Here is a 283,799-nt window from a genome sequence, read left to right on the forward strand (position 1 = left end):
GAAGGGTTTGTTTTTTCGGCATAATAAGCCTCAGTACTGGGATTTATCCACTCAGTATCTGAGACCTCCATGCCTGGGAGCGCAAAGGGCTGAGGGAGATGCTTGCTTCTTCTCTGGGAGAGCAGACCGTTCTCCAGGCATTTAACCCCATAGGAAAGGGCTGCTGCTCTTCTGTGACCCTGTAACAGCTTCATTAAGGTTGGCAGGTCAGTGCTGGGTTGCCTGGTACAATCCTGCATGGACTCTCTTCTGTGGGTGATGGACAATTCGGTCTTTCATGTCACACCACCAGCCTTGGCTCCTAGAAATGGGAATCAGCAACTCAGGGGCTTTTTGCTATTCATGGCCCCTGTCCCCTTACTTCCTGCTAGGCTGGATGTGAAGGCTGAAATGTGAATCTCAAATTGGCTTTTCTGTTCTAAGTTCATCTCAAACTATGATGTTTCTTGTCTCAACTCCCTTAGGACATAAGGGGATGCTGCTCTTGGTCTGTCTAGCGAGAAAGAAAAGATAAGACCATCTGCTAGTCTGGGGTATATAGATGAAGTGCCTGGGGGCTGTACATTTTTAGCAGTAGTTCCTTTTTGATGGTCTTTTACGTATTCCGGCATTACTCACGTCAGTAGTAGCCACTGACTGATGTCGGGGGGGACCTCTGCTGGGTTTCACCCTTGAGGTGCAACCATGGGATGTCCTATAGGTCTCATACAAATTCAGTGGTGGAGACTGCCTCTGCTCTGGCTGAGCTGGAAGTCGCCTGGCCTGAAAATCAAGAGTTGTCCATCTTTGTGTACTCATCTATGTATTCCACTGCTTTCAAACTAGGTACCTGTGAAGTGTGTTTGTCCCAGTAGCTTAGACCCGTGAAAGAGGAAATGGCTTTTTCAGATGTGAAAGCCAGAGACAGCAGGACTCTGGTTCTGCTGCAGTGACTGACAGGTAAAACACACATGGATCTGAGTAGTGCCTGGACAACAGCTTCTGTTATTTGACCAAATCATTGGGTATCCTGAAGCCTGAAGCCAGCACTGTGACTTGCTTAATTAATTTGCTTGATTAATTTATGTGAACACAGTGATGACTGCCTACTCCGGAGTCCCGGTCCCAAAGCTGAACATCACTTGGTTGTCCCCTTGGAGTGTTTGCTGCCGTCTCCCATCATCACTTCTGCTTTTCCAGTAGTGCACTTCATGTTACCATTTATTTGGGGTCTTTTATTCCCCACTGCTCTGTTTATAGTGGTAAAGTCAGTCAAAACCAGAAATCAGCCTGGTTTTGAAACCAAGAATGTAAAATACAGCTCAAGATGATGTACTCGGGTCAGCAGTGTGAGTGTTCAGTGCTCTCAAGGGCAATGTGATCCCCAGAGCTCAGCCTAGCAAGGCTCTGCTGTGTGGTATGTGTTTTGTTCTGGGGTATTCATGTGTATTATGTGAAATTCATAGACTCTTTTTGTTGCTGGCATACTTGTAGCAGGACAGTTTGTGCAGATGAAGCTTTAAAGTAAATTTGCCTTAAAACTCATCTGAAGATCTGGTTGTGGACTTTCTCTACTTGAAAATACTCGTGTTTTAAGTCAGAGGATTGATTTAAGCACAGTTCTTCGGCTGTCCTTGCTTTAAGGAGCATCCATACAACGTTCATCTCAACCTCTGCAACCAAAGTCTTCAAGCTCTGCTTAAGAATTAAATAGATAACAAAAAGGCAAGCAATCTGTGAGCTGAATCGCAATGATACTGTTCCCATACAAAGTGGAAAGATCATAAAAAAGAAGGATGCTTTTGTTGTAAGTGTAGAACCAGTCATAATAGGCACAACAGGGAAGTACTTAATAGAGTTTCAGCTTGCAAAACAGTAATTAGAGATGATATTCCTCTGATTGCTCAAGGCTGCATTTGCGATAGGTCATTCCTCAAGCGGGGCTGAATAGATGTGATGTGGAGGCCCATATTTGCAACATTACAAGGCAGGCATGCTTTTCTTTAATCATTATTATTTCAGTTACAACCCAGATGAGTGATCCCAGCTGCTAGATAAGAATCAAACACACACAAATATGGCTCATCTTTCCTAACATATGGAAACCTGAAGTGCACAAGTAGTCTCCATCTCAGACCCTGCTCACCCCCTGCATGCCCATATGGTGTTTCTGTCCTGGTTTAGCTGTAGTTAAGTGATAAGCAGCTATCTAACCCAAGTGTAACTTCTTGCTGGGTGTAGGGGCAGGGATAACTTTGTTTATAAGGGCCTGGAGTCCTGCCTGGCTCTTCCTTTCTCCTGAACTCGAGATCCCGGCCAACTTAGAAACACAGTTTTCTGTCTGCTCCTCCTTGATAACTGCTTCATGCCCCAACTCTTGGGTATCCAAAGAGTTTTTCTTTAACTCCAGGGGAAAGTAGGTCATGCTTGTGTGAGGTATTTCCTATGCAAGTTTTAGAGGGAATTTGCTTTTGTTTAAGTGGGTTACCTGACCGGTCAGAGCAGAGACAGGATGGGCTCAAGGCATGAATGCTTCTTGCGTATGTTGGAATACTTTGTCCTTCCTATTAAAGAGTATAGGGGGTAGAAAACTCCCTGATGAAGGGAAAGGGGGTAACAATGTCTAATCACTGCAGAACCATCTTGAGCTAATTGAGTTTGTCTAAAATTCGTCCAGCCTTTAAGGTTTAATAGAAGATGATGGTCTTAATGCATCACATGCCTTGGAGTAAATGGATACTCTGCTTTAAAGGCCCTGTTGATGTTATGTGAAGGGGAACAACAGTTGTTATGATTCTGAAACTCAGATTGAACCCAATTAATCAATGCTGAGATGATTTAAATCATGTGGCATGCATGGTCACCTCTCTGATATTCTATCCTTATCCCTCCCTAGACTGAGACATGATTGATGTCAACTGTACACCGAATTTTCAGGGGGAAGGCTGAGCCAAGTCATTTGGACAGAGAAACAAATTAGATCAAAAGTGTGATCCAGGGGAAGGGAGATCGGTTTCAGAGCAGAAGCTTCAATTTCTTTTTATACCTCGGGTCCTCTCTCAGGGTACACATGCCTTGGGGATTGCAGTGAGCACTGTGGCCACGCGTGTGTGTGTGTGAACACCATCTCGGGGTTAGGGCATGGAGCAGGAGATGACTCCACAACATGCCTCAGTCAAAACGCAAAGTGCAAAACTCATCGGAAGGCACGTTTGCATCTTCGGGCAGCTCTTAATGGAAAAATAATCTCCCAGCCATCCCCAGTTCTTAGGTTACAGCCAGCCATGGGTACCTTGTGACTTTGCTTGGGCAAAACGGGGCTTGGGGAGGGAAAGGGACCGGGATTAGGCACCCAATGCACGGGGAGGGGAGCGCTCCTGGCCCCTGTGTTTCACACCCACCTTTTGCTCCCAGGTTTTATGCCTTCTCCAGCCTACCCTGCCTTGGCTGGGAGTTAAGGAGAGGGGGGGTGTTGGGGTGTGTGTTAATATTTTGGATCATGCCTTTTATTTCCTTGAGCTTCTCCTGGATTACAGGGAGCCAGGGGAGGGCTGGGGGTTTCTCAGGACTGGGGGTTGGCTTTTGTTTCTCTATTTTTTGTTTGTTCCTTCTTGTTTTCCCTTTTACCCCCTTTTTTCTTTTTTTTTCTTTTTTCCATTTTTCCTTTTTATCCTTTTTTTATCTTTTTCTATTTTTCCATTTTTTTTCCTTTTTATCCCTTATTTTTCTTCTTGTTTTTCCTTCCTTATTTCCCCCCCTTATTTCCCCCCGCCTTATTTTTCCCCCTTATTTTCCCACTTTTCCCCCCTTTTTTTCCCGTTATTTTTCCCCCTTATTTTTTCCCACCTTCTCCCTTTTCTTTTCCACCTTTTCCTCTTTTTTAATATCTTCCCCTCTTGTTTCTTCTTTTTGTTTTCTTTGGGTTTTTTCCCCCCTCCCTTGCTTTCCAGAAAAGGGCTTCCACCTTTGCCCCCACTCCCTAAATCCCACATAACCGCTTTGCGGGTGCCAGGCTGTCCTTGCCATGCGTGGACAACCCAGTTTTGCTCCAGATGAGGGGCTCCACTCTCCCTCCCGGGGGAAGGGGAGAGTCCCGGCGGCTGCGGGACCCGTATCTGGTTTATCCCTACTACAGAGGTCTAATGCAATCTCCACCGTTACAAAACGCGCGGCGCAGCCCAGGTCTACCCCGATCTCCCCTGGCAGCTTCACAGGAATGAGGGGTTTGAACAAAACTTGCCCAGATCCCTGCGATCTGAGCCAAGGGGTCGAGGGGTTGTGGTCCTGGTCCCTTCCGGAGGGGACTTGCTGCTGATATGCCTCTCCGGGATGGTGCGGTCCAGGCTGCTCCCTTATCTTGTCCGAGTCCCATGTGCGGCGGTATGTCAGATTTATTTCCTACAGGGAGCTAAAATCACTTTTGCTTCTTCCGATGGGGGGAACGGGCTGAGACCAGGGAGGCAGCACCCCGGGGGACTGGGACCGGGCAGCAGCTCAGGAGCCTGTGGAAAGTGGAAGCGAAGAAACCCCGCGGTCCCCAGCGTGTTCTTACTAAAGGGGGGTTTAAAGCCTTTGTGTCCGCAGCGGTTTCGGTGTCTGTCTCTAGCTCCTGGCGCTGGAGCAAAGCGGGTTGGTAGCGCTGAAGTTTGCTGATGCTAGGAACTAATGAGGGGGGTTCGTATAAAGAAAATGGGAGCTTTCCTTAATTATTATATTAAGCGATTCCATCTAATTTTGATTAAAGCGAGCGTTGCAACAGTTCAATACAAGCTCGTCTCATCTCTTTAATAGCTTTCAGAGCGTCTGCGGGGAAAGATACCTTAAGGAAGTTAAATGATGTCAAGATTATTTTTCATTACTGCAGTTTTGTGTAGTTAGAAAAGCAACAAATACTGTTAATCTGGTTCAGTGAGGGGGCAAAGCCTTTAACTACAGATATTTTCTTTTACTCATTAAGTTCATTTGTGCAAACCCTCTCGTAAGGTAATTGCGTGTTCCTGCTACCTTTGCTCGTTTTCCTTTCTCTTTTTAACCCCCCCCGATCGAAACAAAATCACTGCTGCTGAAAAGCGCTGATTATCCTGACACGTTTTTCCCCCCCGGTGGAAACGGTGATGAGTTGAAGCACAGGGAATAGGAAATTCTGACGGGAGATCCATTGTTTTTAAGAAAGATCCCAACAATAAATGTCATGTCAGGCTCTGCGCGTGTAGATGTGTTAATTAGAGGCTGTTTAAATAAGCGCACGTATGTATAGAAGTGGTTTCCAGAGCTGGGCTATAGATTACATTAGAAACAAAAGAAAACGGGGATGGTTTTTAATCCCAGCGCATGAAACCTTCGTACTTTTCTTAGCACCGACCTTCCTGTCCCTCCCTCACCCCCAAAAAAACAAAGAACGGGGAAAAGTCGGGATAAGCGTTGCCTGAAGAGTTTGGATACTTTTAATTCTTCGCCGCTTCCTTAACGGCCGAAATTCCCTCTCCGGTGCCAGGAGCCCTTCGCACAGCAGCGGGGAGGAGGGAGAGGGCAAAGCCCTTCCCTTAATTCCTAGGAAAGGAAGTGGGGGAGTCCTGGCCAAGAGAGGGTTGGAAACGCTGGGTTTGGGGCTGTCAGGGTGGGACTTTTCCCCCTTTGCCCTCCCTACCCCGTGTTCCCGGCTGCGGTGGGGGCTCTGCCCTCCCTGTCCCCGTTCCCCCAGCGCTGTCCCGCTGTCCCTTCGCACCAGGCTGGCTTTGTCTTCAGACCTAAACCGCTTGCTTCAACCCCCCCAGCCCTGGGGTGCGGGAGAGCCCCCAGCCCGCTCTCCCCGCCTCCCTCCCTGGGTTTAACATCGATTTCATTCCTTGCTCAGAGCCTCCTACAAAATCGCATTTGCTGCGGTGTTTTTCCCCTGCGCTGCCTGCGTATTGTCACTCAGCGGCAGGGCTCCCTCCGTCCTCCCTCCTTTCGTGTCCTTCCAGCCCTTCTGCCTAATTGTATTCCCAATTGCATTTGCTTTGATGGATTTACTTCCTTTTATAATTTCCCAGTTATGGACCCTGGTTTTGCCTTCCCAACACTTAATGTGGAACAAAAAACCATCCCTTCTTTGCTCAACATGTGGAGAAATAGCTTGTTTTGAAGATCTCCGCTAGGATGTTTTTTTTGGGGGGGGGGTTTCCTCTTTTATCCGGCCTTGATATGTTTTCCCTCTTTTCAGCGGTTCTGTTGTGTGTCCCCGTTCCCTTGCTGGTGTTCTTTACACAGCTATAAATCCTTCAAAAGACAGGCGGAGAGCAAAAGCTGTGAAAGCCTTAAGGAGGATGAGGAGGGGGAACGAGGGAGGCTGAGGGCACAGGCAGGAGTCACTGCAGGCAGAGCATGGCACAACCGGGGTGACCTGCCGCTCGGGTGCTCCCCGTGGCTGCACAGCAGCTCGCTACAGCCCTTGATGTAGACAGCACGTTGTGATGCAGAGTGATGGAGATGAGGGGGTGCGCGCTCGCCCTGGGCGCTTAGAGGGTGCGGAGATGCTGATGGACCGAGTTTAGGCAGCGAACAGGCAGCTGGGACTTGCTAGGCCGGGAGTCGGGGGCCGGGGGTTGCCCCTTGCCCCATCGCCCGAGAGGGGAGAAGGGACTTGCCCGGACGCGGACGCCCTTCCCGGGCCGGGCCGCCCCACCGCCGGGCTGCCTGAGGAGAGGAGGCAGAGCCGGGGCCGCCCAACGCGGGGGTTACGCTGCTCTCCGCGGGCGAGGAGGGGATGGTTGGGGGGGGCGTTGCTTTCAGGATGTTGGAAGCACTTGAGCGGCTTCTATGGAGAACCCTGGGCCCTGTAATGAGGAAGAGGAGCTCTTGGCTCCCCAGCGCCTGGCTGCGGGGCTGCCTGCCCGCTGGTGGGAGGTCCGGGGGACAGGACCCGCAGCCTGGGGTATTGGGTGAGCAGGGGACAACCCCCTTGTGAAGGTGCCAAGGGACACCAAACCCTTATTCATCAGGGAGGGCCGTAGTTGAGGGGGGGAAATCCCGAGGGAAGGAGCCCCGGTTATGCGGGATCAAGGGGGGGCAGGAAGCAGAGCCCCCTGGAAGACCCGGGGCCCAGGCGGCCCCGGGCGGGGGAAACGCTCCTCTCACCACCTCGGAGGGGGTGATTTCGTTTACGTCCCCTTGAAAATAAGAGGTGCGATGCTCCCTCATCCGGAGATAGCGGCTCTTCTGTTGATCCTCCCCTATACCGGATAGGAAGATGGGGAGAAGCGAAGGAGGGAACCCCAGGAACACCTTCACCATGGGGAGAGAGGGGGAAGTTGTGCTGGTGCCTCCTCAGAGCTGCTGCTTTTTCGCTGCTTTCGGGAAGATGCTACTTCCCCGCATCATCTTCTGCCCGAGCGCGGCACCGAGCCCGGGGGGGGCCCTCTTCATCCCCCACCCGCCCAGCCGTGGCAGCGGCCCGGGCTGGACGTGAAGATGCGGTAGATACGTGGTGGATGCGCGGGTGCAACACGGGCGATGGGCAGGTGGATGCGGGGCTGGGACCTAAAAGCGGCAGAGAACAACAAAAACAGCGGAGCTGAGGGGAAAAGGAAGGGAGATGCGGCCGCTCCGCGGGTACCTCAGCGGGCTCGACGGACACGCCACCTGCGCGGGCGCGGAGCGGCTCCCTGCGGCCGGGGGGGACCTGCGGCTTCGCCTACCTGCGGGAGCGAATAAAACCCAAGTGTTTCCTTTCCTCTTTCCCTTCTTTTCTCCCGTATCCCCTGTGCTGAGGGGGGGCTGATTTGGGGCGTGGAACGGGGTGCAGCGTTGCGCGGGGGCTGAGCGCTTTACCCGCTCTGTGTGTGTCTTCCCCCCACTCCGGTTTCAGGAGTTCATTCATAGGTGGATGAATGAAGGGATGGATGAATATCCGATGCGATGGCTTGACAAAAACGTCAAACCCACCCTCTCAGCACCCTTTTTCCTGGCTTCTCTCCCTCCCTCCCTCCCTCCCTCCCGGTTGAGCAGCTCTGACAGTGACCAACCCACCCCCGGGGAGCTCGTACGGGAGTCGGGCAAAGCAGGCGGGCGGGGGGCGGCCAAAAGGTTATTGAGGCAGGAAATAAATCTCAACACCCCGTTCCCCCTATGTCCTTTCTCTCGCCCCGTGTATCCACACGAACACCAGCAGCCGGGCTGACACTGTAGCCGTTTGGGGAACAATCCTTTTAATCGGGGTATAATCCACAGGACACTTTAAAGAAAAGCTGGCGCATTAACCCTGTGCCCCAGTATAATTCTTCCAAGAAGCATCTGGTACTTGTATCACAACATGGGATTAGCTTTCTCCTCGCAAGATCAAAGGGGTTTTCCAATGCTCGGTGTCGCCTTGTCCTTGGTTGGAGACATCCCCCCGAGCCGCAGGACACGCGCGGGTCCCTACCGCTCCTCCGTTAGGAGCAAACACTGATGATGGGCCCAGCAGAGCCTTCTGCCGGGGCACGAAGGGAGGTTCAGGGCTTGCCTGCGTGTGGAATATCTTAGGGCTTACCCCAGTCCCTTCTGTGCCGCTGAGTCTCTTCTGAGCATTGCAGCCCCAGATTTCACGGCTCTCCAGCCCGGTGTGGATCGGGGCGTGGAAAGAGGATGGGACCAGAGCAAGAGCTGCCCGTCCCCTGTCCCCACTCCCTTGCTCATCCTGCTTCGACTCCTCTAGTTTAGGCCTCACTGGTGTTCCTGGGCTGGGTCGTAAAAAGATTTACAAGACACTGTTAAAGCAGCTATAAAAACAATTAACTTTAATGGCACCTTGGTTGGGGTTTTTAATCTCTTCTCCTTTTCCCCCAGAGCCTGCAGCAGGCCAGGGCAGTGCATGTGAGACCTACCCTGGGACTGCACCCTGCTTTGGGTGCCTGAGGAGGGGGACAGCCGGGCTTTGGGGTGTCGTGTCCCCCCCAGCAACCCCAAAGGAGCTGCTGAACCGGAGCTCCCTGCGCCCTGGGGCAGTTCCGCAGGGCAGGGGTGGATGGAGGGGGACAAATCGGCTCCTCCACCTGGGGCTCTGCCCTTAGAGAAGCTGCTGCCGCTCCCGTCCTGCATCCCTGAGGGATGCTTTATTGACCCTTCTTGGTTGAGGCTCATCAAGTACTCCCTGTTCCTGGGCTCTCTTCGTGTCCAGTCAAGGTATTTTTCTTTCTTTAAAATCAGGGAATTAATTTCTAAGAAACTGAAGCTGTCAATGGCAGATATAAATCAGAACTGGACAGAGGATGAACATTATCCAAAGTAAAGCAATTTAGTAAAATTATCTCTTTCCTTCCATCTCCCCACTCCTGCTCCAATGAAAATTGAATTATTAGCTCAGTAGTATGAATGATGGTGTGGCCCCAGTTGGAGATGCTGGTTGGAGTGAGTTCATTGGATAGATGGCAGAGAGAAAGATGGACAAAAATACCAATAGAAATTGATGTTCACTTCTGCTGATCACCAAGGGGGGTTATCTGTTAATAATGTGATAGCAAATGTATAGCCTATAATGACAGAAGAGAAGGCCTCCTTTTCTTGGAATACCTCTGTATTGGCATTTGAGTATCTAGACAGATTGTACCGAACATTCTCTGCAAGAAAAGGGCATTGCTTTATTGAACTCAGAAGTTATTAAAAAGGAAAGAGCTGGCAACAGAAATGCATCATAAAATACATTTGGGTTTCGCATGAAATTTCTACCCTCGTTTTGCAGAAGATGACAGATCCCAACCAAGTCAGGCTATGGAAAAATCCGAGTCAGCAATCCAAAGTTTTTGCATCTTCCTAAATAATCTGCTTCTCCAAAAGCTTTGCTGATGGAGAGAAAACCTGTTCGTAAAAATAAATCCCTCCTGGGCAGAAGCCTGGCTCAGGCAGTGCTGCTGTAGCTGGTGCTCCCATGCCAAAGCCTTGCTCTTATATCTAAGACCACCCTGTCAAGAGGCTCCAGCCGTGAGTTCTCCTGCAGGAGATGGGTAGGGAAGGCCTTGACAGGTTAACTGAAGTTGAAACCCTTCCTTAGCAGGCACATCCATACGCCTGGGATGAGCAGTGACAACGTTTGTCATCCGTTCATCCTCCTGTTTTTAAAGGCCAGCCAGCTTATTTCTCACGCTCCCAAGCGCAGAGGCACCTTATTAGCACCCGGATGCCACCATGCAATTTGCTTTAGGTTTCTGCCTCGAGCTTTGCCTCTGTGCAAATGTCCGGAGAAAAGAGAGAGAAGTGTAATTACCCAGCTACAGCTCTGCTGACACAGGGCAGGGCCACGCCAACAAGCCACAGCCTGCCAGCTTCTTGGCACTAACTGTCTGTGGGGCTGCTCTTACCCATCCCCAATGGGAAGTCACCGGAGCAGAGCCTCCTCCTTCCCTTTTCACCCCACCTAACTTCTGCCTTTCTCCTTCCCCTGAAAATCTTTGTCGTGCTTCCAAGTTCCTATGAAAGCATCACAGGTTGCAGGCTGAAAGTAGCCGGAGCAGTTTTTGTCCAGAATAGACAAACCCTCCATCTATGGTGGGTCTAAAAACATAGAGACTGTAGTCCGAAGTGGGCATATTAATTGCTCGCTCCTTTATTTCTCGATGCCTTGTGCTGGGTGTAGAGAGATGGCTGCTGCAATCCCATCGGCACTGACTCAAGGCACTCATCACACCCTGAGAATAAAAGCCCAGACAGGTAGTTGCATGCAGCTAAACACTGTGAGTTGCCACTTATCAGTGGGGCTGTATTAGCCAGCAGAGTGTGTGCTTTCGGCATGCTCTAGGCCCAGTGATTTCTCTCTCTTCCTCTCTAATGCTTTCCTTTATTCCCATCCCTGGGTTAGTTATTTAACCCTGGTGACAAGTGGTTTGTTTTCCAGTTACCTTTGAGCACCTCTTAGCAAAACCAGCTTTAGACTCCGGAAAACGCTGCCCTAGCCTATTCCTGATCCAAATAAAACGAGTTTGCCCCAACTATCCATAGGGAGCGCGCAGGCAGGCAGTTAATGCGGTTCAGCTAACGAGCAGTAACTCGTTAAGTTTCAGTGACTTAGTCCTTTATGTTCGCCTGTCTATAAGGGAGACCACACAGAAGCAGAAAGAGCAGCCGGCTCTCTGTGGCCCTGCTAGCCAGAGTCAAGGGGGAGGTGATAATTATTTGTTTGGGCTCTCCTGGTTTAGGAGAGTCCCCATCTGTTTGTTTTTCAACTGATCAGGAGTGGAACCCTGTTTGCTTTGTGCCTTTCAAGCCCCGCTAGAGGAGAGCAGAAGCATCCAGGCTGCGGGTGGCCTTTGAGCAGGGTGTAGGGGCACGGAGCGTGAGGATGCAGGGGGTGCGGGGATGGCACGGATCATTTGGGAATCTTGGCTAATGGCGATTGTGTCTTGAAGGTGTCACATGTGGGGTTAGGAGACAGGCACTCCTGACAGCTCTGTCTCTAGTGGGAGGGGGATTAAGGGATGGTTTCATACATGGCATTTAAGCGTCTTCCTCCCCCGATTTCACAACAGATAGCTAAAGGGAAGAAGTATTCTGTTTCTTGCTCTCCCTAGAGCTCTCAGCCAAAGGGAGACAAAACCCAGGCTTATCTCCAAAGTGTTCCCCACCCCTTTGCCTCCTCTAATTCCAGTTGAAGCCCCCCTAATTCTCCTCCAGTGTTGGAGGAGCTGGAGACAAGGCTGAGCGTTTGCAGGACCCCCACGCCAAGAGACCCCACAGCTTGACCCATGTCCCCAACTCCCACTCTGAAGCAGGGATGTATGGAGCTGCATGCAGCCGGTGAGTGTTAGAGCTGTGGACTGTGGATCCTGGCTCACAGGACTCTAAAGGTTCGCTGTCACCAGCCCAGTGTTTCTGCTGGTAACATGAGCCCAAACTCTCTTTATCACCTCCCGTGGGAAGGCAATAGCAGCATCATGCATAACTCCTTGGGGCAGGAGAGCAACAGCAACATTGAACCGCTGCTTCCAAAAGCCCTTTGCAGATATGCCTTTCTGCTTTTCCTTTGCTGGTTATACAAGCTCTATTTAGGAAAAGGAAAAAAAACCCGAACAGTGGAGGCAGACTTGAAACAACTGCACTCTGCTGGAAGAGCGTGCGTGTGAGATATGGAGTAGATTACAGCTTGACATGGCACGTAAAAACACTCTTTCCTTTTAACACCTTTATTGCGAGTTTTAAAGGGTAATCAAAATATGTTCTTAGCTGTTTGCTCCTGTGCTATAAAAGGACACTCATACCTGTGAAATCCTATGACCTACAGATAGTAAAAAAGGTGTATTTTTTGCACCAGTGACCTTTTGAGTGAGGCTACAGAAATAAAACAGGAGAGAAGTGTTGGAGGTGTGTTGTATAACAGGAGGACAGTGGAAACAGTGCTGTTTTCCACCAAAGTGAGTGGAAAAAGAAGTGTTGTGAGCATTTGCTTAAGAGGAATTAATCCGGTTCCAAGGCAGTATGGTTTGTCTGGAGTCAGTGGAACGATGCCAGTGTGCGTTGGGCCTCGGAGAAATGCACAATCCTGCTCGGAGGAAGGCACCTGTGCATGCTTTTAGATCCTTCCCTGCCTCTCAAATCCCTGTCCCGTGGTATTCCTAACTGCTTTTTCTCTGGGAGGTGTGGGTAAATAGATTCAGATCTGATGGGCTTAGAAAGGAGTAAAAGAATAGGTAAAAAATAATGAAGTATTGATAATAAAGCCCAGTGGTTGCTGCCACCACAGCCCCTTGGCTGCAGCCAAAGGGAGGGTCTGTGTAGCACTGAGCTGCAATCACCCCCCCGTGCCCATCCCTGCTTCCCCTCAGTGCCCTGTGGAGGTCCTGCTGCCCATCCTCCTGGGACAGGCGTAATCCTGCCTGTGAGCCTTGCCATGGCCCGCAGTGACGGCTCTCAGTGCCTCTGCCACCGGGTCTCCAGCAGCCATAGCTCCAGGCAGGAGGGAAGGGCAGCGAGATTTCCCTCCCTGCAAACTCCATTCCCTTTGGTATTATTTTTATTTCTGCCTCTTTATGGTTTGGGTTTTTTTATTCCCTGAGTCAAACTCAATGAAAGTCTGAGAATGAAGTCGAACAAGTGAATTTTCTGGCCTTGCCTACACAAGGTCATGAGATGTTGCAAGAGACCAGGGACTGGAATGCCTTGAGCTCTTGAAGGCAGCACCATGCTTTGCCTCCTCAGACACACTGCAGCTCTGGAGGGTGGTTTTTAGTAAACAGGGCTCATACAGGTACCTGGCCCTGCTTTGACGTGGTGTTTGGAGAAAGGTGCGGGAGCAGTGGTAGCACTGGTTCAGCCGGATGGAGTCTGACTCCATCCCTCTGTCTGGAAATGAAGCAAATGCCTCTGCCCCCACTATCAGCTCTGTGCATCATATGATTCATGCTCGAGGAGTCCCAGAATTACAGCTGTAAGGCACATTGTGTTTAGGCTCACTAAAATCATTCTGTCATAAAAGGGCTGGCGTTGTGGGCGAAAGAAGAAACAGAAAGACTCACAAAGATGAGGCAGGCGACCAGCCATCTTGTGCAATCAATACTGCTGCAACTGCTTCTTTATTCGGAGCCCAGTCCTTTCAAAATGCCAAGCACCTTCTTGCTCAGAGCAGCTGCCTTGCTCTTCCCCAAGGGCACAGGGAGGGCATGGACCCACCGTGAACATCCATCCATGCTGCCTTTCATGCCCATGCAGCAGCCGCATCCTGCCTTTTTCCCTTCCGTGCCTACAGCATACCTAACGTATATCAATTTTGATTTGTTTCTAAATGATTTTGAGGTCACGTGCCTTGATTAAAGGCTGGTTGAACCATACAGTGCAATCTGGCTTGTCTCCACACGGCTCTGCTTTTGTTTTCCCATGGATAGCAAGGGGCTGGATATGGTGTGAAGGTTCTTTTCCGAGCCTCTGTCTTGGAGCAGAGCTGCTGAAGTGGGGGGCAGCCAGCATGCAAGAAGCATACCAGGTAGTTGATGTTTTGCTGTGTTTGGGAAGTGGGAAAAGGAAAAGGGCTTTTCACCATCATCTTTTCTAGATCTGTTTTGAGAAGAGATGCCACAGCAGTCCTGGTTTTTGTCCGTGTCCCCTGTGCCACACTTGGCACCTGCAGAAGCCCAGCATCTCCTTGCGGCAAGCAAGAGAATCCCTTTGCTGCCAAGTAGATCCCCATCCTCACTCCTTGCAGAGCATCTTTCAGCTCTGGAGGGCTCCTTGCCCAAACCATGGGGTGCCCCAGGTCATCTGAGCAGGCAAGGGCTTGTTGGGACTTCCCAGGGCAGCAGAAGCAGGTCTCAAGTGGCACTGGTGGCAGGACCGCTTCTCTCTCATCCCTCTCAATCTCAGGGGACTGACTGAGTTTAGGCTTATACCTATCTGCTGCTCAGTTTTATTTGCTGGTATCCCACCCTTCTGTATATCACTCTTGGATTCCCCTGCTGTTTGCAAGCGTTCTCACCTAGGCTTGACTCAACTGGTTTGTAGCTGCTACCGAAGCACAACGCTTGCTTTCTGCCCTGGGTGTTTCTCAGCCAGTGGTCCCAGCTTTACAAGCTCAGGAAAGGCAGTTGGTGAAGGGAGGGAGAAGTGAGGGGGTGGGAATCACTGAAAACTTCATTGCAGTTGAAAGCCAAAGAAGAATCCTGCTCCTCCACTTTCCCAGCACCAGGCGTTCATTGTCAGTGTGCTCTGGGAATGGCTGCCCATGGAAGGAGCACGGGGGCAGAGAGGTGGCGTTGAAACCGTCCTGCTCTTTCTTTTATGGGCAGTGAATGAGAATAAGCAACACTTTTGTTGTTGTTGGTTTATCCCTGAAGTAACCAAAAGAAGACCGATGTGTTCTTCTAGATCAGACTCTTCTCTGCAGCGCATGCAGGCAATGGGTACAGGCTCGACGTTGTTCGTATGCTTCTGTTTATTATTCTACCAGTCTAATTGCTATTAATCATAAAGTCCTACTACAGTTAACCACTTTCCAAATTCATCCTGGGGACACCTCTCCTAAATTATTTCCATGCTGGTCATTTGCCATTTATTTCCTTCTCCTCTGTTTTCTGTCTCAACAAGTTTTTAATCTATGACAGCACTTTATCTCCCAACCCCATGATTATAGAATTTCCTTCAGAGACTCTACTGAAGGGCTTTATCAAAAGCCCTTTGAACCTCTCCATAAATTAGAATCCCTGTTCTCCTTTTCCTACTATTTTGTTAACTCTTTCAAGGGTTCATAGGGATAAAGAAGGTTTCATTCACCTTTACCAGGACTCTTTCCTTTACTCAGAGTAGTTAATTTACATCACTATTTTGATGCTGTTTTCTCCTTTCATGCCCCTTCTCTCTCCCTGCTCAGCACATCCCGATCACTGACTTGGGACCACATGCTGGTGCTCTCCTAACTGGGGTATGGCCGTGACTGAGCTCACAGCTCCCCCCAGTTCTACCACTAGTGATTGATAGTGTGGAGCAGATCCTGCTGATGCTTAATGAGCAGAGCCCTGGCAGGCTGATTTGCTCCAGCCCGCATGTGGCACCGTCATCTTTTGCTGGCAGCAGACACTTTCTTCTCACAAGAATTTGGCATCCTCAGATGTTCTCCTCTTGGTATTTCTCCATGTGCTGCTCTTTGGCTGCTGCCTAGCTTCTCATTTTGATAGGAGGTGGCCCTTGCTCCTTGATGTTACGAGCAGATCAAAGGGGTAGGTAGGAACAACCTTGTCTGAAGGACAGAGTGTTGGACTGGCACTCTGGAGCCTTGGATTCTTTCTCTCTGCCTCTGTTCTTAACCAGATAAGTCACCCTGGGTGAGTCAGTTCAATTCTCCTTCACTCTCCTGTTTTCCCTCCCACACTCTTTCTGTCTCTTCAACTCAGATTTTAATATATCAAGTGCAGGAAATTGTCTCTCACAGTGTGTTTGCACAGTGCCTGTTGCAAGAAGATCATGGAGGAAAAATCAGAAGTCAGCTTGGAAATCTCTTCCTTGAATATCTGAATCTCCTTTCCCTCTTTGATGGATTCTTTCCTGTAGCTTCTTCTCTGGCTGCATGTGGATAATACACAGTAATTCCTTTTCCTTCGGACAATCGCTAGGAAAAGCAGGTTTAAGTAGCTTTGCCTTTCCCCTCCATCCCTTTCCCCTACTACCTTTTGAACGCGAATGTTGGTTTCAGTCAAAGTTGACCAAAGGGTGAAAGTTTCCTAAAACTTTTATTTTAGTGGGATAAGGGGAGGAGGTAGAGGAATAGAGGAATAGTGGGATAGAGGAGACCATCAGTGATTCCCATGAAAGCAGTGGGTGTTGTAGCAAGCATTCACTTCTAGACTGGAGGATCTCCACTGGGGACAGTTGCTTGGAACCCGGAGTAGGTGATAGAGCTGTCACTGGTGTCTATGCATTAGTGGACACTGGTGAAAGCACTCAACAGAGGGTCCATCCCTTGTGCAGAATCCTTGGGGACAAACAAAGGATGATGAGTTCATACCTCAACCTTAGTGTAACTTAAAGTTGGCAATCAGCTATGGGTGCAGATGTGCTGAAAACCGGGGCATGCTTGTTCTGTTCTGGTGCTCATGGCCCTAAGTGGTTCTTGCAACAGAGGTGTCTCCTGGCAAGCGCAGGCACTGAGCCTCATGTGAAGCTGTTTGGAAAATACCTCCCTTCCTCCCACCCTTTGCCCACACACTGAGCTCTCGGGCAGAAGAGGGGGAAGATATTACCTGTTTTCCTGTTTTCCCCTCTAGATATCTCTACAATGAAAGTGCAGAAAGGTTGAGATTCGGGGCTCGTTAATAACACACCCTATTATCAGCTGAGTGTAACAAACCACCAGTTTTGGATGCCCTGATTTCTTTCTGAGTGGGTGGTTTGGAAGATGATGGAGTTGACTTTCTGGAGCGCTGCAGAATCCTTCTGCCAAATATTTGGCTGCTCAGCAGGCCTGAATACTGAAGCCTTGAGGGCATTTTTGAGTTGGGAGTGTGGAAAAGGAGGAAGCCTGAATGAACAGACTCGTGAAAATTAGAGGTTCCTCTCTGCTGTGCCTCAGTTTACTCATAAGTAAATTGGGCAAAGTAATCCTTGGGCTTTTGCCTCAGGGGCTGCCGAGTCAAAATCCTTCATGCTTCAAAGTCCTTCAGGCACTTGAATGAAAGACTCTGGGCACGGTAATTACAGAGCGTTGTGCTTGCATGAGGCTATGAGATAGGGAAACCTTTGCCAGGCAAGGTTTGGGGAAGAAAATCAACATCACATTGCCAAACCCTCTGAGGGGAAAATGGAAGATTTACTGTTGCGAGCATCAGAATCAGCTGTTGACATTTAAGGCCATTGCAAATGGATTTGTGGCAAGGCTGCATTTGCACAAACCTGGCTACCAGGAGGCAAGTGAGACTGGTGGTGGTGGGATTTGCATAGGAGCAGGTTAGGAGGCAGCGCCTGCCTGGCCGAAGTCAGCTCAACCTTCCCAACCCAGCCAAGCTCTGCTCATTTCCCTAAGCTGAATTTTTGGCGTCTTTCCTTGAAAAACATCTCCCCAGATTGAGAGAGAGGGAGAGAAAGGAGGTCAGCTGTGTCAGAGGATGTTTTGCCTGTCTCCCTTAGGACTCAGTTATGGATTTAACATGAGATTTCCTTAAAGCCCTGGGAAAAAGGCAGGCTTCAAATTGTAGGTCAAAGCCGTGATTCACCCTTTTCTTTTCTGCTTTTCTTTGGGAGGAAGGGGAAGTAATTTGGGTCAGCTCTGCCCTGTGCAAGGGGCATCTGCACACCGTGCTGGCTAGAGTGTGGTTGCGGGATATAGCAAAGAGGTGGGAGCAGGGCTCTCCTGCCCACACTGCTATGTCTTATCCCTCTTGCTCTTGCTGTAGAGAGAGGTGTGGCCCTTGGAGGTCCATTTTCATTCTCCGATGCTGTGCCTGGCCCTGGAGATAGATTGGAAAGAGGAGAACATAGGGTGTCTGATACTGTCACTCTTTCATGCGCAAAGGCATAAAAAACATGCCTCACGTCTTCCTTTTGCTTAATAGGAAGAGCTACAAGACCCCTCACGGCTCATTTTGCTGAAGCCTCTTTTAGAAGTGCCATTCAGGAGCTTTCTGCATCAAGGAAGATGTCAGTGCAGGTTGATAAATGATGAGGTGCCTGCGTTATTGCTAAGGGCCCATTAAAAATGAGGCACCTTTGAATTGACGAGATAATAACAGGCACGGGGTAGGGGTTATTGCTCTCTTTTTTCAGCAGAGAAATGACAAATGTTCCTGCGGAAAGAAGTGCCACACACCCCTCAAACAAGGCACCCTTCTCTTTCCCATCTAAATTCCTAGGTCAAAGGAAAGGATTTGGTTTCACTGTTAACACTCAGCCAGGAGAATTATGTGCTAGGTGCGAAAGCCACCTGCTCTGGGCACAAACCTGGCAGGGGAGATGTGCAAAGAGGCTGCAAGGCAATTTGGCTGTCACTCGTCTTCTCAGGAGCTTAGGAGTGATGTGTGTGTGTGGATGTGTGTGTGTGCAAGGCATGCACACGCCCCTAGGAAAACTATCACTTGCGGTGCAAAGCGCAAACAATTTCTTTCACCATCTTTCTTTAAAGGGAACAGCAAAATCAGGAGTTGCCTCGTTGGAAATAAAAGGGGATTGAAAAATCTTGGGTCAATAATTTTTTGCCCATCTGCTTGCGAGGGGCCGAGTGTGCCCCTTGGAAATCCCACTGCTGATGACTTTGCTCAATGCTAATCTCCAGGTCTTTTGATCTTTATACATTTAGGGCTTGACCTGAAGTCTGGAGAAATTAATGGGAGCCTTTCTTTCTCTCAGTGGGTATTCGCTTAGGGACTGATCAATTGATTTTTAGGTTTGTTGACTGTGCCTGTATCGTGGACTCAAAGTACACCATGAAAGTTTAATGCAATATTAAAATGGGATATTTGTTGACGAGAGTGACCCTGTGTGTCATGCAAGAAAAACTGCACATTCGGAAGTGTCTTCTGGATGTCCTTAACTTCCTCCAAATCCGATGTTTCTCAGCCATGTGCTCCATCTTCAGGGCTTCTTTGGCTGGGCAGACTGATTGTGGCAGGTCTTGAGTAGGCTTAGAGGTCTGAGGTTTCTCAGCACACCCTTTTCCATGCCTGGAGATTATGTCTAGGCTGAACATATGCAGACATCCCAGACGTGGTCATGCAGATAGGCTCTGTCTCGGAGAGATGCCACAAACCCAATGCTTCTGGGATGCTTGGGGTGTGCTGTGTATGCTCTGCAGAATGGGAGCAGTAATAGGAAGGAAATCCGTCGTGTTTGGAACCTGACAGGGCAGCAGGGCAGAACGTGCATGCTTTCCCATCTGGGATATCCTTGTTGGAAAAAAATGTGGATCTCCACCAGGAGGTAACCACATCCAGGCTTTGGTCAATGGGGGTGAGAAGCGGATTGTCTTGCAAAGGGCCTCTTGTTGAGCAAAGCCTGCTGTCAGCACTCCCTCCTTCACAAACTCCTCCTGGTATAAACTCCAGTGCCTTCAGTGATCCCAGAGTACAGGAGGGGAAGTGGTTTCTCTGAGAGGCAAAGTCCAGATCATTTAAAACAATGAGGACAAGACCTTGAACTTGACTTTGCGGTTGATCTGAGATCACCAAATGCAGAAGTAATGAACCCTCTGTCTGAAATTCCGGCCAGCAACAGCTGAGTAAGTTCCTCTGTGGAGATGCATTGCAGTGTCTAACCCTGGCGTGATCATGCACCTGGATTGATGCCTCCCTTTAAAGGTCACCCTCTCAACTCGAGTGGCTGGGAAAGAGGCTGTTCAAAATAATACTGTATTCCATCCTCTCCTTCCCCTTGCCAATCCCAAAGAGCATCTCTGCCTCTTCCCTGAAAGGCATTTACTCTACAGAGTAGTCACATGCAAATTGCTGAGCTGAAGTATCCACATTCAGATGAGAAAACAGGCGCATCCCTGCTCCGTGCTGCTCTGCTGCTGCTGTTATCGGGGCATTCACTCTTGCCTTGGTTGTGCTCGTTGTAACTAGCCTGCAAAAATGGTATCCAGAAACATGGAAAAGCAAAAGTTAGCCAAAACCTTTTATTTCTTAAGTTTCCAAAGGATATCCTAGGCCTCATTGCTTCCTGCAATATTTTCATTGCAAAGTCGTCCCAGTAAGCCTCTGCCTCCAAAGGGGAATGCAGTAGGGAGAGGCACCCCTGCTCCTTCGAGGCTATAAAGGGTTTAACTCTCCACCCCGTACCCCTTTTTGATATCCTTATCCATCTTCTTCACTGTGGTGAAGCATGGCAGATACTCATCTCATGATTCCTATGCAGTCATAGGGGTGCATCATAAGTGAAATGGTGAGTTATAAATCTTAGTTATCATAGAGAAGGCACTCTGAAGTTGCACAGCCTATTTTTCTGGCCAAAGACTTTGAAACTCAGCTATTAAGAGGAAGCAAGCTGTGAAATCTATCTCCAGGCATCTGAAGAAGCCTTAAGAGATTGTCAGAAGTGCCGAACCCTTAGATGTTCCCAAAGATGTTAGAGGAATCTCAAGTGCTTGCCTCTGGCTATAACCCCAGCCCAGGGCTTAGGGCTGTCGCCATGAGCAGAGGGACCTGTTTGCATATCCCCATGCTCGTCTCATTTGGGTCAGGTTCTCTATACTTTCCTAGCCCCAGGGAGGCAAGAGTCCTCCTGTGAGGCATTCCCAGTCTTCTCTGTTGAAACCGTTTGACTTAGTGTCGTTGGGAAATCATCACTGGAATGAGCCCAAGAATAGGCACGGGGAGATGAAACACCTTGTCTGGGGTTTTTGTAAGAAGGGTTGACTTTGGCTCCGTTGCCTATTGCAGGGGAAGGACTGAAGCTAGAGATGCCAGGCAGAATGTGGCACCTATCAAACTTCAGGTGAAGGTGTTTAGAGCAGTTTAGGACCTGGTGTTTCTTCTGTGTGTGGCATTCTATGCCCTGTGCGTCCCGTGTTTGAGCACTTTGCTGCCCAGAAGCTCTGTTCTGCGAATGTGGGCATCTGACGTAGGCATGTGAGATCCATCAGGAGACCTCAGTTACATGCTACCACATCATGTGGCTTTTCTGCTTGCCTCTGTGGAAATAACTTAAGAACCCATGGTGGAAGAAAGCACCCAAAGGTCCTGTTAATTGCTATTTGCGTGTGGTGGGGTGATGAGATGTTGGGCTGCATTGCTTGCTCACGAGATGTTTTTGGCTAGGAAAACCTCTTGTGGGCAAACAAAACTCATTCCACCCTTCTGTACAAGAGGGGACGGGACCCTCAGCAACAACCCCCGTGCCCTCAGCCTCAATGGCTGCAGCCAGCCCTTTGTCCAGGAGTGCTGAATGCGGGGCTTGAGTGGTCCTGGCTCCACCAGACACCACACTTAAGAGCTGGCTTTGAGGAGGGCTTTCAGCAGGCACTGGGTGGTGGCAACAGGCCCTTGGGTTGGGAGATGGGGAATGCAGCCTTCGTCCTCTCCACAGATGAAGATGGCAGCCGGGTCCGGCCAGATTCCAGAGGCATCTGGACAGCCTCTGTCATCAAGGTGGGATGGTTGCAGGGGGGGGACAGGACATACGGCGGGTTATCTCCCCTCTGCCTCCTTGGCTCAGAGGGGATGGCTGAGAATTGGAGGAGGCCAGTGATACAGCAGGAGGCTGTTGTGTGATGGCTGCAGAGCTTGGGGACCGTGCACAACCAAGAAGGGGCTCTGCAGGATTGGCTGTGGTATTTGTCTTCCTGAGGCAAAAGGTGGCTGGGGGGAGCTTATCAGTGGGGTGATCTCTCTGTGGTTCACGTTGTGCCATAAGAAGAAGGAGGAAGGGAGTAAGAAGTGGGGGGGGGGGGGGGGGGGGTGTGGACAGACAGAAAAACAACACAGAAAAGGCAGAGTGAACCTGCTGGCTTCCCCAGACTACCCGGCACCACTGGTCATTTCTGTAGGCTACAGGGGTTGTCAGAGTAAGCTGGAAGGACAGGTGTAAATCTGTGCTGTCATTCCACCCTTCCAGCATCTTCTCACCTGAAGGGCTCCCATTTACTGCAGAAAGTAAGCAAATAAACCCAGCCATCGTTGTGACTCGCAAAGGGCATGAAAAGACACCCCATGCCGCCGGGTAACCCCGTCCTCTGCCTTTCCCCTCCCGTGCGGGGCTTTTACAGCCAGCTTGAAAGTAAACACTGCCCCCCCCCCCCCCCCGCCCCAGGTGTTTGTTAAAGCAAAGCAAATAAGAGCCATTGCAGCCCAGACCAAAATCCACTTGTTTGCAGTCTGATTTTTAACTGCCATTCCCAGCAAAGAGAGGGCAGGGGGAGGGCTGGAGGCTGGCCCCAGCCCAGGGCAAAAGGGGCCATTTGTCTGCCAGGAGGAGAGGGGTTTCGGCAGCTTCCAGGGCGCTCTGGGGCAGGCAGGGGGGATGCTACGGGCCTCTCTGAATCAGGGGAACATCTGCGAAACGACCCCAAAGTGTGTGTCGGGTGGGGACGTGACCTCTGGATGCGGTTTCCCTGCTCAGGCAGGCGAGGCGGGTCCCTTCGCCCAATTCCTTCCTCTCCTTCTCTTCTTCCCCCTGCAAACTGTGCTGTTGGCTTTTTGTCCTCAAACCTGGAGGGAGGCCTTTCTCTCCCTCTTTAAGACGCCATCCCCAGCATCAGTCTCCTCATGGTTTTCATTAAGAAGGGGATGGTGTGTTTCCCATCAAGAACAACTTTAATCTTGACTGAGTTCTGAAAGCTAAAGGTTTGCAGTTTTCTTCGGCCACCTTTGATTATTACTTCTTCTTGTTTTCCAACTCAATATTATAGATCCTCCCTCCCGACTGAAGTCCTTAATGGCCCGGTCCATCCCCACTCCCCCAAGTACCCATTCTGTGGATGTAGCAAACTCTAATTAATTATAACTTATCTCATGACTTGTCAGCATCACATGTTTGATCCTGTTTAGAAACCATATTCCCAGGGGACCAAAAGACTCGGGAGTAGGTTGATGCTACTCAACAGTGATTTAATGGACGCATTAATGCCGAGACAGATAACTGTGTAGCCATGTTAAGTAATACATCAAGAATCTTTCCAGAGAGGCAACTTTACAGGTCACTGCAGAACTGCTAACTGATATTAACCCGCTTTGCATTGTGCAGCGCATACGGGCGCTGGGAGTTCACACACTTTCTTTTGTTGGTGTTTTTTTTCGAGTAGCCTCTTCCCATTCCCCCCTGGAAGCGATGGGGATATTAGACGCCTAATGACAATGTTTCACACGCGGGGGTGGGGTGAAGAGGACAACGGGCTTGTTAGCAGGCTTGATCTTGAGCACGCCCGCTTGCTAGCCGGAAGATGCTCCGGCCTGGGCTGGGTTGTCGGCGGGTCCGCGGGTGGCTCCGCGCCGCCTCCCGCGGGAGGTGTGAGGAGTGAAGGGATGCGCTCGTTTTGCAGAGCATCCTCTCCCAGCCGTTTTCCCCTTCCTCCACCCCGAGAGGGGTTTCTTTCTGCCCCTGTACCGGGTGGGATGCCCGGCGCAGCCCCCCCCCGACGAGCTGCCCCCCATTTCTGTCCGGCTCAGTCCCGGGATAGCGGGACGACAGAGACTTGACCCGGGAGGCCTGTTTGCTGGCCAGGAGGACGGTAGCAGCGCCCGGAGCGGCTGCCCCAGCCCCGGTGGCTGGTTCGCGTCCCCGGGGCCCATTGCTGCTCAGCCCTTGAGGCTTGCCCGCGGGAGGGTGATCGCCGTCTGGTCCCGCCGCTAACTGCAGCACCGGGGTGCAGCGGGTTTTACCGTTGGGAACGGTCCGTCTGTCTGTCCCTCGGACTCTCCCAGCCCCGGGAGATGATGGGGTACCGAGCCGCGCAGTCCTCCCGTAACCATTCCCTCCCTGCCCGCCAGACCCGCGCTCCCCGGTGCCTCCCAGCCCCGTCCTGCTAGGTATCCGGAGCCTGTGACATGGACCGACCCGCCGATAGATCTTCCTAGGGACCCCTCACTTTGTGTTCTCCGAGCTGGGAGCACACAGAGGGGCTCGAGATGGGGAGAATACAGGGGGACCCCCACACACACACCCCCCCCCCCCCCGTCCCAGCTGTGAATTCCTGCGGGCTGAGGGCTCCCCCTCTCTGCTTCATCCCGGACGGGCTCTCGGGTAGAACCGGGGGATCCCGGCGTGTGGCTGCCGCCCCCCGGGACCCCCTGCTCCGGGTACCGGCACGGCGAGGATTAACATTTGCTTTCATTGCCCAAGGTTTTTCCCCTCTCCTGCGGCTGGAGGGAAGGTGCTGCCGGATCCCTTTCTCCTTCCCATCTCCTTTTTTTCCCTCTCCCCGCTTCCTGCCAGCCGGATCCTTCGGGATAGACGGCGGAGGGAGGGAGGGAAGGAAGAGTGCCTGGGAATTCTTGCTGAGAGCGAAGGGAAACTCCCTTCCTCCAGCCTGGTGACAGCCTGGCAGGACTCCGCACCCCTGGGCCCTCGGGGCTCGGTGCCTGCCCGCCCTACCCGGCCCGGGGAGCCCCGCTCCTGGCCGCGGGGACCGGGAAGGCCGCGGGTGACGAGCCGTGACTTCCCTAAGGAAAACAGGCCGGGCAAGAGGAGAAACCAGACGGCGGTGCCGAGCTTGCGGCGGGGCTGGCTGGGAGCGGCGGCCGGGGCTGCTCGACGGGTGGGCAGCGGGGAGAAATCCCTCCTGACACGGGCCCGGCTCCTTCCCTGCGCTTTAGGGCATGGCAGAGCCTTTGGGGAGACCGGGCCTTTCAAACACAGGCACGGGTGAAGCCCCACGTGTCCGACGGGGGACCCACCGCGCTTCGGGCAGCCCCTGCTCGGGGAACTTCTATGGTTCCGGGGGAGGCCGGGGTCTCCGCCGCCGCCTCCCAGCTCAAAGGACAGTTTCACCCACTTGGGAAGGGGTAGGGAGGGTTCTGTCGTTATTTCTCTCTCGGGCTGGCGTCTGCAGGGCGGAGTGAAGGGAAGGTGCTGTGGTTTGCCCAGGTTGCGAGGGGAGGATTGTGTGCCACTGCTGATTAAACGCTCTCCCCGAAAGATGGTATCCGACATGAGATAATGAGGCTCTGTGACGGGCTCCAGGTTCCCTTTAAGTTTTCCCATGGACTCGAGCTGTCGCCAGTTCACAAAACGACAGTGTAAGACAGCACCACGCTACTCAGATCCAATTTACGGCGCACAAAAGCTGATCCCCAAATCCCCACTAACAAACCGGGACCCGCAGACAATTCCGATAATGTTTAGTTTTCATTCATTTCTCGACTAATTAACTGGAATCCCACCTCCCTCTTGACAGTGCCCAATTAATCCGCAATGTATGTCAAAGGTCTGGAACCCACTGTAAACTGCTAAACCTTTGCAAAGATTTGTGTCTCTCTGTATTGATCTGATTAGGACCTGGATGCTTTGGCCTCGCTATTACTGCGTGCAAAATACAAATGTCGCGCTCTTTCTGTCCCGAAAAAGCGCTTTACTTTCCCCAACTCTAATAGGATTTCTCCAAGGCACCTTCAGCCCTCGCTGGGTGCTCATGAAAAGGCTTGGGGGGGGGGGGGTGGCCTATCAGAGGCTCCAAGGGGAATCAAGTGAAATGAAGTTATCTGCGAGATAGGAGGGGGGCTGTGATATGGGGGCAGACTAAATCTGGATTCGCTGCGAAATGTTTCATCTTGAACATAAATAGGAGCGGGAAGGGATAGGAGTGGGATAAACCTTTTATTTGGAGGATAAATCTCGGGGGTTTGATGGGGGGGGGAGGTTGGGATGGTGCAAAACTGGGAACCGGACTCCCCGGTCAGAGGAGCGATTCGATCCCGGCCGGCCGAGGCTGCCGCCCCTCTCAGCTCCAGTGCGCCGTGGCTGGGGCTGGGGGAGCTCGTTTCCAATCTTCGGAGGGAGCGAATATAAAAGAGGAATTTATTAGCTTTCAGGCCATCAGAGGAATAAACATTGATTTTATTGACCTAATTATGGGCCAAATGACTCCTTCCATCGATCACGTAAAATACTTCATTTGCAGAAAAACAGGCGCGGGCGCCCGGAGGCGGGGAGGAGAGCGGGTGGATGTGCTGCAAAAGGGAAAGAAAAACAAAAGCTAGAAAACGTATGGAGGGGTTTTAATGCAGTTAACGTGCCCGTCGCGCTGGAGCTCAAGCCCTGTCTCCCAGACGTTACAGTGCGGATGTTTTGCAAACTAAAGCTTTTATGTCGAATTCCAATCCGGCCAGTCAATTTGGCTAAAATAGCATTAAACAAATGGACAGCGGTTTATTTATATTCCCCCCCTCCTTACCCCTCTGTATTTTATAGACAGAGAAGAATTACTTGAAATGCATTTTACAAGCATAAGACAACGCGTCGTTTCAGCCCGAGAGCAGCGTTTTCTCGTAATTAGAGTAGGCTCGACACTAATAAAGAAGCAAACAGGCTCTTTTCTGTACTTAAACCCAGCTACCGTCCTCAGCGCTTTGCTGCGGGGTGGGATTTGGGGCTTTGTGGCGAGGGAGGGGGCACCTGCCCGGGGAAGGAGCTCCGGGGCCACCGGTTCCTTCTCCAGTACTCCCAGGATGAGCAGGACTCGTGACAAGCGATTTATTTCCCACCCTCGCCCTCTTTGCTGGTGGGTGACAGCGAGACCCGACTTTGGATTTATTTCCTTGAGGGTCTGGAGGGTCTTTTTGGGATGTGTCACTGTATTTCGGGGGAGGAGGCGCTGCGGGACGAGAGACGCTTTTGGCAGGGTGCTTGCTCCCTTCTTATGTCACCTGAAATATTAGATCTCGCACAGCTTCCCCCAACCTTAAATGTAACAGGGGTGGTAGTGGATATTTTCAGTCTAGCTGGTTTGTGAGACCGGACCTTTCCCTTCCTGCTCCTTAAGCTCGGTTTAGCACTTCTCTCGCCTCGCCGCGTTATTCCTGTCTCCTGGTCAGCTTTGCTTGCCTCCAGCGTTTCTGACTCCGACGGCCAAACTCCCACCGCCTGGATCTGATCTCCACCGGTCTCCTTCGCCCCCACCACCCACCCCCGGGACCGGTTACTCTGCGTCACCCGCGGTTCGCGGGTGGAGGCAGGCAGGGATGCTCTCCGCCGTGGCACGCATTGTCTCTCAGCCCATAAACGCTTGGCTGTCACTTCTAATAGCTCTTTTATTGCCATTCGTGGAGATGAGCGGTGCCGCTGCTCCTCCAGCCGCTGCCCCGCTCCGGGCGCCCGAGCCTTGCCCCCCTCCACATCCCCAGGGAAGAACCGGGATAGGGGCCGGCTCGGGAGAGCCGGGGGGAGCGGGGCCGCTCAGGTGAGCTCGGCTCCGGCAGGTGAGAGCCGGCGCCATCCCGTGGCCGGAGCCCGCGGAGCGCTCCGCGGGGTGAGCCCGGCCCTCCGCGGGGACCCCCCTGGCTCACCCGGCGTCTGCTCCCTCCCTCCCTCCCTCCCTTCTCTCGTTAAGATACGGCTTTATGCAGAACATCTGTAAGGGAAGGCAAAATAAATGACAACACTTTTACACCACTTCCTACTTAACTTCTCTTTTTATGTGGCTGCTCTGGATTTTCCGACGCTTTGTACTGCTCCAATCTTGTTTGGATGTTTGTACATGTAATACTCTGCCCACTTCAGCTCTTGGGACGGGCTTGTCTTGTATTTTCTTTCCTATTTTCTCCCACTTATTCCCCTCTCCCACCCCCGTCCCAGCGTGCAGAGTCTTTCACAACATGCTCTGCTCATTTCGCTGTCGAGGGGAAGAGCAACAGGATTTGTGCTGCTTCTGCAGCCCGCGCCAGGGCAGAGGCAAACGGCTCCACAAGTGGTGGGCATTAATCACGCCTTGTCTTTACAGAAGGTGAGCTCCATGCACGGTGCACCCACTTATTCGCTCTTAAAATCCCCCCTTCTCCTTCCAGCCCGTCGCCTTCCTGTCTCCACTGAACAGCATTTTCCCCTGGCCTGGGATCCGGACAATTGTCCTAATGGTGTTTAAAGAAAACACGGATTAAACGTTCATTAATGCTTTTCTCCCGTATTTAGACTGTAACCTCAGAAACCCTGAGCGTGTGTCAAGCCTCACTCTAACGAGGAAAAAGTTGTTTTGGTGGGGTGGCCCTCAGGACCCCCGAGGTGATTTGGGAGCCTGAATGCAGTTGATAAACCGGGAATCACTTTCCCGGCTGCGTTTAAGCCCCCAAACCACCCAAGAACTGGTCCCGAAGTAGGGAGAAAGTGGCTCTGCTCGCCGGGAGCTCATTCCCTTTCTTATCCAAAGGATCAAGAAGTGATGCCCCGGATCCCCGTCTACTTTCTCCCAGCCGTCCATCTTCTTTCTAACTGAAACTATTTCTTCCGCCGCTTTTTCCGAGCCCACTTGTGAGTTTTTAAGCTTCCCTTTCAGCCCATGCCATTAAGGAAGCGGCTGCAGCTACAGGTGAGCAGGGATATGTCCGGGGTCGGCGGTGGCTACCGGTGGCTCCGGCTGGGGGCTGCAGGCACCGAGCCGCTCAGGCACGCATCGACCGCGGGGAAGGATGCTCCGCTCTGCATCGCGGAGCCCGGCGTCGGGCAGGGGCGAGCCCGGCGGTTCTCCAGTAAAACCCCAAACCTTTCCCCCCTAATCCCCGTCACAGGAGGGGGAAGAATCCCCTCCGGGAAGCGCAGCGAGAGCTGCACAAATATTGTTTACACCTGCGAGGCGAAGCTTGGCTCTATTCTGCTCCGCTCGGCTTTAATTGGAAATCTTTTCCGTCTGCCCTGACTCCCGCATCATCTGGGTTTAATAAATTCTCACAACACTCCTGCTGCTCCAGAAAAACGCTGCGGCAGAAGTCGGCTCTGCCCGGATTTCTGAATCCCAGCAGAAGAGTAATTACAGCAGGAGCAAGAGTGGCCTGGGACTTGGTTTTGGTCCAGGGGAAAAGGGTTGGGGAGGACGGGGAGAGAGAAACCTAGCTATGAAAGTGGGGGCTGGAAAGCTTATGGATGTGTGTACACACACGTACATATGTACAGAAAAGCGAGGAGCAAGTGCAGGATCGAAAGCAGAGCCTGTCTTTTCTGCAGCCACGTGTGCCATTAAAAGCAAATAATTCAAAGTGCTTTTAAACTATAAAAACATGGGATCTTTCCCTTTCTGTTACTGTTATTTTTTTTTTGGGGGGGGGGGGGGAATACAGATCCCGTCTCCCCTTCTCAGATGACCTCGAAGGACCGGTTTTTTCACTTTCCCATGTGTGCGCGTTTGCACTTTCCGGAAATCAATCTAAAGTTTGTTCAAGATACTGAACTGAAATAAAACAGCGCTGCAAAAACCTCCCGCGCCCTAAAGACAGAGAAGAGCCCCCCCTTCCCCCCTTCTTTATTTATTATTATTAATATATTCATATTGTTGTGCTCCCCACGGGAATGATCTCCGAGGGATTTGCTGGATCTTGTGTGGATGTAGAGAAGGGAAGGGTTTGGTGCGGCGCAGCGAGTTGCTGGTGCCCCGACGTGCCGGGGGCTGGCTGCGGGGCGGACCGGAGCCCTCAAAGCCGCTGGGACCTGCTACCCCCCTCACGGGCAGGCCGCCGCTGGGAGCTGTCCCCTTGCAGCAGGGAGAGTTGGGGAGCGATAGGGAAGGAGGAGAGGGCTTTTTCCTTCCAACACCATCTTCGGGAGTGCCGCTCGGATGGAGCCTGCACGTCGGGTGTCACCTTCAGGCTGGCCGAAGCGGCCAACTTCTTCAGCGTACCCCGAAAGTTTCCCAGGGCGGAGGGGGCACATTTCGGCTGCCTTTTGCAACCCCTGTGTGACGGCAGAGGCGTGAAGCCCTTCCCTCGCCCTGCGCAGGCAGATGCCAGGGGTCAACATACGGAGAGGCTGTAGAAGAGGGGGAAAAAAACCGCGATCCCAGACGCTCCCAAACCTCCTCACTGGGGCATTGGAAAAAATAAAGCGCTTCCCTCTTCCCCTGTAAAATCGCTGGGGTTTGTAGATTTCTTTCTTTGCCCCGGGGATGGTTTGGGATCTGTTTCAGAGGACAAAGAATGAAATGAAATTACTGGGGACACGGTCACCCCGTGGGTCCCCCACGGCTGCGAGCCGGAGCTCCTCGCTACCCAAATGCGCCGGGAGCATCCGCTTTTTGCGGGTTTTGAAGTCCCGCAGGCAGGGAGGCTGCCGGGGAGGGGGCGATCCCCGGCAGCCCCATGGGGACACGGCTCACTTCTGCCCGTCCCGGCTCGGGCCGCGGTGGATCCGCTCGGGCACGTCGAGGGCTCGGGGCTGGGAACAAACGTCGCGTCCAGCAGCAGTTGTCCGTTGCTTCTTCTTCTCTTTCATGTATCTCCTGCCTTGGGGTGTGCGTGTGGGGGTTATGGCTCTGTTTAATTGAAACCTAGTAAGGAAAATAGTAATTGATACCAGGCTGCGATGGAGAATACGTGTCCGCGGCTACATGATGGGTGTTAGTTCAGCAGGCTTTAAGAAGCCGATTCTTCTTCTCTGTCATTTCTCTATTGACAGCAGCCCCTATTAGATTTACCATGTCCTTTTGCAACAGCTGGTGTGTCCCCCCTCCCCAGCTCCCCCCGGGGCCGAGGTATCAATCGATGGCCGGGTGACTTGGTGGCATCTCGAAGAAAACGGGAGTAAAGTGCGTGTCAGCGGCGGTGCCAGGGGCTCCCGGGTCCCCTCCTTGCTCTGATGCAACCCGGCGTCTACCGTGAGCCGGTGACATCGTTGTGTACAGTGAGCCCGGCGGTGCTCAGCACCGCCCCAGCTCCAGCACCACTCCGCAGCCCCAGGGTACGCAGGGCAGACCCCGGGAGGCGGGGATGGAGGTGGGAAAGGCTCCGGGTTTGGGTTGTTAACAAACACGGTTGATGGTCAAAGCAGATAAAATCGGTTTCTTCGCGGGGTGCTCTCCGGTGCCTTGTTCGACGGGGTCTGCGGGGAAAAGCGGGTGGGGGGCAATGTCGCATCAGGAGTGCTGCTGCGGGAGAACCCGTCCCTCCTCGGTCCTGGTGATGTGGTGTGTGTGTGTTTAAATGCTTGAATAAGCGTACCCACTCCTCCCCTCTTATGCAGACACACAAAGACAGCATTGAAAAGATAGATCTGTTTGACTATAGGAAACGACAATTAGTGCTACTTCCTGAGCAGCAAACTGTATGTATATGCCTGGCTATTAAAAAGAAAATCAAACTCTTATCCAAATAATGAACTCTATATACAATTTCTGCTCGGCCAACACTGGTGGAAGCATAAAAATGGGTGTAAAGAGGGCGAGGGAGGGAGCTTGCATTTCACTTCTGCCAGCCACACACTGGTGAGAGCAAGAAGACTGGGGGGTGGTGGGGGGTGGTGGAAAAAGCTGCTGGGGCTGCAGGTGATTCTTTGTGGTAAGGAAAAGCAGAGTAGTGCAAAAACAGCTCGAAAAAGGTAAAAGAGAGGCAAACTGCAGAGAGAAGACCAGCCCCAGACCTTGCTGTGCCCTTAAGTGTTTGGGCCAGTGAGGCACGGCCTGACTGGGAGGTGAAGGGGAAGCTGCAGGAACTGACTCTGGGTGCTCCTTTATTTTCTTTTCCCATTGGTAGAAGCAACTGAAGAGCATCAAAGCTGGCTGGGGACAGGAACAAGGTGATAGATCACAGGTCTTGTGAGGAGGGGAGCAACTAGGGCAGAGCCAGTGATCCAAGCCTGAGTGATGTTTGGTGAAGGGGGCTAAAAATCATAATCTTGGAGCCCTGATGTTTGGGCTCCCACCAGGAGCTGGGCCAGGAGGGCTCAGGAGGAGCGAGGAGCTGAGGGCTGAAGTGACCCTGGCCTGGGGGGGACAGTGCTGCCTGACTCCACAGCAGCTCTGCCATGGTCAGTGCTGCCATGCTCTGAGCTGGGCCATGCTGGACACATGAGCAGCTTTCATCATACCCCAGTGAGGGCCAGAGGGTGAGAAACCTCTTCAGAGGCTGCTTTCCTCTCTTTTTTCACCGGTGCTCCAACACGGCATGTCCTGGGCTCCCCCTGGTCCTGCAGAGCCCTGAGCTGACTGCACTGGGAAGAGGACCTGACCCTTCCTGTTCCCCCCTACTTCTGTTCGGAGAGATGGGAGCAGCCCCTTTGATTGTGGTCGGACACGATGGGGCCCAGACTGCTCAGAGAGAGATGTGGGGTTCCTTGTTCTTGCTATTTCTAATGCTTTTTTGGACTCGGGCAGGTTATTTTGCAGTTTTCAGGCCACACTTTCTGTAAGATTCGACTGCCAATTGGAAGAAGGGCTCTGCCAAAGGGAAAGGCAAAGAACTGCAGTAGCGAGCCCCCCCACTGTCCATAACAGTTTATACAGTCCAAGTATATAGACTCGCTCCCTAAGGGACCCGCTTCATTACATTTGTGGCCTGCAGTGCCACTCTGGGATGGAGCTGTGTCAACACGGCCCTCATTTACTAACACCTTTTGCTGGGCTAGGGAAGGGCCTGCTCAGGGCGGGGAAGTTTCCGTCGGAAGAAGCGTGTAATCGCCGCTTGCCAGATGCCCCCCGTGCTCCAGCCGGTATTTACTGCAAACCTGCCAAAGTAAACCAGCCCGCTGCGTTGTACTCCGGATAAACACAGCGCAGCCACGGTGGGGTGTTGCCTTCCGAAGGGCTGGAGCCGGAGCAGAGGCTGCGTCGCCGGGGGAAAGGGAGGGAGGAGAGAGGGATGAATCCTGCAGGGTACGGGGCGGCTGGCAGGAAGGATGGGTCTGGGCCCCTGGGGATGCTGGGGACAGACAGCGTGATAAGGAAATGCACAAGTAGGATGCAAAACCCCACTTACGTTGTGCGGGTTGGCCCTGCTCACCACGCACCAGGGCTTCTTTCCGGTAGGGCACCCGGCACACGCAGTGGGTGCAAGGGACACCTCGGGGTTTGCAGTCGGAACAGGGATTTGCGGTGTTCCCCAGGGCACGAATCGCCCCCGGTCGCACACCCCGCGCACCAAGATCTCCACGTACACACACACAGAGGCCGTGGAGCGCTTTCACAGCCCATCCACGCATACACACACGCCTCGGAGCTGCTCCTGCAGGCCTGCGAGAGGACGTGTGGGCCCCAAAAGCTGGGCTGCCTTTATTTTCCTCTTGCCTCCTTTTCCTCCAGCTGGCTCTTCAGGCCACCGGGAGAGAGCCAGCGCCTCTCTCCTCCCACACCTCCAACACACACACACGGGGGCAAGGCTCGCTGCACGCCCCGAGCTCTCGTGTAAACGCTAAAAGTTGCTTAGGAGGGTGAAATCTGAGCAAGCGGGGCTCTCCCAGCCGCTCCACCACCAAAGGCCCACGGTCTGGCCAGCTCCGCATTCCCTCCGGCCTGGATTGAACCAGGGAAAACCCAGCGAGGTGCTGGTGACAGGGGCGCTGGGGAAGGTGGGAGCCTCCCCTCCCCTCTCCCCGCCTTTAGCTCTTGTGCTCCGAGATTAGAGAGCCCCGGCCTGGCCGCTCTCCGGGGGGACAGCGGGGACCTTTCATGCCTCTTTGAAGAGCCAAGATAGCGTCGGCCTTGGTGCAAGCCCAGCCTGCAGACGGGCCGGGAGGCGCGGGGCAGCCGGCTATCTCAGCGTGCTATCACCCTGCCTCCTCTGCGACCAGCCCCATTCCCCCCTCCGCCCCGCTCCCGGCCCTTTGCCATGGGCAGCACGGATCTCCTCTTTCTTATTTTCATTTATTTTTATCTTTTTTTTCCTTTACCCCCTCTTTCCACTTCGCCATCTATTTCTGCGGGCCTCATTTATTTATTTCTCTGCCTCGCTTCCTTATTTCTGGCAAAGAGGCGGCTAACAAGTAGCTGGAAGCACTGGCCAATATTTAACTAAGATGGCTGGCCATCAGGTCCCTTTTGTTTGCTTGCAAATTAATCATCCAGCGCGCAGTCGGCGCCAGGGTAGATTTATCACACACAGAAGGGGGAATGAGGCGGCCGAAGGGAGACAAAGACTGTTCGCACCTTCCCGCTTTTGATCTTAGATTAGTGCAGCCTCCCTTCATAATACGAGTCTCCAGGGGGCTTCGTCGGGGAGGTCACTCGGAACTGGCGGAAGTTTGCACGCCATTAGCCAGACGCTGGAATTGGAAATCATAAGCGGCAAAACACTTTATTTTCCTCCGCGGGTGGGTGCCGAGCGCGGCGCAAGGTGCGCGGAAGAGGCGCGGAGGGTGCCAGCGACTCCGGCCTCTGCCGCGGAGCCGAGGGAGCGCACCGGCGGGGCGGGCGCGGGGATAAGGGCGCGGCGGGGCTGGGAGCGGCTGCGACTGTCCTGGTCGGGAGCCTCCTGGTCCCCGGGGCCCGGTTGAGGCAAATTGCGGCAAACTTATGGAAGCCGCCGGGCGTTTGTTTGCGGGCTCTGTTGCAGGGAAGGGATAAGGGTTCGGGAGGTCCTACCGGGCCCGAGAACCGGCTCCGAGCAGAGGCTGGAAAGACTCGCTGCCTTGGTTGGTAACTAGCTGCACAGCGCAGCCGAGCGCCGCGCGGGTAGCCAAGCTCCTGGCTTCGAGAAACACATCAGATTCCACCCCCCCGTCATCCTCTTTGAACGCATTACTCCCGCTTCCTTTCCTCCCTCCTCCTCTTTTCTCCATCCACCCCCACCGTCGACCAAAGGGGAGATATTTTGGTGAATGCAAAGCGATCCTAGACGCTGGTTACTACAGGGACTTCACCAAGCTGGCGCCAAGCGCTCTTAACCATGTGCGTCAAAAATGCAATGTTAGAAGAGCTAATCACTTTAGAGGTTCCGCTCCCATCTGCGCGCAGCCAGCGCCGGGCCCCCGCGCTCCGCCGCTCCGCTCCCGGAGGATTAGCTTCCCTTCTTTAAAGCAGGATGGGGGTGTCGGAAGATCGCACAGCTACCCCCGGAGAGGCGGGGGAGGTGATGGGGAGATGACTCGGCACCTCCCAGCGCTAGGATATCCCTCCCGACACCCGTGGGCACCCCGTGCCCAACATGCCCACGGCTCCCACGACACGCACCCACCCAGCCGCAATTCCCCTCTGCACTGTCCTCACCCCACCACCACCATAAACTTCCCAAGCGGATCCTGCCCGGCTCTTCCTTCCCTCTCCATGGGGCCGGCGCAGCCCCACGCGTGATGCCTTCCCAGGGGGGTGGCTGGCTCCAAGAGGGCCCGGGCACGGGGGCAACCCGCGGATGGGCCCCCCCCGCCCGGCGCTGCCCCGGCCCTGCCCCGGCCCGGGCGCAGGGAAAGCCGCACTTCCCGTCTCCTCCCCGCGCACCTCATGGAAGAGGAGGGGTGTGGGAGCGTAACCCTCTCGGCGCCGGTGCCAGCCGAGTGGCCTTAATCATCAGCGCCGAAGAAAGAAAGGGGGGAAAAAAGGCGTAATACGAAAAGAAAGAAGTAAATTCCCGTTTTCCAGCCGTTTCCCCTCAACCTTCCCTATGGATTGATTAGCAACAGCCAGGCCCGGGGTTGAGCCGAGCTGCGGCCCCTGCTCTCCGAGCTGCAGCCTGCAGCCGCTCACAACAATAATAACGGCGGCCGCGGCAGCCGGAGCCGAGCCCCGAGCCGCGGTCGGGGGGGACCCGCGGAGCCATCTCCCGGGCCGGCTCCCACCGCCCCCCGGAGCTCACCCCCAGATCTATGGGGGGAAGGAAAGCTCCGAGCCCCGGCCTAGAGGTCTTGTCTCGTTTAAAGAAACCAACTCTCCCGTTGGAGGGGGGGGGCAACGGGAGTTGGGGGGGGGGGGATGACGAACACCAACCCCGGTGGCTGCGGGGACCGGCTGCAGCCGCGACGCGGCGGGGATGGGCGTGCAGCGCTGTGGGCCCTGCGGCCGGCAGAGGTGGGTCCGGAGCTCCGGGGCGGGGGGAGCGCACCGTGCGTCCCCCTCCCTTTGCGGGCCGAGGCAGAGCTGGGGGACGGTGCGGCGGAGCAGGGGGGCACCCAGAGCCGGACCCCTACCACCATGCGTGGAGCCTCCCCATCCCAACTCCCGGCGTGCCCTCGCCGCTTCTCCAGCGCTGCCAGCAGCCGCTGCTCGGGAAGCTCCTACCGGGGCAGGCGGGCGGAGGAGAGAGCGCTGGAAATACCCGGGCCGGCCATCGCGGGGAGCCGGGGCTGGGGGGAGGCGGCCCCCAAGAGCCCCCCCCCCCCCCCCCGAGAGGCGGGTGCTGCCGGCCGCCCTCCCCGGCGCTGCCTGCGCCCTCCCCTCTGATCATGTTGACATATTCACACGGCCCGGAGTACTAGTGATGCTTTGCTGCAGCGTTACAGTTTCCGACACCTTCTTTTTATAACTCGGCTCTGTCCCCCTTCCACTCGACCTGTCAAAACCACGCCTATGGAGCCTCACAATTGGTCCGAAAGCGTCAAAGAGCCAATCAAGGAGGCTCCAGCTCCCTTGTAACCCACAACACATCCATACAATCTGGTGCACGCAGAGCACAGACTCACAGGGAATTCTCAGAGCTGAGAGGCTCCTTCTCCCTCTCTCTCTCTTTCTCTTTTCCTCTCTTTCTCTTCCCCCCCCCCCCCCCCTTCTCTTTCCCTCTCTTTCTCCCTCTCTCCTTTGCTGGAGCGCTGCTGGAGAGGAGACAAAAGTATAATTATTCCAGATTTTTTTTTATTTTTAAGGTAGAGTGAAAGAGAAAGAGAAGGGAAAAAAAAAATAAAGGCAAAGGAACGGGGTGAAAGAAAGAAGAGATCCTGATGGAAATCAGGGCACCCTGACCAGCTCCTTCTTGGAGAGGGGGGAAGGCGAGGCAAAACCGAGATTTCCCTACAAGTTTTTCCTGCTGAAGGTTGCTCAGGAGCCTTCCTCGGCCGGCGAGGGGGGGGTGGGTTTGTTTTCTTCTCTCTGCTTTCCCTCCCTTCCCAGCCTCTGCTCTGCAGCCTGACCGTACGGAGGAAAGGTGGAGGGGTGGGGGGGAGGGGGGGGAGAGAGCCAGCCACCCAAAAAGCAAACCCAGCTTCGAGCCGTCACCCTCCGCCACGAAAGAAGAGACGGGGGATTGAGACTAACAGAAAGAAGAAGAAGAAGAAAAAAAAGGGGAACTCGGCTTGTCCAGCCCTTCTGCGGCAACAGGAGCAGACAGCGAACCCGGTGGATTTCCCCCCCCCCCCCCTCCCTTCTTCGGCGTTTCTTTTCCAGCGCAAGGACTTCCACTCAGGACACACACACACAAAAAAAGGCAAACCGCAGAGACCGAAGACAAAAAAAAGCAGGACTAATAATGAACAATCCTGTTAATCCGCTGTCCCGAGGGCTGGGGATGTGCCCCGGCTCGGGAAGTTGTAGGCTGTAGAAGTTCTGCCTCTCCCCCATGTACTGTGCTGTCTAGAGCTTGTTTCCCCCCACCCTGTATTTTTATTTTTGGTGATTTCTTGCTGTTATTGTTATTATCTTAATTTTTCTTCTTCATGATGTGCTGTTAGAAACCACTCCGGGACTACTCCAGCAGTAGGAAGACCGAGGAGTGGAGTGGATGAATATACCGATGAGAGATCCAGTAATCCCTGGGACAAGCATGGCTTATCATCCTTTTTTACCGCACCGGGCACCGGACTTTGCCATGAGCGCTGTGTTGGGACATCAGCCTCCCTTCTTCCCGGCTCTGGCTTTGCCTCCCAACGGGGCGGCTGCTCTTTCCCTTCCCGGGGCTCTGGCTAAACCCATCATGGATCAGTTAGTGGGGGCTGCAGAGACTGGTATCCCCTTTTCTTCCCTGGGTCACCAGGCAGCAGCCCATCTGAGGCCTTTAAAAACTCTGGAGCCAGAAGAAGAGGTAGAAGATGATCCGAAAGTGCATCTGGAAGCCAAAGAGCTTTGGGAGCAATTCCATAAAAGAGGCACGGAGATGGTGATTACCAAATCGGGAAGGTAGGTCTGGGTCGGGGGTTTGCGTCTTTCTTGTGTTTCCACCCCTCTCCCTCACCCCTCAGCCCCTGAGCACCCCACCAAGCTGCTCCGGAGCAAGGCTCTTTCATGGGAGGCTATCTCCATAAAGCTCCTTTCACCTGGAATTACGTGAAGTTTTAGGCAGCCCAACTCGGGCAGCAACACTGCGGGGAAAGGCTCCGCCACGAACCGGCCCTGCTCAGCGAGAGGGTCCCTTTCGTGCTTCTCTAGCTTAATGGTACTTGGGGAAAACTGGGAGCAGAAAGAAAATCACTTGGGGTTGGCAAAGGAGCCGGCCTCATTTCAGCCCTGCTGCACGTAGGTTTTCTTCCTTCAGGAAAAGGAAGGGGGAATGAAGGAAAAAATTCTCCGGAGCGGCGGCTCGCTGCTGGCGAGGCAGGAGCTGCAGGAGGGCAGATAGGTTCAGCTTATCGGTCGCTTCCCTTACGCCTCTCTCTGCTGGGATCTAGGCGTGCATTTGTGCTGACTAATTCTAGCTGGAAAAGCACAAAAAGCTGCCAAAGGCACGCAGCGGTTCCCGGCCCCGTAGCTCTCGTCCCTACGGTCGTGAAACCTTCTCCCGGGAATGAATGAACCCACCCGGCTCGTCCGTGCTCCGCGCTTCTGCCTTTTAGAGTTTTACCCACCTGAAATCCCTCTCTCTATTGACATCTGCTCTCTTTTACAACTCTACCTATCGCAGGGATGACACAGAGGGGGGAAAACCCCCTTTGCACCCGGGTGTTTTTCTAAGGGACTTTATTAGAAACCTCCTAAACAATTCGCGTGTAATTTGCCAGGAAAATGACTCGAGGAAGCCACTCCTGAAAAGTCTTCTTAGATGGCCTGCTGCTGCCTTGCTGGAGTTTCACCTACTTGCAGGGCACCAGTTGCAGGCTCAGGGGAAAGGAAAACTGAACTAAGAGCAGCAAGGAGGGAAAGGCTAAAACCCCCTTCACCCATTTTACTGCTTTCCCGAAGTTTTCCTGTGTTAATTGCGGTCCGACAGTTTTTGCGCGAAAGCCTCGGCCGGTGTTAAGCGCTCTTACATGTTCCAAAGTCATGTGTTTCCTTTTAAGTTGAGATCGCTGAATGCCAACCGCTCGATATAATAAACAGCAAATTTGTGGTATCCTGTTGCACCTCGGAGCCCGGCCGGGTAGCGCGGTGCGGGATGCGGGGAGCCCCCCGCACACCATGGGCTGTCCCCGGCGGGGGGGAGCCCCGCAGCCGCCCAACCGAAAGGGCTGCTTAATTTTTCCTCCTCTTCTGGAAAGTGAAAACATCCCCTCTCCGCTTCCTCACTGGTGGATTGGGTCAGAATCATGCGGAATAGGTATTTTATCGGGGTGCGAGCTGTTCGCATTTCTTTGTTTAGCAGGAAAATAAAGGGAGAGCCGAGAGCCCCAGCTGAGGCTCTATGGGCTCAGGAGTGGCAGAGGGAAGGCGCCTGCAGATTCCTAAGGAACACGGACCTCTCCCTCTCTGCTTTCCATCCCAGGGACCATTTTCTCCTGAAACTTTGAGGCGTTTGAGCAACCGTTTCGCTGTGGGCGGAGGAGGGGAGAGGCTTTTTGCTGCTTCGAGCTGAAGCGATTGCTTGATAGAAGCGCTACCGAGAATCAGGAGCTTCTTTAAACGCTGTAATTAACTATGTTTTATTTTCGTCTTGTCTTCTCTTTACACCCCTCCAACCCCTTCCCTCTCTGCCCATAGGAGAATGTTTCCTCCATTTAAAGTGAGATGCACTGGACTGGATAAAAAGGCCAAGTACATTTTATTGATGGATATTGTGGCGGCGGATGATTGTAGGTACAAATTCCATAATTCCCGGTGGATGGTAGCCGGGAAAGCTGACCCTGAAATGCCAAAGAGAATGTACATCCACCCGGACAGCCCGGCCACCGGCGAACAATGGATGTCCAAAGTCGTCACCTTTCACAAGCTGAAGCTCACTAACAACATCTCTGACAAGCACGGATTTGTAAGTGCCTTTTCCCCTTTGCTTTGCCCCCTCCTTACTTCTGGACCCCCTGCTCCAGCCAGAGCTGGGCCCGCAGCTCCCGTGGCAGGGAAACAGGGAATAACGCGCTTCGGCCTGGTTTACAGAATTCCCTGATCTTTAGTGCTCCTGATGTCAGGATGGAACGCTCGAGTTTGTTCTGTATCCTCTCCGTGCCATTCAGCATTAACTTTAGAGAGGTATATTCCCAGCACAGCGCAACTGGGTATTTGTTAGAGCTGTGGTGACTTTCTATATCTATTTTATTTTCTTTAATAAAGTCGATCACGCTTTTTAAGCATAGGAAAATGATATGTGCGTGTGTATAAAGGACTTAAAGGCCTAAGTATGCAAACATTTAAATATATATTAATCTGGATAATGTAAAGCAAGCCAGAGTGAAAATAAACAGGGACCAAAATCAGAGGTCAAGTTGCCCATTCATGTCTATCCACTCCTTTACATTTACTGGGTGTGCAGAGATAAAAACTTACCCTAAGAGTGAAATCAAACAAACCTGCTGATAAGTGCTCTGACGATCCTGGCCATTTCTTTCTGTTCCTGGGCAAGCCTCCGCCTCGGAGCAGGGGGTTGCTGGTGGTGACCGCGGTCGGGGGATCTCTAATGTGCCGAAGATTGCATTTGCTGGCTGTGATTTGATTAGACGATACATTTTTGCCTGTCGCAGAAGGCCTTAAGTGGATTGGGGCGAGCAATTAGACCTAGCCAAGGCTCTCGTGGTCGTGTTGCTGTTGTAGCTGCTGCTGCTTTTTTACTTGGGTTTAATTTTTATTTCGCTTTTAGTTTTCTTTCACTTTGAAATCAAAGCACTTCGCGGCCCGAGCCGAGGCGGTTTCTCCCCCTCTCCTAAGAGAGCTATGCTGGGATTTTCCTTCCCTTTCCCCCTCCGAAAAGGCCAGCGGATGAGCCTAACCCCGGCGAGCTGGAGCTGTCAGTGCTTTTTGTTGGCTGCTGCAAGGCGTGTGCGTGTGTTTGGAGTGTGCTCGGCGGGGAGGAGGAGTGAGTGGAGGAAGGAGAGGGAAGGCAAATTAGGAGGAGAAAGTGCCGGTGGCTGGGGGGAAGTGCGAGGCAGGGGTGCTTGCTCCTGATGACCGTCTTCTTCCCCCCCCTCCCCGTCCGCTCTCTGCTGCCGGCCGCTGCTCCCCTACCCCCAGACCATTTTAAACTCGATGCACAAGTACCAGCCCCGGTTCCACATCGTCCGAGCCAACGATATTCTCAAGCTTCCCTATAGCACGTTCAGGACCTACGTTTTCCCGGAGACTGAATTCATCGCAGTGACCGCATACCAGAATGATAAGGTAAGGAGATTAAGAATGGATTTGTTTTACGTGTTTTGGCTTTTAAAAGAACTTCTGCTCTGCATTGTTCCCTTAAAATCACGAAGCCCATCCCGCTCTTCTCCCTCCCCCCATCTTTTCCTCGTCTTTTCCCCCCAAATCTCCTGGATCCAACTTCGGGAAGGCGCCGGGGGAGGGGGTCGGGCACCCTCCTAGTACTGACCTCGGGGAAGGCAATTAAAAGGGAGGTCTGGGGGGTTGGGGAGGCCGTTTAGGGCTCTTAAGCTTTTTATTTCACCGGTACCGCTCCCCAGTATGTGGAAAGAGGTAGGATGGGGTTGGGGATCGCGATCGCTGCTCTCGGTGTGAATTGAATCTAAGATGCATCAGAAAAGGAAAAAAAGAGGGGAAAAAAAGAGACTCAGCTCCGTGTGTCGAAAGACAGAGGGGGAGAGCAGCGGGGCTGGAGATTTTGTAATTCTTCCTGGCCTTTGTGCTGTTTTAGCTCCTTTAACAGCAATTGGCAATAAGGCTGGAGCGCACGTCTGGTTCCTATTATTATTATATTATGATTTTTTTTTTCTTGCATCCTGCAGTGTTTTATTATTTTTTGTGGTGCAGAAATATGCTCTGATCAGAGAGGGCTATCTCGCTCGAATTTAGCTGCGAGGTCTGAAAGAGCCAGTGTGAGAAAGTTTTGCAGCGCTGCGGACGCTGCCTTCCCGTTTCTACTGGTTTATTGTCGCTTGCGACCAAGGTGGTATATCTGGGAGAGTGGCAAATGGTGAATTTATGATAATTAAGTCAAGTGGAAGGAAGGGAAAGAGCCAAAAAAGGGGGCTTTGATTTATTTTTTTTACCTCTCTATAAATTATAACTTTGCACGCGTGTGCATTAAGCGCGGAGGGTCTGGATGTGCAGCGCCCACTCGCTGCAGCTTTCCGTCCCTCTCTCTGCGCCTTCACATCCTTCACTATTAAGGAGTGAAAACGGGCGACTCCATCCCTTCTACCCTCCGTTTCCAAAAAGCCGCTTCTCCCTCTTGGGGCTCGGGTTATTTTCTTCTGTTTCTGCGGTCGGGCGCTTGCAAGGAAATGGAAAGAAAATGTGTGTACAGAGAGTAGCCTTTGCTTTGGGCTCTGTCAGCTGGGGCCGGCTTGGTTGAAGGACCGAAATGAGCATAGTTGTCTGATTGCCATGAAATCGCCTGGAAAACGGCATGCGGGAGTGGCGGGAGCCCTCGCCGGCCGCTAGGAAGGCACGGCCGGGATCACCTGGATTAAAACTCCTGCTGGGTTTTAGCAGTGGGTTTTCCTGCTCTTTGCTGATCCCGGGTGGAAGCGAGGGGGGGTGGCGGGTGGTAATGCGGTGGCCGGTGCCGGTCCTGCCCAGTGCTCAGCTGCAGACAGGGATTTGCTTTTCCGTGTCCTGCTCTGCCCTCAAACTGTGGGGACTGCGGCACTTCCAGCCTGGTCCGGGACCGGGAGTTGAGCATCCCGGCTCCCGTTGTCCTTATCCCATTATAGCCACGGGAGCCCCGGCTGGGCTTTGAATCAGCTTCCGCTCATTGTATGCAGGGGTACGGGGTGTCATGCACCCCCCCCAATCCCTCCAAACTCCTGAAGAAGCAGTCGTTCCCTGAATCCCGAGGAAAACCCCAAGCATCCACCGGAAAACTTACGTACTACCAACCCCCTGCCCCCCCAAATCAACTGGCTCCTGGCACCCCCAGCGCCCCAACGCACACGCGGAGCATAATGCGATTATATAAAGTATTTTATTATAGCAAGGGGGATGGGGTGGGCATGATTCCTTTGCGGTTTAATTATGGCATTTAAAGAGTTTTAAGCACAGGCATAACTTGCATGGATCGCATTGCACAGCTCAATTAATTCCGATGCGGTGGCAGCAACACGGGGCTCTTTCATTGCCACCGCAGCCCGGGGTCACTGGCCAGCCCTGACAGGGGGTTGGGGATGAGCTGCCTCCAAACTGGCTGGGGAAAAGAGAGATTCACACCAAAACTAGGGATCTCTCCCCCTTCCCGTCCTGCTCCTGCCGGGATCCTGCAGGCACTGGGGAAACTGGGGAGAGAGGTCTCTTTGCTGCTGGTTTTTAACACAAAAATCTCCTTATTTCTGTCCCAACCCCCTGCCTATTTGTTTTTATTTCTCTCCATCCTATAGATTACTCAATTAAAAATTGACAACAACCCCTTTGCCAAAGGTTTTCGGGACACCGGCAATGGAAGGAGGGAAAAAAGGTGAGTCTGGATAGATTATATAGAGGCGCCTCGTTGGGGTTTTGTGGGTAAAGCTCAGAACTCGAGCAGAGGTCAAAATCACCTCGCCTTGCCTCCAAACCACAAGTTCCCCCGCCAAAATTCGTAAGGATCTTGGCGTTAATCATGCCAAGCTGATTGCATGGGAATTCTTTCCTGCTTTCCATGGGTTTTTTTGTTTTCATGGTGCAGGGAATGGCTTGCCAATGGGCTGGTGGTTTATTAAGCAGGTATCACCGGAGAAAGAAGTTTTCCTTAAGTTTTTGAGAGGGAATGTTACATTATAGTATGTGGGACTGGGAAAGAGGGAGAAGTAAGGGCAGAGGTGATCGCTGGCTCAATCTCCGGTGTTTTCGCTGGGACTGTATTGAAAAGACGAATATATGGAAGAGAAACATGGAAATAAACTGCTGTGACAGAGGTATCTCGTGAATATGGAAGTAATTAATGATGGAAGAATCTCTGTCTGTTACTGAAAGCAGCAGGATGCAGTTTGTGCCTCAGGTAGACAGATGGACAGGACTCGTTTTAATGGACTCCAGAATTCCATTTTTAATCATGGGAAAAATAGAGAAAGGGATGATTTTTGTTTTCTTTGATGGGGGATATGTCTTTATTTTGTTTTTATTTTAGCCATTTGCACTCGCGTTTAGATAATGAATAAATCTGTTCATTCCTCTTTTTTAACAACCACCCGCCCCCCTTCCTCCCCCAAAAAGGGGGCTTGGAAATGTAATGTAAAACAAGAGGCCTTTCTCTTTACCTAGCCCTGAGCCTGGTGCATACACACACACACACACATGCCAGCTCCTTGTGTCCGCCAGTGTGAAAATAGAGCCAATGCTGGAGCCACAGGACGGAAATGATTTCTAATTTCTCTCTAAATATAAATAGATTTTTACTCCGGGTTAATTGTTGGTGAAAAGATTACATAAAGTGCCTAACAAAATAACCACTTCCTAGCAATCTTAGCAACCATTAAGATGGCTCATATCTCTGGAACATCCTCGCCTTTTAAAAGCTAATCTCCAGGGAATGCTTCCCTCTCCCCTCCGCCTCTCGTCTTTAATATCTGCCTTTGCTGAGGAGCTGCTCACTGCTTCCAAGAAATCTCCTCTCATTAGCAGCCAAGGCATTCCCCCCTCGAGGGGACCTTGGCCCTTCATTTCCCTAGTCATCCCCAAATAGGAACTCGAGCAGGACTGGGGAAGGGATGAGGGTCCCGGGGGGGTCCCTGGGTCCGCTCGCCCAGCGAGTGCATGTGCCCATAGGAAGCAGCTGACCCTGCAGTCCATGCGGGTGTACGACGAGAGGCAGAAGAAGGAAAACCCCACCTCGGATGAGTCCTCCAACGAGCAGACGGCCTTCAAGTGCTTCGCCCAGTCCTCCTGCCCCGCCGTGCCTGCTGTCGGCACCTCCAGCCTCAAAGGTGAGAGCTGCGGCCCCCGGGTCCCTCCCGAGGAGAGCCTGGGCCCTGGCTCTGTGTGCGGGGGACAGATCCCAGCCTGTAACACTGCCCTCCAGCACCCACGTTCCTTCATTCCTGCTTTCCTTTATCTTTCCTTCTTTTCTGTTTTCTCTCTTTACTGTCTTCTCTTTCTTCAAGCTTCTTTCTCTTTTTGACCCCTTTTCTTTTCCAATCTCTGTCCTTCTTGCTGTTTGCTTCTTCTTTCCTTCTTTCCTTGTTCTTCTTTCTTTCTTTCCTCCTTCTTCTTTCCTTCTTTCCTTGTTCTTCTTTCTTTCCTTGTTCTTCTTTCTTTCTTTCCTCCTTCTTCTTTCCTTCTTTCCTCCTTCTTTTTCCTTCTTTCCTTCTTCTTTTTTCTTTGTTTCCTCCTTCTTCTTTTCTTCTTTCCTCCTTCTTCTTTCCTTCTTTCCTCCTTCTTCTTTCCTTCTTTCCTCCTTCTTCTTTCCTTCTTTCCTTCTCCTTCTTTCCTTCTTTTCCTTTTGTCTTTCCCTTTCCCCCTCTTTTCCTCTCATTCTCTCTCCCCACTGTTTCTCGCCTTCTCCCTCTCCCCCGGCCTCCTTCTCCCACTGCTGCACGTTCATTCCTCCCCTCCTTGGTTCAGAAAGGAGCCAGCTCCAAGTCAAGGGAGCAAAGACAGACCACGGGGCAAAAGTTCAAAACTGGAGTCACTCCATTAATATTCCTCTCTGAATCTGTTATTAGAGGAAGGATCTTTCCCCTGGATACAGTCCCGAACTTTGTTATAGAAAAGTCACCCTCGATTCTTTCCCGTGCGGGGTTGGGAGCTGTCTGCAGCTCTCTCCCATGTATTAATCCATCCAGGGGTTGGGGGGGGGAAGCAGGGGGAGGAGGAAACAACCTCTTTTTTGTTGTTGCTTTACTCGTTTGTTTAAAGTCCTGCCGAGAGAAGGGGAGGGGAGCTGGGAGGGGACCCGAAAAGCAAACCAGAGCTTCGCACCTGGGGCGCTGAAACTGGGAGATGAAGTGCAGAGGAATCCAGCGAAGCCGTGCATGCGTTTAGGGAGGAGGAGGCAGGGGGTGATGGAGGCTGCTCTCTGTGTGCGTGTGTGTGCGCCCGTGTTCAAAGTTTGCCTGTTAAAAAGGCTGAAAACTTGGGAAAAGTTCTTGGAAGAGGCATCCCCGAGGCTCTCCAGCCCTGCCGGGGGGACGGGGTCGACCCTACCGCTTCACTGCCTCTCCAGCAGCCAGGAGGCTCCCGGGCTGGGGGGGTGCCGATACCCCAGGCAGCAATGCCCCCCCCCAAAAACACTTGGCCTGAGGGGGCCCTCCTTAGGGCCGCTGCTTTGTTTCGCAGCCAGTTTTGCTGTGCTGGGTAAAACTCGGGCTTGCCTTGGATAGGGAGGGGGGTGGGAGCGGGGGGTGTATTTATTTATATAGAGAATAATCATAATAAAAGGAAGTATTTACACCTAAATCTCTGGCCGGCCAGGAAGTCTCTCTGCCCCCCTCCCCAGCCCGACGGGGATTTAGGGACGCGCAGAGCCGGATCCCAGCCCCGGGCTCCCTTTGTCTTGCAGATCTCTGTCCCAGCGAGGGAGACAGCGATGCAGACAGCAAAGACGATCCCTTGCTAGAAGCCAACGAGACGAGCAAAATCAGCACGACCACAGCCACCACCCCAGCGCCCGCCAGCTCTGCCGCGGCCGCGGGAGACGACCCCCGGGAGAAGGGGGGCAGCCCCTCTAAAAGCCACTTCTTCCCCAGTGACTCAGCGGGGAGTCGGAGCCGAGAGAGGACGGAGAAAGCCCCTCCGGACTCGCGGCACAGCCCGGCCACGATCTCTTCCAGCACCCGGGGGGGAAGCCTGAGCAGCGAGGAACTGAAAAGCCCCCTCAGGGATGGTCCCAAAGTAGATGAGAACCGGCTGCTGGGCAAAGAGCCCTTCGCCCCCCTCACGGTCCAGACCGACAGCACGGCCCACCTGAGCCAGGGACATTTGCAAAACCTCGGCTTTCCCCCTGCCCTGGCCGGCCAGCAGTTCTTCAACCCGCTGGGGAACGGGCACCCGCTGCTGCTGCACCCTGGGCAGTTCGCCATGGGGGGGGCTTTCTCCGGCATGGCCGCCGGGATGGGCCCCCTGCTCGCCACCGTCTCCGGGGCATCCGCCGGTGTGTCGGGACTGGACAACACGGTCATGGCCACGGCAGCGGCCCAGGGACTCTCAGGAGCATCGGCGGCTGCTTTGCCTTTCCATCTGCAGCAGCATGTCCTGGCTTCTCAGGTACCGCACCCCCACCCCGGAGCAGGGGGGCTCCGTCCCGGGGGAAGGGGGGCAGCAGGGCACCAACGTGAACCCCCGGAGCGCTTCCGTTCACACACTGCCCCCGTTGTCCTCTAGCTTCTGTGCCACTGCACCGGAGCCAAGCATTTTACCCTCACTCCCTTGTCTTGGCAGCCCCCCCCGGCACAGCAAGCAGCTCTGTGGAGTGAGGCTGCCCCATCGGGGGAAGGGTGGGGTGTGTATGGTTGTACCTGTGGGGCCAGAGCGTTTCACCCAGTGAAAGAAAATCGCCCTGCAGAGGAGATGAGGGGAGACAGCATGTGCCTTGCCTCATTTTGCCCCTACTGGGCCACAACCTCCCCTCGGAAGGGGGGGCGGGGAAGAGGTTGGAGCCGTGCAGGTCAGGGTCTGACTCGGGGGTCCGGATGGTTTTGGCCTCGGCACTGCTTGGGTGGGTCTGCATCCCCTCCCGTGGCCAGCAGCTTGGCCACTGTCAGCTCTCCCAGTGGTGTGTGCGCGGCGGGGATGCCGGCGTGGGGGTGCCGTGGAGCATCCCCCGAAGGGGGGGGAGTAGTGCAGGCTCGTAACCCTTTCCCTTCTCTCTCCTCCCCCGTCCCGCAGGGCCTGGCCATGTCTCCCTTCGGAAGCCTCTTCCCCTACCCCTACACCTACATGGCAGCGGCGGCCGCCGCCTCCAGCGCCGCCTCCAGCTCTGTGCACCGGCACCCCTTCCTCAGCGCCGTGCGGCCGCGGCTCCGCTACAGCCCCTACCCGCTGCCCGTGCCCCTGCCCGACGGCAGCAGCCTCCTCACCACCGCCCTGCCCGGCCTGGCCGCCGGCTCCGGCGAGGGTAAAGCGGCTGGGCTGGCCGCCAGCCCCGGCTCCGTGCCCCTGGACTCCGCCTCAGACCTCACCAGCCGCTCGTCCACCCTCTCCTCCGGCTCCGTGTCCATCTCCCCGAAACTGGGTGCGGACAAGGAGGCGGCCACCAGCGAACTGCAGAACATCCAGCGCTTGGTCAGCGGGCTCGACCCCAAGCAGGACAGATCCCGCAGCGGCTCCCCGTAACCCCCCCCCACCGCCTTCGGGAGCTCATTTCAAATCAGTCTCGCAGTGCACTTTGTTTGAAAGAAACCACATCCTCCACCCCGCGAATGTTTGGGTTTTGTTTCGTTGGGGGGATTTTTACCCCCCCCCCTTGTCTTTTTCTTCCCCTTTATTTTGTGTTTTTAATATAACACCACCCCCCCCACCACCCCCCCCGCAGTGTTGTGTGAGCGTTTATCAACTAAAAGGTATCTGGTGAAGCAGGGGGTGAGGAGGGGCGGGGGAGAGAGGGTTAAGGATGGGAGAGTGGAGCCGGGGTGGGAGAGCTGGGTTGGAGGCTGCTTGCAGGGAGCGGCCTGGCCGAGCCGGGTCACCGGCGGGGTTGTGGCATCCTCTTTTGTTTCTTTTTTTTTTTATTTTGATTTTTAAAACTGTGTAAAAAAAAAAAAATCCCGAAATGAACCAAAAACCGGAAAAAAAAAGAAAAAAAACCAGAAAAAAAAACCACCTTAAAGCAAAAATAAAGAAAAAAAAAAAAGTCAAAACAAACGTATGGATAAAAAATAAGCAAGAGAAGTGATTTGTTTTTTCTTTCCAAAAGAGAAGTGTGTAAGTAACTCGCATATCGGTTCTTCAGCAGTTGTTTCCTGGGCGGGTTGTGAACGACAACCCCCTTAGTCAATATTAAGGGAAGCTGTGTGTTTCAAATATCGTTGTGATGCCTGAGAGCCAGCCGGTGGCTGGTTTTGCATGTTCCATAGTAGTCTGCTTTTTCTTTGGGGGGGGGGGAGGGTGGTGTGTTACTTTTGATTTCGGTGGGGTTTTGTTTCTTTTTGAATGCTCGTTTCGAATCCCAGGGAAAAAAAATTATTATTAATAATAATAATGAAAAAACAACAAAAATAAGACCTACCTTAAACCATTCTCCCTGTAGCAACAACAATACGAAGTGTAGTTGGAAAGAGAAAAAGAAGTGAATTTATTTTATCTCCAACCCTCTAGCTTGACTGTAGGTTTATCACAGCTTTCCCTCTAATTGTATATGCAATAACAAGGTTTAAACATACTGAGAAGAAGAAAAGAGCGGACACTATTATTAAAACAAAGTATTTATGTAATTATTTGATAACTCTTGTAAATACGTGGAATATGAATACTCGAAATTAAACTTTAATTTATTGACATTGTACATATCTCTGTAAATACGACTGCAGCCGTCTTCTTTTGTGCCTCTTCTGGTTTTATTTTTAGTCGTTTTCATTTCAAGTTCGTAATTCCTTTAAACATACACCCCGACCCAGAGGAGAAATCCCCCGTTTCTGAGGGCTCACGTTTTCAATCGGAGTTCACCCCAGAGAACCTGACCTCGTCTTTTTGTAAAGGAGCCGACCGCAAAAGGCAAAGCAGAAACAAGCAAAATTAATCAAAGACCTTTAAAGAAGAAGAAGAAGGAAAGATTAAAAGGAAAGGCGATGTGCCATGGTAGCTTTTAATCCTCGATTTCTTCAGTGTTCAAAGCGCTACTTTCCGTATAGGATATCAACAGAAAGTTATACACGCGACAACAGGCTTCTCCAGCGGCTTGAGAGAAAGGAAAACGATGAAGATTCTGAGAGTGTCTTTACTTTGTATTATTTCTCCCCCCCCCCGTTTCCTTGGTGTGTCTCAAAAGAAAACCCCCAACGAACCCCACGATGGAGTTTTACTACTGTGCTTATCGTTGTCTTTGTTTGAGTGAGTGCGTATTCTCTTGGCTTGAAAGTCAGGTGCTCAGAGCTGGTTCAAAGGAAAAACCAAAACTAATGAAGGTATATTTTGTGTTATATAAATGTTGAGAAGTTCTTGCTATTTCTATTTTTTTTTCTGTATTCCCCCCCCCCCCCCTTTTAAAAGTCACTGAAGTTTCAATAAATTTTTATTGAAATGTCTTGGGCGTACTGTGAAATGCCTTCACCCCAACCCTCCCCAACGTGCCTGGGAGGATGGAGGGGTTGAAAGATATATATCCCTCGCCTGCCTTTCTCCTCCATCCCCCATCCCAATATTAAGCTATTTCTGCTGGAAGGAGCTAGTACGAACCAGCCGTGATGGTGTCGTTTGAATTGTTGGTGGGAAAGTACGAGTTTTAAGCAAGCTGTTTAATGTACCTTTTTCGTCCTCACCCCTCTTTTAAAGTCGATCCAGAGGCTACTCAGTCACCTCTTTTAATGGAACAATATTAAGTGGCGTTTGAAAAGTTAATGAGAAAGGCTCAGCTATGCTTTTATCTGTCATAAATTAATAACGCAAAAGTGAAGAATTAGAGAATCGATCGGTTAAATTTTAATGCAGAGCCCTCCTTCAAAGTTTCCAGGTAAAGTGCTCAGGAGCTGCTGGGCTTGTTTTCCCTCCAGTCCGGGCAGAGGAATTGGCTTTTCCAGTCAGTTATCACCTGGAAATCGAGGAGTTTGTTGGTTTTTTCCTCCCTTGGTTTCGCCCCTTCTTGCCCTTGGGCGAGATATGTTGAGATTAAGTAGAAAATAGCTGGAACGGGGGCAGGCATCCAGGCTGGACCAGTGGCCTGGGAGGTCACTGAGAAGAGAACTGAGACCTGGCAGCTCCTGCCTGTACCTTTGCCAGCCCATGAGCACATCCTTTAGCACAACATGTATATTTCTCTCTGCTAAAGAGATTCCCCCCCGCCTCCCGTCAAAAGTTAGTGGCCCATATATTGGAAAGTGATTCATCCTCCGCCAGTAATAAATATTATAAGGATGTACTTCCAGCCTGTATCCTGTTTGATACTCGGCCCTTGGCCCCTGCACCGGCGAGATAAAGCGAGCTTCGGTGGGGGAAAATGAAGAGAAAACTCCGATTTTTAACAGGTCCTCAAGCCCCCCCATCCCCTGCACATCAAATCCAGCTCAAGTCCCCTTCATGAGCGGATGGGACCCCTCCCATTTCAGCTTGGTGGGTGTGTGTATGTTAAACTCACTGTGCTTGCGGGGGGGGGAAGGTTTGGGCTGAGCGGGTGGCCCATATTGATGGCTGCTGGAAGTGCCACTGCGGCTGATGCTCTGGCCCAGGTGGGGTTTTAGGGATAGAGTCTGGCAGAAGAAATAACTCCCTTCCCGATCCAAGGCAGCCAGCCTTCGGCCTGCACCCCACAAGCCGGTTTCCACAGGGGCTGCAGCTCCCCCCGGGCTGTACAACCCTCCTCGCTTCGCCTTCACCCTCCTCCTCCTCCTCTCTCAGCTCCGGCCCCAGGGGTAGCGTAAGGGCATCTTTCCAGTGTTACAGCCCCTCGCTGCCATTCTTTGGCTTCAGGAGTTATGGGGGAACCCCTATTCTCTCTCCGCCCCCCAACTGCTGTCCCCCCCTCATCTCTCTTACACAGGGAGAGTGGTTTGAGGGAGGGGGGGTGGTATTTGCAGTTGACGAGGAAATTCGCTTCTGGTGCTCAGAGGAAAGCAAACACCCCCCCCCCCCCCCCCAGCACCCCACTCTCTCGTCGCCTTGCCTTCGACCCCGGCGCCCAGTAGCCGCTCCGCAGCCCCGGGGCGCCGCAAACGCGGAGTTTACGATTTATTTCCCTTTATCATTATATTTTTAAAGGCTGAGGGTGCAGCTTGATTGATTTAACCCCCTCCCCCGGGCCTAACGCTGACCTCCCCCTCCCCATGCCCTTGCAAGAAATCCGTGTACCGCAGGTGTAACTCTGACTTGCAAATGGCTTTATCTCTTGTGTATCTTATTTGTATATAGTAACGTTAATGAGTAACTCTTGTGGCGCTTGTGGATGGAGGTAAACAGCGAGCAATCTCTCTGGATTATCCTGTCTATTACTCACCTGGCGCCTGTCTTGATATCCTCAATGGTTTTATGGCTGATGCAGGCGACCCGGCGCTGGTTGGAAGTTGGGGGGGGGGGGGGTGTCCGGCCTCCGGGGGGGGCTGCGCGGCGCCGGCGCCACCTCTCGGGCAGCCCGGGCAGTGCGGAGCGGACCTGGGGCACCCACCGGTAGCTTCGAGGCGGGGGGGGGGGTGTGGGTGTGTGGAAAGATGAAGCGGTCCCGTGTCTGTGTCTCCCCCCCCCCCCCCAGACCCCCTGTGGGGCTCGCTGCGGGCTTTGCTGGGTTTTAACGCACGGGAGGTTTAGCCCCGAGTCCAAAGTGCCTGGGAGAGGAGCGCAGGGCTGGGGCCGCGGACACCGATACCGAGCCCCCCGCGGGGCCCGGCCGTGCAGTCGGCAGCCACCGTCCTGCCGGGCCACGCTCCGCTATTAGTTAATTATTGATCGATTACAAGTGAAAACTTATGAGGTGTGTGGTGTCCCGTCCCCCCGTGTCCCCGTCCCCCCCCACCATGCTCCCGGCCCCCTCACACGCACACACGCTCCTGCCCTCTGCAAACACTGCAAGGGAGGCGGGTTGTTGGTTTTGGCCCTGACAGCTTCCAGGAATATGAAATATTGAAGCCTTTCGGTCTCTCTCCCGTAGCCTGGACGCCCTTTTTTTCTTTCCTCCCCTCTTTTCCTTTGTCTTCCCCTTTCTATTCCTTGTCCCAGCTCAAGGAGGGGGGGGGGGGGGGGTGTCTCATTGTGGCCGGGCTCCCTCCCCGCACGCAGCCAGAGTGCGGGCTCACAGAGCGCCAGGCCTCGCAGATCAAAGGGACCTCTCCAGCTTCCGCGCAGGGGAAGGGGGGGTGGTGGGGGTGTTGGGAATAATAAAAGGTTGATTTCTTTAACGATTGGGGTTTTTTCGTAGAAGCCTTGGAAGCTGGGAGCATCCAGCCTCCTCCCTGGCCCCGGGCTGCAGGATTGCACCGGGAAACGATTTTGGGAAGGCAGAGAGGGGGGCTCCGGAGAAGGGAAGAAGGGAAAGAAAGAAGGGGGAAAAAATCGGAGGAGCTGCTTGAAATTTAGCAGCCGTGTGTCTGCCGGAGCACACAGCCCATCCCGGGTGGGAGAGGGCTCTGAGGTGCCCAGGTAGGCAGCGGGACCCGGCCCGTGCACCCCACCAAATGCCGTCACAAGAGCGGAGTCAAAGTGAACCCGCAGCGTCTCGGGGGGGAACGTTGGGGACGCGCAAAGGGCGCACCCCTCAATTTGAGCAGCCCGGTGCGAAGCGGTGACCGGAGCGCGCTGCTCCGCACACGGACACGCAGTGCCCTGGCTGAGGCACGGACAGACGGACGGAGGGACGGGCGGACCGGCTGTTTGCTGTCTCGGGAGGGTGAATGGTCTGATGTGGCGATTGCCTTGAGGCGCTGGTGCTTGACGGGGCGGCGACGAGCGGCCGCGCACCCTGCGGGGACAGCCCGCTCCTCCCCGGTCCCTGTCGCCCCGGCCCCGGGGGGGGGGGGGGGGAGGACGACGACGACGACAGCGGGGGCACCCGGCCGGGCGGATCCGTGCTGGAGGCGCCGGCACGGCGGGGCCGGGGTGAGCTTGGGAGGGGGGGAAACGGGGCTGGAAAAACACCTCCCTCCTTCGGCACCTACAGCACAGAACCCCCGTCTCTGGGGGCACCCCCGAGCCCTCACCACCCCCCCCCACCCCCGCGGCGATGCAGGCACATAGAGGGGAACAAACAGCCCCACGCGGAAACATTCCAGCTCGGGTAGCAGCGCGTTATCGGCCTGACCAGCCGAGCTGCACGCAGTACCCCATCCGAGCACCTGAGCCCCTCTGACTGCGAGAGGGGAGAAAGAGCCACCGGCTCTAGGGAGCCAAGTGTGTGTGGGGGGTGTGTGCGATGCATGGGGTTGATTTGAGGGTTTTCTTCTCTTCCTTTTCCTTCCTTTTCCCAGCCTCAAACTTCCCACGTGCTTCTCCCCGAACCCTGCATTATTAGCGAACAATTAAGGCGTGTAAAAACACGGCGAGGCGAAGCCCTTAGCTTGAAGTGGCCGTTCAAGGCGTTATTTATTGTAACTCCCGGCTCCAGCTCCTCGCCCCTCTCCCTCTGTATCTGCGGAGCTCAGCCCGCAGCGGCCCCGCACACACCATGGTTGGGTTTTCCCTTCACCAATGCACTTTTTTTGCCATTTATTTACTTTTTATTTTTTCATATTTTAAAAATTATTTATACATTATTTGGTTATTCTGGAGAAAATACCCCCTTTTTTAACGCTCTCAGCCTAAACAGAGTCCAACCTCCAGCGCAGGTAACCGCGGCCATAATTCCTGCGGCATTTCACGTTGGTCTCACTAAATTCAGCTTCCCCCGCACTCCTTTTAAATAAAGCCCTTAATAGAAGGGCACGGAAAAAAGGAAACCAAGCGGGCTGGGCTATGCGGAGCCCGACCCGACCCCCTCCCAGGGCAACCCCCCTCTGCCCTCCTTTCCCAAGTCCTTTCAAGCTTTATTTCCTTGCAAGACGCCAAAGCGCCGCAGACAAAAATTACGTTAACAAGGAAATCGGCTGGGCAGAAAAAGCCAGGGATGCTTCCCCGCTCCAGACCTGCTCCTTCCTCTGAAGGTACGAGCGGAAGGTGGACGCCGGCTGAGGAGACTGAGGGGCCGGGCTGGGGCATCCCACCGGCTGCTCTGAGGGCTCGCTGGGATAAGGAACCCTCCTTAGGTCAGGGAGGAAGCTGGAAGGATTTGCCCCAAGCTGTCGTGTAAAGCGCGGAAGAACGTCCCTGATTCCTCTGTGGGGACGAGGGGGTCCCCGCTCCCCCCCGCCACCGCGCTGAGTGCTCCATGGGAAACACCGGGATCTTCGGGCAGGATTCTTCTCCTTCTGCCGGCAGACTTTTCCTAGGCGCTCTCACATTCATTTTTCACAGATTTCTGGAAAATTAATTCCCTTCCTCCCCCAGCTTTCCTTTGCTGTTCGTTCATGGCCTTCCCCGTAGATTTTTACGGGGCGCTTCTTAGCTCCTCAGCTCTTCTGAGTCTTATTTCAGCCGGTTTCCATTTTCCCCGACTCCGAGCGAAAAAAACAAACGGGGAGATAAAAAAGCCCCAAACCTTGAATACAAACAGAATCCGGGTCAGGAGGCTCCCCCGCTCCTCTGGCTGGAGCGGGTGGGGGTAAGCGCTGCCCCTAGGAAAAGTGAAAAGCTTGTTTTAATGGGCGGTCATTGCTAAATCTCACCTTAGGGCCAAAACGACTCGCGACCCATTGCCCTCCTTACGATGTATTTATTTGTCTCAGTGGCACCAGCCGTCAGTCATTAGTGGGGGGGTTAAGCCGGGAGCCGCACCACGGTGGCGGCGGTGGTCCTGTGGCTCTTTGGTTTGTTTTAAATGCGATTTCTCAACAGGAACCTGTTCAGAAGCGATGGAATAACCTGTCCCGGGAGGGCTCCCGGGTGAACCACGGAGGGTGAAAACACGCGGGGAGGGGAGCGCAGGGAGCGACGACCCTTCCGAAAACGCCGCTGTTTCGGTCTGAGGGAAGGGGGTGTTGGTTTGCACCCCGAACTGGTTCCTCCGGGGAAAAGCAGCGGCTTGGGCCAGCAGGGACTTTATTTACTGCACCAATACTCCAACGTTCTTAACGATGATCGAGGGCAACAAAATAAGCCCCAAAACCCAGCTGCAGCAGAGGCCGCCCGAGCCCGCGGGTGAGCTGCCGCCCACCCGGGCCCGAAGCAGCCCCGGGGCCCCCCATCTCTACCGGCTGCGTTCGCGAAGGCGCATTTCTCCCCTTACAAACCACGTGCAGAACCCAGAACTCCTCCGTAGCTGCCATGGCTTTATTTAGCTAGAGCTCTGTCCGTGCGTAATGTGTATAAAGCGCTAAGCAGCTTTGTATATTTCAAATATTTATATAGCTCAACTGCGTATATGTACGCGTCGTTATATAAAGATAATGCAAAGAGATGAGGCTGTGCGCGCATTCTTTACACTTTGCACAGGACGTGTGCGGTGTGAGACACCGGGCACGGTGTTTCCCGGCCCCCGAACCCGCTCACAACCCTTCCCGACTTCGGGCCAGGCTTTGTCGGGGTCTGTCCCGCCTGGCCGAGCCCAGCCGCGCTCAGGCTGGGGCCGGGAGGCTCTAACTGGTGTATATGGTCTCTGTGTCCCGGTTAGCTTTGCATTATCTTGGCTGTTGCGGGTCCTGAGTAAGTTCATCTCTGAACGCAGCAGCTCGACTAGCAGAGCCGGGCTACCTCGTCACTCCCGGGGTAGTTCTGCGGGTCCTTCGCTGCCCATCTCAGCTCCGGGAAAGGGGGAGCATGTTGGACCACATTCCCCACTCCGCTGCCGCCCCGGTGCTTTTCCAGCTGGCTTCTCGGGTTGTTCCCTCTGCCAAACATTTACCCCGGGGGCAGGGTGGGGAAGAGAGATAAAACATGAATTTCATCCTTAAATTTCATCTTTCTCTTCCCCCCCCTCCTCTCAACCTCATCCCAGCTCTGCATCCCGCTACTCCAAGATGCTTCCAGGAGGAGGGACCAGCGCGGAGGGAGCGCTTTCCAGCTCTGCCCGGCTGACCCCAGACCCGGAGCAGAGCGATGCGGAGGGGCTCCGGCCTCCTCCTTTGCCTCCTGCCGCCTTGAAATCCCGAAACAATGAAATCAGGGAATCGTGAATTCACGGCAGGACCAGGATGCCCTTTGCCGGCAGGCAGCAGGTAGAGGAGGAGGAGGAGGAGGAGGAAGAGGACGGTGTCTTGGTGCTGGGGGTGTCCCCCGCGGAGGGGGTCGCTCCCGTTCCCTGTGGCTCCTTTAAGCCGCTCCTGGAGCGCCACCTGGTGGGAGATGCCCGGCAGCACGGGCAGGGCTCTGCTCTTGGGGTCCGTGCAGCCGCTGCCCCCCCGGCAGCGCCTCCGTATAGCTTGGAAGGGGAGCGGGGTTGTGCGGAGCATCCCAAAGGGCCTGGCAATGAGAAGCGAAGAGGATGCAAGGAGCAGCATTAAAAGAGGGGAATCGAACGTATTTCTTCTTCAGCGCCTTGTCTGGAAAACCCACATTCCCACCTTCCTCTTGCTCGCTTACAGCAGGGAGAGGGCTGAGAGTGTGTGTCCAAGATTGCCATCAGCTCCGGCAAGACGGCACCCGGTGGTTTCAGTGGCCTCCGAACAGAAACGCTGGTGCTGGGTGTTGGGAGGGAAGCAGCGTTAGGCCTGGCATTTCAGTAGGAAACCTCCCAGAGTTTCATAGGTGTGTGTGTAGCTGCGCTCTGAGAGCAGGAGAGCTCTTAAAATGAGCCATCACCCTCCTGGGGTTGCACTGGTGGGCTGGTTTGCATGGCACAAGCCTGCCCTTGCTTTGTCTCTGTTGCCCTCCCTCACATACACACAGGTACTGAGCTCTTTCGCTTCCCTGTTTTTGGCTTTTCCCATGTGCTAGCCTCACCACGTGTTCACTCATACACATTTACAGCCGTGTGCAAGCACAAAATGGATCTTTTCCTATTTTGTTTCATAGTTTTATTCATATTCTTCCAACTTGTCTTACACTTTTTGCTCTTTTACACACACGGAGAGCTATTCTTCATGAGCACATTGTCCTGTTACATCCTTATTTCTCTTTTCTGCCCTCTCCCTCATTATAAATCTATTCTGCCTCAGAAGCTGCCCTTTTGCATGAAACACTTCACTCCAGGCCAGAGATCAACTTGCTTTGGTGGAACTGGGGGACACTAAAATGTGAGAACAAGGATGTAAAAGCAGGAAGACACGCATCAAACTTCAGGGTAAGCAATGGGAATGATATTGATTGCCTTTAAATGTGCAGTGGTCACACAATGGGGAAGAAAGCCTTCCCAGGGGAAGAAGACCCTCGCCCTGCTTAAGGAACTGGTGGCAGACACATGTGTCAGTGATGAACCTTCTGGACCGGTGCAGAGGGAGCCTTATCCCTGTGCTCCTGGAGGGAAGTGGCTTTCCAGGTCTAGCAGAGCTTCCAAAGGAAGTGCTGTCCTACTTTCTGACTGTCTCTGATGAGGGATGAGGAATGCCCATTGTCTGTGCCCAGGCTGCTGCACGCTCTCATTAAGGCCCCTGAATTGTGTGTGTGCACGTCTGCGGCTGAGCTGTTTGGCAGGGAAGGACAGGCGATTCCCAGGTTCCAGCAGCCTGAAAAGCTTCCGAAGGACCTTGGGGTTCCCAGTGCTTCCAGGAGCTGTGGATAGGGAAGGCAGGATGATGGTCGGAGGCCTGTTTGGTGAAGCGGTGTGAACAGACCTCCGGGGAACGCCACAACTGCAAGGGCAGTGATTCCACAGGATTAATTTGAGATGTATCAAAGTAACCCCACTTCGCTCTTTGGGTGTCAGGTTCTGATCTGAATTGACAGGGGTTAGGTAATCTGGAAACCAGCCACCCTGCCTTTCCTTAATGAGTTCTCTCAAGTCCAAATCACTTCATTTTCAGTAAGGAAGGGTGTAAGGCACAAGGAAAAGTGTCAGGAACCGTGAAGGCACAGCTGCTCTTTCCACTTGGGTAGCAGCGATCGGTTTGGATAATGGCTATTCTGTTCGGCTCCTTTGAGAGGAGCTTTGGGTCTCCAGCTCCTTGCTAGGAGGAGACACACTGATTTATCATTTATTTATGGGATTATAACCCTGTTCTATGGGTAATCAATTGCTGCTTTTCTCAGCCTCCTCTTAAATCACATCACCCTGGTGCATTCAGGGGGTGAGACCACTCCAAGTGCACAGAGGTTTCCCTTCAGAAAGTATTTCCATCAGTGTTAGGTGTTAATGTGAGTAACTGATGGAGAAATAACAGCCAAGGTCTGGTTTGACCGCGTACTCTAGGGCTGAGTGAGCACCCTCGTACCCATGCCCCGAGGACATAGTGATGGAGGGTGATGTTTTCCAACCTGCTTTCATTGCAGGGACAGTGGCTTTCGGTACCGTGCAGCAATGTTCTCTTGCACCGAAATGAGCTGTAATAGAAACAACACCCATTCTGGGGTTAAACTCTGTTTTTCCTACAGAAATAGAGGGGGGAGATGCTCTCTAAGCTCAAACACCAAGGAGCTTTGAAGGCTGCTCTTTATTCCTAGCGCATCACTTGAACAATCCCCCTCAAATACCTTCCCAGCCTTGAGCAGGACCTGACATGTCTCCAGCCTCTCGCTGCCTGCTTTGGCAGTGGGGCTTCCCCTCATGCTGTAGACCTTGGGCTTTGCACTGGTGCAAGCCATTACACAGCTGGAGCAAAGGGAACCAACTGTGACTGATTAAGTTAAAATTAAGGTGTGAACTTGCTGCAGGGAAGAAGAGGGCCCTGAGTCTTTATAAGCTTGGTTCAGGCTATGAAAGGGTCTTTTACTGGATGGCTGCAGTGTCAAAGGAGCGGTAAGAGGCTGCTGAGAGGATCTGCAGAGGTTGCAACGAGGAGCTCTGGATTCGCTCTGGAGGCAGGAGGCTGTGTCGGAAGCAATGGGGATGCGAGGTGGGCACAGTGCTGTTCACAGTTGCTGTGTGGTTTCTTTGCTGTCTTTAAGAGCTGTGAAGAGGGTGTTTTGCTGTGTTAGATGTGTCTTCCTTGTGGCTTAGAGGGCTTCAGGGCCTTGATGCTCTGGTTTCTGCTTCTGTGGGGACTGGTGTGACGAGCAGAGACTCAAAGGATGTGATTTACATGGAACTGAAGTGTGAAGGAGAAAGATGCTCTGTGCAAATCTGCAGTGTCTGTGTTTGAAAACCTGGGGGTCAGGGTCTGATAGAAGCTTCTTATGGTGCTGCTTCTCCTCCCTGGAATGCTGGCTCGCCCGGGCCCTTCAGCTGATGCTGTGTTTGCAGGCTTCCATCCCATGACGGTAAGTGCTAGTAAGACAAAGCATTAAAGAACCCTGGGGTCCAGGTTTTTCCGTGGTGCCTATGCAGTTATCCAGGTTTTTCCACAGTGCCTATCCAGTTATCCCCTGCTGAGGCTCTTCCAGACTTACCCTCTCATGTCTGTGGGACTAGAGCTAAGCCAACCTGATTTTTGGTCCCCAGGTGCCAATGTGTCCTTGAGGAGAGCTTGTAGCCAATCTGCTCTGCACCTGAAAGTGGATGTGGAATGATCCGAGTTATACATGGGGTCTTGTGGTATCAGTCTCTTGTGCTCTTTGATTTTTGGAGTTCCTTGGCTGGAGAACAAAGGCGCTGGCCTGGATTTGGGGAGGATGTTGAAACTCAGGGATGAGTGTGGCAAAGATTCTGTTCCAGAGTCAGGAGCGTAGCTGGAAGGGGAGGAACTTGATAAACAAGTGACATGCTGCCTCGAGCTAGCCTGGCAGCCTTTTATCATCCTGCCTTCATCTGCCAGCCTGGCTGGTCCCTTCAACACCTGCTTTCTTATGTGAGAAGTCCCCAGACTACCTATAGTGTTTCTTATTTCTAAGGACCTCAGTCAGGTAAAGCATCAATGTGTAATCTTCCCTCCTTGGCAAGGCACATCACAGTAAAACCGGGATAATGATCTGATAATGAGTGCCACTTGGGGCTGCGGGTGTGCTGGGACACGTACTGTTGGTAACCAGCATGCAGGAATAGAGTAGTAGTTGTGATGAGCTTCTGGGGTTACTCGGTGCTATGGTTTTGTTTGGTCTGAAGAGGAGTAGAAATAGATAATGCTTTTAAGAAACTACTCCCATGGAACTGTGATGTTCTGGCTTTAAAATAATCTGAGATTTAATGAAAAGCACCTTGGAAAGGTGTGGAGGGAAAGACTGGATGGAGGCACCTTATTTTCTGGTGTCTGCTCTTGCTATCTGCTCTTAGCCATCCCTTCTGAGCTTGAAGCTTCGGCTGAATACCATTATTTGCCCCTCAATAGGTGAGTTTCTCTGTGCCCAGCTTGGCCAGCCCACTACCCTTTCTATGATGGGGGCTTTAACTGCAAAATGGGCTGTAAACTGGGTCAGTGACTTGTGTTGTGCTTGAGTAGAGACCTGAATCAAGATCTTCAAAGCTGGGTAGAAACCTGGGCTGCTCAGGTTTGATTCTCACTATGCTGGTGGTTGATGTGCTTGGTAGCCTCAGTTTCTCTCCTAGTGTGCTCAGTGGCCTACAAAACCGAGTTGGGGCAGTCAGGCTCCATGTCCTAGCTCTGAAGAACATGGGGGAATAACCATGAGACCTTCTGCTAGAGTTACTAAACAGAGCTTTCGATGAGTAATATCTGTTTGTTTTGCCAAAAATAAGCCTTATTCCTGCACTGAGATCTACATTTTCCTGAAGACAGTGTGTTTGGAGTTGGGTTTATCTGCAGTTTGTGGTCAAAAGCCTGTTTGCCCTGGAATCTGTGCTATGATGGAAGGAGATGCTCTCCTGAGAGGAGGGTTCAGGGTGTTCATGTTCTCCTTGGATTGTGAGGCTCCCACCCTGTGGATGCATAGGTAAGGGATCTGAAGTTTATGGGGTGAATTTGAGGCTGTATTCTTGTCGGAAGGGCTTTTCCTTTCCTAGCACTGCAGAGAATCAGTGGTGTATGCATGAAAAAATGCAGTTTAAATGACTGTGAGTTCACCACAGAACAGTGCAAAGGCTTTATCTGACGGCCTCTTTGCAGGTCTTGAGGGTGATCAGTCTTTAAAGGGTCCAAGATGAAAAGGAAGAATAGAATCTTGTATGTGGCATGTGCCACGTCTCACTGGTTGTCTATGTCCAAAAGAGCTCCAAGACAGGGTATGTCGTGTTCTTTAGGCTCTCTGTCATACAGACTGGTCTTTGGGGTGGAGAAGGTGGTAGAGATAATACTGGTTGAAGAGTGTGAAGCTTATTCTGGCTGGATGATCCAGTTCAGGCAGGTCAGACCCTACTTGTGCCATCTGGGATTAGGAGAATGTCTGCTCAAAAGCAGGGAGAACTGATCTGGATGCTGAGCCCAGCTCCATCCAGTTAACCTGCAGGAAAAGAGTGGGGAAAATCAACCTTATCTAGAGCAGGAAACCTTCAAAGGTCAGCGGTATGAGACTGGTGGGTAGCTACATGAATGATGCTTGCTGTAGCTCTTGTGCTAGCTTGTGCAAGCTGTCTGTGCTTGGCCTCACTGTCTGCTCTGTTATGCCCAGAGAAATGGTGTTGCTTCCCTGTTGAGCTGTAACCTGTGTGCAGGCGCAGGGCTGCTCTCATCCTCCTGTTTCATGTGTGTTGGGGATCCAAATCTCTTTGGGGCCAGGGTCTGCAGACATCAGTACTTTGCTTCACTGCTCTATGGAGGAAAATGATTAGCATTTCGCTGGTACTGGTGTAGTCTTGTTAGATTGGGGGATGCTTTTGAAGGAGGAAAAAAAGCCCTTAGAATTAGCAGTCCTGATTCCTCTGACTTAGCTGTGAGGTGCCAGGCTCGGTGACCCAGATGGTTTCTCACTATTAGCCTGCTGTCTTTGTGAAAGCATCCTTTAGGATTAAGAAACCTTATATGCTTACATAAAGATAGTAAACAGAGGGGAAAAGCATATGCTGCTCCCGGTCTGCCAGAGGAAGGGCTTGGGGAGCTGCTGCAGGAGGAGACGGCTGTGCTGGAGATCCCGGTTTGTGTTTGGATGCGGAAGGATGCGCATCGGGCTCTGAGCGAGCCACGTTTGCATAAACCCCAGGTGAGCGCGCTTGAAGGAACTATATTAACATATGCCACTAGATGGCCCCAGGGAGAAGGCGGTGCAGGGGAGGACAGCCTGCAGCAGGCACCTGGCAGAACCCCGCAGGGCTCCTCGCCTCTGGGCAAGGGCTGGGGTTAGCGCAGCCCAGCCGCTGCAGCCCCGCTCCAGCGATGGGAACGGACAACGGGAGCACTCGCGGCTCCCACACATCTTCATCTCTCACAGCACCCCGTGATGGGGCTTGGGCCACGGGAGCGTGCTCGGGGGTGCATGAGGTGTGCTGCCTCCTCTGGGGAATGGTGTGAGCTGCTGCTTGTAGTGTTGCGCCCTATACGAGTGGCATGAGCTTGCCTGTTGTATTGTGCCCCTATCTCGGCACCCATCAGTGAGGTGGGTGGCAGCCCAGCAAACCTGGCACTTGCAGGTGGCTCTGTAGCCTGCACAGGTCATGGGTCTCTGGGCTCTAATTGGGTTGGAGAACTAGCCAGGTTTCTTGGAGCCCTGAGTAACCCACACTCAGAACCCTCCATCTGAAATCAAACGAACAGCTAGAACCAAACTAACAACAAGTTGCAAGCTAGAGTGCCTGAAGTTGCACTTTAGGGTCAATGACACATAGGGCCCTAAGATGAGTAAACTGCTGGTGTCTGAACAGTGGAACTTGGGCTCAGGGCTGCTCTTCAGGCGACTGTCTTGTAGCTGGGATGTCGAAGCAAGATGTCTTTCCTTTCTATCACTCCACAAGGGAACCTTAAAGGCTGACGTTGCAAGGGGACACCAAGTGTCTTGTTCTGAAGTTGCTACTTCAATTAGAAGTAAGATCTCAGCCAGATATTTAGGTCCTAGTTTAACTCCAGGTCATCTAGATGGAAAAGTGATGTACCTGTGCTTATTTCTGAGGGACCAAATGGTCTTATCCCAGGGTTAGGAGGGGAGCGTAAAGCCTGCAATGTGCTTCAAACCTGAGCCTCTGGGGACCAGGAGGGCTGTGAAGCTGTGAGTAGTTAGAGAGGAGCAACACTTCCCTGTGGGTTCTGGTGAGCTCCTGTGGAGGCTTTAATGAATGGAGCTTCACTGATGGATGAGATAGGAAGAATCACTAACCTGGGGAAGTGTAAAACGGTGCCATGCCATAGCGTGTGCCTGGCCTGGTGGTCCTTCAGGAGGAGCTGGCTGCTGCATGAGCCCGTTACAAGGGGAAACGCAGGCAGGGAAGGAGCTGTCTGGAGATGCCACAAAGCCAGCTTTCTGGGACGTGCTGGCACAAAAGTCTGTGCTGAAACGAGGTCTTGGAGGCTTTATTGCCACGGGCTGGTGTGAGCACTGCCAGGGCAGGCTGCGGTGCAGGCTCCCCTCCGGCTGCGAGGCTGTTTCCCTGCCTCACACCTTGCTGCCAGCTGGGGAAGTACCTGCTCTTCTGCAGACAGGGAAGTTGTGTCCCTCTTCCCTCTGATATGGACTTCTCATGCAGCCTGAGGCATGCGGCACTGCTCTTCCAAGCCAAGGTTTGCTCCCGAGGCAAACTGGAATGGGTCCAAGGGTTTGTCTGGTTTCCTTCCTAGGTTTCCTCCCCTGTTTAGTGGGTTTAATAACACCTGAGGGTGTCAGAGTTACTCACTGGGTTTCAAGTGCTCTGAAAAACCCTGTGCAATCTATTGTGTGAATTTACAAGATGAGGCTGCCGCCGCCTGTCTCCCACAGAAATGATGGATGTCGAAGGACTGAGGTCCCTTGGATGGCATTGCTTTTTGAAGGGAACAAGCTGAGGCTCTCCAATGGTCCTAAGAGCTGTGTGTCACACCTGCTGATGCCAGCAGGAGCTGATGGTGCACAAGAGGGACTGCTCTTAGGAACAGTTCAGTTTAGGAACTGGTCAAAGACAAAACGTAAGGGCACAAGACCCCTTGCTCAAAAGAGGAACCCAACGTTCAGAGGGAAGCTGCAATTTTCTATGTGGCCATCAGCTGTCAGTGGTAGCACTTTTAGATGAGAGAAGCAGTTTTCATCCTATGAAACCCACCCATGTGCCTGAGCTGAACTTAGTTTGGGACATTTTATTAAGACTTTAACCATAGAACAAGAATCCCTTTTCTTTAGGTCTTGATATAACCAGTGTGAGTTGAAATAACATCTGCTGGAAGAAGATCGCCTGGCAGCCATAGATAGATCCAGGTAAGTGTGGCTCGGAAAGGGATTGACAAGCCTGAGACACCTTGTCTGTAGCCAGGAGCTTCTCCAGTGAAAAGCCTCATCCTACTCATGCCCAATATCAATTCAGAACCTTTCTTTTTCAGGGACTGTAATGATAGGACAGGGGGTGATGGCTTAAAATGAAAATGGGGAAGTTCAGGTTGGATATAAGGGAGAAGTTCTTCACTGGGAGAGTGGTGAGGTGTTGGTACAGGTTGCCCAAAGAAGTGGTAAATGGTCCATCCTTGGCAGTGTTCAAGGCCAGGTTGGACATAGCCTTGGGTGAGATGGTTTAGTGGGAGGTGTCCCTGCCCATGGCAGGGGGTTGGAACTGCATGATCTTCCACTCCTTTGCGACCCAAACCATTCTGTGATGCTATGATTTTCCTCCCAGTGCTGTTTCTAGAGAGCGTCCTGGAAAAAAAGCTGTTCACTGAATAAACTCCTCCTGACAGATGAACTGAAACCTGCTACTGAGGACTTGGGCATTCAGCGAAGCTGCAGTGCATTGGGTTTTGCTTCTCTCTGTCAAGGGAGGTTTAGTTCCAGCTGAACCATAGCTAGTACCTGCTGAGTCAATCTGTCTCGCTGCTGCTGTGTGTGATGGGAAGCGAAATGCACTCCCTGAAGGTCTCAGCCAGCATTTTACTTGTGGGAGGAGGGATTTCTGGAAGGGGAAATGCAGAAGACGGTAGGAGCGATTCCCAAGTGTTTGAAACCAAGGTGAACCTGTTCTGTGGAATGCCGGTTCTGCTGTAGAGCTTGAACAAATACTCAGTTTTGTGGGATTAAGCAAGTGAACCCAACGCATCACTGTGAGGATCTGACTCCCAGACTTTGTTAGTCTGGTTGCTGCTGAGTTTATTAGGTGGCAGCAGGCAGCACAAGGTTGGATCCCTTGGATCTAGGCACTATGGGGGATGTGTGATAGGAATTCACCCAGCTAATTGCATAATGCATCGTGAGGCTTTTGGTGTCTTGAATTTCAGGCCTTTTAGCAATGTGGGGAATTAAGGAGTGCTTTGTGGTGTGCATGGTGAATGTGGGAGGGGGAAATGGGTATTCAGTGGGCCCTCTGGGTTGGAGAACAGCATGGATAGCTGTGCTTGGAGGAAATTGGGGTGCTGTTGCCTCAAATGGCACCTTTTGGCCTTATATTGTTATTCCCATCCTATACTGCCCAACCTGATGTCCACTGTTCAACTCTTTACTGCCATACTCATGGGAACCCTTGGAAATATCACTGCAAGGTGGGGAAGAAACTCTTGGGATGATGGAGAAAAAGACCTTTAAATACTAATAGGGCTACATCAAAGATCCCTGATGCATGGCTGATTGTGCATAATGATAGGTTATCTGGCTTGGCCCACTGGAGTGTGGAGGGCTGGGGCAGGACAGGAACAGGCTGTGCTTGCCCTGTGTAGCTGTGCCATGCCTGGGATGGAAAAAGGAATGCCAGTCCCTGCCAACAGTGCTGCCAGTGCCGTGGTTTCTTAAGCAGAGCTGTTCCCATCATTGGTTATGCTGCTTTTGGAGGAGCTTTGGAAGAAAGCTGGTAGCTCCCTATCCCTTGCTTGACTGAGGGTAGTTTTGTCTAGGGGCGATCCCAGCTGATGGGTTCCACCTATCCCTTTGCAGACTGCTTGGGGTGGGACACAACCTCCATGTAATACCATGCATCCCTGTGCTTCCAAACTGCAGCCTGGGGTCAGGGTAGGGGAGGAGCGGGTCTTTGCTTACCCCTTCTCTCCTGAAACGGGTGTAGAAGGCTGGTCCATGAGCCGGCTGTAAATCAGAATGCACGAGGAAGGCAATTTTCTGCAAGTAAAACCTGCCCTAACGGAGCCCTGGGGGAGGGAGGAGAACGGCGAGTGTCAAGGTGAGACGGAAGAGCAACAGAACGAGATTTAATTTCCTTCCCAATAATTTTCTCAAGCTGTATAAACTTTCCTTATTTAAAATAAATACTCCCTGAAAACACATTCTGTGTCAGTGGCCCTGTGAAAACACCCCCAGTCACAACCTGTGCCTGTCCTTTCGCTTGCAGCCTCAGCCAAAAGCCAGCAGTTTTACATTCTGCTCTATTAACTTGAGCTGTAAATTTCCTTGTGCAAAGTCTCCCAGGCTGTGGAATGAATTTAAGTAAACAGGGCGTACAATAATAGACTTGTGTTAGGGCAGGTTTTTCAAGTGGCCTGTAACTCTAAGGGTAAGTTCTTCTAAATCTCTCCCTGTTACGGTGCATGGTGTGTGAGCTTGTCCAGAAGGTGGAGGAAGTCATAGGAAAGACGTGGCTGGTAACCTGGGATCCTATCTGTGGCCCAGGGAAGAGCACCCAGTGTTTGATAAGCAAGCCGTTCATGTGAGACAGCCTCTTGCCTGCCATTTCACCATGCTTTTTGGTTCAAGACCCCCATAGTAAGGGGAGATGCTTATAAGGACTCTGAAGGGTTTTTCCCCCTTGTCCTACAACATGCTAAATGGAGACTCTAAAATCAGTCTTCAGAAGGGATTTCAAAGTTAACTGCTATATAAGGCACCCAAAATTGTCTGGTTTGGGGGCTATAGGATTAGTTCCTTCTTGGAATTATTCTCTAGGGAAAAAAAAGCAGGAGGGGTTTCTTCTCTAAGTTGGATGGAAAATAATGTTCTGCTTCAGGTTTGTGGACATCATTGTTCTAAGACTTATGAATTCTGCCTGCTTGGTGTACAGAGATGCTGCATGTGTTTGTGCCTCATTGCAAAGGAATCTTAAGGGGTTTTGAGGTGTTCATGTTTCCTTCTATGCCAGGAAAGCATCTCTGCTACAACCTACTTAGATCATTGTCCAATCTTCAGCTAAAAGCAGGCTCAAGATCATAGAATCATGGAATAGTTAGGGTGGGATGAACACAATCTAGATGGTTATGAGTGAGGAAAAACTGATTCCACTTTGCAAGCTCAGCAGTTTTCCTACCTGATGCTTTTGCAGATGATTACTGCTTTCCCCCATGAACTTGCAGTTAAAATGTCCATCTGGTTGGTGCCTTTGAGTCGTCCTGTAAAAGGGTATTTGATCATTAGATAAAGAGGAAAGGAACTTCTGGCTTATAGACAGCCCTTTCCTGAAAAACAGAAGGTTGTAAGCAATAACTTGGCATAAAAGTCCCCAAATAGGGGTTTCTGTAGACTCCCCTGGGTTTGGCTGTGTTGTCTGGTTATCTAACCTTTCACCAGCTGGCTCTTGTAAAACTGCAAAGTGCTTCTGACTTCTGCTAAGCTGTGGGGGGAAAAAAGGCAAGAAAACATCTTTAAGGCCTTTATCCAGAACGCAGTAAAACCAGCGGAGAAGCTCTGGGAGTCTGGGGGATATTGGATCACTTCCAAGGTGTTGAGGGCACTGGAGAAAGGTTGAGCCCAGCTTGTGTTAGATCTGGAAGCCAAGGGAAATTCTCGGCTTCTGGGAGTAGGAAAAAAGTCTTGGCAAAGGCTGGATCTCAAGGCTGGAGAGAGTCATGGACCCAAAATGGTAGAAGCTGGGATTTGGGGGGTAGGAGGATAAAGCTTCTTTGAGGTACTTGAGCAGGTCATGAGCTGGGCATTTCTTCTTGGTCTTTTGGTATAACCTCTATTAGATAAAAGGAGACTCCTGCTGGCTTGGCCTCTGTTACATCTCTATTGCTTCTCTTTGGACTCAAAACTCCCACTTGCCTCCCACTAGGAAAGCAATACAGCACCAGGGCTTAACTCGGGTGGTTTTGTAGCAGCTAGCTCCAAAAGAGGTTGAGGGAGGTTCCTGTGGGACTGAGTGGTCCTGGACCTGCAGTGTAACTGGCAGCATAAGATCACATTTGCCCAGCGGAATGCAAAGGCTTTTAGATAAAAGAAAGTGCTTGCTTTGGCATTCAGAAGCATGGAGATGCCACAGATGGAGAGCTGCCAGTTGGCTCGTCACCAGCCACTGACTCACAATGTAAAAGTGTATTGTGAGTCCCTGGGTTTTTTTTTTCTCCTTAAACTTTATAACTGGCTTTTTTTGTTGTTTTTGAGAGGAGGAGGGAATTCTCATGGTTTTAAGCAAATCACAACTGACTCAGCCTAAGCCCAAGGGTAGAATGGCGAAGGCTTGATGGATTAAGTGTCCTGGAACAACTGGCTACACAGCTCTTTCTTGTTTTCTGGCTGTAAGGATCATCCTTTTGATCAGATTCTTTTCCCTACCACTTTCCGGGTTGTAGATCCAGGTTAGTCATGGTAGGGTGGCAAACAATTAATGGAGTAGGAGGTTGAGCCCTGGGAGTGAGAGTGGTGGCCTCTGCGGAGTGAATGCACCCTGGTGGCCAGGTAGAGAAGCAAGGACATCTTGAGGCCATCTGCCCATGAATTTGCTGTTTGGAAGGGTTGAGAGCCTGAGACTCCTACAACAACAACCCCTGTTTCTGTAATCTGCTCAGAGATGTCTCCAGGTGTCTTGTAGCCAGGGGAGGAAGCTGTAGCTTGGTCATTTACCAGCTTTCCTGTGTATTTGACCTACATTGTTTCCTGCCTGTGCTGCCTAGGCTATCATTACCCTCAGGATCCACTGGTTAACTGGTCTTTGAAAGCATTAGTCAACTGCTGCCCGACTCCTCTTGTGGTACAGATGATCCCTACTGTGAGTTGACTTTCTTGCTTCTCTGGGCATGCAAAGGTCTAGGAAACTGGGGTGGTTTTATAAGCCTCTGAACCTGGAAAACAACACTCATCAGGTCTTTAGTGACCACGAGGAAGTGTGTAGCCAACCCAGCATAAGAAGGTAAAGGCTTAAAATACAGGGGACAGAGGGTCCCAATTCCCAGTCAGCTGCACTGAGGGATGAGCAGTGGTGTGCACAGGAATGCCACAGTTCTGCTTGCTTTTGATTTAAAGACTTTACCAGGTGCCATAGTTGGATGTTAGGCTGACAGGTTCCCCAGACATCATCTACTGTGCCTTCAAATACAACTGCTATTACAAAATAGTCCGTGTCCAAAGGTGATGTCCTAGCAAAGGATGAAATGACCATGCACGAATGTGGTTGCCTATTGCATGTCCAAGTCTGCATAAAATGTTATTGTAAGGCAGTACTTGGAAGCAGTAAACCTGTGACATAATCTGGGTGGGATCCTGAACCTGTGTAGCTCACTGCTGGAGCTAGCAAGTGATGCTGTGTGAATCTGCAGGCTTATTTGCAATTAACTTATTTGCCTGATTAAGGTGGCTTATGAACACAGCTGCTGCTTGGTGCATGGCTTTTGACATCAGTAGTGTTATACCAGGGGTGAAATTGGCCTTCCCTATATTGTTGCCAGTTGCAAGAATTTATCATCCACCTGTGCTCTGATTTACGTGTGTGTAAATCCTGAGTAACTCCATTAACATCAATAAAGCTGCTTGAATAGATCTCTATCTGAATTGCGTGCTGAAGACTTCTCATGTTGCTGCTAGCTATGCAGGTGCAGGGATGTGGTTGGGTTCAGCTGGGAAACATGATGCCATCCAAGAGTGTTTAGCATGCAAACAAGGAGAAAATGCTGAGCTGAAACCACAAGGCTCATTTAAAGTGATGCTATGGAGCTTTCAAGAGAAGATTTCTCTTTGCCATCCTAAAATATCTGAGCAGGCAGGAATCTCTGAAATGTGTTTCCATGGCCACTTGGAAGAGAAAATGATGTCCTGCTGCTTTGTGGTAAAAGAAATGGGTTGGTCCCAGAGCAGTTTTGATGATGGAGTTGGGGAGAAAATTGAAATCATAGAATCAGAATGGTTTGGGTTGAAAAGGAGCTTAATATCACCCATTCCAGCCCTCCCGCCATGGGCAAGGATGCCTCGCGCTAGACCGTATCACTCAAAGCTCTGTCAAACCTGGCTTTGAACACTGCCAAGGATGGAGCATTTACTGCTTCTCTGGGTAACCTGTTCCAAGGCATCACCACCTTCACAGTAAAGAACTTCTTCCTTATATCTAACTTGAACTACCTCTGTTTCAGTTTGAACCCATCACCCCTCGTTTTATTGCTACAGTCCCTAATGAAGAGCCCCACTCCAGCGTTCTTGTAGGCCCCTTCAGATATCGGAAGGCTGCAATGAGGTCTCCACACAGCTTCTCTTCAGGCAATGGAGAAATGGAAGGAATGGGTTTCTATTCCTCATTTATCTCCACCTTCGCTGCACCTATACCTAACTGTATGCAAGGACAACTTGCTGCTTAGCAAGTGTTTTCTTTGTGGGCTTTTGCACAAATTGTGGAAGCTTAGAAACACAGGGAGCCATGGTAAGGATGAAGGGTGAAGCAGTGCCACCTTGCGCTGTTGTATGTGTTCTGTTGTCCTGTTGTGACAGCAGCAGCAATGAAGTCACCCAGAAAAACTTGTCACAGGGAGATGAGACGCATTGGATAAACTCTCCTCTGAGCTGGTGGCTGTCAACCCAAAGCCTGTGGGGCTGAGAGCTCTTCTGAACCACTTGTGATGTTACTGGAAACGCTCACAGATAAGATGTCTATGAATTCTGAACCTCCCTTTCTAAGGGGACTTTGGGATTTTTGGGTGACTCGGCAGCTTCATGGATTAAGGTGCTGCAAAACACTATCAGTTTGGATTGTCTTTGGGAGCGTGCAGTGCAGCTTTATTTGCTCTGGTGGAATTTCTCCTGATTGGAAAATAGAGAACTCAAGGTGGTTCATTTCTGGAAGCATGTGTTCATGTTTTGGGGACTCCATCACTTAGCTGACATTTGATATATCCTGGGGAGAATGAAAGAGGATAACTGGGATGCTTGTTATGAGTTGTTGTTTCAGGAGATGAAGATAGTTGGCTACTTGGAGTGAAAGGTGGCATCTCACTTACGGAAAAGTCTTGTAGCATCCTACTTTTTTCTATCGCTGGTCAACTGGAGGGATGTTTGCTGCATGCTCTCAGCTAGTGATGGTCTGGATAGGAGGAAGGGGATGCCAGGCTCAGACTGTGAGGAGACTGGGTATCTTGCTGTGAGGCTGTAGGTACTCATGATCATCTCAGCTCTGTCTGTGTATAGGCACTGTATCTTAAAGGTCTGCCCTTTGGCTGACTTCTTATTATATTCAGCCATCTGAAACTGGTCAGCGGTGGGATGGAGAACCTGGCTTCATTTTTTACTACCACTTTGGTTTGATGGTAACATGTCCCTCTGAGCTGAAAGCAAAACAAGACAAAAAATAAAGCCAAGCACATTAACCCCCATACCGAGCCATATCCTTTCCCATTCCCATTCCCTGCAATGCTGCCTTAGGCATGAGCAAAGCGTGTGCTTTTTAAGTTGTAACCTTTGGAGTCGGTGGTTCTTTAACATGAAGAAGTGTTGGAAAATGTCAGTTTGGATCTGATACTCATCTACCTCCCAAGGCCCCTGAAGCAACTGATGCAGTAGTTGCAGTTCAGGTGTCTCATGTGCCTATTTTTCATGAGCAGGTTTCCCACCCGGTTGGTGTCTCACATGGCAGACCATAGCTGTAGGTCTCCATTGGGTATTCTGGCTGTTTTTCCCACAGGCTAATGCAAACTACCGCAGGAGATGGGAAGTGGGCAGGAGTCTGTCTTACAGAGGGAAACAGGGGCCTGACTAGAAGCTTGCCTGCATCTACATTTGGAATGGCATTTTGGTTGCAATGCCTTTTGTCCATGGTGCATCTCATGTGGGCAGAATGTGTTGCAGATAGTTTTCCTTAGGGATAGAGAGGTTGGAGTGGCTCTTGTCGAAACGCTACCTGTAAAGGTGTGAAGATGGGGACCATTAAATGAATAATTCCTTTCCAGCCTTAGTGCTCTCGTAGGTGTACACAGGCTTTCTAAAAATAGGCTCCTTATGCTGACTGAAAATGGGATGCCGCAGGCATTTGACTCTGTGCAGCTCCCCTCCTTCTTTCCCTGCTTTTGAAGTTGAATGCTTATGGATGTTTTCTAGCTTATCGCAAACCCATCACAACTGGCAGCGCTCCACTGTTCCAGGGCTGAGGGTTTTCTTTCTCAGCCTCCACCCAAGCATGTACTTTTCGGGAAGAGATCACGTGAAAACCCCTGCCTGCCTTAAAGAGAAGATTGTCACTTCTCCATGCCTTAGAGATCATGCTTAACATTTATCTCACTGAGATTTTCCCACCTAAGGGACCTCAGACACCGGCTATGCCCTTGATCTCAGCAGCTCCTTCCCTGTGACAGACTAGCTCTTGTGGTCTTTAGTCTCTGCACTGAACCCCTAAGCTTGTCCTAAGGGGTTGGATCGGCCTGTGAAGGTGTTTCTAGGAATCCTTCTGTTTCAAGTGTTTCTTTTCCAGAGATCACAGGGGGAAGAAAACTTGCTGTTGGTACCTGCTGAGATTTGAGGACACCATCAGCAGCTGAAGGTGTCCCAGATTGACCTTGCTGGCTGTGGGGCACGTTAGGGGACAGATCTGGCTGGGGAATAACCTGGTAGAATTTCCACACTCAGGAAATGTGATTTGGCCCAAAACGTGGCCCCACAAGTGTGAGGCTGGTGCAGAAGCTGCAAGGCACAATGAGGTGGGCAATGATCCAGCTGGTGTTTCCACTAAGAAAACGTAGACAGAATAACCGGGTGGCTTTAGCAGACCTGTGCTGGAATGTTTGGGCTGGATGTGCATGTGGGCACTGAAAGACTCTATCCACAGACAGCTGAAGGCTGGGAAAACACAGTGGGAAACAGAGTCTCACTATTATACTTGCCCCATTATACTTGCCAGGTGTGGGCTATGAGCCTAGCCAGTCAGGATGCTTTCCTGACCCTGGGTCTGGCTCTTATAGCTGGGCTGGTTTATAAGCTATATTTCAAGGAGTGAGGGAACAGGTTTCTGCACAGGTGTGTGCTTCCAAGTGGGTTATAGCTGAGGCCTGAAGAGGTATGCAGCCTCTCATCTGATGCTGTGTATGGCTCCATGGGTGGAAGCTGTGTGCAGAAGCTGAGACTTGTGGACTGACCACAGCTGGAATGGTGTGTTGGAAATGGTTATACTTGCCCTGCCACTAATCATTAGCTGGTGCCCAAGGTCTGACTCAGTCCTCATTTGTGTGATGAAGCAGACAGGGAAAAGCACCCCAGGTGGACAGCATGATCATGGTGGTGTACCTTGTGAAGCCCATATTGCTGAACAAGGCCACGTGGATGAGGGCCTGCTGCTCCACCAAACACCTTGCACTGCAGTACAGGTGCAGTTGTCAGTTGTCACAGCTGCTAGGTAAGAGGCCCCCTTTCTGGAGAGGGGAACGAGGTTTTCCCCATAATTGACATTCTGATCCAAGTTTGCAGGCATGAGTCTCTGCACACAAAGGCAAACAAGGAATCCCCACCACATCCTAGCATGTTTTGGTCATGGGAACCTTGGAGGAGGAGGAGGAGAGATGGGCAAGAGAGGTGTGATTTATGTGAGGTGGTTTGTGTGCTTGCTTATAGGTGAAAGGTGCTTTGTCTTCTCCTTGAATCCAGCCAAATGCTCTTGCATTTGAGTTAATTCAAATGCGTTTGGCTTTGATTTCCACCTTGTGAAAAAGGAAAAGCAGTGGAGCAAGAAAGCTATTAATTTTAAGAAGAAATCACAGATGCATGAGAGAGAAGCTCAGCAAAAGGGTATGTGCAGCTGGAGGTACACCCAAATCTAGCCACATTTCCATGCTTTGTGGCTGTCCCTATTGCTTCAGGTGTGTGTCCATGGACTGCAACTGGCTTGGATATGTGTGTGCCAGAACTCATTACTGTGTCTATGTGCCCCATGTAGCTGTGGAGATGGGTGATGTCCATGGTGTAGGGCTTCTTTGCTGTTCAGGGGAGCAGGGATAACTGCCTTTCCAGGGGTGTCATCGATGTTGGCTCTTAACAAGACAGCGTAATTCACAAATCTGCTTTGAAACAGTGTGTCTTCCTAAGAGCCTTGCTCCCTAGGTCAGGCTCACAGATAACATCAGTGTCTATGCTAAGGGAAGAATGTATTTTGGTGGATGGTGTGCTGCAAACAAGACAGATAAATAGCAATCCGTGTAGACAGAGGTAATTAAAGTGACAGCCACACTGACAAATAGCTAAGTAAATGGACAGGATAATTTTCTAATGAAATGAGTATAAATGGATATATGGACATACAAGATGGGGGAAATGACAGAAATATGAATTTGGCATATTCCCAGAAGGCGGTCTCAGGGCTGCTGTGATGATTGTTATCAAGAAAGGCTTTGTGTCCTCAATCGTAAAGCTGTTACAGATTGCAAAGACCTTTTTTTCCAATGGCTAGATGCAGGATTGATCCATAACTGAGGGAAGAGTGTGAATTCCTGCCTCTCCAGGCAGAAGGTGGCAAAGCCAGCCAGCTAATCCCAGTACCGCGCCAGTGACTATAGGCCAAAGAGCTAAGGGCGTTCAAGGCAAGGAAATATGTAAGTAATGTGAGGGAAAAGTCTAGGATATGCATCTTCTGTGCTTTTTAGTCTTGTACTTATGGTGCAAGGTGTTGGGGGAAGCTTGGAAGTGTTAGATTGAAGTCAAAGTAAGAGGAGACAGGGCTAGGATGACCTAAAGGCTGTGTTGTTCTGCTAGGTACAGGTCCCAGAATGATGAAGCGCAAGGATAGTCCTTAAGGTGGTGTAACCACCTATTTGAGGTGGCGAATCTGATTATGTATCAGCCTTTCCAGACCACAAGTAAGGGTAACTTAAGCTGCTTTCCTTCTGGGGTCAGGGCAAGAGTGGTTTAAACTCATCTAGACAAATGAGAGTTTCAGATCTTTGGTTATATACAACCTGATGGATAATTATGTTGCCTGTCTTGGTTTTTTTTTTCCTTCTCTATTCCATATGCTGAGAACTATACGAGTTTTTTGGCAATATTGGCCAACTTGGGGCAGAATCTGAATGCCCAGCTTACGATCATCAACAAAATGCTTGTCAAAGACAAATATCAGCCTCTTAGCTGCTGTATGTTCAAGCCATCTAATGCTATATGAAGCATTATCCCTGCCTTTGCAGTCTTTTAATGCCCTGTACCTGTGGCTCTCTGACGGTACGTAGAACAGTCTTGCACATGCAGGTGGGTTTGGGGGAAAAAAATCAGTTGTGCTCCTTCATAAGAGGAGTTTGGGGTGATTTCTATGACTTAATGGAACAGGCACACAGTGCTGTCTAAGCAGTAATTAAACTTCCTGTGCTTAGGGTGGGGGAAAAGGATCCTTTAATGTTACAAAGAGGTGATGTTTCTTTTCCAGAAGCAGCGTACGGTGCGTGTTTGGAGGGTACGCATTAGTCTTCATTAAACAGGTGTCCTGGAAGTTGGGGTGACGAGAGGTGCAGAAGGGAGGTACTGGAAGTGGGAGGAGATGGGGCAGCATTGAACTCTGGCTCAGAAGCACGTGCACCCTGCTGCTTTGTGCAGCTCGGAACATTAAAAGTGGTGCCTGTTAGGACTTGAACTTGAGCTTTATGAAGGGGTGAGATGGAGGAGGCAGGAGAAGTAGGAAGGTAACTTCCCCGCAGGCAGCATTTCTGTTTAGAGGCTGCTTTGTTTTGGTGTGCTCTTCCCTCCTTTAGATTCATTTGCAATGGTGGGGGGAAGCTTTTGAAGGCTGTGCAATGCCACAAGCCACATGTCATTCCGTGTCCCGCAGGAAAGGCAGATAAAACAAATAGCATGTCAAATTGCTCTGAAGATGAGGACCTGCCTCCCAGCCTCTGTGGGTCTTTGCACTGCCAGAGAGGGAAATAGCAGGTGTAAAGCATCTTCTTGCTGCAGAGCTTTCAAACAACTGCTCCTACGTGGAGCTGGGCTGTGTTGTGCACAGTGGGAAGGCTTGTTCTGGATCCATAGTGATAGGACTCATTTCCCAGCTGTGTTTGAGTCAAGCCCTGGTCATGGTGTTGTCTTAGCTAATCCATGCTCTTGCCTGGCATATGAGCAGCAAGTACTACATACTACCATTTGCAAAGAATGAAGCAAATGTCTTTCACCTTCTGAGAAGCTTGCTTTGATTGCATGCTGAGAACAAATCAGGTGTGGAGGTTTCCCCAGGTCAGGAGCTCCTGTGGCTTCCACTCAGCTTATGCAGGGTGCAGTCCTTCTTCTTGGTGTTTCTGCCCAGGTTGCATCCCCCATCTGAGGCTTTGTACGAATTGACAATAGCTTAGAAACGTTTTTCTCCATCAGTTTTGCTCTGTTGAGTCCCATCTGGACCAAGCTCTAGGTGTTCAACAAGCCTGACAGACTGGGTTCAAGGGCCAGCGTCAAGTTCATGACTTCTAAAGGATTTTTCTGGTGTGGCAGTCAGACCAGAGAGCTGACAAAGCCCATTCTGGATGCCTTGAAAACACTTTTCCCAGCTACTATCTATTATGATTTTGCTCACTTAAGGTAACATAAAGCTTTTCCTGCTTCATGGTTCAAACATAGAATCAAGTGAATGCTATTACATGTTAATCTCTGGAATGTGATGCTATTTGTCTTGAAATGCAATCAAAAACTGAAGGTGCAATAGGATTTTTCAGCCCACAGCTTGTATTGAAAGACATGTGGCTAGAATAGCCAAAACCCCACTTTTCCTAGAGCAGCTGGATCTCCTCTGGATCTCTGCATTACTGTGGAATAGTGTGTTATGGTTTGCTTTCCCTCGGTGCCTCGTCTGAATTCCTGTTCATAGAATCATAGCACCCTAAGTTGGAAGGGACGTCCAGGATCATTTGCTCTGACCTTTCTTGGCAAAGCATAACCTGACTAGATGTCTCAGCACCCTGTCTGACGCTGGACAGTCCACCATTTCCCTTGGGAGATTATTCCAATGGTTGATTGTTCTCATTGTAAGAAACTTTCTTCCAGTGTCCAACTGGAATCTGCCCAGGAGTAACTTGTAGCCATACTCATGCTGGAGTACAAAGTATATGATTGGAGGTATATGTATGTGCCACAAGTAATGCAAGGCTTGCTAAGTTTAAGCATGGGATTTAGGAGTCTAACCCTTATGCAAGGTGCCATGCAATAATCCAATTACAAAACAGACTGGTGTGCACACGCTTCTTTCTGAGTTTAGGTGAAGTCTGCCTGCTGGGTTGGCTCAGGCCACTTCATTCCTGAGTAGTGGTGGTAGTAACAGCAGCAAATCTGTGCTTCTCATTCGATTTGATCATAAAGCAAGTGTTAAACAATCCAGCATGTAAATTTTACCTTCAGTGATTCTTTGTGCCTCTGAAATGGGTCTCATTCAAGCAGTCTGTCCTGGCCTCTTGATCTGGTTGTATCTTTCTCATGTTATTCAAGAGTGGAGTTTTTTGTGCAAGGCAGAGTGAAAGCACGACCTATGCCCGAAATCCCAGTGCTTTCATGTCAGCACAGTAAACGCTTGCAGATCTTGATGCCCAAATAAATTTATGTGTATTAAACTCCTGTCAGCTGTGCTTTGTAGTGAGAATGAAGTTGCTGATCCTTCTTCCCTCTTACCCAAGCTTATTTAGGTGCAGCATGCTCCCACAAAAAGAATTTCTCCCAGTATAAGACCTTTCTGTAGAGAACAATTTATGTAGCATATAGCATTTCACCTCTGTCATGTTTATAATACTCTGATGCTTTAGGATATTTTAAAGTCACTGTTAGCTGAACTAAGTGTTATTTCATGGCAGCGTATTCTACCTCTCTTCTGGGGCAAGTTCCTTTCTCTAGAGAGGAACACCCCTGGTTAATGGTGCAGAACTTGCCTGTTGTGGCAGACTCTTGTCCCTAAGAGGCATTGTGTCCTGGGTTGAGCAGCAGCAGTCATTTTTCTCCTTCTTAGGAGCTAGTACAGTGCTGTGTTTTGATCTTTTGGCCTTGGAACAGTGGTGATAACGCCGATGTTTTCAGTTGCTGCTCGAATGTTTGGTCTGGCCAAGGACTTTCTGAGCCTCATGCTCTGCCAGGGAGGAGGGGAGGCTGGGAGGAAGCAGAGACAGGACACCTGACCCAAACTAGCCAAAGAGGTATTCCATACCACAGCACGTCATGCCCAGGATGTAACTTAGAAGGACCCGGAAGGGGTAGAGGGACTGCAGGGTTGGAGGAGGTATCGGTCGGTGCTCGGCTGGGGGGAGTGGGGCGAGTTATTGGTCGGCTGGTGTTAAGGTGTTGTATTCTTTCCTCTTGTTATTTCTTTTATCATTATTATTATTGGTGGTAGCAGCAGTGATTTGTGTTATACCTTAGTTACTAAACTGTTCTTATCTCAACCCGTGGGAGTTGCATTCTTTTTGATTCTCCTCTCCGTCCCTCCAGGAGCAGGGGGAGGGCAAGAAGTGGGGGGAGTGAGTGAACGAGGTTTGTGGTTGGGTTTAAACCACGACACACTGCAAGGCTATAAATGATAAACCCTCCTCTCTTCACTCATGGGGCTTCCTATCATGTGGAAGGGCTGAGTTGCAGAGCTGGTGTAAGCGTGGTGCAGAGGCTGTGGGTTGCTGTCTATAGTTGAGCTGCAGTGCAATGGGCAACTAACTGAATGATGTAGGGGGAAATGGGTTGTCAGGCTGATTGCTGCCAAAACACCCTTGGCCTGTCCCAGGCACTGCTAGCAGGCTGCTGGCTTTGTGGTATGGGCTTGTTTCGAATCCTCAGTGGATTCACATCAATCCACATCAGCCTGTTGGCTACAGGTGTTGGAAGGCTTCAACAGTGCTAATGTAACCCCAAGATCAGAGGGGAAAAGGGATCAGGAGTGCAAATGACAGAGCAAATCAGCAGCAAATTTAGTATCTCATTGTGTTTTCCTTAGAGCTAAAGCAATTAGCTCAGATGTGGACCCTTGGATGAGCTTAAGGCTGGTTTAAGGCTGTTAAGATACTTTGAAGGCTTTTGCAAAACCTGGGCTCAGGTGACATCCAAGCCTTTCTCTAGGCCGGTGTAACATCATCCGTGCTTGGAATCTTTCAGCTTGAAGGGAGCAGCTTCTCAGAGTGCCAGGTTAAGATGTCATAGTGTTGACACTAGAGCTCACCAGTGAGGTGTGGGTGTGTTCCCCACCAGTGACAGCTTGTTACTGGTTTATTGTCTGAAATAAGGATGGGTAACTGTTGAGGAAGTGACAAGGCTTAGGAAAAATCCAATAGTTGCAGTTTTCTTTTGGGAGAACCACCTATGAACCTCTCTTTAAGGCTGGTTTCATTTCAACATGAAGGATACACGGCACTACTTGGCCTCAGCATGCTCCATTGGTTTTGAAATGCCTTCCGTGTTGAGCAGCATGCTATGATGTGAGACGATGTGGCTTTGCGGTGCTCCCCACTGCTCCTATGTGCTCCACGGGAAGGAAAGGAGTGGAGCTGGTCATGTTCCACTTATCTCCAGCTATTTAAATATCCCCCTCTGGGTGATGGGGAAACATATTGTTAAGACCTGAGGCCTAACTCTGCCAGTTATATTGTGTCCATTGATCTTCCATAAAATGCTTTTGAGTTTAATCTCTCAGTTCCTCTTCATAATGCCCATCACTCTTTGCAAAACAACACTTAGTAGATGGTGGAATACAAAGGGGTGTTCTGTATCAAAGTGAATTCTAGATGCATGTACCTTTAGTGCTGGGGCTTATTATTCCAGTTTTGCAAGTAAGCCATTGGTGATAAAACAAGAGCTCTGCGCGTTTAGCACTCACCTGGAGACTCTGCTGGACTCCAACCTCATTTAAGGTGCTTTTGGTTCTTTTGGTGTTTGCTGGCACTATAATATGGCTGGGAAGTGCACAAAGATTGACAGAACCATCTTTAAGAATATACAAACCCAGGTGATACCTTCAGCTTGTTTAGTAATGTAATGGGGCAAAATGCCAAGGAGAAATAGCTGTGCCATGACAGAACTGGTTGTACTGTTATTGCTTTGAAGCTGTCTGCAAGATCTAGCTAGAGAGCTGGGATGGGATCCATTTTCCAGGAATTCCGTGCGCAGTTTGAAGAGTTCAGCAGATGGTACAGCTTACGACAAGATGCTGGAAGTGAAGATCCCTGCGGTGTCAGGGGGAGCTTGAGCTTTGAGAAGCTCCTAACATTGACTCCTGCCTTAATGGTGGGGAAACCTCAAGTCACATTTGAGGTGGCACCAGTGTTAACTCTCAGTAAAGGCACCATCTTATGCTAAGTAAGGCCTCATTTGTGAGAGGAGGTAAAGCTCTTTCAGTCTCCTTATGTCCTCCAATGTGCTGTTGGGAAGCAGAGATCTTCACTTTGCCTCGGTTTCCTCATCTGTGAAGCACTTGCAGCTCATTTAGAGGAGTCAGGAGATATAATTAGTGTTTATGAAACACTTGGGGATTGTGTAAAACAAATCATAAAGAGAAGGAGCTGTGCCAGAGCGCTGGCTATTTACACAGCATCTGAAGGCTGCCTGTGTTGGACTTTGTCACAAGGAAATACGTCTGGGTGCCAGAACTTTTAAGCAACTGTTAAATGCATCCTTCTGGCTCAGCATTGTCATCCATGAATCCTATGGGAACTCTCAGTCCTCAAAGCTTAAACATGGTGCTCTTGCTGGTTATCATCCAAAGTTTCCTGAAAGGGGAGACCACCTCACTGCTGCTTGTCTGGAAGAGGGAAGATGGATCCTCAGGGATGCAGAACTATTTCAGGATTGCAAAAACGGCTTAAATTCACAGGCCTTTTTTTGGCTTTGTTCTCAGTTTTCTGCTTTCCCTCTTCTGCACTGTTGCATTTTGGGTGGTGAAGGTTTAAACCCTTTGCTGAAACAAAACTTGAATGATTTGATTCAGCATGGAAACAGTATTGTTCTCCTTTCAGGTGGCATCTTCAGTTACCTAGGAGGTGGCTCTATCTTCCTCCAAAGTGTTTGAAGTCTGAACAACAAAGGCCTTAAGACCGTTTCGCTTTGGTATCTTGCTGGTATCCCTAATTCCTGCCTGTCAAGATGAGGCCTTGGATTTGGCATCCTCATGGTGCAACAGGGCATCTAATACCCCACTTGAGTGTTGTGTGGTGTGTGACGAGTCACATCCCAGACTCTTTGCAGAAGGATGCTTTCTGGGCTCATAACAAACCGATCTCCTTGGGTCTGAACATAATTCTTTGCCTTAACGTTCATGAGGACTGAACAGTGTTTTTTTGCTGCAAATAGCCTTTATCTTGTTGGAGAATTTCCCCTTATGATGGGGCTGTATTGCAGGATCACCTTTGGTACTGGAAAGGTGCTTTCCCAGGGAGAGTGGATGGTGGTGTGTTAGGATCTTTTGGGGACATGCAGCCAGGATGGATATGTGCCACTTGCTTTTTGTGCTCAAACTGTCCAGATTTACTCTTATTTTACCATTCCTGTGCTTAGTGCTTCTTGCCTTGATCTGATGCTCAGTTGTCTGCTTCACATTAGTTGATTATTTATCAGTGACTGCTTTCCTTCCACCCAATTATGTATCCAGGGTGCCTTTCAGATGTGTACTGGCTATCAGCCAGGTAAGCATGGCATATCTCTGCCTTTTAATAGTATTTATGGGATCAGGGCATATCCTTTTCAGCCTGGCACGCTCTTGTGCAAATACCAGCAGGTCAGCAGCAGAGCGTCTTTCCCAAATGAAAGACAAGTAGTCTCTGCACTTCTGAAAGCTGGATTTTGAGGCTTGTCAAAGGCCACAGGGTATGTTGGCAAGGAAGAAAAGGGCTGGTGCTTGCAAATTCCTCTGGTCTTTGAGCTCATTCATATGATTTAAACGTAAGAATATGGTTTGGTTTAGCTGGGAGAGAGATTTATGGCTTTTGTAGGAGATAGGCTAAGCAGATAGATCTGAAAACCCTTTTGAATTTCAGGCAAACAAATGCTGCACATATCACGGTTTATTATCTTTTAATTGAAGAGTTTCCTATGTCTCCCATAGGCTGTAGGTGAGCACTTGGAATATTCTGCTTCAAAACTTCTGGGTTACATTGATCATGGGGGTAAATCATAAGAGACGTGCAAGGAACCAAATTCATTCCTTCTGTATGTTTTGGTATAGTCCTTAAGAATGAGGAAGCTTTCCCTGGAATTTCAAATGCCTTTGGATGTTTGATCTGATCCCATGTGAGGCCAAGTGGTATTTTTTGGCTCTGCATTAGTTTCTTTTTGCCTTTTTTTGAAGCTGTTAGAGAAGCACAAAGTCCTGGCAAGAGGTGGATGTCTTTATGTCCTGCTTATTGCTGAAACTTACCTTTGGGTTCCCAGCTTTTGGTAGAAACAAAACTGCAAGAAAAAAGCGAAGTAGGACTAAAGCAGTTCTTCCCACTCTTCTGTGTGGGGGGTGGGAGGGAATTGAGAGGGAAAGGCAAATCCGTGGTCTGATTTTCTTACTCTGAGATAGTAAAAACATCCTCAGAGAGGCTGAGGCCAGATGTAGGTGCTCCAGGGAATTCAGAGCCCTCTTTCTGAAAGCTGGAATGAATTTGATGTAAGCACGCAGCTGAAGAATTGCACTGGGCATGTAATGGCAATGCAGGTTGGCAGGAGGAACTATCGGTACATAGGGCTTAAATGGACTTGAGCAATCTTTCACCCATAGCTGGATGACACTGAAAAATACCAGAGCCTTGAGTGACAGCTAAAATCTACTTTTTATATTGCACTGGAGAAGCAGCAAGGTTTAAGCAGAATAAACCTAGGAATGCTTCTTCTTTTGAGGCAGGATTTGCTGTTAAAGGGGTGTTGGCCAAGAATTTGTTGCCTTTGTCTTCTTCAGAAACTCACTGGCTTCAATGGGAATGAAGGACAGAGCAAGGTGGGCAGCTCCCCACCAAACCCTGTGAAGCTCAGTGACTGCAGTTAGGTATTTCTCTCAGAAAGGAATCAGATTTGGGTCTCCCATGCACTGAATGAGTATTTTAGCCACTGTGTAAGATACCAAAGTGGTTCCGGTAGCTACAGTGTGTGGAATGCGTAGATCACCAGTATATGCTGGGATTTCAAGGCCAGGTTCTCTGGAGCACATTTGTGTTCTTCTGTAGTAGTTGGCTCTTGAATGGGCCTGGGCTGCCTGTACAGAAGCTCTTCTGCTTCTGAAAACACTCCTGGAAGTATTTCCAGCTGCATATCATGAGCTCATGTGGCAGCTGAGCGGTTGGATCACAGCTTTAGGTTGATCCATCCACGTTTTAGCCCAGATCTCTTCCCCCAAAACACTGGGACAACATTTGTTGGTTAAAAAGTGAAAATTCTCATTGTGTGCTCTTGGACACTCAGTTACCCATCAACTGAACTGCCATGGCTTCCTGTCAGGAGCTGACTCGGGGGTGCAGAGTGGGGGGAGTTTGTCAGCTTAGTGATTTGGACTAGATGATCCCCAGAGATGCCTTCCAACCCTAACAACTCTGATTCTTGCGTCGCTCATTTGGCAGACGGGATGGTTTCCTCCATTTCTAGTCTTCCGCTGCCCTCCCCATCTCTCCTTACCTTAGGGGGTGGTGGGACCCAACCCAAAGGAACGTAATCCTGCAGCTTTACAACAGAAAATACACGTGAGGTACTGAATGCAACTTGGTGGTGCCCCTTAGACCATGGGTTGCAACACAGAACATATTACACTGAGTGGCATTTCTTAACAAGGGCTGGGCTATAAATGGCTGGAAATGATCACACAGCAGTTCTGTTAGCTGAGAAATGGATTTAACTCTGCATGAAGTCCTCTGAAACATGAGGACAGGGTTTCTGAGCTGGTGGCTCTTGGAGAAGTGAAAAGTGAACCTGGGCCTCATGCTTCAGTCAGAACTGATGCTTCAATTTCCTGACTCCGGAATATACAGTGTATTTAGACATCTACTGACTGAAGAGGCTGCAGCAACTTCCATACTTCGGGCTGACAATCTGCTCTTGGTCTATTGAACATTTTTGGTCTCAATTGGATGGAATCTTCATTTTCTGTCTTACAAGGCTGGCACCTACAACTGCTCAAGCAGCTCCTTTGTAGTAGCTGGTGCTGTGTAGTAGAGATGAGACAGTAGAGGTGCCGTCTTCTGCTCTGCTGGGTAATTGCTTTTCAACAATCCATACAGACTTAAATCCCTTAATATACTTCACAGCTTTGCTGTACTTAACATGCCTGTAGTTAAGTCTCTAGGTGTCTAAAATGATCTCCTTACCTATACCACGTTCATTATTATTTATTAGGTTCATGTCAGGAGGGTATTGGTGTTCTCTAGGTGTTACCCAAGCTCTCAGCCCTGCAGGCCACGTTCTGATCTGACTTAGAGCAAGGAGTTTGTCTTGGAGAAATAAAAAGGCTTAATTGTGAAATGAGTTCTGGCTGGTGAGATTAGTGACTTAGTGTGCTGCTTCGAAACCACCTGGGATGAAAGCTGCTCAAAGATGAGTGCAGGAGCTGGGTTACATGGAGCAAGAGTTTGACAGCATGAGCTAATCGCTAGTTGATTTTCAGATATAGGGCCAGACTACTGGTTATTAAGATGGAGCTGAAGTAGTAACACTGCTGGTACTACAAGGATTTGTTGCTGTAACTGTGTGACAAGGTTAACTAGGCACCTCATGAGTTTCTACATGGTTTGGGGAAGGTCAGAGCTAGTTACAGAGATGCTTCCCAGCTGCCTTTCCAGAGGTGAAGAGCTGGGCTGCAGTTCAGCTTTGCCTCGGAGAAGCTCATGGGGCAGAGGGATCTCTTCAGTAGTTTATAGTAGCTGAGAGAATATTCCCACAGGATATGATGGAGGGGGAGAGCATCTCTGCCCAGAGAAGAGAGACTTCTCCTGTGGATATGTTCTGTTGCTCATCCTTGTTGAGCAGGAAGACTCAATGAAGCCAGAGGCTGCAGCGATGCTACTGCAGGCAATGGAGGAGAAGACTGGCCTGGATGCACTAAAAGCTGTTCTCTCAGAGCAAGTGTGGGGCATGATCTCCGAGATACAACTGCTCACCAGGAGACTTCCCTGCTCAGAGGCTAAGTGATTCCCTCTTCCTTTCTGAAATGAAGATGGCACATTAAGAAAGCCATTGGCTCTGACCCAGAGGAGCATTTCCATTAAGTTGCAGTATCTGGCTGTGTATCCGTATCTGTAGAGAAACAGACGGTTGCCTGTCTCCTCTGCCATTGTCTTGGAGAACAAAGAGCTGCTTTCCTTAAGCAAATTCAACTACCTGAACCAGGTGTATATAGATGTGCAGGGTTTTGCTTTTGCAGAGGAAGCAGGTTAACACTCAGTGGGCTCTTATGAAGATCTGTACCCGCACCAAGGCATCCTTTTTGTTACCTGACATTCTTTTCTTGCATCTCTCAAGGTTGCCAGATGCTCCCTGCTTGTACATGCTTTACTGAAGTGCTCCTTTTTGTTTCGAGTATCCTCTTTGAAGCTTGAAATGAAAATATCTTTGATTTCTGTCTCTTAGCTCAGTGAAGCAGTGTGGTTAGGGGAAAACGCCAAAGGTTGTCATCAGTGAGCCAGACATCATCTCTATGTGGGAAGCTGCAGGACATGAGAACATGCCATGGGTGAGGGGATAGGTGGATGTTCTTCTTGGGTATCCTCTGGTAAAGCATCACATTGGGGACACCAACAAGAAACCTTCAGACCCTTGATAGCTGAATTTGCTCGTGTGAGTTGAGTCACCAGCAGAACCTCAAGATGAATTTAATACCAGTTGTACCAAAGCCACCCCTTTAAAGGAGACATCTCCCTGTGTTTGCGTCTTTGCCACGCAGCCAGGTGATCTGTGCTTCCCCTGTGGTGTATACCTGGAGGTTTGATACGGGGGGTGTTACCTCCTGCTCCAGCAATCATGGAAATCCCTGTTCTGCTTAGTAGTTGAAGCTGTGAGTCACAGCATGGTGTGGGGAGAATGGAATATAGAAAAACCTGTAATTAAAAGGCAGGGATGTTCAAAGAAGCCTCAAACAGCCGGGTATGTGAGCCCAATTGCAATGTCTTGACAGCTGAACTCTGTGTTATATCCATGACTAATATCCTCTTGCATGGATGCAGCTTATTGCTGGGACTATCCCTTTGTCACCATCATGTATTCAGTCTGCAGGGAGTGCGACAGCCACAGCACCAAATGACCTCTGCCAGAAAGCAACCAGTGTTTGTAGTGTAGACTGCAGTCAGGACAGTTGTATTGGAGAGAAGCCATGTGAGCAGTGATGTCCTGGAGGCAAGGGCAGAGGAGAGGATGGCGGCATGTCTGCTCTCAAGGCTTTTGCTAAGGCCCCTCTATTTCAATACAAAGTCCTTTCTGGGAGCTGTTTTCACAGGACTTGAATTCCAAGCAGGTTTATGGCATCTGCTTTTCATCTCTCACCTGGGAAGTCTCTGCTGGCAGGGGAGATGGAAGGGCTGTGGGTGAGCTCTGCATGTCTGCCTGGGGCTCCGTGCTGCCTGCGAGGAAGTGTCTGGTCCCTTCCAGCATTGGGTGGAGTAAGAAGAAAACACCTTGGCCTCTTTGTGCCAGCAGTCTGGCAGGCTGAGAGCCATCAGGGCTGTGCTCTGCATGCGCTACCACAGAGCTCATCTGCTTGCTCCATATCACACTTCACTCCAGGCTCACCAGGCAGCTGAAGGGTGCCTCTCCTCCTGCAAATGCTCTTCACGCAGTTGGTAGCATCAGGGCTTTGCAAACAGCGTGGTTATACCTAAGAAGTGGTACCAAGTCTGTCGTGCTGGGCACTGGCATGCCCGATCTCTGTCCTGAAGGGTTTAGTGTGTTTTCACCCTCTGCTTCTTGTGTGCTTGGTGACACAGCCGGGACTTGTCTGAGGTCACGTAGCTGGCTTTGTGGCACAGGAGGGTGAACCTGTCGGGGGGCCAACAGTTCTGCCAGGAGCTGGGAGACAGGGCTGCGAATAAAGCACCTTTATTCCTCCTGCCCCCAGCATTGCCCTGGCAGGGCAATGACTGAAAGCAGTGCCCAGGAGCACTTTGCCTCCTCCCTATTTGTTTTGCATGGCTGGAAAAGGCCCAGAGAACGTGTCAGTTTGGTGACAAGCAGGGTTGTTTGGAGCTGGGTTTCCCTGGGCATGTCCTCTTATTCCACCTCCAGCCTTCACCAAGACGGAACTTGGGAACAAAGCGTGTTTTCTGCCATTTCCAAGGCTCTGCCTTACACAAGAACAAGCTTGCAGGAACCCATGCTCCTGGCAAGGGCTGAGAAATGGGTGGGACAGCACAAACAGGCTGGAGACAGAGAAATCCAACCTCAGAAAGAAACTTTCACTCCATCCTGTGATGCCTCAGGCAGGGATTTGGGTCTGAGGAGTAGATCCTTCATCAAAGTTTGGAAGAAATGCATAAAACTGGGATGTTTGGAGAGCAGTGAGAGTGTAGCCTTAGGCTCAGCTCTGTGCATAGGTGCTGTATAACTGGCATTACAGGTCTGTCTTGCAAAGCGCTTGCTCTCACTTCTTGCTCCTCCCAGGTGGATTTTCTGTTGGCTGCTAACAGGCTCGTGTCAGAGAGTGTTTTCCTCCCACCCACATCACTCACAAGCAAACCTGGGCTTGGGTCTTGGGCTTCCATGGATCTCCAGACCTGGTTGAGGGTGAAGAGCCTTGATTTTCCCCACACTTTGGTCCTGAGTCCTGCCCTGTCTGGTACTCGGGTCAGATGGAACAAGGTCATCATCCAACAGTGTCTATCAGCAACTAGGAATAACCTGTTTCAGGCCAAATGTGGAGGATTTGGGGGTCCTGAGGTATTGCCAGCTGAAGAAAAAGGTGTGATCCTTTCCCCTCTTCCTTGCTTTGAGACAAGGTTAAAGGAGAGAGAAGCTAAAAACAGTCCTCAAAATAGTAAAACCCCAGAGATTCACTCCTTCCCCCAGCCTTGCTGGACCAGAGCCTGAGACGGCAGCACAAACCCAAACCCCAGTCCTTTGTCCCTGCTTCCCCTTGTGCAGAAGTAATCCTTCCTATTCAGTAGGACCCAAAGCAAAGTTGACTTTCACCGTGCTGTCAAATACTGGGGTGTGCAGGGGAGGATGGGAGGAAGGTGCAATAGAACTGAATTCACCCTGACCCTTGCTAGAGGAGCCAGTAATGGGGGTGACCAGAGGGAGGCTTTTTGACCCTCCTTAGTGTGTCCTTATGTCTTTGAAGAGCTGCAGAGCAGAACAGGTTTGCCTGGGGGGGACTCCCCTGCTCTTCCTGGCATTTCTAGCCCATTGGCATTAATGTGGAAAGTGGTGAGGGGGCACATGACATTAGACTTCTTTGTTTTCCTCTTGTCCTGGTGAATCAGCTGTACAATGGCAATACCACCTCCTTGGCTGACAATGTGTCATAGGAATCTTCCCTCTCCAAGTGAATAATAGTTTTAAATAAAAAGAGTATTTTTCCCCTTAAAATGCGTGTGGCAGGGAGAGGCAAAGGGTATCATAGGAAACACTTCTTAAAACCAGAAACACAACCAGACTGAAAGCACTCAAGGTGGGGTCCTGCTCCCCTATAGAAATCCCAAGACCATCTGGAATTTTGTTGTATCCTCTAAATAGAGGACATTGTAAGATGCTTTTTGCAGAGCTATTTGTGCTATGCTTTTCATGGGAAACTTAATGAAGTGACTGACCCTTTAACAGTGTTGGGAGGGGAAGTGTTAATGTGCTGGCTAAGATGAAACTCTCAGCTGTGCAGATGGGCAGTTGAACTTGTACCAGAGAGCATCCCTCTCTTACACATTCCTGTGCTGTTTGTAAATGTATTACAGCTGATTTTGAAGAGTAATTTGCACTTGTCGTGAATGCAAGGAATATTTGAGAATAGAACACGAACTGCAGAGAGCAACTGATTTGTAAATGCATGGAAAAGCCATGTCCAGAGCAGATTGTACGGGACGGATATTGTCCTGCTAGGTTAGGACGTGGATTTGTTTTTCCTGGAGGTCTCAAGTCATGCACCACAAACAGAATGGGATTGGGTTTTCATTTAATCTGTTCTCTTGACATTTAGTCTGCAGTGCCTTTGCTGTGAATCTGGAGGAACTCAGATTCACAGCAAAGGAACTCCAAATGATCCCTTTTGAGTTCCAAAGCTCTTTGGACAAAAAGGATCATTTAGAGTTCTCTGGGGACCACCTGATGCTGATGCTATTAGAACTAGATGGAAATTCAAAGGCAGGGTATCTTTTCAGGCCTGTCTGCTGTGAATACAGCAAGCATCAAAATAAGCTGGAAGAATAGGCCAAGCCCAGCACCAGAAAGGCTTTGAATGCTGCTATTCTCACTTGGGAAAGGACTGGGTCATACCAGTGGGTCAGCAGTCAGGGTATTGAAAACTGAGCAACCTGTACCCACATCCCTATTTGAATGTGGTATAATGGTGAAAGGGTCTTCAGGTCTTAAAGGATGTCCTGCTGTAGAGGAAGCAGGTCCTCAGGGTCCTTCATGCCATCTTTCTGCCCAGGACAAACATGTTTCTAGTTGCTCATGACTTCATCTCATTGTATGTACAAGCTGTGCTTCTTACCAAGCCATCAGATCTGGCAGGCCTGCAGGGAGACTTTCACCACAGGCTTCCATTCCAAGCCTCTCCCTTGAGCCAAGGCAGCCCCTGGCTGTGGTTACAACACCTCTTGTGCTTGTGGTCCTGCTCCACTAACTGCCCTGGAGAGGCCACAACAAGCTGAGGGAAGAGGCAGGAATCCTTGCTCTATGCATATGAAGGCACATTCCCATTCTGCAACATCACCTCAGTTCACTGCTCTGATGGGCACCTGATGCTCCTCCATATGTGGTCCCTGTTGTGGCACTATGTAACAAGCCTGAAAGCACACAGCCCAGCGGTGATGTCCTTGAAGAGGATGGCTTGTTTTACCTGCAGTGGCCTAGTGGAGGGTCCCCTTATATGCCTGGTGTTGTGTACCGTGAGACAGAAGAAGCTGTTCAGGAAGGGATTAATACTAAGAGGTTCAGCTCCTTGGTGGCTCTGTCAAGAAAGCAGGTGGAAAAGAGCCTTTTTAATGTGTGATTTAATGAGGTGGTGAAAGCCACTGCTACAGGAGGTGGAGACCCAAGTTCGTCTTGAAAAGAGATTATACCTTCTTAGAGAGAAGAAACTGTCCTAATGACCTGGATGCGGCCCCGCATCTTGCTGTCCCTAAGCAACACACACAGGTCCTGCCAGCATCCCTGGGAAAATCATTCCCCGTATCCCTCTCCGGGGATGCTCCTGCCCTCGGGCCACCAGCGGGGGCCGGGCCGGCTGCAGCGGGGAACGGTGGCCACGAGAGGGCACTGAAATGATGCGGATTTGGGGGCGATGCTGCCGCTGTCCCAAGCCATCCAACTGCTCTGCTCACCAGGGAAAAGATTCCCCTCCCTTTCCCTTCCCTTTTAATCAGAAATCAACACACCGGAGCTTAAAACAAGGTCAGGATGGCACTCCCCGTATCACTGCCTAGTCCTCATTTTACTTTGGTAATGGGATACATTTATTCCAATGGCTTTCACAGGCTTGTTGGGTTTTGCTCATCTACTTCCAGTGCACCAGGGAGTCTTTATTAACCTGTAGCAGCAGGTCTTTAAGGGGGCATCCTGAGTGCTGGAGATGGGACCCTTAACCAAGACAAAGGGGATACAGAGAGAAATTCGAAAGGATTGCTTTGTCTTCTCCAGTTACAAGATATAGGTGTATTTTTGTCCTGGTTGTGAGGCTGCAACTTTGATTCCTCTGAATTTACTTTGAGCATTGGATACTTGGTTTCTTGTTCCAAAACGGAGACAGGGAGATGATTCCCTAAGAAGTATCCATCTTGCGCAGGAAGGTGCTGTGGGGACAGGTCCTACTTCAACTGAGGGAATTCAGAAATTCCAGTGGAAATTCAGAAACAGTTTGCAATTGAAATATTTATTTTTCCTCTTATTTTTCTTCTGACTCAATTTTGGTTCGGATTTTTGGACCACACATTAAAGCAAAAAGAAAAATCCATCTTGGAATATTTCAGAATTTCCATTATGGAAAATATTTTAGGATCTTGACTTAGATTTTTGCTTTCAACCTGAAATCAGGAGGAGATGCTGGAACTCACTCACAAGTAGCCTCTCACTTCATCCTTTGCCTAGCATTAAGTGCTCAGGCCAAGGCAAACCTGGATGCAGGTTTGAATCCACACTGAACACTGATCCTCACTGAGTTCTGCAGATGGGAAAACTCTGGAAGCAATGTTGTATCTGGCTTTTTCCTATCTTACTAAAAGAACCCACGAGCTGGGGATAGAGCAGGGATGCTGCTGGGAATTTACAAGCATAGCGAAGGAATAATTTTGTCTCCTGTAGGGATAAAGTTTATTGTGAGCTGCCTCAAAATGGGGAATCCTTCAGACAAAATAGCAGCTTAAGCACTGCTCAGAGGCAAAAACCCAGGCTCGTGGTGGTGCAGGCAGAGTCCCTGCTTGGTCCCCAGCAGTTCTCCTCCTTCCCCTGCTGATGGCAGTGCGCTGCTCCGACCCCCTTGCGCAGAGGGACCCTGGCTGCAGCCCAGTAGAGGAGTGACCAGTCCAGCTTGAGGATTCAGGTGTGGTCCAGGATAAACCAGGATGCTTTGTCTTAAAAGTAGGGGTTCTCCATAAGAGTTTGAAGCTGAGAGGTGGTGTGCTGGCAGATGGAGCTTTAATGGGGTCAGAACTGCTGTTTGTAGCCTTGTGCTGACAAGCTCCTCTCTTCCTTGCTTCTCCGCCCATAGCTGAGGGCTTCATCGCTGGATGCTAGCTGGCATTAATCCAGCATCCAGCCCAGAGATTTCCCTTATTGATCAGCTTGATCCTCAGTTCTTCCAGATCAAAACTCCCCCATATCAGCAAACCACAGGAGAGCACTGGGTCCTGCAGGGAAGGGAGTCCATGCAGTATGTGCTCTCCCATCTTCCTAACAGGACCTGAGGAGTAAAAGGTGCCCTGGGAGAGAGGTGATTTGATTTTGTTGGCTGTCCCGTTATTCATCTTTAAATAAGATTAGTTTATTCTGGTAATAATATGGTACTTGGGTTGGAGAAGTTTCTTCAGCTTCTTTCTTCAGTAAGAAGTGTTAAACTCAAAGGACAGGTATGCTCTGAAGAGAGCTCTTATTCAAAGTATCAGTCTGGAGTTACTACCATGCAGTTTCTCTCTCTTTGATATTGTCTTTTATCAAATAGCGTAATATAAAAGCAACCCTTTCCTCAACTAATAAACCAAGAAATGGGAATCCCACTTGCAAAATAAGGATCTCTGAAGCATGGATAATTTAATAACACTAAAAAAGGATTTTATTCCAGTTGGCAAAATCCCGTACTCTGCAAAATGGCCAACGAGCAATGGAAGAGAAGACAGTCAGCTTTGAGCTGTGAGGTTTAAATCAAACCATGCACCCTTTAAAAGTAAATCTCAGGAGGTTCAGAGGCCCAGAGAAGGAGGAAGGGCGATTCATCTGCCTTGGTTTTAAGCTGGTGGCTTGGGTTGTTCAAAGAGATAGCATGTGTGTGGGAATACTTCCCCTGGTAAATGAAGATATTCACTCATCAAAGCGGTAACCTGCTGAACGTGTGTTGCATAAAGGGGGAAATTCCAGGCATTCTTGGGGAAATTGCAACTTTGAGACTGCAGAATCGAGCCCATACCGGGTGAAAAGCTTGGAGACCATCATGGGAGGCTGTGTCCAGCGCACGAAAGCAGGCTTCAATGCGCAACAAGAGCGTGGCCGTAGTGGGATAGTGGGTCGTAATATTCCAGTGTGAGGAGGGAAAGAGGCGTTTTCTGTTCCTTATGGACTGGGAATTTCTTCCCAGCACAACGTTGCAGTCATACTGATAACCACAGCTCCATCTGGCCATCAATTATTCATATAGACCCCAACACCACTGGGAGTCTGCACATACAAGAAGCAGCAGTGTTCTAGCTGTTAATTGGATGGGTAAGTTCCCTTCTCCTGAGGGCCAAGATGAACTTCCCATTGACCCCAAAGCTGGTTTCTGGAGGCTGGAACGGAGCCCAGGGTGCTTAGGGCAGGTGGCTCTGACCAGCCTGTGCTGCACTTGCTCTGCAGAGCTGGTGGGCTGTGGTTGCTTCCAGGCTTTTCAGAGCCATTTGGGGAGAGAAGGAAGAGCCAGCTCCCAGCCTTGCTGAAATTCATGGCATTCTGGCTCCCATGGGATCAGCTAATGCTTAGGTGTAGTAGCGAGCTCCTCCTTCCCATAATAACCTTTTGATCCTCCACTTTGTGGGAAGGGGAGGGTGTTTGTAAAAGCAGTATTGGGCAGTCTTCTGCTTGCTCTGCTTCAGGCCATTGCTGACTCTTTGACTTATTCCCACAATCACCTGCATCATCCTTACTCTCAGCTGGCAGAGATGCATGAAACTTAAAATAATCTCTAATTTTACACTGAAACCACCTAAAAAGCTCCAGCTTGTCATATGCAGATGCAACTGGACAAACAGCCCCTGAAGGAAGGGAGCTGTTTCATTGTGCTGTGGGAATGGATAGCAAAGGGGACAATTAGGATGATGTGTCCTGAGCAGATGCCCAGTGATGCTGGAGATGGGCTTATAGGGCTGGGAACAAGTCAGGGGTGTACCCTGTTGCGGTACCATACTGTTGTCATCTAAAGCTCCACAGCTATTTTATTGCTGTTTTTCTTTAGAAACAAAGGGAAACCATTGAGGTGGATTGTCTTTGCCTTTGGGCACTCTTGGTCCTGTGTATATGATGGTAATAAAGGCATATGTTCCTCTGTGCAATACCCATGTGGCACTGCGCTAAGGGAGCCGTATGCCCACTCGTGTTGAGTATTGCCCCAGTTTGGCAAGCCATTGGAACTCAGCAAGGGTCAGCTGTCATTTAGGACTTAACATAGATCAGATCCATGTCCTCCACTTCCTCTGTGGCCTCCCTGTTCTTACAGGTCTCCTTTTTTAAAGTCTTCAGTACTTGAGGATCTCTGAGCAGCCAAAGCTCCAAGTGTCTAGAACTAGAGAGCAGCTCACTAACATGACTCAAGAGATGAGTAGTGTTCCTCTTTGCCTGTTCAGTGCAGGAATACTCCCCTGCCTTCCTCGCCTTCATCCATCCAGTAGCCCTAAGTGCCTTTCCAAATGTGTTTATCTGAAATTCTTTACATTTTTACCCTCTGTCCCCATGCATGGGAAGTGGCTGGGCTCTCGGATGCACTGCGCTGAAATCAGTGCTTCGTGTACATCTGGTTGCTGGCCTGGTGCGGAGTTATCTCAAGGAGATGATCCTGTTAAAGGAAGAAGGGTACAGAAATCAAGCTGGTGCCCCCAGTGAAAATGCAGGTGATAAATATACCCCTGTGATTACATTCTTCTCTGTGTCTCAGCATAGCCAACTAATCCCTCCTAGAAAGAAGGTGAAGGAAGCAGGGAACTGTAAATTACAGCTCAGTTTAATTGGCTGGTGGGACTTTGCTGTGAGGCCAAGCTGGGAATACACAACATATCTTTATGTAAAAGAAGTAGTTATTAGCAGGAGATGCAATGAAATGGGGGGTTCAACCAGTTGGTGTCTTGTGGTTGGATCCTCTGGTGTCTAAGAAGGGGCAGACTCCAACTGAAGCTTTTCCTGCAGTTGGGGTGTTCTTAATATTTCCCTCTCGCCTGTGGATTCTCCAGTGTCTAATAATATTACTAATAAGCTGCAACGTGAGCTCAACAATTTCTTTCAGTGTGGGCATTAATGGGTCTCAGGATACAGGAGAGGGCCCTATTTTCATAAAGCTTAGAGGAACTGTAAGACCTCTGCCCCCTCCACCAAACTGGGTTGGAATTGGCCAGCAAATTTGGAAGTTATTGGAGACGGGGGAGATGAGTGTGTTTATTTTATTTATATTTTATATATGTATCCCATGTGCAGGCTGATTGCAGAAACCTCATTTCTAAAGAGACCGAGCTTAAACCTTATGTTTGCCTCTCTATTGTAATAAACTTTGTCTCCTTTTATTTACCCACCTGTAGGATTTGATGATTTCCCCTTTCCCCCCCCACTCCTCAATTTCCCCATATCCTGTTCCCGAAAGAGCTGGGCCCCTTCCCGAGGGATCATTTCATGCTGTTTCCCAGGAGGTCTGCCTTGAAGGATGCTGATATGTAGGTGCACATGTGTTCTGCTTGTATTATTTGCTCAGCAGTGAGAGGGGAAAAAGTATACACAGAGATAAGTCTGCTCTGGTTTTTCCCAAAGGCAGCTTAGATTTGTGTGGTTTCTTTTGAATCTGTCAAAGGCACCTATATCCCCACAGGAGGAAAATAAGAGGGGGGAAACCAACCCCTAAAGCCCCACAAACCTGAAACAATGCAAAATAGGAGTGACATGAGAATTTTGAATGTATTTAGTCCAGAAGATCGCTTTTATTGAGTTGGAAACGATCCTCCTTTTGGGGACTGATATTTTCTGATGACACCTGAAAACCCAGCACTGCTATTTCAGAACTCGAACCCACGAGTCAATACGCTTTTAATGCTCCTTCAATACGTGTGCGCCCAAATTACCCCCTCACACACGCAACATTATGTCCATGCTTCCCTCTCCCAGCATTCCAGCCTGCTTGGGTTGACCTTGTCTCTCTCAGTGATTTAGGTTTTAGAGAAGGAATGGGTAAGGATTTGCTTTGACATTTAAAGGCAATCCAGGTAATTGATAGCACTGGCAGCGTCCATCTCTCCCTCCATATATCTGCACAACAGTATCTATTTTTGACGTAGCTGACACACCATTTCCTTTGGCAGCCCAAGGGCGGCTCATCTTTAAATTAAACTCGTCTCCGACCCTTCCAATCTGTGAGCTGTACAGAGGCAGACACTGGTGGGGTTATATCATCTGGAGACTGTGCAGGCATATTTGAGCAGGGTGATGTATTATCAAAAGGGCTCTGCATTACTGCTAGCTGGAACCAAAACAAGCTCTAAAGTATTAACTAATGACATGGGAAGTCCCTTAGGTATCTAATCACCTTTAATGTGCAGATTTAGAAGACAACTTTAAAGGAAGAAAAAGAGATTAGCGGGTCAGGTCAGAGCACCCCTTCCCCCCTCCCTCCGCCCCCAAAATACAATTGGCTTTTTAAAGTCAAAACCAGATTCATATTTCACCTCATCAGTAAATACACCATTAAAAACCTAGAGCTTGGATCTTGGAGCAAAGCTTTGCTGATGAAGTTTGGAGGAGTTTGAACCTTTGGCTTGTAGCAGAAGCTATGATGGGTTTGGGTGTCTAAAAAGCCCAGGGTTCGAGATGAAGTTTGGTGTTGTTTGGTTATAGGAGTAGGAATCCCCTGCGTAACTTCAGCTAGAGATCCCCAGGTCTTCATGCATGCAGACTGCTTGGTCTCTAAATGGTGTTGTGCTAATCCCTGCAGTATGTTTCCTCGTGCCACAGCTCCCTACCTGGTCAGAGGTGCTAAAGGACATGCCCGTCTCCTATAGGAAGTCTGTGCAGGGGGGAAGGAAATACTGCTTTGGCCTCTCAAAACTCACTGCAGCATGTGGCCTGCAGAACTGGCTCTGTGGAGTGAAAAAAAACCCCTCCCAAGAAAAGCAAAGCTGTTGTCAGTAAATTCACTTTTCCTCCACTGATGTGGACCCAGCTGTATTCTTTTGACTTGGAGCTCTGCAAAGCTTGGAGCGAAGGCTTTCATTCTACACTTTACCCAGTGGGCCAATTCCTGCCTCCCACACCAGTCTCTCTCCAGCTTTACAGGAGAGAGGGTTTAGGTTTCAGGTTCCACTTGGGGATGTTACTGCTGTTTATGGCAGGAGAAGGTCTGCACGTGGAGCATCATGGAGAAACCCCAGAGCTGCTATGCCAACCTGGCATGGTGTCCTGTGGAAACACCAGCTGGGAGTCAAGCAAGGGGAAAGGCTCTATACATTTGGCACAGATCTTCCCTGGGACAGTTACACAGCTGGCTGCTCAGGACTTGTCCCTCTTGCACCTCTAGCTGTGGGTAATAAACTTGAACCTTCAGTGTTGTGGTGGGGAGAAGCTGCTAACAGGGCTGGGGGTGACCTTGGGAGGCTGTTCAGGTCCATCCTTGGACCGCAGGCATCACGCTTGGTTCATGTGATGCTAAAACACACCGACTTGAGATGGCTTGCTGCATTGGTTTTGAAGACCTTTTCCCTCACCAGAGTGGGCTTCCTTCCAGTGCTGGTTCCAGTTTAGTTACACAGCTTGGGACTGGGATTTCCAAAAGCTGAATAAGTTTTGGTGTCCCGAATCCTGCTGAACTTTCCTGCAGTGTGGAGGTTTGTGCTGTTTTGAGACCTTCTGACAGTAGTATGCAATACCTTAGCATTAGTCATGTACCTCAGCATGTTTGGATGCAAATGTTAAGTCTGCAGGAATCAAAGTGATTTCAAAGCCTGAATCCCACTGATTTCTTTTTCCTTCAGCTGTGCTTCAGCATCTAAGTCCCAGACTTGGGCTTTTTGGAAACTTTTCCTTCAATCCTTGATTTTTTTAAGGGTGGCCTTATGTTTCTAGAAAACGAATGGAACCTGGAGCATCCCTCAGCATCCCTCTCAAACAGGTTCAAATAAAATACTGGGTTGACATAAAATCTGATTTCTTTCCCTTCTCACACTTCAACCTTCTTCAGAAGCTGCTGAGGAACAAACCCAAGGACTTTGTCATGTCCTCATCTACCCTTAAGCTTTCAGCCAACTTTATTTACCTAGTTTAAATCACTGCTCCTTTCTTTTGAGGGTGTAGTCTGTATTAGGATGAGACTTGATAGCTCTGAAACAGAGAAGGCAGTAAATATGGGAGCTGACCTCAGGTAGGAGTGCAAGGAGACAAAGAAGATTAAAGTCTTTTATTCTTTATTTCAGATTTAAAAGCCATCCCCAACAAAATAAAGCTGGGGAATTGTATCCAAGGGGGGTGCATCCATCCAGGGCTTGTGGTGACATCAGAAGTCATCGGAGCTCTGTTCTCATCTCATTTGTTACGATGTCACCTCTCCAGACATATTTATAAGTTTGCAATTTGTGGTTCCCAATCATTTGTTCTTGTTAGATAAATACACGGAGCAGGGGCTTTGGTGACTTCATGGTAAACCATGGGAGTGAAGCCTGAGTGCTTTGTGATTGTGTTGCTGAGATGGGGCCTGGCAGCTTCCCTGCGCTCGTGTGGTCACCCATGTTGACTGATGCCACTGGGAGGTTGCCCTAGGACAAGGAATGGCAAGTGCTTGTGTTTCCCTCTTTCCTGTTAGCACCTATAGCTGGGGTACCAGCTGGTAGCTGGTTCACCTGAAGGGTCTCTTTGTAAGAAGCTGGAGGTTTCCTTGGAGGAGAACCAAGGATTATGGTGCACACAGCACCAACCTGCTTTGGAGCACTGTGCACCCAAGCTCGGAAGAGGCAGCTAGGCAATTGTGCTGCTTTGGGGCTTTTCTAGTGCCATGTGTGTCCAGGCACAAAGACAGAAAGGACACTTCAGGTGTCCATTTCACAGGTCAAGCAGATAAAGTCAGCTTCTTAAATGGGTAAAAATAGGTGAAAACCTCTTTATAGACAAAAGCCAACTCATCACTTTGGCAAGATGCTGGGGGAATCATATGGGAGATAAAAACACCACAAGTTGGGATCCGCGCTGGGTGGCTGACACTGAGCCAGTCCATCACTTGCTTGTGCTCCCTGTCCCTCTCTTGAGAGCAGGAGATGAAATGAGCCACTGAAAGCAAGTTGGCACAGCTGCTGCCTTCATGCTCGGCTGGAGTTCAGCTTACTTCCTACTTTCGTGTTTCACTTCTGGTTATTGAAGTCCAAATTGTAATGGGAGATGATTCGAGTGTCAGATAGGTGATGGTGCCCACCTACATGAAAGGAAACATAGCGATTCTCTACAAAAGCTGGGTGGGCAGTGGATCTGATTCACTCCCAGTGTGATAAGCAGTGATTTCCTATGGAAAGGGAAGGATCGGGCAGATGCTAAGTCAAGTAGAGGCTCTGAGGAAGGGCTTTAGGCAGCTTCCCAGCTACATTTGCCAGTGACCCACCAGTTGTTGCTTTTCTTTGAGCATGATGCTGTTTGGGGGTCTTGGAACATAACCCAGGCAATAGCATGGTCTCAGCTCTACCCTTGCTTTGCTAAATGGACCCTGGAGAATGGGGGTCATTCTAGTGTGAAGGCATAAAGTTTCCTTGGGGTCTTCTTGGGGTTATCCTTGACGTATCTAGGAACAATTTGTTTCCTCCTGAAGAAGTTAGTGGCATGGGAAAAACTGATGGCTCCATCAGCTGGTGCCCTGCATGATGCTGTGTTAGCACCATTGCTTGAGCTCTTGGAGGACTAATGCTAGAGTATCACATGCTCTCCCTGCATCTCCTGAGAGCACTGTGAAAACCACAATGCTCATGGTGGAAATATTCTTAGTATTTGAAGAAGCACAAATATTTTCAGCATCTTTATGCCAAAACCAACAAGGGTGGTTGAGGGCTCTTTTCTACTGCCACCTCCTTGCTCTAGCATCAAGCTGTGGTTCCTAAATAGGGCCTTACTGTACCATTACTGTGGCCTGTATCGCTTGCCTTTCTCTATTCTCAATCTGCCAGCAAGCAAGATTCAACCACAGAACCGATTTTGGGGGTAACCAATGCATTTGTCCATCTGTCATGTGTCTGAGCATGTGTTCTCTGCTGAGCAAGGCTGATGAAGGAAGGGATGACAAGGGACCATTTGTTCTGCTTTGGTAGATCTGCCTGAGTGCTTCAGATGCTGAATGGGGGCATGGAAATCTCTTAGGCTCCCTGTGTGGAAGATTGCACTGGTTGTATGATCAGTGCCCAAAGGGGATACTTGTCAGCCCCTTTCTTCCCCATCTCTTCCTCAGTAGAGAGAAACCCACCTGCTGGTTTGGCTTCCAGCGGTTGAGCTGGATGGATTTGGGAAAGGTTACAACAGGATCCAGAGGAACCAGTACAGGTTTTCTGGTCCCAGGGCAGTGCACATGCAACACAGAGCTCTTGGCAAACTTAACACAAGGCAACAGTGGAGATGGATGAGACTGTGTGAGAATGTTGCAAGGTTCAGATAAAATCTGCAGTTCTCAGAGCAGGGTCTCTGTGTGGTGGTGTCGAGGGTAAATGGAGTTTACCCACTTGGAACGTGAGTGACATGATGTTTATCCATTCCTCATCTACACCAGGCAATGGAAATAACTTCTTCTAATATCCCATCTTGACACGGGGGAGGGAGAGGGGAGTCACCCCACTGGGGGCTCAGGAGCAGGTGCATGGAGGGGGGGCTCAGGAATGCTGCTATTCCCATGGCATCAGAGGGGGGGCTGTGGGCTTGCTGGAAAGACTGGGGGGGGACACACGTAGAGAGAGAGCTTTTCACCCCCAATTTATACAAGGGTATAGTGCTAAGGAAGAGGTCTGAACCCTTCTGAGTTATGTTGTGCAGTGCGCAGAGAGCACCCTCACTTGTGTTCTCTCTCTGCTGGCATCTTCTCTCATAATCATTCATCCTCTCTATAAACAGATTTCCCAGTAATGGTTTTCATTTTCTTTGAAGTGTCCCATTCATTCTGCTGCTCTGCCCATTCATGTGCTCAGGGTTCCTTGAAAGGAAGACAGACACAAACATCCAAAGTGCTTGAAATATGCTGGCAGGGGGAGGGGGTGGGCAGGGGCTTTTCTTTTAAAATAGATCTATTTGAGGAGACTTTCATCCTTTTTACTTTTTTGCCCTTCTTTAAACTGTGGGGGTTTTTTTCATCTAAATCCCCCTTCTTTTTGATTTTGGGGTTGCTTTCCCCCATAGAGGTCCCATTGCAGGATGGGGTTTAAATTCCACCCTCTACAATTTGTCCCTGCTCCTTTAAACTACTAATAAATTGAAAGTGTGTTCTGGAGGCTGACTTAATCCAGCCCTAAAGTTAAGCAGGTGCTGAAGTGGTTTGTTAATGGGGTCCATTGCTGAATTGGGGCCTTCCAGGCTAAGACACAACTGTCATCAGGGCTCGGTGGCTGGGCTCCCATGAACAGAAAGGACTATTTGGTCTTGAAAATTGGGGATTGTATCCATTCCCTATGAGGGCAGGGAATTGTAAGGAAGAGCTGCCCCCTTTCTTGAGGGCAGGCAGAAACCCAAAGTGATGGCTGGCTGTGCATGCCATGCCCTGTAATGCTCCACCTTCATTACGATCCCTTTCTGCTGCAGTAATAACCCAGACTTAAGGTTGAATCAGTGCAAATGCTGCTTTGTTTTGTCCTCATGTTCTTTGTCATACCTCTGTGGTGTCTGAGCCTCACTGTGCCTCCTCACGGGACTGATCTCCAGCAATCCTTCTCCTTTGGTTGAAGAAGGACCTTGCTCTAGCCCTGGAGAACCATGTCAACCAAACCGTCTTCATCTCAATAGAGATGGCTTGCAATTGGCTTTCATTACACAGGGGGACTTCTCCCAGTGTAAGAGGAGACCTTGCCATTCTGATTAAAATTAGACTTTAAAATCCAGGCTTTCCAGGGAGAGTGAGCTTAGGTTTAGAGCAAAGACCAGACCTCATTGTAGGTGAAATGACTACTTCAGCTCCTGGGTAACAACCCTGTTACCATTTGCAATAGCAACTGCCCCAAGCAAATTCCCAACTGTACCTTTTGTCTTGGCACTTCTGTCCGCACTTTGAAGACTGCACATGGCATTAGGGACTGTATTTGTGGCCAGCTTGGGGTTCTTTTTAATTAATATGTAGCTATGAGCTTGGGGTATGGCAGTGAGAACGGGTTTGCTGTTTCCCCACCAGATTTTTGCATTGGGCTGTTTTTTTATGAGGACATGTTTGGCTTTGATTTCAGATTTATATGTTGTTCTGTTCTATCAGGCTCCAATAGGCTTTTTGAATCCAGGCCCCTATATAAATGGAGAATTATGATTCTAACATCATGCCTAGTAGCAATAATAATAAAGAACTGGAGGTTCATATTCATATGCGCTACAAGCCCAAATTCTCTTTCAAGGGGAAGCCCAAATTCTCTTCTCAAGCCTCTGCACGGCTGCAGAGCAGGAGGACACTGTTTCAGGAGGTGGAAGGTTTGTGCCCATTCGATTAAGGGTGGTGGGGTCTGGGCCAGCTTTGGGTGAAGAACAGAATTGGGAGAAGGAGGGAGGAACAAGCCAGCCCCTAGCATACCACAAATGTGTTTTATATTGTAATATCAAACATTGGCTTATTCTGTGTTTTCTGTTAAAACAAGTCATAAAAGAACTACTTAAAGGGGACTCCATTCCTATATTTTATATATACCCACAGAGAACATGTGGAGCGCAGATAATGGTGACCAACCTTCCCCCGCCGCTTCGCTCCTTCTCCCCCCACCGCCCCATTCATCTCCTCGACCTAATAAGAAAAAGAACAGAGCTGGTGTTAACACAGGAGGGGTTGTTAATCTATTCAGAAACGGATTTTCGGGTCCAGGCATCCTATTTTTTTTTTCCCCCTTTTAATTTTTCTTTGGCTGCCAGCGGGGAAAAAGCAGGGATGTTCTATGATTCCATGATCCATCTCGCTCCCCGGGGCCGGTGGAGGTGCTCGGTGGAGGGCGGGAGGGGTGGTTAGCTTAGGGTGGGATGTAATTGATAGCAGGGAAGAGCTGTCACAATAGCAGGATAGGAAACCGGCTACCCGGGACAGAGCCAGCTTTTAAAAGCCCCTAATCTGCCAGTCTCGGTATTAAAGGACTGATTTGGGGGGAGGACAGGGGGGGAGGGGAGGGGGGGGCAGAGAGGAGGCCTGACTCCTGTTAGCTCCTTCTAATGAGGCAGTTGAATAGCATTTAAAAGGGCTCCTGGCCTGGCATGAAATCTCACAAAGGAACCTCCTTATTTTAATGCACGCAACTGACTTTGCTTTACAAACACTTTTATAGTGTCCAGACACTTACAAATCGACCTTCAGTGATTCTTGAGTTAATACGAAGTCTTGGGAAACATTAATGCGCTATTAAAAAAGAAGGTCTCTCAATAGATCTTTCTAGTCTTACAAACACGCTCTGAGTCCTTGAGTACTCAACTCCGGGTATAAAAATGTAAAGTCGTTCAAGGCTATTAATGGGGGGAGGGAGCCGATCCTGCATTCCTTGCCCGAGCCTCTCATTTAAGCTATTAACCTCCCGCTTGTAGGGTTTGTTTTATTTCCCCGAGTAAAGAGCAACGGATTTTGGCTTCGAGCAAACGTATTTAAACCTCGAAGAAGGGCTTGTGTGTCGGCGAGTTTATCTACACCCCCCCCCCCCCGCATATGTCAGTTGGTTTAATAAAACATCCCTTATTACCTCTCCCTCCAGACTTAGGCTCTCTAATTACTGAACAATGAAGGGAAAGAATTTTAGGGGTCCCATCCTGCCAAGCGAGAAACTGGAGGGGATGGGAGCGGAGCGATTGGGGTCCTGTCTGCGAGCGGTGTGGAAAATGCCCCGTTCCGTGAAAATAAATGGATTAATACCTAAAAATCCAGGCAGCAGAAGGGCTGCTTAAACCAGAAGGTTTAAATTGGCAAGTGAGATTAATGAGGGATGGAGAAAGAGTGAAATAAAGCGCAGTGGAATAGCTCAGCGCGGCAGGAAGTATGGGGGGGGGGGTATATGTAGTGGGGGGCTGTATAGAATGTGGATGTAAGTATATAATATGTATACGAGATGTATCGCTGGGCTGGAGCCGCGCTTCGGGAGCCGGGGTTCCTGGGTGGCTTGTCCCACGGCCACGGGAAGGGCCACGGGAAAGAGGGAAAGGGCTGCTGTGATGAGGATGGGGCCAGGGCCGAGGGGGGGCTTTGGGGACGGGTTTTAAATGGGGGGGAGGTCGCTTTCCCCGGCCCCCTCCTGACGCGGTTCCCCGGCAGACCCAGCCGTTTCTAACGGTGAAATTCATTTCTCGCATGTTAGTTTTTGGGGTTTCTCCCCCAGCTTGGAGGCCGCTTTTCCGTCGGGCTCACGGGGGGAGCGGCGGCAGGAGCCCGTCTGTGGGGCTGGGACGGGGCGGGGTGGGGGGCACAAAACCCAAATCCACCACTCTCACGGTCCAAATTATCTCCCCTTCGAGCCAGGCTCCGATAAGGCCGGGCGCTGCAGCCGGGATGGGGGGGGAGCGGGCCCCCCGCTCCTCTTTTGTCTCGTGTTCCCCCCCACCTTTATTTCCCGGCCCTCAGTTGGTTTTTCTCTTTATTTCAGAGCACTTCAGGGAACAAAGAAACGATTTAAACCTTGCTCTAGGGGAAGCGGTCCCGTCCCAGTGACGGGGCGTTGTTTGCGCAGAGCAGCTCCGCTTGGAGCAGGCTGAGCGCGGAGGCTCCGCTCCAGCGGAATGGGGGGGGAGAGCTAAGAGGAGCAAGGAAAATAAACAATGCTCTGCTTTATCTCTTTGCTTCCCTCTCTTCAGTTAAATTCGAGGGAGGGGAGTGGATTTGAGCATACGAACAGCTGCTTAAAATCTAATATAGACAAATAGACATCTTGTATAACATTAAGTTTTAGTAGGCAACTCATTTATTTTGAAGTGCTCTTGCGAATAGTTTGGCAAAGAGCTTTTTCTCCCTCCTGTTCCTGGAAAGTAGCTGGAGAGTTTGCTGGGGCAGAAGGAAAAGGGCGCTGAGCTCGCCCACCCCAGCGCTCCGGGCTAGGGCTGCTTCCCCTTCACCCAGCCGAAAAACTAATAAGAACCCCCCCAAAATAGACGTAAAAGACGACCGTGAGGATAAAACATCAATTTATTATTCGGGTAATTTAATGCTTCTGCAAACAGCTTTGGAGAATCTTAACGCTTTTAGCGTCTGAAATGCAAAGCTCTGGGACATCCCCAGGCTTGTGCGATATTAAACCAAAAATATCCTGCTCCAGGGGTATCTTTCGTTTGGAAATTCCTCGGTAAAAGCGGATTCCGCCGTGGGGAGCTGCCGGCGATGGGGCAGGGTGCTGCTGCCTCGGAGGCTGCTCCGCGCCTTATCTCGGAGTACGGAGAGTAATAAATTCGGGTCCGTATTTGATAGCAACGACGGAGCTAAGAGGGCACCGGGCTGAAAGCAAACGTGTGTGCAGCCAAGCCTGAGGAGAGCGGCTCCAAACGAGAGAACGAAAAGAAAATATGCGAAACTAACTGAAAAATAGAGGTTTAATTTGCGGCACTGAGGGCTGGAATCTCCTCTCCGGGTGAAGGAGCTTGTTCTGCCCTTCCCGAGAGGGCTTCTTATCCAGAGGGATGGATATGGGGGGAAAAAAGGGAAAACTACAACTGTTTGAGAGCTCCTGGGGATAGCAGGTCTCACCGCTTGAGCTGTTGCTCTCTCCTGCCATTCGCATTTAGTTATAGGGACAAAAAGCAGTTGCCTTAAATGTTTAATTCGTTATGCGTGTGTATATATATATTTCTGCTTCGTATTAAGACGATCTGGTGAATTACTAGATGGGAAACAGCCTGGTGCCAGGGATAAAGCGTTCTGCCCGTTAAGGGGTTTCTTCATCGGTTTTCTCCCGCAGAAACCGATTTCTTTAGCTCCCGGTGCGGCGGCAGCGAGCGAACACCAGTTTGTGCTTTGCTGCTCGGGGAAAGACGAAATGCGTGGATTAAATTATGGCTGGTTTTAACGCTGGGATCCTTCGCATATTTATTGTTTTATTTTTATCACTTGCAGTTAAAAAAATTACTCAATATATGAGGGAGAATAAAGTGTAGAAATGCGGAGCGTGATCAGAAACCGGGTTTTGGTTTTTTTTCAGAGGAAGAAGGGAAAGCAGAACAGCGAGTTCTGTAAGGAAGGTATTAAATCCCCGTTCCCTGCAGCTGCACGGGCCTGTTTGAACGCCCTTACGCGGAGTGGGAATGGGATGAAGCGGAGCTTCGGGCCGGAGAGCAGCCGTGCTCCGGCCAGGCGAACCCGCGGAGCGGCCGGGCCGGGGCTGGAGGTGATTTATTGTGTGTTTGTTTGAGATCGTTCCCCCAAAGCAGAAACAAACCATTGATCTCTCTGAAAGGCGAAAAAAACCCCGGTTGTGCGGCGAGAGGCTTTGCTCCCGCAGGCGGAGAGGAGCCGGTCCTTGGACAGGGAGGGAGACGACGGGAGCTCCGCGGCCGCGCAGCCGATGGGCAGGGTGATGGGGTGTTTTCTCTTGCTGCTCGGAGTCAGGGAATAGATATTTTTGCACCCAGAACCTCAGCTTGGAGCGGGAGGAACCCACTCGTTGCTCTCCCTTTAGGTCCCAGCTTAATTTTCCTGCTTATGGAAGGGACGGAGCCGGCCCGAGCTCCGGCGGCGGCTGGACGGGGCAGTTAGCCCTCAATTATAACTCCATTAATATCTTGTGCTCACGGTCAGCAGCGCCTCCGCGGAGCAGGAGATCTCCCTGCCTGCGCGCCGGGCGGCGGAGGCAAAGCGCGCAGCTAGTGCCAGGTATTCTCGTTATTATTTATTATTACTGTACCGCTGGTATCCGCGCATCCCAGCTCCCTCCCCAGCACTGGGAACCGCACCAACCCCGAGGTGTTAACGAGGGGACTAAAGGCCGAGGCTGGGCAGTGGGGAGCGGAGCGGGCGCGGAGCCCCGCGGAGGGGAGCCGAACGGCCGGGCCCGCACCACCGGTAGTGCCGGAGGAAACGCCTTGGGTTTTCTTTACGGGCTCATTTTCTCAGAGGAGGATTTTACTGCATGCGTAAAGAATTTGGAAAAGCAGTGGTAAATATTTTCTCTTCTGGCAAGTTATTTATTGGCATGAAGAGAGGATTCCCCCCCCCCCCCCCTTTATAAAGCTACATGTGGTGACCATATAGGACCAGAAATAATGTGGCCTTTCTGGTTTTGAAGAACTGCTAATGTCATTAAAGGTCTTCCTAACACGCCAGCTAGGAGTTCAAAAAGCCTCGCCTTTTATCCTGGGCATATATTTGGTTGTTTATAAAGTGCAGACTTCCTTGCGCTTCAAGTGCATCAGGAGGATTTCTTAACTCTGTAGCAGGATCTGTTTCCAACTATATTCTTCTTTGGAAATTGGACTGGTTAACTAGTGTCTTTGACACTTTTTTTCTGGCTGCTATTTTTATACATTCAACCACAGAAGAGCTTCCCGCACACAGAAGCAAACAAAGAAATTTTCCCTTCTGCTTCGTATTACAGCAAAATATCTGCGCCGGCCACTAATTGTCCATTAGTGCTAATAAGTGGCTAAAACAATATTAGAAGATAACCCGAGCAACCTGTCTTCTTTATTTTCCTTTGACTTACTGAAGTCGGGAAGGGTTTTGACAAAGACCCGACTGGACGTGGCCAGGGAATCTGTGTACTAAACTTTTGGACTGTTGATTTTGAGGGTCACTTATCTAAGCTAAGTTCAAAGTGTCACCTGCTTTAATCCTTTCTCTGTCATGCTCGGAGAGACTCCACACGGCCCATAGTCCGCTTCTCAGAGTGCCTGAAAAAAACCCCTCTGTCTCGTTGTTCCCCCTTCTCTTTTCCTTCACAAATACATTAGGAATTTCTCCCTTCGATTCTAGGCTCTTAGGAAAAACTCATTTCAATTCAATTATTAATATTTTCCGAGCATGCAGTTTGTAATATATTAGGATGAATTATATGTGTTTTTAAAGAAGGGGGGGGGCTCTGGAAGAGAAGAACCCGGAGAAAAAGGCCTTTTCTATTAAATAGAAACAAGATGTTCAAATATAGAATGCATGAATTTGAAATCTGGTGTTTTCCACTCTTGGATGCTGATGGTGCTGTAAAAAAAGTCCACTTTGCTGCTTCTGCAATTTAAATCCTTACGTCGAAACATAAATTATCCACCGGGATATTATTTTTAATTAAAATTCTCTTTCCTGAAGGAGTTGGTTTTAACTTCTCTTCGCTTTTCCTGAAGATTTTTTTTTCTTTTCCCTCGGATTTAACGTTTTCCTTAATTGAGGGATTTTTCAAGCCGTGTCTTGTAAGCGGCTCGGGGTTTTTTGCCACTTTGACAGAAAACAGCCCGCTTGTTTTGGTTTGGTTTGGGTGAAAACGCATAGTTTTGAAACAACTCCGAGGGAATGGAAAACTTGGGAGCTCCTCAGACATGTCAATGAACAGTGTTCACACACACACAAAAAACTCCCATGTTTTTTCAATGAGCTCTTGAATGTCAAGCTCCGCACTAAGGCTTTGGAGGGGCAAACCTAAATTTATGCATCTCCAGGCGGTTTTAGGCACCTAAATAGAAACGGAGCCGTTCTCAGAAGTGCTGAACCCTCACAAATCTGGGTGAAGACAGGGAAGACAGCTCGGGTTCATCGCCCCTAAAATCTAGTCCCTTTTCGCTCGCTGCCCGCATGTGACTGGAGGCACTTGGACTGGCTGTTGAGTTCAGCTGCCTTTATCGTTTCCTCTTAGAGAAGACCCGGGGAAGCATGCAAAAGTACTTCTGTATTCAGCAAAGTAAGGGACTTGAAGCACTTGGTGAGCTTCAAAAGGTTTGAGAGCGGTAGGGCAACACACCTGCTTTATGTTAGATGTATTGATGGTCTGAGAGGAACCACCTTGGCCACTCAGCCCTGCATTCCCGAGCAATCCCATAACGGGCCCCAGAAGGGTTTCCAGAGCATCTGCACCACAAAACACCTCCCACCACCAGGGAACAAACACTTGAGGACTGGTAGGAGAGACGAACCGGCTGCCAAGTGGTGGAGGACCCGAGGACCAGAGCGGAGACTTCGAGGGCTCACAGTGTTGCCCAGTCTCGGGTTGAGCAGTTCTGAACACACACAGGTTATTCTGTATTTTGGTTCAGAGATTTGTCTGTCAGAAGTCTTCCCTCCTGTCATTTTGGGCTAAAAGAGGCCACAACACACAAAGAGGAGAGGCGGTGGGAAACTTCTAGCAAAAATGAGGAAAAGTGAGGAAAATCGTCATCTTTATGCCCACTGGGAAATCTGGGGGAAAAAAAGAGGGATTTTTCTGTTAGTTGAAGCTGACGAGTATCAAGGCAGCGTATCATGGGTGTTTCTAGGTTTTAGTCGGTTCTCTAGAAACGCTGGGGTCCTGGTGCATCAGCTGAAGCTCTGCTGACCTGTTCATCCTCCTCTGTCTTTTGGCACTCATGTCACTAAACATGTGCCCTGTGTCCCACCAAACAGGGAAGGTGAATGGGAATGGAGGACATGGAATTATTGGGGCAGGTACATCTGCTAATATGTCTTAGCGGTTTCATTGACTTTTTCTCCCTCCTTTTCCTGTGATTTCTGAATCAATCATTCTGCTATCAGCTAGCTCTAGAGATGGATGAGTAACACTAGTGAGATAAAAGAGGCAAGCCTCCCTTTCCTGTGATTTGGCTGCTTTTTGTTAACAGTGCTGAGTGCCATTATTTCCCATAAAAGACATCTGGAAAATCTTCAACGTGTAGTGGAGAAAGTGGCTCTTCTCTGCTTTGTACTCCCCTTTGATCCAACATGGAGCACAAGTCACTGCCTCCTGAGATCAATAGCTCCCATCCTGGGACATTTTTCATTCACGTATGCTGCGGGTGATTTGAACCACTTTAGGAAAAGAGGAACGTCAAGTCCTTTTTGCCTTAGAACGTGTTTATTTATGAAGTTGTGACAGCAAGGCCAATGCCAAGAAGAGAATGGCATGGACCAGCTGGATATCCCCACTGAGTACAACCAGTTGAGCTGTTCCTCTGAGTTTGGTTGGCTTCACCTTTGTAATACCACCCAACTATAGATTCACAAAAGTATGGGTGGCCATGACTGTGTTGTGCAGCCTCATGGCGATCAAAGCAGAGACTTCCAGAGCCACAAATGTCAGCTGCTATACTTTGAGTTTAAGCTGTCTACCTGCAGCAGTAACGGGTTCAAAGCATCCTCAGACTGGGAGGGGATTGAAAAGGGAAAGGTTCTGTGTGTGCTCAGGTTCAGGAGAAGTATGAAGTTGTGTTCTGGTCTTTTTAACCAAAGGTAGCCAAGCTGTGATTTGTGATCTTTGTGCACTCTCTGGTACTTTGGATGTGGCTCCTGTGCCAGGGCTTTGTCTTGGTGAGGCAATGGTGAGCTGAGGCTACCACTGGTAAGCATGGTCTGGGCAGGAGTTAGAGCTTAAAGGGCTGGCATTAGATCCAGTCTTGCTTTCAGCACAGCCTCCTTCAAGAATGGATCTTTGGGATTTCAAACACCACGTCCCAGCAGTGCCCCACTCCCTGTCTTCCCCATTCCTGGTCTGTGATTCCTCAGTAAAGAGATATCTGCCTGGGTGAAAGTGACTGTATTATTATGCCTTTCTGTAAGAAAGTAGCTCTTGGATATGCAAAAAGCTCTGACTGTACTGAACAGGAACCTATGCGTTCAATGAACGGCTCCGTCGGATGGACTTTGAGCTGTTTGTCTGCTCAATGCCTCTGCTTTCCAGCACTAAATCCTGTAGCATTCGACCTGAAAGGTCCTGCTAATATGAGTAGATCAAGCACAGGACTACAAAGAGCAAGGGAGGTCATTATTTTCACAGGAACTGAAAGTCGGACCCTAAATCTTGGGAAGAGAGCGGTGCCTAGAAACCGGCTGTCTAATATATCTGCAGTGCTAAACTGGTAGCAGGGAGGGGAGCATGAAAATGTGTTTTGCAGTATAATATTGCTTTGTGCCTCCAAAAAGGCTTCTAATTTTATGTTTTAAAGGCAAACATTACAGCTAATTGAAGAGCAGAGAGGAAAAATGGATCTCCTTTTCTAAGCGCCAATAAGACTGGGTTCTGGGCCAGTGGTTCTGTGAGAGGTCTCCATTTACTACCTGTCCTAAACCTCAGGTATTTTAGAAGGAAAATGCCTGCCATATATTAGAGAGAAAAGTCATTAAATGGATGTCAAGGAAAAAAAAAAAAAGAGGAGGACAGAGGAAACCCATATGACTGAATTTATGGCTTGCTTAAGAAGCACAAGGTAGCACTGAGAAAACATGAATGAGAACAAGGGGGCATCCACGCAATGGAAAAAGCATTTACCACTTGCAGCCATCCCAGTAGTGACCTCAGAAGAGGTCCACCAGGTTGGCAATGTCACTGTCCCATCCCTGCATCTCAGACCCTCCTCCTGCTTATCCACCCAGCATTCCCCACTTGAACAGAGCAGCGTTCCTCCACCTCACTGGGAGTTGGATTAGGCCCCGTGCCCAGAATGTCGCTCGGTTTTTATTGCTACGGTGAATGCACCCATTTGCCTCTGGAGGAAACAGGGCTGAGCTCGAGCAGTCCTGAGCCAGCAGGAAATTCAAGGCTTTGTGGGCATCGAGGCAGGAGCCAAGTTAAATGAGCAACAGGCAAAGCAAATGCTCTCAGGGACAGCGGATCCATAGCAGAGGCTCAGCTTTGGGTAGGAGGATGCAGGAAGAGGGCAATGTGGAATTTAGCCATGACCTCGATGGAAGCAGGGTGTTCAAAGCACATGGCAATTCACTAGGGCTCAAGAAGGTGATCCAGCCTAGGGATGTGGGTAGCTTAGGAGATCTATCTGCAGGAAGAGTTGTTCTGTTCACCCACGTGTTGTCATAGGAGTATGGGTAGAGTTAGGAGCTTAGAGGGTTCCCTCTAATGCAGTGGGTGGGAGTAAAATGTGGGCAGGAGGCACGCAGAGACCGTGGGTTTGAGTGGAACATCTCCCTTATGAGGAGAGGCTGAGGGAGCTGGGTCTCTTTAGCTTGGAGAAGAGGAGACTGAGGGGTGACCTCATCAATGTTTACAAATATGTGAAGGGTAGGTGTCAGGATGATGGAGCTAGGCTTTTTTCAGTGATATCCAGTGATAGGACAAGGGGCAATGGGTGTAAACTGGAGCATAGGAAGTTCCACGTTAACATCAGGAAGAACTTCTTTACTGTAAGAGTGACAGAGCACTGGAACAGGTTGCCCAGGGGGGTTGTGGAGTCTCCTACACTGGAGATATTCAAGGCCCGCCTGGACAAGTTCCTGTGTGATGTACTGTAGGTTACCCTGCTCTTGCAGGGGGGTTGGACTAGATGATCTTTTGAGGTCCCTTCCAACCCTTGGGATTCTGTGATTCTGTGATTCTGTGATTGCTGTGAGCTCCTGTTGAACTTCAGGCTCTCCTTTAGTGGATGCTCAGAAGCTTACTTAAAGAAATATAAATCCCATCCTAGAGGTCATCATCTCTCTTTCCTAGCCCATGTCCTTCCTGTCTCTGGTTTCAGTGATGAGACACTGCAGTCCTTCCTTGGAACCCTGACTCAGGGTATTGACTCTTCCCAGTTCTCCATATGCTGTTTTGCAGGGATCTGCATACTTGGTCTTACAGCAGGTGCTGCATGGTGCTGTTGCTCCAGGTATCTACTTCCCTATTTCCCAGTATACAAATCATCTCAAGATTTAAGGGTTTTGGGGGGACAGAAACTGGAAAATACCAGTGAGAAGCAGTGTCTCCCCTCCTACTGCCCACTCACTTCCCTGTGAGTAGAAACAGGTGAATGAAACTTGGTTCATTGTTTTCCCTTGTTAGTTTTGTGCCTGATTGGATGTCCTAGCTCAGCTTTAGTGTCAAACAGCTGCTGTGGAGAAGGATAGGTTAATCCATGCCTCTTCTTGCCTCCATCTCCCTACTTGCTGACTCCTCCTGTATTCCTTGCACCAGACCTTGCAGGCACTGGCTGTGGGGTGGACAGGTTCAGCTGGCTGAGCTGACAGCTGATTAACCCCATCCAAAGCACAGCAAAGGAAGTGGGTTTTGTGTCAGACCAGGTACTGAGCTGACCACCTTATGGCCAGATCCTCTTTGTTGTGGAGTGGTTTTGGGATGATCAAGCCAAAGGAGGCTGCTGCGAATGCGTTCTTTAACCATGTTCCTAAAGGACTGTGGAGGGGAAAATGGGAAACAGGCTCGGTGGGAATCCTGCTCTGAACTTGAAGGGGTTTGAAGAGCTTGGGAGAAAACATCCATTTTCTCCTGTGCTACTAGCATGCCCCATGGCCTCAGGCACCACCTAATCCTTCTGTGCATGCCTTGTCCCATCCTTCTGCCTCGCGAATCCAGAGCGGCAGGACCGGCCTCTCCCTGTGCGCTTGTAGGATGCTTCACACGGTGGTGTCTGTCACACCATGGCCTCTGGACTCTATCACAGCCCTACTACTATTAATAATCCACAGGATTAGAAAGATAAGCCAGTTACAGCAAGACTCGGGCTTGTCAGTGCTGTCCACTGCCTTGTGGTATCTCATAGGTGGGGGAACTGCTCGGGTCTGCTTATTTACAGTCTATAACTTTGCGAATGGTATAAGAGTGGCTCAGGTTTTATTTCTTTGCAAACCCCTCAGCGTAGGAGACATCTGTGCTGACAGAATTATCTGTTTCTTTTTTTCCCCTTTCCTACAATGGTGCCTTTAACAAGAGCCGAGCTTTAATTGGTAGCTCAGATGGATTCCTCCCCCTCAGCTTGGGGAAGATGCTTGACAAGGAGTCTAGAAGTGATATATAGGCAGACTGAATACATGTATCTCAGCTATGAAGCACACTATGTCGGATATTTTATCCCAAACTATTAGCGCAATTACTTTATATACATAGGTGAAGCACAATAACTTTACCTCTTTTCCACATCCTTAGTTCAGCTAAAGGGAGCAGCTGCTCTGCAGTTCAGGTGTGGGACCCGTAAGCCCTGGCTGCCCAGTCATCTCTTGTAAGTGGGGGGCTCCAGCTTTCCCTGGCTCCGTGTGGGAATGCTGGCGGCTTTGCCACGTAGGCGGGCTGAAGGATTCCCTGGGGTCACAGCAAGGTGAAAGTTGTTTATTCCATGGTGGAGGATCTAATCGAAGCCGAGGCATAGGGACAACCCCGTGCTGACTGATCTCCCTCTAGGGGCACTTTTCCTTTTTTGATGCAATACTAAGTGGATTTTGTCTCCTGGCTGATAGGAGAGGCTTTTTCCCATAGGAAGAGTAGTGGTGTTCCTTCTGCAGGTGAGGAAAACGAGGCGTAGAAAAGCAAAGGATGGGGATGGGGGGTTTTGAGAGCCAACCTGTTTGCTCTGCCCCTTTGGCTGAGCAGCCCATATCCCTGTGTACCACTTTCACATGCAAAGCCAAGTGGTAGCACTAGCCGGTGCTCATACGGGCACAGATCAGCTCTTGGTCCTTCCTATTGCACACGTAGAGTGTCCCAGTGACGAGGGTGGAATGAAGACAAGGAGAGTTGCTATCCTCGAGAATCCAAGGATTTATGAGATGATCAGGAGGACCTGACTTAGCCCTACCCAGCAGCTGAATTGTAACTCAGCCACACATCTCTGTTTCTCTTTCCTGCTCTTGTATTTTAGCACAAGGGGGATCTAGGAGAGATGCTGTGTGTGTGGAAGAAGGGATGAAGTGGATGTAGTGAGTTTTATACATGTGACAGGTATTACCTGGGGAGCAACACAGCCAGAGTGGGTTGGAGGCTTTTCAGTGCTGCAGGGCAAACTAAACTTGAGAGGCTGGTATCGGGCAGCTTGTGCCATGGATAGTAGGAAGAGGAGGAGCTGGGAAGCCCAGAAGGTCTTGGCTCGCTGCTGCTGCTGGAGGATTTGGGCTTTTCTGTGGGGGAGCTTTTCAGCATGACATGGCAGCTCATTGCCCTCCACAGCAGCAGCCAGCCTGGCTCCTTGGGGTGCTGGCATAGATGGCAGCTCTTTGATTGCATGGCAGTCTGCTGCCAAGGCACCTGCTAAACTATGTATGCCTAGAACCAACCCTGTGTTACACATGATGGTTCTCCTAACCACTGCAGTTTCACTGCATAAGGTGTTACCCCACAGCTTGACTTGCGGTTCCTTTCTGACAAGCAGAAAGACTACTGCGCATGGGCGATGGTGGATCAGCCTTTCCATGGCATGACTCCCTTCTCCGTAGTGATCTCTGCAGTAGGAGATCTCTGCAGTAGGAGATCTCAAAAGCATGTTTGGAATGGGCAAGACTGACGAAACTTGGTTGCCAAACATTGTTAAAGAGGGATTTTCTGGTGTCCAGTGAAATTATTGCTGTGTGTGTAGCTTTTCTAATGATGCTTTGTGGGTTCTCTGATGTCCAGTAGTGTGGCTAAAGTCATACATCTGTCCCTGTGCGGGCACTGACTCTCTCCTCTTCCATGTTGAGTAGGAACTTGGTTTCTATGAGATTAACAGCAGGCTGCTAAACATAGTGGAAATTGGACCAAACACTCAATAACTGTGAACAGAGACAAGAGAGGTAAACAGAGGCAGGTAGAGCTGATGCAGAGCTCATCTCCTTTCCTTATGGAGGTAGTCAAGCACTGAGGGATCGCACCAAGCTGGAGTCCTTGGAAGTAACCCTAGCACTGTAGCACTGGCCTGTATGTATGTATGTATGACCTGTATGTATGACCTGTAGCACTGGCTGCTGTCACCCTAAGCACATCCCTAGAAGAGAGGGCTTTTCACCACAACATAGATCCGAGAAGACTTCAGTTCCTTATTCTGTGAGTCTGCTCCAGTGTGGAGCCCGGTGCCACAGCTTTGGAAGAGCCACAAGTACCTGTTCTGCTGGCAAAGGATGGGTAAGCACTGCCCAAGCCATGTCTGCTCCCCACTGTGCCTGCTGGCTCGAGGTGATGGTGGGGTCTCCAGAGGGTAGGAGTGGGGCTCTGGACCCATATTTTAGAGATCTTATGGACACTCTTTGTTGGAATTTCCTTAGATTTGACTTTTCTTCCCCCCATGGACCTTCTTTTCTCCCCAGTGTCTTCTCCCCTTTTTGATAGCACTGGTACAAGTTCATAGAGACCCAATGACACCCCATCTTACCCTTCCTGTAGCACGCAGGGACAGTGGCTGGGAGGGGAGTTCCCCCCATTAAGAGCCATGTGTAGGACTTTAGTGACAAGAGCAGTGTTTACCTGAGGCGGGGGAGGCACTGGGGCTTTCGCACTGGGATTTGGGAACGTTCCTCCCACCCTGTTCCTCCTGAGTAGTTGGTCAGAACTGTTTATCAAAGGCTAGAAAGGAAACCGGTGTGTATAATAGCCCAGACCAGAAAGCCAGAAAACATCTCAGTGAAACCGCAGGGTCAGCCTGGCAGATTTGCAGCACTCATTTACTGCTGGCTTAAACAAACAGAGGCAGGTTTGCACTCCTACCTCCTCCTCTGCCATCCCACAACATGCTCCAGAGCGCAGGGAGGGTGGGAGCCACCTTTGCTATGGGATCACCAGGGCTCTGCCCTTGGCTACGCATGGTGGGGCTGTGCTCCTGGATGGTCGTTGTAAGGCAGCAGTGATTTCTGGTGTCCATCCTTTCCTTCCCCTCCCTCTGAAGGAAAAGGGGACTGAAGACGTAGACTCCTCATCAAGCTGCTGAGTTAATTGTCCCCATCCACACTCTCAACCTGCAGTCAAGGCAGGAGAACGCTGCTTAACTCTGACCCCGTTTCCTTTCTGGTGACGTTAATTCCCTTGACCTTGTGTTTGCTGATCCAGCGTTCCCTTCCAGCTGACAGATGGGTGTGAAGGAGGCAGGAGGGCTCTGGAAAAGCAGGGCACATGATCCTGCTCCCCTGCTGCTTACTGAGCATGCAGGAAATCAGTGCTGGGCTCCAGAGCACAAGCAGCAGGTTGTTGAGCCATGCAGAGGGATCTGTTGTTCAGATTTGAATTTCAAAGTGGGAATTCTGATCCCATATTCCTTTTTTGCTGTGCTGAAACGTGTGGGGATACTGGGTCTCCTGGGAATTCACATTTTAGCCTCACCTGGGGAAGACTCACCTCTGGGTCTAACATGGGCAGAGGGAATTTGCTGCTATAGGGTAGTCATGAGAGCTTAATGCTTAACTTGAGCTTATACTGATACTTCTGAAAGCTTCCCGGTTGGGAGTTTGTTTCTTTAGGGTCACAAAACATGGCTCCTCTTGTTTCCTTGGACATCATTTCCCTATCTAGTGCTCCTCACTTGTATGGTACAAAGATGAGTGTGTGAAGGCTGAGGAGAAGTTCAGATAATTAAATGCATGGTGTGTGGGGACGAATAGACTGTGTCAGTGGCCAGCCTTGAGCTGCTCATCAGGCTGTGGCAGGTAGGGTCTGTCCTGGTCAAAACTTCGAATCCTGAGCCTGCCATTGGGAAGTGATTCTGTGGCTTTGTCAGTTATGCCAAACAGTGACTGTTTTCTCTTGAAAAACTAGCCAGTCCTGTGGACACAGCTCCACTGGTATGGATGGATGTGTTGCATCTCACAGGTTGACAACAGATCAATCCTGATGGAGCTGGAGCAGAGAGCCGCATTGTTATTGCTTCCAATGGGAGGAGCTGACAACCCACAGTACCTTGGGAAGCTCCACTGGGCAGGAGAGGGTACGTGGGTCAGCTCCGAGCCCTGGGAGAAGGTGACTTTGGTGCCCAGGCTTATGATGCTTCTCTACCTCCAAGTTACCTTGCAAGAATTACAGGTCTGTGCTCAGACTGTGTTAGCAGCCCACTGTAACCTCCTAGAAACCCAAATAAAAGCAAGTCTTTGCTCGACTTTCCAGCAGAAAAGAGGAGCATCTTTGTTCTCCTTTCCTCTTTCATTTCTTTTCATGTCCTTTGAAACACAGCCCTTTCCTCCCTGGAAGGTGCTGTCACTAATCCCCATTTCCCAATCCTCAGTTTCAAGAATCAGATAAACCTGAGTTGATTTTCCCAAACGGCTTGAACCTGGTGTCAGGGCCATCTGCTCTCCAGGTCATTATATGAATTTGCACCGTAAAGCTTTGCCATGTGTTCCCTGCAGATTACATACACCTTTGGCTGTGCTCTTGTTGTTAGCTGCTCATTATTGGTTGGGTTGAAAAGCTTTCCTTATAAATGCCCTATGTCCTAACCACACGTGTTGTATCAGTGGGTTTTATAATGACCCATTTGGAATTATTTAGCTAGGGAACCTTGCAGTTTTTCCTTTCAATGTGTCCTTATAAGATGCCCAACTTACAGTTAGTCTATGAATGTACCCACACTATTAGATCCACTTGTTTATAATAGCAACCAAATGTCTTCAAATATTCAAGCCTCCTTTTATTTTTTACAGCACTGGCAATAAGCCTTTACATGTTAACTCTTGGCCTCTCTGGGTAACCTCTTATTTAAAAGCAACTTAATTGACTTTACCAGGCCTGGGCTATTTTTCATTTCTTCCTAGAGGACTCATTACTGGAGATGGATGTTTATAAACTGGATCTGGATCCTTCTCTCTCTCACACACACAAACCCCAACACGAGTTTACCCCTTCCTGCCTGTTTACATTAGCAGGCCATAAGCATATTCATGGCTTCGCATAGCTTGGCTTAGATTTTTGTAGTGGTGACCCAGTGTAAAAGAGAAAAGCAAACAAACAGCAAGTGCTGAAAGGGAGAGAGAAAATGTTCAAATACGCAGGATTTGAGGGATTTGTATCGCCATCAACTGCTCTGGGTTAGAGGAGAGGTTTGGGTCTTCAAAACAAGCGGGATTTATACCAGTATGATGATTTTTCCTTTGTTGTGTGTGCCTGTGTGATGTAAAGCAGGTGTAATGCAATGGGAAATGGGGTCCAGTGTTCAATTTTCTTTCCTTTGCCTTTTGGAAGTAGTGGCCTCATTAGTATTTAGGAAAAAGAAGAGAACAGCTGGAAGCAGATTTTAAGCAAGCTACAGTCCTTGGCATAGCAGATCCCCTAAAGCTGAGTGTCCAACAACCTGTAAAAGCTTAGGGCATGAATACTTTGCCCATATAAACCTTAAATCCACACTTAAATCCACAGCCTTTGAATATCTAATGCACCAGATCCTCAGCCCATCCTGTGTTGCCAAAGGTTTCCTTTGGATCCATTCTGATTTCCAGCAGGGGAACATCTGGTACTTTGTGGCCATGTTCCTGATCCAGTTTAAATCCACAGACTTGGTTCTGATAGAGGGGCTCTAAAGGTCTGGTATCTTTGTTTGGTGTCTTTTCTGCTTTTCTGCTAGCATGTGTGTAACTGCTCGAAAGCCTGTGTTGCTTCTTGCTTTGTGTCTATCTAGCATCCCAAAACAGCCATCAGAGGTGAGAGAAGTAGAAACCCTATTAGCCCATATTGTTCATCTTCTTTCTGTCCCCCTGTTTCCACTGGGTACCTGATCAATTCACTTGCTCATGAGCTTCTGAATCATTTTAAGTCCCTGGTCGGCAGGGAGGTGCAACAACTTCCACTCTTCTCAGGCCAGCAGCTTATGGGGAGGATTTTCCTGCTTATTCATCTGAAATATGCCCATGCTTACTGTATCTTCTCATCTTTCCTGGGCAGTTACTGCCAGGCTGCTCTTTGCCCTGCAGGACGGAGCAGCACACCCTGTCACTGCTGTGGAGAGTGAGCCAAGGGGTGGGCAACTCTCCTGATCCCAGATATTCCATGAGGGAGAGCAAGTGCTGCTTCTCTGCATGCGTTGCCTTTACACTCATCCTCACAGAGCCCTCATGGCTAGGGACTGTTACTTTCAGATGCTCCACAAAGTGCCCATGTCAGAGGGAAAGATGGGCAGACAAGGTCTAAGATTAGCATCCTCAATCCTACCTACTGTGGTCTGGCATCTCCTGCATCACTATCACAAGCCAAACTACAAGTGATCCAGCTGTAACAAATCCATTTGACGAGACTTGACAGAAGCACAGGGGAAGGCCAAAAGAGGAAGATGCTTCTCTGCACCAGCTGTGTGTGGCAGCTGATGATTCCTGCTCTCAAAGCTGAGGGTCCTTTCTGCCCTTTTCAGCATGAGCATTTCTTTATGATGCTCTTAAACTTCCTCTGGGTTTTCTGGGCCATTGGCCAGCAATAGGATACATGTCCCCTATAGCCCAGCTCTGTGTGTGAGCAGAGCTCCTGCTGCAGGACCTGCCCTCCCAGCACTCCTTACTGCAAACTTGGGGCTAACTTTCTGCCCCATGCTCTCTCTGGGACCAATAACTTATTTTTACTGGATTTTGGATAAAACCACAATTGAAGAATCTGGATTTTGAATAATCCTTCAGCCACCTTTCCCTGAATTTAATCCTCACAAATAATTTTGTGCTCTCTCTCTCTCTATCCTTTCTTCCTGCTTTTCTCTATCCTCTTTCCCCCCCCTCCTTTTTAATCCTCCTTTGCCTTTGAAGAGTTCCCTTCACTGGGTAGCATCTGCCAATTTTATTAATGGGCTGTGTAATCCATTTATAGGGTCATTAATGAAAATATTAAATAAGGCCAGACCTAACAAAAGATCCTTGGAGTACTCTGCAAGATACCTCCCACAAGTGTAATACTTGGCTTACTGCCTTTCTGGCAGGTTTGAATCCACAAAGCAACCTTCATATTATTATTATTATTGTTATTATTATTATTGGCACTAGGTGATAACTGGAAATCCAAGCCAAACCCTGGGTTTTGTGGTGATAGGCATGGTGCACATATGCTCTGGTTATTTATTAGCAAACAGCAGAGTCTTAGTGTGATGGGGGTTGTGGTTTTGTCCAAGAGCTACATGAAGCAGAGGCAGTTACTGGTCCCAGGGCGGTTACAGTATGTAAAGAGTGACCTGTGTGAAGGATGGGAAGGATGACAGTGAGATCAAGGGCACTACCAAAGGCTTTGCCCTCTGACAGAAGCCATGCAATAGTCCACACTGCTTCTCAGTCAGATAGTGCTTGTCTCCATCGGCTTGGTTTTTACCTTCTCCATTGAAGTGTGCGAGCACTGGGCACCTCACGGTCAGCTTCCACTGCCCAAACCTGCTATTTCTGTGCAATAGTAGAAATTCAGTGTCTTAAGGGAGGAAAATAATTATTTATACATATATAGGTATATGCGTATATATATGTATGTATATGTATATGCATACAGATAGATATAAACCACCCTGTGTCTTGTGGACTGCTGCTGCTCAGTAGACAAGAGCAGTGCCTGATATAAAACACAAGCAGAGGGGATTCAACTGGCCCACCAGCGCTGGGTTCTGCTGTCCTGGTACTTGAATGAATACTCTTGATTGTAAGATTTCCAGGTAGATCTCCAACTGCTGCTCAAAGAAGGGGATGAATTGGCAAGCACAACATGCAGCAGATGGTAGCACAAAGCGATAGGTAACCTGGAGAAAGAGCAGAGGGGGAGGATAGCAAAATGCCCCATGAAAAATGTCCTGGTGGGTGATTTTCTGCAAGGAAAGTCTGAGTTTCCAGGTACTTACAGCAGTGGGATACCCAGCTCCCAGTCGAAACCCCACCTTTCAGGCTTTTAAGAGCTAAAGCTAATGAAGATAAATGCCTGTGTATGTACAGTGTGTATCGTATGCGCGAAGAGGTATTTGTGTGCACACACTCACAGATGTTTAGCGCGGGTTATTTTCGTATCAGCACATATATCAAGCCTCCCAGATGCTGCAGGTTTAAGGCCTTCAGTTGCATTTTGGGAGACCTATCCTGGTGTCTGTGTCTGAGATACTTTTATAGAGTCTCCTTTCCAGGTGCATTTTCCACTGTGCGTATGCGTATTCCAGAACCCCTACGTGACTCTATAGGGGAAACAAAGCCTTTTTGTTACTTTGCAGCTCCATCCGAGCAGCTTTCAGGACTCCCAACCTTGCAGACCCTTAAGTCCAAGCTAAAAACCAAACAGAAAGGGTTAGGGGTTGGGGTGAGGGGATGAAGGAGACGTTTCTATTGAAAAGAAGAAATTTCTGACCATGGTAGTTTTATTGGCCTGGAGGAACCCTATAGATTAACAACCAGCAACACCACCACCACCACCACCCCCCCCACACACACACATACACACACTCCTTCACTGCCACCCACCCCCACTCCAACCCAGAGACCTTAAACAATCCGGTAGAAGGTGTGACTTCAAACTTGGTGGTAGGGATAAAGAGAAAGGAAGCCGGAATGTAAGCACTTGTGTGATGTGATTATTCCCAGAAATGCCTCGACATCTCCCCGCTGTCCCGGCACGGCTGCAAGCGGTGCCGTGGAGCTCCGAGCTAAGGTGCTGACCGCCGACTGCAGAGACACTGTGATACCTTATCGAGGAGAGGCATTGGGTCCCCTCGTAGTTACAAGCGGAAATAGGGCCGGTAGCCAGCTGAGCCTGCTGCCAGGGGCACTGCGGCCTTGGCATCCATGAGACCTCTGCTGAGCCCTTGCCTGCTGCCAAGGTAAAGGGGCTCCCCTGGGCCCCCCCTGGCTGCCCCTGCCTGGGGTCTCACCCTTCAGCTCCCCCGGGCTGGGCTGCAGGATCATGCCTGGGGTTGGCATCCATGGGGTGGACATGAGTGGGGTCAGCCGTGATGGGGATGCATGAGTGGGGTTGGCCTGACGTGCATGGGGTGGACCCGTGCTGGCTATGGCAGGGGATGCTGGGGCCCCATCGCTGGATGTGAAGGGTTTGGGGTGCACTGGCTGGGGCTGTGAGGGTTTGAGGGTTGCCTCTGTGGTGGTCGTCCTTAGAGTATCTGTACCTGGGATAGGAGTTTGGGGGTAGGTCCGGGGCTGCCTCTGCTGGGGTTTTGATGCGAACATGCCTAAAGATGCTCTGGTAGAACTTGCCTAGTTGCTTCCCAAATGCTTTATTATTCACTTACTCACCTGAAGCGATGCCTCCTTCTCCAGCTCTGATCCCATATGTCAGGGAAGAGAAACAATGTGCTTATTCTCTCTTGTATTTTTTATTTCTCTTTTTTCTCCTTCTTTTTCTTCCTTAAATGTAAATGATTTCATTTACAGGAGAGGTGGAAGTGGGAGAGGGCTAATGTATAACAGGTGTTTTGATTTCACGTTACCCTTTGAAAAGCAAATCTCACCATTTGGACCCTTTATTCACCCTTGGTTGGCAAAGAAAGTAATAATAGGAATTGTTTAGGAATTCATCAAAGGAAAAACCCACCCCTTTTCCCCGCCTCCCCTTTCCTGCACCGTCGGTGGGATCCAGCATCCCCTGATTGTGGATGGCAAAAAGCTTTAGATTTGGGGGGGGGGGGGGGCTGGGATTGTAATATGTTTTGGTGTGTTTTGACGCTGTTTGTGCGTTGGCAGCTTGTCAAGGAGGGTTGAGGGGCTGGTTCGTCCCTCCTGGTGGCTCCGAGGGAGCGGGGAGCAGCTTCCCCGCATGGGGAAGGGCAGAACGGCGGAGCGTGGGGGACCTCGCATGTGTGTGAAAGCCGGTCCCGAGCAGCGCGGGGCTCCATCCCGCACCTCCGCCGCTGCTCCTGCCCAAGAAGTAGCTCAACATAAATACATTTATATATATATATATATTCCTTTCCTATTTCCGCCTCCCTCCCACCTCGAAAATAATGAAAACCATGATTCATATAAACTGCGGCCCGGCTCTTGGTGTCAATCAAGCGGCACGAAATGGGCCGAGGGGAACGGGATCCGGGGGGCAGCCTCCGACTCCTAAAAACAACCCCGGGGCCACGGGGAAGAATAAATGGGGGTTTATTATTATTCTTCTTGTTTTCCCTAATTTTAGTAAATGTATCATCAGCAGGAAAGCTCCTTTCGATGGTTTTCTTGACGCCCCAAAGCTCGAAGGTGCCTTCCTGCCCGTTCACAAATGAGTCAAAACTAAGAGCGATGGTAGGGCTGAGGTAGGTCGCTAAGGGTGAGGAAATAATGTCCTTACATTGGGGTGATTTGGAGTGAAAACGGTGGTTGGAGAAGTAACACAGAGTTGGTAACGCGACGGTAACGACTCCGTCAAGCCGGCGCTTTCGGGGCTGGTTTTACGACGAGGTTTTAAATGCGCCTAAAATGGGAGTAACTTCTGGTTTATATTCGCCCATGTCAGGATAAAACGGGCTTCACGATCCTAAATGGTGTCGGCTCCCAAACCCGACCAAATGAACTAAGTATCTGGCACGTCAGGAGCCCGATCCTGCGGCCGGTTCCACGGCTCCCGTTGGGAAACAAGCCGAGAAACGTGTCTCTGTGCCCAGTTCTTTGCAAAATGTGATTTGTCCCGTCTGATCCCGCTGTAGGTGCTTGTGCACAACCAAACTCCCCGCTGCCATTGCTGCCTGCTCCAAGGAAATACATTTTTCCTGGAGCCCAGGACAATTTTCGCCATCTTTCTCTTGGCGAGGCTGCTCCGTCCTGCAGAAATCCCGGCTCATTTCTCCGGATAATCTTAATATTCACCACGAAGCCAAAGGAATGAATCGGCCCATTCCTCCTCTGGCTTTAAAGGTTAATTCAAAGCTTTGAGTGCAGACGGGTGGGAGAGGGGTCCTTGTTCCCCTTTGGAAGAAGCAGGGAGGAAACCGGGAATGAAACATGTTCCCTCCGAGCTGGAGGAAAGCCCTGCGGAAACTCTTCAGACACTCACACCGCCCCGGTCTCTGCCTGCAAAAGGCACGGTCGTGTTTTCTCCAGCAAGTGCATTGCGAGAGTTCTCCGGAGCAAGAGATACTCGTGTTTTAAATGATGGGGGAAGGAGAAGTGGTTTGTGTCTGGAAAACCGGGAATTCGCCTCCTTTTCCAAAGGAAAAGGGGGGGGGGGGGGGGAATGCTTTTTGCTCCTTTGTTGAAGCGATTGTAATTTGTCTGTCGAGTGGCTCCGACTTCGTAGCGATAGCGACAATAGTTTTTAATCCCGAGCCTAACAGTAGCCCGGCTCTGCCTCGCAGCCCGGCCAGGCGTCTGCCAAGAAATGGGTTCCCCGTTAATATCACCCACAAACCGCTTTATTTCCCCCCACAAAATACCCCAACCCAAAGGTTCCCTAATTCTTTTTATTGCTCTCCCGAAATTCCGCACCAAACTCAACCCAGCGCCACCGTTAAGCCTGGATTTACCGGGAGCCATTTCGGGCGCGATTTGGGGGAATTTCCCCTTCTTTTTTACATCTTTCGACAGGAAATCCTTTTCTCTCCCGTTAGACACACAGAGACACCCCTGCATTTCTATCCCGCCCCCCCGGATTGCCTGGGGAGCTCGGTGTAACCCCAAAGCCGCCGGCTACAGCCCGAGCAATGGGAGCCGTAAGCCGAGACTATAAGAAAGTTGTCGGCAGGGACGTAGGAACCGCAAACACATTTTCCCCCCCCTAACCATACAATGTGGAAACTCTTAAAGGGCGCTATCTGTAGACATCTTGCAATCACTGGTCTTCCTTGTCATCTGAAGGAGAAAGGGGAAAATATATTAAGTGAAGACACACTTTAAAATTACTTATACATTTTAAACATGCTGGCAAAGGGAACTGCCTGATAAACTCTTGCCCAGATTTCCTTTTTCTGGGGTAAATTATTTCAAGTTGTTACACAAATATCTCCCTCCTCTCTCCTTTTCTCTCCCCCCCCCCCCCCCCCCCCCCCCATCCCCGGATTTAATTCAAACGAAAACAAGCGCCTGAAACCCCACAAACAGCCCGGATTTGGGGCAATAGCAGGGCCGGTCCTGCAAGCCCCCACCTCAGCTGGTTTTAGAAGGTGGGGGGGGGGGGCAATAGGAGAGGTGATTTAAAGTGGTTAAAATGCTTACTAACAAGCCGGCATGCTGCCTGGTTCGCAGCCAGGTGGGAGCGGAGCTGGTCCCGGCTTTGCTTGGGCCGGTTCCCCTGAGCCAAACTCACCCCAAATTAGCCGGGGCGGCAATTTATTTCCCTCCTAAAGAATTCCCGAGCCCGGATTCCTGCGCCCGGTGGGGAGGGTTTCAGCCAAGAGCCCGTTGTTGCCTTGTAAAGCCGCCAGCTCCGAACAAGTCAAGCGGCGGAGGTTTTGGCTCCGCAATGCGCGGTGCAACTTTCCCATCGTGCGAACGCGCTCCCTGGCTTTGGGAATGGGATTTACCCGGGAGAGAAGGGCGATGTTAAAAAGGAAGGGAGGCTCTGAGGAGTTGTTTCCTTCTCTCTCCTCCCCCCGTTTCATTTATCTGGGGTAATGTTGCGGTGTTATTTCTGTTTGGTTAGGTTTTTTTTTGGTCGTTTGTTAATAAAATTTGGGAAAGTCCCGGGATTTGGTTACGGGATGCGCTGCCTGCTCGGGGATATCCCTTTGTGGAAGGGTGAAATCCCCCCGTAAAGGGAGGAATATCGAGCCGCGGGGGATGCAGGACGGTGCTGCGGCTTCCAGCCGGCGGCGGAAGGAAGGATCCGGCCCTGCTCCGCGGCTCGGAGCCCTGGGGTGGGGGGAAACGGAGGGGAGACCCCAGCCCGGCCACACGCTCCGGGGAGGTGTGTATAGGGATGGATGGAGGCTCGGATCTGCTCCGTGTCTAAAGCGATGAGGCAGGATAGGGCCCTCGTTTATCGGCGGGGTCTCCTGCGGTCCCCACCGCGCTGCCAGCGCCTTCAAACGGCGGCCGGAGGGTAATGGGGGGCGGAGGGGAAAGAGGGGCTTTTTTCTTCTCTCCCCCCCCTCCCCAAGCCTCTTTCAAGCTGAATTTATGTTTGTGTGATGAAATGCCCCTCTGTGTTTAACATTCCCAATGATCATTTGTTTCCTTGGCTCCATTACTCCTTTATGAGAGCGCCTTTCGCCCGGGCATGTTTAATCATAACCGCTTACGCAATATTTTCTTTGGGATAGATTCACTCAGCCTTATTACATATCAATTATTTCCTTACAACTTCGTTCCACACCAGCTGCTTTGTTATCTGGGCCTGCCACCCTTTACCCCCCCGGTGTGTGGTGGGAAGGGAGGGAGACGTTTGTTTTTCCTAGGATAAAATACTGCTAATAATAATGCAGATTGAGTGGAAGGAGAAGGGGGAAGCGGTGGCTGGGGGAGGAGAAGCCCCGCAGCCGGCCGGGCTGAGGATGCTGGGTGCCCGGGGATGCTCCGCGATGATGGGGGCTGCGTGGCCTTGCCGCAGGCAGGACCGCTGCGGGTCGGGGTCGCCTTCTTCTCCCCGCAGTGGGGTTTAGGGGAGGGGGGGGTCCCCGCCGTTTCCCTGTGCTCTGGGGCGCTGTGGTTTTGAGCCCTATTTTGGAGCTGCTCCACCGTGTCTGCACCTCCCAGGCTTTGTGCTGGCGCAGAGGAGAGGCTTTCTGCTTTAAAGTTCCCCGGGGGACCTTCACCACGCACCCATCCTCCCGCCGCCTTCTCTGGCACTCACCCGCCTGGAAAGGACATTTCAAGTCAATTCGAGCCTCCCCCTTCCCTCCCCGCCCTGGCTCGGGGTTGAAATAATTTCAGTGTAAGTTTTATCGTGATTTTTACATCGTAAACGCGCTGCCAGACTTGGCTTTTCTCTTGCTCCTCTTCCCGATGCTTGGCTTCCCTGGGGTGTCCCGGGGTGAGGCGTCCTCGCAGCACCCAAGGGACAGGCAGTGGCGCTGCCGGGGGGCTTGGGATCCCAGAAGATCCCTCATTTTTAGTTATCCCACCCTTTTCCCTCTGCTTTTTACCCTTTTTGCCCCAAAACTTGAGCAACAGCATTTTTGTTTCCCATTTGGGGAGTTCACATCCCAGCCCAGATTTCTTTTTTTTTTTTTTTTTTGGCCTATTTATTTAGCTATTTACTTTGAATTCCTCTGATGCTGAAGAACCCGAGATCCTTTGGTTAAGCCATGTCTTTATAGGGGAAATATATATATTCCTTTATGTAGCCTATAAAGCTGCACTGGGGAAGGGAGAGAAGCCGACGTGTGTTGCGGTCCCTGTTCACGCACAGTCGTGACTTGCTGTCACAGGGACCCTGAACCGCACCATCACCACGGCACAAGCCAAGTGCCGGGGGGGACACCCAGGTTTGGTGAGTGTCATAAGTCCAGATGGGATACATTGGCGAATGGCGGGGGGGGGGGGGGGGCGGCTCATGCTGAATTTCCTGGCTCTGGCAAGCTGCTCTCTCCATCATCTTTACGCGTGCACATGTACATGTGAACAGATGACTTGGCACCGGCGAAAAAAACACTTAAAATAATGCCTCTGCCTCCAGCCAGGCCTGTGTAAATATCTCACTCTCCCACATGCCCGCCTAGCTCTTCCTGATGCTGTGTTACTTGATCACAAATACATAATTTGCACGAGTGTGTGTATACACAGCGCCGCTTTGATCTCGGCGCAGAAATGCCCCCCCTTCCCCCCCCCCCCCCCCCGCCTTTGGAGGGGCTGCAGCCCCGAGAACAAAAGCAGAGAATAAAAATGGTCAAATAACACATTTTCAAATGGGAAGCGTGTGTCGGCTTCCTTGAGTGGTTCTGGCACTTGGAAAGGGGGGCGAAGGGGAGGGGGAAGAGGAGGGAAGAGACTTTATTGAACGTATAAATTTAAACTTAGTTACCGCTAACAGTTGCCTTATAAAAGGGGTCCATATAACCCACATCAATTTATTGTTTCTTTTCCTGGAGTCCCCAGGCGCGTTTCCCAGTGCACCCGGTCTCTTGGCAGCGCTGGCCTGCGAGGAGCAGGGCTGGCTGCAGGCTTTTTGCAAGGGGGAGATGTTTATTTTTCAGTCATTGTTGGCTCCCTCCCCTGGATTATTTTACTGCTGCAGATTTAAGCCTTCTACTTAGTGCTCGATTCTCTGGCAACGCTTCCCGAGAGCGGCTCCCAGCTCTGCGCTTTCTCCCTTCGCCGCGTCTTGGGGTGGTGAAATTACAGGGTATGAGGGAAATGTGTAAATTATAGGGTTTATTAAAACGTAGGCGAGCGCTGCTCTCCAGGCGAAACAGATGCAGGAGGACTTGAAGTCAGCCGGCCTGACAAACTGCAGAGCAGGGAGGCAGGGGAATCATTAGAGGGGCATTTCCCGCAGGGAGAGAGGAAGCAGCTCAGGGTAAGGGGGGGAGGTTTTCCCTCTGGGAGCCCCCCAGAAGGAGGGCAGATTCCCCCTCGGTAGCACCAAGGGGGTTGATCCCAGCAAGCTGGATGACGCCTCAGTGCTCAGCCCCCTGCACACTGCATCCCTTCGCTCCCAGCCGCCGGGGGTCCCTGGGCTTCCCGGAGCCTTCCCACCCCTCCTCGAAGGCGATGATTTATTTAGGCTAAAGTGTAACTCTCAGTTTATAGTTTGTCTTCTCTGATATTAACCTCAGCTGCTTTTATGTTAATCTTACCAATGATGAAGGGACTTTCTGTGGCAGGAGAAAGCTCTCAGAAGGACCTTGGGGTTTGGGCGCTGAAACTCCCTTATTCCCCTTTCCCTCCCAGCAGGGAAGGGCAAAATGGCAAGAAAGGGGGCTGTGATGTACATACAAAGTGAAGAGGGGGAGAAAAGCCCTGGACAAGGTGGTCTTGGTGCTGCCCCAGCACCCCAGCAATGCACCCTGCAGCAGGGGCTCACAGCCTCAAGAATGCATGGGAGATTAAGGTGGGTAAAGCAGGTTGAGATGCTACCGGGAGGGTGAGGCTTCATGGCAGGAGCTTTTCCAGCTTTCCCTGAGGTCATGTGGAGAGCTGGTGTCTTCTCCTCATCAGGGCTGAGACACACCATGCACCCAGCACACTGCTGTGCTCTCAGGAGCTGTTGTCATCTTGCAAGAGGACAGGCAAATATCCAGTGGTCCCTTCTCTTATTGCATGACCCAGGGGCTGGCCCATGCCCACACCGTCATCCTTATGACCATTCTTCTTGTCGCTGCTTCCCCACCAACCCACAATATAATGGGGAAGGTTGCCTTGAAGACAACTTCTCAGCCATGAGTGACCTTGGACACCACCTCCTTCCATGCCTGAGGCCGTGATGTCCCTATAGCAGTATTTGTTGTCACAGAAAGATGTTTGGAACGCAGGCTATGCTGCTTTAGCTGCCTAGATTATACAGCTCAGCATAAGACAGCAAGGCTTAAAACAAGGTATCAAGCCAGCCAACTCTCCTCAGACTACTAGGATGTCCTCTGTGGATCCCAAATAGTCAAAGGTAAATAGTTTGAGCACTGCTAGCAGCCGTGCACTCAGTTTCTTTGAGGGTTTTATCAGCCCTGTAGTACTGCAAGAAGGAGGGCACAGCCTCTGAGCTGCAGAAAACCCTACAGAATCACCCATGGAAAGATCTTGCAACTCAGCCCCATAATATCACCATTAAAGATCCTGCAATGGGAATTCTGGGGATGTTCTCTCCTGTCCATCAAGCTGACAGGAGTGAGCTTTTTTGCACCGCTCTTGTTTCAACACCTCGTGGAGCTGACAAAAGCTTTATTTATTCACGTATTTTCTGTTTGTTTTGGAGGGTCTCAGATCTTGGCAGAGCAGCAAAAAGGAGACATAAAGGTTAACAAAGGAAAGTGTTCTTTAGTAATCCCTTGCACACCCCATTTGAGGTAACCGAAGCACGGTAATAAAAAGAGTAATTAAGAACACTGAATTCAAGTGTTGTCTTCAAGAGCCTGGTCGGGGGATCTTAACCAGCCTATGCTTACCATGATGTAGCTATCATCCCCTCCTGCTCCTTGGTCTGTAAATAGGTGAGAAAGGCTGCCCTCTTCTCCCTCAGTCAGCCTTTTTTGGTTTTAAAGCATTGGTTGTCAGTCTTTGCTCTCAGTTTATGGCCTGAAAGCTCCTCTAAAAGCCCATCTGCCATTCTTCCTCCCCCTTTTGTTTTGTTTCTAGCTACTACATTAATTTAAGAGGAACACACGGAATAGGAAATGGTCCTTGCGCAGCTCTGGGAGAAGCTCTCTGTGAGTGGAAGAGGAGACAGGTCTGGCTAGTAGAGACTGGAAAAGCAGCTGGATTTTAAATAATAAGGATGTGGAAGAGCTCAGAATGAATAGTGGGAAAGGGAAAAGAGGGCATGTCAGTGGGGAACAGGAGGAGAGAGCCTCCTTGACAAGCTCTGTTCTTCCTCTGGGGATGTCCTTGCTTTAGGCAGATGTAGGAATTGGTGAGAGCTTTGTTTTCCCGTTCGGTGAAGTTTCCTAGCTGAAATGCCTTTGAAAGACAAGCAGATTTGCAAATAAAGGACTGTCAAAACCAGCTCCTCAGTTCAGATTTCTCTCCTTTTCAAAATAGGAATGGGAGTCGAAAGAGGCTAGTGGCTGAATGGAAATGTGCCTAATGCGATGTGGAGAGAGCTTATGCACTCAACAGTTGTATTCTCAGTGCAAATAGGGGGCTTTTGTGCTGTTTGATATTTCAGCAAAAGCTGAAGAGGAAATGAAGCAAACCAGTCTGAGTTTCCAGAGGGAATTCTGCAGTGTGCTTGCTAGAAATATCTCCCTCTTTTCCCTTGGACTTCGTGGCTATTTTTATGTTACCTTAGATCATGATCCTGGGTTCCTTGATTGCTACTTCTGGGGTGCTATTAGTGTTCCTAATAGTATTTGCTTTCTGGTTTTGACTGCTTTTCCTTGTTTTAATGGTACTTTTGAGACAACAAGGTTGCCTCCTTTGCTGTTGGCTCAGCCTGGGTGGAAGGAGACATTTACATAGATGCCTGTGCTTTGCCTTCATGCTTATCTCAACCATACATAATTCTTCCAGTGCTCTACTGATTTCTGAGACACACATGACATGGCAAGTGCAATGCTCGTTCCTCTGTGTAGAGAAGACCAGGGGAGTGGGTTCACGTGTTTGGAAACATCAGGACAGGCAGTAGCTATCAAGTGTGAGGGTGATGAACTGAATGGAGGCCTGTAGGCTGGAGCAGCAGGAGTCCCAGGCTGTAAAGATGGAAGAAGGAAGGCAGATGTCAAGTGTTGGCTCTCAGCTGCACGCAGAGCTCGTGTTATTCCATGATCTAATGCCCAGGCCAGTCACGCCTTAGTACTAAGCTTAGATGTTGCCCAGCTAATGAACTAAACAAAGCAAAGGTGCCAGCTGAAGAGTTTCGGGTTAAAATCATCCTTTTAGAGCTTTGATTGTGCTTGTAGGATGTGTAGGCAACATTCCTGACTGATGTAGCTGTCGAGTAAAGGGTGCAAAAGGAGAGTTGTGTGCAGCAGGCAGTGATAAAACAAGCTGCATTTAGCAAGAGGGCCATCCTGCCTTGCTATCGAGCAGGTCTGAGCTTCTGCTGCTGAAGTCAAGTGGCTTGGACAGTTGTCTGTGCTCTCTGCTTCCTTGGGCTGCTCCTCCCACTACAGAGGGATCCATCAGGCTCTGACGCTATTTCTCTTGCCCAGCCTTGCCTGGCCATGTCACATTCCAGAAGAAGGAAAAGGTCACCTTACCCAGTCATGGTTTTTCTCTTGTGCTGTCTGTGAACTTACTGCATTTTGATCATCAAGTCCACTTTCGATGCAGTGGTTTGTGGGTCCAAAGTGTCTCAGCAGCAGATCTGTTGTCACAACCACTTGCTTCCAGAGGCAGCTGTCTGGGGTAGCTGAGATAGGCCTGGAGGGATGTGAGCTTTGCTATCTCAGAGCAAAGCCAGTGTGAGACCTGAAATGTGTATTGGGCACCAGGCATGAGGACTGTGTTTACAAGTGTGTATCTGCCAATACGGGTTTTGCCATGTATTTTCTGCCTAAAACCATCTTAGTCCGTTGTACTGATCCTTGTTGAAACAAGCAATGTGCCTCTCCTGTCTACTGCTGTGCCTTCAGTTCCTCATATGGCCACTTGGGACTCGACATCTATTTTACATGCAAAGACAGAAAAAAACCTGAAGGATTTTATTATGCGATACGGGGAGGACGGATTGAGATGGGAGTCCTGAGAATTCCCAGCCAAGGCTTGGCGAGGCGCAAATGAAGCAAAACTGAAGCTGGCTCTTTGGGGGGATGGATTGCTGCTGGTGGGATAACAGCAACAGTCGTACTGGCTTTTCCATTTGAAAGGAAGAGCAAGGATGTGGGAAGGGAAGAGGTATACGAGCCCACAGTGGGAGAGCAGAGGCTGAAAGGAGGCCCCTGCATGAATTCTTCCCTTCCCTGCTAACTTAGAGCGTTTTCTCTATTCTGCACAGAACGTGATACTCTCTTAGGAGTGACCCTGCTGACCTCCCGCCTCCTGATAGGATGGCGAGTAAGTGAGTGCAAAATAAATGGCACCAAATAGACCTTTTCAAAGAGAAGGAGGGAAATAAATCAGGTTATTCTGGTGCGGCATTGACAGCATGTCAAAACAACTCCCCAAAGCGTGAAACTTGGCTGGGGAATGGTAATTCCACTGCCATGATACTTACATGCCAGATGTATGGCTTATCATCATGTCTGTCTGCCTGTCTACCTGTCTGCCTACCTGCTGTTACTGTAGTATCCATTCTGTAAGCACACACAGGCTATTTATGATCTTATCTCCAGATCTGGAGCAGGAAGTGGGATCTAAATATGTGAGAATTACTCAGGGAGGAAAGTCTGCTAGATTGGAATAGCTGGTGACCCAACCCAGCCAAATGCTCAGCTAGTCAATGCTGTATTAGATTGATGGTTATATTTTACTTACTGCAGAAGCTCTTGTTGAGATTCATAGACACTGATGCAGGTAGGTGGTAGCGGAACCTAATGGATGCTGCAGACTCAAGCTGCTGCTCAAGGCTGGTGTTACCCAAACCAACTTTCTAAGGAACAGTGACAAACAGATCTAGAGCTTGTCCTGCCAGAAAACTGCATTGCATCGTATTCTGCTGACACCAAGCCCTTCACAGTGCACACAGAAAATCACTGCTCAGTAACTCCACCAGGAAACTGAGAAACGAAATCCAAACACGATGAACACCTCCAAAGCCCTCAACATTGATCTGTGCTGATCAGTAAGAGCTGATGAACGAGGTGTAAGAAACCAGGCTAGAGAGCTCCACACCCTGTCCCCTATGTGGTTCTTTGGACACACATCGCTGAACTTGCTGTGTACAGGAGTCTTTGAGAGGGAATGCATTTGTGGATTTCATGCCTGTGAGCTTCATGGTTACCCCAGTACAAGCAGAATAAAGAAGGCTTAGAAATGCTGATGAAGTTAGTTAGTATACTGAAACATTCCTGTAGATTTCTATAAGTTCAGAAGAACTGTAGAAAATTATGTTCCCTGGTAATTACTAAAGCCTGAGCTCACTTCCAGTAGTGCAGCTGCTGTAAATTTATACTGATTAGCAGTAGTCTGAGTAATTTGGGGAGTAGTTAATGTTTTGGCATTTGTGTGCTTGCTTGTTTTTCCTCTCTGAAGGATTAGGAGGAATATATCTGTGCTGCACATTGGATCTGGTAGCAGGAGGGGGTGCTTCTGTTGCCAGTTCTGGACCAGATTTCCCAGCTGTGCAGAATGTGTTTGTAGAAACGGAGCTCAGGACATGGCCAGGGACTTGAGCGCACAGAACCCTTTGATCTTGAGTGAGACCTATGGCTTTGCCCCAGCAATTCTGTCCATCGGGTGTTTTATGTTACTAGAGGTGGTCTTGAAGCTGTCTGTGTTACAGAATCATAGAATGGTTGGGATCGGAAAGCACCTTAATATCATCTAGTGTCGTCTCTAGGTGGGAAAGTGTAGGGATATAAAGGAGCATGGTGTGCTTTAAACAAAATCATTGCTGTTCTTTAGAGGTGGATGAGATGTGAATAGCAGAACACAGATCAGGCTGGTCTGAGCTTCAGAATGATGCCTCATTCATAAAGTATTCCTCATCCGCAGGCATCTTGTTTGCCCAGGCTGAAATTTAGCAATTGAGGACTGAGTTACCATGCAGGATGTCTCTTTTCTCTGTTAGCTTCCACTCTTGGAAATAACCAACAGGGTAACAGCAGCAGCTGTCCTTCTCTGTCTGCATGGAGAACTTAATAACATAACCAGGGATGAAACATATACCAGACACATACTCCTGTGTCACAGTGGGAGGCATTGTGCTGTACCACTTCATGCCTCGTTTGGTCTCAAAGGTCTTGTGTTTAATATGGATGAATCTGTCCTGGTTACCTGTTCTGTAGGAGACTCTGCTGAGGTCAGCCTTACAGTGCCAAGCTCATCACATGTATTCATCAGGGCTATGAGATCTAAAAAGTAGATATTTCATTTAAGTTGGTTGTTGAGGTTTTCTTTGTTATCAGCAGATGGGTAGGGGGAAATCATCCCTGCTCTTGCAGGGAGGTATGGGGACTAGGTAAAACACCTTTCTTTTGACTTTAGGGCAACCAGAATGGTCTAACTGTCTGATTGAGAGAGTGTGAAAGGGGGAAGGGTCCCATGCAATTGGTTAGTAGCAAGACAGGAGCAGAACCCGGGGTTCATAATTTCCCAGTCCCGGGACTTCTACCTTGTTTATTATCCTAATATCCCCTATCACCTTGGTTTATATGCATCACACTTCAAATGAGAGCAAGGGGAGACATCACGTGTGACTACAGTGGGGGTGTAATTGCCTTGTAGTTGAATGTCAGAGCCCTGCTACTGGAAGATAAGGGAGGGGACCACCTGCCTCATCGCATACAGGCGCTCACAATTACAGGTGACCATGTAATAGCTGCTTAATCCAGAGGAGTCCCCAGAACATCCACCACATACGCTGCAGGCCATAAAACACTTCCCAACACCCTATAACAAATTTAAGACCGTTAGTACAAAAGACCAAAAGCCACAAAAACCTGAACATGCAAGAGAGATCAAGGACATTGCCAGTGTCCCAGGTCCCGGCAGTAGCAGGGAAATTGTTAGGTGAAAATGTCCAGATGATCTTAGGAAGTGGACCATGGCCCACCCTACAGAGGAAAGCAAGAAAACCTTACCAGTCCCTGCCAAATCTGACCCGAGGGGAAATTCTTTCCTGAATACAGGCCAAAACCCAAAGTAATTGCACATGTACTCTTTAAAAATGGATTTTATTTAGGAGAAACACATTGTCATCATCATCCTGTAAACTGCGCTAAATGCGTGCTAAGGACTTCCCGTAGAAGGAGAAATGGAAAGGCTATAGTTTTGTGCAGAAATGCTGCGATGAGTGAGGTACCTCCATCCCACCACAACCTGACTGGTGCTACGTGGAGGACTCACTGTAGGTAGCCCAGGTTTCTTGAAGAAAGAGGCATTACTTAGCTGGAGCTGCTGTTCTTTCCTTCCACTCTCCATACAGCTGTGGTATATTGGATTTATAGCTTATAATCTACCTCAGTCTTCTGCAAATAAGGCAAAGCTTTTTGGAGGGTTTACTTGAGGTCTTGGCTTGAGGAACCTTGCCCAGGGTTGGTGCATCCATCATGGCTGATTTAGCATAAAGCAGCTATTCTCTGTCTCTCATTAAATTCTCTCTGATGCACAGGGCTTGTAAAAGTCCTTAGTACCACTTAAATCCGACTAACAGATACTGAAGGCCTTGTTCTCAAGGCAAATTTGCTTCTGTTTCCTGCAGTTCCCTGTTCCTCTATTTTCCATCTCTGTTCCCTTTGATTTGACTTTCTGTTCTGGGTTATGGCAGCAATTGCAGTGAGAGTTATCTAAGTTGCAGTTTAACCATATCTGTAGAAGCAGATGGATTTTAGAGCATTTGCCAGCAAGACTTACCCAAATTAGAGGGATGCTGAGTTTCCAGCCTTATAATGTAGCCAGGTCTATGCTCTGAATGGAATTAAGAGAGAGGCTGGGAGGGAATGAATAGAGGCTCACTTGTTCTCTGACATCCTTTTGCAAAATTGTATGAAGAGCCCTATTTCCACTATGGATGAGCCCACCACAGGATCTCAAGGTACTTGTCCTACCCAAGACCTTAGTACTAGGTAGTGACACCATGAAAGACATAAAACTACTCCACCGTTTCACGGATAGGTCCACAATTGTTCAATAAATGGTCCAAAATTGGAGGTCTTGGACTTTTTCCATGCTCCTGGTACTTGAGATCCTGAGATAATGCCTTTACAGGGAGTGGGGGATCAGGGCTGACATGATGGGAGTCCCCAGGGTAGTGCTCTGGGACCATCTGCCAGCATGGAATATATTGAGACCGTATGGTGTAATAAGGACACTTATGCACTAGGGACTGCACAGACACCACCAAACCAGTTCAGAAGGTACTGACCAGGATGAGCAACAGCTTTTACTCCCAGGATTTCAAAAAGCTGTCAGAAATGTAAGCATTTGCATCCACTGAAATTGGACACCTCACTCTCTTGATCTTGTCCTATGATTGTATTGTGACAACAGTGATGCATGCAAGCAACTAGTATTTCCAGTTCCATGGGTGCTGCAGAGCAGGGAGGACCCCAGTGAGGGACTTAGCCCTCTGTGGTGTTGGCCATGGGTAGACCTGTCCTCCCTGCTCCATCCCAGTAACCTGTTCTCTGTTCTGGCTGTGCTGAGGAGCTTCTCCAGCTCATGGATCACAACCATCTGGGCAGTGGCTGTTGTTTAGAACCCAGACTCCTGCTGCTCCTCTGAAATTGGGTTGCAGAAAAGCTTTGGCAGAGGGAGTGCTATGAGCAGCAGCAGTGTTTCCATCATGACCAGCACTGATGAGGCAGGGCAATCAGTTCAAGCAGCTACAGCTTCACGGTTCTTCCTGGCCCTGAATCTGCTCTGGGTGGCCAGGACGAGTGCAGTCCATGCACTGGTGCCAGCCCTCCCAGCCAGCAGCCCGCTACCCAGCTTGTGTTTTTCCCTCATAAGCCCTTACTCATCCAGTTGTTGCAGAAAATAAAATAACATGGTTTAATGACAGCCGAGCTGTTGGAGTTGAAGAGCCAAGTGTAGCTGAAAGAGTGTTAGCATCTCCTTTCAATAGGAGGATTGCATGTATATATATTTGGAAGGAGCAGGTTTAAAAGCAGAAGTCAATGTTAAGTTAAAGCATGCATGAAAGAAACCCAGTCCAACTCAGGTTGGACTAGACAGGGAGAAGAGGAGGTTACACTATTTCCATTAAAAATTACATGTAAACAGAGGGTGGGCTTGAAGCTTTGATAGGACCATGTACATCCTCTCTGGGGACTGCTTCTGCAGAGCCAGTGGTGATCCTGATGATTTGGGTGAGGGAAAAGTTCACTGAAAAGAGGGTATTTTCTAAAATACTCATATCAAAATCAGCTCCTGTAGACAAACCGCTTTCCTGTTACTGAGTTGATTTGGAAACTAACTGAAGTGTTCTTCTTTGTTTCTCTCCATGAAGGCACAAAGGTATTCAATGTGCTCAGCTGCCACTCCTGTTTCCGAAGATGCCATGGGGCATTTGTTTGGACTTTAATGAAGTTTAGCTCCTCCATGCTTCAGCATCTGCTGAGCCTCGGGGCCAGGTCTGAAGCGTATTAGCTGTAGTGTGGGTCCCAAATCACTGCATGGAGCACATTAGCTGGGATGCGGGTCCCAGATGACTGCATGGTGGGACTGGGACTTTGACTATTCCCATGGGGCTTGGCCTTGCCCTGCGCTGCTGGCTGCAGAGGGTCTGATGGGATGTGAACCATCTTCCAAAACCAATCAAGGGAAGTAATTCCCAAAAAGTCATGGAAAGCAAAAGACATGAGCACAAGGGAAAACCAACCAAACAACAAAACCACAAGCGAAAAGAAAACAGACACACCACCCCGCCCCCCAAGAAAACTCCACCTCCCTTCCTCTTGTCTATGATTTTGAGTGGATGTTTTAAAGCCCTGAGACCTGTTTTCACTCAGCCAAGCATGACCATCATGCTGGTGTTGCCGCAGCAGGGCAGGGCCAGGTCCATCCCCACCAGCCCTGCACCCCAGGGTGGTTGAGGTGGCTGTAACCCCAACCTGGTCAGCTCAGCCAGGCTGGGCAGAGCCCTCGGGAGGCATTAATAACCCAGGGGAAGGTTCATGCTGCTCTGGCCAGAACAGGCCTTGCTGCTTACTGAGCCCCGAGCCAGTTGTAGGGGTCAAACTAATGCTGACACTGGGGCCTTTGATTGTGTTTGATTCATGTGCATCCACCACTGGTAGGTCAGATGGGCCGTTAATCCCCAAGTCCCTTCCCCCTTCCCCAGGAAAAGAAAGAAGGAAAATGAGAAATAAGTGTAGTGGGTGACTTCCCAGCTTGCTTTAAGGCTTGTGATGCAAGCTGGCTGCAAGGGCTGACTGTTCAGACATGCATTTCCTCTGTGCTTTGAGTCTTTTGGTAACCTGGTGACTGAAATATACTGGAGAGGAGAAAAAATCCCAGCTGGTGGATGGGACAGAGATGGGGCTGGTGGTGACATGGCTGTAGTTTGTTATAGAGGGACTTGAGCTCCCTCGGAAGCCATGGGAGAAAGGGTGACTGTGCTTTGCTGTTTGTATTTAATCCCCGGGATTAAATGCACGTTTAATCTCAGCACCCGGTGGGTTGGAGTAGGCAGCGCTGGTGCAGAACTCTGTGTGTCTCCATTCATCCATCCCTAGCAGAGAGTTTTCACCTGATTTAAACCTGCATTTGTATGCGATAGGAAAGGTTTTTTCCAGGTGTTAAGACGTATTTGGTGTCACAAAAAGACCTAATACGCAGTTTATGGGAGCTCTCAGCCAGCACATGGAGGGTGATTAGTGGGAGGATGAGCCCTCCTCGGTGGGCAATCCCTTGGGATTGATTCCTGCAGGGGAGATGCGGCTGGGAATCGCTCCCCCGAGGCCGATGAGGCAGAGGGTGCCTCCGGGTTGCAAACGGGCCCCGTGGCAGAACCCTTGGCAAGTGATGGGGGCGAGCTCCCCATCCACCCCAACCTTAGGGAATGCGGGTGAACGGGTATGAGGAGAAGCGCTCTCGGGGGATGTGGCAAGGGAAGAGCACGGGGAGCCGGGGGAGAGACACCCCCTTTGGAGGCTGAAAATAGCGTCCGCCAGGCCCTGGTCTGGGGATGCTGCTGTGGGCAAATGACCAATTAGGGAATCTTTGTCAGATTCGGAAAAGCCGAGATAAGTCTCTTTTATCAGCCTATAAAAATACCACTTTCACTTATCTGGAGCTACCTACGCCGCCCAGCTGCGGGAGCCGGGACGGGGGGAGCGGAGCCGCTCCGCGGACAGAGGAGGAGTTACGGATGTGCTTGACAGCGAGATGGGGGGGTTGGAAAACCGTTTTCTGCTGTAAAACGAGCCCTCTTCCCCACCGGAGCCAGCCCGTTCCCCTTACCGCGACCCCCCTCCACTCGCTCCTTCCCCAGATCTTGCTTTTCCCTCTCCTTTTCCACCGTTTTCCCTGGCACCACGGCGAGGGGGGGGCTCAGCCAGGCGGCGGCGAAGCCGATGAGTTGTTAGAGCTGAGTGGGGAAGGAGCAGCCACGGGCACTGGTGGGTGCTGTACACACGGGTTTGCTAGCATCACCCCAGGGGCTGCAGCCAAAAACACCGATGTGAGCAGGTACAAACTGGTTCTATGCCCATTCGTGCGCGTATCTCCCAGCGTTTACATCGAAACGCTCAGCTCCAGGCGGGCATCCTCACCCCGAGGCAGTGGGCTGCCCACGTCCGTAGGTCCGGGTGGTTTGCGGACACCCAAAAGCCTTCTTGCATCTGTGCATCTGCCTCTGGAGGCATCTTCGCATGGATACCCACACGCCAACAGAGGATCGAGACGTGGAGAGAGTGCTAACATGCATTCCTACTGTGGGAAAACATGCTGCACTTTGATTATTTTCTCTGTGGTTTCCAGTCTGTTTGGGCTGTAGGAAAACGATCAGGAGGGAAAAGGAGCCCATCAGGCAGCCCAAATCAAATCAGTGCTTTCTAGGGTTTTGAGGGGGTGTTGGTGGAGAGAAAAATGCGGCGGAAAGAACGCCGGTTTTCGTTAAAATATCCCAAGCAGGTTTGCTCAGGTGGGAGGAGGCTGCGGGGCAGCGGCTCTCCTTCGTCTCCCGGGCCCAAAGGCTATGTGTTTTTTAAGGCAAAACGAGCAAATCTCGCTGGCACATAGTTAGAGCCTCTTCAGGAGCCTTTAACCCATTGAGGGGGAGCACTGTTGCTATACCCCGGTCATTGCGGATAGGGAGAGAGCGAGGTGAGGTTGTTTCTGCTCGGGCAGGCAAAGGTGTTTTCTTGAGCCTTTTCTCTGTCCAGGAAGACGCGGCGGGGTGGCCCCGAAAGATGGGGTGGCCCAGGGAGGAAAGGGGAGCCGGGGAAGAGGCACCCCCCGGGGCTGCCCGTCCCTTCGGGCCGGTACCTTTCGCACAGATTTACTGGAAGGGCTTCCAAATTCTTTTCCAAATATAGCCCCGGGGCGGCCGCCGGCCTCCTGCCTCCCCCGTGTGCCCTTCACGGCTCCAAGCCGCAGACGAGGGACAACTGAGAGCCCCCCCCACCCTCCACAAGCAGTGCCCGGCAGCAGGCAGGGAAACCCGGGGGGGGGTCCCATAGAAAACAAGCGTGGAAGTTGCGCGGTCGGTTCCCTACGCTTTCCCCGCGTTTCAAGCAGGCTTTCTCGGGGAGGGACTGGGATGTTTTGGTCCATTCTCCCCTGCTGTCCCCTCCGGTCCCTTCCAGGAGGAGGGGACCTGCACCGCGGCCCTGTCCTGGAGGCAGAGAGAAGGGTCAAGGGCTCCTCCAACCCACACGGCCTAACCCGACCCTGGCCATTCCCACCCAGAACCCCTTGGCAGAAGGCAGGGGCACTGCTGGTGGGTCGGGAAGCGCTCAGCTCCCATAGTGGGGGGGCACACACAGCTTTCGGGAGCGACATCCCCCAGGATTCTTGTCCTCGAGTGAAGCCTGGGCTGGGGGAAGGAGGCAAAGGCTGGGACCGACATCTGGGGTGGAGGGACCCCTCAACGGGCCCTTACCCTGGGAGCCTTCAAAGATCATTTTAACAGCGATAAATGCCATTCCTCCCCCCTACACACACACACACTTTCCATTATAAAAGGCTCCGCCTGGGATATTTCTCCCCCATCACGTTTTTATAGCGAGATCAAGGACAAAGTTGTTGCGTTGTGATGACGGGTCCTTGTTTGGGGTCTTTTTAGATTCCTTTTTAAACGTTATTTGGGTTTTTTCCCAGTTGCTCTTCGGGATAAATCCGGGATAAATCTGCAGTTCTCCCGTTGCAATTAAGAGGGAGAAGGAGCGAGATCTTGATTGCTTCTGCTCGCTTCGGAGGTGGGGAAGGGGAGGGGGGGGGAGCGACGGGCGGGAATTGATTTTAGATTTCTCTTTTATGTCGGGTCTGGTTTCTGGTGATTAAATTTCTCTCTTATGTGGACTGAACCTCGGGATAACTGATTAATAACATGCCACTTGGCGCCAACACGGGGTCTCAAGGCCTTTAATCGGCAAGATGCACAAGAGAACAGAGAGAAACACAGAGCAGGACAAAACTCCACCGACTATTTTAGCCCTGCTGGTCTCTGCCTCGGCGGACGGGGGGGGGGGGGGTTTCTTCATCTTTTCAGTATTTCCTGCTAAACTCGTAAACTTTATTTGATTTACAGCTATTTCATGAACCTGCTTAAACTAACATGTGTTCCGTCTTGTCCAACTGAATCATAAAAACCAATCTTGGATCCAAAAGCGATTTTTTTTCGGAGAGAGAGAGAGAGAGAAACGAGTTATTAATGACAGAAAATAGACATTGTCTTGAACGGCGGCTGCTCCGGCCCCCGGAGCGGGGAAGCTGGTGGCTCCTGCCCCCTGCCCAGGGGGGATGGACCAGGGCTCGGCCCCGCACGTACCGCCCGGGCTCCACCGAGGGATGGGTTTGCGAGGAGATTTGAGCGTTAATTCATTAAATCCCAGAATTTTTCGTTGGAAATGCTCGAATAAGCGTATAGTACCCAAAATGTGCTCGATCCCCAGCCTCCGTGCAGACATACACTGGTGTAGGGAAAGACGCGTGTACATCTCTTCCCCCAAACCCCTCAAATGAAACGAAATGAGCTCCTAATATATTCTTCCAACTCGCGAAAGGAGCTTTTTCTGTGCCCAAAAGCAGTAGACCAAACGAACGAGCAGGTATGCAGCACGGACTCTAAATATGCGTGGAACAGGTATAAATCTGTGGCGATTTATAGCACAAGGGCTTATAGAAATCGGGTTCACCAAACGGACTTCAAACACCAGCATCTCTTGGCACCCAAATCCCCTGCTCCTTTCTCCACCTCTGCGTGGAAAAACAGCGGGGGAAAGCTACCTGCAATCCCCGGGATCGGAATCCCGATCGGTGGGATAAGGCTGGGAAACGCTCTTTGCAAATAGTGCTGGTGATGCCCCGCACACCCGTGGGGCTGTGGCCCCCGGTTTGGTTGCCGCGGAACTATCCGCGGCCGCGCAGCTGGACCGGATTTACAGCTTGTGGCCTGGCACCCCATGTAAAGGGGTAAATGCTCATTCCCCCCCACTTTTCTCTTTCTCCTTTGGATATATATATATATATTTTCTGCATTGATTCCTGAAGAGAACAAAAAGAGTTTCTCAGGCGCTGTTTGGGTGATTTTACAGAACCTGTATTTTCCTTACACGGATAAAAGATGAGGTTTAGGATGCCGTGGGGTAGCGCGGTTCCCTCCGCGCAGCGAAGCCGCCCTCGGCCTTCCTGGGAGCCTCTTCAGCTCCCGAAATTTGTGGGTATCCTGGCAATACAAAGGGTAACGTGGTCATAACGGATCGGCCGGGCTCGCCTGCGCTTTCGCTCTGCGGTAATTGAGGGCAGGGGATAGAAAGCGAGCGGGGACGAGAAAAGGGAGGAGAACCAAACATAAAAAGGAAGGAAAAATAGGAAGTATAAAGAAGGGAAAATCGATTGTGAAGAAGGAAACAGAGAAAGAAAAGTGAATTGGGAAGGAAGGTTTTGGAGTAAGGTCTGTGTGTGGGTGCCTGAGCTGGTCGCTCAGGTAAAGCCGGGGTACAGAGGGGGCCGGTCCTGGTCCTGCCCCGGGAGGAAAAGGAGGAGAGGAAGGAACAATTACAGGTGTCGCTTGTGCGGCCTTTATTCAGGCACTGATTCAAACCCCTTCGGTCCGGACTCCTCTCCCCGCCCCCCCTTCAAGGTCATTGCAAGATCACTTTCAGGGAAAGGCACAGGGAGCTGAAGACTTTCCCCCTCTTGCCCCCATTAGCTTTCTTCCCAGGGCGAGAGTGGAGGCCTTATCTGCCTTTATTTTCTCCTTTGGGCCGAGATAACGCCCTGATTGACACCCTGTTTGGCAAGAGCAGATTAGCCTTTCCATTCCGGCATCGATAACGCGCCCCCCTCCATCGGCGCATCCTTCATTGATAGGGGCGGGGAGGGGAACCCGATGGGCACCCTATGCCAAAATGTCACCCCGCTTGGCTCTCTGAAAGGGGTGGGAAAGAGAAGTGCAGCCTAATTCCCCCTTGTCGGAACAGCACTGTGGCCATGGGCAAAGTTGGATGGGAGGCCGAGCCCCGGCTTCCCCGGGCTGCGGTTAGTTCCGGGGGAGATGCTTTTTGGAAGCAAATTGGGGCGAGAATATAGATCCCTTTTGCTCCAGGGATGCTCCTAGCTTGACTTTGGGGCCCTCTCACCCTTCCCTCGCTTGTCATTTGGGAGAAAAAGGGACCTGCAGCCTAAGAGTGGGAGGCTCCGAAGGGCAGCGTTGTGCGGTTCTACAGCCCTGCCTCTGCCCGGCTGTTCATGCTGCACTTTTTAGTTACCGTTTTAAAGCCAGGATTTTGCCTGGGAAATGAATGGGCTGAGGGGAGGGGGGAACGGTTCTTAATTACAAAGTTCTTTCCCTTTTTTTTTGTCCTTAAGTAGCCAGAAGGGCCGGAAAAAAGGGACCCGAAACCACAAACACGGAAAGAAAACTGGTGTTCACCTGTAGTTACAAACCCCCTCAAGTTACAGCAAAAAGCTCGACCCCAGGTATCTACCCCCCCAAGGCTCGTCTGAGCGAGTTCTAGACCGCTAAAGGCAGGGTTTTGTCATGGAAATACAGACACCGGGAGAGCTGTATCGGGGCTACAGAGAGACCGATGCAGGCGCTGCTCCTAAGGTAGAGGGGAAAAAACCCCAAACCCTCCAAACCAACCAAGAAAACACAAAGTGAATGGAACAAAACGCTTCCAAAGAGGATGATTGTTTTAAATGCTTGTTTTCTCCCAGGTGCGTATTTCGCCACAGCGGGTACGCGGCCAACAAAAGGGAGATAGGAATAAAAGGAGAAACGGTCAAAAAGTGGAAGTAAATTGCTTAAAAATGGAAAGGGGGGGGGGGGTAATTTCTGCCGTGGAATCTCAGGGTGAGACGTGGGAGAAGAGGGAATGAGCAAGCAGAAGCTGCCGGAGGCCTAAGAACCGCTGTTGTACCGGCCGGGGCAGCGTGCCCGGGTCCGCGGGCGACTGCCGAGGAGCCGCCGGCTACGGGTGGATAGCGAAAGCCTTTCCGAGTTGGTTAAGCAGCCCCAAGAAGTGATTTTAAAGCTGAGGGGTGTGTTGGGGGAAGGTGGGGGGTGAGTTCATGCTCGGCACTATTTCTTACTGCTGACACCTCGACCTCACTGCAAGCCAGCACCCCGGCCACCCCCCCCCCCCCCTTCCTGTCCCTCCACCTCTCCTGGGGAATAGCCGATAGGAGAAACCTCCAGGGCGAGGGACATCCTCCGAAGGTAGCAAAAGGGCAGAGGGGTCCGGCCATGCGGCCTCAAAAAGCGGGGGCTCCCCGCGGCCTGAGGCCCCGGGTACGGGCGGCGGGGCCTGGGCCTGATCCTGCGCTTCATCCTGCGGCGGGGAGCTGAGCAAGGGAGATCGAGCGTGTGTATGTGTGTGTGTATGTGCAAAAGGCTCGGGGGCCTCCCACCCAAGCACGCACCCCCACACCCAGGGAGGTAAGTGAGGGGGTTTGGATCTGTGGCTGCTGATGGGCGCTCCGGTGTTTCTATGCGTGCGGGAGCTTTTATATAGATATTTATATCTACTTGATGCGTGTATATATATATACGTATATATATATATATATATATACGGAGTAGGGCTCGTAGGCGGTGTGCACACAACCCCCCAAGTTTAGCGGGGGCACAGATTTGCACTGAGCTCCTCGGAGGGTGGGGACAGAATGATGTTTGTGCACACCCAAGACCCCTTGTGTGCAAGCTATAGGAGAAAGGTAAATATCTACATGCATACGTGTGTAAGCGCCGGGGCATAGCTGGCTTTGCACTTGCGCCGTTGTGCGAGTGTGCAAAAGGTTGCATTAACGCTGATGCACGCACGTATGATTTTGTGGTGTGCGTGTCTGTACATATAGACAGACATATAGACAAGTATCGATACAGCTCTGCACTCATCCGTTCATATTGCACGTTCAATCCGAAGGTATAAAATGTAGTACAGCACTTGAGCAAGAAGGTGTCGTGTGTACGTTTGCAGACCGCGTGTCCAGGCGTTGCACGCACACCTATGCTTCTATATGTGTATCTATAGGCGGGGGCTGATCGCGGTTAGGGGCTCGGGCCCGCAGGAGTCGGTTCTCCATCTCCCGGCTGCAGCTTCCTTTGAGGGGGGGGAAATTTAGGTGGAGGTCGGGATGGGGGAAAACGATTTTATTTCTTCGGGTATAAGGGTTTTTTTTTCTTCCCCCCCCCCTTTTTTTTTTCTTTTTGCTGATTTTGGGGGTTTTGGTGGAGTTTTTTCGCCCCGGTGCTGTTTGCAGGGGGCCTGGCTCCCAGCGGGATCTGCAGAGCCGAGGTGGGCGCTCAGCCTGGGGGAACCGGGTCAATCCAGGCAGATTCTGTCGGCCGGGGAGGTTGGGGTGTGCTGCCTGCAGCCCCCTCGGCAGGGAACACTCACCCTCTGCAGCGTCCATAGGTGTTGCTCTTTAGTTTCTTTCTCCCTGTTTCTCCTCCTCTCTTTTTTTTCCTGTTGGAGAAAGCAACGTTTTAGCATCGGGTTTTTTGGGGGGTGGGGGGAGCAGGGAGTGGACGGGGGGGGGTGTGTGTGTAAAATCTTTCTGCAGCGGCCGCAAGTGCATCCCGAATCACTCCAACTTAAAGATGGAACTCGGGGAAGCGCCGGCGGCTCCTCCGCAGCTCCTGCTTCTACTCACGCATTTGGTGTTTTTAGGGTGATTTCTTCTTTTCCCCCTTCCCTTGTCAATCTTATTTGGCAAATAATCTCCTCGATTTACCACTTCCCCCCACCTTTTTATTTATTTATTTATTTATTTTAAATCAGAGTAAATAATTGGTTCCCGAAGCACCCTTGAATCTGCAAATAACCAGGTTATCATTTACTATATATAGCCCAGTGTGCTGCCTTCCAGAAGCGCCCGAACATTCATCTGACGAGTTTTCTGCCCGCTCTAAGAGCATGGTTTAAAGAAAATACAATGAATTTACTAAATTCAGCTGAACAATGCCAATACCGTTGGATGAACGGGGCTGCTCCTGGTGAAGGGGAGCTTTGCTGCTGGTTTCCGCCTTTTCCATTCCAAGAAGGAGCGGGCTCTCCTGGAGTTTCCAGTGCCTCCGTGCCTGCTTGGGTGATACACATACATATATGAGATAAATATATATATACAAGCATATATATAAGAGATACATACATATATGATCTATACGGCCTCACACCCGCATATATGCATAAGCGTTATATGTCTCGGAGTGTGAATATATGTATATTTATGTGTATATACACACGCACACATCTATATAGGGAGGTTGCACACTCACAGCCTCGTTGTATTTTGCGTTGCACTGAATGGATTTTTTGGGGGGAGGGGGGAAGAGGAAAGAAAAAGCAGGAATCTCACTGATAGAGCCTTAAAAAGAGGAGAATAATACAAATTAACCTTCCATTACCGCTGCAGTCAACCATGACAGAACAGGCCAGTTGCGTGGTTGGTGACGTCTCCGTGTCCTATAGGAGCAAAGCTCGTGAGATAGCAGCTATCGCCTTGAACTCTCTTTATTTTATCGGAGTATGGCTGGTAATAAACAGTAATATTTAATTTGTCGGAGACCACAAATCGGCTTCTAGCTGGAAGGCTCCTTCGCCTTGACATTACGGTCCTGGAGAGCCTGGACTTGCCATCCTTTTCCCAGCTTCCCCCCCCCCCCCCTTCCTTTTTACCCCCATCCAACCTGCAGACGGAAATAAATTCGATTTATTTGCATCGTTTTCAACTTGTCTTCAAGGTGTGTGAGCGCTAGTTTGGCACTGGAGAGGTGAGTGTTTTCCCAGGCAGCAGCCGTGCTCGGGTTCGCTCTTCCAAACTTGAGGGATTTTCACTTTTTGCCTTTCATCCCGGCGAGGGGAGGGAAGCTCGGGTTCCCCCTCGCTACCGGCTGCAAGAAACCTTTCTCCTCGGTGCTTTCGTTGGGATTTTTAAGAGAAACCCCTCTTCTTTCGGCAGAGCTGGGTGCCTCGGGGGATGCTCAGAGCATACGCTCGGGGCTGCTCCCACCGCGCTCCTTCCGCGGCTTTCCCCCAGCACCGGCAGCTTCCCCCTTGATATCTGTTTGTTTCCCCCTTGTTTTTCCACCCCTTGGTTTGCACCTTCCGAAGCAGCGCGGTGCGATAGGAGGGTTCGGCCGGGCCGCCCGCCCCAGGCCCCGGGGCTGCTCCGGCCGCAGTCGCCTCCTTCCCGGCGGGGAGAGCCGCCCGGTTCGCTCCCTCGTTTATTTGTCTTTGGAAAAGCTCCACGGCTCCTTTCCCTCTAAAAATAATGAAATATGGGGCAAGCTTTGTTCTGTTTGTTTAAGTAGCATTCTTTGGCTTATTCTCTGTGGCTACAAGTGCAGTGATTTTATTATTCTTATTTGCAACCGTTTACTGTTGGCTGTTTCTTCTCAAGTAGCAGCTTGAACTGTGGCGAGCACGGGAAATGGTGCCCTCCCTACCCTGCCACCCCTCCTTCCCCCCTAACAGCCGCTCACCCCCAGGTTTTTCGCTTCCTCACCTCAAACTTTGAGGGGGCTCCGGTGTTATCGCTCCCCGCGGCAGCTGGGAGCAAGGGGTGGGATTGCTGAAAACTTCCACGAAATGCAAAAGGAACGAGCGAGAGGCAGAAAAAAGGGTGAGGGATTTATTTTATTGGGGGGGGGGGGGAGACAGGGATGGGACACACTGCTGAGAAGAGGGTGGGGGCAGGAGGAGGAGGAGGGTGGGCAGAGCAGATCTAAACCATGCCATTTATTCCGAGTCTTATCAAAAATCCGCCTCGCCAATCTGGTTCTCTTCAGCCCGCAGAATGCGACAGGGAGGCTGTTTACCCTGCGCTGACCTATTCAACTTTACCCTCCCAATAATACATTAAAAAAAGGGAGCGAAGGAAGATGCAGATAAAGCCACATCCCCGCTCCTCCCTCACGGGTTGATTATTTGAGCGAGGCGAAGAGCTTCGGAGGGCTGCGGCCCGCGGCCGGGGCAGCGCTGCGCGGGGTGAGGAAGAGGATGGGGAAGGGCAGGAGAAGGAGAGGAGCCTGGCTGCCTCCACAAGCGGGCAGAAGGGCCAACAACCCCACTAGGGGTCCATCTTCACGGGGTTTTTCAGTCCCACTCCGCCGCGTTTCATCCTTCCCCTTCCTTCCCCCCCCCGCCCCAGGTTATACCTAAGTGAGTCCATTTAGGGGGTACCCCCTCTACCCCCCAAATAAAAGGCCTCTGTGAGCACTAGCAAATATAAAGCTGGGTTTAAATCCACACTTCTAGGCTGGTTTTGAGGAAGGGGGTGTTGGGGGGGGGCTGTGCGAGGTTAGCGGAGCCAGCGATTTATTTAAAGGGGTGAGGGAGGGGAGGAAGGGGGGGGGGGTATATTCCCAGGCGCTGAATTTTCTCTTTGGTTGGGAGAGATGGATGGAGGAGGGAGGGAGGGAGAGGGGAAGGAGGTGAGGGAAAGGGGGGAGGGCTGCTGGGGAGTTTGATGATTGTCTTTGTGCCTTGTTCTTGTTTGCCGGCCAGAAAAATAGGCTGGAAAAGGAGGTTTGGGGGGGAGGGGGCGGGGAGGGCTGCGTGAGGGTGAGTCTCTCCGGAGCAGGATCCCAGCTGGTTGGGTAGTGGGTCCCGGCACTTGGCGGACGGAGCTGGACGAGCCCACGTCACCTCCGCGCTCCGCTCCGCCGAGCTCCGCGCCCGGCTCCGCGCAGCCACGGCGGCAGCGCCGCGAACCTGCCCGGAGGAGCGGCGGTCGCCACCAGCCCGAAACTTTTCTTTTCTCCTTCTTTTTTGCGTTTTTATCCTAATTTTTCTCCACGAGGGAGGAGTTTTCTTTTTCCTCTCTTGAATCCTCTCCCTCTTTTTTAATTGCTATTTTTATTTTTATTTTTTTAATTATTTGGGGTTTTTTTTAGGTAGGGAGTAGAAAGAGTGGGGTGGGGAAAACTGCATCTTCTAGATCAGGCTGAGGTGGGGGTGGGGGCTTTATCTTGGTCTCAGGATCCTTCCTAGTGCGTCTGACAACCTGGAAGTGTTTGGAGAGAGCAGGGGAGGGAGGGAAAGAGGGAGAGAGAGAGGAGCAGGCAAGCAGGCTTGCATTGGATAGATTTTTTTCTTCCAGGCTGGGTTTTCACATGCTGATCCGCAAATAAATAAATAAAAGGAAATATGCACACGCGAAGCCTGATCCTATTGTAATTTCCATTGCAAAGGGGGAAAACAGACACACACATTGTATGTACGGAGATGCATTGATTGCATGGAATTCAACGGGCAAGGTAACAGCTCTTCCATTGCCATGTATGTCCGTCGCTGTCTGTCATCCGTGTGTGCATGGGGGTGACCGAGAGAGAGCGAAAGGGGCTGGCTGGGGGCATTGTTGGGCGCAGATTGTCGCTGTCGAGGAGCTGCGAGGCCTCGGGAGACCGGGGGAGAAGGGGAAAAGGGGGGGTGCTGCCCTCCCAGGGCTTCCGCGGCCGCCTGTGGGGCTGGGGGGGGGGGGGGAGGAGGGGGTGGGGGGCTGCGGGGGGGGGGCGAGGGACAAAAGCAAAGGGGGGATTTTCTTTTTTCTTGCTCCCCTTTATTTTTGCCCCTCCGCAAACCCACTTGGTGCTACTTTAGCAGCGCAGGACGCGTTTCTCATACGGCCACCGCGGCCTGGTTCTGTCAAGCTCTATTTCTTCTCAGCAGCTCTTTAAAGGGGAAAAAAAAGGGAAGGCAAGGATCCCCAATTGCTCATAGTCGCTTCGTTATTTTTTTGCCGTTATCCCCCCTTTTTTACGAATATTATTAGTATTTTTATATTTGTTTTATCGCGTCTCGACGCGGAGGGCTCGCTGGGGCCGGGTTGCCCTGCACTGCCATAGCTGGCTCCTTCTTTGTTTTAATAAACGTTCTTTATTAATGCTATTTATTTTCCTTCCCCGTCTCCTCTAATTCTGGCAGCTCAAGGGGGAATAATAGCTCCAAGCTGGAGGGAAATCTATTAGAAAATGGATAACGGGAACTTCCTAAGCTGCGGCAAGGGGAAAAATAGGGAAACAACAGTGCAGGGAGGGGGGAAAGAAGAAGAGGAGGAGGAGGGGAAGAGAAAAGCCTTAAATGGTCCCTGGAGCCGCGGCTCTGCCCCCGCGGGCTGGGCCCGGGCCCGGGGCACCGGCTCCCGCAGCGCCCCGCGTCCCTCCGCGCACTTTCCGCGCTCGGTAGCGCTTTTGCTTCGCCCTTCAGTCACTTGGTGCCAAGCTCTTGGCTGGTGTGCGGTGGGAAAAGAGCTTTTGGGAAGGAGGGAGGGGGGCCGGGCCGTTTCTGTGCGTGATCTTTAGCTCCAGAGGTGCGGACCTGGAATCCCTTCGCTTTCTGTCCTTTTAAATTATATATATATGTACGTGTATCTATTACCCACCGCTAGCAGGGAAGACAATTTTCTCCCCTCTCTTTTCCCTAATTTTCCTCTGCATTTAAAGGAGATTTGCCTTTTTCCCCCCCTCCTTTTTCAAGGCTTTTAAATATTGTTGCAGGGAGATGGAGAGCTCATTTCAAAACATTCTCATGTCCTTAAAACCAATATTGCCTCCATATGGTTGGCCTTTCTAAAATGAATCCCCTTTGAAACATACGACAGAGATTCTCCCCCCCCCCCAAAGCTACTAAAACTCTAAACTTCTTAAGAACAAAAACTAACAGATAATTCAATTGCTTTTATCTTTTATCTGGGTTTTTTTTTTGGTGCTGCTTTGAAACTTTTACCATTCCTGATAGAGCCTTTAAAGCCACGTCAAAATAGCGCTTTTAGAACTCGCTGTGGTTCCTCGCGTCAGGGAGAAACTGTGTATTTTTGAAGCTCGTTTTCGCTGCCGGTGTAGTTTGACTCTCAGTGTTATGGCTTAGCTCCCTTCAGCCCCAATTCCACCAGCCCCAGTGCGCGTTACCTTGCACAGTGTCTCGGCCGACTGATGTATTTGTACTTTTAGATTTTAACTATCCCGTCCATCCTTTTCTTTACTCGCAACTGTACGGGGAGGGGAATAAAAGGCTTTTATTTTATTTGTATTTATTTTATTATTTTATTTTATTTTATTTTACTATTTATTATATTTTATTCTTTCCAGTAGGGAGGGCAGAAGTTTAATTTTCTTTGCAAATGGGCCGATATAAGGGGCCTGGCCTGTCGGTGGCATTTGCTTGGTCGCCACTGGAGTGGGGCGAAAGCTCCCGTTTCCCTGAGAGCAATGAAGGGGGCTCTCGGCCCCCTCGGCAGCAGCGAGACCGGGGCAATTGGAGGTGTCTAAATCTCGGGGGAGTCTCTTCCACTCCCCCCCCCCCACCTTGAACCCCAAACCTCCAGAGTCACCTCTGCAATGAGTTGGCCGGTCCACGGCCCCCAGTGCCTTGCTCCCTGCGTCCTGCCAGGCAGACCTAAAATACGCTGTTTACCTTTACCAAAAGATGCATTCAATAATACCGCCTCCCCTTCCCCTCCCTCCCCGCAACCCCCCCCCCCCCCCCCCCCCGCGCCTTCCCCCCCCCCAAATCCTATCATCCCTTGCGGGCTGCGATAATAAATAAAAGTCTTTATTTCTCCCTCTCCCAAAGTTAAAGGGCCTCGTTCCCTCCCCGGGCAGCTGGAAGTGAGTTGCGGGCAGCGCGGGTTTGTAGGGCAGCCCTGCCTAGGGCTCCGGCTGGCTTTCCCATCGCTAATGTATAGATAGCTCTATATTTTATTAAACGTCAGCGTTGACTTATGCGTCTCTTATCTCTGCTCTCTCCCCATGTGTGCCTGCAGTGGGGGATCCGGCGAAGGAAGCTCGTAACATGGCGGATAGCGAGGAAGGCTTCGGGCTCCCCACCACGCCGGCTGACTCGGAGGCCAAGGAGCTCCAGGCTGAAGCCAAGCAGGACACTCAGCTGGGGGCCACCAGCAAGTCCCCCACTTCACCCCAGGCAGCCTTCACGCAGCAGGTAAGGACCCACGCTCCTCTTCCTCTTGCTTTCATTTGCGTTTCCCCCTTTTCTCGGCGTTTGCCCCCCAAATATCAGCTCAGCTGGGTGCCTGCTGCAGCTCTGGGCGGGGATGAGTCGATTTAGGCCCCCACGGGCTTGAGAAGTCCCACCTGCCTTTGGGCCTCATCCTGCTCTAGTGTTAATCGGGGCCGTGTTCAAGCGGGGAAGCGCACGCGTGAGTATTGGGGTGCGTGTGGAAAAGCACCCGAAATACTGGGGAGAGGAGTCTGCTGGTGAAGGGGTACACGCGTGAGGGTACGAATGCACATGGAAGTGCATGCACAACCATGTATTCGCTGTGCCTGTGCATCTCTGTGCAAGATATAAACATATATATATTTATGTGTACATATGCACACACAGGTACAGCCGCAGTGGTGCACCCGCAGCTCTGTCTGCACCCAGGCAAAGGGCACTGAGGGCAGGCAAGGGGGTGTCACGCGTGGGTACCCCCAAAGCGACCCTGGGGCCCGGCACACCCTTGGGGTGCCCCTCATACCCTCCGTCATTTCTCTCCGCGGGTGCTGCGTGAGGCCGGGACACGGGTGGGCTCCTACGGGGAACCCAGCTGACCTCCGCGCTGCCGGGGCAGAACGGGCCGAGGCAGCAGAGGGCCAGGATCCCCTTTCCTGCTCGGCTTCCCCGTTCCCGGTGGGGCCGGGAGCCGTCCCCTGCCCTCGGCCCCGGGCAGCCCGGAGGAGGAGGAAGGGAAGGCCGGGAGAGGAGCTTTTCCACTCGCTTTCAGGGGCTGCGGAGCCCCTCCTCAGAGCCCCGCTTACCCCCTGGCAGGTAGACCCCTGGTTCGAGCCCTTCGCTGGCTGTGGGTGCCGTCCACGGGAGTGCGGGTACCGGCATTAGCCCTGGGGCTCGGGGTCATTTGGAAATCGCTCCCCCCGTCCCTGAAGCTTTTGGTGGGGGCTTCGGTTCCGTTTTCAGCGAAGGTGGGGGGGATCCATTGTGCCTCCCACCCCACGGCGTAGGGATGCGTGGTCCCCACGGTGGCATCCGCTGTGCCGACCTTGGGATCGCAGGGCGCCGCTGCGGGCGGCCTTTGCTTGGGACTGGGGGTGGAAGGGATGAGCCTGGCCGGGGGACGGAGGAGACACCCCACATCACTGCAGCAGGCAGAACCGGAGCTGGCGGGTGTAAGGCTCCTCCGGGTGGCTCTTGGAGCGCCTGGGCCAAAGCTTTGGGGTATTTCTCCTTCCCAGGAGCTGCCCTGAGCTGGTCCTGGCGCTCTCAGCCCTGCCTGCCTCACACTGGGGGCACAGTGGCCTGCACTGTCCTGCCCCAGTGCCCCAGGCAGCACCCCCCGGCCTGAATTCCCGTTGTCCCCGGCTTTGCCAGGGCGCAAGGGGCTGGAATTTCCTGGGAATGCCCAGAGCTCCGGCCCTCATCTCCCGGCCGCTTCCCTCCGAGCTTCTCGCGGCGGCCTCCCTCGTACCCATCCCGGGCTGACGGTCTGTGCCTTCCCCCTCCGCAGGGCATGGAGGGGATAAAGGTGTTTTTGCACGAACGGGAGCTGTGGCTGAAATTCCACGAAGTGGGGACGGAGATGATCATAACAAAGGCCGGGAGGTAAGAAGCGGATGGGGGGGGCGCGTTCCCCTTCGTTTCTGGGTGGCTGAATCGGCCTTTTGTGGCCTGTTTGCGGGGAAAAGTTGCCTGCAATGGGGACACACACACGCGCGTGGATGCGGGCGCCTGTCTGCGGCTGTAGCCCCGCTCTGCCTGACATCGGTACGGTCATATCTCTGGTACCGAGAGCCCCCCCATCCGTGTCCGTGTGCACGGCCCCGGGAACGCCGGGAGTGCGGGGAACCGTTCCTGCGAGGATCTAGGCAGAAGAAACTGTTTCTTCTGGCTTCTTTCTTAACCAGAACGTTGGATCGTTAATCCCAGTTTCAGGCCTTTGGAAGCTTTCCAGGCGAATGCGAGCTGCGACTCCTTAGCCAGAAGCTACCTTTGGTTATAGCAGCTCACTGGGCTACTCATTATCACTACTATTCGTCTTACTATAATATTCTTAATTAAAGGAGTAGCTCGGCCCATCTGCTATTTCGCAATGCCTTACGCTGTTTACTGACAGGTCCTATTTATTTTGCTTACACCGAGGCGAACACACCCAGAGCACCCACCCACCGCATTTAAAACTCGATGTGGTCTAGAGCTACTGTTTACGTACGGATCGCGAAGCTGTTTAGATGCACAGATAGACGTGTCCGCAAATAAATAGCATGCTGCTCTAAGTGCGTCCAGACACACGCTTCTGGATGTGTGTGTTTGTGTGGGAGTGTAGGAAAATATACAGCCTCGCAAATCCAACTTTATTGGGATTCCACGTAATCGATTCCATGACCGATTTAGTAAACGCGATCCGCAGATATTTATGTTTGTATTTGAGCGCTTTTGGGGCGGTTTAACCTTATCTTTGATATTAATGTGTTGGAGGATTGTTAGATGGAAGGGTGCCTAAGGCAGCGAGAGGCAGTAAGAGTCTCTCCAGTCCTGTCGCTAAACTGGGGCAGCCCGAAAGAGACTCTTTTCGTTATGAGTTTGAGTTAAAACCCTCGGAGAAAGGGAAGGAAAAAAGCCCTCCCAAGCCGCCTACATGTGTAGAAATGCAGTAGCTTTAGTTTGCAAGGGCACAATCAACAACGCGGAGTCAAGCTTTCATTTTACTCTGTCCTCTGGCGTTTGTTGTGATCTTCCAAAATTTGCTTGAAGTAGGAGGGGGAAAGTAAGTAAATGAAACTACAGAGTCGGTTGTATGAAGTTTTAGCAGATAGATTTGTCTCATGGTTCGCCTTCGCCTTGAACCTCGCTGCTGCTTGAAAGTGGGGTTTAAAGAAGGGGTTTGTGTTGGAGGGAAGGGGCTACAAATAGGGAAGGGGGGATGCTGCTGGGGACCATCTGAACCCCACAACCCGGAGTGGGACAGGGGCTGGGGAAGCGGAGGGACCGCCCCAAACCCGAGTTTATGGGGGGGGGGGGGGCGCGGAGTGGGAGGGATGGAAAAGGAGGAAAAAAAGGAAAGAAAAGGGATAAAAAAGCAGCTCACGGAGGGAGACAGAAACCACCTTGCAGAAATTCCAACCGAAATAGCGCAGTGGACAGAGCTCTCATCTGGAGAGCAATAAACCAGACATTTACAGGGCAGGGGCTGCCGGGGAGATACGCGATCGGTTTCCTCGTATCTCTAATTCCCCGTGTTTATTGTTGGAGAAGGCCGTGTTCCCGCCGGTCAGGTGTTGTCGATAGAGTTACAGATCATTCTTCAGGTGGAACTGGATTTCTTCTCCCTTAAACGTTAAATCCCCGTTTCCCCCTCTTCACCCCCCCCCCCAAGCATTAAAACCCAGCCCAGCCGCCCTATGGCAGAGATAAGAACCCGAGGCTGGGGTAGGGGGGGGGGAGCGCGGTATTTTTAGAGGTGTGGGGGTTTTGTTTAGGCGTATTTTAAGTCCAGGGATACATTTTCATCGGCTTTATTTTTAAATATTTGGAAAGCGCAAACTAAAATAACACCGAATGTTTTAAGTCCCTGCCTTGCAGTAATGGAAACTATTTCGAAAAGCCCCTGTTCTTCAGCGTGTATCCGAGTGGTTTCCAAGTCTTTGTCAGGTGTGTTTGCTGATGTCCCCCGCGCACGGATTTGGTGGGACACCTGAGTGCCTGTAGGTTGGGGTGCGCTTTCTTCACATCTACACATCCAACCGTAGATACGTATAGAGGTGGTTGAAATATATGTATTTAATATATATATTTACATATATATGTGTATTTCTTTGGCAAATCTCCTCTCCTGTTCAAGCCGTTTATGTATAGAGGGAAGTAACTCGCTTCCAAAGTTCTCATGATCAGATTTTACTCAAGGGAGAGTCGAAACAAAGAATACAAATAGGAATAGACCAACAAGCACACGAGTAGGTCAATACCGAGCCTTCCAGCCTCCAATTACGGTTTTGCCTTGATTAATCGCCTGTTTTGTCTCAGCTGGGGGCTGGAGGGGCACCCAGCAGCATCCAAACATCCCCCCTAAGGGGAAGGAAGGCTGCAGCCCTCCCCTGGCCTTTCGGGAAGGGAGAATGTGGCTTTGCCCTTTTGTTAAATGACCCCCCCCCCTGCAAACACCCACACGAAACCACCTTGGAAAACTTTCCCTTCTCCGCTTTTAACCTGTGTTTTTATTTGTTTCATTTCGTTTTTAACAGGCGCATGTTTCCCAGTTACAAAGTGAAGGTCACTGGACTTAATCCAAAGACGAAGTACATTCTGCTGATGGATATTGTACCAGCGGATGACCACAGATATAAATTTGCAGATAATAAATGGTAGGCATGCGTGGGGAAAGGGGAAGGAGGAGATCTCTTTGTCGGGCTTTTTGGGCTGGGGATACCCATGAATAAGATGCTCAGCTCTGATTTTTTCCCCCCTGGAAAAGAGAGATGTTGGGTGCAGGGGCTTCACCTGAGCCTCTCGGGATGCTCCCCCGGTCCTTGGGAAAGGCATCCATTAGTTAACGATAACTGTAATCCTGTTTGACGATGAGATTATTGGCTATTGTGGAGCTGATAGTTTAATTGCAATAAGAAAGGGACTGTATCTCTAAGGGTTGGGCGCCGGCAATTAGGGAGGGTGTGTGTGTGTGTGGGGGGGAATTATGGGGTTAAAGAGAAATGGCGAGAGCTAGCTCAGGCGGGAGAGGTGCCAGAGAGCTCAATTAATTCCCGAGCAGCGTTTGTAAACGTTTTTTTCTCCCCAGGAACGGCGTGGGGACACCCGGGTGTGTGGGGGAGGCACCCACGGGAGAGGGTGTGTATTGGGATGGAGACCAGGAGCCCACGGGAGGGGATGGATGGGGAGCAGGAGCCCATGGGAGGGGACCCTTTCCCGGCAGGAGCTCAGGGCCCGTGTCCTCTCCTCCTCACAGGTCGGTGACGGGGAAGGCAGAGCCGGCCATGCCTGGGCGATTGTACGTGCACCCCGACTCCCCGGCCACCGGTGCCCACTGGATGAGGCAGTTGGTTTCCTTCCAGAAGCTCAAACTCACCAACAACCACCTCGATCCCTTCGGGCATGTAAGTAAGGGAGAAGAGAGGGAAAGGGGCACAGTCCCCCCCGCAAAGCGTGCTCATAGTCCTCTCCCACAGCGTGTCCCGCACCAACGCGTGGTCCCACCACCACTGCCAGCGCTACCAAGGTCATGGCAATGTCACCCATCTTCAAATCCAGCGGGTTGGTGGGGTGTTGTTCTCTTGCCTGAGAGAGTGGGGTAAACCCCAATGAAGGATCCTCCCCCTCCCCGAGAAATGGAAGCATAAACCTTAAAACCGGGCTATTTTGCAGCACTTCACGAGAATTGATGACAAATCCCAAGGGCTGGAATCCGCGAGTGGGAGAAACTCACCCGGCTTAACTGAGTATTCAACTACCTGGTTTTAATCTCATGGGGACCCGTGGAGCTTTAAAATCTGCTCCCTGCCTCCGTGAGGTTGCCCAACAGGTAAAATCGATCAGGCACGATTATTAGAGGGAAATAGGACCTGAAACCATGCGGATCCCTCGATCCAAAGAAAATGCAGCAATAATTAAAGACCATAATAATAATAATGAGAAAGTAATTGAAATCCCGCTAGAGCTTCTTGGACATAAAAAGGGCTTTGCTGGACCCGTGGGGCCATGAAAGCTTGTGTGAATTCTGCAGCCAGAACCAGCCCTCCTTCGGAGCTCCCCAAAGATGCTTGGTCCTCGGAGCGAATATATATGCGCATGTATGAATAATATATATATCTCTATAAAATATATATATAATTACTTAAACGGGTATGCAAGTCCAGATCCCGCCATCTCTTTCCAAGTGCATATTTTCCTCCAGTCTCGTTTCAACACTTTAGTTTCATTTTTTTATTCCAAGTGTTGGGGTTTTTTTTCTTTCCTTTTTGTTTTTCCTTCGCTTTTTAATGATAAATCTCGGGCTATTAAATCCTTGCCCATGTAGTCGCTGAGAAGCGAGGGAGGGAGCTGTTGGAGAGACACCCCCCCCAGCCCACCCCAATGCTGAGCATCTTTTACGAGCTCCTTTTCACCTCAGCTGGGGAGGTGTGCATTTATCTTGTTTTCCTTTTCTAATGTCAATTTTAGTTCATTTTTTGCCTTGAGCTGGGGACAAAGTGCTTTGCAAGAGCTGTTTTTCCAGGGCTCAGCACTTTTCCCACTCTTCCCCCTGGAAGAGGGAGGGGAGAGTGGGGGACCTCGCAGCAGCGCAGCCGTGGGGGGACGGACCTCTCCTACCCCCTCGGTGGGGTTTTGGGGGGCATTACTGGGGGACGGGGCCGGGCATCCCCCGCTGCGAACAGGCGGCTCTGGGGAGAAGTCCCTCTAAACAAAGCGAAGGCGCTGGGGAGACAATGAGGGACTTCAGAGGAGGAGCTGCAGCAGGAGCCTCTCAATTAGAGTCGCTGTAATGAAATTAAAAGCCATTAGATCGTTCACCGTTGATGTCTACGACTTTCCTGGATGTCAAAGCAATTTGCTTAAACCCCCGGGACGGGACGGGACGGGGAGGCGGCGGCGGGGCGCGCTGCGTCTCGCTGTCGCCAGGGTCCGGCAGTCATTATCGCGACCGGGCGGCCCCCCGCCACCTTCCCCCGAGATTAACCCGGTACCGAGTAAGGCCCACGTTTTATCTTGAATTCAGCGCTGTCCCCAACCTCCTCCCCTCCCATTTACAGCCGGGCACATTAAATCCCTCAGCCCCCCACTTCTGGTCTCTTTGCCCCCACCAGCAGCACGTTCAGGATGCCCGCGGGTGTTTGGGGACCAGCTCCTCTTTCCCCCGGGGGGACACAGCAGCACAGTCCGCGGCTGGAGCAGGGGAGCAGCAGGGAATAAGCACCCCTTTCACAGCATCACCGGCTCCGATGGGCTGCTTGGCTGGGGTGGGGGATTCTGGAGTGATGGAGATCCGCCCTTGGGGGGGTCTGGGGCGAGGTGGGGGCTAAGGAGAGCGAAGGTGTTGGGGAAGAGAGTGCCAGGACCTGCGGGCCCTTCTCCTCCTCTTCCTCCTCTCCCTCTCCGCGGGCAGCTCCACTCTGTGCGCCCTCCATTCCCCTGGATGTCCTCTTCTTCTTCCCTTGCCCAGATCATCCTAAACTCCATGCACAAATACCAGCCCCGTCTCCACATCGTGAAAGCGGACGAGAACAACGGTTTCGGTTCCAAGAACACCGCGTTTTGCACCCATGTCTTCCCGGAGACCGCCTTCATCGCCGTCACCTCCTACCAAAACCACAAGGTGAGGGGCTGGGCCGGGCCTCGCACCGGCGAGGCGTCCCCCTCCTTCTCTCCTGTCTCCTTTTTCCTCCCACCTCCCCCTTTTTTTCCGTTTCCTTCGTTCTTTCTCTTTCCTTTCCCTTTCCCTTCTTTCCCTTTCCCACACTTCCTTTCCCTTTCCCACTCCTCCTTTCTCTTTCCTCCCTTTTCTCCTTTCCCTTTCCCACTTCTCCTTTTCCATCACCTTCTTTTCCCTTTCCTCCCTTCTCCCTCCACCTCCCCTCCTTTCTCTCTTTCCCTTCTCTCCCTTCCCTCTCATCACCGCCCCGTCCCACCCCCTCTGTTATTCCTGGCCGCACAAAGCATCCACAGACTGGGCCCAGGGCGACCCGGGGGGGAATTAGCTCAACAGGATGGGTTGCTCCAAGAGGAGCCGACCAACCGGGGAAGTTGTCTTTATCTCCCCCCTCTTGCCGCCGGTCCCAGCCTGGTGATGATGGGGGGGGAGCCCGGCGCTCTCCCCCAGCAACCGGGGGCCGATAACGCTCCGGCCCTTGGCCCAGCCGGGGGCTGCGGGGGGGGGGCCTGCAAGGAAAGGGAGGTTCTGACCCTGAGATCAGATCCCCGCCTGCCCGAGCGAAACAAAGCAGAACAAAGCAGAATGTAGCTGAAATAAGGGTTTTCTTGGCTTGGTTCCCCCTCGGGGGACCCTGCTTCTCTTCTTCTGGGCTTCCCCATCCCTCGAGGAAGAAGGAGGAGGAGGAAGGCTCGGGGTGGGAGTTCTCTGCAGATGTATTAGTGATGCCTTTTGCCAGCCACCCCTCATTGCTGCCAGCAGACCATCACCAGGGCAGAGCCCCGGGAAAAGCCAGTTATTTTCCTATGGGGAAAAAAAGGCAAATTCCCCCCTCAATGGCATACAAAGCAATTTCTACAAGCTTTTAGTTGTACTTACGGGCAGGTAGAATGGTTCCTTTGCACTTGACAGAGTGAAATCATTGTTTTTCAAATGGAGAAAGGTCATTTAACACCCTGGCTAAATCCTAGATGCTCTCCTGGAGATGTAAGTAGGAAGCTCCTAAACCTATGCAAAGTAACTGTGTTATCTCGGGCCATCGGCTGGTAAAGCAGTTGCAGAGAGCAGAGGTAGAGAGCTGGGGAAGAAAGAGTGTCTCCCCGTAACTAAGGAGAAAAGAAAATACTTCCCTGCCCTTTAAAATAGGAGCTGTTGGCACGACCAGGACAAGCAAACTGAATCCAAACTGAGTCCCCGCCAAATTATGCCTTAAATTATAACTCCACTGTGGATGCTATAAAATCAAGTTTAACTTCTGCTTGATGGATTCGGAGAAAGAATATAATATTAATAGAACTGGGAGTTAATAAAACGGGACACACTGCTCGTTTTAAAGGCATTTCCCTCTGAGAAAACAGACCTGAATTTAACTGCTTTCCTTTGATGAAAAATAGGACTGGTTTATAGAGAAAGGAATTATCATGCAAATAAAAGCAAAGCAGAAACATCGAAGTACAGTAGTTTGGGAAAAGTGCCATATTAGGAGGAGCAGGGCTATTTGATTGTAAATCAACAACATCTGTTTGATAAGAAATGACATCTGTGTATCCGTCTATGTCAAAACATAGGCACTGACAAACGCATGAATCCCTACAGACACACAAGCTCGCATCCCACCAGACACATGCACCCACCACTACATATTTTACACACCCCCCTACACGTTTTACACACACTTACATCCCCCCTCCCCTCCCCGACACACGCATTCCTCCTCTTGCTGCACTGAATCGTGGGCGAAAACGAGTAAAGAGTGGCTGTAGCCCCAAGATAAAGCCCAGTTGAGGAAGATAGAGCCATAAAAAGAAACCAGGGAATGAGCTACCCCAAATGGCATCTCCCTCTAGGGAAGGGAATAAAATCTGCCTCTTGCCCCCAGTGCAGATGGAGAATAATAGCGGGGCTGAGGTGGTGTGTAGCTGATGTTGCAGATGATGGCTGGGTGCAACGGGTGACATCCTTGGGTGGCAAGCGGGTCTTTTCCATAAGTGGACCCCCAAGTTCAGCTTTCCCAAGTTTTGCTTGGTGGAACATTTTCCCATGTTGCGATGCAGACTGTGTTTCCTGTTGCCATAAATGATGGTCACAGTCCCACTGGTCTCTGTCTGGCTGTATGGAGCTCCCCAAGGAGGGTCTGCCTGTCCATCCTGTCCATCCCACCTCTCTTTGTCAAGGCACTAGCTATTTTTTCCCCATTTACAGCCATCCCTCTCTCCCATCCATCACCTGTAGTGCACCCTTCATGCAAACTTTCCTATCTGCACAATCACACATAGCTTGCATCCATCACCGTATTTTGCACATTGCTTTATACACCCATGTTTTTTTACACATATATGTACACAGATTCATGTGTTTTAGGTTTCAAGAGCTACGTTATAGGTGAATTATATTATTAATTGTATGACTGGCCCACAGTTTCAGCCTATGCTTACACAGCTTAGAGAAATACCCGAGTTCAGATCCCTCAATTTATTTCAATAGCACAGCTGCAATCTCAGTGTAGGACTTGTGCTTATTTCCCCTGATATTTCATGCAGCCTGAAAAGACATTTAAGCACACTGGGATCACCCCCTCCCCAGCCTCGCTGCCCAAAAGGAGGTTTAGGAGATGAAGAAAGCTTAGGTAAAGTTTTCAGTGTGGTTGTCAGCAGCTCGGTCGATCGCCTTCCCCTTCTATGCAACCCTGCAACCCCCCCATGCCCCCCCGAAATATTGAGGTGTTAAAATAGGTCACATGCACATTTCATTTCCTCGCCATTTACACAATGGGTGCTTGCAATCAGGTTGAGTCCCTAATATTAACTTTCCCCTGCAGTTAAGTCCTGTTTTGCTGTAGCTTAAATCATTGTGTTACTAGCTTGTATTTATTAGGTACTAGCTCAGTGCTTAGGACCAGGAAATGAACCCTAATAGACAGAAATAATTAAGGTTCTGCCCTCATGAGGGTTCTTTCAAAAGCAAGAATTCACAACAATTATTCTCATTAATTTTTACAACCTACTTTCCCCCTTAGCTGGACTCGGGCTTTATATTGGTTTTCCCTCCTCAGGATATCCAGGTTTATGCCAATATTCCTCCCCCTGCCCAAAGTTATTTGACATTCTTGGTAGCCCAAATTTCTTTAAGGAAACATAATCCCAGCTGGGATGCTATAGGCACCCAGAAATGCGACGTCCACCATAGCAAAACCAGGGAAGGATCTGTCTGAAGACGAATTGGATGCACTCCCAGATGCCAGTGGGCATAGACAAATGTCCTGGGGGTGGCTTTCTGGATGTAGAGGTTCATCCCACCCCCAGAAAGACCCCTGTGCTAAAAGAGTGCTGTTAAATTGGTGTCTCTTCTCTGAGCATGTCGTCTTTCGCTGCTCTATCAAGGTATCTTGCAGGGCTTGGGGTGCTTTGTCCTGAGAGCTTGGTTCTCCTTGTCTTTGGTTGCAGTTCCTTCACTTCAGTAGAGGTCACCAATGTAATGGCCCAGCTGGCATTCCATGGAGTGCCACTGTGCAGAAACTGGACCTTGTCCAGTCCCCCAGAGGAGCCCTGCAGGGGCTGTGTTCCCCAAATTCTCCCTGCCCAGCCTGGACCCATTGGCTCCATGTCTTCCCATATCCATGGCAAGAGGGGGGAGCCCCTCTGCTTACTTGGTGGGTCCCTCAAGTGCTGAGAGAGGCAGGAATCCCAAGAGTTAAGGGAGGTGAGACCATGCATCTCCTCTTCATTGCCGGGACTGGTGGCTTCTGTGCATCCCTTGGTTGCTTCGGGATTGCAGTGAGCTCTTTCCTCACTGACCTTCTCCAGGGCTCCTCACATCTCTGCTTTCAAATGCTTAGTCCCGTTCCAGGCTTCAGTGGGAGACAGTTTCAGGCTTCCTTCAAGAGGTCTTGCGTCCTTCACAACCTGTGTCTGAACCAGTCCTGTCTCGCTTTGCACCTTTGTCCTCAGTCTTGTCCCTGCCAGCCATGGGATTGGGTGCTCAGCCCAAGCTCCTCAAACAAATCCTATCTCCCTCCAGCCTCACTCCTACTTCTGACCCACCTCCTTCCCACCCCCAATCCGACACTGTGCACGGTCTGTCTCTTCGCATCCTCTGTTCTTGTCTCCCAGTTCAGCCAACAGTCTCCTCAATGAACTCCTCTGTCTCACACCAGTACCTTTAACCAGCCATTGGCTCTCAGTCCCTCCCATTTCCTTCACTGGCTTCTGGGTTCGTCATCTTCTTCCTGTTGCCAGCAGCCCCCCCTTCTCCTGGCCTTTACCTTGGGCTCCGAGTCCCAGCTCCCCATCCAGCTCCTCTGTTTGGCCCATCCAGATATACGTAGTCTCAGCAGGCATCTTGTCTTCAGCTATTTCTTTCCTTCCCACTTCTTTGGGTTTGGCTTCCTCCTCCACACTGGGGTATGTGAGAGTGCAGAAGAAAAAAGCTTTGTGCTTTCGAGCCTGAAGCCCTGGCATGCTGAGGAGGACCATGGTCACCTGTAGGGCAGGGACAACACGTATCCCCACAACATGGGGTGGTCCATGTGCTCTAAGCGTGAGGGTAAACACCTCAACCTCTTCATCACTAAATGAGGTGACCGGAATGGTGATTTTTTTGCCACTCATGTTCACAAGAAAAGAGCTCAGAAACTAAGGTTCCCCATCCCTTGCAGAACATGAAGCCCCTTTTCCACAATGCCCAGCCTTTAAGACAGTTTCAGAAGTGCCTCCAGAAGAGCCTGAGAGGCTCAGGGTAGTGTCTTTTCTCTTAGCTGAACTGCTCCAAAGAAGTAGGTCCGATTTGGCAGATAGCAAATTAAGTAACTAAAACGGAGCTCAGGTCATATACATGGCATAGAATGTTTCAGTTTTGTAAAGAGTCTTTCCTTGGTGTAACTAGATGCAAATTTTATCATGCTGGAGCTAAAGATGCCATTGGAAATGTCTCAGCAGATGTGCTTTGTGGTCAGTTAGCCCAAAGAAAGGAGCGCAGAGGAGCGGTGCTGAGATTTCATTGGGAACTGTCGCTTCCTGTTAAAGTGAAGATGAACCCATGGGTCATACAAGCCCTGAAAAGCATCAGTCCAGGAGGCTTCACTCTGGAAAGCTCTCTTCTCAGAAGGGTCCACATCAGTGGTCAGCAGTGAGCTTTGCCATCAGTTTCTTTGAGTAACAAATACATAGACGTAGCCCTATGGTTTTACTGAATCAGTGCTATATAATTTAGCCCTGGGCATTCTGTCTTAATGACTTTGCAGGACGTTGTATTTCAGTTTATTTTTCATGATGTAATTGTCATTTGACTTTCTGACAGCTTTTTCTCCCCCCTCAATGAGTTATAGTCAATTAAACAGAGTTTCGCTATGGCAAAGCAGATCCAGAAGGAGGTTATTTCCACCCACTCGTTTGCTTTTCCACCTCTGAAATAGTTTGTAAGTCAGACAAAAACTGGCCAAACAAAATATCTTCCCCAGGCTGTTTTCTAAAGCAGGGATTCACCACCTCCTTCTCTGTTTTCTGTTTTGTTGTGTAGGGTTTTGTTAAATCTGGCATGGACTCTTCCTGCTTAGTGATAGTGTTAATGCCTTGAGTTATCATCTAGGGAAACTTTGTTCAGAAAGCTTCTCCTGAAATCCGTCTGAAGTCCACCAAAATGCTGAGACCTAATTTAAAACCTTCTCTAGCTCCCGGTTCCTAGATGCCTTCAATCTAGCAGATCTCTATAGAGGCTACAGTTAACTATGCTTCACTTGGGGCATTCTGCTACCGACACATATGTTTGCTTATTGAGTGTGTTCACGATGCGGGTTAGGGACTTCTCTACGCATGAAGCAATGTATTGAGAAGATTGAGGGCCCATATGATATTTTGTCTGACATTTTGTGGGTAATATGGTCTAGTGTGAGGCTTCCTTGCGCATGGCAGGGAGCTGGAACTAGATGATTTTAAGGTTCTTTCCAACCCAAACCATTCTATGATTCTATGATATAAAGGCTTGATTCATCAGACACAGCATTCGTCTGAGGCCCTTAAATCAGGGGCTAGCATGTTGATGACTCCTCCTCCAGTGAATGGAGAAAGTTGGGGACCTGTGAAGGCAATGCTGCCCACCTCAGAGCCCCAGTGCCCTCTGGCAGTCCCCATCTCCTACCGCTTATTCCAGCAGGAACACTGAGAGACGAGGTTCCCAGTGCAGGCGCCTTGGTTAAAATGCCTTCGGTTAGGTTGAGATGAATCTGGCCCTTTGTACATCTGTGTGCTGGTGCCAATGTTGTAAATCCTTGCTCAGTGAAGGACTGCACTTATGCAAGCAAATATTGCCATTGGGTTCGGCGAGGGAGGACAACTCGTACATTTAGTGTGCTTCAGAATGCAAATTGCCTAGAAACAGTAAAAAACTTGAATAATGCCTATTATTCATTCCACAAGTGCCACCACCTCTATAGTGGAAACCAGTAGGTAGTTTCTTTGCAAAATACTCAGCTGGCTGTCTAATTATGAAGGCCTTTTAATTACTAAATGTGCCCCCATTTTACTGCTAGGTAATGGCTCGAATGGCAAATTGGATCAAATAGATCAGTTGTTTACCCTTCTCTTTGAAATCTGAAATGTATGACCAAAAAAAAAAGTAGTGCAATGCCCTGTTTAGGTGCTAAATTAGGTCCTGATTTAATAGGAATGCCCATGGTGGCAAGTGTAGGGGTGACAGGGGTCTTTGTGTGAGTTTTGAGGCTGAATTAGGCAAGAATGGCAAGTGAACAAATAGCCTTTGGGAAAAAAACATGCTATAAGACAAGAAAACAGCAAAATAATCTGGTTGTGCAGACACCTGGCAGGGTTTGCTATTGACACTAGCTGAGCCAGGTTTTTCTCTTTGAATTTTGGCAAAGAGGAGGGTCCAGTTGCGTATGCTTGACTTGGTGAACATGAACCTCTCTCTGTTCTCCCACCATTAATCTTGAGCTCCTTCCTTCCTGTTGGCCAACTTTCAATAGGAAGGAAAGACAGCGTTTCCATAAAATGCGGTGAGCACATGAAGTTCCTCCAATGGCAAACACAGGGTTCTCTCTCCTGGGCAAATGCAAGTGGTTTTCCCAGCTCTTGGCTAAGGGCTTGGACTGCCAGGCAGTGATGGAGAAAGAGAAGAAGGGGAAATGTTGCCTCTTCTGCCTCAATATTAGGGCATTGCATCTAGATCACATCTGATCCAGATTCAGTCCTGCTCTGCGAAGACCCCAAAGCGTTTCCATCACATTTGACATCCAGAGAGAGTTTGTATGATATCACCAGGGTGTTTGAGGGTGTTTCTGGTCCACAGTTACTATTGGCTTAAATGACAAACCCTGGCTTGAGAAAACCTACTCACCTAAGCCCTCAGGAGGGGTGTGTGAAGAAGAGGACTGCACCTCAGTTGCTTTGGATAAGCGTATGCTCTCTAACATACTTAAATATTATAAGAGAATCAAAGTTAGGAGTCTGAGAGCTATTAATCCAGCAAGCTTTAGATGATGAAGGCAGCCAGCCAAGTGAGCAAGTTAGTCCCTGTTAATTCCTTCTAGCATGAATGGGGAGACGAATATTCTTTCAAGACACGATGATCAGAGATGGAGCTGTCCTCCAGGTAAATCTGGAAGTTGGTCCATGCATTGCTTACAGGTATGGGGCTGGTTGTGGAGGGATGTCAGATGTGGAGCACCTTGAATGCCTTTAGATAGTCTGAAATGCATAAAGGGTGAGCCTCAGCAGCCCGAGTAGCAGGATATAGGGTTAGACAGGTCAGGTTTTGGTCATGGGTGTACACTGATGAGAAAATACTTATTGGTGTTGGTGGGATTTGTTCAGGCAATGTGACTTTCATCCCTGGTTCTGCAGTCAGTGCAGCCTTTTCTGTCCCAACGGCAAAAAGAAAGTAACTCTAAGAAAGCAGATTTTCTCCAGAGAGAAATCTGTGTGTGTGTGTGCAGTCCTATGTGTTAGGGACAAGCCTAAGAGAAGCGAGAGGTTGTTGACAGGAGATATTTTTCCAGTGGAGCGATGTAGAGGAAGGCCCATCTGGAGTGGTCAGTGCCTGAGCCGAAGGAGGACTTGAGCTCCTGAAAGCTGTGTTTTCCACCACATCCCTATTGGCTTGGGTTTAATAAACAATATCCCCTCTCTCCCAGGCCATGCCTTGGACTTGTGATGAACCCGTTGCCTTTCCTCCCTTTCAGATCACCCAGTTAAAGATTGAGAACAACCCCTTTGCGAAAGGCTTCCGCGGCAGCGACGACATGGAGCTCCACAGGATGTCCAGGATGCAGAGGTAACTCGTGCCTCTGACATGGGGACCTGCTTAGGACCTTGAGAGCTGCTTGAGCTTTGCTTTGCATGTCGCCTTTGGCTTGAGCTAAGCCAGGATTTAGGGGCAGTCCCTTCTCTGGCATTTGTACATGTGTTTCAAATCAAGCTCTTGAAATACTATCAGGCCAAAACGCAGGACTTCTCATTCCGAGGTGAATGCTTCAACTGCTGGGTTACAGAGGCAGGATCTCACCTGTGGTTTGTCCTCTTGGCCATAGGGATCTTGTACTTTCTGACTTGTTCCCTTCCAGAACAACCTCTAGCTTTGGGCTAAGCAGATGTCTCTGAGGCTGTGTGTGGGCTTAAACCTGTTTAAAACAACAAGAGGCTTGGGCTAGCTCTGAGAAGCTCTGGTCACCAGGCTACTGCAGAGGAGCTGTGGGGTATTTCTTTCCCCAGGTGGCAGTGCTTTAAAGACAAAGCTCATAGCCTTGTTCTGCGAGCAGGTTTGTTAAAGATGCTCCAGATGCCTCTGGAGATCTTAGTGCGGAGACCTGTGTTGTGCTGGTTTCTGGCTTTCAGAGGGTCTTTGGCAGGAGGGGAGTGTTTGCGTGGTCAGTTCTGGAAATGCAGAGGAGGAGCACAGACGTGATGATTTCGGGTTGAAGAAGGGAGGTATTAGAAAAGTTGGGATCTCCAGGGCCAGGTGGCCGAAGAGACCTTTCTGAATGTCAGTTTTGGATGTAAGTACTTAAGCTGAAAATCAAGCCTAAATCCTGTTTAAAGATCCTGTTTAAAGTCCTTTTCTAAATGTCGGGGCCTGCCAATACTTAACTTCATGCCTTTCACTTCACTTGGAACTTCATCCATGTGTCAAGCTGCTTCCTGGTGCAAATGTTTTGCAGGAACAGCGCCATACCCATGATTATACCTAAGACAGATGGAGATGCTCAATATAACATTTTCCATCCAGGAGGGCAGGAGTGACTCAGATCCCTTATTCTCCAGGACCAGCAGAGCTGGCTCTTAATGGAGGGCTGTAGAGACCTGTGCCGTGACCTTCTGTTGGGAGGGTTTTCTCCACCACCCACTTAGGAGCTGGCTGTAGGTGGTCGCTGAGGGCTGCAGTGCAGATGCTGGTGTGGATGCAGGAGTCTTTTCTGGTTGCCATAGATGGGCTCTCCATAGCCATGCATATCATGCTGGCGGGCAACAAATAATGCCTGAAATCCCATGAGCACGTAGACCTGTTACCCTACTCAAATGGGCAAATGTGCTCAGGTGTACAAATATTTTCAGGCTCAGACTCAGAAAATCCAATATATATAAAATATATATATCATATTTTTTTGCATCTATATATATGTATATAAAATGTATATACACGGCAGTTACTCTTCTCCATCTAAATAATCTCTGTGGTCTTCTGAATATGCCTTGTGTTCCCTGCCTGCCCTTTCCAACGACAGCACAGATCCTGGCATAATATGTCAATATTTCTTTATTTATGGGTGTACTACCACTTGAAATAGCTTTTTTTCCCTCCCTTCCCTCCTGTGCCAGCCTCCCAACCTCTACTGGAACTTAAGTAACGATGTCCCCCCCACATTTTTGCTGCTAAACTACCCTTTCATTATGGTCAATGGAAAGATTTGAAGGTTTACATTCATGGTGGGGGTTTTTTGGAGCCAGGGGGAGGAGGTAAAACAGTAAGGACTATTAGAAGGGCTTCATGCCATATGAAGAGCATGGCATCTAGCCATGCTGAGCTTGTGCTAAAAATTGCTTGGCATTTTTATGCGAGTCTGCGGTCATAGTTGATGATACAGTGAACAGAAACACTTGGAATCTATCAACACACCCGCTCAGACCTGGCAGGGTTGGAAGGGTTAAAATCCACAGCGTCGACTTTGCAGGATGATTTCTGATGCTCACTTCCTTAATAACTTATCCTCTGTACCGATAGCATAGACATGGCTGTGCAGGTTTACAAAGATGTCTTTTTTTTTAAGGGAGAGCAGGATAAGATTATTATAGTGAAATAAAGACCTATTCAAGGTTGGAAATATATGCCCATTTTTGTGTCTTTTTATATGTATCTGAATATATGCAAAATTATATATAAAAAATAGGAAAACATACATAAATCATATATACATAAAATGTGTATATAAGATAAAGAGCCATTCAGGGTTGAGTATGCTAGAGAAGTATGACCTACCTTTGTGGTTTATATGGGTTTAACATACAAATATATATTAAAATATAATTAAATATAGAAAATACAATAAAATATATATTAAAATATATCTTAATATATAAATGTATGTGTGTGTGCCTATATATATACGTTGTTTCCCAGTGATGTACCTCCTCCCTACCTGGCAGGTACAAGTAACTCTGTCTTGGCTTTAGAGCAGCGATGCCTGTTTATGCCCTTGGAGAATAGGGTGGGCTGTATTTATAGTGCTATTTCTTCCCTATAGGAAAAAAAATTGCTGGAAAAAGCACTTCTTACAACAGCCTTTTGTACTGAAAACTGGTGACCTGATATAAATTAGGTCACTGATCATCTCATTAAGGGGCATAGCCATGGAGGGAATGAATTTTGTATGCTCTGTGTTTTCTTTATTTGAAACTCTATATTTTCTTTATTTAAACCTCCATATTTTCTTTATTTAAGCCTCAAATGTTTCTTAATTCCCTGCATAGGGCTATTGCAGAGGGGCATCCCCCAGCTGAAACCAGCCCTGGGAGAAGCAAACCCCAGCAGACAAAATGCTGACCCAGCCGGGTGTATGAGCTGGCTTGTGGCATCCCATTTCTGGGCAGGATTGGCCCCAGCTATGGCCAAAGCGTATCCCTACGCTTGCACACCTTGGAGCAGCTTTGGAGGCATGAGCCCTGGTGAAGATGTGCTCCCAGCACTAAACCTTTAGGTCCTAACGTGTTGTGTGGGGTTTGGATTGGATGGGAGTAGGTGTGTGGTGGTTGAAGATACTGCCTAGAAGTGGTGCCCCCAGGCTAGGCTGGTGTCTGTGCTCCTTCTGTGTTAAGCAGAGAGTGATGGGAGCTTTCAGAGAGCAAAGCTGCTTTCTTTTGAGACCTCACCCCATGAATGGGAGGGTGGGTGAAGAGCCCTCCCTCTGCTTTCTCACCTGCAGAGTCTGAATGACTTACTTAGAGTAGATGCCTGCCTTTTAAATAGCTAAAATTACATGAGATGAAGCGCATCCTGAATTACCATGTGGCCAGACCTGGTGGTCTCCTTGAACCTTTAGATGCCAGACAATGGGAGGGAAACCAGTTTGCTACTCAGCTCAGAGCAGGTCTTGCAGTGGGGTAAAGTAGAAGTAGGTTTGGGTGCTGGTGGAGACTTGGCCTGGTGGTTCATCCATTGAATGCCTACCACTGGGAAAAAGTAGGGACTAAGAGTAAGGAAGGTGAAGCAGAGAAGAAAGACATCTTCCAATGCCAAGAGTGAGCTCAGAGCATGGTCTCAGGTGCTTTGTTGAGGACTCTCCCTCCATCTCTGCTTGCTTCTGTGTGCTCTGGCTATCTGGATAGATGGGGATGTCTTTGCAAGCCCATTTCTCTCCATGGTTTTCTCTTTCACAAAGTCTCTGCATTGGCTTTTCTCTCCCCGTTTCCCAGAAGAAAAGCTAGTAAGTCTGTCCAGGTAGAAGACTTCATTCAGTAGCAATATTAAGCCTTTCAGCAGCAGATGGTTTCACTCAAAAAGTATAGCCATGAGTTCCAAAGGAGATCCAAATTCCAGTGAACACTGAGTTCTCATACATGTTAATTTTCTTCTTGCTGCCTTTCTTTCCTGAGGCACACAGGACCCCTTTAGCAGGTTCTTTGACAGGATGAGTGCTGTGGGAGAACAGGGTTTTCAAAGTTTTAAGTTTCGAACAGGGTTTTCAAAGTTTTAAGTTTCTAACAGGGTTTTTGAAGTTTTCAAATTTCTGAGCATGAGATCAAGTTTGTGATTTTCTTGGTTAAAAAAAAGAAGAAAAAAGGAGAACACACTAGAGGAAAATGTGCAGAAGGATGCGAGCTACGTGGCATCTGTGTCCTGTGCTCCTGCTGCAATTGAAAACATAAAGCAGGTAAAATGAAGTAGTTGTGACACTGGGAATTTTAGGCAAAGTATTCCTTTTGGATCTCTGTGAAAATTCCTTTTGCTTCCGCTTAGAACTTCTGCTGTGCCAAAGGGAATTTGGTGTGGATAGCAAGAGCAAAACATGCAGCAGAAATCCTCAGAGGGTGAAGCTGATGCAGAGAAACGATGAGATCTGCACTGCAGATGCTAGTGTAGGACTTTGCCCTTAAAATGCCCCACGTCAGTGCAACTGTACTAATAAACCACAGCTATTGGGTGACCTGGAGGCTTGCATGCAAGTTGTATCTTAGATCTGTGACTGCCAAAACACAGCGGGGAAGAAGTGTTTGTGGGTCTGGGGCTAAAGCACTGTAGAAGAGTAATACTGTTAGACCATTTAACCAAGTTTTGTTCATCATCTGCAACTCCCATTGTCTTCAGCAGTTATTACGGGTGCTGAAGAGCTGCTGAAAGTCTCAGGCCACTGTTACTGTTTGTTCAAATTAATGCCGTTTAGTCTTTGAAGCTTCTCATTGGGAAAGCTTTTGAGAGGGAAGATGATTGCGCGAAAGGGTGGGTCTTGGCTCCCTTGAGGGATATCTTGAAACCTTTCAGAGTGAGACACAGACTCCTAACTGTTCACTGGACAAAGAAGAGTGGCAGTGTAGTTCATTCGATGTTATGTACCCTGCTAACGTCGTGTTTGACTGATGGGTCTGTTCGTTGCAAGTAGGTCTCAGTCCACTGTAGATGACCTTTCTCTTCTTGAGTCTTCTCATTGCATCTTTACATTCATGATCATTTCCCATGTTCTGCACTGAAATCTCCCAAGAGCCACATGCTGTCTGAAACATTTTCAGTGTGAGAATTGGAGTTATAACATCTGTTGGAGAGATGATGCTTTCCTCCAGAAATGTCCCCAAGGAAATTTTCCTGGTTAAAGCCCCAGTGGAAACTGTAGGCTTGAATCGTATTCTATAGAGTTTGATGGAATTCAGACGAAATCCAAAATAAGGCTTTACAGGCTTCACTGGAGGGTATCCACAGCTCTTTTAAAGGGAGAAAATCATCTCAAGCAACACAGGGTGGCTGCAGTTTCCTTCATTGCCTCTTCTTTGAGCAGGATCTCATCTGCAGAAGCTTGGCACAGCATGAAGGGAGGGATGATGATGCTGTCTCTGTTGGCCAGCATCCATTCTCCGGCTCCTCTTGTGTTCGTCTTAGTCCAACATGAACAGTGGCATTTGTCTGCAGGAATCCAGCTTTTTATCTGCCTGGTAATGATAGCTCTATATCTCTAGCTCATTCTTTTCACTGCTGGTTCTTGGGTTTGTTACAGTGATCTCTTCGGGCTGCATTGCTCAGATGAAGCACTGGTTGTTAACGTACCATGCATGCACCCAAACCAGGGTTATTGGATCCCTTCACATTCTGGCAAAAAAGGCCAGGACATTTGATATGTTGGTGGAGAATGCTCCAGTGAACATCTTACCTTATTCCTCAATGAGCACTTTGACTTGACGTCCAGCCTAGGGTATTATTTTCTGTGTGCAGTCCCCATGCAAAGAGAGCTCATTTTTGATCTGAGGGTAAGGCTGAAGGGAGTGCTCAGTAGTTTAGAATCATAGAATAGTTAGGGTTGGAAAGGACCTTAAGATCATCTGGTTTCCCTCCTACCAATTCCTTTCCTGCTGTAGATTTTATCCATTTCAAACTCTCCAGTGCAAACTCTCTCAAGTGCCTCATGAGAATAGTTTGATTTTATTTCAGTATGCTAGAAATAAGCTGAAACGAATGCACTTGACAATTGACAATTGTTTTCTGGTTTGTTTCTTTTTCCTGGGTGATGGTATACTTATTACAGTTACATTTTCTCTTCCTCGTTCTATATCTGTTATGGCTGGCTTCCATTTCTCTCCTACTCTCAAGTCTCAGCAGGAAGGACAACAGTTGGTGGCCTGGGAAATATAAACTCAAATGCCTTTGAGTTATATTTGCACATCTGGAACTGGAGGCTGATTCTGCACCCCTGAATCCACAGGTGCTGGGTGTGCGAAAGGAGACAGGACTGCTAGGACAGCAAACATTTGTCCTTTCGTAGTGAGCGACCAAGGAGCAGTTAATTTTAAGGAGGTTTCTGGCAATTTGGAAAGAGTGGAGGGAATTGCTGCAGTTGGCCACTGATTGATCAGATTTTAGATTAGGAATTGCCATTGTGAACAAGATCTAGACAATGCCCAGCTTGGGGGCTTCAAAGGGTGCAGCAGCTAACCATGGGTTATTCCTCTTCCATATCATGGCTCATCTTGACCTCAAACAGGTATCAGTGTGCTCCTTGGGACCTGACATTCAATAGGTCTTTTGGAGTCTTGTTACCATGAGCTGCAGCAGCTCTGGAAAGCCTTGGCATATAAGGCTTTGTTGCAGAAATACCAGAAACATCTTCTACAATAATTTGCTTAGGGTCAGTAGGGGTTGGATGCTTCAGTGCAGAAGCTTCTGATTATAAACCATGGATCTTCAAAGAGATTTTGAACAAGTTTTTTGTCTGGCAGCTGCATTTAATGTGCATTGGCTGGTACATTAGGAAACTTCAAGCCCGACATGATAAGACATTGACGATGATCACTGTCTTACAGCACAGTGATAAGCAAGAAAGTTGGCTGGATGTCACTCTGTGAAGGTCTATATTTATACTTTTTCACAGTTTTTATCAGTTTGCAGAGGCCAAGAAGGTTTCCAGCTCTGAGATTACAAAACCTTGAATTTGCTCCTTTGATTTCTCTGCTAAATATGAATTTGTGGCATAAGTGATCCTACGGAGCTCTTGAGTGCATCATGGTGACAACGTTATTTGGCCAGGGGGAAGATGTAATGAGAGAAAATGAGACAGAGGTCACTAATTCCACTTGGCAGAGGTCTGATTTGGTTGTAAGTGCAGGAAAGATTCATTTGTAAGACCTGATCTGCAGGGTCAGGGTTATTTGATGAACTCTAAAGAGGAATGGGTCTGTTTGTAGGAAGTGGTTTTGCAGAACCAATGTCTGATCCTACAGGTCTGGGAAACACGTGGCCAGGTGGAAGTTAAGAACTCAGTCTGGGTTTCACACTGAGGGCCTTTGCTATAGACTTGGAACTCATCCCTGTTTTCTTCCCCCAAGGTTTAATGAAAACCCAAGTAATGTTCTCTCCTGGTGGCCCTTCAGCTGGAAGCCTGATGGTGCAGAGACTATACAGCACCTTGTGCAATGCAGCTCCCCACTTCCTTCCCGGCCCCTTCTGCTATTGCAATACACCAACTACAGTCTGAATATTCATCATTAGCTTCCAACAGACTTTAAATAGACCAACGACAGTTTCCTTCCTTGTAAATTCTTTCCCCCAACCAATTTCTTCTAATTTTACAATTCTTAATGCAAAAAAAGGAAAGCCCATTAACACCCCCATGTAAAACTGACATTCTGGCCCAGTCTCTTCCTTGCTGTGTGGACAATTTCCTATATTGCCTGTGTAAATCCAGCTTTAGCCTTTTTTTCTTTCCCTCCTTCCTACTTACCTACAGTTTTTTGGGATAGCAACATTTCTGGACACAACACAAAACCTTTCATTCCATTAAACTGTGGCTGAGGATCACAACCAGCTATGTTGGGAATAGTGACTATTAGGTGCTGCAAAAAAACCCCACCCCAAAATATTTTAAAAGACAGAAGGACTGACTCAAATGGTTTGTTCAGTCCATATAGAGTGGGCTCAGGAAACAGTATAAATATTTCAGGGTGACATAAGGGGGCCTATAAGGATGCTGGGGAGGGACTCTTCATTAGGGACTGTAGTGACAGGACAAGGGGTAAAGGGTTAAAACTTAAACAGGGGAAGTTTAGATTGGATATAAGGAGGAAGTTCTTTACTGTGAGGGTGGTGAGGCACTGGAATGGGTTGCCCAGGGGGTTGTGAATGCTCCATCCCTGGCAGTGTTCAAGGCCAGGTTGGACAGGGCCTTGGGTACCATGGTTTAGTGTGAGGTGTCCCTGCCCATGGCAGGGGGGTTGGAACTGGATGATCTTAAGGTCCTTTCCAACCCAAACTGTTCTATGATTCTATGATGTTGCTTTACAAGGTACCAAAGATACCTCTTTTTATGAGATCTCCTATAAGGAATGAACAGGTAGGAATACAGAGATAACTGCCTTTGTGTACAGAAAAATAGCAAGCTGAAAGAAAGAGAATATTTGAGCTATTTGGTTAGAAAATACTTTCCTTCCTCTCCCTCCTCAAATAGTAGATTTTTTGGCAAAAATAGCACCCAACATGTTTTGACTGAAATGGAAATATTTCAGTCTGGAGAGAAGTCATTGCGATACCTCCTGGGAACTGCTGTTTGGAAACTTGGTGTCTCCAACCTGTTCTCTCTCCAACGTGACTCCCTGCTCCCACTGTGGCTCCTGCCACAGTTCTCTAATGCTTATGGAGGCTTTTGTGTCCCCTGGGAATAGCAGTCTGAAAGGAATTCGGTCCCCAGTGCACAATGGGAGTGTGGGATCCTGACACCTATGCTGGCACTCAGGGTGAAAATATTGCTGTTTCAGGCATACAGCTCCTTTATGGAAAGAAAACATTTATTATCAAGAGAAAACAATCAGGTTGTTATTTTTTCACCCATCTCAGCTCAGAGGAGGCGTTGATTTAGGTGAGAATTATCTAGGATGAGGATGGCTTCTTATTGTTCATGTGGTGCTTCACACAGCGAGGGTCTGATACCTGCGGCGTCCCTGTGATCTACTGTGAGAATTTACTGTAAGAAACCCCCATGCAGATCTAACCCCATGTCCCAAAGAGACATCCAATTCTTCCCCCACTGAAGCAGGGAGAAACTGAAAACAATCATTTCTACATCCTCCAGGAAAGCCCCTGAGAACATGGTGTGGCATCATGTCATGGTATGCTCCTCCTTCTCTTCCATCGTAGCTCAGAGGTACCCACTGAAAGTAATAGTGAGGCTCTGTTGTTTCTTGGGGCAATTGGTGTTGGTGGTGTTGGAGATGAGGAAGAAGGAACCAGTTAATCCATGCAGCAGCATGGGAGGAGAGATGAGGGCAAGGTCCATGTATCATCTCCTTGTGGATTGTCCCCTTGGAAGGGAAACATTGTAGGGATGCAGCTTTGGGATGTCGTGCTGGTATTATTTCCTTGTGTATTGCTGTGTGAAAGAGCAGGCAGCTCAAGAGCATGACATGGTAGGGCTGGAAAATCCCCTAGAACCTAGAAGGTTTGAAGGCCACAGCTATTGACCTTCCTGAAAAGCCACCAAAGATGCCCTCCAGCAGCAAGGGCTCCTAGGGTGGAAATGCTGGTGTGGGGTGTCCCCAGGCAAAGAGGTCCTTCGAAGCCCACCACATACCCCGGCATCCATCGCTGTCTTGTGTATCTGAGGGATAAATCTGCTTCCTCCCAGTCCATCTCTCTCTTGTTCTCATGCACAGTCTGGACTTCAGGAGAAAAAGATGCCTCTTCAGCCCGTCCAAGTGGGTGGAAAGCCATGCTCCTGTGGGGAGGAGCTGCTGTGCTTCCAGGGGGAGAAACCCCACCTTTGGAATGGGTTCTCTTTGGCAAGCCACCAGTGCCCGGGGTTTGGAAAGCTTTTGTGGCACAAGGAGGGAGAGATTTATTTGGGTTTGAGCTCCTGGGCGAGTTTCCCCTCCATTACAGCCCCGTTGCTGATGTTTCTGGCAGCCACCACAGCAGTGGTTTGGATGGAAGCTCCCTCCTGTTGAGTAGGTTTATGTAAATGCTATTGTTAAACTCTGTAAATAAGCTCTGAGTTCCTACAGTGATAGGTCCTCTCTAAAGGGTTTAATTGGAGATTCAGGGCTCCTCCTTCACATAGAAGGTGAGCCTGTTGGTGGGATTTAAGGATCTGTCCTTGCCCCAGCAGAATGATTTTGGGAAGATGAGTAGGGTACTTCAAAGCCAGCTTGGTTCGATTGTTACAGCCTTGAAGAAAGCTTGCATTGGAATCTTGGCTCTAGGTCATGGCTTCTCTAGGTGGTGTACCTGGTGGTACTTTGTGAGGTGCTGTTGTACTACCTGGTCTTTAGGCGTTTCAGCAAGTGCTTGGGTTCAGGGAGCTTCCAGCAATCTTGGAGGCAGCTCAGGGGGAGGCTTGCACCTTGGTTGAAGGCTCTGAGACCTTTTCAAGCTTCACTTCTCTCTCCTGCAGAGCAGGAATAATCTTGTCTGGCCACGTTTCTGATGTGCTTGGAGAAATGTCTCCAAAACACACTGTAGGGTCTTGCAAGAGAGGGGATTTCCAGCCAGTGTTGGCAAAGCATCCCTGCTTCAAACCAGATTTCGGAGCAAGGGAATGAACCAGACTTTCCATTAGTGCTCCCCCTCTTAGCCTGGCTCCGCTGAGGTGTGTGGCTCTGGTGTGCAGCAGGACTTGGTGATTTATTTCTTTCTCTTTCTTAAGTGTTCTGAAGTGGAGCTTGTTCTCTGGTCCAGGGTTCCCCCATCCAGGACAAGCAGACTGGCAGATCCTGGGGAAATAAATGGGGACAAATACCATGAGGGGGAAGAAGTAAGCTTCAATATTTAATCCATCTCCAAGACAGCTTGGCAGGAATGAGGTTTTTATGTGCACGCGTACACATCCACATATACAATGCAAATAGTATGTATTTTATAAATGCTACTAGAATACGTAAATATAAATCTTGTGTATTTTGCTCTAACTGCGTGTATCTGTTGTATTTAGGGATGTAAAAGAGCAAATGTGGTGGAAGAGCCACAGATCTAAAGGGAAAGATACTAAAAGGAAAGTGAAATAGAAGAGTGTTCCATGGATGAAGTGTGACTGGGCTGCAGTCTCCTGGGAGGGATGTCTCTGCCTGAAAGTCTAAGCAAACATCATGATGCTAATGTGCTGCCTTTATTTATTAATCCATTTATTATGATCTGTTTACTAATTGACTTTCTGATATTTTGTTTGTTTCTTTGCTTTTAGTAAAGAGTACCCGGTTGTTCCCAGGAGCACAGTGAGACAAAAAGTGTCCTCGAATCACAGCCCCTTCAGTGGTGAGACCAGGGTCCTTTCTGCCTCCTCCAATCTCGGTTCCCAGTACCAGTGCGAGAATGGGGTGTCGAGCACCTCCCAGGACCTGCTCCCGCCTGCCAACCCCTACCCGATCTCCCAGGAGCACAGCCAGATCTACCACTGCACCAAGAGAAAAGGTCAGACCTTGGCTGCTCCCCAGTTGGTGCTTTCTTCTTCCTGACGTGTCTCTCAGCGTTGTTTTCTCATGTTTCCTCTTGCCCGCAGGCTGGACAGCCCCAGCCTGCTTTGTGGTGACACATGAGGATAAGCAAGGGATGAGGGCTACGCAGGTCCCCCAGGCTGGGCTGGGGAACTCCTCTCACCACAGCCTAAAGCCCCATCTGTGCTGCTGGGCTGGGAGTAAACTGTTTGGAGGGGTGGCAGTGCCTTTCCCCCACGTTGAATCCACATTCAGTAAGATAGCTGGTGCCGGAGATAAAGATGACTTATCTGCCTCCATAGCCCCTCAGACAGGGTTAATCTCCAAGCGGAGATACCTCGACAGCTTGGCTTTTGCACAGTTTTCAACTGAGAGTCTCACAGTTGGGAGACAGTTGTCTGTAGAAAGCAATTCCACTTAAATGCTCGGTCTAATGAACGGTGCATGGGATTGACAATCATGATATCCATGTTCGTTCCCCTCTGGTGCGACTGACCTGCTTTGACAGAGCTTGAAGGATTAAAGTGTGAGGGCTTTACACTGACTGCTCAGCTCGTCCTGGCGTGCAGAGCCCCATGCTATCCATGGGATAATTGTTCTCCTGTAGGAGCGAGCAGTTTGTGGTCTTTCCTAAGGTAATGGGAATGCTCAGATGCAAACACACTTGCAGAACTGAGATAGCAAAAGCCTTAGATCAGCTCTACCCCAACCATTCAGAAGAATATAGGGAGTTTCCGAGGTTGAATGCAACCCCATGGGGTGGGCAGGAGATGGCTGCAGCCTATCCTAGTTCCCCTTTCTCAGGATTTAGTCTACATGGCACAGGAAAAGCTAGCCGGAGTCAACATGCGCTGTGGCATTTGAATGCACCAAGAATTTCTCCAGCCTGGTAGCCTGTCCCCACAGCAGATCCCTTCCTGCTTCCCTGCATGGTCCTGTCAGTCAGCCGCATGTCATTATTTTTAGTAACATAACCCCTGGGGCACTGGGATGTGCAGTGCAGACACACAGGCTAAGGTAGCGGATGCTGGGAAATGCTGGCAGATGAGGCAGGAGGGCAGTGGAAATCCCTCTCCCATCCTTGGTGAATCCCCTGGATGTTGTGACGTGTGTGTTGTGTACAAATATAAATGCAAAACAGTTGAGAAATCTTCATATTTTCCTGAGACTGAGCTAAACAGTGATGAATGGAGGCCTCATTTTCGGACCCCTCCAGCTGACCCGGCGATCCGTGTGCTCCTATGGAGTATAGCAAAGCTGCGGTTGGAAATGGTGATGCTAGACATCACCATTTTGTTTGGTGGGGAAAAAGATTTGCAGTGGCTTCCCAGTGTCCCCAAAGGTCAGAGATGGGGTATGTAGCCCTTGCTGAGGTGCTCTGACACAACTGGCTTGCTGCAGTGCCCCATTGTTGGTGATGAAAAGGCAGATCCCATTCGCCCTTGGTGTCCCTCAGCCTGTGATCCATCCTTGGTGCTCCTTTGCCCTGGGATCTGAGTTTTCCCCGCTCCTCTTCCCCTCTAACCAAAACAAGCTGGCCCAAATGGCAACAAACCCTTTGGACAATCTCTGACTGCTGCATGTCCCTGCACTGCAGAGCAATTCATCATTCCCCTCCGCATTGTAACGTGATAAGGAATCAGCAGAGGTTTCCTTCCAGTTTTGGGATTCCCGCTAAGTGGTGTCTCCATGGGTGGTTTCCCTCAATCCCCCAATTATCTCACTTCCTCTTATTGTCACAAAAGAGACGACTATCTGCCCTGTAAGAAGCTCCCTGGCTCCTTTTGGCCTGCGTGGCCCTTGTGAAAGTGCAGGAGAACTGGCAAAGGGATTCCTTGTCTGTACGGCCGATGGCCCCTCATTATCTCTCCGATGGCTTGAGTGGCACAAGCAGTTAAGGGCCTTTTATCAAAGCCGCCAAATGCTTTAATCAAAGAGAAGCAGTGTCCTGTCCGATAGCACCGACTTCTTCCGTGAAGCTGGATGTCTCAGGAGCCTGAGTCTGCTTTCCTCCCTGTGCCTTTTTCCCCCCTTCCCATGCATCCAGCAAATCGAAAACAGCCACTCGGGCTTAAAGAAAAGAAACACAAAGTTAATGGGAAACAGAGAGCCAACATAAGCTGCCAAGCAGCTCTTTGCAAAGTGAAATTAATTAAAAAAGGAGGAAAAAAGAGAAGTCACTAGAGATGAGAAATTCCGTGCAGATAAATCAGAACGTGATCCGACGTATCCTCTCAAACTCACACTGAGCGTTGGTACTTTCTTCTAGCATCGAGCAAGGGTCTTCATTGAACTTGGGGAAAACAACCTTGCCTATAATATTCCTCTTTTTTTTTTTTCCTTTTCCAGCCTCTCCTTCCTAAGTGTAATATCAAGTTTTCCTTCACAGTTCTCGTGCTTTCCTACTTTTCTGCATAACTTTCACCAAGTGCTACCACCTAAGAAAACGTGAAAGCAAAAATAGGTACACTCCTAATGCACCTCTGTCTGTTTTCTGGACCGGAAGCCTTATTAATTGTATTGGATCATCAAGTCCCAAACACTGACTCCTCTTCAGTCAGTTTAGGATTTATCTCAAATGGCTTATTTCCTTTTTGCAAGGCTGTAGGGGTGGAGAAGTGCTTGCAGGGGCAGAGGGCAATTCAGCTGGATTTGGGACCAGCTGGTGTCTGTGTCTGCTGTAGCAAATGCCATTTCCAAGATAGTGCCTCAGATAGGGATCCTTCCAGCTTTGACATCTCATGATGTTTCTCTGTATCCTTTTCAATCAGCAGGTCAAGTCTTGGTTTCGGCTCAGTTAAGAATAGGTCTGTATTCAAGCAACTTGAAGGCACCTTTTTCAACTTCTACTTCCTTGGTGACCTAAGACAAAGCTTTAGCTCTGTGGTTGACAGTGTTGTTCTTAGCTGTCAAGTGAAGATGGATTCGCTCTGGAGATCTGATATGGAATTACATTAGGGGAGATCAGCAGGGCTGTGTGGGGACGTTATCTCTGAAGGCTCCTATGTTTCAGGGAGGTGATGCTCTTCTGGGTTAGGAAGGAAGGAAGGACACATCCCAGAGCTCTGAATCTGGCAATTCCTGCTGCCCAGGTGCGAGTGTGGGGTTTCAGCATTGGGAATAATCCCAGCATGGTGCAATGTGGTAGCTGCTCCAGGCATCTTCCGAACATGATGGATCCTGGGGAATGGAGGTCCTCAAGGCAAGAATCATCCTGCATTGTATTCCAGCTCCACACTGAGATTTCTCATGACATTTCGCAAGGTTGCTGGTCTTGAGAGGATGGATTAACTCCAGCCCTGGATCCTACCAAGGAGGGGTCTCAGTTCTTGATGTGGATTTTTAGGCTGCAACAAAGACCAGTTAGAGGTTTGCTTTTTATTTCCTGGTTGTTCTCCACCTCTCCCTCTCTCATTGTTGTGCTTGGAGAAGCCCAAAAGGACTTACCAGCAGGCAGCTTGCTTTTCTGTCTTTCATTTTAGCCCCACGTCCCAATTAAGGCATTGGGGCTTGTTTTCCCTTGTGTTATCCGCTCCCTCAGATTTCCTGTGAACTAAAAAGCCATCCCTTTAAACCTCTGCTCCCTCCCAGCCTTACACAATCTCAACCACTTGGCAGACTTCTGGGATGCTTGTGATGCTGAACAGGAGGCGACTGGATCAGCCTCTCCCTGGGGAGGTTATAAAAGTTGTCATGTTGGCACTCTTCTTGAGGGAGAAGAGGGACGTGGCAGAACCCACTGGCTCCAACCAGTGAGGACCGTATCCTTCAGCCACCTAGCTTGGACATGACTGTAGGGAAGAATGTATCTTTCATCTCCTTCCTGCTCTGATGAGGTTGGTGGAGATACAGCAATGCCTTTCCCCCTTCTCCTCAAGAACAGGCACTGTCAGGGTGGGAAGACCTCTTTGTTGACTGAACTGATTTCTTCCTCATCCCACCCAGTTTTTGCTTCACTCAAAGAATCTGTAGGACAAAAGTCAGGTATGGGATCTGTTTTCAGAGCACATGCTTCTTGTCCTGCTGATGTTAGGAGATGCAATGAGTTGGCCAAGGCTTGAGCTACGCTATAGCTGGAGGTGTTTCCTGCTTGGGTAGATGAAGTGGAACCCAGAGCAAGGTGGCTGCTGGGACACCAAGGGTGAAGAAGAGCCTGCATGCATGGTGGGGAAATACCTGGGGACTGGTGTGCACTCAGCTCTTGCTGTGCAGTCGCGTTGCTTGTGGCACTCCAGTTTCAATGGCTTCGTTTCAATGGCTTCATCCCATTCTCCCATCAGGAGGTGCCTCCTGTGCCTCTGCAGGCAGTGCTGGCAGCTTACTGCCTCTCTGGAAGAGGTTCCAGCTTTTGGTGTTGGATTGTCTCTATCCCACAACCCATTCTGTTGTGTTCGCCTGCAATGCAATGCAGACATATCACAAACTGTGTGATTGCTGAAATAACCAGGGTGTCTTAGGTTTCATGTCCTATGACGTAAGTCTCATTTGCCCTCTAGGGATGTTAATTTGGGTTGAATCTGTCTTTTCCATGTCTTCTTTGACAGCCATCGTCAGTCTTGCATGCTGGTATTGGCTATTCAGGCTCGTGTTAGATTCATACTAGAAACCAGACTAGATAAACCAACAGTGCTAGTGATAATCACCCATTGTGTCTCCCTTACAAAGTTGGGATGAACCTACTGTCATGCCCTGGAAGTGTGGGTAAACTTTAAAAACCAAACCAGTTTGGTCCCATTCTTTATTGTCGTCTGTCCCAGGGAGCTTATTGTCATGAATTGGAAAGGGAGCTCTCTTGATTTACATGAGGGGAAGAGGTGGGCCCAGTGCACCCCCTAGTCCCAAGATTTTACATGTTTGCATTTCTTTTTGGATGGAATTGGGAAAATTCCATTTAAAAAGCCATTTGTGTGGTATTTACAACCCAGCTGGAAGTAGTAAATACCGGAAATCTTGGAACTGCTTATCCTCTCGCTCAAGCTCCTTCATTAGATAGATCACCAAATTCCTTGTGAGAGCGCCAGTTTCCACCCCGTTCTGCAGGCTCCATTTTCCTTGGATCCACTTCGGAGCAGCTTCTCCCAAGTGCTGGCAGCTCCTCCTGCTTGGCAGAACCTTTTGCTTTTTGAGGCTTGCGTAGTATCGAGGGACTGGTCACAAGAGCTGATCACCACCCTTGGCTTCCAAGAATAGCAACAAAAGGAGAGGATGGTCAGCATCCCCCAGGATGATCAGCATCCCCCAGGATGGTCATCACCCTCAGGATGGTCGTCATCACCCTCAGGATGGTCATCATCCCCCAGGGTGGTCAGTATCCCCCAGGATGGTCATCATCCCCCAGGGTGGTCAGTATCCCCCAGGATGGTTATCACCCTCAGGATGGTCAGCATCCCTCAGGATGATCAGCATCCCCCAGGATGATCAGCATCCCCCAGGATGGTCAGCATCCTTCAGGATGGTCATCATCCCCCAGGATGGTCAGCATCCCTCAGGATGTTCAGCATCCCCCAGAAGTGCCCAGCAACTCTGAGGGCTCGGTGGCAACAGGAAAAGGGTAATGAAGTGCTATCAGGGAATCAACATCAGGAATCAAACCCAGAGCAGACCAGTCATCTCCTATGTCCTGCTCACACTGATGATGAGGAGGTGAGATGATCTTCAGGGAGAGGATTATGGCCTTGACACAGACTGTTCAGGCTCCAGAGCAGGCGGGGATGAATTTAAACAGCAGCTTTCAGCATTGTGAGAGAGCTCTGTTTGACTTGTCCTCCTTTTGCCACCCTCTTCCTTGAGTATGTCCCCTTTCCGCTCCCAGATCTGTTCCATATACCGCAGGGAGGCACTTTGCCTGCTATGTGCTGACTCTGGTCTCCTCTGCAAGGAGTGGTGGGACAATGCCAGATCAGACTTTGTGTTTTCAGAGAGCTTGGACCTGTGTAAATGCATCTGCTGGCACCAGCTGAGCATCTCCGGTCTGTATCATCCCATGTCATGATGGAGGTGGACTGTTCTCCTCCTTATCCAGCACTCTGAAGTTATGTAGATGGGAAATCCACCAGAAAGAGGGGCAAGAGGGCAGGCAGAAGCTGTTAGGATAGACTGTAATCCTTCATTAGCGACTGTCACTTTGGAGATGGGTACGGTGTCCTTACACATCTTACAGCCTGGAATTGATGATACCCTTTCCTGATGCAACATCAGTGGGGTTGGCTCTAGAGAGGCCAGCAAAGCCATCACAACAACTTATGGCAGAAGGGAGAGCACCTACAGGGTGCCCACTGCAATTTGGGTTGTTTTTGTTTTTCTCCCTTCACCTGCAACGAATCCTGGAAGCGGATCCATAATGTTGTGGCTCTGCCTGGCTGGGCTGGGGCCGGCAGCGGGATGTCTGGCCTCAATGGAAAAATCAGCAACCTGAGGTTGTAAGTCGGGCGCAGTTTTACACAACCGAAAACCAGAGTTTGACCGCTTTGTGTTGTGTATTAAAAAAAAAGAAATAAAATAAACAGTCAAACCCCAAGCCAATGATGTCTGATGCCAGCGGAGTAATGCGGTTTAATGCTGAAAACTTTATTAGCAGAACAATGCTTCATTTTACAAGACATTGTTTTTCCACCCTAGTGTTCTTATTACTCAGTGGTGGGACAGGGATCCAAAACTTTGAGGCTGTCTGTAAAAGCATGGGCTCAGGCTATTCTTCCAAATGTACCTCCTGTGATGGATAGACCCGTGTTCGGGAGGGAGCTTAGACCTGTGCTTCCAGCTTTGTTCTTTCAGGGGGTAACATCCTCTCCATCTCTCCTATATAAAATGACCCTGATGAAGGAGGGTGATACAATTCTGCATCTATCTGCTTGCTGTTCCGGCTGTTTTAAAGGTATTACTGCATTGCTCACTTATCCCATCCTACTTTCTGTCCCAATTTAAGCGAAGGCAGAGGAGGGAGATAACTCGATTATCAGGGCTCTGTGTTGCTGGGACTAAGAAACCAGGTTTTGCTGTTGTCAGAAAGAAAGCATGAAATGAGACTGACCAGCTCAATTTATGGTCTATTACAAAGTCAAAGGACACCAAGGAGAAGGTCCCTATGGCACGTACCTCGGTACCTGATGTGTTCTGGGGTGGCTGGGCCAAGAAGACTACAGCAGAAGTTGCTCCAGCTGGGCTTGGCTGATACCTGAGAGGGAATAATGGATTATTTTACAAGCAGAGTGGGTTCAGCTTCCAGGAGAAAGCACATGGCTGTATTAGCAATAAGTATGTTGACAAGAAACAAGAGGTGTCCACACTGCCCATCTGCATCTCCCGAAGGTGAGACATGGGCGCTCGCCTTGGAGCAGCCCAGCACCCGTGTACCTGTGGTTTTGCGAGTGTTTCTTAGGAGAAACATGCTTCCAGCCTGTTTTGTGGAGCTGGTTTGGGGTTTTTTTCTTCCCTTTGTATTTTCAGGGTGGAAAAAAATTGCAGCTCAAAACGTGTTGGTTGAGAAAATACAGAAAGGGTCGTTTCATGCGGTTGTCTTTCAGTTTCCCACCCCCATTGAAAGGGTGCAGCCAAGAGGGCTCCAAGTGAAGTGGGATGGATGTGTTTCTGCCTGCGCCAGAAATCTTGTCCTTGAAGCAGCAGCAAAGTTAATCTGGGTCGGAAGAAGCTCCCCTCTGCCTCACTGTCCTTAAAATCTCTTGGTGAAGTGCTTGTCCTTGGGAACTTTGCCATCCATTCCAGCAAAGCTGGATTTCGTTTGATGACCCTGCGAATGAATAAATAAGGGCATATTCATTTATTCGTTTTGCTTCACCCTAGAGATTTCACCTAAATTGTTTATCTCCTTCCCTCTTTTGGCCCTGGATGCTGCAGGAAACAAAGGGCTCGGCAAGCTGTGCCTTGTTGTTTCTAGCTGTGAAATTTACTTTTCTTTGCTGTTACACTGGGCTCCCTGCATGGGATTTGTGTGCCCAGCTCTCCTTGGCACAGCTTAAGACTGGGGCTGTAAAACTCCAGATCTGATTGTCTCAACTGTGCCACCGCTGGTGCTCTCCCGGGGGGAATTTTTATTGTGATCTCCATTCCTGTCTCGTTTATTGTGCAAATAATCATTGCAAAGGCTTTTAGTTAGCAGCATCAGCGCTGAGCATCTCAGTTGGGAGTGGGGACTTCAGTTAGGTGCACTGTATCCACAGGCAGATGTTGTACCTCTGGTCAAAGTGCTGCAGCAGAAGGGAGATGAAGAGCTCAGGGGTGTGTATAGGTTATCATCAAGCAAGCTAAGCCTCAGGATCCCTCCAGTATCTTATTGCCCTGATTTTCCTCCCAGAGCTCTTAGTTAATCCCTTCCCCACTCCAGCAGTGCAAGACTTGATTTCAGCAGGATGGATTCAGGTGGATTCCAAAGAAGGGATCTGTATTTACACTGCCGTAACTGAAAGACATGTTTGGATCAGCAATGTGCAGGCTGTGTCCTTGGTAAAACGAGGACTGTGGAGAGGGAGGTTCAGCTGAGGGCACAGTATTGTCGTTCGCTACCAGGAGCTTTTTATCTCCCAACAGATGAGGAATGTTCCACCACCGAGCATCCCTACAAGAAGCCCTACATGGAAACTTCTCCAGCAGACGAGGATCCTTTCTACAGGTCCAGTTACCCCCAGCAGCAGGGACTGAACACTTCATACAGGACTGAATCAGCCCAGCGCCAAGCATGTATGTATGCCAGCTCCGCTCCCCCCACGGACCCCGTGCCCAGCTTGGAGGACATCAGCTGTAACACGTGGCCGAGCGTGCCATCCTACAGCAGTTGCACAGTGTCTGCCATGCAGCCGATGGACAGGTTACCCTATCAACATTTCTCTGCCCACTTCACCTCGGGGCCGCTGATGCCCCGGCTCAGCAGCGTGGGCAACCATACCTCCCCCCAAATAGGAGATACCCATAGCATGTTTCAGCACCAAACCTCTGTTTCTCACCAACCCATCGTGCGGCAGTGCGGACCTCAAACTGGCATCCAGTCCCCCCCCAGCAGCTTACAGCCCGCAGAGTTCCTGTATTCCCATGGCGTGCCTCGAACCCTTTCTCCCCACCAATACCACTCGGTCCACGGTGTGGGAATGGTGCCAGAGTGGAGCGAGAACAGCTAACAAGGGGGTCAGGAAAGTGCAAGCGCATGAACCATGGAAAAAAAGCAAACAAGCAAAGGAAAATGGGAAAAGGAAAGAAAAAACCAACCCAACCCCCCCTGTTGATAATAAAAAGGAGAGTATTTTGCAAGACTCCTCTAAATGAATGTTCACCGATAGCACTCGAGAGGGACGGACACTGATTGAAGCCACAGATGAAACAGCCATTTCGGTGTGACTTACCCCCCTCCTCCATCCCTTTTTCTTTCGTTTCAAAGGAAAACCCAACAGGCTGGCACACGTCCCCCCCTGCCACCATCCCCACCCAGTGTGTGTTGCTGCCACCGTCAGCCCTGTGCCCCTGTCCCCTTCCCTGCCCTCCTGCTCTTTTTGTTCTCCAAGGGACACCAGACTCCTGCTGCCTTTCTCAACACGATCAGAATGCTTGAACGAAAACAACTAGGATGTTACTTTTATTTTGTGGTGTTGATGTTGACAATGTTATATAATAAATAATAATATATATATTTTTTTTCTTTCAATTTTCTCAAAAAAAAAAAAAAAAGGAAAAAAAGACACCATCCCTTTTTAACCAAGGGTGGATTTTGGAGTGGTGTTTCTTTATTCTTTTTCTGTTTTTTAAAATCAGTATTATCGTTGTTACTTTTCGACAGGAAAAGGTATTATAAACCCACAAATAAGCAAAGCAGGTACCTACCTCGCCCAGGCGTTGTACCACAAGTGGAATCCCTCCCTGCGGGTTGCTGTGTTTCCTTATGAATGCTTCAAATACATCTCTGCAGGAACCAGCCCCGTAAACTCATCTCCTTTCCCACTTGTGCGTGATGCTCTCACTCTTCTTTCCTTCCTTCCCATCTCCTGGTCTTTCCCGGTCCATCAGCCGTCTCTGATGGAGAAACATCCACGGCTTGTCTCCTGCTGGATTTTACCAGCATGTGGAAAGCAAGGCTGTGAGCCAGCTGCAATGATGGGAAAGGGGAGGGAGAGGATGCAGGCAGCGAAGGGAAGAAGTTTGCTCATGAAAATGCTGATGATGCTTGTTTGCAATCCCGGACTTTCATTTTATGGTGTGTTCTTTTCCTTCCTCTCCGAAAGAAAACGCGATACTGGTCTGGGTATGTTAAATGAATTATTCAGTAAATGTGTTTAAAAAGGAGCAGAAAACAGTCACGAAATGCTGGGAGTGGGGGAGGCAAGAAGAGAAGCAACAGCAAATGTGTGTAAGTAAACATGTCTACTGCAGAGTGTTTCAGGTGTAAAAATTCCTGGTGCTATTTATTTATACATGGGAGCTCGAAGACCTCAGTCTGCCACAAAGCAGCTGATCCAAAGGGGTCACAGTTCTGATGGAAATGGAAGTTTGCTTTCTTTTCTTCTCTTTTTTCTTTTTTCCTCTCCAAGCTGTGCACACTCTATATGATTTACATATATTTTTAATTAAAAATAATTCTAATGAACAAAAGAGGTATATCCATGTGTCAGCGATTGAGAACGGGGGTGGGGACGTGTGGGCATGCCGCTACATGCAGGGGAGGGATTGTAGACAGGTATCCAAAGCTATGTAGCTAAGGAGAAAGCAAGGGTCCCTACCTAGCTGTGCTTTCGTACTCTTGTGTGCCAATTTGTGTCTAATAAATACCAAACACACTCAATAGCAAGGGACCTGCCCACCTAGTTTTAATTCATGCTTTGAGGTGGGTTTTTTTGGTTCTTTTGCTTGATACCCATACGTTTGATTTCTTATCTATTTACGATGTACTGCAGGAGGTGCAGCATCGCAGCTGTCAAGCAATGATGGGCTGAACTTGAGCCTGTGGTGTCTAGGGCTGGGTGTTTGTCCACTACAGAACCGCCTGGGTACCCCAGGTCCTTCCCACCCAACTCATCCCCAAGGGATATGCTCTCCTTGGGGTCACTTTCCCTTCAAGGAAGACTTAGAAGGAACCATAGGAATCCAGGTGGGTGCTGGGGTGGCATCAGGAAGCCCTTGTGGAGGCCGAGCTACCTCCCATTCCCATACAGGGGTTGGTGGGGGATGTCTGGCGCTGAGGAAGTGTAAGGCTGTGTCACAGCCTCAGCAAAGGAGGGGAGGATGCTGGATGCTACAAGGATTGGAAACAAGATGGGAGAATCATCTCCGGAGAAATAAAGAGATTGCATCCAGCCAAAAGGTCTCCTTGGTGAGCCATGGCTGCCCTAAGAAGTGGAAGGTGGGAATGAGGTGAGGTGTCCCCAGCCTGTCCTACCAGCAGCAGCCCATCTGGTGTGGCAGCAGCACTGCAATGCGTGGCTTTGCATCACTGCCAAAGGTGATGCTCCCACCTTGCTGTCCCATGGCAGGCAGGACCTGGGAGGTGGTGTCTGCTGGGAATATCCCAGTGCTGGCTACAACACAGCTTTCATCACTCAGCTGTCTCTGATTTTACTGTCTTCCGCTTGCAGCAACTGGGTTTAATAAATGTTGGGTTAGACCGAGTCAAATATGATGCTGTGCTACCCTAGGAGCTCGCTCTGGTTATTGGCTACGTTTGCCAGCAGAAGAGACATAGACATCATGCAACCCTTCTGCGGGCATGGCTGGGACCTCAAGTTATACCCCGAGCTGTTTGTCTTCATGGAGCCGCCCCCAGGGAATTACTCAAGCCTTGCATTGCTCAGTAAATCACATGCTGTCTCTCCAGAATATGCAGTTGGCCAAGATGAATGAATGAGTGAATTGCATTTGGAGTTAAGGAATAAAAATGACACTGTATTGAGTTGTCAATTGCGTTGTACTTCCCAGGCCCTGTTATCCCACTGCTGATCATGTAATCATCTTATCACTATATGGTCATTTACATGTAATTAAATGGCCAGTGGTTACTCTGGAAGTAAAGAGGTCTTACCAGAAATGTGTGTAATGCATCTTAAATGGTATTAAGGAAACTAAACTCACATGTCAAATCACTGCTCAAGCTTTGGAAGGCCTCAAGTTCTCAACTTGACTGGTTTCCTCACATTACCCTTTTCTCTCTTCAGGGAAATGCTGAGGCTCTTTGGTGGAGCTTGTGATGCCCTGATGGGCTCTGATGGCTGGGTTTTGGCTGCTGAAAAGCCAGGTAGAACCCCATGGCATGTGGAGCCATGATGGCATAAGGAACAAGGAGGCCATCAGTGGCAGGAGGATGGACCTGTCACACTAGCAAAATCTGAGATGAAGGCAAAGGTGGGGGGGAAGATGCTATATAGCCTTCTCTTCCTCTTGAATAGTTTGTTACTGGCTACTGCTTCAATATGGCATTCCTGGTCTTTAGTCTTGATGGAGCCCAGTTGTATCGTATGAGCACACCCCGCTCTTCCAATTGAATGAGTAGGACTGTGAGGAATCAGATAGGATGTGAAAGAAAAAGTGACTTGTTCAAAGGCCATTGGTAACTCCCAGCCTAGATGTGAACATACTTGGCCTATGTTGAACTTTGAGAAACAGCTTGTACTTCTTCCTAGCTGGTCCAAAACAGTACTGGGAGCTATCGAGGAGGGTGTTCTCTCCCTTTCATTGTGATTTTCTGTTACAAATAGGCTGAACTGATTTCCTTTATTTCTATTCTTACTGACTTATGCCTTAGAGAGTATGATAATGATGATGATGATAATTAAAAGAAACAAAAAAGTAGGGAATAAATAGGCAGGAGTTACTGTCATTGAAAGAACTGGACAAAAGAGGTTGCAAAATCCACCCTATTCAGAGCTAAATTCATCCATAAGAGGTCTCAAAACTTGAGGAAGACCATCCAAGCATGGTAAAAGGAATGGAGCATGGCCACTTCTTGCCTCCAAGTCCCAGGAGCCATAAAACAATCCTCGGCATTGCCGGGTGGCTTCCCATAAACACCTCTGAGGGCGCTGAGAACGGGCTGGACCTGGGGTGCTCTGTTGTGGGCCTGGGGAGAGGGATGGTGGAAGCGTCCAGGAGAGCTCTACTTGTTGGGAGGCGAACCAAGTCCCTGGGTGAGGAGGAAGCTGGGCTCCAAAGGGAATGCTGCAAGGCCAGTGGAGGAGGAGGGTTGGTGTGGCAGGTGAAGGCAACAGTGACCCATCCTCCTCCTCATGGGCAGAGGACCTCTGTACCTTGAACCTCACCCTTTTGGTGAGGAGCCTTAGAGCAAGCTTGCTGCTGGGGTGGCAAGTAGCCATGAAACATCCCCAAGCAGAAGAAAAACAGGGCGTTATGGATGAACTGCAATAAGTAAGTGCAGGCTGCGCAGTTCCTTCAGGAGGAGAAGGAGAGAAAGGAACCCAAGCTCTGCTAAAAACATCTCTTGAAGAGTGAACGCCAATTCCCAGGCTGTGGTCACACCATTGTTTTCTCAGCTGCCTTCCTGGGCTAAAATACTCCCTGCATTACCACGGCTCGTACCTGAGGAGGCTGCAGATGCCCCGAGCAGGCTCACAGAGAGCTCTTTGTCCCTATCAGCTCACCTCCACATTTCAAGTTTCAACAGTAAAGATGCTGGGTCTTTTGGGAAGGTGGCTTTTCCCCACTGAGATCAGACCTGCAGCGGCGATGTTTATCCTAGAGACAAGGATGCTCAAGAGGGGCAAAGTCACCCATCGCCTGCTCAGTGCTGCTCCAGGCTATGCTCCATCCCTAAAACTGCCTTTGTGCCCTGAGGGCTGAGGGAATAAACTGTCCCAAAGCCTCAGGATTCTTGCTCATAAATCCAGGCCACAATATCATAGATTTTATGGTGCTGCCAACTCTGGCAATTTTATGATGGGTCTCATGTGATTTGGAAAAGTGTTTTGGGGGTTTTTCTTTAACTTCTTTTTTTACCCCTCTCTTAAAGTTTCCAGTTCCTGGAGTCCTGCGATTATACGAGACTCTCAAGGGATTCTGAGTCCCCGCATTACCCCCCTCACCCTGTTTTTTGTTCTTCATTGGGTTTTAGGCTATATAATAAAGTTGGAAAGTTTACTGGAGAGGAAAGTCAGACAGAGAAAAGCAATGACTTGTCTGGAGGTGGGTCTAGAACTCGTCACCAGACAAAAAAAACCCACCTTGTTTTTTGAGTTCTCTCTGGAAAAGTGAATACTTTTGCTGTGTTTTTTTGAGTAATAAAATTGTCAATGCTTGAAGTGAATGGAAAATGTTCAGAAAGTGCCTCGAATAAATTCCCACCCTCAAAAAGTAGAACTATTTTGTTTATGTTTAGGACATTTTTGCTCTTTTGAAATTTCAAGGGAAATTTGTCAACCTGCAGCCGTTTCCGAGTGAAATACTGACGTGTTTCACTTGGAACACATCACACCCGGCAGCTCCAATGTCTTCTGCTTCCTTTGGCTGGATGAAACAAATCCTGCAGCCTCAGCGGATGGGTCTGACTGTGCTTTGCTGTGGGTTTTCAAGGCTTTACCCTGCACATGGGAGTATACTCAAAGAAGTGGTGAATGCTCCATCGCTGGCGGTGTTCAAGGCCAGGTTGGGTGACATGGTCTAGTGTGAGGCATCCCTGCCCATGGCAGGGGGTTGGGACTGGATGATCTTAAGGTCCTTTCCAACCTAAACCATTCTGTGATTCTATGATTCAGCTACTGTAAAGTACAGTCAAAAGTCAGCAAGTGTCTGCCGTGGTTCTTCCACGAGGTAAATAAAGGCATTTCGATGCACCAGCTCCTACCGTCAGTCAGAAGGGCTGATGGTGGGGCGATGATGCTTGTTTGAGCACCCTGGCAGCCCCTCTCCTGGCAATGCCTGGGCAATGGCCATTGGGAATTTCATTGCCATTGTTTTTTCACTGCCATTCCTGGTCTTTCATTGCTATGGAAAGACTTGTGGGGTTTGCAGCTGCCCTGAGTTAGGCAGCAGCAGCTGGAGACACTCTCCAAGGCTTCTCACCAGCATCATTTCCACCTGGATGAGCCCCCTCCCACCACAGGGATTAAAGGCAGAGAGAAGAGGGTGCTTGGGCTTTGCTCTGGAGGCTTTGTATTGGTGGTTCTCAGTGATACCGTAAGTTTTGTGTTGATGCTGCTGTTGGGAGCACATTTAACCACAAGTATGTAAAAACTGGGGATGTGATGAGGAGATGGAAAATGGTCCTATGAATGAATGGGTTTCTATGTAACTTGTGCAGTGCTCTCAGGGGAGTATAATGTGCTACAAGGCAGGAGGGGTTTGCTCTCTACTCAAGACCTCACAAATGAGTTGTAATATGCTCCAAGGTCAAAAATGTTGCTTGGATTATGAACAGAAAGCACAGCCCTAAATTATAGTGGGCAGAAACCTGCTGTAGGGCATAGTGAGCCCTTTAATAACAAGGGACTGCAGGCTCCAGTAGTACATCTGTAAGTGCTGGTGTTGAGATGTTTCTGTTGCATAAAGCCAAACAAGTGTAGTATAATTTTTATCATTGTGATGATAATAATCTACTCCTGCTCTTCCTCTACTTTCTGTGGTCTGGCACGTGGAGATCTCCTCTGTGTCTGTACCACTGCAGGGTTTTGTGCTGTTGGGGTGTCCTTATTGCTAGCTCTAGGGATCCCAAAGTCATCGGTACTTCACTTCAGCTTTTGCTTAGCCCTGGGCTGTAATGAACCAGAATTATAGGGTTTGCTCCTGGGATTTTAGGGAAACATTCTCATCAGAAGGTATTGAGGTGGTCATGATGGAGCATTATTTCCCCCTTTCCTGCTCTTGCTGTCTGGACATCCAATACATCCTTTATGATCACACCCCTGGATCTGCTGGCTTTGGTTCTGCTCATCCGGTTTAGGGTGCAGCTGCTCTTTGCTGCAAGGCTGCATGGTTGGCTCCTGCTCAACTTGCTGCTCACCAGAACGCCCAGGTCCTTTGCTCCAAAGCTGCTTTCTAGCCCCAGCCTGTCCTGTTGGATGGGGTTATCCATGCCAGAGGCAGGGCTTTGCCTTTGAGCTTGGCAAAGTTCCTGCTATCCCACTTCTCCAGCTTGTTGGAGTCTGAGTAGCAGCTCTTCCTTGCAGCGTACTGGCTGCTCCCTCAGTTTGGTATCATCTGTGAACTTGGTGAGCGTGTGCTCTGTCCCATCATCCTTGTCTTTAATATAATAAGGTATTAGGAAGCATTGATGCCAGTAGCGACCCTTGAGAGATGCTGCTTATATCCAACAAACATCTGGATGTTTTGCTGTGGGTGATCACTCTTTGCATCTGATAGTCCAGCCAATTTTCCACCCACCTTGTTGTCTACTTATCCAGTCCATACCTCACCAATATGGACTTGGAGGACACCATAGGTGACTATCAAAGGCAGTTGCAGGTCCTGATCTTCATCAGAAACTTAGGCTGGGGGGTGCCCCCCAATATTTTCTCTCTCAAGATCACTGTAAACCTGAGGACATTTGCATGCACCCTCTTCATCAGTGCTTTTAATTGGAAACACTGCAGGCCACTAAAACACAGGATGGTTTTTTGTGGAGTATGTATCTGGGGAAAGCAAGTCTAGCTGAAGCCTGGTTGAAAAGCTAAGCTAGGATGATGTATTTGCTGCTGTTCAAGTAGTGTTGGCTATCCTGCCTCAGCTTGACGTTCAGTGCTCCTAGGTAGGGAAGGAGAGGGAATTCCAGACTCCGTGAGCTTTTAATTGAAGGCAGAGGGTCAGTGGAGCATGGATGGTCCAGGATGCTGTAAGCAGTCTGGAGCTGGTCAGTGAGTTATGGGTGCGTGTGCTTGTATAGGCACTTTAACAGCCTCATTGAGTGACAGGCACCAGTATTGCTATTGGGTCAATGCCAGCCAAGGTGGTGATGACGAGACCAGCTTGGCAGTGACTGCAGCACTTGCCTACATGGGGAGCAAGTAATGAGGTTCTGTTTTGGTTCATGTCCAAGTGTCCTACACTGAGGCTGTGCAGTGAGGGAAGGAGGCAGCACTGCATAGCCAGGGCCATGGGCCACAGATGAGGCTGCTGGGTGACCTTCCAAGCCTCCAAAACCACTTTGCAAAGGAAATTATAACCACTGTTGGACCAGAGTGGATAACTACTCTTTCTGGGTGCACTGAGCCAGCACCAAAATGCTGCTTAGGCTTAAAGGACATCATTTGCTTAGCTTACTAAGAAATAATCAAGGACTGTAGTCATAGGACAAGAGGTGATGGGTTTAAACCGAAACGGGGGAAGTTCAAGTTAGACCTAAGGAAGAAGTTCTTTACTGTGAGGGTGGTGAGATGCTGGCACAGGTTGCCCAAAGAAGTGGTAAATGCTTCATCCCTGACAGTGTTCAAGGCCAGGTTGGACAGAGCCTTTGGAGACATGGTCTATTGTTAGGCATCCCTGCCTATGGCATGGGGTTGGAACTGGATGATCTTAAACTCCTTTCCAACCCAAACAAGTCTGTTATTCTAACTGTACTTTTCCCTCTCTTTTTAAACAAATCACCTGAAACAATAAAGTGTATTTCTATGTAAAGTGTCTCCTAGAATAGGAAACATCAGAGCTGTTATGCTTTGACATAAAACATTGCTGTTGGGATGGCAGGTAAGTCTCATAGTGGTTGTTGAATCCTTTTGTAAGGACAACTTGATGTAATCTATTTGTAGAAAAAAGGCAGTTCTCACCTCAAGCCACCCCAACATGCCAAAATGTTGCTCAGCTCTAATCAGTATTTAAAAGAATAACAAAACATGGCAATGTCAGCACTAGGAACCAAAAGGGCCACCTCATTCCTAGCTGTGCTATAGCATTAAGACCCCATCAATCCAAAGAAAGCCTGAAGTATTTTCTTAATGTCTGTCTTTCAGACACTGTGGTTCAGTCCATGCCAATATTTGAAGACTCTGGCCTGTAAGGAAGTGAGCTCTTGGTCTGAGCAGGATTATCTCCATATCCCAGGGTATTGCTGATCCTTATATGGGATTACTTTTAACGTTGGTTTGCTTGGATTCTACTCGTATTTACACAGCTGTTAATAAAGTACAGGAAAGCTGTGTGTGAGATCTCTTTTTCTCATCTGATCGTGGCAGCTTTTAGGACAACTTTAACAACTCGATCACTCATTGATGGATGGGGCAGGAACATCCTGGTTTGTTAGCTGGGTCCATCCATGTCTCCTATTCCTGGTTGGCAGACGGCTGCTGCTCTTTCCAGGAGGATCGACTTCCAACAGCAAGAGAGGCATCCCTGTGTATGAGAGGTGAGGCTAGCTGAGATGGCAGCTATATATAACCTCTAAGGCTTAATCTGAAGCCAAATCTGGAGGCTTTGTGAGCCAGGAGAAGTTTAACAGGTACTATTTAAAAAGTGAATGAGCTTGAAAAACTCTTCAAGCCCAATGTCTTCATACTGAGGACCCTCTACAATATTCAACCTGAAATCGTTAATGCTTTAGGTGCTTGCATTTCACTCATGCAGGTGAAAAATCCCCAGGAGGCAGCCGCAGTGATTTGGTTAGGCTAATTTCTTTAGAAGATTAAGCTACAACGTACTCTTAGGCCCAGCTAGCTCCTAACCAAAAGGCTTTATCCATCAGTCTTGTCTGCAGTGGGGCTGCTATAGGGATTCCAGTAGGAGGATTCCTGTAGACAGGTTACATATGTTCCCATGCAGGGCTAGGCTGGATAAAAGGTCTTGTGGGTTTGGTTTTATTTTGAGTTGGAGCCATCCTGATGAAGTTCAGTGTAGTGGAAAAGCATTAGTTGAATCCTGTGCTGTTGGGCGCCTGCCCTCCTGCAGGACAGATGGGTGGGATAACGAGGGGATGAGTTACTTGTGCATTAATGGTAATAGAAAGCGCAGACTTGGCTTGTGCAGCTCATTGCCTGGACCACTCGGGATTCAATCAGGGACATGATGCTTGCCTGGAGAAAAGGGATCAAATGATAGGATAAAAAGAGTAAAGTGGCAAACCCAGGAAACCTCTCACCCCCTTTCCCTTTGCTTGGGAAAAGACAAGCAAACACTGCTTTATCCTCACACTTAGGAGTGATGCCAGCAGTGCCAGAGGGAGATGCTCTTTTGTATCCCAACCTTTCCAAAGTGCTTAATGTGGCAAGAAAACAGCTTCTTGGTGACACAACCCTGAGCTGCTCTCTGCTCCCACTGCTCATACTAGTGCTTTGGGGCCTCTTTATCAGTGTCATTGATGACCATGACCTTTCCGTTCAGTCTGTGCTAGAGTTCATGGTGCTCCTCCATGCTGGGGAGGAATTGGGCTGGGAGACCTGGTGTGCTTCCTTCCCATCCGCATCCTGCCTTTAGGTGGGATGGAAAACTGGCTACCTGCCTCCATTTCTTGAAGCGAAGGAGATGAAGGGAAATGGAGGAAAACCCCTTACATTGCTGTAATTTTTGAGACATAAAAGCTTTTCTTTGAGAGCAAATCCAGTTGGTTTTTTTTTTCCTTTTTTCTCCCTCCTCATGGCATTAGGGCTCAAGAAATTCCTTGGAAAATAATTTGTCAAGGCCCTGACTGATCAAAGACATATATAAAAGGACCCTTTTTTTGAAAGGGGAAAAAGTCCCCCTCCAAGCTCAGAATGAATTGGCAATTCATTTACCAACTGTCAGATAAAGTAGCTCAATCCCTATCACGTCTTTAGCTGGAGCTGTGGCCAGAAGGAAGCAATTCTCGGCCCACTGTGCGTACATGTTTGGAGTATGTTAGTGATTAGAGTATTCCTGCCTGGGGGATGCAGAAAGATATGACTCAGATTCGCAAAAGAGCCATAAATCTCCCTCCTTTTATTCAAAATGTGTGTTTTATAGCCATTTCCTGGCCAATTTCTGCCTCGAATAAATATGTAACATATCTGTGTGTGTGTAGTTTTGTAGGTCCAAGAGCTGGGTTCCCTCTCAGGAGTGAACTATCTGCTCAGGAAAGGTTTGAACGTGGTTCTCTGCTCTTCTTTCGTTGCCAGAAAAAATCCCTCATTGAGCCATAACTGGATGAATGGGGTCCTTGTGGCACCTGCTTCTGTTCTTAATCTGTGGTGGGGTGACCTGGAAAGGGACTGTATGAGAGGTAGGATCCAAAGGACCCCAAAAGGTTATCCAAGCCCCAAGGCAGGATCAACTAGATTGAAAACTGGAATTCTTGGTCCAAAGGCTCAGGTAGGATTTTGGTAATCCTCGCTATGAGCCAGGCCTCACACAGCATTGGATTTGGATGTCAACAGCAAGTGAAACTCAAAAGCTCTGTAGGTGCTCTGCTAACATCCCATGACCCCTGGGCTGATGTTCACCCAGGAGCTGGGATTGCTGCAGTGTTGGAGCCCCTGCAGCTGAAACCATGTCTAGATCCCAGTTTATAAGTGACAATGTACCTCCACCCTATGGTACCTGTAGGACTGCCTTTCCCCATCTCAAGAGCAGCAGCATCCATGCAACTCTCCCATTGTTATCCTCCCACCCCACATCCCTTCCACCCAGCTTGGTGTCTCCCAGTTTACTGCTCTCACACCCTCTTTTCCACCCCTGTTTCCTGAATATCATGTCTGGATGATACAGAAAGGACAATGTAGAGCTGAAGGCAACAGCGGGAGGAGATGGACAGCAATGCAGGAAGACATATTTGTTTTTAGGTTACCATCATAGGCTGCACAAGTAGAAAACATGCCCCATATATTTTCATTGTTTAATCTTTGGACTCTTTAATTTGATGGGTAATTCTTCATTGAAGTGGCAAAGATGCTCACCAGGAAAAGGCTGAATCATTTGTTCTTCTCCATGTTTAGCCAGATGATGAGTTGCAGGAAAAGGGACAGGAACAACTCTGGTCTCAGAGAGTGATATCACAAAGCTTTCTGTTGGTGTCCTGCTCTTCCAAGTCATGCAGAAGTCTGATTCCCCTCAGTAAAACAACAGGAAAACCCATCCTCTTTGCAAGGAAAGCAGTAAATTTGGGGGTCTGGCATGGCTGATACGTTATTTTTAGCTCTTCCTTTTAATCCTTTAAGCTCGTAGTTCCTTTGTTTCCTTTTCCCCTAAACCAAGAGCTGCAATCACTTGGCCCTGATTCAAAGTCTCAAAGCCAACGGCAAACCTCCCAGATCCCATGCCAGGGAAGTCTGGTAGGGGCCTAAGGTTTATCTCATCGAAGGCTTGATCTGAAAGCTGCTGAAGCTGGTGGGAACCTTTCCACTAACCCAGAGGAGCTATTTTCACCATGCCCTTAAGCCCACCCTGCCTATCTGAGTGAGTTGTTCTAAACGAACGTGTGCTTGTAAGAAATGGCCTCAAAGGCTAGAATTGATCTCACATACACAACATGATGCTTTGAATACAGGATAAACCAAGACAGACATAGCAGATTAATGGTTGGGGATGATGGCACTGGAGGGAACCAGATGATCTCAAGGTCCTTTCCAGCCCTGACTATTCTATCTGTATGTACCTTTGCTTTGGGTCCCTTTCAGGTCACAGGCACCGTCAGGCTGCTCTTTGCTGCTTCTCCATGATTTCTTTTGGATGAACATGGGCTTCTCATTGCAGGTTTAGACCCTTCCATGAATCCTTCCCAAAATGTGAATAACCCTGTGACTCCCAATGCTGGGAGATGTTTGTTCCCCTGAATGGCTTACCTCTTGACCATTGCTCCTACCCCTGCATCAGGCACTGCTGCTGCTGGTGTCATCTATTAGCAGAGGACATTACTTCTGGGTATCTCCCGTGTGCTGGGGTTAGTAATTCTGTACCTGGGGGGGGGGGCAGTTTGACTTCAAACCCAGAAGCAGCAGATCGGAAACCCTCCAGGCAAGTGTCTCTTAGCAATGGCTGCAGCTTTAAGCTTGATCTCCCGGCTCGTCTCCCTCTCCTCCCTGTGGTATCTCCATTTAGGCCCACTCATGTAAACATCTATAAGCACATGACGGCTTCAACAGTGATTCATCCTATTAAAGTCCAAGTGGCTACTCACAGGATGGTTTCCAGAACTAGGCAATAGATATAAAAAGGACCATGACTTTTCTGTGCTATCTCAAGTGGCTAACACTTTTGACACCACAGGCTCGGTTTTAGAGGAGCTGGTCTCCATTGGCTATATATTAAAGTTGTTTAGAAACAGAGGTGGATTATTTTCCACCCCTTTTTCTAGACAATTCTTTGTGCTCAAACATCCCAAATAGGTTCAGATCATTGAGGCAACGCAAGGATTTCAGGCAGCTCCAGTGATGGTTCAGAGCAGGGGGCTCATAAATGGTCCTGAGAGGAGAAGAGTGGGATGCAGCTTTCTATGCACAGCAAGTTTTTATTGGTGTGGGTGTGAATCAAGTTGGGAAATACCAACTTTTCCTTTTTTGACCCAAAACAGAGGACTTTTGGGCAGCAACAGAGAGAGATCACTTTGAAAAGCTTTTCCCACTCAGCTAGTGACACTTCCTGTGCTTTTGCAGCTCATAAAGGGCTCTGGAGGGACATGATGTTGCCAGCTCAGCGCAGGAATTTGGGAAGCCACTCGCGTGCCTATCGGAAGCTCCTGGCTCTGCATGGGGACCACGTGTGCTGCCCTGGAGAAGGCACTTAGCTCTCCGGGATGCATTCAAGCACTTCAAATACCACTGTGAAGTGGCCTGTGTACCCAGAACAGCTTCGTGGCCCCTGGTCTGGGAACCCCTTTTCAGGCTCAAGAGGAAGGTTGAACACCTAAACATGAGTGTGCTGCTGCAGACACACTGATGATGATGTGCTTACATGGTGCTGTCATGTCCCACCCCTGCAAGGGTTCACCAGGAGCTTGATGGGAGGTAAGGAAAAGCCAGGAAGGGTGGAGAATCATGGAATAGTTATGGCTGGGGAGGACCTTAAGATCACCTAGTTCCACCTCCCTGCCAATGGCAGGGACTCCTCACACTATTACCCAAGGCTTTGTCCGACCTGGAATTGAACACTGCCAGGGATGGAGCATTTATCACTTCTTTGGGCACCCAGTTCCCACTGCCTCACCACCCTCACAGTAACGAACTTCTTCCTTATCTCCAACCTGAACTTCCCCTGTTTCAGTCTGACCCCATCACCCCTTGTCCTATCACTACAGTCCCTGATGAAGAATCCCTCTCCAGCATCCTTGCCAGGCCCCTTTCTATGCTGGAAGCTCCTGTTTGTGGAAGATTATCAAAGCTATCTCAGGAATGGGTTGGGTTTGGGGTTTCTTCACACCACCTGGTGCATTTAGGCTGAGAAATCCCTCCCCAGAGGGATTTCAGGGGACAGCTATGTGGTCTTTAGCAAGCAGACATGACCTTTGCTGCCCATGCCCTCAGCTGCCTGGATGTCAGCCAGCTCCACACTGGAAGGCATGTAGCTTTGTCAGTGTGGTGCTAAGCCTGAGCTATTACCCAAAATAGGAATTAAAAATGCATTCAATGCTTTCAGAAGTGAGTTTTAAACCAAAAAGTAGGAGGGGTTTGGTAGCAAACAGCGTTTTTTCATGTGAGAGTTAGATGAAAGCACCCCCCAAAAGTTGTCCAAAACGGAAGCTATGGTAAAATTCATCTTTTTCATTACAAAATGATTCAATGCAGGGAAATGTTTCACTCTTTTGTAATGATTTATCAACTGTCTTCAAATACAGCAGGCAATTTCAGTTAAAAACTTATTCTATTAAAAACCTTTTCTGTTGAGAAATTACATTTTCTCTTCAGAAAATGTTTCAAGGGAATTTCTCTGGGTACCAGGCAAAGGCTCCTGGAGAAATGTAGCTTTATGCTGCGGTGATAGGGAAAAGGAATGGAGAATACTGATTTTATGTATTTTACATACAAAATTTAATGGTTTAGATACATTTTATACATTATATGTAATTTATTGGCATAGATTTTTTTATACATTTTATATATAATATATATTAATATATATTTATATAAAATGTTATATTTATATGTAATTTATATGTTTATACCTGTAGGTATGTTTTATACCTATATGGTATATAGTCTATCAAACATACTTACCTGTTTGATTGATGGACAACCAGACACTGAGGTAGAGATGCTAATGTCGTATCTTTGTGGAATACAACCTTGTGAGACATTCAAAGAAGTTCTCTATGGACCATTAAGACTTGTGCCTAAAGAAAAGCGGTAGCAGTGTGTCACTGTGGAGAGCACACAAAAGCCAAAGCCTCCGAGCATGGGCAGGCAGCTGCTTTAGGAAGAAAGAATGAAAATCAGAGTTGCCAGGAAAAGCCTGGAGATGATGATGGTGGTAAGGTTGAGTGAGGGAACACCTGGGGAAGATTGATGAAGAGCCAGCCAATGCTTGTGTGTGATTTACGAGGAGTGGTCCTGGCTGTAGTAGGAGCTCTTTGGAGATATTGCTGCTGTGGTGCAGGACAAAGAACTCCTGGATGCAATATAGTTTACTGGATTGTCAAACATCACTTGATAAGGTTCCACAAGTGAGATTATTAGCTTAGCGAGGGGGAAACAGAATATGAGGTCAAATAAGCTGTGGGGCAGAAACTGTAATTCTCTTTATGCATCCAACTCAATGTGTATGTATATGGATGTGCAGATGTGTATATATGTGTATCTCTCCATCTGTCTGCCTGTCCATCTACTCAGCCAACATCAGTCATTCATGCTCCTCCTTCCTGGCAGCAGGGAGCAATTCAGTGGGGTGGGAGGGATGGCTTCTTCAGCTGGGAGGAGGTTATTTCAGGGGCTTTCAGGATGTCCCTTGGGACTTGAGCTTTCTGGTGCAAGGAGAGGGAATGTTCTGGTGGAGCTGGAATCAGGTAGGTGGTGTTTGAAGATCTAGGAGCTGGTGAGTAGCCCTTTGGGCTGTGGGCATGCTGGCAGGGAATCTTGCAGCAAAGTTGGGTACAACCTGGGTGCTTGTACCCCTATAATTGTGAGTTCAATGCTTCTCACCTGTAGTCCACTGTGCTTTGTAGATCTGACCTGGTACCCACCCAGACTGGCTCCCCTTGGAGTAAATGCAAAGGCAGAAATGAAAGCAAATACAACTGGGCTGTGCTCTCACCCCATCTCTGCTCCTCTGCATCTCCTTTGGAGCTTGTACCCCTTCTTTTTCTCTTCCACTACCATCATTTTCTGTCCAGAGCCTTCCCAATCCAGGGGTGAGTGTCAAGCCCACTGCCATCAGCCTTTCCTTTCAATGTAAGCCACAGAGACCCCAGGGAACAACGGCCACAAGGAAAACCATGACTGACAAATCCATCCCTCTTCTTTCAAGTGCTTACGTTCTATCCAAGGCACTGGAGCCTCCAGTTTAAGATCTGATGAATAAGTAGACCATGTCTGAAAGATGGCTAAATGAATACACAGTGTTTTCCAGCTGGATAAAGACAGGGGAGCAGATAACAGAAGTTGGATAACTTTGGCTTTTGGTGTGAGCAATGACCTCAAGCTACATCTTATTAATGTTGGCAAAATGAAGGAGTTTGAGCATCCCTGGAGCCTGCAATGCCCAAGGGTCTGGAGTATGCAGCCCTATGATATATATAACTGTCTTTCAAATGGCATCAGGAGAGTTTTCTGTAATGTAATCTTTGGGTTTATTTGTTTTCATAACACTTAGAATTCTCTCAGGAATAACGACTGGGCTGTGCTCCCTTCCCTTTGATAAGCTTGTAGCTTTTGGAATTTCACATTTGGAGGTGAAGCTTTGAAAGATGTGTCTAAAAGAGAGTGAGGCAAAGAGGCAGACTGCTTTATAGACTTTGCTTCTGTTCTTACTCAAGACGAGGTACCAAGCTGCTGCTTTCTGCTCTGCTTTCCAGAGCCTAAATAACAAGATTTCTTTCATTCTTGGTCAATAGCCACTCTTCTTGGCACAAAAATGTGCACTTCTGAAACCATACGATGAGACATCAGAATGCACTCAAGGTCATATTGGGAAGCCAGACTATTAGAGCAAAAGAGAAAGTAGGAAGGCATAAAGCCATCTCGTAAATAACAGAAATCTTTTGATGCCTTCAGCCCTAAAGCTACAATGGGGTAAACCCCACAGCTAGAAGAAGAATATGGGACACGGGTTCCCTGTAGGAAAGAATCGGGGAACTTAGGGAGATACTAGTTATGGCGTCACCTTGGCAGAGTGACTATGCTCAAAAGAATGACTGCTTTATTGTGGTTGGAAAGAAGGATATTACTGCCCTATGGGGCAATCAGGATGGGTCCACATCCAAAGCATACTCTTTGCAGGGGGACCTAACTCATAAACTGAAGTTTAGCAATATAAGAAGGGACTGAGCAGGGTAAAAAACCTCATACTGGTGTTGGGGAGGAGGTGCAAAGTCAGTGAGGCCGTTAGTCAAAAGGGGATACCAGGCAAAGCTCTTCCCTAACAGGCAGTAGAATGATGGAGGTGTTTGCCAAGAAGGCCACGAAGGCTTTAGGTGCTTTTAAGACCCAGCTAGATATTTTCATGGAGAAAGAACTGTGTGTTGGAAGCTTGGAGGGAAAGGAGGGAAGGTAAGTGTGAAGGGGGATGGAATGCAATAAATGGGAACAGGGATGTGTTTTGGGGCTCGCAGCCCTTTTGTAGAACTGTCTGTAGGACTGTCTCCTGTGATCTGTGTTCTGACTTCCCTAAACCTGAAAAGGGACTTTCCAGGGCAGGAAGGGATGGCTGGCAGTGTAAACTCATCCCCACCTATGTTTTCCTTGAGAACTAACTCTATCCCAGCAAAAACACAGCACAGGGATAAACCTCTACCTCCCAGAGAGATCAACTGTTCTTACAGTCAGGGCTAGGAGTCTTCATCATCCAATTTTAGCTATTTAAAAGGTAGCCATCAAATCTAAGCTACTCATCCAGGCTTTTCTTTAAGCAACATGCATGTCCTTTGGCTCCTAGAGACACTGCAGGTCAGTGCCACAGCAGAAGTACAGATAAAGCGCGTGGTTGTAGGGATGCTCCAGCAGTGTGAGATGATGCACTGGCTTTGGGTGAGGACATGAAGTTGGCAGAGAGTCAGGTTTCTGTTCTGAGCCTCTTGTATGCCCAGACAGAAAGATAAACAGAAATGGGAAACAGTGGCTGCATCAACAGAAATGCAATTTCTATTCTGCTCTTTGCTCTTGGTGCTGGTTTACATGCTTGTAAAGCAGAGACGAAGTCAACAACACCACTGTAATAATCACAGTAACAATAATAAGGGATCCTGACTAGGACCGTTTCCTAACTCATGCTTCGGCATGGCCTGTCTGTTGCTTGCTTCTTGTGTTAGAGCACTGTTTGGAAGTGATAAGAAGCACACAACCTCCTGCACTTTAAAGTGCACTAGAAATAGAAAGAGAGATACAGTGCTACAAAAGGAAACCGACTGGCTTCAGGCTTTCCCCAGGGCTGACTTTGTGGTTCAACACCCAGGATCCTGATGTAGCATTGCAAATCAAGAACAAATTTTCCATTCTCTTTGATGGACACTAGGTCAAACCTGTAATCAAAACTAAACTGTCTCTGCTTCAACCAAATTTGCTGGGATGGAGGCATCAGTGAGGCACATACACCATTGACACAATAGTGCTTTGGCTGAAGGCTTTTGGTCTGGGCTCTCCTTTTCATTTTAAGCGCAAGATAGCTGTGGACATGCCAGTGTGAGAAAATGATGGATTCTTTAGCAGGAAGTTCCATGGATGATGGCTCAGGGATGATGGAAAAGAAGACAACCTCCTCCTCCTGTTTGGAAGGAAGGAGATTCGGGTGGCCTGTGGCTCATCAGATGTGGCCACAATCTGGCTTCTATAGTTCTTCACTGGCTGTTGCCTATTCTTACTGTTGATCCTACTCATGGCAAATCCGTTCCAAACCAACATCGACAGAAAGTGGCAAGCAAGCTAGGTGATGGAGTGGGGAACTTTGCCAGCAGACGTGGGCTTGGGCTTGCAAGACCATTGGTGAGTGCCACACACTGTGGTTTCTCCGTACTTGGTGAGGTACGCATGAGAGCGAGATAGTCCCTGTAAAGAACATTGAAGACCAGCCTTAGATCAGTAAACCCCGTAATATTTAACATCAAACTTTTGTTTAGATCCGTTGACCTCAGGAGACCATCCAGCCTCTGGCCACAAGGTAAGTGAAGATGAAGATGATGGCGTTCCTTGCAATACGATGCTTCAAGCCATCGTTGGGCATATGCTGAGCTTGCACTACTGTGTCTTCAGCAACACTGTTCTTGTGCTCAATCTAGCGCATGCTCGCGGTGTGTTTTCCTTTCTCAGCAGTGAATTTAGCTCTGCACCTGCTCAGCTGCTTTACAAAGGTGGACCCAGGAGATCAGTAGCTGCATAAGGATACCTAATCCCCATTTTCCACCCCACTGACACATATATTCTTCTACCCTCCAAAGCAAACATTTCAGCATGCAAGGAGATGAGGACTGCTTTCCATGAATGGCTCTGCTCTGCTCTTAAAGAGACCTGGGAAAATGTGTGGAAACTTTCTCTCTGGCCCAAGTGAGTTGAGAGAAAAAAACCCATTGCTTAGAGTGAAAAAGTGAAAAGCTTTTGGGGGTTCTTGTGTCCAGAGATGAACATGAAAGGCAGTTCATGAGGGAAAAGGGAAGGGCTGGCTGTAGAAACCACAAGAAGAAGCTTTCTAGGATGTGGCTTCCATCTTGTTGTGCTTGGATTCATCTGGTTTAAAACCTGGATGTCAACAAGGGTCATGCGTGATCAGCTCCTTTGCAAAATGGGCCATACACTGAGGGACAAGGGGTCTCCCAGTGAAATTCAGGTCAACATGTAACCAACCAACTGGTGTTTGATCAGAATTAGTTCAGTCTGGATCTGATCTTGCTAATCTCTGCTAAAATCCTAGCTTCATCCTTCCTCTTGTGCTCCTCTCCAGCTCAAGGAGGGGGGAATAAACTGGAAGGAAGTGGTTAAAAAAGGTCTTTGAAGATGAAATTCTTTCCTAATTCTAGGTCATGGCAGGGGCTTTGTGTTCTACACAGGGAGATGATAGAACCTACCATGACTGGAAAAGACATTGGCCATTTTTAATCCAACACTGAAAACTTCTTCCCATCTGGCCCCAAAAAGGGAGGAAAAAGAGAAGTGTTTTTGTGCATGGAAAGGGTGGCTCATTACATGGGAGGAATCATGTCCTGGCTGCTTGGGGAGGCAGGATGTCAATCTTGGAAGGCCAAGCATTTACTTTGGAAAAGCCAGCTCCAAGTTTCTCATCTGCACATGGATGTGCTTCACCCCCACTCCTCCCGAGCCTCTTCCTTCTTGGTGCCTTTCCCAGCCAGTGTTCCTGGGAGGAAGAGGAGCTGTGCTCCCAGCCCTCCTGGTGGCCCTGTCCCCCTTGGGCACAGTGTCACTGTCACCTGGCAGAGGAGGGTGAAGCAGGAGCCTGGTATCCTCTTCCCAAACCCATTGCGGTACTGCCCTGTAGGAAGCCTTGGCTTCTTTGGTTTCCCACACTTCAGCTTGATTGTTCCTTCCGTGAGTTTCCAAAGTGCTTTGCAAGAAGCCAAAGCACCTGCTTTGTGAACTTGGATCCTTGGGGAAAGCTGGCAGAGATGCTTCTCCTGGACTGGTATGATTTAAGATTGCTGGTAGATGTGATTCCTTCTTTCTCTCCTGAAGCAACTGCACACCGCTTCATTAGTTATCTCTTCTTTCCTCCTTACAAGAGCATCTCTTCCTTCATGTCTTCCCTTACTGCATGTTAACTGCAGAAGTGGCAGTAGATTACCTGTGTTGGACGTGTCAACTTGGACCCTCTGTCCCGGCTCCGTGAGGGTGCCATCTCAGAGCCAGCAGTCACGTCTGGTCTCCAGGAGGTGCCTGCTGTCTACCAGCCAATGTCACTTACAGAGCTCTGCTTTTCCCACTGCATGAATAATGGCATTGCTTGGCTGTGCCAGCTCTTAGTTCTGAATAATGCAACTGTCTGAAGTCAGTCCAGGAGTCTGATCTTGAATTAGAGAATGACAGAGAGGACTTAATCTCATGTACAATTAGTGGTCAAGACTCAGCTCTAGAGATACAAGCAAAGAGACTCAGCTCCTGCTATTCTCTCTTTCTCCCAGCAACAGTCCAGTAATTCCCTAAATCCAAACTTTGGATTGCTCGACTATACTTTTGGAAAGGGGAACAAAAATAACATAACTAAGCCCATTGCAGACCCTTGAAGTGGACTCAAATGGAAATAAAAGCCCTTTGCGGAGTGAGCTTTGGATTGATTTTGCATTTCATATCCAAAAATTACTTGGAAGGACCCTGTGGGCCAAAGGCCAGGGTCTAGTCTGCGTACCTGCGCTGCTGTCCAGATGGAGAGGAAAAAGAGCAGATGCATCGAGATGAAGAAAAGGGTTTCAGAATGTGTTTTCAAAGCCTCCTGTTCACTGAGAAAACTGGAAAGCGATTTAGAAAACATATCTAAGGTTTCCTTTGAACATAAGGAAAAAATGGACTTGGACAGTGCTAACATAGTGCCTTCCCAGGCTTACCGCAGTGGGGAAATGTCATTTGCTTGCTAGGAACTCAACACAAAGCTCTCCTTTGGGTCAGCTGCCTCTCTGTACTGAACAGGCTGGTGTAGGAGGAGACAAGCTCATGGGAAGTTGAATGAGACACTTAAACTATTTGGCCTTCCTATAATGGAGGTTAAAGTTGGCAAATGGATTGGTGTTCTTTTTCCTATGACTTTGCCCGTGTCCAAGGAGATTGTGGTTGTAGGGCTCCCGCAGGTTCATTAGTGAGAAGGAAAAAGAAGCAAACTTCTTTGGCTAGCCCAGATTTGGCTATTCATAGAGGGCTGAGGATCCCATCCAAACGGGGAGGCTGAGCAGTTACACCCACCTTAAGTGGTGCATGTGCCTTGTTGGCTGGTAGAAGTAGGTGCTTGCTTTCTAGTCCTTCAGGGAATCTACACCTGAACTCTACTCAAACCTTCCTCTGCCAGTAACTTCCTCAGTGTCTTTGGTCATGGGCAGATCTCCTGCCTTGTACCCCAGAGGACTTGGTTCTGCCTAGCTCTGTTGTCTCCGGATTCATGCAAACATGGATGGATAAATGAAAACTGTGCGCCCACTCTCCCATCTCATACAAGGCAAGCAGGAGGTTCAGGGAGCCAGCACCTTCCTGCTGTGGTTGCAGCATCAGAGTGGCTTCAGCTACTCCAGCCAGGTGCCTTAGACCCTGGACTTGGAAATCAGACTCCCTCCTTTTCCTCAATCTTTTAGACATATTTGGTTTTCCACCACAAAGAGGAATGTTGAAAACCAGGGATTCACGTTTCTTTCCCCACTGTGTTAACTGTAGGCACAGAAAAAGAAGGAAAGACTAGTATCAGCAATGATTTCCAGGGAAACCGGAGGAGGGGTTTAACACTCCTGGAGACACGTGGTGATCTATGTTCATTAAAAGTGAAGTTCTGGCAGCTGGAGCTAACACCTAAACCACTGGATTTAACATGGAAATCAATGTGGGACTAATGTTGAGCTTGTGGGGAAAAAATATGGTGCTTGCAGTGTAATGCTCTAAGGCCAGCCATAGAAATCAGGTAAAGCCAATATGGAAGAAAACATTAAACTTCACCAATAACAACCAAATGAAGGGCTAATATCCACTCTCAGATATATGGACACCAGCTTTCTGTTTATAACATTGCTTTACAGCCTTCTGGCAGTATTCCTGAGCCTGAAAGTCATATTCAATTCCCTTCACACTGAAGGCCTATTGCGTTCCACCACTATGGACTAAGTTTTGGGATAACTGAGAACTAGTCTTAACATGTCCAGAAACCACATACGATCGGAAAAGCAGAATTGATAAGTGTAAAAGTCTATTTTTACAGAGTCCAATGATGTATTTGAGCCTCAGCAAGCTGTCAAATGCAACGTGGACTGAATTGATCCAGACTCTAGCTTTTGTTGTGGGAAACTATGGAAGTTCCTCACCTCTTTGAAAGCTACCTTGAAGAAGAGGCGTTGAGGTCTAAGATCCAGGTCTCGCATCCTTCTTGGTCTCTGTATTTTGCTGTGATTCTTTTTAAGTTAGTATGTGCCCAAATCTGTTGAGGAAGCATCGATCACTGGTTTCATCCAAGAGTTTCTAGGTTTGAATGTCTAATGAGGAAAGACCTATGCCTTGGGTGTAGAGCCGGAAGAGACAAACAGAAAACTGGACTACTGTTTGGAGAGAGAGCATAGGGGCAGAGCAGGAAAGATCTTAGGCTCCATGGCAGAGCTATGGATGTGTGAATTGGGGCTTGGGGCAGCCTGATCTCTGCCCCAGGTCTTGTTTCCTTACCATCTTCTGGACTTCCTAGGCTAGTGAGTGATGATCTTGGAGGACCATACTTGTATTGCACAATGTAGAGAGCCTGTCTTTGCTGGGCTCACACTCCACTTTACCATGACTGTGCTAACTGGTAGCCTGTGCTTAAAAGAGAGGATGGAGCAAACCCTCAGTATGATGCATGACTTTGCATGGAACAGATTGAAAATTCCTCAGCTAGATGCATAGGAGTGGAAGATCTGTGCCTGAAAAATTGCCTGTCTTCAGCTGTCATCTAGTTTAATAAAGGCAGGGTGGAGAGGGAATAGCTTTTCTTACCTCTTTAGACCATTGCTGCTACAACAGCACTACAGCAAAACTGGATCAATATGCAGAAAGGGAGAAAAAAAATTGTCTCTTTAGAGAGACAAGCAGACAGACAAATAGACAGCTAGCCAGATCCTTCTTTGTTATATGCATGTACCTCCAAAGCTATTAAAGGAACTATTTGTAACCAAGAACAGAATCAAACTGCTGGCGTAGTTCACTGTAAAAGATTTTCAGTTCAATCTTTGATGGCATTTTAATAGTAACAGCTACTCATCAGCAATGTCAGGGTTAAATGCTCCCAGCATGTGTGCAATTGCAGAAATACCCCAAGAAGAACCGAGGAAATATTTCCATCTTAAACTCCGATAAGGAGTGAAAACGTGCAACTCGTTCCATATGGTGGCTGAAAGCCCTGAGCCAAGCGGAAAGCCGCCGAGTCTGCCAATGCGTAAGAACTCGCAAGCCTGATAAATGAGTGCGTTGCTTTGGGAAAGACAGAGACAAAGTCACAGCAGAAAGAAGAAAACAGAAGAAAAGTGAGGAGTCTTTTCCTTTAAAAAAGAAGGGGAAAAAAAAAGCCAAGTCCTACCCATTTGTCTTGTTGGATGGCAGCAAGAATTTCTGGGAATGTTTTACATGTCAAAGATTTAACCAAGCTGGGATGTTTGTGGACAAGCCGTTATGCAACGAATAAATAAATCAGGGGGGAAAAAAAGCAAAGGGAAGAGTCTATCTTCTCTCCTGCTTTACAAAAATGAGCCTGAACTGAGACAGCTGCATTCTTCTGGGATACTCGGCACAAGCCAGGATGAAAGTGCTCACAAACTGGAGATGGATCATTCCTGGATTTCTCCAGTATTGACATGGAATCATAGAATCACAGAATGGTTTGGGTTGGAAAGGACCTTAAGATCATCCAGTTCCACCCCCCTGTCATGGGCACGGGTGCCTCACACTGGATCATGTTGCCCAAGGCTCTGTCCAACCTGGCCTTGTACACTGCCAGGGATGCAGCATTTGCCACTTCCTCGGTCAATCAGTGCCAGCGCCTCAACAAAAGACAGTGCTTTGGTCATGCAGCAAAGAGGGAAAGGGCACCAGGGGAGAGCCAGTGGACAGATGCGGCCAGAGAAACACTGAGCTCTGGGTACCCTCCAGCAGCAGGATGCAGGCTCCCTGCCGCTCCCTGGCACTGCACTCACCCCCAGCACCAGGCATGGGTGCTCGGCCAAACAGAAGTGGGGCTGTGTCTGGCACCCGGGGTCAGGGAGCAGGGGAGAGCCAGGCTGTGCTGGAAGGGAGCAGAGGGTCAGAGCAGATTGCGTGTCTCCTGCTCGGTGCCTGAGATTTGACAGGTCTGCATTCTTGGCTGAAGGGATCTGGCTGTGTACGATCGATTTCTGGAGAGCAGTGGGTGAATGCACAGCTTGGCTGCTTGGAGCAGAGGCTGTGCCTTTGAAAAGGTGTTTCAATGGTTAAGCAAGTCACCTTGTGCAACCTGAGCACATCCCCATGTTAAGTCAAATGAGGAATAGAGGAAATCAGCTGTACAAACAAAATCAACTCCCCTTTTCCTTCTCCAAACAGGGATTTTTCACCCAGGAGTTGCTTTGAAGCCGTGACTATAGAAGCACTTAGGTTCCCTGCAATGGACAGCAATAGGAAATCTTAGCTGGCTCATTTACCTAAGCAAATCTGTTACAATGAAGTTGTCCTGCTATATAAGCACTTCTACATGAGCAGAAAGCAGATTGACCTGTGCCAGCTTGGTGACTTTACCCCAGCAAGGCAAGCAAAGCCAACCGCGTTTTGTTAGGTTAAAAAGAGCAGACCCCACAGGTTGTAAATTGCTGGGCAAGGTGATAAAGGGTACATGCACTGGCTAGTATAATCTGCCTGGAAAGTTGAAAAGAACCCTGCCTTCTCACGAGCCTAAAACATTCCTTTTTTCTAGAGTACCTTATTTTCCAGCTCTGTGCCATGTTCATTCGCTTGCCAACACTTTTATTCTCCAGTCTGTGCTTCTGTCTTGGAGCTGCTGATGGAACAGAGCTCTCAATCTCCCTGGCACAAGGGAAATAAGAGTTTGCAGTATTAGGTGTGTGTGCTGGGGCAGCTGTGTCCTGACGGTGGTGTCTGGCCATCCAGGTTATACCTGGGTTACCAATAAGAAGGGGTTATTTGCCCAAGTGTGCTGGAGAGGATTCAGGCAGAAGGAGGAAGTTTTAGTGGGATGGAGGTACCAATGTGGACCACTGCAGTGGGCTGGGGGGACCTTCATAGTGTGGGTATGCAACTAAGGTCAGGTTGGGTCAATGTCCTCAGCAGAGGAAACGTGTCTCAGCCCCATCTGGACACACAAGAGGTGACAATGTGATGGAGCTACAGCAGTGAAGCAGGGAGGTGCAGGGATTTGGGAAACTATTTCCTGTTCCAGGATGGTGTCTTGGACCATGCAGAGCTTCTCAGGTCTGTCTGTTTGTATATTTGCCAGTGCCTTGAACCTGCTTGGGTCTCCTATGGGGCTGTGAAGTGCATGATTAAATCAAGAGTCTGTGCTGAGACTGCTCTGTTTGCTGCTAAACCAGAGCAAGATGTTAAACCAGCCTGCTCCTAAGGCTGTCCCATCCCCTTTGCCTTCCATCTGCAGTACAACTTGTGTGTCATTCCTCCCCACCCGAGTGCTGGCTAGATGCTTCTCCTTGGCCATGCTGTTGTCCACCCTCCGATTCAGCCAGCTTGCCCTGACACTCAGAGCTGTGGCTTCTCCAGGGCTGTCACCTCCCCTTTATTGTTGCCTAATGTGATGTGCATGCTCCCAGGCTTATGGCAGGGAGGTGCTGTCTAATCCCACCCCTCCGTGCCCACAAGCCTGGCATTTATTATATGCTAAGGCTTTCTTGAGCCAGCCCAAGACACTGCAGGGAAATCCTCTTCAGGCCTGGGCTGGCCAAATATTCAGTGGGTGGAAAATCTTCAGAGACTGAATGTTGAGACTTCTCGAGGTTTCCTTTTGATTTCCATTGAAGAGCAAGTTAAAGAGCTGATTTTGGTTATGCCATCTCTCTGTCCTTGCAAAATAACCCCCTGCTAAAGGGCAGAAGCTTGGATCTTGGGGCCAGATTTTTTCCTTTGTAGTTTATTTTGTGCCATCATTTACAGCCCTGAAAAATGCCTGTAGATAAGTTCAGTTTCACCCTCTGTTCACCTACACAACCTCTACGTGGCTGACCAGATCCTGCCAGAGATCTTGGAGGCCTTTAAGCACCTAATTTTCACCAGTGTGAATTAGATGCCCGATCACTGTTCTGTTTGGACCCAGCTTTCTTCACTTCAGCCCCTCATGTTATTACACAAGAGTTTCTGTAGTGGCTGGAGAAGTCCCTGACCTAAGGGCTGAGAAGTTCCAGATGTGCTGTTCTCCAGCTGCTGCTGAACGTTCACCACTGGGTTTGTACCATGCAGAATAGGCAGCAATAGATCTGTGCTACCTCCTGCACCAGTGCTAATGTTAAGCCAAAGGTGAGCGTTGAGCAATCAGCCACGTTTTCCAGCTGTTTGTTTGAAGAAGATGAAGTTCCAGGTTGCTCAGGTACATTTGAGTTTTATTTTCTTTCACTTGTTTTTAAACCACTGTTGAGTGTGAATCAAGAGCTTGTTCCTCCAGGATAACGATAGCTGTCAGCTCCTCCTAAATGCATGACCTTAACGTGAGTTAGATCTCCACCCCCTGCCACCCAGCCCCAACCAGATGCTATACCAAGGCTGGTCCCAGCAGGTTTCTAGCTGCTACATGGATATATTGCTTTTGTGGGAATGTGGATCCATTTGAAACGGTGCTTGTTGCCCTGTGAATGTTCGATCTCTTCAGACATGAACATCTTTGATTTAATACAAGTGTTATGCGCTACTGCTTCACTTCCAGAACAAAGGTTAGACCTTTATCTTTTACTGTCCCTTGCAGTGACTCTTTACTCTCTGTGATCATGCTTTACATCCCCTGTGATAGAAGGGGATTAGACTCCAGATTAGACCTCCATCCCGTGCTCCTGCAAAAACAACTCCAATTTATGCCATGCTCTGGGAGTTTCCTTGTAGGTCACTGATCAAGGGAAAGCAGGTCTGAAGTTTTGCCCTGTTTAATGAACATCAAAGTGTCGCTAACAGTGGACACGTTTTGAAATAGGTTATTCTAGAAGCAGCTCTTCAGTGGGTATCAAAGAGCTTTGTTCCCTTGATTTATTCCTGGCTGCATCAATTTAGAGCAGCAAAGGGCTTGGCTGGATCATTCTTAAAGTACTTGGATTGAAATGAAAGAGATTTTCCCCTAGTGTAATACTAAGTCGATGAGCAGCTCTGTCAAGTTGACATCTTCTGACACTGGGTTTGCTTGGGACAACGTAAAAACATCACCACAAGGTAAGACCAAATGTCCATTGAGTTTCCCCTTGAAAGGGAGCTGCTTCATGAATCCTGCAAGCACAGAGAGGACACAGCTCACCTGGGAAGGTCATTTCCTCAGGCTGAAGCTCATCTCTTGCACTTTGGCTATGCTGACTCTTGCCATCACCACAAGTGTGGAAAACTCAGTTGCATGTTCAGCGAACTGGGCTGATGTTGATGTTCTCCATGATATTTATTTTATTTAAAGCATTGCCAACTTGGGCAACCAGAAAACTGTAGCAAATGTCACAGTTGTTTTTCAAGGTTTTCATCTCATTCATAGAAAATTCCTTTAATGAAAACTCCCTTTTGAAGGACTTTTGGAGACTGAAGCTTGGAAGGTGTGCCAGTCTCCTAGCCTGAGGTTCTGGCTCAATGTTCTAGATACAGGAGAAGATATAGCTTTTAGGCCTGTATTTTGTGGGCCTTAACCACAATTTAGGGTTGTCTGGCCTAGTGCCTTCTGGGAAGAGTAGATCTGTTAGAGAGAGGTCTTGCTATGTAGATATCAGAATGGATGTGCTGGCTTAGATCAAAGATGCATCTAGCCCCATATCCTGTCTCTAGTGGTGCCAGCAGCAAATGCTTAGGGCAAGATATAAGACCATGGCAAGCCTCTTGGTGTTACTTCCTATGGTCCTTCCAACTCATGGCAATTTGCAGCTGAAGGACTTCCTGAGCTATGGGTCATATCCGCATCCTTGTGTGTAATCGTCCTTGATGGAGCTTTCAATGTCTTTAATTGTTATTTGAACCCATTTATGCTTTTGGCTTCTACAACATCCTATGACAATAAGTGATACCACTTAATTATGTGCTGTTTAAAAACATAACCATAAATCATAATAGCCTTCAATTGTAATAAAAGCTTTGAATTCGGATAAGATTGCCAGCATGGATAAAGTCTGCATAATTACATCCGTGTATTATGTCTAGAGCAATAAGAGCCTCCTACCAAAGTGTGGGGAATACATATGACTAGATTATGGCAAGATCTTCAAGAGAGACTGGTAATTCAGGATCCCTCAGCTCTCAGCTGCCTGATGGCATGCGCTCTGTCAGGGTCTGGTTTATACAGAGCTGTCCATCTGTTTTCTTTTCCCCAGTGCAGTTAGGAGGAAAGGTTTATCCGTCTTTACAGACTGAGGTTTAAGGAGAAACATCAGGGGAGTTGATGCTTTCCCTGTGACTTTTGCTTCCCCAGGAATGTGCAAAGGCTCGAGGAGCAATTCTGCTCTGCGCTGCTGCTGTTTCAAACCTGGTTCCTGGTTTATGGCTCAGCCTGGAAGAGTCTCCTTGTGAAAACGAGCATAGCCTTGGACTTCTTACTCATGGGCCATAGAAGAAAACTTGGCTCTGCTGGAGAACTCTGCTCTGCGAGGTTGTTACTATAAGGTAAGGGAGAGCTTGTACCTGCTTTGAAGACCAACCTCACCCACCACTCATTTGCCTCTGTGCGAAGCTGGACTAACAGTTGCTTGCTGGGAGAAGAGAGCCCAGAGAGGCTGGGATCAACCCATGCCCATTCAAGCTGTGGTACCCTGAACATGAGAGGCTGAGTCCTGCCAATGGTTCCTCATCCTGTAGATGGCTTCCAAGAGGGCTTCCCATCTATTAGAGTAACCTGCTCTGAAGCTTGGCCTTCATATGGTAGAGGGATGTGTCCTGTGTCCTCAAGGCAACTCTGAGAGCTAGATCTGCTCTGCTTCTTGGCACTTTGACCTTTCCTTCCCAATAACTGTTTTTTTTTGGGGGTGGCAGAGGCAAAAACCATGTAATTCTGCAATGTTTTCTGATTGGAAACCCTCAACTTTTTGTTTTTCCTGAGGGTGCTTGGTAACCTTGGTACCACCAGCTCCTCAGAGTTTCTCCGGGTGGTTTTCTGCTGTGAGTTTTGGGGGGAAGAAAGGGGGTCCGGTTGCTTAGTCCTTTCAGCAAAGTAAAATCATCTGCACTGGTAAATTCTCCAGGAGATGTACAGTTCACTGCTTGTCAAGCCAGGATATTAAATTAAGCAATTTTCATCAGATAACACATCTTCTGGTTCATGTAAAATGTCCAGCAAATCGCTGGGCTCATAATTCAGCCTGATTGAAAGTGAGCTGCTAATCCATTTCACTTTGGAGATAGGCAAGAGCATGGCAGAGGGGCCATCTCTGCAGGAGACTCCTGTTTGCAGCCATGCACATCAATGTGCTCCCCTTGGGTGCTCTGGTGCTGGTCTTTGCTGACCCTTTCAATGCTGCGTAGCGTGGCCTGGATTAGCTGCTACACAGGGAATCCTTTTAAGTGATGAAACCATCGCTTGGGGAAATCATTCTGCTTCACTCCCCTCCTGGTAGGTACGGATGGTGGAAACCTCCACTAAGGCTCATCCCTGGGTTTTTGGTAGCTTTTCTTAGTGGCCCTGAGCTCCTACCACATCCAGAGTTATATCTGCTTTCCACGAAGGTCTTGCCCAGCCCTCTGTGGCAGCCTGTCCTCCCATTGCAGCTGAACCAGGTACCCAACGTTAGAGTATGAATTTGAGCATTCAAAGGTTGTAACTTGGGATGCATCATGAAAGGACCTGAAAACATTCTGGGTGTCATTAGCAATAATAATGAAAATAGCAGTAGTAGGGGGACTTATCTGCTGATGCTTTAAAGGTTCACATTGTTCCAGCCTCCCCAGCGATCACTCTGGGAGCCATTCCCCATTTCTTCTATTTCTCTTTCAATTAAAGCTGAGTTTCCCCTGTAATTACATGACTCTAGAAGCTGGGGCTTGAGAAAACCCCAAAATGTCTGTGGTCATGAGGAACACAGGTCCTTTCCCCGGATCAGCCCATCTCTGTCCTGGTAGACTAAAGACAAGTGATTTCAGCTATGTCAGGTGAATTGTGTGTTTTGCCTTTGTGGGCATCCGTGGCTCGCTGGGGACTACTTGGCATACCGCACCTAGCGAGTGGTTGTGTAATCTAAGTCATCTCACCCAATTCATTTCCCTTTAGCCAAGATGGAAAACACCCATCTTCTGATGAAGAGAAGTGAGCCAGGGGCAGCTCCGCACCCCTCCAACGCGATTAGCAAACCGGACATGAACCGCTTCATTAAAGCCAAACAACCCTGAGCAACCACATCATTATAAAAGACCCAGGAAATCCTATCGCCAGGCAGAGCAGCAGCGTCCCTCCTCCCCCTGTGAGTAGAGCCTTCCTCTTCAAAACCCGGTGACCTTATGCTCCCTTGCTCCCCAACTCCTGCTGCTTTGCTGCGAGGCAAAAGCCCTGTGCGATGCATGGAGGGGTAGGGCTTTATTCCCTTCTTCCCCTCCACGGGGGGCCCGTTTTCAAAGCCCAGCTCTCCATATCCAGCACTGCCTGCTCATAAAAGGGCTTGCAGCAAACCAAAATGACACGTGAACAATCGCACACGACCGGCTCCTGTCTGGATGGGAGGGTTGGGGCTCAGTGATAAACAGCCAGGACAGTGGGAGGGAGCAGAGGATCAGCAGTGATGGGCTGCTGAGAATGAGCCACAGTTAGGCTTGAGATTGTTTCTTTGGTATATATATTGCAGATAAAAGAGTTTATGTCTGTATGAAGTCACTCTATTGTTATAGCACTGCAATAATGTTATCTCTATATAGATACATCAACAAACTTTGACTGCTTTAGATATAATAATAGCAATGGGGTTTCTTTCCTTACTCAATTCTGAGTGCACCATCAGCATTTTCAGCCATTCCATCTTGGCTTCTTCCCACTCTGGCTCTCGTTACATCTCGTATCCCACCAGTGCATCCTTGCTGCTGCTGCCTGGTGCAGTGAGGATCCTGGCTTTGTGCTCTGCTGCCTGTGAAAATCCTTCCCCGAGTCCTTTTTTGGGTCCCAGCTCTTTAAAACCTCTTTTCAAATCCCACAAAATTTCATCTGTAAAAAAACTAGGAGGAGTTTTGCCTTAACAGAGCTGGATTTAACCTGTTGTTGGCTTTATCAGCTGCTCTGGAAAGAAAATCAGCTTGAAACAGTCAGGTGCTTGGCACATATTCCCCTTCTCTCTGTATTTCAGCTCTAACATCAATGACTTTCTGTCCGTTGGTTCAGCCCGCATTAGCCGTGTGTGGATTTGCATGCCGCTATTAATTGCAGAGCAAATTAACCTTCTTCAGACCATATGTCGCTGCTATCATGTGTGCAAATATGTTGTTAGTGACTGTAAAAAAACGGGAATAAAAGCACAGTTGGACTCATGTTGTTGCCAAGAGATTAAATGCCGATGCTTAAAAACTTGGCAGTGTTTCCACAACGGGACTTTTGTCATATAATGTTGTATCTGCTGGGATTATCCTTTGAAAAGCCTGGCAGTGTCCTCAGAAAATGCAGCCTCTAGCTTCTAATTTTACTTTTATCTTCTTTTTTGGCAGCCACTTGAAGAAATCCCTTTGCCATTTCCAGACTGGAGACCTTCTGCTCTTCTCCAGCAAAGTACCAGTTCTGTATGCGACAGATTTCTCTACTCAGCATACTTGGGACACCCATCGATCAATGACAGGGAATTTGAGTAAGAGGAGGGGTGACTTGGAAAATAAACTCTTCACGTCCAACTGACGAAGTGGGAAACATCCGCTGCTGGCCTGTCTACACCGGCTTTGATGGAGTTGTGCCAACATGGAGTTTGGCTGGGCGTCCTTCAAGTCATTATTCTTTCATTGGTTATTTGCTAGAGTGTATTGAAAGCCTGAGTTTTACATCTGCTTCCTCAAGGACTTTCTTTCTTTCTACGATGAACACTTTGTTTTCGTATTTGGCTTTCACAAAGCCTGGGTTGCAAACACTGGTTTAATGGTGACCAGGTTTTATGGGGGGAATCACAGGCCATGCGCACGCACAGGTATAGATGCGGTTTGTTATTCTATAGACACTCATCGGCACTGAGGTATTTTTGTGTAGCTGGAAAAAATTAAATGCAGAAAAAATTGTTCTGAAGGAAAACCAGCACATAAGAAATCTTTCCCTTTTCTCCTTCAGTTTTAGGAGAGTTATATTTAGAAGCAAAAAGTAGTTGTAAAGGTGCAGACATCTTAAGCATGGTCTAGTCTGTCTGTAGTTTAGATAACTATTTAGATAGTCAGCAATTAGATATGAACAATCAATGTTGAGGTAATTATGGAATCATGGAATGGTTTGGGTTGGAAAGGACCTTAAGATCATCCAGTTCCAACCCCCTGCCATGGGCAGGGACACCCCACGCTAGACCTTGTCACCAAAGCCCCATCCAACCTGGCCTTGAAGAGTGCCAGGGATATGAGCATTTACCACTTCTCTGGGCAACCTGTTAGTGCCTCACCACCCTCACAGTAAAGAACTTCCTTATATCTAACCTGATTATTAGATTATATTATTATTATGTTATTATACTATTACTATAATGAACTTTATTATGAAAGTGATTACAATTAAGTCAACTGCTTTGATAACAATTAATTATCTTGCTGCTCTCCTTAGGTCCCTGTTTCCCAACAGCTCTTGAGGACCTGAAGCAGAGCTCCCTCCACTGCTGAGCTTACCCTCTCCATGGGAAGAGGTGGGACTGCAAGAGCTCAGTGATGGCTTTTCAAACCTGAAGATGAAGCAAACCTGCTGAAACGTAAGTAATAAAAGCCTTTAAAATTGCCTTTTTTTTAAAATTTAAAATTCCTATCAACATAGAATCATAGAATGGTTTGAGTTGGAAAGGACCTTAAGATCATCCAGTTCCGACCCCCTGACATGGGCAGGGACACCGCACACTAAACCATGGCACCCAAGGCTTTTTCCAACTAAAACTGCAGTTGGATGTTTGATGGCTGCCAGCCTATCAAAAGCAGAAGATGAGTTTTAGATATAAAATGCTCCCTGCTAAACAGCAAGATCCCAACGAAGATGCAGGTCAGGTAGACATTTGGGTCCCAACCGTATTTAGTGTTTAGCATGTGCAAAGAGGATCCCATAGTGATGCACCTGACCTCCTGTATGGCTCCTGCAATGGGATGATGCTATGGGATCTGAAAACAGCCTAGCAGAAAGTGGGTTTGCAGTGTACAGGCAAAAGATCTTTGGTTATGGACTTCCCAAAGAGGGGGCTTCGGAGAGAAGGGATTAAAACTGCCTAGTCAGCAGTCTGCAGAAAGATGTATGCCCACAGATAACCTAGATCTTGTCAATGTGCTTTCCAAGAGGATGGCTGAGGATGTTGCTCCAGAAAGGGCAGCACCCTTGCCGGAGAAGTTCTCCTAATGTCTTCCGTGAAGAGCAGGCTCCAAAAGAGCCCTTGGTGGCCAGCAATAAAGGTGATCCAAAGCCTCCTGATCCTCTGATAACAACAGTGGCTTGTAAGCACGTTTGGGGAGGGCTTATCCCCCCTTTGCAACAGGAGCATGCATTTGGCTGTAAATTTCTTCCAGCTGGAAAGTCAGAGAAAACACTGATAAGCTCCCTCTGTGTCCCCCCCCCAAGCTGGGAATGATGGATTTACCAGAGGTAACTCAATGTACCAGCTCCTTTCTCCTCCACAGTTGGAGCATATGGAATGTATTGTGGTCTGAGGGAAACACATCCGAAGTATTTCTCCTGTGTCTCTTCAGGAGCGTTCCAGGGTGGATTACAGCAGGTGTCACATTTAAAGCATGTTAAGTGACAAGCCCTAGTCACCTCCATCCAAAGTCACAGCAGACCTCAGCCCCAGGCTCCAAAAGCTTTGCCGTCGTTTGGGTTTGGGTGAGATTAGCAATGGAAGCTCCAAAACATTGGAAGTAAAAGAGAGACTTTCCAATGAGAGGGGACAACAAGGAAATAGCTGAGATCTGCCTGGAAAAAAAACTGCACAGTGTCTGATCCTGGGCTATGATAAGCAGTTTCCACAATGTGCTCTTTATTCTCTCCTGTCTGAGGAATAAAACTGAACCACCACTGGTGCTCCTCTGCAGGGATTGCCTGGGAGATGCAATGGTAAACGTGAATTGCAGGAGGTCTTCAAGTTCTTTGAAGTTAGTAGCAATTTAGGTATTACCAGTGGTAATATTTCCAACCATAAGCAATAGGCTGCAGTTAGCCAGCACCTTTTATTAAGGTACCCAGCACCAGAAAGGACAGAATCATCCCCACAGGACAAATTCACTCTGTTTTTTCACTAGTGGCTACAATTCACTTTGTGTAAAAAGCAGGATCAAGCAGAAACACCAGCAAAGGCACATCGATTACGAGTAGTCAGAGCTTAAGCTGCCAGGCTGATGGGAACTCAGACTTGAGATAAAAATCTGTGCATTGACCCATGAGGCTGAATTATCCACTATATGGAACACCCCTGACCTAATCGTCTTCCAGGAAAAGGCACGGCACGTTGGAAAGGATACAGAGAGGCTTGGGAAGAAAATTGGGAAAGACAGACCATTTCTGCCACTGAAAGATGGGACCTACTTGAGGTGCGTGTTTCCAAAGTGCTTTTGCATGTGGAAGAGTTTTCTCCAGTGAAGTTTTCACCACAGCACTGAGCAGGCTCTGATTTACAGCCCTTAGAACACCCAGGACACCACAATTGCATTTGGTTTCATGTCAACCCTGCATGAAAAGGTAGGACTTCATGTAGGTTAGACTTGTGCTTCTCAGGTTTTCCTTCTGCTGTGGTCTCTCCCTTTTGATCTGCAGCATCTTCTGTAATACCTGCCCTAGTCAAGTCTGTACCAAACCCAAGAGTAACCTTTGCTGTTGGGCCGGACACTGATGGGGATGTCAGTGGGTTTGTCTACAGTTGGGTTTTGTCCATATCCTTCCTTTTTTCTCCCCATTAAACTGCGTCTTGGTGGAGCTTGAGGCTTATAGACATTTGTTTGGGATTTATGGATGTCTTGTCAGGTATAAAGGGTGAAGGTTTTTGGCCTAACAAATAATGTGAAGTCACATGTATGGAATCAGGGTACCACTGTAGTCTTGGTCAGAGCCTGATGGTGAAGAGGCAATGTGGTCTGTAACCTCTCTGTGCAGTGGTGTGTGCTGATAACCCCCTGCCTTGTGCTCGCAGTGAGGGCAGAAAGAGTCCAACCTTCTTGCATGGTGCCTTGGAAAAGGGACAATAACATCCCAGAGCACATGGGTAAGATGCAGGCACAGAAATGGAGCCAGCTCTTTGTGGAAGAAAACATCTCTGAAAAGGCATCTGAGCAAATCAGTTCCTATATTTCCCTGAAAAGGACCTTCACTGGGACTCTGCTCCATAAGGAAAGGCTGTGGCACGCAACCCTGTTATGTCCCGCAGTGTATTTTGATTGCCAAACTCTAAGAACAGGTTCGGAGCCCATCACTGAGGGCTGTGAGACCATCCATAGCCAGTGAAGGGTCAGCAGCAGCTCTAGGGACCACCCTTTCAAACCAACCACCTTTTTTAGGTGGGAAGAAAGATCATCTTAGGTGTCAGTCCCTTCATGCTATCTACAGATGTGGCTTGGGGACAGCCAACTTTTGATGGTCAAGGTTGGGTAAATACCAGCCGGTATCAACCCTATTGAGTCAAGACACAGACTGGAAGATGTGCTTTCAAATGGAGCGATGCACAAACTCCTTTCGCTTTGAGCTTTTTGTGAATTTGTGACTAAGATAAGGAAGTTTCAAAGCTGGGGAGGTGTTGAACGTCTCCAGGCGCAAGAGATGTCTGAGGAGGTAACAAAGTGCAGCTTGGGTATCTTACACCTTGCCAGTGAGCCATGCTTAATGGGTCAGGCAGCAGAGGTGTAATGAAATCAATAGAGTTGGAGTGCAGATCTTTGAGACACAGCAGCTGGGTGGTTTTGGTATTCATATCATTGTTGCTAGTTTCTTTTTAGTTCTCTTTTCTCCCCCCCCCCCTTTCCTCCCTCTAAGTTTTCTGTTCTCTAGGAAAACTTTCAGGTTTAACCCTTGGGAAGGCTGAGATTTGAAGGGCAGCTGCAAGAGAGTTGAGGTCTATTAGGACAGAAGGTATTTGGCATGATTTGTACTAAGAAATATCTGTGAGAGCAGAAAACAGGAGCCGTGGCCAATTCACCAGGGAAGGGGCTGAGCTTTGCAGACAGGGCTGAAGGCTCCAGCTTCTAACCCCGGCCTGACAATTGATAGAGAAGGATCTTGTGCCTGTTGTATTACAGCACGAAGGAGGAACGCGTGTTCTCTCCTGATCAAAAGTCCCAAACACAACGTGCTCCCCGCTGCTCTGCCTCTGATCTGCAAATACATCGCTGGTTTTTATCACTCAGTTTTGCTTTATCTCAGCAGAGCTGGTCTCAAGCGCTACAACCTGATTATCTCCGAGGAGGCTGCCAAAAGCATGTCAGGGATCATTAAATGTAATACTAAAGGAAGCAGGAGGAATCAAGTGGTTGGAGTAGGAAATCAGAGGGAATTCCTGGCTCAGGTTGCCAGTCCAGTGAAGGCTGGGACTTGCAGCTTGCCATGAAACAGGAGGTCACAGCTCATCCTACATGATCTTAAGGTCCTTTCCAATCCTAACTATTCTATGGTTCTAAGCTTCCTCAAATCAGTGATACATTAAATGGAAATGCCAGTATGTGTCCTCTTCGCCAACCCTTATTAAGATCACATTTACATACATGCATATAACCTAGAGGAACAAGCAACACAAAGTTGAATCCATACAAAGGTGTGTCTTAGACTTTACTATTTAACCTGTGGCTTTGGATTTGAGGACAGAAACAGTGCCAGTTCAGTTTGTAGGAGAATGAACAGCAGCACATCTACAGCTTTTCTGTATGAATTAGAAAACAAGGAACAATATTCTTGGGCCAAAAAACCTTTTATTTAATTTGAAATGAATTGAATTTTGCATTCAAGAAATATTGAGAATAATTTTTGAGGAAAACGGGAAGATATTTTTGACTACGAGTGGTCTGTAATGAAACACTTTGTTGTAAAACAACAACTCAAAGTGGCTTTTCTCCATTATTGGGCTTGCCAAAAGATCTGTGTTTAGAAAAATACAGAGTGGCTTGTTCTGACTGAATTTCCACTTATTTTGCTTCAAAACAGAACTCTGGCCAAAAATAAGTCTTTTAGGTGTAATCAAGATCAAATTAATCAAACCCCATTTGCTACTGGCTTGAGGCTACTGCATTAGCAAAGGGGGATCTTCTCCAGTTAGAGAAACTGGCTTTTAATAGGAATTCAAGGTTTTTACTGGTCTTGTAACAACTTCCATAGAAATAGGATAAAAGTAGACTGAAAAAAAACGCAGTCTAGGCAAGAATTGTTATTAAAACCAAGCTGTCCTTTGAGCAGGTAGAGTTTGTCAAAGGTTTTTATCTCAGTCTCGTTCAAGTGGACCTCGGCACCTACAATCCTCTCTAGCTCTGGGAGGAAATCCTCTTTGTTGTCTCTCTCTTCCTGTTACAGCAGTGGTGTTTGCAGTCCCAAGCTCATCTCTGCTGCATCAGGAGTCTCAGAAGCGCCTGCTCCAGGGGTCTATGCTTTATGAAATGCGTCCTCTTGTATTTTACTTGCGTTTGTGGTGCTCTTTTCCTCATTGAAGCTGATCCATGGGGAGCAGGACTTAGGGATCTCTGGTTTCCCATGGCTCTGTGTCTCGTGGCTGGATTATCACATGCATAACAAGGTATGAGCTCTGACTGAAACACTTCCTGAGGTTGAGGCCTTTCAAAGATCTGTCGTGCCTTTTCCAGCATCTAATGGCCGTACTGAGCTCTAGCCACAGCTGGAGTTTTCCCTCTATCCAGATGCCTATGGCTATCAAACCAAGCCAACTCCTAATGCTTTTGGGGCTTTTTCAGCCTGAGTTGAGTGAAATGGACCCATGGATTTCAAAAGTTATTACTGGAGGGAGCTGAATGACACAGAGATGATGTGATTCCTTACAAATGACTGAAAAAATCAGGGCTGGGTTGACATTAAACCTGGTGTGCTCCATCCCAGAGGGATGCTGGTTGGGATAGCTCCCACATGGAGCGCAGCCTGGAGGAAAGCAGTGCAGGAGTTTCAACTCTAACAGGGTTTAACCCACCATATGGTAAACTTGGACTATTAAGTGACTATTTAGGACCGGGACAGGAAAGGTGGAGCCACACGAAGGTGTCAGACCTACCTTAGGAGAAGTGTTGTGAACAGTGTGGCTGCCTGGGGACTGCCCTGACAGATGTCTAGTCCAGAGGCTGGAGTGATGGAAAGGTTGTCTGAGCAATAGGACATGGGCTTTCACCATATAGATGCACTACAGCCCCGTGTAACAGAGTGGGATTTGCTATATGGAAAAGGAATTGCCTTGCAGGACTGCTTTAAGCTTCAGGCAAATGGTTTAATCTGAAGAGTTTAACAAGTCCTTAATTCCTGTGAATAGTGATTTGAGACAGACTGTGAACATGAACTTGCCAGCAGATTTATCCCAGCTGAGGCTGTGTGCACCCCATTTTACACACTGAGAAATATCGATTTCCTATCAAGGATGCCTTAGAACCCCCAGGATGCATCCAGGTTTAGGCTGGACCCATGTGTGATGTGGTCATGTCTCTATTGAAATAGTCACTGACTGCTCGAAGTTGTCACGGGGGTTTTTGGTACCTATTAAATATAAATCACTTAGATGAAGGCAGGTAACAAACTCCATCTGCATCATTTTCCCCGTATCAGAGAAACTGTAAAAACATTCGTGATCTCATTTCAGGATGTTAAAGCTTACAAATAACTCTATAATGGACAAGAGGAAAGAATAAGGCTCTTGCTCTCGAAATGCACATAGTGTGACCCTAAAACCGTTCCCCTTGTATGCATCCCACCCTGAACACCTTCCCTGAGATGATGAGGAGGGCTGCCAGGATGAAGGCCAGTGCTGTCCCCTTTATATCTCAAGGAAAGTGGGTCCTGAAGCCAGCAAGTGGACGATAGCTACTTTTCCTTCTCCCTTTGCTAGCTACAGGCTCATTGTGCTCTTCAGCTGGGCTCTGTGGTGCTGCTGCAGGTTTCGGGGTGCAGGCAGGACATCAGCGCAGGCAGGAGAGGCAGGCAGGCAGAGCCAGAGCGCTGTCAGCAGCTGCCTGCATTCCCATGGGGACCGTGGCACCTTGTGTGTTTTGACAGGGGACAGACTGTTCTCCTGCTAATAGGCTGTTGGACATGGTGTTCGCTGCCTGGCGGGAGGAGAGGGTGGGAGCTTACAGACTCCAGGCACAGCTAAAGGTTAGGGATTCAGCGGTGGCACATCCATCCGGAGTGACAAGTGCAAGGATCGATATTCCCATGCATTATTGCTGCTGGTGGCGGGGGGGAGGTCGGCTCACACCATTCCGGCTGTGCAGGGCTGGTGCTGTCCTGGCACGGCACAGGGGAGATGGACTGGAAAACACGGCGTATGGAGAGGTGAGGGTAGGGAGATGCAGTGCGGTTGGCATCAGGGAAGGAGAGAGCTGGGTTTTTAGGTTGCGTGCTATCGGTACAGATGCAATGTGGGGACTCTTTCCAAACCAGGAGCTGCCGCATTGGCTTCTGTGCCTGCTCTGGGTTTGTTCCAGGGAGGCGAGTTGGCTTCTATCTCTTTTTGTTTCAGTTTCTTTCTTACATCTTTCCTGATCAGGCGAAGCAGAGGAGGAAAAAGGCTGAGTTGGTTGGATGGTTTTGCTGCACTACAGAGCCTGAAGTCCTTCAGTTTATGAGCTAAATGAGAGGGGAGAACAATTATTAACACTTGCCAGCTTAAGCGCTCTGAATATCCCAGACAAAAGTTGTCTGCGTGGCCTTCCTTGTCTATGCATAATAAGTTTTATATATATACATATATTATATACATACATATACATATATATGCATACATATATATACATACATATGCATATATACACACATACATATACATATATACACACATGCATATACATACATATATATACACACATATATAGACATATACATATATTAAGTTTTAATTACGAGATTCCATCACACAGACAGTGCTTTCGCAGCAGTGATCCCCAAGTGCTTGCTGGGAGATGTGTCTCCAAGCGCTTCCTCCCAACCTTACCCACGAAGGGAGCAGTTAGGCCAGGCTCTGAGCCATCCCACAGAGGACCCGTGGACCCAGACTGAGGGATGCAGAACCGTTTCCATTAGGAAAGTCTGCGTAAGGTGTTGCAGTTGGGTTGCCAAGCCTGTAAGCCCATTAAAACCCTTGTGAGTGGAACAGAAGGGCTTTGGTTTGCATGTGTCACCTCCAGGCTAAGATAAATAATAATAATGAGGACAATGAGTGATTTAGAGGAATTTCCCAGCAGAATTAATGCTGATTTATATCACAGGGTAGCAGAGGGACGGGCTGTGATAGAAGGAGTGGGTGAAGTTTCTGAATGAGACGGGGAAGGGGATGACAGTGGGGAGTGAAAAATGAAATGTGCTTGCTAAAAAAAGCCAAGTGGAGCTGGCTGGAGCACTGCATGGAGCAAAGCAGGTGACATAAATAAACCCAGCCCTTGGCTGACATAAATAAACCCAGGCATTGCCCTTAGCAGGGATCACTCACTCTGTCATTAGATGGAGTTATTAGTGTCTTCGGTTGCTATATGAGGGAATATAGGGGTCTGTAAGAGAACATAAGAGTGTCTCTTCATCCTGTGGAGCCAATTAAGTAGAAGTGATGGAGAAAATGAGTTTAGGTAAAAAAATGACTGCATGAGTTATAGGACTTTGAGGGTGGGCTTTGTAGGATCCAAATTAAAGCACCTAACCTCTGGCTAGAAAGCTTGTTCCACAGGCCTTGATCCAGTCAGAAGCTCTGTTTGGAGAGCCTTGCCACCCACAGGGACCTGCTGGAATCCTCTCTGGTGTCCCAGGGGAGCCAGAGCCCTGGAACTGCTTCCTTTTAGATGTCCCCAGCTGTGAGCTCCTGATCCCAGTGTCCCCCCTTTACAGTACGGATGGCCCATCTGATCACAGAAAGGGTGATGGGACTCTCTGGGTTGCTCCTGCTTGAGTATAGCCATGGGATCTTGGCCACTGACTGCAATGTATTGACTATGAATAGAAGACATTGCTGATCAGCATCAGCAATGACATGGTGCGTACCAGGGAGGTGAAGCAAAGCTGTCACCCTGCTCATTGGGCTGTCAAGGAGAAGAGGATTGTTTCTTTGATGTGGTGCCAATGCTTCGAAGCAGCAGAAGCTTCATCACATCTTCAAATAATAACTTCTCTTTAATGTGAACTTCATCTGGCAGCGGCCCCATTACAGAAACAACAGGTTGGATCAATGCAGAAGGCTCTCCCAAACTCCCTCTGCTGGGAAAGAGGGCAGTCACAAATCGATGGGGACCTCACTGGCCTGTGCAGCTGCCTGCCTGGAAGTAATCCCTGTAATGAGCTGCCCCCATTTGCTTGAGATGGATCGCAGCGTGGCTTTGGGGACCCAGCACATCCCAGCCCTGTGGGTAGTGGCCTGCTGGCTCCCAGGCTCTGGCTTCCTGCTTGTCTTTATCCTGCTCCCACACACAGCATCACCAGCCAGTGGCTTCTCTCCCAATGCTTTCCTCTGTCCCACTGCTGCCATGCAAGTGATGGCTTCAGAGGCTTCCTGATGCCTGCTGTGCGTCCTCTGGGATGCACAACCTTGCTGGGGGATACACGGACAGATACTGCAATGAGACAGGGGCTGGTTCTTCCTCCAGACCCCAGATAGCAGCCAAGTCCTGACTCCAGGGTTCATCTGGCTACGTCATAAGAGTGGACTTGAAGAGGTTCTCTGACTCTCAGGGACTCAGCTTGAAGAAGTAATGTAACTAAAATGCACTGGGACCAGGGACATGTGCAGGACAAAGCTGGTTTGGGAGGTGGTAGGCTGGAAGGACATTAGGTACAAGAACAACAGCACAGCTTTGGCAGTGCTAAAATATTGATTGCATTCTTCAAGCCAAGCATAACATATCCTTCTCCCGCTGTGCTGCCCATGTTTAATGTCTTGATCCTCCCTCTACCTTTCTCTGCTAGCACTGGGCAGGATAAGCCCATGTCTGTCTGAATCCCTTTAAAGATGGGACAGTTCAGTATTTCAAAGTCTTTGCCTAGGAAAAAGAGGGATTTTACCTCCCTGCAAAGCTGATGGTTTGCAAGGAATTCCCTTTAACACATTTTCCCAGGGTGGAACCAGACATTGTGCCTGCAAGCCCAGGGATTCCCCTCCACCACCTTCCTGCTCCTGCCCCAGATGCTGCACTTTGGTACCTTCTGCACCGCACAGCAGGCTCAGCATCCCCAGTCCTGGCCATGCCACCCTCCGTGTCTCCCATCATAGCCATACACAATGATGCTGCAGAGATGGCTGGTGGACCCACAGCCACACTGAGCTCCAGAGTGGCTGCGCTGGTCTTCCTCCCCCACCAAGGAGTCCAAAAAGCCACCGTGACTCAGTCCTTTTCCATAGGCAGAGTTGCCAACTCTTGCAATACTCAGTGTTTTATTTAGAGTCCTGGCTCCTGAAGCTGTGTAATTACTGGAGCTTTCATTTTCTTTAAATAAAGTCCATTTCTAACACTCCTACTCACGAAAACAGCCAGGAAATGTGACCTTTTATGAGCTCAGAAGGCACAGAGTGAAAACCCGACCTTCGTTCTTTCTTATTCTTTTTCTAGTTTTCTTTCGTGTCATGGGTTTTACAATCTTCTCTTGCAGACTGAGGTTGTTGGAAGTCATCTTTCTCTACCTCTTGACTCTTGCAACGTTGCAAATGAGTTTGTGCCTTGGTGGTGTTGACATCTCAGGTGCATTGGCTTCAAGAATTCAGTGTCGGTGTTTTTCTGCCTGGCGATGTGCAGTTTTGTGCTATGGAAGGTAAGTGGGAAGGTAGCAAATCCCAACCTACACAGCAACCACTGCTGCTCTGGCTTGTCTCTTCATGTCCTGGATCTATCGGTTGTTTTGAATTCCATCAGAAAACCCGGAGTTTATGCTGGTTGAATTTAATCGTCTCCTAGAAGAGCCTCAGGTCTTTACAAGCTCCGTTTTGCTGAGTGATGCTGCATTTCCTATGCTCAGGCAAACCACAATCCCACGCTGCACCGGTCCCTACGCAGCAAATGTTCTGGTTCCTACCCTGAGAGCTTTTGCACTCCCTGCTCCTTTTAACCCCATAGCAAGGCTGAAGGTTCCCATTCATCCTGCCCACAGGTGCTATGAGGGTAAAAGTCACAAATAAACCTTGTGCTTCCTGGCCCACAAAACACTCCAGGATGTCCTGGGTTATGTACAGCTACGGACAGCTCAAGCTTGGCTCTGGACTTTGTGATGCGAGACTCTGATGTATATTTTAAGCTGGTCTTTGAAGTTTAGAGGAGAAACAGAAGTGCTTTCCTTGGGTGATTCAGTCCATCCCAGCAGCAGCTGTACCTTAAGTAGCAATGGATGAATGACGTGCTAGAAGAGCTGCCCTTTTCTTCCTGGTTTTAAAGGTGTCTGGAAAGCTAGTTGCTATCCCTTACCTTTGAAGTTTAACAGTAGGTGAGATGGAAAAGCTCATTTGATGCTGCTGTGCTCGGATGTGCTATGGAGAAGCAGCATTACCTAGTGACAAAGAAGGAACCCTGCCCTATCCCACCCATCAGCATCAGGGATACGTGCAAAATAGAGATGCTACACAGCGATCCAATGATCCGGGCAATGCTCCAGTTGAAGTTTTTGGTTATGGAACACCAGATATTGCAGCCATGACACGCAAAGGTACAGAGCACCGGCCTCTGCAGCTGAAGGAACAATGCTGTGATTTCCTTGAGGTGTTCATGAAATCATCAGCATTGAAGATTTGTCTTCTGTCCTCAACCACCATAAAGTGGCAGCCAGCACACAAGGGCAGAGACCAGGGAATTGCTTTTTGAAGTCATCCACTTATTTAACAGCAAAACCCGGTGATCTCCAGCAAGTGAGAAGCTCACTGTGAAAAGCAATCCAGAGACATTCCAAAACACATACTTTGTGGAGTGGGAAGGAGGAGCATGGATTTTTAGCAACATCAATCAATGCACTGGCCAAAGTCACACGAGACCGTGAAAAAGATGGAAAAGTTTAAACAAGCCTTGGAAGCAACCCAGGATCTGGTCATTCAGTCTGCAGGACCTTTTATGAATAACGCTGTAACACAAGCCTGTAATAGAAGCATCAAGATCCAGCCCATTGGTTTTCCAGTCCGAGTTTCCCGTTCCAAGATGAATGACTTGGATTTTGGGGAGGGAAAGTAGCAGAACTGGTTTGTCTCCTGGCTGGGAGAGCTTGGCTTTGGAGAACTCAGCTTGCAGGAACAGTGTGAACTTTCCCCGCTTGAGGCTTCTCTTGGCCTGGATCTACTCTTTAGTCTCTATTATTTACACCTCTATTACATAGTCAGGAGGTTGCTCTCATTCTACTGCAGGAGGTGCTCTGCTCCCTTTGATGGAGACCTGATTGCCATGTAGTAGCCAAAGCCTTGAAGATCCTGCAGAGCTGTACATTTTTCTTCTTTAGCTCTCTCCTCTTTCTTTCTCATATCCATGCTGGCATCTGAAGTTTATCATTCTTGAGGCTGCAGAATGGAGGGAGAGGAGTAATTTCACTGCAAAGGCTACTAAAGTGCCTTCCCCTTAGTGTAAGTGGCTTTTCTGTAGCTCTGCGACCCCACTTTTCCAACAGTAGAAGAAGAGAGAGGGACTCACCATAGTGAGAGCTGCTCCTCTGCTTTAGATTAAAGCTGACTTGCTCCAGATCTTCATAGGAAAACACCCAGAGTATTCTCACTTCTATTTTCCCTATTCCCCAGCAGCAACCTTAAGCACAATCCCCTTTACCACTGCTAAGAGACGGATGAAGAAATAGATGTGGGAGGTTGTGTTTCCCAACCATCTTATGAGTCAAAAGTCTCTGGAAAGGATGGGAGAGGATGGATGGGAAGCAGAAAGCACAGACAAGTGGGTGTATTCCTGCCTTGCAAAGTGCAACGGGCAGCCTTTGGCATCCTGCATCAAAACATCTCCCAGCTGACATCTGGCTGTTGCTTCATGAGGTCTCTTGATGGCCCCAGACATTGGGTCACAGGCAGATCTTCCATCCTCCACTAAGGCACCGACGTAGCACATTAATACATCTTCCTTCTTGATGTAAGGAAAACCCATGAGGTGCTTTAATACAGATACACCTTTCCTGACCTGCGATTCATGCTGAAGCAGTCAAGCACCTTTCACTTGGCTTTTTATGTGGTTTGAAATGGTTTTTTTTGGAAGTATCTGTTTATTACCACTCAATAAAGTTTTATTTAGCGAAAAGCCATGATTGATTTCCCCTGCTTTAAACAACAAGCAGCCAACCCCCCCAGCTGACACCAGCTCCTCCATTCATAAAAACGTGTTAACAATTCATTTAAAATGCACATACAAGCCAAGCACAGTTTCCTCATGAAGTTACACAAATTAATACAAAGCAGCACACTGCCTAAGCCTGGCATCAAGTCAAAGCGTGCTCGGAAGGCCTCCCTCTGCTGTACAATACGTCAATGTGTTCTTGGAAGCTGCCTTTGGTTCGGCAAGCAGCAGATAGCGTTTTGAGTTTCCCCTCCCCTGCCTGCTTCCTTCTGCAACACTTGATGGGAACACGATGCAGGGCAAGAGTTAAAGTCTCAGGGTGTGTGAAGCTTTGTGCACCTTAGAATCAGAATGATTTGGATTGGAAAGGACCTTAACATCACCCAGTTCCAAATCCCTGCCATGGGCCAGGGATGCCTGGCACTAGACAATGTCACCCCAAGGGTCTGTCCAACCTGGCCTTGAACACTTCCAGGGATGGAGCATTTACCACTTCTTAGGGCAACCCATTCCAGTGCCTCACCACCCTCACAGTAAAGAACTTCTTCCTTATATCTAACCTGAACTTCCCCTGTTTCAGTTTAAATCCATCACCCCTTGTCTTATCACTACAGTCCCTAATGAAGAGTCCCACTCTGGCATCCAAAGACCTTCAAAGTCTGGTCATCCTCTAAGAGGCGCATTTGAGAGCTGTATTCCACAAGCTATGGTGGTTGCTGTGTTTTTCCTTTCTGCTGCGTAGATGCCCAGAACAGCATTGTGAGCTTACAGAACAGAGGTGGTTTAATGGCCAGGGGCAGCAACCAGCTTTATGAGACTATCAGTTGGGAAAGAATGCTCCAAGGAAAGACCCCTGCTCTGATGACGGGTGCTCAGGCATTGGAACAGGCTTTTTTTCTATGGTGTTGAGGGTAGAAATGGCTCATCAGTCCCATCTGTCACCATTCAGCCAATCTGCCACATCAGCTCCTTCTGTTGGCTCCCCATCAGGCTGACACACAGGCCTGGGCAACAGGATGCTCCCAGGTCCTTGCTGCTCTAGGTAGGTGTTCCCTCAATGAGACATCCTAACTCTGACCTAGGGACCATTGATACTGTCCCACCAGCCTCTCCCTCTTCACACCAGACACCACAGCACCTGCAACCTGGTTTTCTTGAGGCACTGATAGGCCTTGATTGACCTGAGCAGTCTCACATGGGGCTTCCACCCATTCCTCATCTTCCTGTGGCCTTGGAGTTCTATTTAAGGGCAATTCTGAGGTTTTGTTCCTTCCCTGGGCTATGTAATACATGTGCCCCCTATGTGCCTGGCCTCCTGGGTGGACTGGGGACATATTCTGCAGGTACTTTGTCTCCTGCCCTGCCTCTGGTGTGCATCTGAGCCATCTGCTCAAGGTATTTCTTCTCTACCCCTGTCTTCTGTGTGAGCTTCAGACCTGTAAGGAATTTGTCTCTTGTTCTGTCTAGACCTGATGCCTTTATTGTAGTAGTCTGCCTATATTCCCATCTTCTAGATAGATCTTTTGCCTCAAATCATGTCCCTGGCTTTGTCTTCTGTTCTGGGTAGGCTCTGAACCTGACTCATCACTCATTTGGAGCCTGCCAATGGCCCTGCTGTGCTCACACCCTGCAGAACAGCACTGCACTGGTGAGGGCATTGCTTGTGCCAGGGTCACCTTCAGCTCCCAGCTCATCGCTCTTCACGGGGCAGCTCTGCTCCTGCTGCTCCTGCAGCTCAGGTCACCTTTGCTGGGCTTTCAGGTGCCCACTGTGGCCACTGGAAAAGGATGGGCAGCTCCGGAAGAGTGGCTAACACATCCAGAGTAAGGTGGGCAAGAAATACACGAGCTCTGCTTCCTTTGGCAGTAAATGGAGGCTAACTTCATGTTAGCAACCCTGGGTTGCTATCCCTGCTGTTCTCCCCTTCATAGTGCCTCTGCTTCCATAGCTGCATGTCTATGTTTGCAGAAGAGTCTGGGTCCTGAGCCATGCAAAATGAACAGAATATTGGGAAACAGAGATTTCCACTTGAGAGCTTCCTTGTATCCAAGAAAACCAAAAATTATTCATCCTTTCATTTGCTTCACTGTTTTACTCTTCATCTGGCCAAAAGAAATGCTGCCATTTCGCAGGGCTGCTACTGTGAAGGTCAGTTGGGCACACTTCTCTTAAGGCAAAGCAAACGCAAAATGTGGCTGGCTTTGCTTCTTCCTGCATCCTTGAGATGTCACCACACTTGCACAGAGGGTTTCCTGCAAGTTGGTGCCTGGGCATCACCATCAACTGCCTTGCTTTCATTGGAGGCACTCAGTACGGGGGAAACAGCTCCTTGGCATCAGCTTTCCCTTCACAAGGACTGGAATGATGCCATTGTAACATTACAATAGAGATGCTTTTGGAGGAAGAAAAGGATATAGTTAAATATTTAGACCATGTTTAGGGCTAGGTCCTTCAGTAGCATCTAGCATTGCTCTGCAGATCTGCAGTATAGACTGGTTTATAGCAACGATTTGACCTACTGAGGCAGTGTGTGTGTTTAAATGCCTGTTCAGCTCCATTCCCCTTCTTTCTTCCTTCTCAGCAAGAGACACGCTGAGAAAGCCTATGCTGAAAGGCTGCTTTGCACAAGAAGCCTGGGGTTTCTCTTTACCCCCTTGCCAGCCCAGCATGTGCTCCTCTATCCCAGCAGTGAGATGCCTCATTCCTCAGTGAGGGGATGGCAGGCTGGGACACATTGATTGTCCTCGATGAAGGCACCTGGAAGTGGCAGGAAGGAAAGTGCGAGGCCAGGTGGGACCTCAGAACACATCCCTTGCTCCCACCACCTGTGCATGGAGGGGAGCAGGGAGTGCTGGGGTCCACAGAGCAGCTCAAGTGTTGCTTGATGCTATCAATAACTTGTCAGCCTGAATTTCCCTGCATTATTGAGGGTCACCAGCCCCGTGTTGAAGCATGTTCCCTGGGGAAGGTGTGGAGCAGCCAGGGAAGAGGATCCTGTACGTGTTGCATGGCCACCTGAGCAGAGAGCATCGCCTGTGCTGTCCGGAGGGACAGAGGTGTGGATGTTTGCGGCTCTCTTGAACTCCAGACCCTTCCATAGGGACCCTGTGAGATCTGTGATTGACAGCATCAAATATCCAGCACGCTTCCTCCTTTTTCCCTTTCCCCTCTGCTGGCCTCTTATCTAAAGTGTTTTCTCCTGCCTCCAGCAGCTGAGTTTCATCACATCAGGGAGGTCCGGCAACCTGTAACCCCTTGGTAAAACTCGCTGCTCCCGGAGCACATTGAGTTGGCCACAAAACGATGCAGTTGCTTTTTGGCTCTAAGCTCAGAATCATTTTCCCCAGCCCTCAGGGCAGCTGAATTGTGTCGAGATGCTGTTTTCATGGTGCAGTTTCCCCAGGGCTACCAAGATGGGAGGGAAGGATCCTTTCTGAGGTGCTCAGTCTTGCCTGCGGTGACATGCAGTTGGAGCTTGGCCCTAAGTCTGAATCAGCTGCAAACCCAAGGGGAATCCTTGGCACTGGCTTCAAAACCTCCTGCGCTTCTGGGCAAGGCAGGACCTGAGCATGGCTTGGCTTTGCAGGCTTGCTTGTTTGCTGGAGAGCAGACCTGCACTGGAAAGTCCCTGTGGGAACATTTAGATAGTTTCAAGCAAGATAAATCTACTGCATGTGGGGAAGATGTGGGGCTGAGAAGGGAGACATTTCATCAGCTTCAGCTGACTTAAAGATAGGGGCTTAGTCTAGCTGGTTTCAACCTCTTCCCAAGATGCAGATTCATTTCCCCCCCCCCTCAAATACTCCATGAGCCCTGCACAGGCATTTTAAGCTCCTGATTATAGACTTGCATCCCCCAGGTATCTCACATGGATCCCTATGGCTCTGTGAGGGTCTGATCATGGTGGACTGAAAGCTCTGCTGTGCAGGATGGCATGGTAAAGGCCAATCCCTCTGCTCCACCTGAGCTGTGTTACTCTGTGGTTGCTGATGTGCACTTGGGACCTTCAATGCTCTCAGTGTGTGTATCTGAAATAGCTGAAGTTGAGGCTGTTGTGTTGAGGGCTGCTCGTTTTCCAGGCTCATTACAGAATCTGTTTGCAATGTAACTGGGAGTTGCATTTGCTGAGGTCACACAAGAGTGTATTTGAGACCTTTTCATTCCTCTTTTACCGCAAACAAGCTGGAAAACACTGTGGTGATGGAGCAGAGTCCCAGTTCCCCATTTGCCAAAGCTGGTATGAGCCTGGAATTGCACTCCAAGGTAAGAAATGCCATGTGTCTTAACAAACTGTAGCTCTCTGTAAGATAGATATGAGCGCCCTTTATGGAGTGATGTGGTGGGGATCCCTTTCTCTGTAGATCTACTGTCTGTTGATGGCGGAGGACGGCCACACAGTCAGCAGGGATGAGACACTTCACTGCAGATGGTTGAGCTTAAGCAAAATGCATCTCTATTACACTCTTTTGAATTAAATCCTCAATTGTTTGGGGAACCTATTGCAAAGAGGAAAAGGTAGATCACATTTCACCAGACAATGCCTGTGCTGAAAAGCTGGAGCTGGTTTTATAGGAGACGCACTTGACATTTTCTCCCAACATTTGTTCTGGTTTTGCTTTTTCACAGGAGAGGGAAAGGGAAATCCTTGTGGATTAGAGTCCTTGTTGGAGAAAGGGAGTGTGGGTGAAGGCAGAATGTGAGAAGGCAGTCACTCCTATGGCTGGCAGCAGGAGGAGAGGGCACTGAGAGCTGCTGCTGCTCTTCCCAGGCTAAGGACCATAGCTGAACCCTGGGAGAAAGGTTGGGAGTATGGGGATATCTCATGACTTCCAGAGGAAACACTTCCCATCTGCTGCATTCCAGCTGAATATGAGGTACCCAAGTTGCTTTTGGTCTGGGGGTTGGAACTGGATGATCTTAAGGTCTTTTCCAACCCAACCACTTCATGATTCTATGGTTTCTGAGGGGTCTGGGACTGGGAGAGGAGAAGCAGGAAAGAAAGGTAGTGCTAGAGCTGCAAATTCAGGGAAAAGTTACACTGGAGATAAGCTCACCACTCCAGCATGAGCAAGAAAAGAAAGAAATCCAGGTGAGAGTGCAGAGCCCTGGCTGGCATGAAGAATAGATCTTGACTCACCAGAAAGAACCGAAGGGTTGTTTTTTCCTCTGATGCCATTCTGAACTGGGAAAAAGCCAGTATCCTAGGATTTCGGCATATTCCATTACAAAAGGGGAAAACCCTCTGAGAGTAGTCAACAAGTTCCATTTTGGTAGAAAAGTTGATTTGTTTTGAGCTGAATGTAGAAGATGAATGTCAAAGAAAAGTCATTTCGAAGCAAGAAAGTCCATCCTTCTCATTGGGGAAAATGTCAAAAGGGCACGCTGACATTTACAGTTCTTCCTCTCTCCACGTTGTTCCCGAACAAAAATTTGCCAAAGCCAACAGGGTGTCGTTTTCTGATGGAAATCTGTTTTGACAACGATTTTCCAACCAGCTTCACTAGCGACGCACAAACATTTCCGCTCTCGATTCCAATCCGGATTTGGCAGGAAGTGGGGGTAAGGATGAAGAGGGGCTATTCTTTTCAGTACCTGTCAGTGATGTATTGCTCTGTCAAAGGACCCAATACTGCTTAAAGCATCCTGCTTGTGGGGAGATCTCAGACCCAGGTTTACACTGTTTGGCTGGCTGGCCTGGGCAGGAATTCATGCGAAATGCTCACATGTGAGTTGAGTTAGGGCTAGATAGCTGCTGATCCAAAGTTAGGTCCCTGCTAGACTTCAGATGAGATGGGATCCCAGTATTCTTTCTGCATCTATTTACTACTGCACCAGCAATAGAAGTGTGTGTATCATGCTTGGGACTGGCTTAGAAGTTCATCTAAGCTTCGTTCAAGCTGCCATAAACGTCTTCTATCTGACAAGATGGGCTGGGATATCACTGGGAGGAAAGTCCTCAGAGCTTTTTGTTCAGCTGGGGTGAAGTGCAGTCATGCTGAAGGGGCCAGCATAGGGAATACACGCTGCCTCTGCCTTTTGAGGGGTTGTTCTGCCAAGTTGCAAGCCTTTCTTACAGGGGGTTTTGTGTGTCTGGTTTATTCTGTTTGGTTTTCTGTTTGTTTTTCTCTTCTATGATGCAGCTTCTGGATCATTGTGGAGATACCAATTGAAGACAGGAATCTTTCTACCTCTAGCTGAAGACAGGGTAAGGGTCTGCTTCAGCTGTTTGTGCTTTGTTTCTACTCTCCTTGGCACCTCTAGAGAGGGCCAAGGAGGTGGAAAGACTCTTCTTGAGGAGTCAAGCATCTTCTCATTATGGTTAGAATAAACTTTAGCTTAGACTGGACATCACTTTAGATTGCCAATGCTAAGTGGGAATAATTTCACTCCAAATAGCTTGCAGAAATGAATTTTATAGTGAATACAGGAGGGTTGCAGATATATTTTGTTCTCCTGTGGTGGAGGAGACCAAGACATGGGAGTCTTGGGAAGGAAGGAACGGATTCACACAGCTCTGTGCTTTAGGGCAACATCATCAGCTTGTCTTTAAGGAGGGAACCTCGTTGGTGACTGCAGGCTACAGATCACAGCCAGCTCCTACCTGCTGACAAGGTGCTGCTGAGATGTGTGACAACTGTAGATGGCTGTTGGCTCCCGGAGATGGCTTGTCCATGCTCTCCTGTCCCTTCATTCCATAGTGGCATCAAGAGGAACAGCAGGAACACCCCTGACCAGGCCACAGAATTGCTATCAGGAGTGCAAAGGGTGATTCTCACAATTCTTTTGTCTTTGTAGCTCTTATGAGCAGCTCAGGTGTGCAGTAGTTTTGGTACTGCAACACTTCCCCACTGGCTGAGCTCTTCCTTGGTGTTCTCCATTTGGCCAAAAGCACCAATGACCAAGTTCTTCATGCAGAATGTGGCTTCTTCACCCCATCTGCCCACCCTGCTTTAAATATGCATCTGAGTTCCCATCACTCCCTAACTTGAGCTTGTGGTGATGGTGCAACCCAGTTCACTGATTGCCCTCTTAGCCTGTGGACCATGCGTTTCTGTGCCAAACACAGTGTCAGTTATTCCCCTGTTTGTGCAGGCGCTGAGATGCAGAGTAGGTTATGAGAAAACATCTCTTCACCCCAAAATCTACAGTGCCAATCCGTTCTGCTTCTCCTCTCCCTAGTGTAACACCTGGGTTGAAGGCAGAAGTTGATCATCTTCTTCATGGCACGGCTGCAGAAACTTCTGGGATGTTTTAGTCTGTTCTCATATAGCTCTTATCAAGCCATTAGCCTGGGAATGGGGCATCTCAAATAGTACTTTGTAGGTATCAGTAAGGTCCATATTTACAGATCCACAGCACATCTGATTGCAGTGCATGTGGATGAAGAGGTTTGCAGGTCTCTCTCACCCTTTTGTGGGATGGTGTCATAGACTCATAGAATAGTTTGGGTTGGAAGGGACCTTCAAAGCTCACCTAGCCCAACCCCCTGCAATGAGTTGGGACATCTTCAGCTGGGCCGAGTTGCTCAGAACCACATCCAGCCTGGCCTTGAATGTCTCCAAGGATGGCGCATCCATCACCTCGCTGGAGGGAACCATCCTCTTGGGGTACCTCTTGCTGGTACCTTCTTTCCTGTGCTGGGCAGGAGGACAGATCACCTTGCAATTCACCTCTGCACACAGCAGGCTTGCACAAAAACTATCCGAGCGCAAGTGCTTGGATGTTACCAGCAGGAAAAGAAAAGCCACAGCGGCAATAAAATTAATTTCCTTCTCTAATATATACAAGACTTTCTCCCAGAGAATTATGACCCAAGCTGATCAAAGTCTGTAAGTGGTACTTATGCTATCAGTTTCACCCCCTTAATGCCCTCCTGTCAAAACAAAATCCCTTGGAAAGGCTTTGAGGAAAATCACATGAACATAATGGCTTTCAAAAAACTGGTCCTAAGTACTCGGTAACATATACAGAGCAGACTATTAGATGGGCTGGTGTAATTGGACTTATTTTCAAATGTAAACAGTCTTCTATGAGCAAGTTACTGCTTACCCCCAGAGCAGAGCGCAGGCTGAAAACACTGGGTTATCACAAGAACGGAGGGGAGGGGTTGGCAGCAGTGGGAACTTTGCCCTAAGACAGGATGGTGACTTTAGGCAGAATGAGATAAAAGGAGAAGGGAAAGGGTGGGGAAGGATGGGGCTTATTAAAGAACCACTTTCAACCCTACAGAGAGAGGATGAAACTCAGGCTGGGTGCAATTCTGCTGCTGTGTGGCTCTCAGGTAGGAGGCAGAGGCATCGAGCTATCTGATCCTTTATCTGTTGTTATGTGTTTGTTTGAACATGTTCTCGGTGGGTTTAGTGCCGCTCTGACAGCTCTGGAAACTGGATCCCTCGGTGTGTTCCCAGAGTGGATGCATCGGGCAGTGCTGCGTCCAGAGCAAGCGGTGATGGGGAGGCTCCATCTGCTCAGGCCAGGCAATGACCATTCCAGCCTGGTGACTACAATGAAGGTATCGTCTCAGATGCCCCATTTTCAGTACCATTAGCACTGGGAGGCAGTGCAGACACTCTCCAGTTGGGAGCCACATCCCATCGTTTGAGGATTTGTTGCTACACGTCTAGGGAAGCACATGTTTTGGTCCTCAGCATCGTCACAGGAGTACCCCATCGCCCTCTTGAGTGATAAAAATCACAGTGCTCACTCCATGTGCAGATCCTGTTGCTGCAGCCTTCTGCAGACACCTCCTGGTGTGGTGTTGAGCACTTTTAATATAAACTCTGGCCTTTTCCCATCACTGTTTAGGTATATATTAGCTGTTTAGGTGTCCTTTACTATGAGCAGCAGTGCCCCCAGACATATTCAATAGCTGGGAAAGGATGAACAGCATCAGTAGGTTCAAAGTCTTAAATGGGAGCTGTGTTTGGAGACATACTGATGGCAGCAAAGCTGAGCACCATTGGTGGTTTGGATGCTTCTGAGTGGAAAAGCTGCTTCTGGGGAGAGATTCCATTTGTTTCAACCTGCGCAAGCCAAAAGCAGACAGAGTTCAGCACTCATCAGGCCTGGCTTTCCCCTCTTCCTCCTCTCTTCTGTGCTGTTCCCTTTTTTTAGGCTGAGACCAAAATGTCCTTCCTTACTCTTCCATGTCTAATGCAGTCTTTCCATGGTCTGCATTCCTCCTTTCTCTTTCCTATGGTTTCCTCCCTTTTTTCATGCCCTGCAGGCCATACCACTTCTTTGCCACATGATTTTTATCCCTGGGGATACCAAAAAGCAGGATCAGGCCAGCTGGACAAAGGGATTTTTTTTGCAGAAGTGTGAAATATTTCAAAGGCTTTAAAGGAAAATTAAAAATCCAAGACAAACCAACAAAATAATACCAATAAATCCATACGGTTTCCGTTACTTGGCTTTTTCTGGTGAGTTGAAAACGAGTCTTCCCTGATCATCCTTCGCTAGTGCTGGGGCAGAGACAGTCTGCTGGAGTCAATGAAAAGATATTCATAGATCAGGCTTGTCCAGATTCCTAACATCTCCTAGAGGTATTTCCCTATCTGTCCCTCTTTCCTGGACTTACTGTCTTGCTCTCCCTTTGGAGGAAATTCCTTTCCTGGTGATAACCATGTCTCTAGCTCATATTTCCTCTTTCTTGTTGACAGTTTTAAACCAATAGATTTATGAACTTTGAAGTAATAGAAATATTTAAGACATACCTACTCTTTCCCTTATCTAGAACAGGCCAGGATTAGTCTTTTTTTCTAGACACTGCACTTGTAAAGGGAAACATTTGCCTTTCTACCCATCCTCTGGAAAGCCAACCCTAGTTTGTTTAATGAGGACTTTGGAAACCTGAGTTTCAGCCTTTAACATAAGGATAACCTCGTTCAGAGGGATGTAGGCTGGATAGCAGGATCAGAAGTAGCCACAGCAGTGACATGGGGCATGAAGATGCTCTCATATGACTACATCAGGCAAGGATGCCTGATTGCAGGCTATAACCCATCTCCAATGTGTCTGTCCTGGGGAGACAGCTCTCGCCCCACCAGTTCTCAGGGAGCTGGGGTAAGCATGCTGGAGCATCGCTCTCCTTTTCATACCAAGAGCCTGCTGAGTGTAAATTCCTCCCTCAAGGACATCATGGATAGGGACAGACTTTCTTCACCTTTTTCCTTGTTCTCTCTGCTGGATGCCTAATGCATGAGAAGGGGTGGAGGGAGGAGGCCCTTCCTACAGATCATGGTTCTCTCCTGTACAGGAGATGGCTGGACAGGACAGAGCAACATCCAAGGCATCTTAGCCCATGTGCTCATTTAATGCAGCAAATCCCACAGGAGACTGGAGTTAGGGGTAAGTACAGAGGTAACAGCAACTTCCCACATGAACATGAGTGCTGTGGTCTGAGGTGTGTGAAATTACTTGGTGCTAATGACTGAAACTTCCCAGCATTCCCAATGGGCAGAGGAGGAATACCACAGGTAAGACAACTTTGGTGTCAAGTAACATTTTGCATAGCTGTAGCCTCCAATGATCATAATCTGGTGCCTGTGGCAAAAGTATCTCTAGGTATGGCTGGATTTAGGGGAGGTTGGACTTTGGTTCCAGCAGCTCAAGATCCCACTAATGATGCTATAAAGACGGCTGTGGTTAAAGCATCCCTGTGGTGTGCTGCTGTCAGGTCTGAGGGCTTGTCTTTTCATGCTGACAGTGGGCAGCTTCTCCAGTACCATTCTGAGACCATCTATCCTGCTCCTTGACAGCAGTATTGGAGCCAGAAGAAGGCAAGATAAGGGATTGTGAGAAGACATTGGAGGTCCCTTGGGTCCCACTGGTGGGTGCTACATGGTCTGCATTCCTCATGGGAGGGGAGAGTCAGCCTGACCCCAAACCAAGCTTTGCCTTGGTGAAAGAGGATCAAAAGAGTTATCCTGAAGCATGGAACTGGATGACCTGAAGGTCATTTCGAACCCAAACCATTCTATGATTGTATGTGGGACAGCTTTGAGTGCCGGAAGGTGGCTGCAGGTTGTCTGCTGAGGAACCACCACCAGGCTTTCTGGTACCTTTTTTTATCCTGTGCATTCAAGGGGAATTATCTAAAGGAGACCGCTCTCATTCCAATTTATGGGATCAGTGTTTTAAATACAACTTGACTGATATTCAATTGATTCACTTCATGGTTGCTTTGAAAACGGCTCTTTCAGGACTCTTACCAAACCTGTGATTTCCACAATCCCTTCTCCCCCTGCACTGCTCCGTGACTGATGACTCTCTTTAATCCAAGCCTCTCTGAAGATGCTCAGTACTGGAAACAGAGCAGATTGGCTGGGTTTGTGCCCAAATGGACCCAGATCTGCACAAACAGCGTTTACCACCAGTGGATTTTGTGGTTTCTCTTTAGAGCATTTCTCCCCCTTCTGTATGGCCGGCGGCTGCGGGATGCAGGGATTGAGCCAGAGGCGGGACAGGGAAATCACACCCTGGCGTTTCCCCAGCTTTATCAGCTGTGGCCTTAAAACAATAAATCATTTCCCAAGGCTATAAATCCAGAACCTTTCACCAACTCGTACAGTAACTCACATGTGCAGAACAACAGCAGGCTGTTTATCCAAACCAGCGAGAGCATCTCCAGCGGAGTTAATGATTTTGTAGCTTTCCGCCTACCCACTGGCTATGGGGCTGGGAGCTGTGCTGCTGCCCCAGAGCATGGGAGGGGAAAAGAGATGCTTTGGGGTAAGAAAAACTACATTTCCTCTTCCAGAAACGAAGCTAGGATGTTTCTGAAGGGTATTTCTTTTTGTTAAGACCTCAACATGTTTCTTCCTGCTTTATTCCATGCTGTTTCTTAGCTGTGATTTATCCAGATCAGCTTTAGAAATTGGTACTGTAAGGGTTAACCTGATGTGCTGGGATGTTCCTCTCTCCTCTTGATCCCCAGGTCTCGGCTCTGTTAAACATCTCCCCCTCTCTTTTACATTCAGATCCTCTTTTACAAGGCTGGGCTTGGGAATTTCAGCCCAGCCAAGAGCCATCTTCCCATCCATTAAGGTTTCGTGACAGCAGGTAACAGTATCACTTCAAAAGGACAGAGTTGCACCATTTCCCCCCTCCCCAAATTAAACTCTCTGACAACACCATCTGAGCAAAACATAGGAAGAAACAGCTGCCTTTTTTCTTTGCAAGACTCATCTGCATCCACACCCCAATGGGCCCATTTTGGGGTGCAAAGGCAGAGCTGAGCCCAGTGGCTACTGATGCTTTTTGGGCACTGCAAGGCTGTTTGCGCAGAGACCTTTGCAGGCGCGTTTTAGCTGCCTCACCCCCCAAGAGGAGCTGAAGATACTCTGCTTTATCAGCCTGCTGCTGACCTCTTACCCTGCATCAGGCCAGCGAAGGCTGGATCATGTCTTGGCTAATCACTGCGGCTGCAGAGCCCTAAAGGTCTGCATCCACCGTGGGATGCGGTGAGCTCACTCTCTCAGCCTGCCTTGCTTCCAGCCCTTTATCCCCCCTTTCTTTTCTCCTCTCTGCTGCCTCAGTCTCACGTTTCTCACATCTTCATTTCCACGTCTCCTGCCACCTCTCACAGGTCTTGTGCATCTTCCCTATCTCCTGCCTCGCAGGGCGCAGGTTGCTCTGCGCTGCTGCTGTGCTCGTGTGTGGTCCTCCACCTGGGAGGAAAAGAGCCCATCAGTGTGACTTTGTCTCTCCTGTCTGGGCACCACTTAGTGATAACAATAACAGTCAGAGGAAGGTCTCTTGCGAGGGGAGATCAAACAGGAGGTGGAATGTCGGGTTGGACAGCGCTGGGAAGGCAGCCCGGGAGGTGCCAGTGTGCTGCATGGGCAGGGAAGGAGGCTTTTTATTCCTTTCTTTCCAAATATCTTTTCTTTCTGCAGGAAATACGGAGAGAAATACATAAATCTGGTACCTTTTTAGGTTTTGATAAGCAATTATGTGAATATAAGTCTGCAAACCTGAAGCTATGCACCCACAGATGCTCCTAGTCTCTACCTGCAGTTCCTTTTTAGTATTTATTTCTCCCAGCAACATCAATATAAAACACTTTTCTTCCTAGGACTCCTGCCAAACCCATCTAACTACAGAGCAAGCCCTCACTACAAACCCCTCACCTGAGTCAGGAGCTCACGCTGCATCTGCTCTGCGTTTTGGGTATTGAAGCCTCCCAGTTTCCAGTGAAATCTTCTTTTAGGTGACTACTGGAGGAGCTGCAGTCCTCCTGTGCCTGGATAGGATGGGAATATCTCCTCTAAGGGGCTAGTAATGAGTTATAGTGTGATTGAGCTTGCAGAGTGCCAGGTCACTGCGTGGTGTGTTAATGCACATGGTTGTGCAAGTATTGCATCTCGGACCTGGGCTACGCCAGTGCTGTCATTGAACATAAGGGGCTGAGGCTGATGCCTTGTCCTGTGGTTTGTAAATCAGCAGAAAACCAGTCCAAATGTCCAAAGTCCTTCTCAAACCTTGCCCCGAAGGGCAGGAAAGCCTAATGCTAAGGGATGGAGGGATACCTGTGGTCGTGCCACCAATCCATCTCCCCTCTGTCCCCCAGCCAGCCACTGTGGACTCATCATGCCTTACATCTCTGCGGTTTTAGGCCCTCCTAAAGTCCCCACATCCTAAGGGACACCCACTGGTGGGCACTGCTCTTGCAGAAATAGCTCCCTGCCTCCAAAGACAGGGAGATTCTCTGGCTGTGAGTGGCTCTTAATACCTAAATACTTCCAGGTTTTTAAAGAGTAAAATAGATTTGGACCTGTGAGAGCCCTTGGGGGACGGATATCTTTTAAGACTTTCTGGTATCTTCTTTCCTGTGCTTTCAAGGGGGGTTGTCTAAAGGAGACCACTCTCATACCAAGTTATGGGATCAGTGTTTTAAATACAACTTGACTGATAATTGAATCAATTGATTCACTTTATGGTTGCTTTGAAAACAGCTCTTTCAGGACTCTTGCCAAACCTGCGATTTCCACAGTCCCCTCTGCCCCTGCACTGCTCCCTGATGGATGGCTCTGCATCAGCACCCAGACAAGCATGGGGTGCAGGGAGCTGCTTTCCCTGCACCAGATCCCTTCCCCAGCACGTGTCAGATCCTTTTCACCCCACTGATCTCCGAACACACTGCATGGGCAGTCAACGTTAATGTCCTCCCCCTGCCCTGTGTTTTCAGGTGGGGAAACTGAGGCACTTTCAAACTGAGTGATGGGGCTGGCCTCAGTAGGCAGTGAAGCAATGCAGACAGAGGCAGAATTTGGCCATTAAAATAATGAAAGGCCATAGGACACTCTTACAACTTGTGCTCTTTTCCTCATCAACCTTTTAGGACACTGGGGAAGACCCAGGTCTACCACAAACACTGATGTGCATGAAATGAGTTATTTCCAATGAGCTCCTTGTGGTGTCAGCCTCTCCCCACACTGCCTACCGTAACAAACCCAACCTTTTGCAGTTAATCCCTCCACAGGCAAATGCTAAAAGAAAGCCAAAAACCAGATGAAATCAGGGCTTATATCCTATCACTGACCTTGCTTTTACATAGGCCATGGGGCTGCTGCCATGCTTCTCCAGGCTGCCCGCACTGCAGCCAGGGTGAGCATCCTGGTCCGTCCCTCCCCACCTCTCCATGGGCTGACAGAGACGGATGGCAGCGTGACCAGGAACGTGCTGTCGGGCTCGGGCTTTCCTCCCAGGAGAAAGCTGCAAGCCTTTGAGAGAGCCCCGTGATGAAGATGTAAGAGCAGTGTTTGACACGGAGCTCCCTTGTTGGGGCAGTTGTGGCTCGCGTCAGCCGTCTGCCAGCCAGGTCCCCCACCTAAGAGGGTCGCTGTGCTTCAGGGCTCCTTTCCTGGCCGCAAGAAGCGGTTAGGGGAACACACATTGCAATAGGAGATATGCTTGGGGACAAGCTGTAAGAACCATTTTAGTCGGGGAGGACAAAGTCATGAACTGAAACAGGGGAGGCTCAGGTTAGATATAAGGAAGAAGTTCTTTACTATGAAGGTGGTGAGGCACTGGAATGGGCTGCTCAGAGAAGCAGTGAATATCCCATCCTTGGCAGTGTTCAAGGCCAGGCTGGACAGAGCCATGGGTGACACGGTCTAGTGTGAGGTGTCCCTGCCAGTTGTAGGGGGTTGGAACTGGATGACCTTAAGGTCCTTTCCAATCCAAACCATTCTATGAAAACAACCAGGAAGAATCACAGGGGGAAAGATGAGGGAAGAAATGCTCATTCCGCCTGCAATAATAGGAGAGAAGGATGAGCAATGAGAGACAAACCCCTCCTGGGCAAGAGCCCTGTGAGCCTGCACCCGAAGGAGTTAATTCCCCAACCAGTGCACTAAGTGGTCAGCAGCCCAATAAATTATGCCCTGGAAAGACAAACCACAATCATCATTAGTCACGGCTCATTGGCCTGTTAAGGCTCCTCAGTGAAGTTTATCTCTTCCCTCCTGTCCACCGGCAGCCATATTTCATGCTCCGAAAACAGATGACCCCGGGGGTCAGCGAAATGAAAGCCCCATTCAACAGGTCTGCGAAGGACTCGCCACGGAAAGAAACGGCCGAGGTCAAAATAACATTGAGATACGGGCAGCCCTTCAGCCGCTGCCCTCCCGGAGCAGACACACACCACACGCTCAAGTGACCAAGACATGTTAATCCGTTTCAGGATCAGGCAGGGTCAGGCTGGGGCTGGGAGGAACAGTGGCATAATTAGGTGAGGGTGACCTCCATAAAACAGTAATGGGCTTCCAGAGGCACGCTGGTGTGCTCTGCACCGCTCTTCGCAAGATGGGGAGGGCTAAGAGGGATGGAGGGAGTCATAGAATCATAGAATAGGTAGGGTTGGAAAGGACCTTAAGATCATCCAGTTTCAACCCCCCTGCCATGGGCTGGGACACCTCACACTAAACCATCCCACCCAAGGCTCTGTCCAAGCTGGCCTTGAACACTGCCAGGGATAAGAGCATTTATCACTTCTTTGGGCAACCCATTCCAGTGCCTCACCACCCTTAGAATAAAGAACTTCTTCCTTATAGCCAATCTAAACTTCCCCTGTTTCAGTTTTAACCCGTTACCCCTTGTCCTGTCACTACAGTCCCTGATGAAGAGTCCCTCCCTATCATCCCTATAGGCCCCCTTCAGGTACTGGAAGGATGCTATGAGGTCTCCACGCACCCTTCTCTCCTCCAGGCTGAATAGCCCCAACTTCCTCAGCCTGTCTTCATACAGGAGGTGCTCCAGTCCCCTGATCATCCTCGTGGCCACCTCTGGGCTTGTTCCAGCAGTTCCATGTCCTTTTCATGTTGAGGACACCAGAACTGCACACAATGCTCCAGGTGAGGTCTCACAAGACCCAGGTATTGTCCCACTCTTTGCAAGATGGGAATGGCCAAGAGGGATGGAGGGGGTCCCAACTATTGTCATGTACAGCCTGGCTTCTTTGGGTGATAACAGATATTTAGACTCTGGAAGGCACGTACCCAGTAGTATAATTTTCCTGATGCTGGAGGTAAAATCTGGGGCTGAACCCGCTTTGACATCCATGTCTCTATAAACAAAGCATTTTCAAACCAGCTCCCCTCATGCCTCTGAGCCGTGCTTTTTGAGCACCATAAATCAGAAGGTGCTGGCTCAGGGCTTTTCCAGCGAGGGAAACAGCAGAGGAGTGAGGAACAGAGGTAATTCCAGCTAACGTTCCGCTGAGATAACTTCTTTTCAAGACAGCTTGTGGAGATCACGTTTCGAAACAGCTATTTGTCTGCCTATTTATTGCAACATGCGTCATGGGGTGGTTGAATACAAAGCAATAGAGATGATGTGATTGGGGACATTCAGTCTCCCTCCCTCCCTCATTACAGCTGTGCCTGGGCACAGATAACGGCTCTGCTGCAGGTGCAGTGCATCCCAGCCCTGGATCCCTGCCACGGCTGCAGGAGGAGTCTTATAAAGGGAAGGGATGATGAGTAGGGCTGTGTTTTCTCTCTTTCCTCATTGCTGGTTGGAGATGCAGCAGCTCCTGCCTCTGAGCGCTGTTTGCAGCCAGTGATTTGCAAAGGAGGCCTGGAGGATTTGGGTACCCCAATGCAGGAGTCCTGGCTGGTGGGGATGGAGGGGAAGGAGAGGTATCCTCCATCCCTGCAAGGCTGGTGTTGGGTCTGTCTCCACTAGCTCCCATGGGTGAAGGATGGGGTCTGTGTCTCTCCCTATGGAGGCTGGGATGCTCTGCCTGAGGGATTTCAGGCAGCACAAGGATGGTATCAGGGAGCTGAGTGGGGGGTGCTTACAGTGGAGCTGTGATGTGGAGTCTCTATTTCTGCCCTGGTGTCTATTTAGGGCCCTCAGTTCTCCTGCTGTGTAACTCAAATGACTGAAATAAGCAGCGTCATCCCTCTTCCCTTGTGTTGATCTGCCAGGAAAACTTCAAACTAACAAACCCATCTGTTCTAGATGAAAGTTGTGGGGGTTTCCACTGGATTTAGTTGTATTTTTCCAGTTAGAGATGGAAGTCTTTGCTACAGAAACTCATGTTGGGAGAGCTTTCTGCAAAGCCCACATCCCACTTGGAACTCCAGCCTCTATCCCTATCTGCTAAGCCCTCATAGGACCCTTCTTCTCCCGTCTTAGGTTGTGGGGTGGTACTGAGTCCTATCCAAGGAGCTGGGGTGTTGCACTACAAAAGCCACTTGCAACCTCCCAGCCTGCAGAAGGTCACAGCAGTTGCTTGTGGCAGCCTAGGGAATTGAGCCACGATATTCCACATCCCAGCTGAGCATGCCAGCCTCCAGCCCGTGCTTCCTCCCCGCTGGCCACTAGCTACTTCAGATGACAACACACGGTCAGGACAAGGTGTGAACTGATGTGGTATCGATTTGTTTCTAGACAAGGAGGATGAAAATGGATAGCAAAGTATGAGCATGAAGGACGTGGAGCTGGCAGCAGGTAAGGTTTGCTCTTCACGTCCTTTTATTTACAAGCTGGTCAGAAGTAGACCCAGGTGAGCCTGGGGAGTGGGGACAGTACGTAATGCATATGGGGTTTTATGCTCCAGTCAATAAGGAAGCCATTAGTTAAGTTGTAATTAGCTTCTTATGGTGGTGGTCCATGTGCTGCACACAAGCTGGGGATGAGTGCTGTCAGGCTCTTCTGTCTGCATGCAGCACAGCAGAGCCTGTTGTCTGTATCAGACATACTTCCCTTTACTCACCTAAAGTCTATCCTATTTTCTACCTTTCCCCTAAGTCACCTTCCCGTTGCCATTGAATTAAAGCCCATTTTATCAGCTCCTTCGAAATGCCTACATCAGCAAGGCAAAGTGGCAGCAGTGGCTGGACAGGCAGAGCAGGCAGGAGATGCAGGAGAGAGGTCTGAGCAGGGCAGCAGGCACGGTGCTAGAGGAAAATTCACAGGCTCAGGCCCTGGGCCCCCTTTTTATTACGTTTTACACCGAACAAGCCAGATTGAGTTACCATTGTGTTCTCATCTGCTCTATCAGGGCTGCATCCAGATCCGAAGGCTGCAGGGGTGGAAAAAGGGAGCCACGGAGATGTCGGTTCTGGCCATCAGCAAATATATCAAGTGTATAAATAAAGAGCAGGCAATATTTCATAAGCTTAGAGTGGGATTTAGCTGTCCAGGGGAGTCTGGAAGAAAAGGAGCACAGCTACCATTTCCCCAGTCCCCAGGACTGTGTAACTTAGATGAATCTCCACTTTCTTTTTGTCCCTGGATAATAGAGGCATTTCTAAGCTGTGTTTGCTGGCTCCTCCCTCATCCTTGCCAGCTTTACCAGTGCAGAATGGCTGCTGGCAAAGCTGGAAGTGCAGAAGCAAGCCTGAACAGTGAGATTTTAATAGCTGGTTTCCAGAATAACAGGTATATTGTTCTGGAAAGCTCTGGAGTTTGGAATGAGAACTAATAAGGATTTCATGTGGTGATGTACACAGGAAGATGCAGAAGGGCAATGTACCCAAGAGCTACTTGCAGGTGGATATCCCTCCTCCTGAGGTGCTCTGGGAGGATGAAATGGGGCATCAGTAGTTGTGTACGTGTTTTAATGGCTTCTTACCTTCTAAAGATTGAAGCTGGTGACTGCTGGTAGGCATGGACCTGTCCCCGCTGAGTGAGGAACTGTTGAGCTTCACCAGGGACTGCAGCGATAGGACAAGGGGTGATGGGTTTAAACTGAAACGGGGGAAGTTTAGGTTAGATATAAGGCAGAAGTTCTTTACTGTGAGGATGGGGAGGTGCTGGCACAGGGTGCCCAGAGAAGCTGTGGCTGCCCCATCCCTGGCAGTGCTCAAGGCCAGGTTGGACACAGGGGCTTGGAGCAAGCTGCTCCAGTGGAAGGTGTCCCTGCCTGTGGCAGGGGGTTGGAACAGGATGATCTTCATGTCTGTTTTGACCCATACCAGGATCATTCTCTGATCTCAGTTTGGTTATGCCAATGTAGAAACCAAGCCACCCCTTCACCCATTTGCTCCCTCCACAAGTCCTGTGTCCAATCTTGGGCTTTCAGCTTTAAGTTGCAATATTTGCTTGAGCTGTATCAGAGCATCTACTCTGCCCTCACCATCACATGGCACATGGTGGTAGCAGCTAGTTTAGAAGAAGTACTGCAGCCCTTTTCTGACTGTTACTCCACTTCTACAGACAAAGCTGAGTTTGGCATCCTCGGTAGAGTTTAATATTGCTTCTCCACTTGTAATTTGTCATGGCCCTATCGGAACATCTGCATCCTGGCCTCTTATTAAGCCCTTAGAAAAATAGAAGCATCTAATGCCTGAATAGTTTTAAATTTGGAAGCAGAGTGGGAGTAGATAGAAGAGAATACATTCCCCTTCACGTAATCACCAGAGGAGGACAGTTCTGAACAATGACCAGATCGTCCTCACACTAATGATGACAGCAATTTCAGACTTATCGCACCCCAGCACTATATTAAGGCACTGAGATTACCTTGTTCTTGATTAGCACAACATCTGCTGGAAATCAGCACGGAGAAGGCTGGTGTAGGGGCTAAAAAGCTTTATGGTGGAACAGAGAAAATACTCTCCCATGGGGAGAATAATACCTTGGCCCTTCTGGGTGGTGCTCTGTGCTGATGCTCTGTAGGAGCCAGAAACATGAGATGCAGCCACTTGCCTCAAGTTGATGAGGACATCAGTCACTGATATCAGCAGGTCCCAGATCTGTCCAGCCATGTGGTCTGGGGTCAGTTTCTTCCCTTTTTCTTGCCTATTCCAAGTATTTTGCATATGAAGACAGGCTGAGAAAGTTGGGGCTGCTCAGCCTCTAGAAGAGAAGCTGTGTGGAGACCTCAGAGCAGCCTCCAGTGTCTGAAGGGGGGTTTACAGGGATGCTGGGGAGGGACTCTTCATCAGGGACTGTAGCGATAGGACAAGGAGTGATGGGTTCAGACTGAAACAGGAGAGATTTAGGTTGGATTTAAGGCAGAAGCTCTCCCCTGTGAGGGTGCTGAGGCACTCGCACAGAGTGCCCAGAGAAGCTGTGGCTGCCTGTTCAAGTGTTCAAGACCAGGTTGGACAGAGCCTTGGGTGGCATGGTCTAGTGTGAGGCATCCCTGCCTATGATGGGGTTTGGAACTGGATGATCTTAAGGTCCTTTTTCAACCCAAACATTCTATGATTGTGGGCACTGCTCCTTGCATGGCACACCAAGTTTGATGCATGTCACTGCTGTGCTTGCCACGATGCAGGACAAAGACCCCATTTCCTATATTAAAATATTCCCAAGCTGGCTAGTCTTAACACATTGATACCAAAATACTTGGATATATAAGCAACCCGGACTGGGGTAGGAACTTTCTGCCCTTTATCCTGCCTTGCACTGGAACCTGCTCTGCCCTGAAAGAGCCTCAACTTCCTCAGTTTCCTGAGGAATAATGAACAAAACTTGTGGATAACTTTAGGAGTGACTCACTGACTTGGTTCCCTGCCTGGCCTGGTTAGTACCTCATCTCCATGGCCCTCCTTGCTTGTAGCTAGGAGGAGCATCTCTTTGTATTATATTTGCTGATTCTCATGTTGAGCAGTTGCAGCAGTTTGTTAGAAGGGTTACTTTGATTTTTACAGGCCATTTAAGTTATCCAGGATGCAGGAATAGTGAAGCCTGGGGCTGCGAGGGTATTCTGTGGTCTTGTAGCTAAAAATGCAGCAAAGGCTCTGAATTATGAAGACCTGGACCTGCAGTGGTGGTGGATTTTCTTCTATCTGAAGTATGCAGTTCCAGACGCTGTGCTGCGCTTCTGAAGGTGATATCTGAGCCTTGCCATTCATCACAGGCCGTGGCAGCCCATGGTTTGATTTCCTACGGCATATGGATGATCTGGGGGATGAGGAGCGTTATTGCCAGGCATTGTGTTGATGTGTGGCTCTGCACAATAGGTCAGAAATCCAGTTCAGCCTTCTTCAGGCTGCCCTGCTTCTCCTCAGGAATCACTGACGCTGATCTGCAGAACCTCAGCTCAAGGAGCTTTCAAAGGGCCATTTTAGCAGCCAGTGCAAACCATCCATCAGTGCTCCTGTCTACGCTCTAACTTGCTCCTTTCTGGGTTGCCTTAATTCGGTTATGATGAAATTTAGAGGAACTGCTCCTGACAAATGAGACCTTCTCTAGTGGGTTGCTCCTTTAAACCATTAACACATGCTTAAATATTGTCAGGACTTGAGAACATTTAAGTCCTCAGAGATCCTTCACTGTTGAAGGCAGCTTCTGGCATGCGGTGGACCACTGCTACCCAAGCTTGTACCAGCGCAAGGGTATCTTTGTCCTGCTCATCCACCCCAAGCATATTAAGAGAGTTACAGGACAGATGAAAAGCAGCTTGAGGTTATAATAGCAGGGTAACTGTTTATAAGCAGCAGAAGAGGAAGGTGATGGAGAGGTAGAGTGAATGATGCTTACTTAAGACTTCTCCATGTTTCACATGGATCTCGAGGAGCTTTGGCTTTCAAGGAAAAGCCTTGCAGTAAGAACAAAGGTTTTATGCCATTCCTTCCAGATCAGATGCCCGACATCCATTGCAACTAAGCCTGCCCTCCAAAGAAAGAACCCCCAAGAGTTCTTTCTCCTCCTCCCAACCTTTCCAGCGCCGGTTTCCACTGGTGCTGCTGTGACAAGTCTCTCTGGAGGGCACCAAGAGCTGTGATGGCAAATACTCATTAATTGATTCACTGGGCCCAAGGAAGCATCCGATCCAATTAGAGATACATAATTTATGCCATCGAACACAGAGGCTGGGACACCATCGATCCAGGGCGAGAAAGGGGCAGACAGCTGTTCTGGTGTCAGGGTTATGGAACCTGAACTGAGATGATGATCCTTCAGCAGCAGCTGGGGGTGGCAGGGGACCACCAGCCTGAGATGAACCAGCTGAGGTCTCCACACGCTGCAGACACGACCATTTCTGTTCTTTAATCTTGACCACACCAAGGGCTTTGAAGCCCACAGAGCTCCTGAAGGTTTTAGTGCTCAATGAGCCCAGGTACAGCACAGGTTTAAGAGGTAACAACCAAAGGCAACTTTTTACCATGAGACCACACAGCCCAACCACCTTAGTTTTCAAAAAGCCATTGGTCATCCTAGGAAGCCCATATCCTTAGGGCACATCATGCTTGGAGCAGAGAAATACCTCCTCCAGAAGCACCAGGGAGGAACTTGGTTGTAGTAATAGGACAAGTAATAGGACAACACCAGTTCTACTATTTTGGTGTTTGGTGGCTTCATATAATGTGAGAAGCAGCAAGAGGAAAAGTCCTAATGAATATGCAGGTATGTGCTATACGTCGGGACATGGAAGCTTCAGGCCAGACCACTGCACGCTGTGCTCATCCCATTCAAAGTGCCTTTGGAAGACAGAAAATCCTGGTGTTCCCTAATGTCACTTTAATTCCCAACCTTTGCTCCTGATGGAGCAGCTGAAGGAGGAGGAGAGTGGTTGAGGATATAAAAATCCTAATTTTACTTTAATTCTAAAGCAAATATATCCTTATATCATTTAATCCTAAACAGAGGATGGTTTTATGAGTAGGATTCTTATATCTTTTTAATTGTAAAGCAAATAGATCCTTCTAATCCTAAAGCAAATATAACCTTATATCCTTTGGTATGTAAGAATCCTAATTTTGCTTTCATTATCAACCTTTGCTTCATGTGAAGGGCTTAGGGAGGAGGAGAGTGGGTTGTTGTCAGTATATGGAAAGGAAGGAACAGAAGGAGATGAATGTAGCTCATGACATCAGGAGGCCACTGTAATGGCCATACAAATAACTGTATATGACTGTTATGGCAGCTGGGGGGCCTGTGACCTTAAAGGTGTCCTGCTATGGGAGGAAGAGTGACTGAGGGTGCCCTTCCCATGGATCACTCTCCTGTGTCCATTCCTAATGGAGGGACATTCCAGGGATCGGGTCTGAAACGTGGGCAAAGAGTTTTCCGAGGAGGCCAGAATAGTTCAGGTTCTACCATCCCGTCTTTGGGGTATTTTAATGGCTGAGGGATTGCTAACATGAGCCAGATGGAGACTTCCCACCCACTTTGATGGAATTTGGAGCAGACCCAATGTGAGTGGGTCCTTATCGAGGGGGACAAAAGGGGAAAGCTTTGCGAGATTTAAGTGGTCCAGAGAAGCAAGGATCGCTCAGCTGAGATCCCCCTGGACCGAGCACATGGTTATTTCAGGCAAAGGCAATCTGTTATTTCCACCCCTGAACATTTATTTGGGTTAGGGTGGGAAAATCCGATTGACTTGCCAAAATCCCACTGGGGTGGTAAAAATACAAATCCCACATCTTATTATGTGTGTATTCTGAAAAGTGGTTAGTGACTGCGTTTATTGCATCTGGCCACTCGCAGGGAGTTATCCTCTCTCTGCCCCTTCCCCTACATTCACACACTTATACATGAATATGAGTCCTGCCGGGGCCTATTAAACTGCTTTAGGGGGATGGGGCTGGAGTGATCCTATACCCAGCTCCTCGCAGGGCTTCCAGCAGCACATCCTGCAGGTAGAAAACATCTTTCAATGCTGTTTGCCCTACTGGGTGAACCACTGCATGGATGTGGTGTGATGCTTTCCCAGCACCAAAGCTGCATCACCTGCTCAAGGACCTGTTTCATGAGCCAGATGGAGACAGCAAGGATGTGAATTGTTCACAGCATCATCCCTGGACCCTTATCTCCAAGAGGAGCAGGCTGTGTATTTCGTCCAGGTAACATTGAGTTTGACCTGTGATGGATCAAGTAAGGTGGAGGGCGCAGAAGATGAGCCTTAGGAAGATGCTGTTACCTTTGCACTTCATTAGCAGTAGGATAGGTTGCTGATGTGTAAGGGTGGCTGGAATAGGGTTCTGTACATGATTTATGTTTGGAGCTTTGCCAACTATACGTGTGAAGCCACACAGCATCTTCAATCACAGCAGCTATCAATCCATCCCCAAAGCCAAGCGCTTTGTGCACAACACTGCTTCCGGACTCAGTTCTTGGCCCTCCCAGTTCTGGACAGGCAAAGGACAGCAAGAACCTATTGCAATTTTGGCAGCCCTAGGAATGGTTCAGATCCATGCTGCTCCAGGACTAGAATCTCCATCCAAAAGCCACGGCCGCCCCCCCCAGCGCTGTTCCTGGATGCAGCTTTCTGCCAGAGCAAACTGCAGCTGGAGATGATGGCCTTTCTAACCTTTGTATCCAACAGCTACACCTTGGGTTCTGGGTGTAGCATAGGACAAACATAGCACATTCCAACCAGGGCCACTGTGGCTTTCAAAGTGAGATATGAATCTGTTCTGTGACTCATGTACCTCGATCTTATAGCGAGGGTTGGGATGTGTTTGCAGACAAAGTGGCCTCTGAGCTGGATGAAGAGTCAAAAATATCCCTCTTTTGGCTACTCAGAGCTGCCAGTGGATTGGTGCCTCACATCCAAATGGCGCTTTCCAGCCCTACATTCCCAGCTTTGGGCCAGAGCCCTTCACTGTTGGCTTCTCAAGCCCCTCAACTGCCTTATAAGCTACACTGGACCTTATTAATTTGAATCAGTGCCATCCCCTTCTCTCCTTTAGCACTTACTGCAGGGAGCTTGGGTTATGTGCGTGTCAGCATTGGGATGCTGTGAGCTCCTGCCTGATGCTGGCTGAACTCTGCTGCCTCTGCAGACTGGGACTGGCCTGGCACTTTTCAGGCAGGAGAAAGGTACCTCTGGTGCTATCAGAAAGCATCAGCATTTGTGTCATAGCAACACCTCAGAGTCCTGCTGGGTTAAAACCACCGGCTTGAGTGACTGTGAAGAACATGCAAGCTCCTGCTCCTTAGGAAGGTTATGTCTGCATCCAGCAAAGTATTTACTTCCCAAAGCGGCCCAAGGCAATGAGCAGTTCCTCATGTCTTCTGCAACCACAGTAGCCCCATCTCTAGCAATGCCCAGCAATCCAAGGTGAAAGAGGTGCCAAGATACAGACAAAAGATGACCTTGGCATCCATGCTTGTAGCATCCATCGCAGCTTGGTGCCTGCGTGCAAGCTGTTGGAGCCGAAACAAGACACAAACACCCCTCCTTACCCACCTGCACTGATGGTGCTGCATTTAGCTCACGTTCAACAAGCTCTGTGAAGCAGGGAGAGGCATAAAAGCAAAGGGAAGCCATCTCCCAGCCTGACCTTGGGCTCGCAGGACCCCATGGACTTGCCCCCTTTTCTTTGTGAGGCAAGCGCTGGCATGCACGCTTCAGGATAACAGCTTTTACCAGGGAACTCTGGAACCCTCAGGAGGAGCAGAGAGGTAGAATAAAGCAGGTGCTGTGCAAAGGAGGCAGCAGAGCCCACAGAAGGAGAGTTCCCTTTGCTGGCAGATGGGAAATGCATCCTGCTAGAAGGCAAAGAGGGCTGGGGGAGGTTTGCTTCCACCGAGGTGGGGTTGGTTATGGAGCTCACTGATTTGCATAGCTTGGGACCTAGTGCACGTCTCCATAGCATTAGCTCAGGCACTTCCTTCCCCAGCCTCTGAGGGATTGCTTGTTACTTGCATTGGCTTGTATGTTGCTTGTATCTGAGGCTAATTAAACGCTGAGCTCAACCCCCTGATTACAAGGAGAGGGCTGAGCCCATGAGCAGACCACAGTGGAGGATGCCACAGCCCCCAGGCTGACCCCACACCGCCGCAGACCCCCCGTTTGCAGTTAGGACATTATTTACTCTGATACCAGCAAGGTTCTCTTGAAATATATCGAAGGAGAGATTGGGAAAATGAAGTGTATAAGATTTATCCTGCACTAGAGGATTTCAGCATCCAAGAAAGCCAGAGCATCCAGTCCCTCAGACTTAATAGAAACCTCCTGCTTTATTAATGTTGCCTTATTTATTATTTTTCCCCTTGTCCACAGGTCCTGGGCAGAAAGTCAAAGCTGTGTTTGAGGAGCCTTCCTGGAGGTTTTCATTAATAACAAGGCCAGGGAATCCACTGCAAATGTAGAAATAATCGATTTGAGAGCCCTAAAAGGATGGAGAGTGACTCGCTGTGGAAATATTAAGGGAGAAAGTGGGAGTGGGAGGTTCCCCTGGCTCAGTGTTGCCTAGCTGTGAGCTTTGAAAGCTGCCTGAAGGCCAAGGAGATGCTGAGCAGGAGGTAAGGTTGCCTCCGAGCGGCATGGAAAGGCAGTGCTGAGCACTGATCTTCCACTGCTGGATATGCCTGAGCTTAGGAGTGCGGCAGGGTCCTTCTAGGGCTAAAGAGAAAGGGAATAGGTGGACAGAGAGCTTTTGTCAAGCAGATCTGCTCTTTGTTCACATCTTGGAGATGAAGGTCCAGGGTGATGCTCACAGGAGGGACACACAGAAGGATGCTGCTTGATGCTGGACAAGGCAAGGAGTGTCCGGTTCTTGTGGGGATGCTGAGATCATGTCATCTCCTTCCAAGTGATTCCGGCAGCAGAGCCAGTGCTGCTCCTGTGCCTCACAGTTATCTCCTGGCCATGGTGCCACCTCCTCACGCTGGTTTGCTGCACAGGAAGAAGGTGCCACCATGTCTGGACCAGTCCCTGGTGCCTGGAAAGGTGCATCAGAATGGGAGGAAGAACAAGAGACTGTTCCCCATCTCAGCACAGATGTGTCAGCCCCAGTGCCTGAGCAGTTATAATCTTGTATATAACTCAGGCTGCAGTGTGGGAGCCCCACAGAGGCTTCAGGTACCATAGGCTCTGCAGGGGTACACCCCCTTCTCCTTCCAGTGCACCCATTTCTTCTGGCTTTTGTGGTACCAACTGCAGGGATAGATATTCCTGTGGGTTTTTGTCCTGCCAGCTCCATCTGAAGCTGTTTCTTAACCCCAGCTCTGTCTGACACATGCCATCCTGCACATCCTATGTGCTGCTGTACCCTTGTCCTTGCCTGCAATGACTGGATCTAGTCCAGTCCCCTTTTACTGCAGCATCACTTCGGAACAAGACCATCCATCCCAGCACTGTCCTGTGGGGACCTGGATTCAAGCCCTGACAAGGAGGAAGAAAGTGTGTGGCATTCAAAATGCTTCAGTTTGAATGGGAAAAGACCTCAGGGCAGGATCCCTCCTACATGTGGACCAGTCTTCATGCACTGGATGTCTGGGAGAGGACAGGGCTGTTGTGGTGCCAGGTAATGCTCTTTGATACCCAGCAAGGCTTCTTTGAAACCCACAAGCTGCACGGTCTCAGGGTGCAGGTTGGAGGGGTGTTTCATTTGGGCACTCCAGCAGTGGCACTGCTGATAAGCCTTATTTTGCAGCGCCAATATGAGGAACCCTGACAACCATCAGCATTCCCAAACCTGAATGTAGATAGATCCCTTCCAATCCAAACCAGGCTGAAATTCTATTTAAGAGCCCCTTCAAGTTGCTTGAAGGGTTTCACTCCCTGCTCCACATCAAGTTGCAGGAATTGGGGCACAATCTGCTAAACTTCATTGCTTATACTGGTGGAAAATGGGATTTAAATGGGTACAGATCATTAGGAAAGGAGAATCACAGCCTTTCCCTCTGTGCCAGTCCTCCAGGTACGTGCAAAGAGAGGCTTGTATGGAAAGCAGAGCTCCTGCAAAAGAGCTAAAGCACACAAGCAGTGCTCTTCCAGCTACGGGACCTCTGGCCACCAACACTGTGGAGATAGAGAGAGGAAGACGTGGGTTTATATACCAGCTGGGGAAAGGCGGCAGTGAACATGGATGCAGATGGAGACTGATTGCAGGGTCGGATGCCAAACCAGCCTTGCTAGAGCTGCTGGTCAGACCCAGGAGCAGCCCCGCAGCCTGTTGGAGAAGCACTTCAGCTCCTACACGGCTCCTCCTTCGGGGCTTTTCAACAGCTCTGCGGCCCCCCCCAGCCCCAGCCCACTGCGCTGGTGGGCCGAGGGGCTGGAGGCATTTTCCCAGCGCTCTAATCTAACAGCACCAGTGGGAATGTTTACAGCACGCTGCCACTTGAAGCCTTATCAGCCTCCTCCCCTATCTCCCACCGCCCCGGGCTGATAAACGGAGGGGCTGGTGGCACCCAGGGGAAGCACCCAGAGCAAGGGATGGAGCTGGGGACTGGCCAGGCACAAAGCCAGCAGGGCTGGGGTGCTCCTCCTGTGACCCCCCCCCCCCTTTGTGGTGATGAGGATGTGGCGGAGGGGAAGCAGTAAAGCAGAGCTCTTCCCAAAGGAACGCTGCAAGCAAAGGGTTGTACTTGGGAGCAAGCAGTTTCCAGGCCTGGACAAAAGGAACATCGCATGGAAGGCTGACAGGGTACATTGTGGGAACAGGGAAATGCAGCCCCATGGAAATCAGAGGCACACCAGAGAGGGTGGCTCCAGTGTTTCCAAGCAAAGTGGAACCCAGCTGCTGACACCTGCACCTTGGGCCGGTTTTCCCTATATCAGCCTAATGAGCAGAGGATAAAAGGCAGCTTACATGGAGTTGTGCTCTCTGCTCTGTGCTGGAGCTATAACTCTGAGATGGAAGAGCCTGGGAGTGTCTCTTGTCCTGAATGCTGCATGGATGCTAAAGGTGCCTTCATCCTTTTTCCCCACTTGCAGTGCTTAAACAGAGCAGAAAAGTTCAAAGAGACTCTCTCTCTGTATATATATATATATTCAGGAAAGAAAGCTGCCCTGAGATGCCTCTGTGGTTCCCCCCTCCTTGAGCAGCATCCCTCCCTCCCGGCAATATCCCTCGCAGCATCCTGCTGCAGCCGCTCCCGGCGTGGGACACTCCTCCATTGCCCTCTAGCGGCCCCCGGGCCGGGAAGGGGCTGCTCCCCTCTTCCAGCATCCTTGTAGCTCTGGTCCACTCCCCTTCGGTCCGTGTTCCCCTCCCCGCGAGCAGCTCACCCGCTCGGCAGCCCCGTGTCCGTGGTACCCTGTAGGTCGGGTGGGTGGCGAACAGCGGCGTTTGGGGTGTTTTGGGTTGATTTTCCCATGTTTTGGGGTGAAATAACAGTGGGTCACAGCCCCCGGGCACGGGTGACGTGTGCTGACACCTCCCCTGGGTTGTTTCGCAGTCTGGGAGATGTTTTTCCCCAAGCAGATTTGAGATTTTGGAGAATAATTGGGATGGGGAGTTTGGTCTGGGATATTCCCAAGCTTTGCTGTCAATGCGTGTTCACAGAATGATTTGGGTTGGAAAAGACCTTTAAGATCATTGAGTCCAACCATTAATCCAGCACTGCCAAGGCCACCACTAACCCATGTCCCTGAGCACCACATCTGCAAGTCTGTTGAATACCTCCAGGGATGGTGACTCCACCACTGCTCTGCTCAGCCTGTTCCAGTGCTTGTCAACCGTTTTGGTGAAGAAATGTTTCCTAATCTCCGGTCTGAACCTCCCCTGGTGCAACTTGAGGCCGTTTCCTTGTCCTATCACTTGTCACTTGGGAGAAGGGACCAACATTTTAACCCATTCAAGATGAGAAGCGCTGTGTTTTGATGGCGCTCATCCCACATCCAAGAAACCTGGTGCTGCTTGTGACAGCGTGTCCAAAAGAGAGGTAGTGAGGCTGCACGGGAGCTGTGGCATCATTGTGTGAGCATTCCCCCAGCACATGGAACAGAGGAAACTGAGAGGCAAGCTCAGGGAATGGAGGGATATTTGTAACAGGAATGGATTTTGTGGAGCTCCCAGGATGGATCGAGGGCCATAGAGGACCTTGTGGAATGCAGAAGAAAGAGAGGGGCTGGAGAACCACAGAATCCCAGCCTGGTTTGGGTTGGAAAGGACCTTAAAGCTCATCCAGTTCCAGCCCCTGCCACGGGCAGGGACACCTTCCACTGGAGCAGCTTGCTGCAAGTCCGTTCCAACCTGGTTTGAATCACCATGTGTTTCCCAGGGTGCTGGAAGAACTGTACACAGCACCTTTACCCACCTTCCTCGCCTGTCCCCCTTTATCTGAATACATAAGGACCTTTTGGAAACCAAAAATATCCCGCTTTTCCCAGTGTGTGCTCCCGAAATGTCTTTCTGAAGTTAATCCATCCACCAGAGCCCTGGGCTGGATGTTGCTATTCTGGTCCCTGCGGTAACAGGAACTGTCTGTGTGACTTGTCAGGACCTGCTTCATCGCAGACATGAGATCACAGTCTCATTTCTCAGTTATGGATAAATACATTCCTGCCACGACTGGAAACATGATGGAAGCATAAGTGAAGGCTTCCTGAGCCTGCTGACAGCCTGAAACACCATGTCCTTGGTGTGTTCTGTTTGCTACAGTGGTCCCAAAGCTCCAGGCAGGGGGAGAAGATGCTGCAGGAGGATGAAACAGAATCATAGAATGGTTTGGGTTGGAAAGAACCCTAAGATCATCCAGTTCCAACCCTCCGCCATGGGCAGGGATATGTTGTCATCACATCCTCTGCAGGCCTGTCTGGAGGTGTTTGAGATCTTGGGCTCTTCCTCCAGCACTGGTCTACTTAGGACAGGAATGGGCAGCGGTGCCACCCTGGATTGTGGTCCCTGCACATCCCTTTGTGATGCCTGATGTTGGAGGAGAGAGGGCATCACATAAGACTTTGAAGTGTGGGGGATTTTTAATATGAAAGCAGCACTAAGGGAAACTGTATTTTTTCTTTATCCCTCAGAAAAACAGAATATGGGAGATGAAATGGGAGCACATCAACGCACACAAACCGCAGCTTAGACCGTGACACCATGCACAGACAGCAGACACATAAGCCAGGTAAGAGGGAAATGAAATGTGGGCCATGGTTTGCACAGCAGAAACCACAAGTGCAGAAAAAGGAGGAATGAAGCCTAGGAAAAGGAAGTGATGCAGCAAAGTCAGAGACTAACAGAAAAAACCCCAAAGAACCAGTGCAACAATGGGGGAATCTGTGAGAAAGGAAGAGGAAAAGAAGCCATTGCAAAGGATTTGGTGTTCCCAGCTGTTCTGATTTGGCTTTTTCTTTCTCCATCACCTAAACCTGTCCCCAGGTGACCTCAGGGTTTCATTATCCGGTTGTGTGACCCCCAGAAGAGTTTAATGGCTCAGCACAGGTCCCTGTGGCTGCCACCATCCAGAGCCCCTGGCCCAGCAGCCAGGACATGGGACCTGTTTTCACCCCACTGAGCCCTTTTTGAGACCTCCAGGCTGCAGAGCAAGAGCTGTTGGGGCTTCAGGGTGCACCACAGGGGCCTGGATGGTGTTTCCATTCCTTCCCTATCAGGTGCTGCCCCTTAAGAGCACAATAGGGCACAGGAGCATCCCTTAAGGCTGATTTTGATTGCTGTCAGCAGTACCCTGGATGCTCCAGTGGGTTTTGCAATCCAGCAGCAATCCCTTTCCACAGGCAGAGCAGGGAGAATGGGGAGGTTTTGGTGATGCGATGAGGAGCTGGGTCCTGTCCACACCCTTTGCTTGCATCTCAACTTTTACTTCCCAGAGAGTAAAGGGCTGAGGAATTGTGGAGTCTGGTTTTCACCCCTCAGGAAATGAACTTGGTGAGATTCAGGTCTGTATTTTGTGCTTTTCGAAGAGAAATACTGAGAACCCCCCTTTCCCCTCTGGGGCTCTTTTATGCCCTGCTCTCACCTGCAAGCAGCATCCTCCCCAGCATCCTCCCCAGCATCCCAAGCCTCGGTACCCATGGGCTGCCCCAGCCCCTCTGCCTTGCAGACCCCTTCCTCCTTCCCAGCACTGGGGCTCAGTGAGGAGCCTTTGCCACCAGAGACCCAGCAGCGGCAGCTCCCTCCCAAAGCCCACTTTGATGGCATGCCAGCATGGCTTAGGGCATCCCTTCTGCCTACAGGGCCAGGTGGGGCCTGTTAGCTGAGCCCTGCAGCACAAAAGGGGCTGTGTGGCTGCTGTTTGCCCTCTGGGAGCTGGGAGGAAACTTGGCAAGGAGGAAAAGCCTTTGGAAGCTACTGGGAAGACAGTTACTTATGTTTAGCTGCTCTTGAGAAGAGAACAAAGGGAAACTTGAGTGTGAGCAGGTAAGGCAGCAGTGATGTGGGCGCTTCATTTGTTATCTAAGGATAGCAGCAAAGAGGATTGGTCTCTGTGTATCAATGTGTTTGATTGTGCATAATTGTACTTTATGTCTTAATAAGTTGCCTTTGTTGTCTGGGGGAGGCTGGTCCTGCCCAGCTGAGAAAGTACCTTTGGTTTCCGAGAGAGGAGGATGAGGTTGTCTGGAAAAGCCCCACTTCAGCCGTGTATTTTTAACCTGAACGTGTTAGGTTATGGAGAAAAGAGGAAGATTAAAAAAGCCTCCAAACTCTGTGCATAAGGGGGCATGGTGCACACATCTGTAGCGTGCAGCAGCCTGGAGAACAAAAAGGCTGCTGTTTGGAAAGGGAGGGAGAAATACAACGAGCTTAAAGGCACAGCACATGGAAAACCTGCTGTGAGCCCCATTGCCAGTGCTTCCTAGGGACAGGAAGGCTCTGTCCCTGCGATGCTGTTCCAGGGCTCAGGTGAGATGAAATTCCCTGGAGATGGAAAGCCTTGCAGAGAGTTTATTCCCCTCTTATATTCCTCAGGAGCGAGGTCCTGGGTTCTTCCAGGCTTTGTGGGTCAGTGCAGGCTCTCTCCAGCCAAACAAGCAGGAAAATCTCCATCCTGAACCAACTAAGCAGGGCTGAGCCTTGCTGTGATCCTGGACTGGGCTGGAAGAGCAGCCTGCAGTGGTGCAAGCCACCCATAGCACAGAGGTGAAATTCAGAGCTGAGGGCAGGGCTTGTACTGCAACAGAGCCAGCCAGCCAGGCCATGAATCTCAGTTTAGCTCTGCGTAATGCTCTTCCTGGTGGTTCAGCTCTCAAAGTCTTCTTATGAGTGTTGCCAGCCTGAGAGAAGCACTTGCAGTTGTATGGTAAAGGCTTAGGAGTGTCTTCTACAGCACCTCACAGCCACCATTTACAGTCAGATGCATGAGGGATTTCTCCTTGCTTATATTGTCCCTTAGATCCACCAGCATCTCAAGAATCATAGAATCAGCTGGGTTGTAAAAGAGCTTTCAGGTCATCAAGTCCAACCAAGAAGGGATTTGGGCCCCTCGTAATGAAAGGCGATCTACCCCATAGCCTTCTGGGGAGGTCCCCTATATCTTGCTGTCTCTGCATGGCTGGTCTTCATCTTGATGTTGATTCTTTGGCAAGGTGGTAGGTCAGGAACCTCTGATCTGAAAAGCATTTTTGTGTTGGGGTTGCACAAAAGGTGTTGGACTTGATGATCTGAAAGCTCTTTTACAACCCAGCTGATTCTATGACTCTAAAAGTACTCTTCATCTGCTTGAGCTTCATCCTGTGCTCAGCTGGGTGCTGATGCTCTCCCAACTGCTTACTTCAGGCAGCACTAACCTCAGCCTTGTGTGCTGCTGAGAAAAGGCATCAGAGTCTGTCCATTGATTCAGCCCTTGGGAGTAACTTAAATTCCCACTGCTCCAAGGGCAGCAGGCTGCTGGGAATGACTGGATCCCCGTGACTGGCATCCTCTTTGAGTCCCTGCAAGCACCAGAGAAGAGCCCATAACCACCAGCCTTTCCTGGCCATGGTGCAACAGCTCTGGTTAGAGCATCCTGGAGCACTGAGGGCTTTTTGTGAGGCCACTCTGAATGCAGGTCCTGCCCATCTCAGCCAGCCTTGTTGGCCAAGGACAACGTTACCTGCAGGTCACCTACTGACTACCTACCTCTTGGTAGCTGACCAAAAGCCATGATGTTGACACGGGTCAAACCTCTGTTTTCAGACATTTGGCTTCCTGTGCCACGTGCCCAGTCTGGTTGAAACTGTGAAACTAATCCAGAATGACACCATTCCTTGGAAGAAAGCAGCTCATGCCCCAAGTTCTCTGTTCTCTCCTTTTTCCTCGTCCATGCTCCAGGCTGTCTTGTGAATGGTTATTTATAGGCTGTGGGCAGTAAAAGGTAGAAGAAGCCTGGCTTGGGACTTGCTTCTTTGCAAGTCCTCAGGGGACTTTTGAGTCACCCCAGGGCTGAGCTTGCCTGGAGAGTGTTTCTTAGTGGTGGGGTGAACCTTGCCAAGCTAAGGGGGGCAGCAGTGGAACATGAGGCCACAGAGTTAGCTCATGCACCTTCTGCAATGGTTCTGTGGGCAGAGTAAGAGCAAAACCAACCTGTATGAGCTCTGAGGTTGAGGATGGGTCCAAGCTGAGCTAACCCAGCTGCAAGGGAGCTGCTTGCACAAACTTTTGCCACCAAATGGCCACATAATTTTGTGGCTCTGCTCTATCTATTGCACCTAATCCATGGATGTATGACCCGCTTTTAATGAGATATGACAGGTTATACATTTCTTGGCGATTATGGCATGTGTCATAAAGCAGAAAGCTGGAGGCAATAATCCCCTGGAAACACATTGCCCAGGGGTGTCCTGTTACTATTAGGAAATAAAATTCCAAATGAAAAAATAATGAAAACATTGAAGAATTTGTTGCACTTTGAGCCATAGCTATGGTGGAACTGTCAGGGCAATCAAACCTCCAGCCTGAGCTGTAAGGATCATTTATATCCAGTCTAAACACCCATTCCACATGTGTTCCTGACAGCCTGGCCCTGGATTGCTGTTATTCCTGCAACCAGCATCCTGAGAGAAGCAGCTTTCCTTGGTAGCTTGAGGGGTTCCCCTGCACTCTGCTCGCCGAGAGCTCATCACCTGGGGCTACTGTCTTCATTTCCAAGCCTTGGAAACAGTAAAGAGATCTCCAATCCAAACTCATTCAATAGAAAGCTTCATGTTTCTTTTTCCCTTTGCAGTTAAGATGAAGAACTCATAGAATCATAGAATGGTTTGGGTTGGATAAGACCTTAAGATCGTCCAGTTCCAACCCCCATGTCATGGGCAGGGACAATTCACCCTAGACCATGTCACCCAAGGCTCTGTCCAACCTGGCCTTGAAAACTGCCAGGGATGGAGCATTTACCACTTCTAGTTGGGTTAATAATCTCTCCTTTGTTTTAATTAGGCTCAAGGCAGCAGCTTTTGGTGGAGCCTAAGACAAGCGATATCTGAGGATAGAGTCACTGGGAAGATGTCAACTTGGGTTTTCTTTGGTTCTGGGCTCCAGCACTTTAGTGAAGCTCCCGCTTCTCCTGGCCTTCACTCACAGCATTCGGTGCTTAGTCTCCTTTTCCAGGTAGTAGCAAGTTTTGTTTCCAGAGAAGATCATAGAATCACAGGATGGTTTGGGTTGGAAAGGTTCATGTAGTTCCAACCCCCTGCCGTGAGCAGGGGTACCTCACACTAGACCAAGATTGGGAACAACTAAGGGAGTTGCCTGAAAGCGCAGAGATATGAATATGTATATATATAAACAATAATGTTAGGATATAACAGTTCCTAGAGGTTCTCAGTGCTGATGACCACACAGCAATAGGTCTGTCCCAGAGGACAAGAGGTGTGTGATGGGGAACAGAAGCAGCAGTGGTGATGCCAACATTAGTCAGCTCCTCAGTGGGAGAGGGCTGGGATTTCCACAGCCAAGGCTTGGAGTCCTCAAACAACATCACAAGTCTGGTTGTGGAAAAGGGAAGGAAGGTCAGGACTCCAGCTGAGGAGCTGAGAGAAGGGAGGGTGGGAATTGCTCTATCACAGCATTGGTCATCCCAGCATGGTCCTGACTGCTGTAAAGTCAGAGTAATGTTTATGGTGGTGCCATAAACCCAACAGCCAATAACAGAGTCAGAAGTTCACTTGCATGCTGTGATTCCATCAGGGAATGCCTTGTAGCTTTGCTAGTGGGTGAGAAATGCAGGCAGACCAGGTTCATGCCAATAAAAACTTAGCTGTGTGCTCTGGATGAGGCACATCATATGAACTGACTTCATAGGGATGTTGGCAGAAGGTGAGGGGTGACCACATCATGTCCTTTGTTTTGCTTGGTAGCTGTATCAGCAGCTGGGAAAAACTGAAGCTGTCTAGACTGGGTGAAAGTATAGTGCTATGGTCGGACCAGTTCTCCATCCCAACAAAGAGATGTAGAGCATGGTGTCATGTAGTACTTTGTAGTCTTGGGATCTGACAATCCCAACCAGACCAAAGAACACACCAGAAAAGGGTGATAATAGTCATGAAGGAAAACCTTGTGCTAATATGACCACATTGGGAAAGAGATTGTGGCTTTTTGGTGGACAAAGGGCCTGGGAAGGTCATAGGATCTTCATCCTTGGAGATGTTCAAGGACCGACTGGACAAAGCCCAGAGCGACTCAGTCTGAACTCAGTGTGGACCTTGGTTTGAGCAGGAGGTTGGGATAGAGACCAAGGTTCCTTCTGAACAGGGATGTTTTGCGATTCTCAATATTGAAATGTTATTCTAAATAGAATACCGTGTATCTTGGGGGTGTTATGGAGCAAAGTTTGCCTTTCATTTCCATGAAGTCAAATCCACAAGCAGGCTACTCATGTTAGTACAAAGGAATAGTTGTTACTCTTCCTTTTTAATCTCTCAGCTCCATTTGCATGAGATAAGGGAATGAGACCAGCACTGTGACCTTGCAGCCAGAGGTTCGTGGGAGGGCTTCCCCCATGTGCATTAATACACATTTTCCCCCATGTGCAAGCTGTAAACCCACACTTGCCAAGCCACCAAGCTTGCGCATAGTTCACAACCGTCTGTTATAAACTGAGGACTGCCACCTGCCTTCTGCCCCTTAGCTCCCACAGAAAGAGTCTTCAACAGAAGATGCTGAGAAGCTGTAGCACAAGGGCATTTCTTTATCTTCTTTCTCTTATTCTTTTTCCAAAGCATAAGAAAAATAACCAGCAAAGAGGATTTATCCTTTTCGCTTCCCACAGATAATGACTTGGAATTGCCAAGTGAAGATGTTGCCAGTTGATGACCAGGATGTTCTGTCTACCACAGCAGAAAGGTAGAATCATAGAATCATAGAATAGTTAGGGTTGGAAAGGACCTTAAGATCATCCAGTTCCAACCCCCCTGCCATGGGCAGGGACACCTCACACTAAACCATCTCACCCAAAGCTCTGTCCAGCCTGGCCCTGAACACTGCCAGGGATGGAGCACTCACAACCTCCCTGGGCAACCCATTCCAGTGCCTCAGCACCCTAACAGGAAAGAATTTCCTCCTTATATCCAATCTAAACTTCCCCTGTTTAAGTTTGAACCCATTACCCCTTGTCCTGTCACTACAGTCCCTGACAAAGAGTCCCTCTCTTCGTCAAGGTAAAATGTCTTTGATGTTCTATAGAATCCAGGGCGCATTTGCAAGTTTCTAGCTTTCGAAGGGAAGTTTTAATCACCAATTCCATTTTCTTGGCTTACCACAAACAGTCTTTTCTATCAACTGCCCCAAGTTTTTGCTTAACCAATAGCCTCAATATGCTGATGGACATGAGCATCTTCTCTTCCTCCTCTCCTGTCTGAGCCTGAGAATTTCCAGTACAATAACCAGAGAGCTGGTTGAGGATTGCACTTTTTAGTTTGTGAAAACTTCATTTTGTTGTTTTCCTTCCGTAAAGCAATTGGAAACCAGCATTTTTCATGCAGTAAAACTGGACAAAAGCAAACAAATTTCTTGGAAGTCTCAAATGCTTCTTGACCGTGGTTGGTTTTCTTTAAAGCTCCATTTGTTTCAATAAAAATCTGCCTCTTTATTTTGTGAAAATATTTGGTTTGGACTTTTGTCTACATATTTTAAGTTTACCAGCATGAAATACCTTTGACATTTAATACGTAATAATCTGTCATGAAATAGTTCAATATGTTTCAAACAAAATGCTCCCACAAAATAACGTCCAAAACGAAATGAAACATTCCAGCACTGCCTGCGGAAAGCTGAGGCAAATGCTCAGACCCTCTTCAAGAGCTTCATAGAAATAGACAAGTTCTTGCAAAAAGGTCTGATTTTGATCAAAATTTCGTTATTGGAAGGCAGGCCTCCATCAAGAACTTTTTGACCAAGCGCCTTTGATTTTTGCCTCACTTGGTACTCCAAAATGTTCTTTTTCTTGTCATTTTCTGAAACGGAATTATCTCAGCCCATCAGAAGGAAGGCAAAATCCTTCGTGTGTCTTCATTTCACTGACAAGAAAGCCAAGGGAGATTGGCCAGGGAGGAGGGAGAGATGAAGTGGAAGCCAAGAGTTAGGGGCCAACTCAGTGCTTCCCTGGTGTGGATCGTACCCAGCTCCTCCAGGACCAAACAGAGCATGTGGTCTGCTCTAGCTGGGATGGATCTAGGAAGTCAGCCTCTCCGTATTAGACCTGCTCTGGTGTATGGTACTGTGCTGTATCCTAAGTAAACTGGGGTGTTTATGTGCTGCAGCTGGTACCTGTTTGTATCTTGGCCTGTTACTTCAACGTGTTGTGATTGCCCAGTCTAAATACCCTGCAAGATGCTGCATCACCAGGGTTGTGCTCTGTGTTTGCCAATGCTCAATTTGCTGGTTTGGGGATGTAAAACTGGAAGCAGGGATGGGTGAGGGTGCACACTTGGAGAGAGCTCAGGGTTGAATGAAGGTTGTGCCCCATGTGTCCTGTTTCCCGAGGCTCTGCTTGATCTTGATGTTAGAAGAAGCTTTCTGAAATAACATGACAATTGTCGTTTGCCCCATCACAGTCAAGCTTTGTCCCATCAAGTTATCCTCAAGAGATGCGCAGTGGGTTGGTTGTTAACCAGATTTCTGAGAGCTGAAGCATGTGTTTCTCTTTTAAAGTGTCTGGTTTTACCTGGGGGGGAATCTCTGTAGTGCTTGGGAAAGCTGAAGAGTGACTGAATAATCTCTCTTTTTGAACACAGAAGTGGTAAAAAGGTGTTTAAGCTGAAAGGGAACACTGGGAACGTGATTGTTCCCTTTCTTTCTCCCCCCCCCCCCCCCAAATTCCTATTGAAAAAAGATAAATATCCTTACAGAATGGCAATGCAATATTTCTTTACTTAGAAAAGAAGCTTTTAAGAACCAAAGTATTGATGTATTAGTTCTATGCAAAAACCATTTGCTAAAGAAATGTGTGCCTCTGATGAGCCAGCTTGAGCTTGAAACTGGTAACAGCCATGATCCTCACCAGTGTCTGACTGCAGTCACCTCTCCCAGTCTACACCATTCACACAGTCAGCCACAGCAGCTTTAGCCTTGGTACATAAGGTCCTTTGACCTAAGACCTTGGTGAAATGAGCTCTCCAAGGGTTTAGGTGCCTGGATCAGGACAATGTGTCCCACCTTCTGGAAGTGCCTGTTTCCCTGCTTGGAGGAGCTAACACATGGAAGTCTCCATGAGGTGAGGTGAATTTGTGTATCGTTTCTGGTTTTTGTCCTATTCCAATGCACCAAGCACCAGTCCCACTGCCAGTTTTTCAGTTCTGAGCTGTGCTGTCATTGCAGCAGTGGGTGGCAACCTGTCCATTCCCAAACCTTCATTAGGCCAATGACATGCATAGGTACATCTGACCCAACAGCTTCTAGGGATGTGTAGATCCAGGGTAGCTTTGTGTTTTCACAGAGCAGTAATGATAACACAGTAATGGAAAAGTGACCCTCCAAAGAAATCCCTTATCTTTTCCGACAGTCACCCACAGGAAGAACATTCATTTCCAACCTGTTTCTAAACATACTGACAGCGGGTGAGTTGGGGAACAACGGAAGCAACATATTGGGTTCTTGGCCATAAATGAGGAATTAATTGAACACTTTCCTTTAATTTCCCCCCCTTACCTGGAGCTGACCCAAACTTGCATCTTTTAGCTGACAATGTTCTTACTGGTGAAGGTAAGGCTTGCAGTGATTATTTTTCTCTGTGGATTGGTGTTTCCATCACTTCCTGCTTGATTTGGAGAGTTCTTTGTCAGTTCTTTGCTCCTTTCACACCAGCTCTTGCTTCTTGGTGCTCCTTTTCTATGTATGATAGAGCTAGGAGGAAGGTTTAGGTCCTGCAGTTGGTGGTCCATTCATGGTAGCAACAATGTTTAATCAATCAGTGTTATCGTCTTATCAGTTTTCTGTACCCTATGCAATACCTGGAGACTCTAGACAACAGAAGCCCTGATTTAGGAGTGCTGGCTTTCCCATTTCTTCCATCACATCCCTTCTTTCATCTCCTGGTCTGCACCTTGAATGACTTCAGAGAGATGCTGTGATCCTTGAACTTGGTAGCAGGTAATTTGCAAGTTAAACTCCTTTCCCTAGGAGATGGGGCCAGCTACAGAACAGTACCTTCTGCTATGGAAAAATGAGCTTTTTCTTACTTCTTAGTGTCCCTGACACTGGGAATCTCCAAGCAGCAGAGCCGTGCTCCTGGCTGGTTTTGCAGCATCTTTGTCACCTGCATACCAGGGAGACAGCAAGCAGAAATAGCCAATTTTGGGAAAAGCTTTGAAAATTATGGGAAAAATGAATATGATTCCAAGGAAAAATAGGAACATAGTGTGGTCAGCCCCCCTTCCTTTCCCTTTTTCTCCCAGTTTATTGGCATAAAGGACTCATGGACACCTCTGAGTTTCCCTGTCCAGCTCAGATCCTTTTAGCTGAATTAGTCTCTTTGCCCTCAATACTGGGCTTTCCTGGTGTGACCTCAAGCACTTCTGGAGCAGTGGGTACCAGCCCTCAGCCTGAGCATTAAGCAGGATTTGCCGCTGCTTCTACCACTAAGGAGGTCCATGGCATGATGCTCAGCACGCTGCTCCTGGTTTTTGGGAGGCCAGATGGCCTGTGGTATATTCTGCAGCAGAATACAGATTTAGAGATCTGCCTGTGGGAGAGCTGAAGGTTTCTTTCCTCTTTTTGTCTCTCCCTCTCCTCCAGCAGCCATTGCCCAGCCCCAGTTACAGCCTGGATGCTCCTGGAGGAGATGAGCATCACTTCAGACACAACAAAGCCCCGTTGCCAGCTTGACAAAGGCAACATCTCCTGGATGTCTGCCCTAATGAGAGCAAATCTTTTGTCCAAACATTTGAAGTGAGGAGGTGCCTTCTTTTGCCACCCCCCACCGGGAGGAATATCCTTATCCAGTTTGCTCTGGTTGGAAATGGAACCAAAGGCATTCGCTGCTTTTAATGAGAGGTGACAGTGGCTCCAGCACTTCAGAAGGGAATTAGAAAAGGAGGGATGGCTGCGGAGCCTGTCTCCACTGAGTCTTATCCACCAGCCCTTCTGTCCCGGGCACTGTGTGGGATCAAAGGCCACCTACCTGCTGCTGAGCACAAAATCCGTTGGGATCCCGTGCTCCAGTGGTCCTATCCATGCTTTAAAGGGCAGCGTAACACAGGGCTTTGATTCCCTGGGGAAGATGGGGCAAGAAGGCAAAGATGAAGGGGGCCTATAAGGATGCTGGGGAGGGACTCTTCATTAGGGACTGTAGTGACAGGACAAGGGGTAATGGGTTAAAACTGAAACAGGGGAAGTTTAGATTGGATATAAGGAGGAAATTCTTTCCTGTGAGGGTGGTGAGGCACTGGAATGGGTTGCCCAGGGAGGTTGTGAGTGCTCCATCCCTGGCAGTGTTCAGGGCCAGGCTGGACAGAGCTTTGGGTGGGATGGTTTAGTGTGAGGTGTCCCTGCCCATGGCAGGGGGGTTGGAACTGGATGCTCTTAAGGTCCTTTCCAACCCAAACTATTCTATGATTCTATGATTCTGTAACCTCATTGAGCTTCTGGGTCTCAGAGCTGGATCTGCTAATGTGGGTTTTTTGGAGTGCTACACGTGTCCAGGTTTTGAGTTAAGGCTTTGGTGGAGGGGAGAAATGTTGGCATTCAGAGAAAGCTGGTTGGAAATGCAGCAACAGAAGTGTTATGGAGAGAATATATATATATATTATATATATATAAAATGTGTATTTAATGAAACCTTTTGACTTTAGATAAGTGTTTCAGATAAGGTTTGGGGTTTTTTAGGAATTTAAAGAAAACACGTATTAGAAATACCCACCAAAACCTCCCCATATCTGATGGTCTCATCACTGAAAAGCAGCAAGCAAAACCCATTCCTGTATCTGTCTCATGATAAGTTTGCTTAAAAGCGTAACAAAATCTGGGAGGAAAACGTGCATTTTTAATCCCATTTTAAAGGACCTTTATCCATGTGTGAACTTCTCTTTTGAAGCAAATCCATTTACGGGAATGCCAGGGAAATGGTGGTGCTCTGGAGGAGGAGAGGGGTGGTGGGGAGCAGACACTGAGCCACATAGCGCTGACCCCAGGGTGTGAAGATGGATTGAACAGGCTGATAGCAGTGATTACAATGAACTTCCTTGGCGTTATTTTTGTGTGCTGGAACAGCTTGTAGCTGCCCCATGAAAGGGATGGGGAGGGAAAATAACTCCTCATGTACAGATTGTATAGAGGATGCTTTTTGCACTCCTCTGCTGTGGCTCATCAGCCTTGGATGTGTCTGAATGACTTCAGTAGCTGATACAGGATGAATTCACCCTCAGTCCCACTCTATCACACGGGATGGTGCCCTCCTTGGGGAGCATCCCAGCCTACAAGTCATGCTTTGGGTTTACCAGCACAAATCCATCTGCGGAGGCAGGATGTTTGCTGGAAGCAGATGGGAGAGAGCAGTCAGGGGCTGTGTGGGTATTCCCTTTCCCAAAGAGCTGGGTCAGAGATGCTGTTGCTGGGGACCTGATGGTTATTGCTGTCCCCTTGGTGGCACTGGGGGCTGAGGGGCAGCAAATAACAGCTTCAGGGCATTTACAGCAGCAGGAAAACAAGAACTGATGTCTCATAGCTAAGGATGCTGGGGGTGGGGGGGAAATCCCTTTTCCCCTATTTCCACCCCAGAGGAAAATGTCTGCATTTTCTTCCTCTTACTGAAAAAGAATGAATGCATTTCTAGGTTTCTGCATGAGAACTGTTCAGTTTTCCATGGGTGTGTGACACAGCTTAGGGAAAGCTGATACTTTAAGGGAGAAATCAGCTTGTTTTGGCGCTTGGCTCTGGAGCAAGGGCAGGACCACGCGTGAGCGCTATTAACAACCTGAACCTGCTCGTTCATCTCCATCAGGGCTGGGGGCTGCCAACAGCACAAGTGGAAGCGGATGGAGCCTTCATCCTTGCTGAAGGCTGGAAGGGGGGAGCAGGGGAACAACCCCTGGGGAGCAGAAACCTGCTCAATAAATAGCAAGTGATAAAACAGCCGTTTCCATCAGGAAATCAATTAGACGTGGGGCCTTTGGGTTGTATTTCTCCCCCTTCCCTTCTTTTCTCCCTCTCTTCCCCTCCTCTTTTCCATTTTTCAGGCAGATGTCTAAGGTGAGGCTTGTGGAAGCAATTGCTTCTCGAGGCAGTTGCTTTTCTGTTCCCTCCATTCACAGCTAAAGTGCAGCGAAGCCCATCTCTCTGGGGCTTTGTGCTTCTTCATCGTCCCCCCCACATCCACTGGGAAGCTGCAGGGAGAGAAGCCGGAGCTGGGGAGGTTGCTGGGGTCACACGTTTGAGATGCTTGTAGCCTGGAGGAGATGCATCAGCCTTGGAGCCAGGCCCAGCCAGCAAGACCCAGCGTGAGGTGTTAGGGATTTTCAGGCTCGCGATGAAGGAGAGGAGGGTTTGGGAGTGTGAGCTGGGATGCATTTGCTTTGTGTTTGACTTTTGAGCTTGCTCAGAGATGAGGAGGGACTGAAATGGAAGTTAAATCCCTCTCTGGGCAGGGTGAAGCAGCAGGGTTACCTGCTGGTCCTAGGGATGTGCTGGAGGTGAATGAGCAGCTCAAGGTCTTTGGCAACAGGAGACAGAGCGAGTGGTTCAGGTCAGATGTGCCGATGACTGGGGAGATGCAGGTTTCTGCCTGTCCCTGGGCAGCACACAGCTTCCCCAAGGCTTTTCCTCACCTCCTACCTCCCGCTGTTTGCAGCCATGGCTCTGCCAGGGGCTTCAGGACCTCAGCTCCCAGGCAATGGTGATGCATCTGCACTTTAGCAGTGATGCTATAACCCACCACCATACTCAGCCCTTCTCCCCTGCTCACCTCATGTTTGCCCTCCCAGCCAACACTGTGGTTTCCTTCCTGCATTTACAGCATCCACCCAGACTACTCGTGGTGCCCTGTCTGGTGCAGCGAGAGCCACCCAAACCCATGGGATGTGGGCTGGGGGAAACTGGGATTCTTCCTCATCCCTGAAATTTCCTATCGGATTTTGCTCAGAAGTATATGAATAGAGATTTTACAGTTAGCATGATTTGTCTGAAATAGTTCACCTTTCTTTTGCAGGCAGTTACAGAAACCCTGAGTTCATCACCCCTGGAGAGCATCTGCTTGTGTCCTGGAGGAATCCATAATGATGGAAAACAGGTATTTAAAGTCCTGCTTTGCTCCTTACACTTCCCTGACCTGTTCCTTATGACTTTACAGAAGTCCTGAGGAATTGTAACTTGTTGCAATAGTGATGGGTTAGTTTAATAAACAGGGTCAAGGAGGAGTTGGAGGTGCTGTTCCAGAGTGGGGCCTTCAATGATAGAAATACAACCCAGTCCATGGATGTAGATTAAATATTTCCATATAATTTTTATTTCCTTGTCAGAATAGGAAAAACAAGGTGTTTGATGGATCAGCCCTGATGGATTCAGCAGGGCTGTGTGCATCTGGGAGCAGACCTGGCTTTTGGAACTAGACCTTCAGGTTAACAAAGGTTGACCCAACTTGGAGGGGTTGGCTTTGAGACTAAACCTTTGACTGTTGTGGTTGCAGCATCCTCTTTGTCACTTGTCAACCTTGGTGGTTTATGGGTTTGGGAGCCTTGCTCCTCACTTAACCCCAGGAGCTCAGAACTGCTCAACCCTTCCTCCTGTTGGTTGCACAGAGACCTTAGCACATGAGGAAGAGAATGCATTGGCTTGCTCAAGGAGGGCCAAACTGCTCTGTTCTATGGAAAAACAGAGATGAATTTAAGAGATTGAACGTCACCATGGAACTGTATTTCCAAAAGCTTTCTGCTTTGAAAACATCAGAATATTTGGTGGTCTGGGCTTTAACGTCATGTTTTCGTGAAGTAAAAACCACCTAAGTCAAAATGTTAGCTCCTAAATAGCGACTTTGTTAACCCAGTTGTCAGCAAAAGCAGTAATTCAGCCTTAAGAAGTCATCATGAAGGGAAAAGAAAGAGCAGGGGCAAAGAGGAAGGCTGCTTGTCTGTGGAAATGAAAGCATTTTGCTGTTGAGCAAATTTCTCCTGGTGAAAATTTCACTGCATTTGGGCAAAATATTGTGACTTGTGCAAATCTGCTGTTCTTGCTGGTCATCGGTGTCACCACGGGAGCAGCAGCCTCCTCCTGCCCCAGTGGAAAGCAAAGGCGGTTTTCATAGAGAGCAGAAGCAGAGGATGCTCTCCTGATGGTGCAGCCACTTGAGCAGAGGACAGGTTCCCTTGAGACCAGGTCCTCCATACATTACCTTGATGCAGGGGGAGAGGGTGATATATATACATCATCTATCCCTTTGAACAGGGTTGGCCAGGCAGGTTCATTCATCTTCTCTCTCGGAGAAGGAAAGGAGCAAACTCTCTCTGGTCTGGATTCCAGATGTTGTGGCAGTACCTGGGATGCAGAGATGGTGGTGTCTGATCAGAGTCCTCAGATCTGGAGAGTGCTGGGTGCTCCTGCTAACAGGAGCCAGCAGCAGCACGTAGGTGTGCACAGGCAGCCGCATGCTCCCTCTGGAGCATCATGTAGCATAGAAGGGATCAGTCCTATCCTATCAGCCCTGGGACTATCGGACATCACTGGCTGCACACATGCTCCTTACCTATTGCATACGTAAAGTATCAGTTAAATGCTTTCTCTGACCAAATGACTTAAGCTGGTGGAGTTAACTTCAACTTCACAGTCTGGTCCTTAAGGCTCAGCTCCCAAAAGATGCCTCAGCTGCTTTTAATCATAGGGACATCCCCTGAGCTCCCAGATGCCAGACTCAGGCTTATTACCCTGCAGGAACTTGTTAGGCTGTCAGCCCTGAATGTTCAACTATCCTAGGTGAACCACCTCCCATACTCATTTAATTATATATCTGTACTCATACGTATATATATATATATATGGTCTAGCAGCTTGTAGGTTATAATAGATGGCTTTGAAAGGAATGGATGTAAGAGCATGTTTATTTTGCCTTTCATTCTTCAACCACCAGACATAGATTTTAAACCACATGCAGACAGAAAGTTTTAGGGTTCAGTAACAAGGGTTCATGCCTGATTTGTACAGGAGATGCGTGGAGCTGGTTAAAAAGGGTTATTTTTCCTCTGTTAACAAGTTTGATGCTGAGAAAGGAAACATCATTCTGGATCCTAATTTCAGTGAAAGCTTTGGGAAGGGGATAAGAAGGAGTCAGGGGCCATGAACATCACTTGGTGTAAGCAAGGTGATGTATTTCACTCTCCTTTTCTGGAATTCATTGGGATTCTGTAATCAGCAGGAGGGAACTCTGTGGTTTTGTCCCATCTCACAGCAAACAGAACTGTTATCGTTAGAAAGCTCCAGAATGTCTTGGGCTCTTTTTTTGTCTGCGTGTACATGATGTAACCTTGCAAAACTTGTTTGTGTAAAGCACCGCACGGGCAGCCCCCTCTGCTGCAGCTCATGTTCCGCTCGGCAGGTTCCCAGGTCAGTCCCCAGGTAGGAAAGATAAAGCCATGAGTTATGTTCCTACCTCTTGGCTGCGTTTCCTGTTCACCCCAAATTAGCTGAAAACACTGGGGAAGACTGAGATGAGGCTTGGAGCAACCTGCTCCAATGGAAGGTGTCCCTGTCCGTGGCAGGGGGTTGGAACTGGATGAGCTTTAAGGTCCCTTCTGACCCATACCCTTCTATGACTCTTCTCCAGTTGCCTATGAGCAGAGACTCTACCCAGGCTTGAGCACTTGGTGCATCACTGCGAAGGCCAAGAGGTGCAGGGGACCGAGGGCTGGCTGGAGAAGGGGGGAAGGCTTGGAAACCAAGCTCCCTCCCAGCCCATCCTGTTTCAATCGCGCCAGCCCGACAATGTTATTGCAGCAATCAGCTGCAAGACAAACCAGCTGGCCCCGTCAGCCGGCCTGCGGAGGTGTGGAAAGTCCACTGGGGGATTAAGCTGGTCTTACCATCAGTCCTCACTTGTGAAAATACAACCTACTAAGTTTTCCTAGATGATGCAGTTTTCAATTGCTTTTGTTTGCTTTTCAGGCAGGTCTTAAATCAGGCTGTCAGTCAGCCTCCCTTCCTCCCCCCTGCCTCACCTCTGACGCGGCTTCCAAGCACTTTCTGGGAGGACCTGTAATATCTTTCCTATTGCCATTTATT

General features: G+C 49.3%; 2 protein-coding genes and 3 long non-coding RNA genes across 15 annotated transcripts; 4 read left to right on the top strand and 1 right to left on the bottom strand.

Moving 5' to 3' along the window:
* Window positions 1-36,297: 36,297 nt before the first annotated feature.
* Window positions 36,298-50,058, top strand: TBX3 (T-box transcription factor 3). 2 transcript variants are annotated; one of them, XM_065692110.1, is made up of 8 exons: window positions 36,298-36,731; window positions 37,330-37,774; window positions 39,509-39,776; window positions 40,970-41,116; window positions 43,282-43,358; window positions 44,648-44,805; window positions 46,380-47,083; window positions 47,705-50,058. In XM_065692110.1, exons 2-8 carry the CDS (start codon window positions 37,380-37,382, stop codon window positions 48,149-48,151), a joined length of 2,196 nt encoding a protein of 731 aa, XP_065548182.1. In that variant the 5' UTR covers window positions 36,298-36,731; window positions 37,330-37,379; the 3' UTR covers window positions 48,152-50,058. The 2 variants fall into 2 exon arrangements, with proteins under 2 accessions (XP_065548182.1, XP_065548180.1); XM_065692108.1 differs by lacking the exon at window positions 36,298-36,731 and having other exon boundaries at window positions 36,758-37,774.
* Window positions 50,059-59,362: 9,304 nt separating this feature from the next.
* TBX5 (T-box transcription factor 5) lies at window positions 59,363-191,308 on the top strand. 6 transcript variants are annotated; one of them, XM_065692502.1, is made up of 9 exons: window positions 59,363-59,472; window positions 153,531-153,706; window positions 155,232-155,326; window positions 157,963-158,082; window positions 158,682-158,829; window positions 160,893-161,045; window positions 169,291-169,382; window positions 180,469-180,695; window positions 189,263-191,308. In XM_065692502.1, the coding sequence occupies exons 1-9, from the start codon at window positions 59,460-59,462 to the stop codon at window positions 189,844-189,846; spliced, it is 1,608 nt and encodes a 535-aa protein (XP_065548574.1). In that variant the 5' UTR covers window positions 59,363-59,459; the 3' UTR covers window positions 189,847-191,308. The 6 variants fall into 6 exon arrangements, with proteins under 6 accessions (XP_065548574.1, XP_065548577.1, XP_065548576.1 ...); XM_065692505.1 differs by lacking the exon at window positions 59,363-59,472 and adding an exon at window positions 146,001-146,202; XM_065692504.1 differs by lacking the exon at window positions 59,363-59,472 and adding an exon at window positions 148,487-148,539.
* LOC136020874 (uncharacterized) lies at window positions 146,641-149,368 on the bottom strand. 3 transcript variants are annotated; one of them, XR_010615535.1, is made up of 4 exons: window positions 149,274-149,368; window positions 147,738-147,846; window positions 147,164-147,232; window positions 146,641-146,866 (listed from the first exon to the last, which is right to left on the bottom strand). It is a non-coding gene; the product is annotated as an uncharacterized LOC136020874 (long non-coding RNA). The 3 variants fall into 3 exon arrangements; XR_010615536.1 differs by having other exon boundaries at window positions 147,738-147,849; XR_010615537.1 differs by lacking the exon at window positions 149,274-149,368 and adding an exon at window positions 148,164-148,180 and having other exon boundaries at window positions 147,738-147,849.
* A 27,669-nt stretch (window positions 191,309-218,977) lies between the features above and the next one.
* LOC136021169 (uncharacterized) lies at window positions 218,978-222,342 on the top strand. The gene is made up of 3 exons (XR_010615688.1): window positions 218,978-219,162; window positions 220,760-220,949; window positions 222,175-222,342. It is a non-coding gene; the product is annotated as an uncharacterized LOC136021169 (long non-coding RNA).
* Window positions 222,343-253,102: 30,760 nt separating this feature from the next.
* On the top strand, window positions 253,103-265,165 carry LOC136021065 (uncharacterized). Of its 3 annotated transcripts, XR_010615660.1 has the most exons (4): window positions 253,103-253,229; window positions 253,987-254,046; window positions 262,502-263,747; window positions 264,136-265,165. It is a non-coding gene; the product is annotated as an uncharacterized LOC136021065 (long non-coding RNA). The 3 variants fall into 3 exon arrangements; XR_010615659.1 differs by lacking the exons at window positions 262,502-263,747; window positions 264,136-265,165 and adding an exon at window positions 257,199-260,196; XR_010615658.1 differs by lacking the exons at window positions 262,502-263,747; window positions 264,136-265,165 and adding an exon at window positions 254,600-254,835.
* The last annotated feature ends 18,634 nt before the right edge of the window (window positions 265,166-283,799 follow it).

Source organism: Lathamus discolor, chromosome 12 (assembly GCF_037157495.1).
Source record: "Lathamus discolor isolate bLatDis1 chromosome 12, bLatDis1.hap1, whole genome shotgun sequence".
In the NCBI taxonomy this organism is placed as follows: Eukaryota; Metazoa; Chordata; class Aves; order Psittaciformes; family Psittacidae; genus Lathamus; species Lathamus discolor.

Bases quoted from the DNA above. Each gene is read 5' to 3' on its own strand.
- TBX5 (XM_065692501.1), top strand. The intron at 153,707-155,231 runs GTAAGGACCCAC...CCCCCTCCGCAG, and splicing joins AGGCAGCCTTCACGCAGCAG to GGCATGGAGGGGATAAAGGT. The intron at 158,830-160,892 runs GTAAGTAAGGGA...TCCCTTGCCCAG, and splicing joins ACCTCGATCCCTTCGGGCAT to ATCATCCTAAACTCCATGCA.
- TBX3 (XM_065692110.1), top strand. From the start codon at position 37,380: ATGAATATACCGATGAGAGATCCAGTAATCCCTGGGACAAGCATGGCT. The intron at 39,777-40,969 runs GTAAGTGCCTTT...CCCTACCCCCAG, and splicing joins TCTCTGACAAGCACGGATTT to ACCATTTTAAACTCGATGCA. The intron at 44,806-46,379 runs GTGAGAGCTGCG...TTTGTCTTGCAG, and splicing joins CGGCACCTCCAGCCTCAAAG to ATCTCTGTCCCAGCGAGGGA.